Raw genomic sequence first — 262490 nt, forward strand, 5'->3', positions numbered from 1 at the left:
GTCGTTCACTCTTTTATTTTCACGTTCTTTACATAATGCAGCAGCCTTGGAAGTTGCGCGCTCTTGCGCTATGTCTTGCGACGTCGTTGTCGGGCGTTTCTGGGCAGGAGTTTTCTACAACAACGGGTACCGAGACTTCGACGGACCTGGGTTTCGTTGCGCCTTCAACTCAGGTTGCTCTTCCTGAGACGACCTCTTCAGAGCCTTTCATCAATCAGGCTCCCTCTTCTGCTGCCTCTGAAGCGCAAGTGGAGATTCCCACTACTTCTGTTGATGAGGAGACAACTCAGATCAATGTTGCTCCTGCTTCAACTGAAGAGACTAGCCAGGTTGTAGAGCCTACAACAAACGTTGCTCCACCAGCTGGAACAACAGGGTCTGCTGGTGCTGGCGTTGAGACATCTTCTCAGCCGGAGCAGTTGCCTGATACTGCCACCACCGACAACAACAACCCCGTTAACACTGCTACTGGCCATCCCGTGTTTCCCAACCCAAAAACTCAAAAGACTGAGCCTGGTACCCAGTCCACTGACGCTGCTCCTGTGGACCAGACCTCAACTGAGCTTGCTGGTACTCCTTCTGAGGCTACTACCGGCGCCGCTACTGACGCTGTCACTGATATCCAACCTCCTGTTGTCTCTACCGAGTCAACTGAGGTTGCCGAGCCTACCACTCAGGTCCCAGTCCCCGAGGTCACCACTGAGACCTCCGCGGCTGCTCAGCCTACCACCGACAAGGCACCTGGGGTCTCGACTGAATCTGTTCCTGCTCCCAGTGTCGAATCTACTACCGAGTTGAAGGCTCCTGAGGTTTCCACTTCTGAGGAGGCTCAGATCCCTGTCGAGTCCACCACTGACAAGGCTGAGCCTACGACCGAGGAGAAGCCGGAACCAGAGCCTACCACTGAGTCCAAGGAGGCTGAGAAGCCCACCACTCAGGCTCCTGGTCCCGAGCCCACAACTGAGGACGCTGGCTCAAACGAGCCAACAACGAAGAACGAGCCTGGTCAGACCGGTGCTCCCGACGAGCCCGAGAAGACTACCGCCCCTCCCAAGCCTACCACCACTGAGGATGGTATCGTTACTGGTTCCAACGGCGCTGTTGTGACTTATGTCCCTGAGCAGGACAAGGACTTCTCCGACTTCACTGGTACCACCACTACTACTGATGATGGTGGTGCTGCTATCGTCATCTTCCCCGGTGGTTGGTTCTGGAAGCCCTCTGGCAATCTCCCTGGTGGTATTCTGCCCCCTCCTCCTGGTACTAACCCCGCTGGAGCTGGCGGTGGTACTCCCGGTGGCGGTGGTGAGGGCGAGGGAGATGGCGAGGATGACAAGAACGAGACCAAGAAGGAGGATGAAGAGCAGTCCACCAAGGAAGAAGAAAAGTCTACCGCTGAGCCCTCCACTGCTGAGACGACCGCCAAGACAACTGAGGCTACCACTACTACCGAGGCTTGCTCCGCTGTTGAGATCGAGGACTGCACCAGAACCATCTCGTACTACACCACCGATGGAACCGTCACTCACACCGAGTTTGGTGACTGCCCTACCGTCGCCAGCTGCGCAACTGGTACCCAAGCCACTTCTACCGAGACTGTGTCTGCCGAGGCCGAGGAAGGTGAGGAGCTCGACATCGAAGAGCTGGAGAGCGATATTCCTGATGACTTTGACTCTGAGCCTGATGAGGAGACCGTAGAGGCTCTTGAGGATGCTTTAGATGAGGGACTTGGTGTTGGTGCGACTACCACCGAGGAGCCTACTGCTTCGTCTACTGGTACTGAGACCACTGGCGAGGCTACTTCCACTGAAGATGAGACTACCAGTGATGCCAAGACTGAGGAGACTACTTCTTCGGAAGCTACCACTGAGCGAACCACTACCATCCCCAGCACTCTCATCACGACTACCCGCAACACCGACTCCTCCAACGAGTCTTCTGGTACAACTTCCGACGGTACTACAACCCAGCTCACCTCGTCTGACATGATCACTTCCACCTCTGCCACAACCACCATGCGCACTTACTACCCCTGCATTCCCCACGGTGGCCCTCGCGTTGAAACTCCCTACTGTAACTGCGAGACAACCAGCGAGGGTAAACAATACGTCGTCACAGCGCCTATGATCTCAGGCCAATGTGCAGACTACACCGAGTTCCCCATGAGCATGTACACCACCCCCCCTCCTGCCCCCGAGCCCACTGTCTTCAAGGAGCCCTTCACCCGGACCGACGCCGGTACTGTTCTCGTTTACGAGTCCTACTCCCTCAGCTACTTCGCCGTCAACACCATCAAGGTCACCGCCACCGTGGGTCTCGGCGAAGCATCCACCGTATCAACTCCTCTGCCTACCGCCACGAACTGGAACGGCGATGGCTCAAGTATCTGCAGCAGCGGCGACAAGAACGTTCGCAACGCTGTTGCTGGAGCTTGCGAGGCTGCGCTGAATAAGTTTGAGGATGACACTTTGTATACTGACTATGTTTCTCGCTATGAGCGCATGGGAAGTATTCTGAAGGTTCTCACTTTCGGCAAGGCTGGTTGCACGGTTCAGTTCTCTTGCGATGACTATGGTATTGGAATGAAGGGCAAGGACATTAAGGATCTGTAAGTTGACTTGGACCTGTTCCATTTGAGATTTATGCTAACTTTGTTGCAGGCGCCGACAGCAAGAGGGCTTGACTCGTTGTGGCAACATTGACTTGTCCAACTCGTGCAAGATTCACATTGACTACTGTACAGAGTGTCACCATGATGGTTAGAGAAGATATTTAGTATATCATTACATTAATAGAGAGGTTTATCTCCTTAAAAATCTCGTTCAGTGGAACATTCGGTGCAGAAGCTGTGCCCCCTGGTACAGATGCCATACGTGAAGACTGGTCTGGATTGTTCGATTTGGTTGATGTTCCAAAGTCAGTAGCGCGAAGAATCTGGTCCAGGGAGTTAGACAGGTTGGAAGTTGTTGAATCGCCGCCCCAAGCATTGCCTAAAGAGCTGTACAGAAGTGGATAGTCACTGGTCTGGAGAGGTTGACCTTAGGCCAAAAATCACTAGGGCGTGGTATCGGTAGATTTGTGGTCGTCTTTCTGGTGGGGGTGGGGGGGCGACTTGGGCACTGCAAGGGCACCAGAGACTTAGCATTGAGTGGTATGACATACCCTATTAGGAGTGAGTCCGACGCCCTTCGAGGTCGTGCTACAAGTTCTGATAGCCGATTTCTCGACTAGTCAAGTACGAGGTCTGGGTTGCGTCGGTTCTTGGCATCACACTGTACTGACGTTGAATAGCACGGATCTAAGGATTTGTCTAATACCTATCAATTGTCCCATTTATACTTATGATAGCTTGACACGTCTGGTTACCTAACCCTACCATACATGTTCATTAGAGACTAGGAATGCTCCGCATCTATACTGATTACAGTACAGATAGTTTTGTTTATACTCTATTTAAGGTGTTCAGAGAGTATCCACCTATCTTTATAACGTTACTACTTACTCCACTACTCCACTGAAGAAGGAGGAGACTCGGGCCGTTAAGAGACTGCGTTGTCTTTTCGACCTATTAACAATGCGCTATTTAGTAAGCTGGGAGTTATCTCTCCGATTTCACTCCTTAGCTATCTCGGGAGGTAAAGAAAGGAAAGAAGTAAGAAAATTCTTTTTCACGCCCTACGCCTCACGCCCCGAAGATAGTGGACCAAGAACGACGCCCTGCGGATGTACGGATCCGTAGTGGGGCCGAACTTTATAGGACTGGAATCATCTACGTATCAAGGAGCCATGGTACCTTTATAATAGTGTACAGTCACGTCTGCACACAATTTCTGGCATCCTTATACCAACACTGTTCCTGCAGAGGGAGAAATATGATCGCCAAAGCCGTCACACCCCGTGTCCACGTCTTGGGACTGGGAAGTATCGGCACGTTTGCTGCTCACTCGCTCGCTGAAGTTCCGCCTCCTCTAACCCCGTCGATCACTCTGCTACTACATCGAGCGTCTCTAGTTGACCAGTACCGGAGGAATGGGAGCCAGATTACCTTGCAGACAAGAGAAGGCGAAATTATCAGCCACGGCGACTACAACCTGGAAGTGCTGCAAGATGGCCAATGGCATAGCGCCTCTTCAACGTGTTGTGAGACGACACCGATTCGCAATATGACGGTTCAAGATGACATCATCGACAATCTTATCGTCTCAGTCAAAGGTCCACAGACATCCTCAGCATTGCGACCCTTGAAGCACCGACTGAATGCTTCTTCACATATTCTTTTCTTGCAAAACGGGACTGGAATGATAGAAGATGTCAAGAAGCATGTATTCACCAAGGAAGAAACCCGACCTAACTTCATAACCGGGGTTATATCACATGGAGTAACACTCAACTCACCCTTCAACATCACCCATACTGGATTTGCAGCAACATCTTTGGGCCTTGTGCCTCGGTGCGAACAAATCGCCAAGGCCACTCCTAGAACAAAACCCTATCTTCTCGACGCTCTTGCCTTAGTACCAAGATTGAACGCTACCTCATATTCATTCCTCGACGTTTTTCAGATACAGCTAGAGAAGCTCGCAGTCAACGCATTCTGCAATCCTCTCTGCGCCTTGAACGACGCTAAGAACAAATTCCTCTTCACCATTCCCGAGACGAGACGCGCTCTGCTTACAGAGATATCCCAAGTTGTGTGCGCCCTTCCTGAGTTACGCGATATACCTGGTGTTCCGGAGCGGTTCTTAGTAGAGAGGCTCGAGGCGACAGTGGACGGGATTATTCAGAAGACGGCTGAGACTACGTGTTCAATGGTAGTGGACCTGCGACGTGGACAGAAAACAGAGATTCAGTTTATTAATGGGTACTGGTGTCGGCGAGGCAGGGAGGTTGGAGTGCCGACGCCGATTAATGACAAGCTTGTAAGAGAGATCTTAGAGCGGCAGGGAGATGCGGGGCTTGCCCTGGATTATACATAAATGTTTAGCTAGTATAATGATGTAAATGGCATATGACATCAGTAACAGCAACACCATACTCATATTCTCTCCTTCAAGGTTCCCCATATCACAGTCTACTAGTAATTCTGTTCGATGATTTATCTCATCACTGCAAGGCTTTTCTCTGCCCAACTTTCGGATTGCCAACTACTGTAGCCTAATAGCACTGCGGTTATTTCCGGCCATAACCTATCAGTCGCTCTATTATGGCCACCAATGCTTTGGATCATAATCGCCATTTCGATTACAATGGCTTTATATGTTATTTTAGTGAATGAATCTTCTAGTACAGATGTAGGATATATAAGATCGCGACTGGTGTCACAAACATAACTTCCTGGTAAAGTCTACTCCCTAAGCCTTCTTTGGCAAGTGGATATCATCAATAGCAATCCTGAGTCCACTGCCCGCATTTGTTAAACATCTGATAGAAAGTTTCATGGCTGCTGGGCTGATGGTTTCGGAATTAAAAGTTATATCTTGTTTGGTCCAGGTCTTGAGAGGCAAAGGTGTTTCAAGCTGCAGAAAGTCGGGGAAGTACGCTCCGCTGTCATCGACGCTTCTTTGCTCAACGCCTATGTAGCAATCCTGGAAGTTTTGCGGCTGCTGGTCTTCATAGACGTACCACCAGTACGTCAGCGAGCAAAGCTGTCTTTGTTCCAAGGTCACTGCCTGTTTAATGTAACCATTTTGCGCGGTGTTTATCATGGACCAATATCTGCATTGGTAGTGTTAGCATTTTATTCAAGGAGAATATTTATGTGTACGGGGCGCTACGTACGCCGAGTGAAAACCTGTGTGGGCAAGGTCAGACTTGATATTGACTGACACGGGAGAGACAGCGTCTCCCAACGTCCTTGGAGATCCGTCAAAATCTCCGTCAGCGTTTGGTTCATCAAACGATGGGTTAAAAAAGGGCTCTCATTTGAGCTATATACGAAGTGATTCTGATAATTAATTATTATTTGATTGCAGCATGAAGTCAGGTGTTGAAATTGATGGTGTTGATAGTAGACTGGGGTATTCCAGACTTTTGGCCAAGTCGGATGCCAAGAGCCAGTACCTTTATCTGGTTCAAGAACTGAAAAAGTTGGGATCTCTCGCATATCTCCCCCTTGTCGAAGCTAAGGGTCACCCCGCCATCTTCTTTGCCAATGCCTCAGCGGAAGACGATAAGACACTAGACTTCATTCTCGAGGCTTGGAACAATCAATCTCCAGTTATCGTCGCTGGTGGTTACACCCCGGAATCAGCAGTATCGGCTGTTGATGATCATTACAGGAAATGGGATGTACTCATCGCTTTTGGCCGTCATTTCCTCGCCAACCCCGACTTAGTCTTCAGAGTTCAGAAGGGGTTGGAGCTGAACAAATATAACCGAACAACATTCTATATCAATATGTCGGAGGAGGGTTACAATGATTACCCTTTCCACCAGGAGTTCTCTGAATACGCAACAGCGGCCTGAATGATCAGAGCTGGGCAGAGAATAGGGAATAGAGAACCAACTTATTGCTTAGTTTCGCAATTGTGCTTTTAGATTTTAGAATTTTATCTGTCGTTACGTCTTTTTCGTCTTACCGAAGAAACCTTTAGATTCGTTAAATTATGTATCTTTGACATGTATGTTTACGTTGTGAAGCATGTTAATGATAATCATGGGTGCCAAGTACAGAGGCAGCCTGTGGAGTCCTAACCCATTCAGACCCATGCTTCCTCGCAAGCCACGAGCCTTCCTTTGATGAGAAGCATCGTTTGTTTTCAATTTCCATAAAGACCAGTACGATTGACAAATCCATAAAGCTGATCAAATCTTCACCCTTGAGAGCCTTTTCTTCTCTGCACACAATCCTTTGAGCATTGCTTTATAATACTGGGTGGGTCTGTCCTGTAGCTGTGAAAATCTAATTCAACTATTGCCTCGAGACTTGTTTGGTGAACTGAACAAGCATTACTGCTAAAGTTTCCTGCCGAGATCATGTATAAAAGACAGCCCCGATTGAGCGGAATGATGATGATAATAGAGCGGGGACCTATTGATATATTCTCGTACATCAATCCCTGGTCTAAACCGTTGCAAGCGAACTTACGCTTGGAAGCATGTTTTGCGCCAGTGGAGTTTTGGTGGTAAACCCTGGGATGGATTCCCACCTAGAGTAAGTAGTGTCTTTGCATTTGTCACAGTTGCTCAAATCCGCCAGCCACAGGTACGACTAACTCGGGGTTTTTCTTGACTTCATATCACATGGTTTCCCTGTAACAAATCAGCTATAACCTTGTCACGGTCAATTTCAAATGTATGGGACTATGGCATGAGCCTTGTTGAGTGACAGGCAAACATCATACGTCATACGGCGCCCTTATTCCACGATCGATGATCCTCCCCTTGATTTGTAAAAGATTAACCTTGGCTGCATATACCCTTGTAGTTTCCAGATTGGCGTGGAGTACAGCGAACCTGGACATGTGCCCATCCCGCACATTTTGAGACGTAGTAGTATCTGCTGCATCCCGAATACCACCAGATGCGCAGTCTGACCGCGTGTTGGCTGCAAGAGGTGAGTATTATATTGTACCATTTCCAATGACAGAGTGGCTACCTTTTCTTCATTATTGGGTGCTTCAAAAAGTATCCCCCACAGTATGCCACGTCACGGCTTGCCGGCAATTGTCTACATTACATGGGTTCAGGAACACAGCCTCGCAGGTACAATGCTTGGTCTCGTCATGGCCACAAGCAATCGAAAAGACCCATTAAAAGACAGACTGCACGGTATGCCCGATATCGCCTGGGCTGACCTTATGCGGGTTTTAAATAGATGTAATGCTTAGTCATGCCGCATTGGCCGCCGTGGCCATATCCCTTTCGTCATCTATCTCTGGCTGGTACAGCCCTCCAGCGGGAATCACGACAAGGGTGTCAGGCCAATAAAGCTGAGCTAAACTAAAGCTACTTCCTCGCACACCTAATTTGGCGTGCGATGGAAGCTTTGGCTAAACAAAGATGTCTTGCACGCTACCAAGACCATCCAGAATGCCAGCTGCGAACAGGTTGCCAATGGATTCAGCAATCAAGGCATCGGAGTAGAAGACAACCATATGGAGGTTGAATTTCTTCCTAGTATATCGTGTCTAGACCCACCATAGGTTACGCTATGGCAAGTGATAAGATACAGAGTATGGTTAAAGGATAATTTCTTAAAATACTTGGAGGATATATTATAATGACCGAACTGAGTATAAAGCGACGTAGTCTCCATCTTGAGGCGTCAGTCCAAGCTTACTACGGCCAATGAAGTGACTGGTGATTATCTGTCAATAGAAAGGAGATCCAGGAGTCTCGACGTAATCAGTTGCCTTCTCCTTCGGCCGCGTCTAGGCCTGCGCTGGCGATCCTTTCTACAGAAACGTTGACATCGTGGTCACCATATAACAAATCTAACCACGAACTTTCCACATTTTGGTTCTCCAGCAATGATACGATAGTGTCTGCCACAGACGCTCGGCTAACATTGCCCCTCGAGGTCTTGGTCTTCCCAAGTTCGACTTGCCCCGCGGGCTCGTCCGACAACATACCGGGACGAAGACTTATTCCTGAAAAGTCGGATTGGAGAGATGAATTTTGAAGAAGAACCTCGTCAGCAGCTAGCTTAGCCCTGCAATAATTAGAAAGATCGCCGCTTTGCATCTCGAGGGCGTACGTCCAGACATCGCTATCCCACCAGCTCGGCGATTGGCGGCGGCAGGCCAGATATGATATGGGAATGAACTTTTTGATAGAAGGTGTCTGAACTGTTGCATTGATAAAGTTGATCGCAGCATCTCGATCAATAGCAAAGGTATAAACAGAAGGTTAATGGCGAGCAACAGTTTACTAAGTAGGTGTTGCTTACCCGATCGAGGCCTCCTTTTCCACCTGCTCCAGCGCTCCAGACAACAGCGTCCGGTTTGACCTCCTCGAGAATGTTCTTGGCTTGGCAGACGCTCTTGATGTCTTCCAAGCTCCGGACGAGAACATTAAGACGCTTTTGTCCAGAGGCGAGACTCTCAATCTGGGGAACTTGTTCTTGAGCTCGAATAACGGTGGCGATAGTCCGTGGCTTCTTCAATAGCTGCCGCGTCAGTATCTGCGCGATCTTTCCATGACCGCCAAGGATAAGAATGTGTTGACCCATGGTTGCGAAAAGCTGGTCAAAGAAAATTTTGAAGTACCGAATGATTTAAGAGTTATATTATTGTGTAGGATGTTGGATAGAGTTAAATGCTTGGCGGAATGGAATTATTACAGGACTTTTTTTTAATGTAGGACTTGTCGACCTCTAATACCGATTGAATGTGACAAATTCTTATTGGCCAGAAGCCGTTTCTTGCGTCTGGTGCTGTGACTATGGATCAGTGTATTCCTTGGCAAGAATGTCTTGACATGTTGCCAATGGCTGACAAATATCAAGTCAAATTGAGCCGTGTCCGCAGTCGAATTATCTACATATGAAAGTCAATAGTCATGTCTTACCTAACAGTAATTCGTCTCAGATACAAAGAAGCCTGGTGCGCTATTGTACCCGTAACTCCTTTGTGTCAATGGTGGTCGTTCAGTGTGGAGCCGGGCGTGGGGCGTGGGGCGTGGGGCGTAGGGTGTGGCATCGGCACCGATAAGCTTAGAAACCAACTCCCCGCCCATCTCGTCATCGTGTTACGCCTACAGCAGAATAAGGTCTTACTAGTAGACTTTCGTTCGCTAGCATTTCTAGTTCTTTGCCCTCGTTTTCGGAACCGAGGTGAACTTGGATAATGAGCAACGGCTCGATGGCCGCTCCAGATCCGCATTAATGTTACAAATGTGGCCAAGCCAAAAGAGGGGAGTGGGGCAATGCTCTACTGGACAGAGAGTAGATGCCGCCATCCGAAGGCCTAATCTTGTCTGGCATCTTCTGCTGGAGAAGCTTATACGACTGGCCTTGACAGATGGAGTGGAGCCGATAAGACATGTAGCTTATATATACTTTATGTACGGCTGTTCTACAGCTTACGAAATGGATGATGGATTATTTCTTTGCTGTACTACTTTTCCCGTGCCACCTATGGCTATCCCTCACGAACAACAACTCAAGAAGCTCAGGGACTTAGATAACTACAGTTATGCAGAAGGGCCTGTACACTGATGCTCATCGATCATCACCTGCATCGACTAGCCGATATTGAGTTCGGCATTTAGTACTGCCACGGGACTTGCAGTTCATTGACCGAGACCGGAACCTCACCCTACGCTTTACGCCTTATGCCCTATGCCCGGCGTGCCCGCACTCATTTGCATTCAATACCATCACAAGTCCAATTGGAGAGCTGCCAGAAGTATCGACACGTAGCTATGTCGTCATGGATAACTTTGTGAGATCAACCCCGCAAAGCTTGTTTCGGTAGTCGTACGTTAGTAACACGTTCATCAAGACTAGGTGAATGATTTAAGAACCTAGTAGCGAATGAATCTAATTCTCTTTTCTTGAATCAATCAACGAGATTTGTATTCAATTAAGCAACATGGCGAGCAGTTCATCTCAAAATGTCGGCAAGGGCAAACGTGTCCTTCTCACCGGAGGCAATGGCTTTGTGGCGTCCCATATACTTAATGATTTGGTGGAAGTAAGTCCCTATGGAAACCAACAGGGTATTCCGGCTTGTATAAAATAAGCTAATAAAACCATCAAACAGCGTAGTTACTCGGTTACTGCCACGGTTCGGTCTAAAGACAAGGCCCAAGCTGTCTATAAAACCCACCCAAACTGGAAAGAGAATGTGAAGTTTGAATATGTCGCGGACTTGACTAAGAAGGGGGCATTTGATCATCTCTTCGAGGGCGCGGGCCAACCATTTGATTACATCATTCACACAGCATCTCCAGTTGCTTTCAAGGTCAAGGACATTCAGAAAGATCTGATTGATCCTGCTATCCAAGGGTAAAGAGTAACCCTTACGAAGCTTTATCTAGTAGCGGCTGACCTGTGTAGAACCATCGGCGTCTTCGAGAGCGCACAAAAGCTAGCTGGGCCTACCTTGAAACGAATCGTACTACTTGGTAGCGCAGTTGCTGTTCTGAACACCTTCGAAGACAAGACCAAGGCTGGGAAAGATTACACAGAAGCTGACTGGAACCCGGTATGTCAGATTTTGAGGACCATTTTAAAAGAGCAGTTAATGATAGACGATAGGTTACTTCGACTTATGCCATCCAGAACAACGACGTGGTCTCTGGATACAATGCCTCAAAAGTAGAAAGCGAAAGAGCTGCGTGGAAGATCATGAAGGAAAAGAACCCTTCATTTGATCTTGCCGTTATCAACCCGGATATCATCACTGGGCCCATGATCCACCCGATGTCAGGAGCAAAGTCGGTTAATGAGACAAACCGTTTTGCAATCTACAATTTCTTGGATGGAACGCATCAGAAAGTCGAAGGTGTCGAATTCCCCTTCTACCACTTTGTAAGCCAACCTTGCGTTTCCCCCAGCTAGCTCCATGCTGACTTACTGTTCTAGGTTGACGTTCGCGATGTAGCTCGGGCCCACGTGGACTCTTTGACAAACCCAGCCGCGTCGGGGAAACGAATTCTCATGGTGGCTGGCTTGATCACACCTCAATTGGTCGTCAACACCGTGCGCAAAGCTTTTCCTCAGTTGCAAAGCAAAATTCCCGAAGGAAACCCGAGACAAATCTTGCCGCCTAACAACGAACCGACTGGCTGGGACACCAGTGCTAGCGTCAAGATTTTATCAGAGGGAACATCATCAGGGAAATGGGAGTTCATTAGCTTGGAAAAGAGTTTGACGGATGCTGTTCAAAGTATGCTAGATGCCGGGATTTTGTAACGATACTATCCCACGGCCCCAACCCTCATCCACAGAGGGAGGGCACCAAAAGTATGACTATATTAGGGCTTCTGTGGATTAATTTCCAATGCCGATTCAAATTCGTGTTTTGTATTTTGTGAGCTGCAGCTTATGACACCGTAGCAAAGCTGGGAGGGGAGCGCAGCACCGTGAGGATTGTTGGCAAGTGATAGCTGCTAGAGTCTGGGCTTATGGATCCGAGTGACTGGCATGAGCTTGATGAGGCGCTTGTGAGCCACTTCGGAGGCCCTCCCCCTAATGCTGGACTTTCGCAACAGGAGAGGAGGGATGAGCGATCCAGGAAGAAGGAGGGTAAGAAGTGAGCTTGGGGTGGTTGGATGGATGAGGGGATTGGCAGACGAGCAAGGACGTGAATGGACCAGCTGGACCTGGGACCATCTGGCCAGATACTTTGCTGCCATTTGGAGCTGTATTTTGCTTCTCCGATGGCTATGGAATGAACTTGCTTTTTGTTGCTGGGAGCAGGATTTGGGATTTTGTTTTTGTGTATTGTTTAGTATTGAGGCTCTAGAATGGAATTATGATTTGCCTCAGGCCCAATTGACTATCAATCTTCTGAAACAACAGCCTGACGGCCAGGCCTTCTGTAGCACGCGGCGAGAGGCCAGAGGGGATTGTTCTGACTTGCATAGATGAGCGAGGAGTATTAAAGAGATGCTATGACTTTTATTTAGCGGGAAAAGTAGTTATAATAGTGGGAATTAGCATCTTTAGAGTCTGTGTAATAATCGGATTCATCAGGACCTTTATCATATTAACTAGCCATAGTCTGGTTACTTTGAACCTAGCATAAGCATTAGATTCTATAATATATTCCCTCTAAACTTTATTATAACTATAAAGAAAGGATATCTTTCCAATATAACTTAAGTCTATAATAGGAGGAAGATCTAACTTACTATATAGTAGATAATTAAAGCATAGTATCCTTTAAAGTAAATTATAAGAAGAAGGTTAGGGCTAGCTAAAGAGTAAGTAAGGCTTTCTAGCTGGCATATATATAGCTAGGTTTAGGCTATAATTAAGGCAGCTAATTATAATAATATTAACTTAATAAAGCCTTGCCTACTACGGGGTAATAAATATTTAAAGTATATTAGACTTTAGAGATACTTAATTATACCTTTTAAGGCTAACTTATAAATTTAGAAAAAGAAAAAATTAGATTCTAAGAATACTTAGATGTACTTTTTAAGGCTAATCTATAAACTTAAAAAAAAAAGAATACTTCCTCTTATATATTAAACTTAATTAAGGTTATAATAAATTAAAATAAAGTTAAAAAGATAATTATAAAAGAGCTTATAAAAAGAATAATTATATAAAGTTAATAATAATATAATTACCTTAATAGCTTATATATTAATTATTATTATTATTATTAGAATTATCTTTAATATTAGAGTTAAGTTCTTAATACTACCTCTAAGGGACTAAAGTGTTATAGTTACACAAGCCGTTAAACCACAGGGCAAAAGATCAGGCCATTATTGCTATGTAAGTAATTATAGGTATGCTATAGCTGCCTCATAGAAGGCTTACAGCGCTGTTATGGGCACGAATTATAATATAAAGGCATATAATCTATTATTAAAAAGGCTCAAGGTATTATATTAATATATTTATATATAATAAAGTAGTTAGAGATTATAATAATACCAAGGGAGGTAATACTAATAATAAAAGTGGCTTTATAAACTGCCCTTTTATATTTTAAACTGCCTTTTATATATATTAATAATTATTATAATACTAAAACTAACTAGGCTTAGTATATACACCCTTTTATTATATAATATATATAAATTATATACTAGGCAAAGTATAATAAGCCTATTTATACTAATCTATATATACTATATTAATCAGGGCCTTGACCCCTGCAGAATGGGATATAAAAAAAACCTACGTATTAATATTTGTTTAATTGATTGCATCCCCTCCCTCATCTGGATTCATCCTTCCCCCATTGCATAGGGATTTTTATTTTTATTTGTATTTTTCTTTTACTTTTAACTCTGCTCCGCTCACTTAGGACATCATCTAAAGGATGGGACTTAATAGGTTCATAGATAGCCATGGTTTTGATGTTGCATAGCCACCCGTAAAAATATAACTAAGCGCGCTTGCTCTCGGATTATTCCTATTTTAAGTCGTTGGAAATTGCGCTGTCATTATTGGTGACCGGTCTACCTCTACAATAGGAGCCAACAGTGTGCCAGATCTCCTTTAAACTCATCCCACTAACTCAAGTACGATACAACCAACACGCTGGTCTTTTCCATGATGTAGCGCCTGCTGCTTTTCTGTATCTTCTTCAACCCTTCCCGAAATCTCTTTGATGCCTTTTCTTCGGTTTGCCAAGGGATTGTCTCCCATTTCCATGGCATCTTCTTTTTATAACGAGACCACTGGGCCCGCTGCTGTTGACAGCTTTTGGCAGAAAGGACTTCGTTTCCTCAGAACCTCACCGTACCTGATGAACACGAAAGGAATGCACGCGAGCACCAAAGTAAAGAAACCAAGCAGAGAACACGCCCATTGAATCCCCAAGTTCTCGTACATTGAGGGTGCAGCAAGTGGCAAGACTACCGCGGTTATCGACCGCATCGTACTCGATGCGGCCTGGGCAGATGCAGAATACTGCCTGTAGGCATCGGTGATGTAGTTCAGTAATGCCATAAATTCCACTAAGTAACCAGCGCCGAAGAGAAGTCCCGACAGGGACGCTACGGCCGGGTGAATATCTGAGTATGACGTCCATCCAAGCCAGAACAGGGACGCGATGATTCTGAAGGCATGTGAGCTTATGAGATCATTGGATTGATTTACTACCCACAATGGGCCTCCAGCACAAGCTAGAGGTAGACGGCGATACTCGATCTTATTCGCCCAAGCGGCGCCCGCTTTCATTGCTGAAGAGTGGTAGGAGCTATACCCGAGGAAAAGCCCTAGAGCAACTATCGAGCCTGCTGTGACTACTTGTTGTCAGTATAGAGGATCATATTGATATGTTGGGCAGCAGGTGTACTTACTTGGTAGAAAGGTCAATCCAACTTCACCAGATGATAGTTGGTACACCCCTACGAAGTATAAGTAACACGATAATCAGATCAAATAAGCCACCTCAAACCTTGGAATATGATTGGATATGCTTGGAAGAACAGATACAAAGTCGCATACACAAGAGCCAGATAGAGAGATGTAAAAAGAACGACTGGTTCACGTGCGGCCATGACGAACGGTCTTGCGAAGATAGTCTTGAGCTCTTGTGCAAGGCTCGGCTGTTGCTTCTCTGCAACCTCGGGATCAACACGGTACTTTTTCCTGATGATGGGAGCATAGGTCTCCGGTAGACAAAACACGAGCGGCAAGAAGACGCCCGAAATCCCCAGCCCGACCCAGAAGGTCAAGCGCCAGGAATGTCTGGTGGCGTATCCAGAGATGATAGGCCCCAATGGAGGCACCATGGCTGTAGCGCACATATAATATGCTGTTGCTTTGCCTCTTGGTCCGGGACGGTCGAAGATGTCCGCGAAAAGAGGGCCAACAACAGCGTTTGGGGCTGCGGCTGCGACACCACAGAAAAGGCGGAATATCAACAACGCAGTAAAGTTAGGGCTCACGGCACAGCATAGGGTGAAGATCATGTAGCCAAGGTACGTGCCAATAAGTACAGGACGGCGCCCAAGATGTTCGCTGAGGGGGCCGAATATCAGGGGGCCAATGGCAAATCCAAGCATATAAAGGGAATTAAGCAGGACTAGCTGTAGGCGATTAGTAACTGAGAATGCTTTAGCAATATCGCTCGTCGCTCCGGACGGCAATGAAGAGCCAAGAGCGCTATTTGCGATAATTGCAATGCCTGCAGCTACGACTTGTGCTTGTTTGCGCTGTTACCGTTCAGCTTAACCCTAGACCGGTGGCACGAAATTCGATATAATTGGGTTTTGCTTACTCGAGAGAACTTGAGAGGGTTCTTGTTATCTGGTAGTCCAAATGTGGCATCCAGCCACTCATTCCCTGTGAGTGATGAGACCATAGCGAGGGTAATTGTTTGATAGATGGCCAAGTCCACGGACGCCTTGATAAGACAGCCGTCAGACATCCGAATTATTTTTCACTTTTTCGGAGCTTCTCAACTCTGATCCCACGTGGAGAGAGTGGACTCTCGGCGTGCCACTCCACTCCGACACCGAGCTGGCCGGGGACTGTTAGTTCAACACCCTACGCCCTACGCCCTACGCCCTACGCAGGCGCCTTGCCGCTGAGCTTACAAAACTTGGGCGGCATGAGATATTGCCTTCCAGTTATCTCTGTCTCAAGTGTCGGGCACAACGTAACACTCCAGGCAAATATCGAGCTTCAAGTCTCTTTGGTGGGCAATTCCGCCAGATTGGCTTCCAACGTAACTGAGAATTGGCCCAGCATGTGGGGTTATTGTTGAGTAGCTGGGGGGTTGAAAGAACGCCCGGTTCAGCACGCCTTACTCCCTACGCACTGCAGAAGACACCCTGTGCCCTGGGGTTCGAATGACTGGGGAGCAGAGTTAAGCATCACCCTCGAGCAAAAAGGAGGAGGATGGAGAGTTCGTACGCCCCAGACGACGATGAAGTTGCGAGTAGACTGCATGGCCCTTAGATTGTAATTATGCTCAAGAACACATATCAAAACAGGAGACCTAGTATTACAAACTTTATACTTCTGCCTGGTTCTTCTATATACGGCCGTAGCAGGTAATTATTACAGGCTAGCTGTGTACGGGCGTTGTCCAGGATGTCAAACTGCGAGGAACAATAACACAGAAAGTCTTTACAATCCTCGGATTGAATCAGAAAACTTTCTCTCGCGTGACATTTTAAACCAGCCAAACGCGGTCCCGGAGGGCGCCCCTGACACAAGAGCATATCGCTCTACGCCCTACGTTTTCCGGCTCCACAATGCACACTCTCACGCCTTGCGCAATTGGCATGGCATTCCCCGAATAATTATCACGCCGTGAATCGCAAAGCGTAACATGCCTGGTGCTGATTGAATTCGATTTGGTGTTTTATACAGGCAATAAAAGTAGACATCTTTGCGCAAGCTCGTACCGAACCCATCCAGCCGCGTTTCACAACACACTCCTCGCATCTTGTCTGTAATTCATCTAGCAAAAATGGCAGTCGAAACTTCTCCTGCGCCTTTGGACGCGTCCAAGCTTGAGATCAATGCCCTCGCCAACCCCAAGGCCGTTCCAGATGCAAACAGCGAGGACCTCATGAGCCTCAAGGCATCCACAGATCGCATGATCACGGCGACTTGGACTGCTAAAAATGGTTGGACGAACCCTCAAGTGATTCCCTACGGCCCAATCGCCCTCATGCCCTCTGCAAGCGCCTTGCAGTATGCGACCCAGTGCTTCGAAGGCATGAAGCTCTTCCGCGGCCACGATGCCCGTCTTCGCCTTTTCCGGCCCCTTTATAACTGCGAGCGGATGCTCAAGTCTGCCACACGCATCTCGCTCCCGGCGTTCGATCCTCGTGAACTTCTCAAGTTGATCCACAAGCTCTGCGAGCTCGAGGCGCCGAAATGGCTGTCCAAGGACAAGCCTGGGTCGGCACTATATCTCAGGCCGACCATGATCGGATCGGATTCGAGCCTGGGCTTCAAGGTCCCGGACGAGGCGCAACTGTATATCTTCATGGTGTACTGGCCGGCGCCGAAGCCTGTCGTTATGAGTGGCGGCGCTGCGTCTCAGACCGGGACGCGGCTGCTGGCGAGCAGCGAGTCTGCCGTCAGAGCGTGGCCTGGTGGCACAGGAGCAGCGAAGGTGGGAGGCAACTATGGATCGGCGCTTGCAGAGCATGCTCTGGCTAGGAAGCAGGGTTATGACCAGGTGCTTTGGCTGTTTGGGCCTGATCGTCTGATTACGGAGGCGGGGTCAACAAACATTTTTGTATTATGGAGAATGTCCTCTGGAGCTTTACAAATCGCCACCTCCCCTCTAGACAAGGACGGCCTAATCCTTGCTGGGAATACGAGGCGCAGCATCATCGAACTCGCAAAAGAGATGTTTTCTGCTGAGGCGGCGAGTCCGCAATTGTGGTGTGAGGTGCTTGAAAGGAAGATCACGATGGCCGAAGTGCAGGCAGCCTCGCGGGAGGGCAGACTGGTGGGTATATTTGTCGTTGGGACGGCATTCTGGATCCAGGAAGTCAGTGAGATCTTCTTCAACGGGGAAAGCATTATGGTCAGCATGGGTGCGACGCCACATGTGTCACTGCTGAGGGAGCGAATGAAGGAGATCATGTTTGGAGAGAGGGAGAGCGATTGGATAGATATCGTTCAAGAATCAGACTAAATTCTTTTTAAAGACCCAGTACTAAAAGATCAGATCGAATCCTCCTGACTGCCCGATATATCCTTGAGATGACGGTTGCGAAAGAGCGAAAGCCAATCTTCGTTATCAGCAATGGTCTGGTCCCAAGGATCAGCAGAGTCAAACATGATCCGCCTCGCTTCATCTTGAAACATCCTATCCGTCGGGATGATGCCGAGTCTCATCTGCTCCTGTGCATAGCGCCCGAGATGCAGCGCCAAAACCTCGGGGAAGGTCATGTTGCTGGTATCCTCATTGACGGTACCCAGAGGCCTTGGCTGTATGGTCGATTCAGGCGACAGCTCGGAGCCACTTGTTGGCGTCGCCATGCGTCCGTCGCTCCATGTGTGCCGAGTTTGTTCCGACGCGTGTTGGATCTGCGACAGGTGGTCCTTTGTACCGTGGCTATTGGCCGAGAATGGAATCAGAGCTCTTGACTCGGAACCGATCAGATATGGTGGCATTGCATGTGTGACCTTCGCAGCGATTGAAGACTCGAAGCAATGCTCTCCTTTCCAATCATCCATAGTCGCACCTTTACGAAAGTGCTTAGCGAGATGATCAACACGTTCTTGCCATGTCTGCATGCGGATATCGCAAAACCCGCACCTCGACGACACTGGCGGCCCTTCGTCTTTCCACAAGTCAATAAGGGGCAATGTCTCCAAGTGGTGCACAAGTCGCAGATGCTGGACGAGATGGTCCTTGCGGCTGAAAATAGGAGTCTGTCCCTGGTTCTGGCAAGTGCCGTGATCATGAAAGTCTAGATGTTCAGCATTGGGATCGAGCAAGCTACAGTACGCACAATGAGCTCTCCCTGTTTCAGAAGACATGACCGTCCCACCAAAGGGCGCACATCGCCAACCCTGCAAATTGAGATGCAGCGATTTCTCATGTCTCGCCCAATCATACTTGCTCTTGAAAGAGTCGCAGCAGAACGTGCACGGGAACATCCGCCTGTCCCTGTGCTTTTCTTTGCTTTTTGTAACTGTCGGTCGAGTCCGCTTCTCCACGCGTCTGCGCGAGGGCTCGGATGTGCTTCGAAATGTTGCTGAGATGGCTGATGCATTGGAAGTTGAAGAACAGCTCGTGCCGCTACCGAAGCTGACGGTTGAAGAAGCTCGGTTGCCTATGCGCTGGCTGTTGAGGCTGCCAGCTGAGGAGCGGGTTCGAAGGGGTTTTTGTCTCAGCGCGTCAGCGATGGCGGATAGGGAGGCTGGTTCGGTCTCTGGTGGTGAATTTCGCCAGCGCTGCATGGGATCTAGCGCAATATCTGTCGGTGCTGAGCCTGGGATGTCTATTGCCTGTGGGAGGTTTGGTTGATGTTGGCTGCGGAAGTACCGGCTTCGTCGCCTTGGAAGGCCAGGTTGCTGGTTTTCGGCCACCGGGGAGTACTGATAGCTTCCCGACGGAGAGGTGCCCTGGCTGGACGTCTGCAACGCCCAGGCTTCGTTCCGAGTGCTCGACCCGGCCTTCGATGGACGATTCTGGGCTGAACTTGGCTGTGGTGGAAATGAGGGAGCTTGCCAGTAAGGATCGTAGGTAAGGTTAGGGTCTATCATGGACGGGGCAATATTCTGTCCTGTTGGATCGGAGAAACTGGGGAAGGGACCGGAAAATAGCCCTTGATTTGATGAGTGCTCAGAGGTCAACTCTCCGTAGTGAAGACACTGAAAGGGAAGGAAATGGTTCCTAGGCAGGCTTTCGTTCTGTGCGCTAGGTGTTGTTTTCGAATCGGCTTCCGGTGCGAGTCCGAGCCGAGCGAAATCGAGTTCCGAGAATGTCATGACTGGTATGTGAGCATGGGGTTGTAGTGACTATCATTCGAGAGCAAGTCTTACTGTCACCCTCGACATTGTCCGCTAATGGTCGTCGCCCTGCCCTTATGGCATTCTCATCAGGCGCCATTAGGCTCAGTGGGTAAAGAGCACAAGGATTGGTGATCGTATTCGAACGATAAAACAAATCATTTCTCTGATATTGATTGTTCTGTTATCGAAGACGCAATGATATGGGGGCAGTTTATGAGACTGTGGTGTTGGAGAATGTGAGAAACCGGGGGGGTATTAAAGCTCATGCAGCGCTCCGTCAGCTTTTCGAAATCGGACTTGGCTTTCTCCACCCTGTTAGCCTAATTCGGCTAAGGCCCCATGGGCGTCCTTGGCGTCGATAGAACCTTCCCTGCAGCCAATCATCAAGTTTCGAGATGCTACTCAGGGTTTTGCTGCCTTTGCATTAAAATTTTAAGACAAAAGTCTGACAACACCAGCCCCACATCCTAACACCCGAATTACAACACCACATAATACATTACCAATTGAATAAAGAATTACTAGGTCACTAAGGTCATGAGGTATGTCAAAGAAAGCCCTGATTCTATACTTTAATACTTGGTATACCAATCCTGTGCGCGAATGCAGGCTTCAATGCGACGGGGAAGAGAGTCGATGAGGCATTAATCTGCTCCGTTGTAATTGCTGCCCACGCCAGCTTGATGCATTTGATGAATTCTTGCTTACTCAATTTGTTGGTTTCAAGGATCTCAAAATAAGGGAACATCTTCCTTACAATAGCCTTTAATTGCTTCCAAATGTGTTCATTTTGGTTGAGATCCGGCGAGTGTGCCAGCCAGTCAATCCACTTAATTGAGTGCTCTAACAGGCACTTGGTTATTGACTGAGATGTAGCTGAAGTCTTCTAATGCCGTTATATATAGGAAGTAAGCCTTTTGTTAACGCCGATTGATAACTTCCGGAAGTATATCCTCTTCTTTTGCCAGTTTGGTCGCGGATTATAATAGTAATACCGGATTTTCCTCTTCTTCAGATTGTTCTCTAAACTATGATAGATAACTTAGACTTCCCGTGAACTGTGACATTGAAAGATGGCCTCATAAACCTTTCGTGAGGCTTGCGGGAGACCCAACCACGTTTATAGTTCGGTTGCGATTGAACTGTCGATTGGTCGGAGAAAATTGTCTGAAGTGATCGTTAGCCTAGTAAAAGATTTCCGAGCTGCGTCTACACCCAAACTTCAAACTGCCATACCTCCAGCAATTCTTCAGCATCTTCCATCCAAGCTTGAGACCATGAAGGTTGCTGATGAGTTGTTTCTTGTGATAGCGGTATCCGCTGCATAGCCTTCTATTTGAGGCCATAATGGAAGTATATAACGCGACTTATAGTAGATCCTGAGATTTTACCACCCATGAGATTGACAAGCGCTTCATATGTAATCCTATGGTCGCGTTTAAGTGAAACTAATATGTATTGAATCTCCTAACTATGGATTTCCTAGAACTCCCACTTTTGAGTTTTTTATCAAGAGTTCGTAGAGTTTTCCAGCGTTGAAAATATCAAAGACGGTGCCTGGTGAAGACTTCGCCTCGCGAGCGACGTCACGGCGTGGCCTTCCTGTCTCTATCTCGCAAATGATAAGGGCTTAGGCCACCTCGCGCAGGTCCTGATTTGGCCCGCGGTTTGCGCATATTATAGATAAGATTCCGTTATGTGAGGACATTATTTGCTATTGTTGTGGATGGTTGAAGAGGAAGAGGGCGTCGAGATGTGATAGGGTGGAGTACCTGTTGGCAGGGCAGTATTCAGATTCTTTTGGACACTAATTTTAATCACAGATGGCCTGTTTCTCATGCTCTGAAGAAAATCATAGTCTGGCTCATAGTCATGTAACAGATACATTATTGTGATGAGCGATTAGTTATTAGCAATCGTGCAGGTCTTCCAAATGCTTGAAGTCAGAAGGCTGTGAGGTCGCCCCAGGGTTCACCCAAACAAGCATTCGCTTATGCTCTATTCGGCTACTCACATCTCAAAATTGTCTCTCCCATACTTCTATGTCTACCGGAATCTCTAACAGCAAGGTATTTGCTATCAAATACTGCCCTCTATCAAAGCTTGGTCCTCCCAGCTCGCGTAGCATTTGGGTTTACCTTATTAGCCCAGTTCTCATCAATCGTAATCTGCTCCTTTCTCGATTTCTTCTTCCAGTACTTCTCGAACTCTTCTTTTTCTTGCTGCCACCTCTCAAGCTCACTTCCAAGAAATCCGATGATGGCATCGGCACACTCAGTAACTCTTTCCATAGCAACCAGATGACCGCAGTCAAGAACAATCTGTTTGACTCGGCCAGCAGCAGCACCGCCACTGCCACCAACTCCAGTACCGGTTCTCGCCATCTTAGCCTCGCGCTGTTCCAGCGGCGATAGCTCTGAAGTCTCCCCAAAGATATAGAGCACGCTGGGACGGAGGTCCGGTAAGCGACGAAAGACCTGGAGCGGTTCAGGGCGATAGAAGGGATACCCGGGATACTCTTCGTCTGCAACTGGGTCCTTATCTAAGTATTCTTCACCGGGAACCTCGCGGTCTGTAGGTCTGAGAAAGGTGAATAATTCTTGATGCTTTGAAGTTGTGAGCGTGACACGTTCGTCTTTCTCGGTGCCTTGAGCGGGGTGAAGCTCTGTTGGCACCTGTCGAAGACCATGCTCAATCCAGCGGTCCAGAACACGGGGATCCCATGCCTGGAAAAACTTGCTCCCTCGGAATCGCGCTGCGGCCGCTTCTCTCGACGGCCAAATATCACGGCGGGCAGTGGATGAGATTGCCGGCGGAATGCTACCGTTTGGAATCTGGATGACGGGGTCAAGAAGGACAAGGGACCTCAGAAGCCGTGGATGGGCTAGAGACAAAATGGACCGGCAAATCCGTTAGCGCTATGTAGACAAGTGTGGATTTGTACTCGTACAGTTGCGTGGCGCCCATACTGTGACCTATTCCAACGATAGGATGAGGCATTGAGTCTTGCTTCTGGTTAATCAAGTTCATTATATCTCTTGCATTATCGGACCAACTCGCTGGAATCTATCAGTGCCTGTAATATGTCGCACAACGGATTACTCACGGTCATTCCCGAGTATCTTCTCATTCAAGGCGCCAGATTGGCCCTGGTTCCACATATCTGCGATCCAGATTGATCGAATGCGTATACCAGTTTGGGAGGCACATTGGTAAATGTCATCCCAGAGTGGCTCATACATTTCCTACCAGACGGTGAGTATTGAAGCGAGGATATACTAGACAACGACACTCACTTTGGGAAATCCATTTGCATGAGCTGCGATGATCGTGAGATCTCCCGGCTTTGGTGTCGAGTTGTCTAAAGGGATGTACTGCTTCACCGACAGCTTCGGCGTGTCGTCGTCGCCATTGGCAGTCGCTGCTCTGTGATCCCGAGTGTGACAGCCATTGACAATGTGCTGTACCATTCGAAATGATGACGCCATCCTGATCGGAGTGTATTGTTGTCCAAAACGACAAGCGAGGGTTGGTTGTTTACGCTGACCGAGCTGCAGACACAGACGAGAAGTCCGAAACATGGTTGACGGCAGTGCAATTAGGGAATCGCTATTCCAAAAACCTCGGCCTCTGCTGGAATAAGGCTGGGTTAAACTGCAGCTACCACTGGCCGACATCGGAATAACTAATTTGAAGCCGAGTTTTATACGAAACGGGGTCAGTTTATAACCCACCATAGAGTGAATGAGCCTCGGTTGTCGAAGTGCAGATCTCAGGGTGGCTGTCTCGGGATTTCGTACTTGTCGTTTGCATCAATCTATTCTTGGCTTCGATAATCTGTCAACGCATGGTTTTCACTTTTTGAAGCCTTTCCTCATTAAGATTCCATCGCTTGTTCCCCGTCACCTTGCCGCTCCAAGATCTGCATCACAAGACTGTCATTAATCAGCATTAGCACTCCAACCTCTCTGCCCTGTTAATATTAATATCTATTAATAAATTAAATCTCTATTTTCTAATTTTATTTTAAATCTACTACTATAGAGAATATTATCTGTGTTATTTTTTAAACAATACTATTTACTATTGCCTAAGCCTCTCTACTAAGAAATACTCTAAAATGCCTAGTATATCACATAACTCTGGCAGTGTATTAATAACCTGAAAGATCTCCTTACGTAGCATGTATCTGGTTTCGGGGATGGTAAGTGGGTCTTTATTTTATGCATCCTCAGGTTTATAGAAGGTATCAACTGTAAGCTTCTCCAACTGGATTTGGAAAACATCTAGAAATAAGTATAAGGTCGCGTTAAATCATAGGATAAGTAACAGGGCGTTCAGAAGGTAAGATGATTTAGTGGCCTTGATATCTGATTTAGTCTGAGGAACGGGGCCTAGGGATATTGCGGCAAATCCAGTGCGCGTAATATCGAAGGGAGCATTAAGAGTGACTCTGTGTGAAATGACACCGGTGGTGTAGTTAGGCCGGGTGGCTTTTTCCGTAAATATTTCCTCGTTGATAGCCTCGAGCATGCCGGGTCCGTTCTGCAAGAACAGAATATGCGATGAAGCGTTGAGGCGATGCGGTCCCTTGACGGAAACGACAAGATGGTCGATCATATCTATCTGCGTAACTTGATCAAACCCTGGCGTTGTTGAAGGGCGGTACCATTCTCCGTTGTCTAGTACCTCAAGGCGGTAGTTGCTATGCTAGTCGACCACTTCTCCCTCCCTTATTTCTAACCTAATTCTGCTGCCGTTTTTGAGGAGTTCGCCGGCAAGAGAAGGTCGATGGAGAAGAAGCGTGACAGACGGTGTTAGAGGGGCTGGTACCTCAGCCAGTGAATGGACAGCAAAGGTGCCAATGCTGCCCTGCCCCAAGACATGCACTCAAGTTTTCTTAGCTTTTACTGTCATGTTCCCTACCCAACTTGATGGATTTTTCGTTCTCCTTCCGAGCGAATGGAAAGTATGTGTGATATGCCCCACCTCGTGAAGATCTCGCCACATTTGAAATACTGGAGAGCAGGCCCGATCATAATACGTCCTAATTTTCTTCCATGGAAATCTTCATTGGGGAAGAATTCTCCTCCGGTACACCCTTTGCATGACTTAATCTCATCGCAACCTCGGCTCTATGGGCACGACTTTACAACTCATTAGGCCGTGATAGGGCGAGGTTTTCGTCGTCGTCGTTGCACTCGAACCTTAGCTAGCTACGAGGTACTTCGCAACTAACCGACCGGTGCTCGAAATTTTCTTCACTCAAACTTGCGGTAATACAGTGCATGAGAAATCCTAAAACCTTGACATATAGGTAGCCTTGGGTGAAAAGGTAGATACTGATGCCAGAGAATTTATGAAAGATCGCTCCCCAACAATGATACCTCGGCCCTCGACCAGGTGGTTCATGGCTAATAAGCTAAGGGTATCGCTTGATAGATGTAGGGCGTAGGGCGTAGGGCATGGGGCGTAGGGCGTGGGATTTTCTCGGCACAAGACTGGAGGAAATTAGAGTCTGCGGAGCAGGACACGGAGTTGCCGACCAGGGCCGGAGCTGAAGCTGAGCAATGACTTCCGGCGGCTCACTCCCGCTCTGCAAGTGAGTCGGGGCTACACCATACATTTTCTCAGGATCATCGCCACGATGGCTGCATCACCAACAGGGAGTCCGTGGGTTGATACCTCTTTCGACCTCCTAGATGGCGAAAACCCTGTTAGTTTCTCTACAGCAAGTAGAGCCTTGTCACATTCAATTGCCAGACATATGATAGAGAGCTGACCTTGCATCTATTGTTCTGCTGGGCAATAAGGTGTTATCTTTCGATTTGGAGAATCCTTAGTACCATAAATACCCCGCCGGGTCAATCTTTAGTCCGCCAGTTAAGGGATATATAAGCACGATGGAAATGATTATGGCATGATGTTCTATTGGAACTGTAGCTACCTCGGCCTAGAATAACCCTCTAGTTGAGATTGATGGTTTTGCTCTAGTGCAGAGAGTGTATTTGGTTGTTGATTACTATAACTATGCGAATATAATCCTGATTTTGATTACTGTATTGCAGCTTGTTTTGGGTATTGCAGCGGCGTATGTTGTATATTAAATTGTGATCTTAGCGGGAGGGTCTATGGCTATAGTTTAGGTGCTCTAGCCTGTGATAAATTGGATAAAAGATATAAATAGCAAAGAGTATGGGCACCCAGGCTTTCCCCTTAAAAGTCGTTAGATCTATAGGTGTGTTAAGGCTTTAGAGGAGAGGGAGTATGATCTCTTTATAGAAGAGTAAGAAAATGGGCAGGGAAATGAGTTGGGAAGGGCGGGAAGGCATTCGGAAAGTATTAAGCTGTTATAGCGATGGGATGTTAGATAAGACAGTTTCTTCTGATATTTGAGTGATGGCTTTATGAAAGCATGACATGGCATTCAGTTTTTTATCCTTAGCATGATACAGGCCATCTCGAAGGGATGTTTGACGGCACATGTATTAAGGATACCAAAGTCAAGTATTATTGGCGTTTAGAAGATATAAAGGGTGAAAGAATCGGTTTCATGTTTACCATTGATAGTGGCTTTGCTCAGTTCTCACAGACCAATCTTCCTCCTAAACCATAAACTTATAGTTATATCTCTCCTTGCCTTGTTCACTTTCATTTCTCCTTCTAGCATGCGAATTATGGCGACTCAAAATCCATCGTATGAACTCGCCCGATTGCGGTCGAAGTTCGCATCGAGAAGTATAACCAGTTTCTAAGGCAGTAACTTAGAAGAGTATATTTTCTGTTCTAAGCCCTCTTCGCTATCCTGCGTGCATCATTATAGCCAATGGCTTAGTGCTTGGGAATAACCTTCTTATCCTCAAGTAACTTGAAAATACTTTCGAGGTTTTCCCAAGTATCAAGGTATCCTGTCCAGCCTATCTTTCTCGATTTTGACATGCTGAGAATGTTGTTATAATCTCGACCCCATGCGAATCCGGCAAACGCCCAAGATGCTTTGCTGAGCGCTTCAGGATCAAGTCCTTCGCGATCGGCCAAGCGCTTCCACGCATCCTTCACTTCTTGGGTCTACGACCACTTAACCAAATCCACCCGTTGACGAATATAGCTCTGAGGGGTATGACCCTTAAGTCCGATGTCCTTGGCTACAACTGACATCGGAGGCTCCAATACAAGAGCCTTCTCTGAAGCTAGGGGCGCCTCGCGCGAAAACTGGTCGGCAGGGACTTTCAGGCCAAAGTGCTTAGCAACTCGAGGCCACAAGTTCATCCAAGACTCAGCGTCGCCGTTGGCGACATTGAAGCCCTCGTTAGCGGCGCGGGGCTCAAGTGCCATCCATCGAAGGAACTGAGCATGTAAGGCCGCATCGGTAAAGCAAGTGGTACGAGTCACTTATTGATAGCCAGGCGCAGTTTCCTCTGTCATGAATCGCCTATATTGGTGCAGCTGACCATGTGATATTTACCTTAGTCCCTGACGCGGAAGATACTCCAGTCCGCTCCCATCAGGCGGACAGCTATTGGGGAACGCCATGTTCTCACACGGTGTGATGCGCCATGACAAGCCTCTTCGTCATGTTGGCGATGCCCGCAAAGACTCTTGTTCTGTGGGTATCTGTAAGACAACTAAACTGTCGATTATTAATCCTTCCAATTTGAAGGCTTCCATCTTTTTACAGGTAGAAAGCCGCGCCACAGAGACACAGCACCCCTTACTACCCATACTTGGTCTGAGATATAAGTTGAGACTTGCCACGTCCCAGTTGCCGACCTCAATCCCATATAGAGCATAATCTTCATTGACCAAGAAGCCAAAGCTCAGAATGAGGTGAATAACGGTCCCTTACGCTTGCTAGACATTTCTGACCACAAGGATGACAGTAGCAACATTGAAAAGTTCAAGAAGTTGAGGGAATCTGCCTCTCCAGTTGAGACATCTGCCCTCGACTCGTTTTTTGATCAGTTGCCCCCTATCCCGCTATCACATTTGGTCGGTAGTTGGAATGGTGGGTTCTTCGACACAGGCCACCCGAACGGAGACTTCATGAAAGACATTTCCTGGATTGGCAAAGACTTCTTCTCCGTCGATCACGTCGATCCTGTGATCGTGGAACGTGGCGGCAAGAGACAGAGCTGGGGAAAATGGGGCCTTGCGAGCGTACGTGCACATTACTTCTCAATGCTTCACCCATACTGACTTCAATGCAGTTGAAAGAAATCGTCTTCCGAGGCCAAGTGACCTCTGCCATGGTATATGACGATCAACCAGTGATCGATTACTTTCGATTTGTGGACGATAAAACCGTGGCCGGGATCATGGAGGGCAAAAAGCTGGACGGACCGTTCCACTTCTACCTCACCCGGCCTTGAACATGGCCGATCACTGGAGGTATTCAGGGCCTGTTTGTAGTTCGCTGTGGAAACACAGGTTTTGCTAGCAAAGAGATCAATGAATACGATTAGTGAACATGATCTTTACTTGTTTTGCTGAGATCGAACAAAACACGGCTGAAGAAAGCCCATGCGTACTGTAGCCACATGGTTGAGATAAGCCGCTCCAGTCTAGTCCCGAAGAAAGTTATTTCTCGCCCTGCTTCTTACGCCCTGCTCCTTACGCCCTACACCTCCCTTCTTAAGTTCTTATGACTGACCATGGCAGAATGATGCCAATTCAAAGAAGACGTAATAGCAACATCAATAATTAAGTCCTCAGAGGAACTGGTCTGGTCGGGTTCTAGATTGTTTTGGAATGTACAATGCATTCTGGGAGCCGTAGAGAATTTCATGACTGGAGGTAGTTGCAAACATACAATGCTGCAACCCAGGTTTCTACAATAAGTCACACCGTATGTAAGGCCGGGGCTGAACAGGGGGAAAAATAAATTCAGTTTAAGATTGATACATCCGATCCGAGTGTCAAGAGGTAAGAAACCACGTCTTACAGCTCTCAGTCTCGGCGAAAATGGGAGCAATATGTGGAGCGAAGTCCGCCCTAAACTTGACAACCAGGGCGTGGTAAAGTTTGATAATTCGATTTCCATCGAAGAACGTAGTATAGGCATGTAATAAAGACGCTTGATCTTTGCAGACTTAAAGCACTTGAGATTCTCTTGATGGGATATATACTAGGCTTACCACACATGCTTCATTACCTGAAACTGTTGGCAGCCATTTGGGAGAGAACCATGACAGTCCAAGCCGTCCTAGCCGTTCGACCTCGCGTGTATGTCTTAGGGCTGGGAAGCATAGGCACGTTTGCTGCCCACTCATTGGCAGAGGTGCCACCCCCTTTGACCTCATCAGTCACGTTATTATTGCGTCGAGCGTCTTTGGTCAAGGATTTCATCCGGAACGGCTCCCAAATAACCTTGACTACTCGAGAGGGTGCAACGGTAAAAAATGGCAACTACAGATTGGAAGTACTACAAAATGGTGAATGGCATTAAGTTCTTTCTACGTCACGGGAACCGATGCAGCTGAACACCACCGTCCAGAACGATATTATCGACCACCTCATCGTTTCAGTCAAGGCACCCCCAACGGAACCCCTAAAGCATAGACTAAAAGCTTCGTCAAACATACTGTTCTTGCAAAATGTATTTGGTATGATTAAGCAGGTCAATGAGCAGGTCTTCTCAGACGAAAGGACCCGGCCAAACTATATCACAGGAGTCACACGGCATCACACTCAACGCTCTATTCAACATCATTCACACTGGATTTACTGCTACGTCCTTAGGCATAGTCCCTCGAACTTCATAGACTAATGGCCACTCACTAGGAACACCTTTGTCGTCCTACCTTCTGGAAGCCCTTCCTCTTATACCAAGACTTAACGCCACAGAATACAACTTTCTTGATATTTTCCAGATTTAACTAAAAGAGCTATCAGTTAGTGCATTTTATAACCCTCTTTATATATTTAGCAATGCAAAGAATAAGTACTTATTTAGCGTCCTAGAGATATATTATATTCTATTATCTAAAGTTTCCTAAGTTATGTATATACTTCTAGTGTTATTATAATACTTAGGCTTTTAAAGTGATTTCTCTATAAAAAGATTAAAATAATTATAAATAGTATTATTTAAAGAATAGCTAAAATAATATACCTAATAGTTATAGATTGAAGAAAGAGGTAGAAGATAGATATTTAGTTTATTAATAGGTATTAGTATTAAAGAGGAAGGGAGGTTAGGGTGCCGACGCCTATTAACGACGACCTAGTGCAGCAGATTCTCGAGCAACAGGGAGACAAGATGCTGATTTGCAAGTATCAGTAGAGCAACCGAAGCGCAAATATTAACAATTGAAGATACAGCAACACTGAACATTTTGGAATACAGAGACTGGCTAGATATGATACAGAAAGCGCTGTTTCAGCTATCTACATACATAGAAAAACTAGAAAGCATTATGAAGGATATTTATGAGCAGTACTGGACAAGGTCATGAGAGAATGAATGCTTGTTTTTGTAGAACATGATGTATACATGGTTGTTAAGGGTATCAGAATCAAAGGTCAATTCTTAGAAACATGACTTGCAGCACCTGAATATGACTTCTATAGTCTTCCTGTACGCTGCGACTGTCCCACTACCATTTGTACCTCTACTCTGGATTCTTTTCTCCAAGCTCGGCAATTTCTTCTTCATACATACCCTGTTCAAGTATGTTGACCGGAAATGTGTTGCATTTCCATCTAGGGATGTTCCGTCAATCGCTGTCAACGACGACTTTGGCTTGCATGGGCCTGCGTGCCCACTGCCGCGGAGTGCAAGCGCAATGAACGTCAGAGAAAAGCGCGTCGCCTTCATGGTACTCAAATTTGTAAGGTAATGACTGTAGGTTAAAGGGTTACGTTTCTAGTCTTTATTTGGGACTTGGACGGCCTTTATTAATGTTCAATAGTGCGAATGGTGGCGTTGGCTAAAGCCAGGCGGTGTCAATAGTTAACTACCACTGCACCTATCAGAATTCTGCAATTTTTTGGGCGTTCATGTTCGAGACTAGATACATCCAGGGACATGCTACGGGAGGCTTGACCTTCACCAAACCGGGCATAGAGGGGTCGTGACTATTGTAAGTTGTCCGCGCAATAGCGCAATTCAAGCTGAGTGCTGTCTGTGTAGCTGCGCAGCTCAGGTGTGTCTCCTTAATCACTGTAAGTATCCACCACTTGACACAATGCGTAAGTGCACGGCAATCATTGTAAAAGGCGGACCAATTATATACAATTGCATTAGTATGGGCGCTTATGTTGGGGAGTTCAAGCTGAAGACAAGCAGCTACCATGACCATAAGCCGCGATATACACTACACCTCAATTGAAAAGTGTTGGTGTGAGCTGATCTAGAAGCTAAATACAAGCGGTTCACCTGGCTGGACCGTAGGAGTGAAGTCGCAGAATTCCGCACTGGAAGTTTCGTTGCGGGCGCTAACAGATAGCGGCTTAAATTCGGCACATAACGTTATTATATACCTCTTTTGAAGCTCTCAGAATCTCAATCTCTTATCTTTTATTATAAGACAACTACAGGTCTATCTTAAAATTACCAGATGATCTCATATAACAATTGCTTCCTCCCCGAAACACGGTTTACTTGGAAATGCCTCAAAATCGCCGAAGAGTCGTGTCTTGCACGACGTGTCGCCGTCTCAAGACACGTTGCGAAGTACCCAGCGGCTCAGCTGTCTGTAGTCGTTGCAAAGCCTTGAGGTCAGCATTCTATAAAGACTCCGGAGTGATGTTTTTCCACAGAACCTATGTTGATGGCTAGTGCAGAATACCTTGCGAGCTTCCCCACGATGTACATCGCGTCACCAAGACCTCTATAGGGCTTGAGGATACCGCCACCAGCAGTTCACCTCGGCTTGTTCAAGCATGTAATTGCGAAGAAAGGTATGCTGTCCGAGAATCTGCGTCATATACTCTGAATTAAAATTCTTTCCCTAGGCTTATGGCCCTCGAGTCTGAACTGGCAGAGTTGCGCTTGGCTGTTCGCGAGCTTAGCCAAACTGCGACCTCTCGCGCACTACAACCTACATCAAGTAATCAAGATGCCACTACATCAGTACCAGTGATTGCTGAAGTCTCTCGGGGGAGAACTGAGGATCAAAGAGTTGCAACTTGTCTTGATCCACCAGTTGCTCCAGTTCGTGTCATTCGGAAGATGTACACCTGGATCAATGGCAACCCTGAAACTCCAAAGGACGTCGTCGAGCTATCTGAGCCAATCAAGGCTCAATTAGCTTCAAATGGGCTGGGCTTGCGTCTGATTGAAACGTGAGTTAATACTTGCAACTCCTGGTCTCCAAATGCACCCAATCTCATTCCACCACTTTGAACCCTTGAACTTTGCTAATGCATGCATTAGATCCAGGAAGAACATATCTCGACTGCACTTTATACAAGGAACCATCGACAAAACCTTGAGTGGAGAGTATAATCTACTCTCTGTCACCTGCATGCTTGCAGGGATGCAAACTCATTTCTCCATCATCAGCAAGGACCTTCACATGTCGCTTTACGGCATACTTAAATCTGGACTGGAAAAGCTCGCACTCGAGTCTCCGCTGAGTCTGCCGTCCCTCTACGCGATGCTTCTGACATGTATTCTCAATCTGAGTCTCGGCTACTCTGATAGTTTTATCGACGCGTGGCTCTTGAGCGGCTCACTCATCCTTCACCTTATCCTCTCGTTGGACTTCCCCGTTCAACAGCAAACGCCCTTGTCATTACGCTACACCGAGGACGATAGAAACCGGATACTGACGTGGAATGCTGCATGTCTTCAGCATCTCAAGTATGTCATCTAATTCCCCATTTCATGCACAGAAAAGTACTTACTGGTGTACGAGATTTACTATCGGTGTAGGGAAGCTGTCTGCTGTGCGAATGGACCTGGCGGCACATTACATCGACGTAGTCAAGCACTCAGACAGTTTCAACGAGTTAGACAAAGAAATTGTTGCCGAACTTGAGCTTTTCATATTACTATATCGAGGCATTCTTGAGGAGCATATCTCAGCAGAGCAACTTCAAAGCAACCTCTCACAGTGGCATACCGCTAATACAAAACGTACGTTAATACTGCAACTACTCGGGCTTGTGCGTGCATCTAAAGTGTCACAGTGTTAAACTTGGATGAGAGTCTGGAGCTCAAGTTCGCCATTTCGACATTCAGCTTGCTTACCCACAGATGGGAACTATCCCAATTACGGCAAGCAGACATCGAAAACGCTCGTGAGAACGCCGTGTATGATCAGCAAATTGAGCCCATTCTGAAACACAGTCACCAAATTATACGAATCTCAAGGGAGATGACGAGGCAGAAGAGGGTCATTCACACCTTTGACTTTCTCATGGGTGCTTATGCACACGTCACGCTAGTCGAGTTTGCGGACCATCTCGAGGACATTGATAAGACGTTTCGTCTAATGGAGGAAGTACAGAATCTGCGAAAGGATACCTATGTTGTTGAACCAGTCTCTATCTGGGCTATGAACATGATGAGGAAACGGCTTCTCGATACGGTGCGACCAGAGATGGACGTGCAGACAGAGATGTTGCCTGGTCTGGATGTTTGGTGGCCGCCTTTTGAAACTTTGAGTACTAGGATGGAGTATACATCAACAGAAGTAAGCGAGCGGGATCAATAGTAGACTTATTTGGCAATAAATGATTCAAGGCTGGACACCATTGTGCCGGTTCAGATGATGAGATAAGGATCATTCAAGACTTGGGAAAACAAGAGATATTCATTTTAATCAAGGGCTAATACTGGCTCAATACTTCTCCGTGGCAGACTTCTGAGCGTTACCCATCTCCTGATCCCCGGAGGCAGCATCAGACGAGTCAATCACAACATTGACAAAGGTACCATCATGGGTCTCCACAAAGTCCCTAGGTTCATGCCACCCCGAGACCTTTGGAATATTCTTACTCGGGAAGAGTGTGTTTATCAACCAAAAGCTTCCAAACGCCAAGAAGAGTCCTACAGGATAAGCAACATAATAGAACCGCTGAATACCCAATGGTGCGCTAACACCCATTTGGTAGAGGAATCCATAGAAGTTGGGTGCAACGGCAATTAAGTAGACGGCAAACGCTCTGAGATTAAAGCCGTGGAAGAAGTGGTAGGTAGAGTCCTTGTGCCCTGAATAAAGCATGGGTATATCGAAGAGGCCGCGTCTGAGGAAGTAGTAGTCGCAGATAAGAATACCTGTGATGGCGCTAAGGAATATCTGGTATGAGCTGAGGAAGTTGATGAACACGGCTGCAGATGAAAGCAGGTACCATGGGCAAATTGCGTATGAGATAACTGGAAGAGGAATTTTTAATTAGCGGCGGGTTCCATGCAACTTGTTTCCAGGTATTGGGGAAAATAAGGTAACCATACCTGCACAGATAAAGAAGCCACGCTTCACTGTAATGTATTTGGGCATGAGAGCTGCGATGTCGTTTCCGGCGCTATGAGGATGAGAAGGTCAGCAAGGAGTTACATAGTTCATGGAAGGAAGGGATTTATCCTGAACTTACGGAATAGAATTCTCAAAAATAGCTGAGAAGACAGTAGAGTAGACATAAGCGAAAGAGATCAATGCACAGCCCGCGCGATTCGCAGATGTATGGCGATCACCCTGCATGAGCATGTCCAGTGTCGTAAGCGGATTCCAGATGACCTCGCCAAAGATCCCCTTGCTTGCAGCCGCGATTAAGTTGCCAAACACGCCGACCAAGAAGTTGGACATGGGAAAACTGAAAACCTGACCGGCAATGACATCGTTAGGCTTAGAGGCATAACGTTGCAGATCAGATGCGTTGGAAATAAAAGTGCCGCAACTGGCAAGTCCGAGGAAGAAGAACTTGAGGATCAACCAGGACTTTTCGGAGCCTTTGACGGTTGATGGCTCAGTCAAGGTCTTGCGAACGCTGCCGGAGAGTGATAGTGTCCATGCCACGAAGGCGATGGTGGCGGCGAAGTAGACGGCAACCTTGATGTGGACGAGCTTCCTCATGCGCGGGACGGGGACGAAGAGAAAGGCGCAGTTAATAAGCCTGCCAAGATACAGTGATGTTAGTAAATACTTTCACGTGGGTAGTAATATCATACCAGTAGAGGAAGAAGCAAAGCATTTGAGCCGAGTTGAGGGCGGATTTAGAGCCCATAATGTCGGGAATGTTGGCGATGGAAGGAAAGATAGCATGAAGAAAAACACTATAGGGCGAGATAATCAGTTACAAGCCAAAGATATTGTGGTCGGCCAAAGCTTGTCTTGGTCCGACTGCTGGTTGAAGTCAACTTACTATAGACACTGCGCTCCCTGCACAGCATTCACACCATTCCATACAATCGACATCACAGCACGATTAAAAGTCGGCCACAACGCCCCCCAAGTCCCAAAGCTCGCTCGACACGCAACAGGGAAAGGAATTCTATACAATGCACCAGCACGACCATTCAGCGCCATGAGACAACCAGCGAGCAACTGGCCACCAAGCGAGCAGGCCAGAGCCTCCCACATGCTGAGACCGGCAGATTGACCGGTAGAGGCCGCGTAAAGATTGCTCACGTTTGCTGTGGCGGCGAACCAAAAGGCAGAGTATGTGATGGACGTCCAGGTCCGGTCCTTGACGGGGGTTGGGCGGATGGAGTCATTGTCGAGGAAATTGGCTGGTTCGGTTGTTCCGTCTGCGCAGTGTTTCTTTACGAGGAGACGGTCGTGGGCTTTGGAGAGGAGAGAAGCCATGATTTCTCCTACGTTGAGTTATGACAACGGGAAACGAGGGCTTGACTCTGGAAGATTGGAAACTGTTGTAAGTGCAGGACCAGGATTGATGTTTATAGAATGCAGCATATCAAGTTTGGACCAATCAGAAACATATAATCAAGACTCCCCAGATTCAAAATCTAGAATTGATAAGGTCAGTGGTTACAACTTCATTCTCATTGGTGTCAATGTCATGTCCGACGGTCGCCGGTCAGGGTTGTTACACTAGCGACGCTGTTATCTATCCCCGCAGAAGATAGCCAACGTCTATCAGATTGCGCGTCGCACTAGAGTCGTGTGTATACCGGCTCAGCCAATACGAGCGCCAATTCTGTGGGGCTCAACTTGGAGCTCTCAGCGATAGGGGAACGGGGAACTCCGCCACGGATGGCCCCGTCGGCAGTTATGGGTCCCCATCTCCGACGGTCTCCGTCTCGTGCCTAACCTAGAGCCGCCCGAATATTGCGCAACTTCAACAACTCAACTACATCAAACGCGCGTCTGTTATCTTATATGAGATCGCCAGTTCCGGATCTGTTACTTATGGTAGAGTTCTAAACATTAACAACTAGAAAACCGGTAATCCAGATAACCAATTCTCGGTTATTATCCATCACTAATCTTTCCCCACCTTGGACCGTTTCCTCTGCGGCATCTTCGTCATCTCAACCCTCATATTTCACAGCGTTCGTGATCAAGATTAACCGTCATGTCTACCACCGTAATTGAGACCACAGCCCCAGTCTCGGCGTTCACAACGGTCCAACTGATGACACCAAATGGACCTGTCTCCCGCCGTGTGCGCTGTGGGGCTCCCCGCACTCCAACCATTGATGAAATGCCCGTCATCGACCTCAGCTCCCTCGATGGAGATGCGACTGTGCGCAAGGCCATCGCAACCAAGATCAAAGCGGCTGCAGAGAACACGGGGTTCTTCTACGTCTGCAATCATGGTATTCCCCAGGGATTGATTGAGCAGGCTCTCGAACAGGTCAAGGCCTTCTTTAACCAGGAGCAGCAAGACAAGGATCGTGTTTCGTTTGAGAAGGCGGGCAAGTTCTGTGGTTATCACGGTGTAGGAAGCACGCAGATCAACAATCAGGAGACTAGAGGTAGGCAAACGGCTGACTCATGCCTCAATTTACTTACACATGCTCATTGTATCTTTCAGACAAGAAGGAAACTTTCTCTATGCGATATGATACTCGCATCGACCCATCACACGATTGTGTCGATGATATCAACTCCAACTTCGCTTCCACAGATTATGTCTGGGACGGGACAAGCCATCTCACGAAATTCCGCCCTGTACTCACCGAGTTCTACCAAAAGCGGCTAACCCTAGCCCGCAAACTCATTCGCTTGTTCGCCCTCGCTCTCGATCTACCCGAGGACTACTTTGACTCCATCATCACTACTCCCGGCGCTGACGCAGTGCACATTCACTACCCCGGTACTGACGGCAACACCGAGGATGTCGACGTCGGGATCGGCTCGCACACAGACATCCAGTGCGTGACTCTGCTCTGGCAAGACATGTCTGGTGGTCTGCAGGTTCTCTCGGCAGATGATGAGTGGCTCGACGCCCGACCGATTGAGGGGACGCTTGTCATCAACATTGGTGACTTTCTGCAGAGGCTCTCGAACAATCGGTTCAAGTCGACGGTTCATCGGGTGTACAATAGGCAAAAGACATCTCGCTATGCTATGCCCTTCTTCTTGGGGTTTAACCCGGATGCAGTCTGCGAGGTAGTGCCGACGTGTGTTGACGAGGAGCACCCTCCACTCTATGAGCCGATTTCGTGCGGCAAGGTAAATTGCACTTAGCGTTCATATTATAAACATTAAAACTAACTGTTTTCAGTGGCGTGATTCTCGTCTCAAGCTAGCAGAAAGTCCAGATAAAAAGGCGGTTTAATGCAACAGCTATAAAGAATCGGGAGCCGACAGAAATATTTCGGATAGCTGATATCTACACACAATGAGTTCGTAATACAATCTCGTATAAGTGGACAACAAATCAAAGTTGAATACGCACGGTTAATAAGTCCCATGCGGACTGACTCGTAGCAATTCTCTCTATTTCTACCTTTGTAAAATGACCTAACTGCTCACTTAATTATAAAACCGACACTCAGGTGTATCACCAGGGACGTTACTCCTTGCAACCTCACAGTAACCTGCAGCAATAAGGAGCCCTCTTCGTTGCCTTATACTCTGGTAGTTTATCGAATTCCCATTATCCATTCTTGAACCTGATTCTCTCCTAATCTTTTATGCTTTATGACCGTTGTCTTTAAGTGGGGGTGAGATACAATCCGCAATTTACCTGAGTGATTATATGTGATCCTCGTCCCTTGTCTAGTAAAGTTTGGGATCCATTCTGAGATGCTGGGACTATTGGTTATAGTAGCGGTCAACAAAGCAGTAGAATATCTCAACATGAAGTCTTCTGTTATAAATAACCAGTGCCTTAACTGGTCAATTCACCCAGTATACATCACTATTGTTATTTGTTACTTAACTCTCTCATACATACTACTTTCTTTTGCATCCACAGTGAAACCATTCAGTCTCCTTGTTGTCTGCCTCCCTGCTGTATCGGCAAACTATCCCTGGTGGACAAACAGTGGTTGGGCCAAGCCAGCCGATTTCAACAGCAAGGAATGTGCGGGTAATACCAACGCTCAATACTTCTGCGTACGTAGTATCCTTGAGCTTTCCGGACGTGGTTAACTGTTAGAAAGGGCGTTTTATCCAGCACAAGTGGTGTGAACCCAGAGCCCAATGCATTCCCCTGGAGGCGCTATACTTGCGCCTTGGCGGATACTCAGGGACGAGGATGTCACTGGGAGGGTGCTGTAGGAACTGTAAGTTGCTGCAAAGAATAATAGATTATAGTTACTAATTGGAAAATGAGTTATCTGTGTTAGCAATAGGCTTCTCAAGGAGGTGAAATATTTTACTAATAGACCTTTAGTGTTAAATGTATCCCTTATAGCGCTCAAGCTTCCACTTATAAGATAGAGTCCACTGTTACAAGCTATAGATAAGCACTATATATTTCTTCCAGTGTCATAAACCTTGCTAATTTAGCGTCACAGAGCCTCAATGAGAGCGGCTCGCATTGTCCGATAGATGCAGGCTCTGCTTACTGAGCCTCCAAAGCCTAACAATGGCCAGTCAACCTCGATCGAAGACTTGCTGTTGTAATATCTTGGTTCACTTTTGTATCGTTCTATCTGGGAATTTGTGCATTATTAATTATGAAATGCTTGTTTGCAATATCGATTATCGTTTATACTTGCTGGATAGTAACACTCCTTTCTACTCCCTCTAGAGTAACGCGTTATACATTGACTGCTGTAATCAGTGTTACTGTCACGAGTACTGCCAGGGGTAGTATTAGGTGTTGTCCTCATTGTAAACTGGTGTGAGATAAAAGTGATTGTGCCTGAAAAACTATAATTGCTTGGGACTCAAACTATCTGGGCATTTACCTACCGGCCTCGGATTGAACGAGCTAGTGCCTGACGAGTGACCGTATAGCGTGCCTGTCATGAAAGGGCAATGCACAAACAACGACAGTCGAGAAATTTCACCATCCCAGGTCGCCGCACTCCCAGAACCCCCAGCGTTGTAGACTCGGTAATAAGATCAGGTATACTACACTATCTATACCAAGCGACACCCACGGGCCACTGTAGCCAGTCAATTATCTTATAGCGTAGGTTCTAAGATTATAATAGTAGATAGCGCCTAAATTTAATATATATTCTCTAGAGGATAAGGGCTAAAGCTATATTAATACTCCTAAGGTAGGGTTAAAAGGGAGTTATATTTTTTAATATAATAAATAATACTACCTAAAATAATTATAAAATATATATATCCCTAATATGCATTGTTATTTATTACCTATTTCTATTATAAAGTTTATAATAAGATTTATCTTAAGTTATAATAATCCTATAGCCTATATTACCTAGAAGAACTACTTTACTTATAGCTACTATATATTAAGGTTTATAATAAGGATGTCAATCCTAGTATTGGAACTTGTTCCTTTCTAAGGGCTTACTAAAGTAGCTATAAGTTAAGCTCTAGAAATTTATTAATATACAGCCTATATATAAGTATACCACTGTTATATAAGATCTTATAAGAGCATAATTGGCAGCTCTACCTATATAGTTTATTTACTAATTATAACAGGTCCTCGACATACCTGACATTAACTTTTATCTTTACAAAGTCCTAATAAGAGGGTGGTATAATAAACAGAAGCTATAAAAGTGCTTACGATCTATAAGCCATCAAACTAGCCTGTGCTCAATAGTCAATATGAGCCACGAATGGGGATTGATGCAATGTGATTTATTAAGTGTTTAGCTGGTTATCTTCTTTCAAGTTAGTAAGCCGAGTTTAGTAGATTTAAGTGTTATAGACACCTAATATCTACACATAATATACTTAGATAATAAAGATCTAATAAGTTAATTAAAGGTTGTATAAATAAGATATAACTTATTTAACTTTTAGGTAAGATATTTAGCTTTTAGATTTATTAATAAATATTAATATATAGGAAAAAGTTGCTTCTTCTGACAGCAGGCATCGTGGCAGTGAAGCTATGATGCTGTTAGCGGTTGCGATCACAAGGTATGGGAAGTCGGATCGGATCACTTACTGCGCAGTGGATGATTCAAGCGTGGTATCTGCAGGGGTCGGCGACAGACCTTTGAAGTGGATTGCAGGAAGAAGATTGGGGCCAGCTGAAGAGCAAGGCCCTCCAGCTGGGTTATGTGCAGCTAGGTTCAGGCTGTAATTGAGGCAGCTAACTATGATGATATTGACTTAATGAAGCTTTGCCTGCTGAGGGTAATGAATGTTTAAATTATATAAGACTTTAGAGATGCTTGGATATACCTTTGGAGGCTGACTTGCAAACTTGAAAAAATATAAGAAAAAGTTAACTAGAGGCTTTATAATAATATATATATTAGTGCTATTAGGGCTAAGAAGAAGGTTAGACTAGAAGAAGGGTTAAAGCAGTCAGAAGGTCATGGCAGTATTAAGTTTATGAGTTAATCCTAAGGTTAGAAAATACACTTCTGATTTAACACGATGGTCAACTTGAGACAATTCTTGGATAAGTATTTAATAATAATTTAAACATCAGTCTATAATAAGAAGCTTTTAGTAAGTCTCTTATTACTTAGAACTCAATTTCTAGGCACTTATCTGCCGGTCTCGGATTGAAGCAGTTGGGCCCTGGCGATTGACTATGTAGTATACCTGTCATGAAAAGGCAACACACATACGACGATAGTCAAGAGATCCCACGTATCAAGGCCGCAACACTCCCAGATCCTCGGCTTTATACACAAGGCAATAAGAATATGCGTGCTAATATATAGATACAGAACAAGATCCACGAGGAAGTACATATAGCCGGCGAATTGTTTCATGGCGCGGGGTTTGGGGTCAAGACAGGGAACAGCGTCTAAATATAGCACATGCTCTCTGCAGAAAGGGGGCCAAAGCCGTCTGAGTATTTTTAGGGAGGGGTTAAAAGGGAGTCGAATCTTTTGCTCCGACATCATCATGCGACAAACAATAATGCCCAAAATGACCTATGATCCTTCACATCCCCAGCATCAGTCCGCATTCGTCACCTTTCTGCCTCGTGAAATCCGCGACAGGGTCTATCTTGAGCTGTGGCGTTCCTGCGGCCTTCGCCAACATATCGTCTGGCATCGTGATAAAGATGACAAAGCCAAATCTCACTTCTGCCCCTGGCGATGCATCACGCCATTTTCTGTACACGACGAGCTCCAAGAAACGATTGATGCCACAAGACTCCAGCTCGGTTTCCCATTGGGGGATAGCTTCAGCAACAAGGCCTACGCCCTGCAGCTCTTTTCTGCCTGGAAGAACCACTTTGCGTGTGGTCAGCGCATCGGAAGGGTCTATAGCGAAAATGCGGATCCTGGCATTAGGACCTGCTCTTCTCTAGGGTCATGCTGAAGTAGCCATGAAATAAGGTCGGAGAAATTGTCGACATGCAGCCCATATTTGAGTATGCTACTGTCATGCAAGGTCTTGTAAGAGCCTGATGGGCAGCTCTGCGCATATAGCTTATTTGCTAATCATTGGCGTGCAGGCCCTCGGAATGCCTCAAGTCAATTTACGAATCGACTAGCTTCATCTTCACAGATATCTTTGCTCTCAACATGTTTATTGATTTCTGTGAGGTACCGGAGACCTGGAAAGAGGGGGTCGAGGTAGCCATTTCGCCGCCAGCCTTTCGGACCTACGGCAGACATCTTGAGATATCTTTAGAGCCAGTCTTCCCTATGCTGCTGCCGTACTCGTCGCCTACGCTATCACCACTGCCAGAAGAGCGTCACACGTCTCGATTTCCACGGGCTTCGCCTTCATCTTTTGGAGAATCTCATGACCCTTAACATCTGGGTATCCGCCCGCTGCACAGAATTATTGCTAGACAGGAATGCAGATAATATCAACCAGAGCCCTTACAATATCACTCAGTTAGACCTTGGGTCTCTCAAAGAGGCCTTGTCAACCCTCAATCACGTGAGAAACGTCACTCTGAGCATGCCTTTGGCTCAAGTCTCTGAGACTGAAGACGGTTACGTTGTTGAGGATGCGATGCGCACCTACGAATATGGCGAAGAGGTGCGGGTGATAGATACCATCCAGCCTTATCACCAATCATTGAAGTTGAACGCTTGAGCAGCAATGTCTATTCAAGCAGAAAGAGGTATGTCAGCTGATTGAAAACGGGGCATTCGCACTGACATATTCGTCAGGGCGGTCAAACTGGCGTAAAATCCACAAGCAGAGTACCACGTTCACTATTCACTACTTGACACTTCCGCTCCAGGTGCGACGGAATCTCCACAACGTCGGGGTGTAGCTCGACTGGTTGAACTGATACGTGCTAAGGGGAAGAGAATGAAGAGATATCGCAAGACACAGTAACTGAGTAAAGAATACTGCCATGGGAAGGTGCTGGGCTATGATGTGGGCGGTGTCCAATGGCTCAGCTCATGCAGCCTCGATTACTCGCTCTGTTAGGCAATGAGAGACACGCCGGCTCTATTATCAGAGCCGTCGAGGCTAAACTTGCTTCCCGTCAAGCACCTGATGAAATATCTCAAAATTGCCCTCGTTCTTTGGGTCAAATACCGCAAACCATACTTCCCGCCACCAATTTCCCGAAAACTCATCTTCCCTCAATACCTCCAGCCAGCAATGAGCAATGTCCTCTGGCGGGTTACCGTAGACTCCACAGCCCAAAGCACCAAGCACAAGCATGTCATGTTTGTGTCTAGCCGCCATGCGCAAACAAAGTCTCATCTTAGCCTTTGTGATATCGCGGTCTCGATCGTTTGCAAAGACACGCTTTTCGAAGACTTCAGAACTGGACCTGCGCATTCTGTCCTTGCGAGGTTCGTTGGTAAAAAGGCGAACTGGTGGACTTCGTAAGGCAGCCACAGTCAGGGCGCTCACCACGGGGAGTTCTCTTGCTGGGAGTGAAGATATCTCATGGCCTGAGGATAGGTCATCACGCATGATGAGTGCATAGGGGCTGTAGAGAGCCTCGTCTCTCTCGAGGGGGTAGTGCTTTTTGTTGAGACTCAAGGCGAGGGTGCTGCGGTAGCAGAGTGCCTCCTCTTGGGCCATGGCCCCGTTGAGCCATCCCCCGCCTGGAGAGTGACGATTCGCAAAATTAACAACAATGGGAGGCTGACTCTTTGGACCAGTATCAGCTTGTGCCCTTTGGCAGAGTTCGATGGCAGCGTTGAGCGTATCATCGTTGATGACCTTTATGGTAGCTGGCTGTCTGTATGATGGACAGTGGCCAGGGTGAAGACGAGTAAGAGAGCCAAACGAGTACTTGACGGAGTGTCTCGCCAAGTCGTTTGTACCTAATTCTTTGAGCAGACTGCGAGAGATGTCTAGAGTCTCTTGTGCAGTAGCTCTGAGTTCTTCTCTCTGGCTGCTATCATAGGGACGGTATGGGGTTGAGTGCCGAGAAGATTGCCCATGTCGCCTAGTGTCTGAGAATGATGATCTCTTCATGTTCGAGTAAAATTTTGAGATGTGTTATCTTCATGAGATTGCGGATCAGGGCTTCTCGGGACTCTATCTAATACCTTCGTGCTAGGGCTAATAGCTTAATTAGATTATCGCATATGAAAACTGATTTAGGAACCTGCTCTAGAGGGCTAATGAATTCGCACCCTCGCCACGTCATTCGATATGCAGTAAGATTGCTGGGGGGTTGAAGGGGCCATCCAGTGAACTGGCCAGTCAGCAACGCCACGCTTGTGCATTAGAATGAATGCCTCAATTGTTCACACAACGGTGGAACAGGTCAGCTGATTGAACGTTTCTATTAAAATGATGGTTGATTACGCACTCTCACAGGGGGTTTGAAACACAGTATCACAATCACCGGACATTAGATGGAACATAAATATAAACGAATGCAACATATAAGACAATGCACTTCTCTTTTGGGTAATCGGTAGACCGATTCAGAATAGTTGCTTACTTACGTGGCCGTCCGTAAGAAGCTTAGTTGCCCAGAACACCTTGTAAGTAAGCTTATGTTCCCTGCAGCGCTGCATGCACTCGCCTGAGTTATGATATGAGTCAAGTCACCCAACCTCCAACCACCCGAAATTCCATTGGCTATTATTGAATACCCAACTTCCTTCTGATAAGCCGCAGAGCTCTCAGAGCTGATGTGATTACGCCAAAAGAGTTTCATGATTGATGATTGCAGATTGAAAGTGTAGAAAGGCCGGAGAATGGAAGGCAATTGTGCCACGTCAAGGATATCTAGGACTTTTGATGTGCATCAACGTCCGAGCTGCTCAGCAAACGTGAGGCGACAGTTTGACTGGCAAAGAGCTGCCTAATCCTTCTCGCCTCTAGCATTCAGAGGCTCCGGACATTCTGATCCGTTAACTGCTTGTTGTCAGAATAGGCGATACACCTTGATAGCTGTTCTACTTATATGGCTCCTCAGATCAGGTCATCATGGCACCTAGAGCCGCACTCGCATAAGACAAATCAAAGTATTTTTGAGATTCAAACGCTGTTCAACCGACAGGAATTTGTTGAAATAGCTTGCTTCTTTCATCTCTCAAAGTAGCCAGCCTCAAGTCTTGTCTTATAACCACAATGCCAATTGTATGTACTTGGCTCGACCACTTGAGACGGATACTAAGCAGTCTTTTAGCGCATGAAACGCTTGAGTCGAAGTGATCCAAACTACAAGGATCGTGAGGTCTACTCTATCTCGTATTTATCTTATCAGCACTAATCCAATTGTTCAGATGAGTTCAAGTTCTATCATTCATGGTGCCACGATGAGAAAAGTGCCAAGGTCAAGTCAATCTACTTAGCCAGTCGAGACGATATCGACAAGTCTTATCGGGGACAGCGCTTTTTCACATATCTGTAAGACAGAACTCGAGTTTACTGAAACCATGTGATCACTAATCTCAGTTACAGGAATGGTGGAAGTTATAAGAGGTTGTATCATGGTACCTCGCGTGCATGTCACATTGGAGAGTCGGGCAATGATCTGAAGCTCTGTCACGACGATGATTGTGGCACATGCGGCATACTCAGGCAGTCATTCAAACTGAAATATGCCGGTGAGTTCAGCGTTGAGGATAAATTACAAAAAACACACTAACATTCCAAGATGACGAGGGAATGTTTGGTCCCGGCATTTACTCTACACCAAATTCTTCAAGTGAGTCCCATTCATATTCCCCATTTATTTTGCAAAGATGTTCATCAGAGATACAGAAGCAGACGTCTACGTGAAGAACCACTATATCAGCTCAAACCTCCACGCTATGCTTATTTGCTACGTCGTGGCGAGCAAACCTCAGCGCAAATTGCTAGCAGACCACGACATCACCAGGCCCTCTCGTGGCTTCAACTGTGTAAGTTCCCGGTGCCTGTGAACGATTGGTCACTAACGACATCAAAGGTCGAGGGCGTTACTATCAATAACGGGGGGTCGCTTCAATACCCAGAGTTTGTTGTATATCGGGAGGATGCAATTGTTCCAGTTGGACTCATCATGTATACTCGGAAGGGTTGGGAGCCATTATGATTGGGAATCAGGCAATGCTGTGCTTAGGTGTGCTACCTGTCCAGGCCCTGTATAAGATTAATAAAATAGCAATTGAAGGTGCGACGCGGCTTCTACAGATTAAAGCTTAATAACGAGTCATTCGCCATGATTCATGATCAGTGCAAATCGAAGAACTTGGATGCTGGAAAGTATCGCCTGTTTTGGTTTAGCCGAGTTGTATGAGATTTGTAATCAAGTCTGCTCATCAGTCTTCACCAGGTCAAGATTTCTTACCACATAACTCGTAGACAAAACTCAAGCACACCAAAATCCATTTCCATTCCTAGAGCTGATTTCTTGCCGTTCTAAGCTGAGTTGATGCTGAGCCTGGGCTGAGGTGTCTGAGCAGGCCCACTTTTGGGATCACGTACCTGGCCAGGGTCCCCAGCAGGGGACCAAATCCGGGCCCATCCCATCACTAATGCAAAACCAACCATGTCAAGGCCGGAATGCACCCACACTGAGAGACAAAGATTCTCTGTGAGGAATGTCGTCGATGCTGATTTTATTGTAAAGATGGCCGCCAAATCATCAAGCGCGCTCGCTTAGGTATTGCAGCTAACGCTTTATTGCCCTTAAAACGGCAGATTTGGCCGCACTATCCCATGCCTTGCATAATCTCAGCCTGTAAAAACGTATATTCCCAGTGGCTTCCCAATATTCACTACATTTCTGCCATAGAGGGTGGCTTATACTAACAGAAACCTGTATTCCGAGACTGAGTATCCACTTTTCTGTTTTCATCCTGTAAACGTTGATCACGTTCCTTGTTATGATCCAAGACTGTGAATGAGGCTTAGAAGGAGATATGGCGTAGTGCTTGAGACACGATGGCTCCTTAGAAGTCTAAGTACCTTAACCTTTGCCCTGTAACTTCATGCTTCTTCTATTATGTTTACCACTTCTATTATTATAAGACCAAGTGCTCAAGATGGCATCTAAAGCTGCAGCATCGCATACGGAGTGGTAGACTCCTACTGCAAGTAAGAGACCGCCATCGACAAAGCTTGCTTGAGCTGCAAAGACGGGTTAGTCAGGACCTTGTGGCGTAACGTCGATGGGACCGAGTGGGGCGGTTGAGAATTCGGAGAGAGCAAAGCTTTTCTCTTTCAAGGCTGCATATGATGGTAAGGTGTCGCTGAGATCTTTATATCTATAAACGACTTGATTAGCTAGGTTTTAGTGGCAGGATAAAGAAGACATCGCTTACGGGAACTTGAATCCACTTGGTGAGTCGACAATCTGAACCCTTCGGGTCTTGGGATCCTGTCCTTCCTCTGGGCCCTATAACGATTAGATTAACAGCCGCCGATATAAGCTCTTAGTGTGAAAACTCACGATCACTCCTGCAATCCATGGAATAGACGTGACGGTATGCGCCAATCCCTTCTTCAGATTCTCGTATCTAGAGAAGTAAGTCAATTTTGCCTCTTAGCCTTGTTGAGAGATCAAACATACATCTGCAATTTATCCGCACCAGAGGTTAATGGGAAGCATAGGACCAAACGGATTCCATAAAGTCTCGGTATGTTCATATCAAGGGGCGTGAGCTTCTGCTGGGCGGAGGGTTGTTGAAGGCCGTACTGCTCCAAGCCAACAAGATAGTCATCTTGCTTGGCCTGAGTACCAGTTGAGATTGCGTTGGGAGATATGTTTTTGAGGACTGCAAAGTTGAAAGACAACAGAGGAATAGAGAAGGAGGGGAAATAAGTCAAGATGAAGCGACTACTTAAATATACCACTTAAAACTGCCGGCGTAATCACAATGGCGGGCTGCTAGTGTCTATTGAAGCCTTTGTCTCCAGTTAACTGCCTAGCTATTTCCTTATTTTTGATGTTAATTGGACATGTCAATGCATACCATATTAGGTTAGTCTCTTAGTATCCTTGCCTTGCTTTGGACATGGGTTGAGATGTCACGCTTTTCCTATTCCCGCTTCATTATCTATCGTCCAAGTTCAGAGTCTCATATTGCGCTTATATTAGCTATTGGATCGAATTGATTTGATTTAAATCCTATTACACCTCAACTTTCCTTTGACTGTATTTACCGTTAGCTATTGAACTTTCTGGGTAGTATTATCTGACATGTGCTGTCCCCCACCAACAAATAACCCTTGGCATGAACACAACGAACAACCGTAATCTTGTTGGTTGGTTCATTCGTTTCGCCAAAAGTCAAGGATTATATGCGAACTGGCTTTTTTCCATAATTCCAATTCGTCAGACCCCAAACTCTCCCCCGCTATGGAGCCGGAATATATGATATATCTCATCATTGTCATATCATAACGTGGCCGTCGCTTCTCAAGTCTCTGGTCCTTTTAACTTCTTCGTCTCTCTTGCAAAAATTGCGCGATATTCCTTTTCTTGAAATAAACCGCCACTAGAGCGCCTTGGCTTTTGTTTCGCATAATGTCAACGCCACCTGCAACTACGACGAGCCCCAAGAGCTCCAAGAGCCCTACCAAAAGCCCTGCCAAAAGTCCCTCTCGAACTCCCGAGCCGAATGTTGGAGATAACGGCGTTCTTTCAGCCGCACACTGGCAGCAACTCGCTGAGGTGCGTTTGTTCATGCTTAGTGGACATTACACAGTGTTGATGCTAACCTTAGTCAAGGAAGAGGACTTGAACGAAGACGATGGAAACTCACTCAGCGACGGAAGCCTCTCGGCCTCTACAGACTCAATGACTTCAAGTATCTTTGAGTATCGCAAGCTTCATGGACGTACATACCATCGCGAAATTGGAAATGCTCAGTATTGGTAGGGTGACTCTTTGTTTTATGCCGGATTAAAGCTTACTAAACAAGGGCTTCGAACGATGAGCGACAGAGTGAAACACTAGATATGAAGTGCGTTGGTGAAGGTTTAAGAAAGACTAGTACATGATTAACCGCTTCGCTAGCCATCATTGTCTAACTCTAGGTCTTGGCGGAAAACTCTATCTTGCTCCGATTGATAAGGACAAGATTACAGTGAGTATACCTTTTGCCTTTTTGAGGACCGGTTGGGAGGCTAACACTTCTCTTCAAGAAAGCAATCGACATTGGAACTGGCACTGGTGAGTTGTGCTGTTGGGACGTCGCTTTGATATTATAAAACTAACTAGAACTTCCTCTTCTATAGGAATCTGGGCTTTGTATGTTTTTGACTTAGACTCCTAATAACATCAACTGACTTTGGCTCCAGGGACTTTGCAGATGAACACCCGAATGTGGAGGTTATTGGCACCGATATATCGCCAATTCAACCCACCTGGGTTTCTCCCAATCTCAAATTGTAAGTCACCAGAACTGAGACCTGCCCCTCGTCTACTGACACGTATATTTCAGTGAAATCGAAGATTGTACTCAAGAATGGACATTTGCTCCCAACTCAGCAGATTACGTCCATCTCCGCTGGTTGGCCGGAAGTATCCCTGATTGGTACCAGTTCTTCAGAGAGGCCTACAAGACCTGCAAGCCAGGTGGTTGGGTCGAAAGCTTTGAACCCTCAGCTATTATCACCAGCGATAATGATACCGTAAAGGAGACTTCTGCTTTAGGCCAGTGGGGCAAGCTATTCATTGAAGGCGCCAAGAAATTCGGCATGAGCTTTAGTGTATACGAAGAAGAGCTACAGAGGAAAGCCATGGAGGCAGCAGGATTTATTGACATTCAGCAATACGAGTACAAGGTGAGAATGATTTTAACACATCAATAGTTGTTGGAATGCTCACATTCTATGACAGGCTCCTCTCGGTGACTGGCCTAAGGACCCGGAGTTGAAGGAACTGGGAGAGTTTGGTCGTCATGTTTTCCTCTCGGATACTGAAGGCCTGGTGCTTTTTGTGGCTAATACCATGGGCTGGTCGGAGGCAGAGATTCATGTTTACATTGCGCATGCTCGAAGGGAGATTAACTCGGGCAAGCATCATGCTTACTTTAAGCAACGGGTTGTCTGGGGACGGAAGCCAGAGGAATGAGTTTATGTGGAAGGGTCAGAAATCAATCGATCAGATGCAACGATTTGACTTGTAGGAACTTCAAATTGTCAAGGCAGAGAGAAGATAAATAGATTAACGGCATAGGACGACACCTAAAGGAATGGTAACAGTTGACGTTCTCATAATCCAAAATCTCCCTGCTCAAACATCCGAACTCAGCCAAGCTCTTGTCAACCCTTTGACCTTCCCCACCACTTTGGGTTTTGTCATCTTGATAAAGCTGCAGCTTGCATTTCCTTCCCATAAACTGGCCGGGATTCAACACGTTCAATCCAAGCCTGCGATGCTAAGCTGTTATCACATTCACTAGCCTAAAAATGCGCCATGCTCAGGATTTCGTTCTCATCATAATCCCCTGGCGGGAAATCGCATTGTACCAGATCCTCCCTTACAGGCTGCGGCTGATGTTGGGGGTCGTGAGAGAAGTCAATCCAAGGATCATCCGGTGTCAATCCTTGGTTCCCTACCGCAAACGTTGATCCGGGGTGGTGGCTTATGTTGCTCGTCGGTTGTTGAGCCACTGGTAAAGTCATTTGTGGTTGAAACTGTGGCAGAGTGCTGCTGATATTTATACCCTGGTGAGACCCAAAGGAGTCAAACCCTGTTGACCTTTTTTTGGTCCGAGAATGCTGTGCCTTCTGTGAACGTGTCAGACTGATCATGGCTCCGTAAGAAACGCCTGGAATTTGCATCGGAGCTTGAAACAGCTGGGGTATGGAATTGTGAGCGATGCCCATGACTATAGATGAAATTCGGCTGAGAAACTGGCAGAAGCTGATATTGCGGATGCTGAGTGCTGATTGTTGGCTGCGGAGACATAGCGGACACGGGTCTGGGAGGCAAATTGTCAGTCGTTATCGGGGTATGCCCAAAATTGCTTTCAAGGTCCCCAATGATTAGTCCTAGAACTTGACGGATCTCATCCTCGCTTTGGCAAGCATAGACCTGAGAGATTGTGTTTCGGTTCATCACTCTGTTGCGGTGTTGTTGAATGGCATCTGCACAATACGTCGAGACAGCATTCGCTTGGTCTGGGGTGCCCTGTAAGTTAGTAATCGCTTTCAAACATTCGAATCTTATGCGACAAGCTGTAGACTCACATGGATTTGGGGTATCCATGTTCGCGGGCCAGTCGGGAAACAGCACTCTGAATATTGCTTTCCAGCACCTTTCAGGAGGGTTCTTGCTGGGCCTGGTTCAGTCTGATTTCAGGTCTTGAGCCTAGTCCAAATAATATCTATTCTCATAATCATCTCCTAGGTCTTTTCTTTCACATGGGCTATGCCCATCCAGCTCTTCGCGGAGGAATCGCTTTTTACAGGCGTGACATCGCCGCCAATCGATAGAAAGATCATGGATGAGCTTCAGATGCGATCTATACACCTGTTGGTTAGACTCTCGACTTACGAGCTTCCAAGCTAATGTTTCTCGGGTCCTGCAGTGAAACATTCAGAGATGGACTTATTTTAGGCGGTCAATATTCTCAAATCCCTTTCCATTACAGGGTCCGCTTGTAAACCTCGCCAGGTTCTTCTTATGATACGGACAGGCGAAACGGTCCCCGTTTGGCTCTGGGCGACGAGGTCTTTTCTCCGAATTACCTCTGATGTTTTCTTCGTTGTCATCCTCATCCTTACCTGCACCCAACTTGTGTTTTTGTCGATTGGTGCCCCGGTTTATAAGCAGTTGACTATCAGAGCATGTGTTCAGCGCCTGGCTGTTCTGGTTGCCGACCGGGGGCGTCTGCCACTCGCCACCACGTTGGTAACATGCCAAAATAACGATAGCTGTCAAGACGGTATTGATCCAAGAGCCCTTGCCCTTGTCTTTAGAGAGGTTTTCCTTGAATTTAAAGAGTTCTTGTGACTTGAGAAGCCCCAACAACAACTCGATTGTCTTCTTTCGGCCTTGGCTGACGGCGTGATGAAGCGGAGTCCATCCATTCTTGTCTCGTGTATCCTCTGATGTGTCCAAGAGAGGCAGCATGGGACAGGCATGCTTCGCCAGTATGGATGCTAGAGGCGTTAGGATTTGCGCCAGCCTGTAAGAGAAGCTCCGCGATGTCTAGATGACCACTGCGAATTGCTAACCACAGTGCAGTAACTCCACTGCTGCTGTTGTCGTAGTCAGACCCTTCGCTGAGTAGAAGCTCGACGACTTCCCTATGGCCATAGGCTGCGGCATGACTCAATGGAGTTTGACCATAGACATAATCTCGATGACCCATGTCGTCACCATTGTCAAGCAAGATCTCACAGATATGATGATGACCCATAGCCGCGGCCAGTGAGAGAGGAGTACGCCCATAATGATCCTCCTCATTTATCTCTGCAAGCCTCGCTCCCCAGAGGCCTGTGTCATACCACGGTAAGCCATAGTATGACATGATATGTACTGCCTTAGTCTTGTGCGGCTCAAAGAGTTTCTGATCCTTGAATATTTGGCTGTTTAGCAAAGACCACTGGTCGACGAACCCCTTTTGAAACTGAGAAAGGTGGCACATCTCCTTCTTCATGGGGTTTACCCAGGCTCTTTCAGCCAAGCTAAGGTGTGCCATGCCAAACGATAGGGAATACTCTAGAAAGAGGGCTGAAGTGATTTCAGTCTCGGTATTCAGGAGGTTAGAGCGCATGTATATGAGGTCAGCATACAGGAGGCATATCCAAGCAACTCGGAAGTGGTACTGGGCATTGCAGGCTTGCAAGTCAGTGAGCTTGAGTTCTGGGAAAGACAATTTGGAAGTGCGATTGTCGCCCTCAAGGACGCAGGAACCCCTTTCCTGGAGATAGTCTCTCACTGTTTGGTGGATGAATTGCACGGTCGATTCTGTATATGTCTTATCGTCTGCGAAATTGGCCTGCCGCGGTGCTACCTCAAGAAGCCCGCTACAGAGAAGCATCAGCTGAGTACTCATGTCTAGCGAAGCTTTGTCCTGTATCTTGTTCATTTTGTTCCACATACCCCACTCATTTACTTCACTCTTGCTTAGTGGAGATAGAAGATCAGGATCATAATGCATCGCGGCCAGGGCACTGCGGAGCTCGAGTATCGAAAGTGGCCGCTGAGCGCATAGTACGAGGGCATCCCGTGCCATCTCTCGGCGGCTTTCATCATGCCGGCTCCATAGCTGCTGTATAATCGTCTCGTATGCCGCATCGAGGGTTGCTGGAAGCCAGGACGTAGATTGCTGTTCGGACTTGGGTGTCTTGAGGTGACCATCGCAGCGCAGCTAGGATATGTTCAAGGAAGCCCAAAGAAACATCCCTTTGGCCTTCTCCGCCAAAGCTTGAGTTGTCTGTTTAACATCCGAGGTCGGGGGTAGATAATTTTCCAAGGCTAGAAGGCTTTCGCCAAGATATCGCTGTATGTCGAGCAAGTTATTATCCTCCAAACGGATTTCCGCGCCTGGCACGGAAAAGCTGCTCGGTCGAGAGGATATACATATCCGTAGTTTCCGACTGGGATTGAGATCATTAAGACGCCAGAGGAGAGTAACAAGCCTACCGGGATCGGCACACTCGTCCAAAGCGTCTATAATGAAGAAAATGGAATCACTTTGTGCCGTCAATTTGTAGATTCTTTAGCTTGTTGAGAAGTTTATTCGCGGCTTGAGTGATGCCCTGACCGTCGCAAAAGGCAGTAGAGAGATAATGGTAGGTGAAGATCCTCGCTGAAGGGAGATCCTTGGGTAAGAAGTCCCGTACCCAGAAAACAGTCTTACTGCTGCCCCCGAGTCCGTGTGTAGGATACTCCCAGGTATCGTAGCCCTGCAATCCGTGTATAGTAGTGATGTCTAGTGCTCGGTCAGTCCACGAAGTTCCTTGGGCTATAAGCTGCAACCCGGTGAGGTCGTCCATTTTGAGCAGTTGCATGAGGTGGTTTGAAAGAGGTAGACATACAGAACCGAGTAAAACAGCAAAAACGATGGAGATAAACATTTCCTGCCTGCAGAACCGGGCATTCCCGCGTCGGGGAATTATAGAGCTTCTAAGGCCACCATACCAGGGGTGCGACATGATAATCGCCTTGTGTGCGTTTCCGAGTCGCTCACAACGCATTGTGTGATTTTTCTGACGCAACACATTTTACACTTTGCCAATTGCATGCTTTCGATTCTGAGCGACGCAGGCCATCGCAATGGAAAAATTTTCCCTTCTTCAAAATTGCATCCATGAATTTCGCACTCGGTGCGATTTCAACCACTAAAAAAGCTGAATAATCCCAGCCAATGCTATGTGGCTGCATATATGTTTCACTCCGTGGAAAAGAAGCACAGGGGAAGCTGGTTGGCGTTGTTGTCTTGTTGCAGCAATTGGGCTGAATTTCTATCTCTCTATATCCACTATCGCAGGCCTCTTGTCTGTGTAACCCATGACAAGGCAGACATGAGCAGACGCAACGCGTCATAGTAGCAATGATAATATTCGTATCATTGCGTTTTTGTCATGAGGCTTTTTTTCCAATACGCCAGCCACACGAACTGATATGGAATTGGCGGTGTAATCAGGACCTATGTCTAGAGAATCGGGTTGCGTCTTGAACTTCGTGCAGCTTACGGATACTGCTATCACTGTAATGAGACTCGGGAAATACATTTTTCCTTTGCGAATCCTTGCCATGACGTCACCTCACTTGGCTACTTACATGGTCACCTCTGCTTACTTAGTACGTTGTACGGTATTAACTATACCAGATTGTCATGACGAACGCTCCTGGGCGTTCCAGCAAGGCTTGCGATATCTGTAAAAGGCAAAAGGTGGGCTGCAGTCGGTTCCTTGAAAGATACAAGTGACTTTAGCTGATTCTGGACCCTAAAGATCCGTTGCCCGGGCGAGAGGCCAAGCTGCGGAAGATGCGTCAGACTGAAAAATACCAGTCTGGTCTACCATTACATCAGGAAGTGTTATTACAGAGCTAGGTGAGTTGGTATCATTCGGTCCTGGAAGGATGACCACTAATCGATAAAATGTAGTGACCGTCGAGACCATTATCCCCGCTGTCGCTCCCTACTACGAAGCCTGCGGACTTGAAGCCCTGCTTTCAAAGTCGAACGGCGGCAATGGCGTTATTCTAACCATCAACGGAAATTTGGCGTATCTACCTAACACATACACCGACGCGAACACCCTTGGGGGTTACAACTACTGTGTGGAATGTATGAGAAACCCCGGCTGTCTTTTGAGCCAAGCGGACGGGAGCATGACCTTCAGTAGCTGGGCAACACTCGTCCGGGGGCCTGAAACATTTGTAATTTCTTTCGAGACAGAAAAGTCATTTCACTAGCACGCGAGGAGACTTATGGGTTAGAAGATGCTGTGTTAGGTTATAGGAATAAGACGAGTTGGATCATACTAACCAACTCATATCATATCCAGTAGAACCGGGTAGCTGATCTCAAACACGCCAATGTAGTACTTCGTTGACCTATCCAGCCTTACCAATACAGCTTTCCAGTGTCCATGGCCTCTTCCCAGTCTTCAATGCCTCAAGCTCATCCTTAAAATCCTGTTTCCAAGCATCTTCCAAACGACTAGGATTCCAACCAACCAGTCGTTTCAACTCAGTACCTTTCATCGACTTTGTACCCGCCCATCCGCGTTCTGCCATATCAATAAGGCCAGCTGTGATCTCATCCGCCAGCTCTTGTAAAGTAACATCCCGAATCTCCTTTGACGGAGGCGTATCTTCACGAGGTAAGATTCCTTCATCGAACGCGGCATCAAGACACTTTTGCATGATCTCGGTCTGGAAAGCCCTCCCAACAGCTGGAAAAAGAATGCCATTCTTCCCAGTTGGAACGTGGCCTACTCCACGGTCTTCCCGCTCCAGAATAGTTCGAGTGAGAAGCACAAAGGCGTCAGCAAGATCCTCAACATGAACCCAGTCCCAGTTCGCAGTCTCATTCAACTTGAACCCATGTCCGTGCTGAATAACGTAGCGCATTATGATTGGTATAATGATGCCCTGTTGGTTGAAAAGTCCTTTACCAGCCCCAAAGATCACTGGCGTATTGAGGCTGACAGCTTGCACACCAGTCGCTTCAGCTGTTGTCAAGACACGAACCTCAGTGGTTCTCTGAGGATAAGGCTCTCGCACGTCTTCAGACTTCAAAAAGTCGTAAACAGCGTTTCCGTCCGCATCATTCCATTCTCTATCCGGATACGCTTTTTGAGTAAGTGGCCGATCAGCTAAATTGCTACAACCTGAAATGTGCAATAGCCAAGGCGGGGGAACACCTGGTTCAACGCGACGTGCGAGACCCCTCACAAAAGCTTCGGCTCCGTCTGGAATAAAACCTGAGCCAGTGTTGATGATAAGCTCGTAATTGGAGGCGATGTCTCTGATGGAGTCAACGTCATGGAGACCAGCCCATTGAATGGGATTCACGCGGCCGCCGTAAGCCGAGCGAAGTTTGGCGGCAGCGTCGTCACTTCGGATGAGGAGATCGATGGTGAGGCCTTTTAAAACCTCATCTTGGGCTTTTATGAGGTGGTCGAGAATAGTACCACCAACATAGCCTGTTGCACCGGTAAGAAGGATTCTTTTGACAGGAAGGCGAGACATGATGATTCGGAAGATTCAAATGAGGTCACAGTAGTCCAGGAAAAATGAAACCGATTTGATGTCAGCTTCAAGTTACCATTCCAATGGGTCCAAGATCATTTTAGCAAGGATGTTGGCGTTGGCGGTCAAGAAGGACCAAAAGGATTACGGGCTAAATATCGAACTCTGATTAAATCCACATGCGATTCGCCATCTGTTCAATAACCCGGTAGCGCGGGCTGGGTTTCAATCTCGGTTGGCTGCTGCTTGCAGGGATGTTATCATGCAATGTGATATGTGATGAATGGAGCGGGCCATAAATGCAGACCGAAAGCCCGGTTAAAGAAACCCCGCAAACGTTGCAACTTCTCTCAACTTTATCGTGCCCATGGCAGATGACAAGAGTCCGAGCCCGAACCAGGGCCTTGTAGCTGAAACTCAGTCTCCGCCAAGAGAAGATCCTTTGGAAGTTGACGTGTGTTTCCCATGGATTACTTCTGTTGAGCACCGTGCTAACGAAGTCTAGGAAGAGGAAACTCAAGATAATGATTCCACATACAATCTGTCGTGAGTTATCAACACCAATGGCTCTCGCTCCGACTAACGTCATTTCGCAAAGGGAGGGGTCAGCCAGCCAGACGTCGTCAATCAACTCCAGCATTCTCAACTACAGATACGTGGTAGTGTTCACCTGATGGCCCAACCATCCGATTTACTAATAGACGACCAAGAACGGCCGCCGCTATCATGCTTTTCGTGAAGGTGCCTACTTCGTGGTACGCAGAACTTTGACGACTAAGTATCATTGAGATTGAAATGCTGATGTAACTTCTCTCAGCCCAACGATGAAGAAGAGCAAACGCGGATGGACCTGGTACATCACATTTACTCTCTGATGCTAGACGGTGCTTTATTCTTGGCGCCTATTGGTGACCATCCTCAGCGTGTTCTAGATCTGGGAACTGGCACTGGTATCTGGGCGATAGACTTCGCAGAGTGAGTCAATTATTACGTGGCAGAAAGTCTTTCACACGTTTTATTATTGCTAACTTTGCTTTTCAGTGACTTTCCCTCAGCTGAGGTCCTCGGGACTGACCTTAGCCCTATCCAACCACAGTGGTATGGCAACTATCCCCGTGTCTATGGTCAGAAGCTGACTAACTAAACCGTAGGACGCCACCAAATTGTCGATTTGAAGTAGACGATTTCGAGGCTGAATGGCTTTATCACACGCCCTTTGACTTCATCCACGCACGAGAGCTGGAAGGCTGCATTAGCGACGACAACCGGTTCTTCCAGCAAGCCTTGCAACACCTAGCTCCTGGCGGTTACATCGAAATGCAGGCAGTCGCGGCACCGTTTTTATCAGATGATGGTACGGACGAGAAGGCTGTCAATGCCCAGCTATGGTTGAAGACCCTGTGTGAGGGATCTGCCAAGTTCGGCAAACCAATTGATTGTGCTCCTTTGTGGAAGGATAAGCTGATTGCTGCTGGCTTTGAGAACGTACGGGAAGAGATACGCAAGGTATGCACGAGACTCAACTACCATTCAACCAATATCTAACATCCCAACAGATGCCACTCGGATCATGGCCCAAAGACCCGAAGCTCAAGGAAATTGGCAAATATCAGTCCATCCAAGAGGCTCAAGCCATTGAATCATACACACCGCAGATCTTCTCGGCCGTGCTTGGATGGTCGCAGGAGGAAATACAGGTTTTTATGGCGAAGGTCAAGAATGAGATCAAGGATCCTTCGATTCACCTTTATCTCCCTGTTCATTTCCTTTGGGGAAGAAAACCTGCGTCTTAATACTCACGTTTGCGGAGTCAAGCTGGATTGGAGATTGAGGCTTAACCTCTATCATTTAACATTTATATATCTGATAGGGATGATATCTATGCTTCGTGCGATAGTGTTTATGGTATTCAATCGCAAGTGAATCCGAAGTCTCTCCAATTTTCTATGTAATATACGACACAACATTTGAAAGATCCAATCTAACACCAGCATGAATCCATTGTTTATCTTTCTCAAGTGCTAGACCGTAGCTCACTGGTACAGCTTCAGAGAGTTAATAGTCCAATACGCCTCCTTGAAAGCACCAGGCTGGTTGGTAACGTAATCGTCACACGTGGCATAGCCAGTAGAAGCTCTACACTCCTGGTTCCAGATACCCTGATCGATGTTGCTTCCGCAAAACGCCGTGTTGAAAATCTGCAACTATTAGCACGTTTCATCCGTCAAACCAGGCGAATGGAATCTTACAATAGTCTGCTTCTTGAAGTACCTTCCAACATCGCAGTTGCCATTCGCATTGACAAACTGAGATGTAGCTGGTTGACCCCAGGTGTTGGGCTCAGGCTTGCCGTTCTTGATATCGGCGGGAATGTTGTTTCGAGGGAACCACCAGATTTTGACGGCCTCTGTTGTCAGCCAGGTGGCGTAAACGCCTCCCTTATTAGCGTTGAAGGTCTTGCCGTAAGAGCCTGAAGGCATGGTGTTTCCGCACCCGGAGCTATGCTGGTTAGCTGCAGTTTTGTAACATGAAGAGTTATACTGACTAGTTGTTACCGTCCGTGCAGTATCGGGTGTCAGAGCCGCCGATATTGCAATTATTTCGAGGGTCAGCACCTCCAGGACGGTTGAAGATACATGCTCCACAAGTGTGGAGAGAAACATAGTTGCCGTTCTGGTTACCGTTAATACCCTCAATGATATCGATCTCGCCGACCGGATCCTCGTCAAAGTTGTAAGACCAGCTATATATTCAGCACGCTTCATCACATCCTCCAATTGAAGAGTTACTTACTAAGCAGGCCAGACACCACATGCAGTTCCGGGCATATGCTCAATATCAGCGATGAGAATGCCCGAGCTATAGGATTCCTTCGACTCAAGACGAACGCTGCCACGCCCATGCCTCGATCCACCGGGCGTAAGGAGCGCAGCTTTATCAACGGAGTTTACACCAAGATGAACCTTGCCATTATTGGTGTTGACGATGCCAGAGGCCACTGCTTGGCTCCTGCTCAAGTAGTTGACGGAGCCACCGGTCGGGTCACCCTCGTAGCCAGGGTCAATACTATCAAAGTAGGCACGCTACATTGTGTCAGTACTAATGCTTGATTTATTGCTTTTCGGAAACTCGTCTTACGTCTCTGAAGTTGAACGAGTCCAGGAAGTTACTGGAGTCGTAGGTCTTTCTCAGTGTGAAGGCCGCCTGACCATGAGTTGCCTCGGCGGCGATGAGAAGAGCGAGAACTGTGTTTCGCAACATATCGAAGTAGGTGTCTTTTCACCGGTTAGAGTTTCGGGTGGCATGTTGCAGAAGTCTTGGAAATTTCTTCTGGCTCTTATATACTTTTGCTTATACCAGATAAATGATAGCATCAGCCCCTGTCCTGGATGATCCCACCACTGATCTGATGATTGACAAAAGCAAGTACGATCCTTCGACCCTTCTAGATTCTTTTATATATCCGTTGCATGAACTCATCTATTGTCAGACGGAATTCCGTTTGGATATTCCGCCTTGGCATCAGCGCCAAGGAAAGATATAAACCAGGATCTGCCAATCCTCAGGAAATCCTTTGAAAACCCGTCACGAACTTCTCAAGCAGGTTTTGACGCACCGCTTAATATTTTGTAGAGTTCTTGTCGCGATATAATGTATTTTAGTTGCGCTGCTTATGGAATTAGATCTTCTGTCTAATTTCCGACTATGAACCGATCGCCTTCTTTGGGCTATTACATGGGTATTTCTTATCGACCTGATCTTCGCCTGGCTCGGCCCGGCTACCAAAAGCACCCTGGCCCTCCGCTTGTGCATATACGAGGCAGTCATGCGTTTTGTCTTATTTAAAAAGTCCTACTGAATTTTTTAAAATCTTTCTTACCGCAGAAAGTTTCTTCCAGGCCAGGCGCACCAAGCAGCATGTTCGAAGATATCCTGCTTAAGCAGGTAGGTCACAAAAGCGCCGCATTGGCACTTCTGCACGATAGTTAACAGCCAACTTGCGGGTCGATCCTTTGACAAGCATGTACCTTGGCGCTTAGAATAGTCCCGAGAGGCTCCGATTCCCGCCCTAGCGGTTCGATATTGGTCCTTGATCAAATAGGAACACAATTGATCAAGATGTTGAAATCCAGTATATCTCCAGCAAGAATCAAACTACCCGTGGCCATACGCGAAGTAACCAATATCATTCAAGTTCCAAGTCTGGTAGCAGAAATCCAAAACTAGAACAAGCTTTCAGAATCCCTCTCTGATTGAATCCTGTCTTCAGCACCAACTTATCAGAAGGATGCCGCTTCTACTCGATCCTGAAATCTCGTTAGTATGTCCAAGTAAAATCAACGGACGGTGCAATTGGGTATTACAAATCTAAGTTTTTCTCTAAAACTTGTGTGGTAGTCCATACCCTTCAGATAAACAACAATGGGGTATTTTGCAAGACGATTTCAAATCTAGCACACGGGCACCACAGTCTGGACATTTGTAGCCAAAATATGTTGGAAATCCACGAGAACCGCAAGAGGATGCAAGTTCGAGCCTGGGTGTCCTTTCAGAAGCAATCATATCATAAGAGCATCGGTGGATAAGCCGACAGGCACGATTTTCGTCGAGGATAGGGTCCTGGTGATTGTTATTCACATTGGCGAGCTCTTGGAGGCATTACCGTCGTGTCTTATTTTCAGGAAGTGAAATAAATCGTTTAAAAGCAATGAGTAGCTTATGACACAATTTCCAAATGATTAACTAAATCATATAGATCACAGGCCATGAAAACAATAGATAAATAATATATAAGAAACAAATGGTCTGGCGGTGTACATTTATTAATATTTTATTATAAAGCGAAACCAAGCCTAATTTTTCTGGCATACCTAATTTACCCTTATAATTAATAATATACCTAAGATTTAGTATTTTAAAGTGGGAAACCTAATAAACGCCTGGTATATAAAAGCTATAAAAGATATTATTACTATAACCTAATCTAATAGATTTAAATATATTCTAAAGTATATATTTCTTATTATAGCTATAAAGAATTTCTTAAATCCTTACCAGATAAGGCAAAATTATAATATACCTTAGTAGTTTTACTATCCTATCTTAACTGACTTCTACAGAATAGTATCTTAAGAAGATAGTCCTGCCATTATATCACCTACATCTTACCTTCCGGCAGCATAATTGCAAGGAGATTATTAATAGTTTTATAGTCCTGCAAAGCTCTATGGGCTAGAAGTCTAGCTAAGAATAGAAGTATATAATTAAACTAAAGTAGCCTGTGTTTTATTCCTTTATATAAGGCATACTATAGTCTAAGATATAAAGAGGTTAGAATAAAAATCTAAGTACTAAGTAATAATTTTTACCTTTTATTAGGTATACTTATTATATTTTTAGTATCTTAGGTTAGTTAAATTATAAATTTAGGTATACCTTTCTTATTAATAAATACTATAAATATAAAATCCTTAGATATAAGTAAGTATATACTTAGGCTATTAAATTAGAGGTAATATTATTACCTTAAAGTAAAGGCTGCAGCTAGTATTAATATAATAGTTAGACTTAATATGTTTTCTAATTTAGGAAAAAAGGTAAGTATTTCCTAGTAAGACGCCCTACTTATTAATAGGTATTATTAGGTACTTCTGCTAATCTTTTGCCTAAAGCTTTTTTATGTAATTAAGTATTATATATTTAATAGTAAATTTATAATACCTCTTATATTTTATTATAACTATCTCTTTAGCTAGAGGCCTCTTAATAATCTATTAATAAAGTTTATATTCTTTATAATCTAATAATAATATAAAAATACTAACCTCTATTACTAGCTAAATTAAACTACCTAGTATTAACTCCTTTAGCTAGGAATACTACTAAGCTGCAGTAAATATATTCTAATATTTCTATAGTATTCCTAGCCTAGGATATTAAAGTCTTTGGTTTTAGTATCTATTCTATTAAGTCTATAAGCTACCTTCTTATAAAGTCTTTCAAAGACTATAAGTTATATACTAAAGCCTTTATCTCTATTTTTATATGCCTATTTGATTAAGTAAGTAAAATGTTTTAATATAAAAGTAATATTATATTTATATAAGCTAAAGTTCTATTATCTTATTATAGTGTTGCTATACTGCAGGTTAAAGCGCCCTATAGACTAACTTATTATTTATAATACTACTCTCTTTCGCTGTGCTCCTTTTAGAGCCCAGATGCAGGGCATTAGCTGCACTTTTATTTTTCCTTATTAGATAGATAAAGGTTGGTAAGAATATAAGAGCAAGACTTGACCGGGGTTGACTGATACTGGATAGTATGATTTAGAGGTTCGAGTCTAAGTACCACTTCGAAGTCTAAGAATAAATAGATAGAATGATTTGAGTTTAAATACCAGCTAGAGGTTCGAATGCAAATAGAGAGAGAGTGCTCAATCGGGCCAAGTGCTAGATTACTTATCACAGTAATGCAATTAGTCCTCCGCAGTAAGGGACCTTCCATCAGATCTCACAGCTTCTAAGGAATTAATCAGAGCCAAATTTAAGGACTTTTATTAAAGGATCAAAAATCAGGATCCTAGTACCAAAAAGGGACCAGAGGTTGACACCGGTTGGGGTTGCTATAATATTTATCGAGTCAGAGTAGCTGGCGTAGACTTAAAGTTTAGGCCTAGAAATGGGCACAAGAGTGGCACTGGGCTCAGTGCTTAAGACAAAGTGTGAGGAGAGCCGAGTGGGGCTGACGGGGGACTGAGGGAGGGCTGATGAAGTGACATAAAAGCGGCAGCCTGTGTCAGGTCACGTGTCATTTGAGTTTCGTCTCCGAATACCACATAACAAAGATTAGAATTCTTGGATTTCTCAGCTATCTAACCAAAGGCACCAATCGTATTGTTACACTCCAACTCCACCATCCAGTCGCAATGCAGTCAGCAATCATTTGGCCTACCAAGTTCCTGCCCGGAACCACCGACAACTATGTCTCCAATGAAGTAATTGTACGCGACATCACAGCCGCCCAAATTTGGACCTACCTCGCCGACATCACTCAATGGGAGTCGTACTACAATAACTGCAGTCATATCACGCCGCCAGTCGGAGGCAACAACCTCAAGAAGGGCGACAGCTTCAGCTTCTCGACTTTCGGTTTTCCCCCCTTTCCGGCAGAAGTCATGGAGTCTCTGCCGCCGAGCGCGGGCTCACCGGGACGCTTGGCATGGAGAGCATGGGTAGATGGGGACGAGAGCTCTAAGCTAGATGTGTATCACGCTTGGATTGTGGAGGACTTGGAATATGGCGTGGTTAGAATCTTGACGCAGGAGTCTCAGATTGGACAGCCCGCGGCTAAGCTTGCGGCTACAAAGCCAAATCCCATGTTGAATGGTCATCAGGAGTGGCTCGACAGCTTGGTCAGCTTTACCAAGCAGAAACAGAATACCTTAAGCTAATACAACCTGTGGCTGAGAGCTTATAATCGGCACATAGAACTTGGTGCTAGAAGTTGCCGTTGGACAGTGTTCTTCATAATGCTATCGCTTTCTTCCAGTGTATGTTGGTGGAAAGCGTTGCCGGTGTTCGCACTATCACCATCGGTTCCTGAACACCTCATGGCATGTACTCGTTGTACTGTGAACCATCGTTCCGGCAAACCTGGTTCTTGTTGACCATTCGAGCTATTGGCACCACGTTGTGCGTAGCCGTTAAGGGCGTCAGGTGCAACGGCGTTGTTTGGGAGAGAAGAGCTAGCTCAACGTTTGCAATGCATAATCATGCCGAGGCTACCATGATGCCCTGGCTACAAGATCTTTCCCCGCCAATCTTTTCAATCATCATGATCTTGGTGTTACATACGATCAGATCTCGCTTCGCTCGTCTTCTCCTTCTCTTACCTGGTCGATCAATGGCTTGTGTGCCTGAAGGAAGGCTACATTAATTGTACTGAACTTCAACAGCATCGCATCTAGACTTTTCTATGGCCCGATGCGAGTAGATGTTATATACATGTGGGAAGCATGCTAAAAGACTCCATTACAGTAAGAAGCACAGGTCGCTCGAGAAAGAAAAAAAAAAAGGTATTTTCGTCATTCGTCAAGGGCAAATTGACGACCAGTGGAAAAGTACTCGAAAACATGACAAATCGCTAACATTAAGCAGAAGTGGGGGTTTTCGGATTTGCCGAGAAAGTAACAGAGATCGACAGAGACGGTCACGCATCGAGACATAGCTCCGCTTAAGGTTGCATGCACGGATCTATATAAGCAGAAGGAGGTTAGGCTTCGCCAAGGATGGCACGCGATCATGATAATTAATCAATGTCTCATTATTTCTGCGTTATTATTATATACATAAGTGATCTTGACCTGCTTATTTGCAAGCAAAGGCTGTTTAGTAGAGTGTGGTCTAGGCCTTTCATCGCTTGATCGAGATCTATTTGTGTGCTGGGGCTTGCTCAACGGTCTCAACAGTAGCCTGATCGGCCTTGCTCAACTGGTCGAGAACGTGATCATCGACAGACTCGTGGAAGACATCGACCTTGGTGGTAGCAAACTTTCGAGCGCTGACACCCTTCTCGAACAGAACGCCCAACTCGGCAAAGGTTCGGCCGTTGGGCTCGGGCAGGCGGAAGTAGGTATAGATGACGCAGAGGAAGCAGATGCCACCCTGTTGAGCCTGTTAGCTTGGGGATCCAGTGAGGGAATGGCTCAAGACTTACCCAGAAGAAACCGGTGTAGTTGCTCCAGTTCCAAGCGGTGGGGTTGAGCATGTAAGGAGCCAGAACAGCGTTGACAATACCAACAATGCCGCTGCAATAGGTTAGCTGCGCGTACTTTTGTAGTTTGTGAGTCAGACTTACTAGAAGATACGTCCCAGAGCGACGGTCTTGATCTGAAGTCGTCGAGAAGGAAGCTCAGAGACAAGGGAGTAGGCCACGGAGCCGACGGTGAGCTGGTAAACAACAGCCCAGCCGATCATCAGACTTCCGGTGGCGAGAGCACCCTTCTGGCGATCAGCCTCAGGGACAAGTCCAAGGAAGCCAAGAATGCACAAAACAGTGCAGAGACCGCACAATCCGTAAAGATAAAGAGTTCGGCGACCAATTCCAATAGACATCAGACCCCATGCACCGAAGACACCAATCATGTTGATCGCATATTGGCCAAGAGCAAAGGAGTAGGCGTGCTCGGCAGACATACCGGCTTGCTCGAGGAAGTAGGTCGAGTAGTTAGAAAAGGAGTTACCGCTGAGATTCTGCATGGCCCAAACCATACAGACGATTTCTGTTCGGCGACGGTTGACACCCTTGAGACAATCGATATAAGAGCTTCCTTCTGTCAGCTTCTCCTCGAGAGCAGTTGTATGAACCATCATAGCGACAGTCTCATCAGCATCGAAATCGGTCTCACGGTTAAGGCTCGTAAGTCGGAGAAGACTCTTCTTAGCATCAGCAACACGGCCCTTGCGGACAAGCCACCAAGGAGACTCGGGAGCAAGCCACAAGCCCACGATCAAAGGCAGAGGCCAGATCCACTGTAGACCATAAGGGATTCTGTAAGCCCACTGATCAGTTCGGCCGATCATAGATCGCAAAATTCCAATGCCGATTTCCTGTCCGAGACCCCAGCAGAAGTTGACGTATGTGGTGAGATAACCTCGAAGGGCGATGGGGCAGACTTCGGAGGCGTATGTGACGCAGATGGTCTGGAAGATACCCCATGGCAGACCGCAGAGGATTTCGGCGGCGAGGAGCATTTGGACGTTCTGGGCGGTGAAGAAGAGGGTGATGCAGGCTGAGAGCCAGATGAGGCAGCCGATGATGGTGTATCGATAACCGAAGCGCTCTGAGAGCCAACCGTTGAGGAAGAGACCGATGATGGAACCGACGTTGGCACCCTGTGACGGTTAGCTTTGTCAATTGAGTGACCTTTGACGGCTCATACATTACTCAAGCCGGCTTGCCATGCTGCTGACACCTGATATGTTCCATCAGGCTGGAGTTGGCCGTACTTCTTGTTCCACTGAGGGAAAGCATCTAAACAACAATTGTCAGTCCAAGTCGCGCGATATTGGGAGGCGCAACTCACAGAAGTTGTTGACAAGGACAATATCGAATCCTTCCATGACAATGCAAGTCGAGATGAGAATACTCCACGCGACAGCCTTGGGATACAGCTTGATGCCCTGCATGAGGGTCATCTTCTGTTCCTTCTGGGCCGCAGAGCGCGCATGGTCGATAACATCAGGATGAGTCTTGCTAGGATCCGAAGCATCGAGATGAGCCTCTGGGGCAGCAGCCGAGACCTTTTCGTCCGACATGATTCAACAAAGGCCGGGACCGAAAATAACAAGAAAAAAGTGATATGAGAGAGAGAGAGAGATGCGGGGAAGTGTGATCTGGGGAAAGATGGAGAATGGGCAACCGCCCCAATATTTCTATTAAATGCTGGGGGGAAAAGATGGAGAGATGATCGGCCAGGTTTCCGGAGGGAGAGACGGGCTAAGAAGTTTGCCTAGCCTTGAGAGTGCGGGACAGATGCCTGAATGGTATTAGCTTGCACATGAAAGATGGGGGAGGATGGCAATCGTCGGCTTGGGTGCTCAGGTCTGGGCACCAAGAGACAGCAGACTCTTTATGCTTGCTTACCTGAATGAGTAGAATATTCTCTGTCTGTATTTCTCCAAGGTCATTCCCAGTTTTCTCTCAGTTCATGGCCCGATTCACCGCCAAATGGCACCACAGAATCTTGGAGAAATGTCTCCCAGTCCCAGTACGTAATTTTCTCGAGGCCCAATTTCTCCGCAACGGCGAGTCCAATCTGGGGGTGGGGTACTCTCGCACATGATTGACCAACGAGAAACAAGGTTATGGCAATCTCTCATGCTAATAAAGTGGATCAGAATGCTCTCGAACAGACCAGCCAATCTCAACGTCTCCATCTCCAAAAACAGGGATTTTCGCTCGGCCAATTCCCGCATAGGCTCGTCGCGAAAACGCCCGTTGCGTTTCGTGGTCCAACGTTCAATTCAGTTAGGCTTTGTATTTTAGTGACTCGTGATGAGGGACTGACGGTGAGAAGTCCGTGGTAGAGAAGTCCGTTGAATGGTCTAGATCCAGAGAGACGGTTCAGATTTCCCCGCGATTCATCTGCCGGGGTCGAAAATGACGAGTGATGGCTATGTTGGAACACTATTGCAACGTCTAGACGCCTGTCAAGAATTGTCCATTGAATCTTAGCTACGGTTTATTAATCTCGATTGGTTATACTCCTGTTCGGTTCATCGGCCGATCATGATAGCTGCAAACTATGACCAACACGTGGCATTCCATCTAGATCAAGTTGGCAGGTCGAACGCCATCCAGCGTTAAGAGACAGGATGTCGCATGCACAATCAATGCTCGCGATCTCCGTTGGAGAACGTGCTGTCATTGGTCCAGGGCAATCGGGCCGACTCCATTCACGCGAGTCGAGATGCCTACCCTGAACTGACCTGCAGTATGCTCCTCTCCTCAAGTCTTGTATCTCAATTGTGATAAAGATAAACAAAGAAGTATGCCCAGATCTTTAATAAATCATCACGAGCTCTGTATTCGTTTTAAAAAGCATGTGTCTTTTACTATTGATAAGCTTCTTGTACAGGTTGACTCAACGTATTTTATAGGGAACTTGTCAAATTACTAGTCAGCAAGACTCTAGTTAGAGCAGACTCGGCAGACAATGTCTAATTTCTAAGGCCAAATCGCAAGATACATATACATATATCACTCAAACTATAATACAGCAACTTCTATTCTATATTGACTTAAATCCAGCCCCTGACAGATATCTCTTGAACTCTCGTTAAGCATTGGGTTCATAACCGAGGTCTGAGTTTCAGCCTCTGGTGGATCCATAGAGTGATTGCTGATAGGCCTGTGGAACAAAACATCCGAAAGTTTCAAAGCCTCTCCATTCTCGGTTGAGGGGCAGATCACAAGCGAGATAATCGAGATAACGCGAAGAATAATCAGCAACAGCACTGCTGCTTTAGCTAAGCCAGAGAACAGAATGATGAGCTGTATATCTTGGTCTGTGCAGGATTTAACATTATTTGCTTCCTGTAATTCATTCCATATACGTTTTCAACATTGTATTCCCCATAGAGCTGTGATTTCGTCTGCTTCTCTGCGCTCGGCCACTGGGGTCGGTTGATCTGATTGACCAATCTTTGTCAACCTGGAGCAAGTATCGCTACAGCATTTACTCAGAATAAGAGTGACAAGCGTTTTCATTTGATCTTTTCTCGATGTTTATAACATCACTGTGTTGAAATGCATGACAAAGTCAACAAATTCTACCCCTTGCACTAAGCGAATAAGATCTCCAATTGAGTTTAGGTCAGATTGATAACCCACTAGAGTCACTAACCCAACCAATCAAACTCCCGCCCACCATTCTCCAACATCCGGTATCGGGCACAATTTCTTAACCAAGTGGAATTCACTCTGGGGCTACGAGAAGAAATTACACTACAAAACTCCAATAAAGCACAATTGTATGATTTGTATCGTAAACATGCTCCGCTTCCGTGGTCTTGGCGGTTAGAATCGGAGGTAATACTCATGAAATGGAGAAAATTTCATATCGTGACAAAATGCAGATCTCGGGGTTACTTTCCTCTGTTTCTCAATATTCGGAAGGTGAACACGAGCTCGATTATCTGACAAATTGCTACTATGCTTGGTACCGAAAAGGTTGCTGACCAGGAGGGTCAGGTATTTGCTGGTGAAGTTCATGATGATCCTGGTCATGCTCATGATGCTGTTTTCGGAAGACTCACCAATGATGGCCCAAATTACCGCAATGTGAGTCTACTCTGCCTACTGATATTCCATATTGTTGATTGTTTATGTCTAGGTCGGTTGGGTGGGCACAGCTGGCCTGATGATGAAGACGCAGCTTGGCCTTGGAATCTTGTCCATCCCGTCAGTGTTTGACACGCTGGGAATGATCCCTGGTCTCATCTGCCTTTGCGTTGTAGCTGCAATTACGACCTGGTCAGATTACATAGTCGGTAGTTTCAAGCTTAGGCATCGCGAAGTCTACGGTATTGACGATGCGGGTGGTCTGATGTTTGGTCGTGCTGGCCAGGAAATCTTTGGCTTTGCCTTTGGTCTCTGTAAGTCAAAGCCCAATCATGTTTGAACACGAGGTTGGTTGGACTATGACTGATGCTTGATGGCGTAGACTGGACGTTTGTTTGTGGATCGGCAATGCTCAGCGTGTCAATTGGCTTCAATGCCGTTTCAAATCACGGAACATGTACTGCCGTCTTTGTCGCAGTTGCAGCTATCACTGGTTTCATCTTTGCCAGCATCCGAACACTCGGGAAGCTAAGTTGGCTCGCTTGGCTGGGATTGATCTGTGTCATCTCTTCTGGTAAGTACATGCCCGCACCTGTCTTAGGAATACCATGCTAAAGTCCCAAACACAGTCATCATCCTTACAATTGCCGTGGGTATACAAGATCGACCTGCAGCTGCACCCAAAGATGCGGTTTGGGTATCAGACTACGAGCTCTTCAAAAAGCCAAGCTTCACCAACGCCATGTCCGCTATCTGTGCGTTGATCTTTGCTTATGCAGGTACCCCAGCCTTTTTCAGTATTGCTGCAGAAATGAGGGATCCTAGACACTATACGAGATCTCTGATCCTGTGCCAGACAGTCATCAGTGCCTGCTACATTGCAATTGGCTGTGTGGTATACTATTTCTGTGGCTCGTATGTTGCCTCGCCAGCTCTTGGGTCTGCAGGTGTCTTGATTAAGAGAGTCAGCTACGGAATTGCCCTTCCTGGGCTGATAGTCACGACTATGTTGACTTGCCATGTGAGTGCTTGCTTGGAATTCATCTGTGAGATATTGCTAATACTATGGATGTTCTAGCTGGCAAGTAAGCATGTCTTTGTGCGTGTCTTGCGAGGCTCCAAGCATCTCGCTGCCAATACCTTCACCCACTGGGCATCTTGGATAGGATGTACTTTCAGTATCACAGTTGTTGCATATGTGATAGCCAGCGGTATTCCCATCTTTGGTGGGCTCGTTTCTCTTATTGGGGCATTGCTTGCCACATCACTCTCATTCCAGCCTATGGGATGCATGTGGCTCTACGATAACTGGAAGCGTGGGAAGCAAGATCGCTCAATCACTTGGTCCATCGGAGTGCTCTGGAGCGTCACCATCATCGTCTTGGGGACATTTCTAACTATTGCTGGGACGTATGCTTCTGTGGTTGACATTATAGCCTCATACAAAGTATCTGGAGGTTCAGCGGCCTGGTCGTGTGCTGATAACTCTGGTTCTTCATAGTTGGGCATTGATAGATACTTGAGTTACGGTGTAACTGTCATGTTTGCGATGCGTCGCAATGGAGATAACTGCCAAGCGTTGCCGTTGGCGTTTCCCGTTTAATATTACACAATTGGCGGTATTTGTCTCTCACTCTAAAGTAAATCGAGCCTTAGATACACGCAATTGACACTACTATTTGCCTCATGGGGATGAAAATTGCATTTGTGATTTCTTTCACAAGAAGCTATCTAACATCTGGCTAAAATCCAATTTCGCAAGGTCTATACTTGGGTTCAATGTACCTTGCACTATTGGATCGCTTGCCCCAGGACTTAGAGAAGTCCCCCATAGTCCATTATCATTCTCAGCAGCAGTAAGGAAATCATCAAGGCTCACAGTCATCTCCATCCCATCGAGAATGCCAAAACCACCTGCCCTATCAGCCATGATGCCGTTATTAAGCCAAGCCTCACTTGCTTGGGGTGACTCCCTTGATGGATTCGGAGTGGCAAGTATAAGAGGACTGGGCACACGGCCTATCTGACCTGGAGTGGCCTGGGGCGTAGCCTGAGCCGTATGTCCATCTTGATGCGGTGCGGAGATACCCAGTCGAACGCCTGCTTGCTGTAACCCGCGTATCATCTTCCACAGACGCCTTGAGACATATGATCTCTTGCTGAAACCCCGAACGAGATCGAGAGCTGTGTTGAACTCTTGTCGTACGGTATCTCGATATACAGCAGGTTCGAGAGCAACAGCCAGGAAGATAACACCAAGAGCAGATATCAGGAAATGGTTAAAACACACTTGCTGTGTTTGGTAGATATCTGTTGTTTGATTGAGATGATGAAGCTTCTGAATCATGTCCTTGGCAATGCTAACCAACATCTGGACTTGAGACGTATCTCTTGCAGGTCGAGGGATAGCATGCAATGCGGACTGATGCAGAAGGATCTTCATCTGGCAGGCTCTCAAATACAGAAGAATCTGCAGACGATGATGACCTCGACCCAGAGCAGGCGCTCCATCTTCGGGTAGTTTCAATATTAGGGGTATTTCTTTGTACCAGCGCTCCACACTGTAGTGAAGGAACTCAATCTCATCTCTGGGGACATTGGAAGTTGTGCTACCAGCGTTATAGAGTGTCGCCCAAACTTTAGCACCGATTCGATTGTACGCTACCATGGCGTGAAGATAAGGAACCTCGTCATCCTGAGACGGTTAGCAAAGGAGTTCGTAGTGTCCAGTGTGATTTGATGTCGAGTTGGACTCACTGGCCACGGGATGTTTGAATCAATGTCATTGCTTTGGATTATAAACGGAAGTCCAGCACCAAAACTCCATCTCCTGTCTAGTGTATGCACACTCCAGAAGAGTCTGATGGCCATTTTTCTTTCCAATGGCTCCTTGAACATGGTAGTGTACGTGGTTGCTTGATGTAGCCCAAGTTCCAGACATGAACGCCCAGGAATCCCGATAAGTCTCCATGCTTGCAGATCGTCACCGGAGAGAAATGAATGAATGGCCTAGATGATAGTTAGTATGGCGAGAAAAAGAATGGCAGGCTAACTTTCCATCAAGGTGAAAAGGTATATCGAGTCAAGTGAAGGGGACTCCCAAATCTTACTCGACATCCTTTCCTGTGCTTTGACAAATAAAGCTTTGCCAAGTCCGCTTGAGCCACTTGTTTCAATGGTCATTGCTGATGACAGAGCCAGTCGCAGGATGTCAATTTCGTCAGCAGTAATAAGTGGTGGTCCAGGAAGTGAAACAAACGCAAAACCAGATCGTGAACCAGCCTCCATGGCGTCATAAAGCTTATGTACGTTTTCGACCAGACCTGACAGCGTCAAGAAAGGATAAGAGTTTCCGATTTCCTCTTCATAAACATGACATAGTCGCAACGATTCCTGTTTGTCGATGAGCCACAGGGGATCAATTGTTGACTTGGTGAAGTTCCAAGAGTCTGGTGCTATGAAGGCTCCATTTTGAACGGGTTCAGATGGGTTGGCAGGGTCAGAAGACTCAGAGCCCCCAGCTCTGGAGCCTTGGGCTCGAAGATGCTGACGGGCAAGCTCCAGATTGAAGGTATAGTTGACAGCGGGCTGACGTGGCTGTCCGGTCGACGACGGCGTGATAGTTGGAGGTGTTGCGTGTGCATGTATCGCCAGATCAGCTGGATCCTCCTGGGCTGTTGTCGACAGTGCATGACGAGAAAGTGGTTGCCTCAAGGGTGTCAGTGATGCAGACTCTGGCCCTTCTCCAGGGCTTACAGCTGTTACAACGCTGCTTCGACGGTCCTTTCGTAGCTCCTGAAGGTTGTCTTGGAGCTGGGCAACCTGTTGACTTAGCGACCTAATAACCTTGGCCGAGCTGATTTGTCAGCGTTAAGACATGCTATGCATGGCTGCGGATGAAGATGAAGACATACGAAGCTGACTGGCTTGTCGAAGTTGAGGGTGCATAAATGCCTGTAGTTACGTCAGAGATTATGAAGTATTCATGCTTTACAAGTTATCTTACAGTTGAGCGAATGCTGGACACATCGCGCGCACGGATGCTGCCCGTTGCATTTGCTTTTACGTCTCTTACACTCATTGCTTGATCAAAGGTTAGTCGGAGATGACCAATGCTGATATTTGACAGAATAAGAACAGTCTTACCAAGCCTTGGAGATGTACTTGCCCCGTTTGGACTTGGGTTTATGTGGGCGTGATCCTCTTGACGCGTTATTGTTACCCTGAGAAGAAGTCTGAACTTGGGTGGCATCAGCTTGATCATTATTATCGTTGCTGACTGGCCCAACACCTGCGGCCTCCTCTAAAACCTCACCGTCATTATTTATTGCTATTGACCCTGTCTGCTCGTTAGGTGGGGTTTGAACGGTCGACATGTTGAAATTTGGTAATGTCTTGGTGAAATGGTACGATGAATGGCCGGTAGCGGAAATGGAAGACAATTCCGGGGATTTTCGATTTCTTAAAGAGAATATTCGGAATTGGATGACTAAGTGCGGGGTACACTAGGTAGTTTTATGGAGGATGATAATGGCTGTTGGTCCTATATCTCAGGCTAACTCAAGCGAGATAGTGGCGTCCATATTCACAAAACTAACTAGTTATGTATTCCGATGTCTACTGTGGCATTTCCATCACTATTCTGCCGTTCACTTGTCCTTTCTCAAGTTTCTTTGCCATTGTATCAATCTGGTCGAACGGAACCAGCGTAATAAGTGGCTTTACTTCTCCCCGAGTTGCAAGTTGAAAAAGCTCTTGCATTTCAGGAAGCGTGCCAACAGCACTTCCAATAAGCCTAAGGCCTAGCAGATCATCAGCTCCAGTTGTGTTGTCAGCGGTATAAAGTCAAGAGAGTTTTACTTACCTCGGCGAACCATGTCTAGTGGAGAAATAGGGAGATTTTGCGGGTTGACGCCAATACAAACTGTGGTCCCTGCGTTCCGTACGCATTGAGCTGCTTGTTGATAGGCAGTGATGGATCCTGCTGTACAGATAACACCATGGACGCCTAGAGATGTGAGTCTTGTGACTTCTCCTGGCACCTGCGATATGGTCAGTATTTGTTGAGCTTGTTGCTGCCAACAACAAAGGATGAGGATGGCATACATCTTCGGTCAAGTAGTCGATAAAGTGAACAGCCCCAAACTCGAGACAAATCCTCCTCTTATCTTCGCCACTGTTCAAGGGTCATTAGCCATGTCTGCCAATGCTATAGATAAGCCAAGGGGTGATATACGTATCGACCGCAATGACTCGGTAGCCTTGAGCTCTTGCAATCTGCACTCCACTAGACAGCGAGAATCAGCAGTGACCGATTATAATATGAACAGTGGCAAGCAAAACGCACAGATGTCCCAGTCCACCGCCTGCACCAGGGATCAACAGCCAGTTGCCAGTCTGCAAATTGCATTTCCTGATAGCAGAGTACATAGAGATACCAGCTACCGAATACCGAATTAGTGCTCTTATATATGTATGGCTTTTATGAACCGTCTATCTTACCACAGAGTAGAGGTGCAGCGATCTCACTCGGCAAGTTGTCAGGCAGTGGATGAACGAAGTCAGCGTCAACGGCTATGTACTCTAGAAATAATATTAGATATAAAGTACGATATATGTGGTATCTTCTCCTTACGTTGGAAAGTGCCAGCAAGATCCTATAATGTTGTGAGTGAAGCCCGAGATACATGGTGTAAGTGGCATTTACCCTGCCCAGGTTTTGTTGCTTGGGGCACGATGTATACTCAACGTCGCAAATCTCGCACTCCATGCAAGGGCGACTTAACCATCTGGACAGATAAGTCAGGATAATATCAGAAAAGCGTTATTTGTTCCTTACCCTAGTCCGACTCTCTTATTGATCATATGGGAGGTGGCTGCAGACCCAGCTAAAATTATATCAAGTAAATGTCCGAAACAGATATCTGGGCGATCATATCATACCTTTCACCACTATACCAACTCCCTCATGGCCAACTATCTCTGAGATCAATGGCAACGTGCCATAAACGCGATTGAGGTCAGAGTGACTGGCGACTTGAGTTACTCTCCTTCAATGCCGGTCATATCATGGATGGATACTTACCATAAACCAGCGACTACTAGTTTCACAAGGATTTGGTTTTCTGTTATCTGAGGAACAGCCTGCTCGTTCTGAATGACAATTCGAGCTTCTGGTCCAGGGTTCTGGACTCGTGCAGCTGTTTGAGTTACGGGGATATCTGTGGTACACATAGTTGCATGGGATTGAGATACTCGTCAATGGATCACGAAAGAATCTATCTACGAGTAATTATCATGATAAGATGGGTGTTGTCTCAATGCCAGTATGATGCTATTGGATGACTCCACTGCGGAAAGTGTAGGGTCCGGAAAAAGTTTCCGCTCACCAATACCTCCCAGGCATAGCTTACTCTAAATAACGCGGGGATGGTTACGAGTTCTGTCGACCAAGGACTTATTTCTCCGTTGTCTCCGCATCTAAAACACAAAATTCACATGGGAAGAGTGAGGCTTGGGTCTTTACAGGCTTGATCTGCGTGGCGGAACCACTTTCCGAACCACTTCCGCACGCCACGATCGTCCCGCCTTTCCGCTCAGAGGATGACAACACCAAAAGCTAATAACAAAGCATGGAATCTTGACACAGCCAGGGGAACCCGAGGTCCGCCTTCGGATGTCCAAGCAAATAGCAGCGTTTTATGCTTACTCCATATTTGGGTTCCGTTATCCTGGGGTAATTGCTTCTAAAAGTCCGGGGTTCTTAAACTCCAGACATGGTATAATAAACTCCATTCAATCACCAAGGTGGCATTTTGCTACTGCCTCATCCTCCATTATCTCTTGACAAAATGTATATCGCCGAACTATTCAAGGCCCTCTCTAACGAGGCTGTCACGAGGCCCTACCAGACCGCGGTGACGAGTGTTCTCGTGTCGTTCCTTGCTTACATTATCGTCAACGAGTACGTGGCGAGGAGCGCTAGGTTAGCCGCCTTCGATGGACCGAAGAGACTCCCTATAGTAGGAAACCTCTATCAATTGAGGTCGAATGCGGCAGAGAAGTATCGAGAGTGGGCAAAGACATATGGACCAGTATACCAGATTCAACTTGGCAACATTCCCATCCTCTTGGTCAATAGTGCCTCCGCCGCGAGAACTGTCTTTGGAACAAACTCGTCAGCCACTGCTTCTCGGCCTGAATTCTACACATTCCACAAGGTACTATATTGCTCCGCCACGGGGTATTACATGGTATTCTCGACTAACCGCAACCTAATGTTAGCTCGTTTCCAACACCGCAGGTACCACGATTGGTACAGCTCCATACAACGAATCTCTTAAGCGAAGAAGAAAAGGAGCTGCTTCTGCCCTCAACCGACCCGCCGTCGAAACCTACATCCCCCATCTGGATCTCGAGACCAAAGACTTTGTTACCGAAGCCTACAAGTTCGGAAAAGCTGGAACGCAAGAGGTCGATCCGCTACCTCTGGTCCAGCGGCTGAGTCTCTCTCTGGCTTTGACGCTGAACTGGGGAACACGCATGCCCAGTTCTGATAGCGACCTGCTTAGGGAGATCACCCACGTCGAAGTCGAGATCAGCCGATTTCGAAGCACCACGGACAACTTGCAAGACTACATCCCACTGCTGCGCTTAAACCCCTTCTCATTCGGGCACAAAAAGGCTGCAGAGTATCGTAATCGTCGAGATGCATACCTGGGCATGCTGAACCGCGATCTTGAGGAGCGGGTAAGCAAGGGAACTCACAAGCCTTGCATTCAGGCAAATATCATGCTAGACCGAGAGGCCAAGCTCAACGACGTGGAGATGATGTCTATCAGCCTCACTATGCTGTCCGGTGGATTCGAGACTTTCTCAACGGTGACTACCTGGGCTATCGCCTACCTTGCAACGCACCCAGAGATCCAGGACAAGGCGTACAAGGCCATCTCAGATTTGCATGGCCCCGAGTCTCCTCTATGCGATCCTGACGATGACCAGAAGTGTGACTATGTCCGCGCCCTTGTGCGGGAAAGTTTGAGGCAAGCAAACGTCTCGCCTAGTATAATGAGATGTAGCTCTAACGTCCAAACACAGGTACTTTACAGTTCTTCGCTTATCCCTGCCTCGGGCAACCAACAAAGACTTCTACTACGAGGGAAAGTTTGTACCAAAAGGAACAGTAGTGTTCCTAAACTCCTGGGCATGCAATATGGGTATGTTATGGCCTTTCTTGCTGATGCTGCCGCGTAGACTAACATGTTTAGATGACGAGCTCTGGGAGGACCCCGAGATATTCCGTCCCGAGCGCTGGCTAGAGCATCCTGACCATCCCATGTTCACCTTTGGAGTGGGATACCGCATGTGTGCAGGCTCACTGCTAGCAAACCGCGAGCTATATCTCACCTTCATGCGCATGATAGCTAGCTTTGAACTCTCTACAAGAGATGAGATCGACACTAACCCGTTGACTGGGGTTGAAGACTTGACTAGTCTTGTGAGCACCCCGAGAAAGTATCGTGTCACCTTCAAGCCGCGAAACGATGCAGTCTTGAAGGCTGCGATTGCGCAGGGGTTTGATGAATAAGTAGTGGGTTATGTGGTATTGGAAAGTCCAGCTCTTTCAGCTAGGCCTTTATTAATTTATGCAGGGAGTATATACAAGTAGAAAATGTCAACAGACTAAGTTAAAAAGTTATCTTGGGCTATCTATCTTGTTTTGTTTGTAATTCACCGACCAAGAAGCTTTAGACCTGCATTTGTTGGCTGCTGAGATAATATCTGCTTTTATTATAAAAACTGTAAACTCAGGCCTTGGCCGTCTGCATATCGGTGCAACTGTATGACTTGTACATTTTCTTGGCAAGTCGTCACAGAAAGGTACCTAGAGGCAAAATTGCAAAGCGAAGCTCGGCTTGGAGAGATCTGTACCTTGCCACATAGATAAAACTTAAAGTAAATATTGGGTGGTGTAAAACAGCAACCCTGAGCATGTAGAGTCTTATTGTGATAACTCAAGGTTAAGCCAGATGCGCAACACGACGTAATTAGCGATAGAAATTGCAACCACCACAATGCTCAAGTATTCAATTAAGTCTCAACACTACTGTATAAGTATCTCTGCGACCTGGCTACTCACAACGTGTAAGTGAAACCATCCGTGTTCTCAATAACAAGCTTTCCTTGCCTCTGAAGCTGATTCTTACGTCGAAAGACAACAGTAGTGAAGCCTACAGAGATGAAAGTGAGACTGGCAGCGGCCAAACAGGCGTAAAGTCCAGGTCTATAAAGAAGCGTCAGTCTGGGGCAGCCAGGTAAGTAGTGGTATATGGATCAGACTTACCTATAGCCGGGCTTATCTTGCCCTCGAAAGACAAGGCTGGCAATAATGCCACCGATACCACCCATTCCAACAATCAGTGCAGAACAAAAGGCACGACGCCACTGGCCAACAATATTATTAGATTGGTATGTCAGTGTAAGTGGTAAACACGCGTTAGCACCACCAACCACAAAGTAGGCACCGATGTAGCGCACTACGTTGTCATGATGAAAACCTAGCAAGGAAAGGCCGATGATCTCAAGGATCGAGTTGAGCATGATGAAAGGCCCTCGAAGCTTGTACTTATCCGATAACCAACTCTCTGTCAGTCCAAGTATGCCGCCGAATACATAGCACTTAGGAGCATTAGCCTGGGCAATGGATGAGAAAACATTGGCTTGAAACTTACCGGAGCATTCAGGGTTTGAGCCTCCACCACTGAGAACCCAAGCCCATCTCTTAAGACAATGGGCAGGAAATAAGCGACAGCATAGATAACCATGGATGTCAGACCGAAGTTGATTGCCAAGATCCATACTTTCCAGTCAAGGGCATTCTCAAGGTAGGGTCGGAGGGAGAATTCAGTAGAATGGGCATCGCCTCTGTCCGCATCAATGCGACTGACCATAATATCAACCTCTTCAGCGGTCAGAAAGCGCTTTGTTTGGCGGGCGTTCTCTGGAAAGTCGACGATGAAGATATATCCGACGAACCCAAGCAAAGCCGTGATGACACCCTCCATAATGAAGATCCAGCGCCAGCCTTCATAACCTGCAAGTCCGTCCATTTGTTGAAGCTAGAAGAGCGTTAGTATCATAGTATTGGAGAGGTTGGCCGTAGGGGAGTTGAGGATACTCACTCCATAAGCAAGAACACCTCCAAAACCGCCAAAGACATTTCCAAACAGGTAGAAGAAGGCGATTCTGATGGCGACTTCATGCCGGACATACCAGGTGCTGATGAGAAAGACGGAGCTTGGGAAGAACCCCGCCTCTAGCAGACCCAATAGTATTCTGAGACCAGCAAGGTCCTGCCAGCGATGAGCGAAACCAAAGGCAAGCATAACGATACCCCAAGCAACGCAGATCCCGGACAAGAACCAGCGTGGGCCAATCTTGCGAGCCATAACCGTCATGATGGGTTGGAAAAGAGTATAGGTTGGGAAGAAGAGGAGGACGATGATTGACTAGAAATAAACTCATTAAACGTGTCTTTGTGAGGGTTTCAACATGAAGGGAGCTTACGTAGTTCATAGCGCCGAGGTCGATATCTTCACCCATTCCTGCAACGACGCTATATTCATCAGTGCCAACATCTACGTCAGCTGTGACTCAACTCACGCATAGGCCAGATTCTGACGATCGATCTGACAAACGGTGTATAAGACGGCGATGATGATGCAGAGTCGCATGTCTACCTTGCGTCGGATCTTACGAACCCGATCACTGAGGTTATTCATGGCGGTGGCTTCCACGGACCCGACAGCATATTCGACCTGTTCACTCGCAGCATCTTCTGCGTGCTTCTCCGTGGAGGACGTCATGGTGAAAGGCTTATGGTAGTGATAAAAGAGGTAGGCTGAGTCTTTCTTCTCGGGCAGAAGTACGACAGGATAGGAAGCCCGTTTGTGCACGATTGAGGAGGATCGGCCAGTTTATGTGTAAATCCGGTATTCCCACATCATTGACGCCATTACGAACCAATTCCGCCAGCTGAATTGCTATGACTTCACACCAAGAGTCATTTTCATTGGATGGACATCGATATCTTTTACTTTAGTCTAAATCATTAACAGACTCTACTTCGGATTCTTATCCTGGTCAACTCCTCCATATTGCCATTCTATTCCCAAGCAACCCCGCGTTATGCGGAACCGGGATATCATTCCGTTTGACCGGAACCTTGATATTGAGTTAACCTAAATATGCCTAGTGTCGCTGAGAACCGGAAAAGAGATTGCAAGCCGAGAAAATGACGGAAAGAGTTTCCTATTGTCTATTGTGGGTATTATATGAATTTCATATGTGAACTCACCAAGCATCCTAATGAGGTATGTACCAAGACATTTATGTACCCTGGACTGCCTTCAAGATCACATAATTGTTATAAGTGAACGAAAGCGCTGCACAACTTCAATTGAATTTTTAATACAACCCCAACACGGACAGTATGGCCCTCGATGCAAGGACAATTGACGAGCTTGTCCGGCTAAATGCCGAGCGCAACAAGGATCATGTGGCAGTTATCGAGTCGCCTACAGGTGATCAACATTCTCAGTCATACACGTCCAAGCAAATCGATGACTTTGCTTTCCAAGTTGCATGTGTCTATTCTGAGAAATACGACTTGCAACCTCGGACCTCATCTCACCAGAAGCCCAAAGTTGTTGCGTTATGCGGTATTGGAGACTTTGAGTATCTCATTACTGCACTCGCTATAGCCAAGCTTGGCCATACTACTTTGTTTCTATCTCCAAGATTGCCTCTCGAGAGCTGTGTTGGACTTTTAAGACCCTCAAACGCGGCGTTGCTGCTGGTTCAACAAGGCCAGCAATCCCTGGCAGAATATGTAAATGGTGATTCTCTGGATGTTGCGGCCGAGGCTGTTGCGCCAATCGACCAAGGCATGCCAACCCGCAGCATAGAGGGCAGGCAGAATACCAATCTGACAGCAGCCCTCGATATAGAGGCAGAGAGAAACACGGCTGTATGGATCCTCCACTCAAGTGGCTCAACAGGTCTTCCCAAGCTGGTATCCGTTCCCAACGGAGCTGCACTGCGTCGCTACACGGCAAATCTCGGTAGCCTTGGACTCGACACTCTTACAACTGTACCACTGTATCATGCATTCGGAATGAGCAGCTTCTTTCGTTGCTTCATAAGCCAAAAGACGATTCAGCTTTACGCAAAACTCCCCATTACAACCAGCCATCTATTGCAAGCTACACGAGATCGAATGTTTGGGTTGTTCTCTGCTGTGCCCTTCACTATCAAGCTGCTAGCAGAGTCAGAAGAGGGTATGCGCTTTCTGCGTGGCTTCAGTGTCCTCACGACTGGTGGATCACCTATGCCAGAGGATCTGGGTACCGAATTGGTAAGACAAGGGGTTCGGTTGGTGAGCGTCTATGGATCGTTAGTCTCATCCCTTTGCTTGTTAATTGTTGTTCTATTACTGACATAGCCCCCAAGATCAGAGACCGGAACACTCCTGACTTCGTTGCGCCCGGCTGAAGACCACGAATGGAGCTGGTTACGAGTCCCTGAGGAGGATGGCCACCTTCTCCGGTTTGAACACCAGGGATCTGACACGTATGAGCTGATATGCCCCAAGGCATGGTCGATGCTGGCAGATTCGAACCAGGACGACGGTTCATGGAGAACAAAGGACTTATTCACCAAGCACCCAACCATTCCTGGTGCATTCAAGTACATAGGAAGATTGGACGATATCTTGGTGCTTGAGAATGGTGAAAAGTTCAATCCAATCTCTGTCGAGAGCGAAATCTCAAGCTCCCCGCTCATAGATGGATGCATCATTTTTGGCACAGGAAAGCCAGCTGCTGGTATCGCTGTGATTCCTTCCGAGGTAACAGATCATCTGACTAAGGATGAGTTCAGGCTTTTACTGAGGCGCACCATCGACAAAGCTCAGACTTCGTTACCGATGTATGGAAGAATCACTGAGGATATGATTCTTTTGTTGCCCAGAAACTCAGTTGCTCCCCGGACGGACAAAGGTACCATCATACGAAGCAAGTTCCTTAAGGCCTATAAGCAGCAAATTCAGGCCATCTACGAAAAACAGGATGCGGCTGTCGAAAGGAGACAGTACACGAAAGATGAGATATTGAAGTTTTTGTCAAAGCAGCTCGTAAGTGTCTTACAACTGTCTCCTGAGGCGGAACCAGGTCACGACCAAGACTTCTCAACCTTTGGTTTGGACTCTTTGCGCGCAATGCAGCTTCGCAGCGCAATAATGAAGCACGTCGACCTCGGAGTAAACAAACTCGGCATCAACGTGGTATTCGACTTTCCCACAATTGCTTCGCTAGCCCAGGAGATATCCAGGGTTAGCTCCGGTGCAGAGGCTAGCAGTCTTGACGCCAAGGACGAACAAGATGCGGCAAATATGTTACAGCGATATGCAAACTTCGGCGGCCAAAGAAGAGAACCATGCAGTGCACGCACTTTGAGCCAAAACATCGTAAGTAAAGTCAAACTTGTGCTGAATTATGTTACAACTCCTTACTCTGCAGCAGGTCTTGACTGGAGCGACTGGCTCACTCGGAGCACATCTACTGGCAAAGCTGGCCCTTTCTTCATCTGTTCAGACAGTCTACTGCCTCGTGAGGGCATCATCTAACGCGAATGCCCAAGAACGTGTCGAGAAGTCGTTGGAAGAGAGAAACCTGAGATCAAACTTTCCAGAAGAGCTGCCGCGGAAGATTACTTGCTTGGCGGCTGATCTTTCTGACCAATACTTGGGTCTCGGGAAGGACACCTTTCGATCTATCGCGAGAGACGTCGATATAGTCTATCACTGTGGATGGACTGTCAACTTCAACCAACGTCTAAGCACATTCGAGAAGTCATGTGTTGCAGGCGTTCGCCATCTGCTCGATCTCTGTTTGGCCGGCTCTGGTTTAGCTGCCGCGCGTTTCATCATGTTCAGCTCCATCGGCACTATCATGAGTACATCAGAGGACACCATCCCTGAGCGCCTACCAAGGTCCCTTGCAGAAGCCAACCGGACTGGATACTCGCGCTCTAAGTGTGTCGCAGAGCAAATCTGTGCCAAAGCTGCGGCTGAAGCTGGTCTTCAAGTAGCGATCGTTAGAATTGGTCAGATTGTTGGCGATACTATCAATGGCATCTGGAATACATCTGAAGCGGTGCCATTGATGATCAGATCAGCTCAAACAATTGGAGCACTGCCGACTTTGCAAGAGCGAGTCCGATGGTTACCTGTCGACGATGTGGCACAGATTGTTATCGAGATTGGATCAAGCGATGCTATAGTAGCAAACGAGACATCTGTCTTCAACATAGTGAATCCTCATACTCTCAGGTGGACAAAAGACTTACTCCCACTGCTAGCCCAGAATGGTCTGGCCTTCCAGGCTGTTCCACCTTCGGACTGGCTCAAAAGACTTGAGGGGTCTGATACTGATCCCAAGGCAAACCCACCAAGAAAGTTGCTTGAGTACTTCAGAAGGCAATGCCAGCATCAAGACAGTGAGGAGCGAGAGTGGGAAACGAGTAGGGCAGACAAATGGTCCCCAACTTTCCATAAGTCGAGTGCACCGAGTCCGCAGTTGATCTCAGTCATAGTTGGTTATTTCAAAGGGGCTTGGAAGGTGTAAATAGCCAATAGACACTGAATTCCTTATGTCCATCTTTATGTCTGTACCGGTTACTGTATTGTGACTATGTCAATCTTTCATTTCCTTCCGCCAAGGCCAACTGTGGACATGGGCTGCTGGCGATTGTGTGCAATCATTTATGTTGTTAATACCATCCGATATGGCACAGGTCTTGTACAAATAGTGACGTTTTACCTGAGCGTGGAGAGTAATCTGCGTGTGGACTGCCATGACTTCATGCTCAGGAAATATTGGTGGCTGATCAATTTTAGATACACTGAAATACTGCCAACGTGCACCCATTATCTACATTTAGCTATCATACTATTGAGCTAGACCAAGTTTGCCGCGGAGATTGATACATCTTGAACGAAATATATGATCCAAAAATGTATAATACACATATCATTGTGCTACGGCTCAAGTTATGAACTACTATACTGCTGTTTCGCATCATGGTAGAGCCACCTATATCTAACAAGCTATCCCCTCCCGTTGACATAGTGAGAGGCTTCATATTGAATTGGCTTGGCCTCCCTGTCTGCCGGGTCCACAAACCACCTGTTATATTGTTAGCATTTGTCAAGAAACACGCATGCTCAAGCAACAACTCACGTCAGGTCAGCTCCCTCAGGCCTTTCTTCCTCGAGAGCCGTGAAACCATTGGCCAACCACACAAATGCAAGGTCGCTATCCTCACACAAACTCTTCCACTCAAAGTCCTCGTATCTAGGGTCCTCAAGAAGTGTGAAAAGCTGGATTCGTGAGCCTGGATGCAGTGACCGGAGTTCTCCATCCTTGGTTCCATTCTTGTAGGTGCTGGTACACCCTGACGCCCATACCGTTCTTTTGAGATATGACAGGGCATGATTCTGATATGCCCGAGAGACTCCTGGACGAAGACTGAAGGATGAGTAGTTCTGTGTCTGGAGCTTTCTGATCATTCTCACGATGAAGCGATTGCACATCTCAATGGATGTAACCAAGCTTCCGTGACCGAGTGGACTGGCTGGGCCGAGAATGGTAAAATAGTTGGGCATATCAGCAGCACAGACCGACAGATAAGACTCAGGAGCCTTGAGCCATACCTCTTGAAGGTTGAGGCCATCCTTGCCGAGGATAGGGAAACGAGGTGCATAAGATAGCTCAAACCCAGTGGCACAAATGATAGAGTCCACCTTGGACTCGCGACCATCCTTTGTGAGAATGCCGTTGGATGTGAACTCGGCAATGTCTCCCCAAACTACCTCGCACTTGGGCGATACAAGGGCTTCTAGATATCCCAATCCGGGTGTTGGTCGACGGCATCTAAGATATGTCAGTTGATGCTATTCCCCCAAGGCTATTTGTACATACCCAACAGCAAAGTCCGGCTCTAGAAGTTTGGCCAGGTCACGCCTTGAGTCGAGTTTAGCCTTGAGGTTGTCAACGGCTGATTGGCGAGCCAGCTTCTGTTCAGGTGTATGATCCATGAAAAACTTGAAACGTGTGTTGACATCATCCTCCATGCTCTTGCGGAATTCAAGATATTTCTCGGGGTGCTTGGCCCACTCAGACTTCTCCTCCTCAGTGAATTTGTAGTTGACACCCTTTGGTCCAGCGAACTTCTCACCGATGCGGGAGGTAATCCATGTTGGACTGCGAATGTGAACGTAGATCTTCTTGACCTTGTCAAGAATAGCCGGCAGAACTTGAATTCCGCTGCTACCGTTACCGATCAGAGCAACAGTCTTGCCCTCAATATCCTTTTCCCAGTCAGAGGGCCAGTTGGCGGTGTGAAACATAGTGCCACGGAAGGTCTCGCGCCCGGGGACGTTGCGAGGCCATTTCCAGTTGTTGAAGAAGCCGGTGGCGTTTACAAAAACGTCACACTCATCAATAAACTCATCGTTGGTCTCGCCGTCTGTGACGCCAGGACTGGAGATGGCAACATCCCGACCATCGGTCTTTTTGACACGGAGTTGCCAGATTTGTCTCTCTTCTATCCACTTGGCTTCAACTACTTTATGTGATAACTTGAGGTATGAGCGCAAGTCGTGTTGGTCAGCGCAGTCCTCAAAGTACTGCTTGATCTCTGGTGCGGGCGCGTAAAAATGCGACCAGTAGGGATTGGGTGCCCAGGTATACTGGTAGCTGTGAGCTGGAACATCACAGGCGCATCTTTTAGCAGTCAGCATAGCACCGTCTTGAGTGGCTTGAAAAGGCAGCAAGGGCTCAACATACCCGGGATATCTACTTTCATGCCAGGTCCCGCCTATACCGGCATTCTTCTCATAAATAGTGAGCTCCACGCCAGGGACCTTGCCAACGCGGACTGCACGGGCAAGATCAACGCCTCCAAAACCTGCCCCGACAGCAATTATTTTGAGCTTGCGGGGTGTGAGCATGGGAACCTTGGATAGGGCGTAAGCAAGGTCATCGCGACCCTGGTAGTCTTCAGTGGCTCCCGGCAGGGTACTGGAGGTAACAACCTCATTGAAATATTTGGTTGCACGGGTTTTGGGAGAGAGTGAATAGTCCATCTTGGATAGAAATTGCTCTTGCAGTGTCTGAGCTTTCAGTATAGACTCTAATCTAAGATCACGGGAAAGTGTCTACTATATTCTAGGCCGGACCTTGAGTATCTTGCTCTTTGCCCAAAGGAAAGACATAAACGATAACCGACACTACCCTTGTAACACAAAAAGAAGCGGAAAGCGGATTGTATTTCCGGGCACAAGTTATGGGGTAGCCCGGAACGTTGAGCGAAATCCCACCAATGACAAGTGTTTACACTGGTACTGGCTTTTCAAGACATGGCTCCCGCCTTCATCAAATTGAATTAACAAGTACGAGCTACGCAGTATGAGTTAATAACAGAAGAATATTTATAAAAGGCCTGCTTTACTTGTAGCTATCTTTTATATATATTTCTTATAGCTCTTTTAAATATTAGAAATTAATTTCATTATATATTTAGTTACTAATACTAAGATAAAGTATAATCAAGGTACTTATTGTATCTTATTTTATAAAAACATATTATAAGTAATACTTATTCATAACAAATATGTATAATTCATTACTATATAATAGTTACTTTTTTCATCTCTTAAGCCTTTTTAAACATCTCCGTTTACTGCCATAATTGCATTCACCACATATCCTACATTCTTCGAATTCACTATTACTGTCAGCGCTTGTATCTGGATCAGCGGAGCCGCGTAACTTACGTCCTGCCATTGATATTCTTCCAGATGATGAGAGGTAAACGTGGTACTCGTTCTTTAAGCGAAGCACCTGCTGAGGTCTGAGACCTGTGTATGAGAACATGCCACTCTGCAAGGTGATTATTTAGCGGAATTGCAAACGAGACGATATTCAGGTCTAATTACCTGTTTAATGATGTGGCCGAAGTCGCCGCTTTCATCAGAAGCGTTCAAACCATCATGAAGTGCTGATCGGACTTGCCCCAGTCTTTTGCTCATAGAAGAGACATCCCTGAGCCATTGAGATCTAAGCTCTCGGTCGCCGAGAATCGTTTTCACAATGGTACAGCCTGTTCGTGGGGGAGTTGAGTATTCAGTGCGAATAATGAATCGAAGCTGATGAAGTATGTTGGACTGAGTGGTGGTGTCCTTGCTGTTCATAATCAAATGGAAAGCTCCTGTTCTCTGTCCGTAGAGACCGAAGTTCTTAGAGAAGGACTGCGCCACACAGAAAGTCACACGGCTCTCAAGACTGGCAAAATATCTAAGCGGCCAAGCATCTTTCTCTGGATTTCCTGTAGCAAAGCCTTGGTACGCATTATCAAAGAATGGAAAGATGCCTTTGCGTTGGCAAATCTCGGCTACAACCTTCCATTGTTCTTGGCTAAGATCAAGTCCAGTTGGGTTGTGAGCGCAGACTTGAAGCATAATCACATCTCCAGTTTGACCCTGAGACTCAAGAGTGTCGACCATTCCTTGGAAGTTGAGGAGTCGTGTGGCTGGATCGTAGTATGGATATTTCTTGCATTCCACGCCCATCCTTTCAAACATGAGAATGTGAGGACCCCAAGTAGGATCAGAGACCCAGGCACATCTAGGTTTGAGAGAACGGGACAAGAAAGCAGCACCGATGTGAATGGCCCCAGATCCGGAGACTGATTGAACCGAGACAATTCGTTGCAACAGCTCAGACTGGTCATCTTGACCTAATAGAAGCCTCTGGGCCAATCCGAGGTAAGTGGCATCGCCCTCGATAGGGAGATACTCATGCTTCCCTAGGTCGTTCTGAGATAGGAGACGGCGTTCTGCTTCCAGTACCGAAGGCAATGGACACGGGTTCCCGTCATCCGAACGGTAGGCCCCGATTAGGAGATCGACCTTTTGCGGGTTTTGGTCGAGGCGATAGTCTGCTGCCAGAGAAAATATCTCATCCGCGACGATGTTGGGTACTGCCTTCAACCATGACGGCATGACTTCCTTGGAACTGTTATCCTCGAGAGAGGGCATTTTGACCACGAGCTATTGTAAGGGTGCTGGTGTGTAATAGCTGCAAGTCTTGAAACTGTAATTTGGAGGTAAATATGTCAAGTGTCTCCACGGCGAAGTAATTATTTCTTGTCTTTTGGTTAGAGTCAGCCAGTACCGAGACTGCGAAAAGCGGAACTATGGAACTACGGAATGGCGGAATTCGTACTAAAATACGAATAGCGGAAACAATAATACATTCACCTCTGCGGAGTCTCTTATGTGGAGCCTGGCGATAGAAGTGACATCTAATTCCGTCTTAGAAATTGTGTGCCATAAATTGAGAACGAAGCACAAAATGCTAAAGGTAACCAATATTCGACCCAAACTCTGTGATATCAAGAAGTCCAGCTACTCATAACCATGACCAAGTCTCAAATCCCCATTGGCGAATACCTATTCCGTCGTATTGCCTCGCTTGGTATACGACATATTTTTGGCGTACCTGGCGACTTTAATCGTATGAAATCAGGCAGTAGTAAGCTCTATGTGTCCAGGACTAATTTCCATATCACAGTTACGATTCTTGATCATGTCTATGCTGTTCCCGAACTGGAGTGGCTGGGTTGCTGCAATGAACTCAATGCTGCATACGCCACGGATGGATATGCTCGCATAAGAGAACTCCCAGGTGTCCTCCTCACTACCTATGGAGTGGGCGAGCTGTCGGCTATGAATGGAGTTGCCGGAGCCTATGCTGAGCATGCCGGGATGATTCACATTGTTGGTATGACTAGTCGAAAAGGTATGTTTGTTTCAGCTGAGTGGCATTGCGGGCAGTATTGAGTCAAACAGTCCAGAAACAAAGACCGCTGATCCATCACACCTTTGAGCCAAACATGGATCACACCATCTATATGCAAATGAGTGCTCCTATCAGAAACTCACATGCATTTCTAGTCAATGAGGAAACATTGACAAATGATATTGATCACGCAATCGAGGATTGTGTCAAGAGCCGCCTGCCTGTTTATATTTTCATTCCTATGGATGTTCCCTCAATTCCAGTTCCTCTCTCCGCTCTCGACAAACCCTTGGATCTAGAAATTAAGAACGATGGTGACATTGAGTCTAAGATCCTCAGCAAGATACTCGACGCTGTTAGCCGTGCTAAGAACCCGTCAATCCTTGCTGATGTTCTCACAATCCGTCACGGCGGAAGGGATCTTGTCCGCGAGTTGGCTGATCTGACCCAATTCCCGACGTTCTCTTGCCCATTGTCTAAAGGTATCATCGACGAGGATAAGCCCTACTACATGGGTGTTTACAGCGCAAATGGTACAGTGACCTCTCTCGATTCCGTGGCTGGTATTCTATATTAACACTGTGTAGTGTCGTTCCCTGGTGTACAGGAGGCTCTTGAAATGTCCGACCTGATCATCAACACTGGCACTCTGCAAACTGACTCCAATACTGGTGGATTTACACGCAAGATTCCGGAGGAAAAGGTTATCCTTCTTGAACACAACAAATGTGTTGTGCTTGGCGAGGAGTTCCCTAACATCCACTTTCTACCTGTTTTGCGTCGACTTGTCAAGAACCTCAAGGCCAAAGCAACCCAATACAACCTTCCGGTCGCACTTCCAGCTGCTAGAATCAACGTTTGTTCCCCCCCGTAAATATCTTGATCATTCCACTGACGACGACGACAGCCGCCTCAATTGCGATCTGACCGCTCAGGGCAGCTGATACAGGACTTTGTCTGGCAGAGAATTGGCAAGTTCCTACAACCAGATGACATTATCGTCACCGACTGTGGAACAGGTCAGTTTGGAATGTTTGATGCCACATTTCCCCCAGCGTCCAGGGCTATCACATCAACATTCTGGTCGGCCATTGGGTTCTCGGTCGGTGCGTGCCTCGGAGCTTGTGTCGCTGCCCGCGAGATGAAACACTCTGGTCGGGTGATCCTCATTGTTGGTGATGGCTCTTTACAGATATCTGTCCAAGATATCGGAACTTGCATTCGTTTTGGTTTCAAACCTATCATCTTCGTTGTGAACAACAACGGATACTCCATTGAAAGAGCTATCCGTGGCGCTGAGTTGAGCTACAATGACATCAACTCCAATTGGGATCACCAGCAGCTGCTTGGTTTCTTCGGGGCTAGGCCTGACACTGGCATCGCGAGCTTCAGCACCGAGTGCCATACAGTTGAAGAGCTCGAGAGTGTCCTTAGCAAAGATGAATTAAAGAGGGCTGAACATATCAGTGTAAGTGGATCTGATGAATGTTTCATGCTTATGGCACTGACGTGTTGTCTTTCAGCTTATCGAGCTGTTCTTCAGCCCATTCGACTACCCCTGGCGCTTGGCTACCCAAGTTAGCAATACACTTGGCCGACCTTGTAAGTCTAATTGTTACCAAACTATTTATTTGCCAAGGCTAACTATGATAAGTGGAAAAGCAAGATAAATTCGATTGAGAGTTTAGCAAGATTATATTAGATAGTTAAATATAGATTTAAAATTATATCCAATGCCGGGTTATCAAAGATGACAGCATGTCTATAACATTACAGTGAAATGCAAGTATGTCAGGTCATTAACACTTTTCTAACATCAAGGGCTTATCGATCGCATTCAATTTAGCACAACGTTGTGAAGCGATATTGGTGCGATTTTGAAACTTGGTATACATTGGGACAAATATGCTATTGATGAGAAAAACATGCGATAATACTGTCAGCTATTTGGAGACTATGCTAGGTTGGGTTGTGATAAGAAGACTACATTCCGACGCGGAAGACCGTTCCGATATCGACGTAGCTCCGACTAGAACTGCATTCCGCCTATCCACCAATTCCGCTTTGGGTTATGTTCACAGTACAAAATAAATAATTGTCGCAGGGGATTGGGCCGCTTAGAAAGGTTATTGTCCCAAGAAAGAGAATTCCCGTCGACATCACCATGCAAGGAAAAAAGGTCCTACTTACAGGCGGCAGTGGATTTGTTGGATCCCATTGCCTTGGCCTCCTCCTTCAGGAAGGGTGAGTTCAACGGCCGTCTCAGAGTTGAGTTCGCTGACATGATCAAGGTATGAGGTAGTTGCAACGGTGCGATCTGAGAAAAAAGGACAGGATATTCTCGGGGCCTTCCCTACAGCCAAATCTCAACTCTCATACGCCATTGTCGAGGACATTGCTCGTGAGAATGCCTTCGATGAGGCTGTAAGAACCGCAAAGTTCGATGCAGTGCTTCACGTAGCCAGCCCGTACCACTATAAAGCAGTGGATATACAGAAGGATCTTATCGACCCTGCTGTCAACGGCACGTTGAATATCCTCAAGGCAGTCAGCGAATACGCCCCAACAGTCAAGCGCGTAGTCATCACATCATCCTTCTCCGCGGTAGTCAACATGAAACACCCCGAGAAAACGTATCGAGAGCATCACTTCAACCCAATCACTAGGGAGGAGGCATATGAGGATGGCGTACAGGCTTACAGGGCTAGTAAGACATTTGCCGAGCTCGCTGCTTGGGAATTTATGCAAGTCAAGAAGCCTGGATTCTCTCTCACCACTATGAATCCACCTCTCATTCTTGGACCACCGGCCCCGTGGCTCGTATCCATGGACTCGATCAATACTTCCAATGAGCGTCTGAGAGACCTTTGTCAGGGAAAATGGAAAGACGAATTACCTCCAACAGCATCGTGGTACTGGGTTGACGTTAGAGATGTTGCTCGCGCTCACGTCCGAGCATTGGAGAAGTTGGATGCTGGAGGAAGGAGGTTCTTTTTGATGCAAGGTAGAATGAGTAATGCTCAGATCGCACAAGTGGCAGCAGATGAATATCCGCAGCTCAAGGATAAGATCCCCGAGACTCTCGTGGACGATACACCACCCGATCTTTGGGAGGTTGACACAGCACCATCGAGGAACATTCTAGGCCTCGAGTATCGGGATTTGAGAACCTGCATAGTTGACTGGCTGAAGCTTCTGATAAATTAATATTTGTTCGACGAGGCTAGTGAAACCCTGTCGTAACTTAACTATTTAAAACAGAAGGAATTCAATCCATCCCATCCGTTGTAGCTAATTTGAATATTACTTCCGACTATATAAGTAATCTATCATTTAATTTGAAGCTTCTCATCACAGTCCTGCCACCAGTACGCCACCAGCCATCAAAGCAACAGCTAAAGACCCTGCCACACGAGAACCCGAGGAGTCATCTACAGCCTCCGGCTTATCATCTTTGTTACCGTCTCCTTGCTCTTTGTCTTGATCTTTATCCTCATTTGTAGCAGAAGTCCCAGTGATTTTAGCTTTCAGAGTGCTGCATGCGTCAGGTCCAACTGGCACAAGATCCGTGATAGCAGGATCATCACTGCAAGCCTCCCATACTACTCGATACTCAGAAACATGTTCCGCCTGCCAGCTTGTCCATTCAGACGCCCATTCCGAAAATTCCTCAGCTGAAGATCCAGTAATGACGGGAAGTTTGCAAGGGTCTTGGGTGTTGTAGAGACTTCCGAGGGCAAAGGATACGCCCAGTTCAGACATGTCCATAGGAGGTGCGGGGATGCCGGTAAATGACAGGGAGTCTTTGAGCGCCCAGCATGATGGTATCGTGAGAGATGGACGTGAAATGGTTATGGTTGGTGCTGCTGTTGGGGTTGGGGTTTGAGCCGCGGCATAAGTGCCGACAGCGGTGAGGAGCATGACAATGGAGGTGTGCATGTTTAATTGTATATCTGCTCGTTCGTTGTAGTAAGAATTCTGTTAAGCAAGATGATGCTCTTTTTCTTCTTCAATGGCCTTTAAAGCGCCCTTTTTATCTTTACATATATTTTCGCAAAAGGCCTCCTGTACAAGGGAGTTTGTGATTTCTTTGTAATTTAGACCTGGCAAGCAGGCGCAATGCGCTCAGTCTTATCTGACAAGGTGGGCTGTAATATCTCAGGCTAAACCTTGGAAGGCAGCTGACTTCATTTATGCTTATTCTAAGCCACAATCTTGCGACAAACCCTTGTGAATAAGAAGACACTAAGGCCAGCAATCCAATGCCACAAATAGGCTAAATACCAACCTTTCTAGGCATCAGCCTTGCTTGAAAATATTTTTCTGCGGAATTCCGTATTTTAGCCTCGAGTTATTACATATTTTGTTTGTGCTTCCGAAATGCTTAAATGTAGTGCGAGCGGCGATAAGTTTAGAGCAGCGACGGGTAGATAGAGCATAGTGACAGCATGCATCTTCCAGGTGTGACCAAACGCAGAAACTCTTTTCAGCACTACGTCAATATCAACTACTGCAAAAACAGTACCTACAACCAGCATGTTGTAGCCGTAGACTGTCCTCAACAAGCATGAAATCTATTCAGTCTGACTGAACAGGTTGTAGATAAAGCTACAAATCAATACAGACAAAGAATGCAGAACAAAAGTGAGGATGACGGGTCTGAAGGTGACGAATCTGAAGGTAAAGCGTTTGAGAGGGGTGAGTCTGAAGGTGATGGAACATCCAGTTCGACCGGTTTGGATATAGATTTACCGGAACCCACCGAGTAAGATCTCACTACTCAGATCTCAGTGCTTCATATTGCCAGCAAAAAGTCAAACGGCGAGACTCACAGAGTGACAAAGACGGCCAAGAAACGTCATTTTGACGATAACAGCGATACTGATGGTGCAGCCGCGTCTGGCAGCAAGCGTACGAGAGTTGCATATCACTGAGAACGCGATGATGGATATGAGGTGGAGCTGTGAATGCTTCACTGATGGGCTGCAGCTTCTGCGCAGTCTATAGAGAGCTGAGTGAGTTAAAAGGGAAAAGGAGAGGTAAGTCTTTGTATTTTTGTTGCTAGAATATAAAAATACGAGCGAATGCTATTAGGTTTTTCCGCGTTAATTAACTGAAATGCCGATGTTAATGTGTCAAAGTGCAAATCCTTTATTAGTGCTAGCAAAATGCACTCAAACGTCTATAAAAACTCTCTTCTATTCTTGATATTTTATCTTATAATGATAACTAAAAATATTTTCTACTTTACAGACCAATGCCTCCTAGCCCTCGACGCTTCACGATAACTAAGCTCGAAGTAGAGTCTCAACCTCTTCTGTAATATCTCTCAAGGGGAAAGATGTCCTGTTGCCAGGAAGGGTTCCATTGATAGCATCACCAAAGAACTCGGTAACAGCATAGATACTATCAGAGATCTGCACAGACGCGACAGTGAATCCGCCCTGGCTGAGGTAAGGATTAGGGATGGTGCCGAGGTTCTCAGCAGACTTCCACTTTCCATTGCTAGATCTCAACACAACAGTACCGTTGGTATTATCGCTGACCAAAAGAACAGTACCAGCGTAGAGTGAAGGCAGATGCAAACCGTCGAGACCCTGGCCTAAGGGCTTGTCATCCTTAGATGTTGGGACATGAACCGGTTTGCCCTTTGATGCTTTGATATCGAATCGGTAAAGCTGGCCATCAGAGTTATCGGTCACAAAGAGCGTGTCGCCTTTGCGGGCAATTCCTGAGAAGCCGTGAATGGTATGGTTGGCTGGCTCGACGAGATACCACGGGACAACCGACTTTCCATCTGCGCTGACCTTGATCAGGCTGCTGGGAAAGGTTCCGAGAACGAAAGTGTTGCCTGCATCGTCGCTTTCGCTATCTTGAAAACCGCCGTATACACCGCCGGTCGCATTGGTCAGATTTGCTCGCCACAGCAAAGAATTGTCTACAAGGTCAAACTTGACAAGCAAGTTGTCACCCTGAATATTCTGGCCACCAGTATCGAAAGCTGCGCCGGCGTCGATGACAACAGAGAGTCGGTCCAGAGTGTCGACACGCACGCCACTTGAATGGAGCAGAGGGTTGCCGCTGAGCCCGGGAGCCTCGAAAGTATGCACTATCTCCCCTCGATAGGGATCCCATGCGACAGCAGTCGCATTGTACAATACGCTATAATGAATGTCAGGACTTTATCCACGCTGGTTTTTTTTTTAAGTTTTATCAGTACTAACCTCGAGTACAGAAGACAACGGCGCGTATCGAAATCAACGTTCTCGGGGTACAACTGATAAGCATCAATCGTTTTGTTGCCAGAAATCGATGGACAGGTGCAAGGCCGAGGAATTGAGATTGCGAGGCTAGCCTGAACGGCCAAGCCGAGAACAGATATCTTGGATTGCATGGTGATTGTTGGACTCGTGTTTCGTCGACTAGATATGATTGAGGATGTTGGTGGTGAGCTGTTTTCGAGGCGGAATGCAACATGCTACTTATACATGCAAGTCTGCAGGGTTCATCTAGTTTTGTTATGCATTGTGAAATCAACCCCAATTGCTTTTACGTATGTTTCGTCATGCTTGCGGCAATGCCGCCATTGGATTGAACCTTATTATGACAAAGATATCCGGTGGGATAGCAGTGCGACTGAGCAAAGCGCGAGCTTGGGCCCAACACCAAAGGAACAAGCCGTAAATGGAGACCCACTGAGTGGGATACACAGTGGGATGCAGCTTGCACATCCATTGCCGATTGACTGGATTTGAGTTTATCTGGCACGTGATATCCCGCTCGACATCCCACTCGGTTCTATCACATGGAAATAAGACATAATTGCGAAAACTCAGGGCGGATAATATTTGATTACTTTAAGTAACTGTTCTCAGTATACCCACTAGTAGTCAGTTTCTGTTATAATAGAGTCCCACTCCTGCATTGTATCCAAGACATCCCTGGCTTTGGCCCCAATCTCTTCTACCGCATCTTTCCCAACAGGTAGACGAAACGGGACGCTTTTCGCCTGTGCGCAGCCCTCTTGTCTGACCAAGTCCAGCACAATCGTGACGAACTTTTCTGGGTTTCCAGGCTGCTTCAGATCTCCGCCATGAAGGTGGCCATGATGAGTCTCGGAAGCTGATTCATAGTCGGGAATTTGACTCTGCTTTGACCGAAGGTGGCCTGTTGACAGAAGAGGGGTTCGAAAGCGTCCGGGTTCCATCAAGAGGGTGCGAAGACCGAGAGGCTTGGTTTCGTTATGCAGGCTTTCAACAACACCTGATTTTAGGTTAGCACCCAGATGGAAATACAATTAAGGTCAAATTTCAGGCAACCAACCTTCAAGAGCAAACTTTGATCCCGCATAAGCTCCTGTAAACTGGTGCCCGACCCAGCCAGACAAAGAACTAATAAAGACCATAGTTCCAGATTTCCTGGCTCTCATATGCGGAAGCACTGCACGCGTAACCTTGATTGGTCCGAAGACGTTGGTTTCGAAGGAGGAAACAAATTCATCATAACTAGACATGTTAGCAAGGTCGACAATGCCATTAGTTAGTAAGAGCGATACCTGAGATCCTCCCAAGAGCCAGCAGCTACAAAACCAGCATTGTTGACCAATACATCGATGTGCCCATAGATAGCAATGGCCTTGGCGATGATTTGATCAATCTTGTCCTGTGAGTCTGTGACATCTAGCTCAAGGACAGCTGCTCCTTGACTTGCAAGTGGCTCAATCCTTGCACTGTTTCGAGCAGTTGCGATGATTTTATCACCGCGGGACAGGATCTGATGCACAAACTCCGATCCAAAGCCAGAGGAGCAGCCAGTAACAAGCCAAACGAGTTGAGACATGTTGATCGACAGAACAAATAGTAATGATGAACGACTAAAGATAATAGATAGAAAGGACTGTTGATGGAAAAGACAAGTTCGAGATATCCTGAAGATGGAATAAAAGAAAACATAACGAGAGGTATTTCCCTTTTTATAAGAATCTGATGACCTTTGTGTAAAGAACTTGGCATTATGATGCTTTGGCGTATTTTCGGAACAACGGCCAGAGAGTGGAGCAATCCATACTGGGGCATGCGGGAATGTCAGCGTTGGGGCGGGCAGAGCGGAGGTGGGGTTTGAGCTAGCTGTAGACCTCAGGGTAAGCAGAGCGGGCAGAGCGGGAATGCGAAGTCGTTGCGGACAGACAGAAAAGCACTAGTGAACAGTCTTAACTTCTATCGGCCCTGTTATTATTGTAATGATGTCAGTTTTGAGGGCTGTTGCCTTGCAGGTAGGTGAGATATTCATCTGCGTAAGATTATCAGCCGTCATGCTTCGGACCCAACAAAGGTGATTGAGGCTTACTGCAAACAGACCACTCGGATTTTAGAACTTCGAGTGCATGCGTGATGGCTTCCAAACCAGCCACCATCTCCGCATCATTGTTCTCCTTGACGAACCATGCGCATTCTGTCGCTGCGTGATACAGGCAGCCGGCCAAGATGGGCGAATGTCTTGGTCCCTTGGATTGTTGTTGACTTGCCGACACTATTTGCCTCGCCATCTGCGGTATTGTCTTGGATACGATGTCTTGGATGCTCGCCAGAGATATCTGTTGCAACTGAACCTCTGCAGCCAGTCTCTCGCGTGCCGTGCTGAAGCTAGGCTCGTTGCATGCATATTCATTGTATAGTAGCAATCGAGCTAAGCTACACAGTGATAATGCGGAATGCAGGCTCCCAGGTGTCGTCATGATGTCACAGTCACTGCTCATGATGCCCTGATCTAACGCTGTCAAGACGATGTGCAGCTGCAAGGCCTCGGCAGTAAGTTCGACTGGGTCGGTGTCTTTTTCTCTCGATTTTATGTGACGAAGAACTTTGCCAAACATATGGACCGCTTGGCATACTCTAGCAAATTGTCCCACAGACGAGGGCGAGTGGAAGTTGCGCGTAAATAGTGCTTCATTGAAACCTATTCGTCCATTCGTCCAGTCATCGTCGTTGCAGGGAAGAAGATCATTCGTGTTCGGATCTGGAGCAGCCATGAGAAGTTGGGGGGAGCCTGCAACGACAACTCTAGTAATAATCAATGATAAAGTTGTCGTGGGACATAGATCTGCACATACCTGTCAAGCATTACAATCGCCCACCAAGTCCGTCTCTGCTCTTCGCATAATGTCCAAGTTTCAGGTTCCACAAAGAGTTGTTTCGCATCCTTTTGGCTGTGCAGTCCAACCATGGTAGCTAGTCGAACAGCTTGTCCTATTGTTAAATACGCGGCAGGGTAGATACGATGGCCAAGTTCGTACAAGGCTACCAAGGCAATAGTCTGTATCAGTTGGATGTTGATGGTTCCCCCACTCTCAGCGATAAAGCTGCCATGCTTTGCCTTTAAATATGAAGGGTTACTTTGCGGCAATATGGTAGGCTCGTCACTCTGACTAACAAGAGCCTCAAGGGCCAAGAAGACTAGAACATCAACAACGCCCCGAGTTGAGCCTCCAAGAGCTTTTGCGTTTTGCCTTAGGCGCTTGATGCTGAGCATGGGCAGCCACAGGTGGATGGTAGTCTCGTAGTGATCTATCAAAGAGTCGAATGTACCAGCAGCCGCAAAGCGTCGTTGCTGCTCGATAAAAAACGGGCCGTCATGTATTGTCAATATGTCTCTCGATATTGGCTGGAATAAATTGGAATCCAGAAAGTATGAGTACGGGAAGTTGGGTGTTCGGTGCATGTCTAGTTCCGTAGCAGGAGTTGTGCGACCTTCACCCATCAAGCCCTTGGTAGAGGTTCTCAGGTTTGGGTTGGCATGTTCTGTTCCATAGTTACATGTTTTACCTAGCCGAGTACACTAAACAGAGATCTGAGACCTGTATGCCCAAGCGGACAAAAGTGAGTACTTACCAGGCGACATGATGGGGTATCTCTTGAGCATCTACGCTTAAGACGTCTATTAACCAGTTAGTTGTGACTTAGGAGGAGACTGGTTAGCTGGGAAGGATCCAGCGAAGACATACCTACATGCCTCGCACGATGTAAAAGCATTGGCTGGTGGCATATTGGGTATTGGACTAATGGACACAAAGGCGGAAATTATGCCAGGGTAAGAGTTGTTAGTAGTGGAATGTGAGGGCGGTGCGGGGTTTGCAAAAAAGTGTTTGGCTATGATTGGGCAAGGTTGATTATACGGGGAGCCATAAAGCTAGTATATGTAGATTTGGAGATGTTTCTTACGTTAGCATTCCGGCCTTCTATACGTGGCCCCAATTTTATAGGTATTACTTTGGCTGGCACTGTAAAAGGTGATATCTCTTTTTTAATATCTTATTTATTCTTCAATCTTCCCTATGATTTCATCTACAGTTATTTCTTAAAAACCTTAATTGGGAACTTTGTGCCCATCAACCTATACGCAGCAGGGTTGGGATGTAGACCGTCGCCAGAGTCATACTGAGGGAGCAGCTTGTCTCCACTTCCGATCAAAGACGCAAAGTCCACTGTATGGTCATAAGTCCCATTTCTCAGGATCCAGTCGTTGATCGCGACTCGAGTGACTTCTCTTTCGGGAGCGTAGTACTGGTTTCCAAGCATCTGTGTAATTGTCGCCCCAATGGTGGTCATGCCGGCCCTTTTGCTATCCTTCGCGATCTGAATATAGGCAGCGATGAGACCATCTTTGATCCTCTTTTGAGTAGCTTCGTCGGTGGCAGATGGTCCGATATCGTTAACACCCTCGAAAACAACGACAAATTCGGCACCAGGTTGTTCCAAGGCATCTCGCTTGTATCGTTGGAGCAGAGGAGGTCCCAGACCGCCTGAGAGGATAGCATTGCCACCTGCTGCCATGTTGTTCACAGCGACATTTGATATACCAGACTCTTGCAAATGAGCCGCAAGAGCATCAGACCATCTAAAAATTGTGAGCAAGAGTACCAGATGCTCGGGCATTGATTCCACTTACCTATCATTGGTATCATCTGTACTGCCTCGGCCATCGGTGATGCTGTCTCCGAGGAGAACAACAGCGAAATGGTCCTTAGGGGCCCACGAGTCAACCCCGTTAGCAAAATACCAATGCTTGGTGCTTCCCTCAGATACAGATGCAGCATTGACGTGGTTGCCCTTTTGCATCCAAGAAGTCGTTCGACTGCCAGGATGTCCGGTAATCTTGTTCCCAAGCTGACCCTTCTCAGTGTAAACAGACAATGCGAGGTTGGACAGAGGCTTCAGCTTAAAGTCAATGGGATCAGAGTACACAACCTCTCCTGCTGGGACAGAAACGGACTTCTTTCCCTTGAACTTGAGCTGCTTCGTGGTCTTGGTATCGATTTGACCAACACCTGCCTTTCCACCAACTGGTAGAGCGATTGATGCCGCAGTGATGGGCAAGTCTGTTTTGCCAAAGATGTTGGAAAATCGAATACGGATCTTGTCAGCTCCAATTGACATGTGAAATGTCTGGCGCAGAGTGGTGTTTTCGAATTGAGCTGCAGCATCTGCTCCTCCCTGTCGCGAAGTCATTCATTAGTATTTGAGGGCTTTGCAAGATAGCTTCAACAATATTTGAAAAAAACGTACAAATGGAGCTGGGGCCAAGTTTGCAGGCTCAACTTCCTGAGGCATCGACGCCCATGTGCCTACCCAATGGCGCTTCTCATTGCCATTGGGTAATGCCGAGCCTGAGAAAATCAGGCAGGCTACTAGAAGAGCCTTTGTCTTGATGCTGTCAAACATATCGGTAGTCCAGACCTCAGTTGCCACTAATGACGAAAACAACTATTTACGAAAAATGAATTCTTAAACGATATCACAACGGTCTTATACAGTCATGGCATGAGGTTACGGCAGAAAGGTTATTAGGCTAAACCTGGGATCAGCATCTGAAACTATATTTTGCCGGTACGGGCCAATGGCAGCCCACTCCAATTGATGGAGCTGGTGCCTCCGAAATACCGTATGGAGCTTGGCCTGATATCCTTGCCCAGTCAAGCACCCACCAGTCTCCACTGCATATAGTGTTAAGCTGATCGTCCATGGATCGCTTATGGAAAAACACTACCGCACCAATGAGAACTATTAATGGGGTCACAATATCTCATGATTTCTGGGGAAAATGCAGGACCCCAGAAAAGTTCACACCAAACCGTCCTACCCGGGGACCTTGGGATAAGCTTGAACTTAGCAGGATAATCCGTTGACGATGATAGTAGAGAGAGTCTTAATGTAATAGGGTGTAAGGGAGTAGCCCTCCTGCAAGAATCATTGCTCACCAATATCGGGACTGTTGATCCCGATGGTTGGAATCTAATGGCTTGTAAAACGAGAAGCGTGACTGCAACCCAGAAAACAACGAAAATCCACCACTTATAAAAGTATCCTGGCAAAATACCCGGTTGCATACTAAAGATAGCAGTAACAGCTGTGAGCGGTAGGAAGACCTACAAGGAGTTAACGTTGTACTATATAGAAACAGACTGCATGTCCTTACCAAGCCAATACCGGCCCAATACTTGGTCATTTCACTCCCTGCTTGTTGTCGGGCTGTGACTTCATTTTCATCCATTACAATCTGCATCTCCAGCTATTCCTGTAAGCTTTTCCACGTAAATCCAGCCCCTCATGTCCCCTCTCCTCGCATAACTTTCGAGCAAGCCCCGTGCACAAGTCTCTTTGTTCCTCTGCGCGTCGTTGGAGGTCTCGCAATTCATCAATTTGATCTTCAATCATGGTAACAGCCTTGACAGATGGAATTGGACTCTTCTTAGAATCTGACTTCAGTATGTTTGAGAGGTAGGCAAGATCTATTCGGCTGAACCTATCCCAAACTTCAATCGCCTTGCAGATAGAGTGGATAGTCTGTGGTAGAAATCTGTTTGCTTCGTTGAGAACTCGCTCCGTGAGTTTCTTCTGGGCCATCGACTCCACGATTACCTCGCCAGAAGAAGCTGTTATGTCCCCTTCATCCTGTGTCTAAAACTAAGTAAGTGCTCTATTATAGTACTTTACATGCCCGAGGCCGCTTACATATGGTTCTAACCTTAGAAACAGTCTTGCGACCAGTTTATGCATAGCATGTCTGACTTGTTTAAGTCGACACTCGTAGAAAATGAGGAAATACTCTTTTGGAGTCCATATAGGGACATTTGCATCGAACAATCCCCCTGTCAGAGAATCTGGTTTAACACCATGCTGTTCACCATACTCAAGCGGTTTGTCTCCTTGATGGTAAGTATCAACGAACTGATATGCAACCCAGGAGTCCTCATCTATACCTGTTATGAGACAGGAGACTTGGATTTCATAGATATGAACCTGCGGCTCATTTCCGTCGTCCAATTTGAGGTAGTAGGGTTGCGACTCTGGTGCAGACCTATATGCAATAGTCTCCATGCTATAGCGGGGTCACCAAGTCCTGAAGCCTGGATCCTCCAGGTTATCGATCATCAGGGACGGGTCGGTACTCATAATGTACTCATAGGGATCCATGAATTCGAAATCAAACAAATCGCCAAGCCCGATTACACCTGGAGCGTCTGGTACATTTGCATAGTCTTCTACAGATTGACGCTGCTCTATCACTCCGGCATTTGAACTCGCTTCTCCGCCTACACGCAGTTCCGTGCCAGGGGTAGGCGGGCCGGCCTCATATATACCAACTTCATTTTGTGGACGGGACTTGCGCCTCTGTGCACTTTGTTTGTGGTAGTGTACAGACCGTAGGACGGCATCAAACATGACTGATGCCCCCAAGCGACCAGTGACCAGAAGGCCTCTTGGGAGTAGGTTTTTGGTGTCACTTTTGCCTTCGTCTTTCACCATGTAAGCGCGGGCAACTTCTATTAACCGCTGGATAATCTCAGCAGCCCGTATGCGATCTGGATGCAATGGTTCCATTCTAAAAACTGCGTGTGCATCTGCAAGACGTGACATAGCAAGGGTTATATCCTGCGGTGTCAGACTCGAATGTGAGAGAAGAACCCGGAAAATGAATGTCGCGGCAAAGAACAGGTAGCTGATTTGTGTCTTTGGCCAGAACGCTGCACTACCAGCAATCTTGTCTGAGCCTTGATTAGATTTGTCACGGATTTGGTGGAGCATATCTGATATCATTGTCGAAGCAGACATTAATCCACTGATCAATACCGCATCTCGATCAGAGATAGCTTGCAGAGCTACGACAGGCTCCTTTGAGGGAGGCAATAGAAGTGTCATGGCATACAAGTACAGTTTTGCGCCTTGCAAAGTGAGTTCTGTCTCGGGACTCCAGGAGTGTTGGTATGGGCTCCTCAGTAGCTCCAAGTCGTTGATGCTGCTTTGCGTCTGGGAGAAGTGAAGGGAGGAGTCTGTAATCATGTCGAGCTTTGCCATCGAAGTCAATGTGAGCTGGCGAATTTCCAATATCGTATGGTTGCACGGGTCCAGAAGGCTTGATGCTCGTTCCCGAGCACGGGATACGCAATTCAGGTAGTATCTAGATGAGAATAACGATGGAAAACCCAAGAACTCACTAAGCCTGTGGCAATATTGCTGTGTAAGCAGCGGACCTCATGGATGTGACACGGGGAATCAGCCGAAAGAGAACATACCGAGTGCTTATATCAAAGCAGGCAAGCCAGGTGGTATCCCTCACAGCAGCGTCTATGTCTGGCACGGCACGACGGCTGGCATTTCTCCTCAACTGTGTGTTAAGGAGCGGGTTGGATGGCAAGTGACAGTTGAGCTGCATGGCGGAGTTCACAACAAGCCCTATATATCCCCAGGACAAGTCTTGCCAAAGGCGAAGCTTCGGAACTGGCCATAAACAAAGGCAAAGCAGGGCATGCATCATCTCGATAGTGAGTGGAGCACAGACAAAGGTCGCTGAGAGCATAGCCTCATGCTCTGTTACAATAGAGGGATACATATGTGCGTGTTTCGCATGCATTTGGGAAGAACAGAGGATGACTGTCCAGAAAAGATGTGGAGAGGATTGTGAATACTCGCTTAAAGACGTACGTATGGGTCTCAAAAACTTGGCGTGCGGACGGTAGTAGCTATCGAAGCTAGTTCTTGACTCAGTTCGGTTCTCTGGCAAGCTTAAATTCGCTTTCAGGGTATATTAATACTGACTGTTGGAATAACTCCAGAGCTACTGTATTGTTTACATTCAGACTTCCGAGCTGGTAACTAGAGGGTATGTCGACCGCTCTTAGCTGCAGCCATGCCTCACCACCCCCGGTACATCCGCCGACACTAGATACGGCAGTATCTTGAGCAGTGCCGATAGGGGCAGTGGAATATTGAGAGTCGGTACGAGAGGACGGACTAGAGGAGCGCGTGCAGGCCGAGGACGACATGCAGGGTTCTTGTGACATTGTCGACTGCTTCGTATGGGATTGGGTTCCCGCGGTCCTTGATTCACCAAGCGGCTGCTGAGGGTCAATACAATTGGTGATGGCCTCCACGATACTGTGAGTATGAGTATTAGAGTCGTTATCAAGGACGGGGATTGGTCGATTGCTCTTGGAACCCGCATGGCCGTTACTAACTTTCTTGTTGGAATTCTTTTGAAATTCGAATCAAACCGACATTGCAGCCCGCGCTTACTGCACCTCGTACACGATACTCCAGCGGATTTGTGGCGTGCATCACAAGCCAGCTTGACCTGTCGACATGCAGTGCAGCTCTTTGCACGGCTAGGTCTTGGATGCATGGTGACAATGAATGGCTGAAGCGAAAGGTGACGAATCGTTAGACCCGAACTGGTCGACAGGTTTTCTCACGACAGACTGAGACAAGAGGAACGAAAACCCGGTGTAGATGGCGTTGACTCTTCGTTAAAGACCACGACTGAAATCCGAAATGCGAAATTCGCAGTTCAGGACAGTCTTGGCAGATAAACTCCGAAGAAATGCGGGGCTGATAAGTTGGTGCTTACGGCTTATGGGCAGTGGGCTGTCAGATTTGTCTGCTTTGTAAGCCACGCACCTACAAGATAAGGCGATGACTTGCGTGGAATTGGGGTTTTGGGTCTACAAGGAATCCCAACACCCATGGCAGTGCCAGAATGTCGCACTCTGCGCGGCCTTCAACCTCAGAGCGTTCATTAGGTAGGTATCAGACTGCGAATCTCGCAGTTTCGGTTACGACACTTGTGGTCTCATCGATAAACCTATAGGAAGGAAAGACCCCGGTCTGTTGGCTTACGTTCTCATAACAATGGCAAGTATATAAAGCGACAGCTAGAGTCCAGCTCTTAGATCTCATCGCCAATTCAGTCCTTTTCCCTGATTCCTGTCTCGCACCAACGCAACATGTCAACAGAACAAGACCTACGCAAAGGCTGCCACGCTTTGATAACGGGTATCCATACTTCATATGGCTACGTTCCATCTACCTCTGCAGGAATTGTATTTTGTATCTTGTTCGGTCTCTCTACCATTTTACACGTAATTCAGCTTGGCCGGTCGAAGCTTTGGTGGTGCGTCGTGTTCATCATTGGCGGTCTAGGTATGTTAAAACCACTCTATCCATGAGTATGGGCTCGAATTAACCATTTCCAATAGTCGAAATCATCGGCTGGGCTGGCCGTACATGGTCCTCTCAATGTCCTTACAACTCTACAGCATTTCTCATGCAGATCTCGACACTGATCATCGGTATGCACTCCGATCATTGTCTGGTCAATCCCTCTTGACTGTTAGCTAAGTGACTGATCATTGGTAGCCCCTGTTTTCTTCACTGCTGGTGTTTACATTATTCTTGGCCGCTTGATCCAGGTCTTCGGCCGCGATTGCTCCATTCTTCGACCGAGCCTATATCTTTGGATATTTTGTACTTGCGACGTGATTTCCCTGGTTGTCCAGGCAATTGGTGGTGGTTTGGCCTCAGCGGAAGTGAACAAAGTCAACGGCAACACAGATCCAGGCACAAACACCATGGTTGCGGGAATAGTCTTTCAATTGGCTTCCATGAGCGTGTTTGTTGCTCTCGCAATCGACTTTCTGATTCGGTCCACTAGACGAGGCATGTTAAAATCTGGAAAGCAGTCCTCCATTCCTATCCTAAGTGCCATGACGCTGTCATTGTTATGTATCTATCTGAGGAGCATATACCGCACTATAGAGCTTTCGCAGGGCTGGACGGGATACCTTATTACGCATGAGCGGTACTTTATCGCGTTTGATGGGGCCATGATGGTAATCGCTGTTGGGATTTTCAACTTTATCCACCCTGCAACCTTCTTGCCTCGATCATCAGCAGAGGATACTGGGGAGTGGCTGGAGATAACGCAGAGATCTGAATTGAGAAAATAGAGCTTATGCATTTACTGGATAATCCGGAGGGGTAGCTCTTGAATATTATACAAAGTGTATAATTACATTACAATAGCTAAATAACATATAACTCCTATCTCACTATAATAATAGCTTGTATTTATATATATTTTAAACCCTTATATAGGTATAAATCACTTTAGCCTATGTATTCTATTAGGCACTTAGTCTCTTTCTTCTCCATTTCTCTGCCATTCTCCACTGAACCCAGACCAGTGGTGAGAAGAAAACAGCAATCGCCGTGAGCACGAGGAATGCGTTCCGAATCTTAAGCTTGGTGATCATAGGCTGTATCACGCTGACGCCCGCAGCGCCGAGGAGGCAACGGCACAGGTTATTTGTTGCCGTAGCACCAGCTGAGTTATACGGGAAGCAGTCTACTAATATCGTCGAGTTGATGTTGAAGATGGCCGTTGCAGTAGATGCAATGATAAATTGCAGACCCAGGGAGGCAACCAGATTCCCAGCAAAGTGTCTCCTTAGGTCGTTGAACTCATAGCTGGGCCCGTACAGCGCCATTGCAACGATGAAAATAATGCTGAAATAAGGCATTAGTGATAACCGGACATGTTCAAAAGGAAAGTCCTGCCGGGACTTGACGTCCACGTTAGCGAGTCCATGCTCTTGTTTGTATCGAGCCTCGGCGCGTTTGAAAGCTCTATCCATCAGTTGACCAGTGCATACCGACCCAAATACACATCCGATTCCATTTGGAAGGAAGCAAAGGCCCACTTGCCATTGTGTAAGGTCGGGGAAAGTCTTGAGCAGCACTGTTGTGGTTGAGGACGTGACCATACTCCAGATGGTGTACACAAGAGAACCCCAAGAAAGGAGAACTAGAATATCCTTTCTAAGGATATACGTCAGTGGCTCGATGATCGTCTTCCAAGAGAGTTTTTCTAGCTTTGGTGCTGGCGGTGTAGGAGCATTGCGCCATTCCTTGGGAGGGTAGAAGAAGTAGGACCAGGGCTTGTAAAAGCCTCTGAGAGGAACGTTGCCATTGCCAGCTATCCTCCGCTGTGTCTCTGGTAGAAACACCAACAGCCCTAAGAGGACCAACGCACTAAATACAAATAGGAACCAGAAGATGCTTCTGAATCCCCATGCACTATTCAGCAGTCCACCAATGACAGGACCTATAGCTTGGCCAATCATTCTGTATCAAAGCTGTTAATCAAGAATCTTTGTAGCTCTGGGGATATGCATACCTTATGCCGGCGTTGGTTCCCATGAAGCCTGCTCTCTCATCGGGTTCTGCTATGTCGGCAATCACACCAGTGCTGATGCTAATTGTCGCAGCCGATCCAGCGGCTTGCAATCCTCGCAAAACCACAAGCATGGCCAGGTTAGACGTGAAAGCTAGCGACACGTTTGCGGCGAGGTAGATTACTAAGGCGATAACAAATGTGATACGACGACCACGCGAATCTGAGATGGAGCCATACAGTGAGGGTGCGATTCCTTGAACAATCATATACACGGTAATAGTGAAACCAACGTCGGTCGCACTGACACGAAGGTCCTTGGATATTGTATCGATCGCTGGGAAGTAAATGTTGGATGACAAGGCGGAAAACGCTCCACCTAGGGACACCATGTACACAGTCATCCACTTTTTGTGCTTGGAGAAGATATGACGTGGTCGTGCGAGTCCGTCAGGCGTTTGTGGATCTACCTCTTGTTCGCTATCACCTCCTGTGTACGGCTGAAGCTCGACTTCTGTTCCAGAATCAGAGTGAGCGCGAGTTGGTGTTGGTGTGCCATTGTTCGGGGTATAAGGGGGTGATGAAGATGCTGGCGTCGAAGGAAAGGGTCCCCTGCTTTCCCCAAATTGGTGATGATCCATCTTCTTGAACTGGGACTTAGATAGAAATAATATTTGGTAGAAGTGGTGTGAAGAAAAAGGCAAAGTGGGATGGGACTTGGACTTCTGCCAACTAACAAATGGATTGATGTCTTCTATAATATAACCAGACGCAGGACCCTTGAAAGAAAGACCTTGTTAATAAAACGACTATTAAATCATAAAGCGATACGTGCTATCTCATAGCAATCTGTTTCATCTCACCCATGTGCATGGCTGATTGGATCACTGTTAGGAAGATGTTGATCCCTATCCACTAAAATCACCGACATAGCATTGCCATGTTTCATGCACGTGCCCGTCCGGCACAATTCATCGAGGTAAATTCTCGAGTATGACAGAACACAAGACGCGTCACTAGTATAGACTGTACGAGCCAGTCTTAGATATTCAGGGGCATATCGGCTTTTGAGAATTGCCGGCGCTAGTTGCTGTCGCTATCAGCTAGTAAAGCTCGCAGCAGGCAGTGTATTTTTAGGTATATTTTATAGCTTATCTGCTAATCCTATATTAGTATAAGCAAGGAGGCAAGATTTAATATTATATAATAAGTGAACGGCATTACAAGTTCCTGTTCTACTTACCAATACGCTTATTATTATTCCAAGAACCACGACAAGACTATAGTAATAGTAATTAATCCCTATGTAACTTAGAATATCGCAGTTAAGGAATAAATAGCTATGCTCTGGCAGTTTAATAGTTATACCGATCTGCTGCCTAGGGGTAATAAGACATCTCTGAAGTAAGGCAGAGCTTTCGACATGACTCACAATAAACTCAGATTTGGCATGCTCTTCTATTCAATGGCGTAAGTCGTATATGCCTACTGAAACAAGACAGGTACCACCTAAATCAGTTAAATCGCCTATCTTTAGCATAACTGAGGTCTTCGTAACACGGCCGCGTTTGAACATGAGACAGAGTTCAGTGATAAGGTGAGAGGCTTACGCATTCATTGACATCATAGCACTCGAATAACTCCGGTACATGCATAGTTTGGTAATACCGAGTCGTCTCGGAGATCACCGTTCCCGGCCAGAAACCCTTTTGCGAACCATGATTGAGAAGACACCTTGATGTTAACCTACGAGTGTGGGCAAAAGTCTTGCTTCAGCCACTGCAGCATGCCACCCAGTTGATCATGCTTTCGGTGAGTATGCAAGAGATTCATTCTCTCGGAGCGCATTAAGCATCCAACACTTAAGCAGCTTATACATTGGACCTTTATTTACGTAATATTAAGCTCCTGGTACACTCTATGGCGAAGCAAAGCCGTCATAGAGTGTTAAGCACCTGCATCGTACTGCATACGAATATGAAAACAGACCTGTAAGCTTATCAACAAGGCAAATTGATGCTTATTAGCCATTGGTCTCTAAATTGGCTCTGTGGCGGTTGCCAAGACCGCGTCAGCTCTGACAGCACGGGCGTTTTTAAGCTACGGTAAACTAGCCTTGAAACGAAATAAAACAGGTGAACTATGCCATTATTGGCTAGAGTCCAGACATTTTAGGCCGGTATCTCGGCAATCCGGCACAGATGGGCGTCGATCCCCACCCCCAGGGAAAGTCAATTGGTACACGGGAGGCGCATATGCTGGACTTCAACTAGTGAAAACGCCTACCCTATCTTTTGAAAGACTGGGAGCGCTTACGCGGCCTTCCCGCAGCATGTTACATCTCATATTTGTCTATACAGTAACCCTGAAACCCAGATTGAAGATTGACTTACCAAATAACTTGACCTCTCTTACTCCACTTTGCGTTCCTGCGAGATACGTTACTCGTCTGACAGCGTTCGTTGACGTTGTTCGAGTGCTTGATCAAGAAAGGAAAAATCAGAGAACAAGAGTGTATTGAAAAAGCCTGCAGCCGATAACAGACTGTGAAGTGGGATCATGAAGGGTTACCAAACCCCACGATATGACTTGGAGTCCTCTGTCGAATACATGGATGATGGCAGTTCGTTGGATAGAGGATACGAGGATCCGACGGACTGGCCTGAGCCTCTGGAAATCAATGGATTCGTACCAAGACGACGAAATTTACATTTTAAAGGCTTGGGAGCATCGACGTTGCCCCGTCTTCGAATCATTCAGTTTCGAAGGAAGATGCGAAGGACCTTCTGTGTGTTGATTATTGGCTATCTCTCCATGACGTGAGTTCCGCTATCCTCTTGGCGCATTCAGACTGGACTCTAGAGAGCCATGCTAATAAGATAACTCAATTTGGACAGTGGCCTGTTCCATATTCTAGGAAATACCTTACATCATTACTTTCCGGACGAAATGGATCTGATCGTTCACCCATGGATCGACTCCGCGGCGGCAACAATTGGCGTCGGACACTGGTTGTCCGACTCAACAATGACTGCGCAACCTGTGCGTTGCCATTCACATAACGATTATTTGAGGAATGTGCCACTTTTAGAAGCCATTTCTGCGGGCTGTCCGAGTGTCGAAGCCGATGTATGGAATGAAGATGATGACCTGTATGTGGCCCATCGTCATTTCCAGTTGGAGGCCAACCATACGCTGGAAGGTTTGTATATCAATCCACTTCTCGGCATTTTCGACCGCCAAAGAGACACCTTCTCATGTGGACGAGAGATGCCTTGTCACTCCCCCTCGACTGTTAATGAGCCTCTCGCTGGAGTGTTCGAGTCTGATCCGGACCGGCCGCTGGTCGTCCTCATCGATTTCAAAACAGAAGGAAACGCAACCTGGGAGAAACTTCAGAGACAACTCGAGCCACTTCGACGCAGAAACCTGCTCACGCATTTCAACGGTACAACCATTGTACCTGGCCCCGTGGTGATTGTCGGCACGGGAAACACCCCATTCGATAAAATAACGGCAAATAACACCTACCGTGATGTCTTTTATGATGCACCACTGGATCTATTGGCTGATACGTCTCAAATTTGGCCAAATCCAAACAGAGCTCAAGCTGAAAGCTCTCAAATGCCGGACAACTGCATTGAGCAAGGTGTATTGCCGAGCAGCATTGAACGAAGGGAAGTCAGGACATACAACGTGGAAGAAAGTAAAGTCTCAGACAAATACAACTCTCATAATAGCTACTATGCTTCTGCTCATTTCAAAAGAGCAGTTGGGCATGTTTGGGGTTCGCGATTGTCGCAAGAGCAATTACAGCGCATCCGGGCCCAGATCCATGGTGCTCATCGATTAGGCCTAAAAGCCAGGTATTTCGGTGTGCCAGCATGGCCTGTTGGGCTGAGGAATCATATTTGGCATATTCTAACACGGGAGGGTGTAGATGTACTCAGTGTTGATGACCTGCGACAGGCAACTACATGGGATTGGAGGAAGAAGAAGGGTCTGTTCTTTTAGCACTTTTGTATTTGGTTAATTAACCATTTAATTGAATGCCCCCTGAGGATAACCAGGAGTGGCTGGACATGACTTTGCGATGGGGATTGAGAAGGCTCGTGCATATATGCAGTCAATCTCAAACAACGGCTCTTCAATGCTGTAACGTATCTTTAAATTGAAATCGTGATATAAGTTTCATCTCACTGTGATGATGGCTTACGTCCGTATACATATCGAACCCTCATGTATGTGTGAATCTTTGGGTTTCTGATAGCTTTGCGGATGCTCATTAGGAACAGCTGGTATTCATCCTTGGGCCACTTCAATAACTCATTCCACATCATAGTAGTATATCCTAGGGGTTGACGTTAGCTAGTCAATAAGTGAGAAGAGAGAGGCCTCAAGCTACCTTCAAGATCAGTTTCCAAACAGGCGCGAACAAATCTCCCAACTTCGGCGAGCTTCGGGTCTTTCGGCCAATCTCCCACAGGAAGCTAGAAGTCTGTCAATAGATGTTTCCTCGAGTTTGAACGACTTGCAGCGGCTACCTTATAGTCAACAGTCGTGACGTCTTCAAAACCAGCGTCCTTGAACCCTTGAACCTGCTGATCATATACGAAGAAGGGATATCCGAGGATCTTTCCACCTTCTTCAAATAACTTTTTATATAGTTTCAGGTTTGGCTCTTTGTCAATAGTGCCGTCATCACTACGAAACTCGACATCAGCTTCGGCAGACTGAACCCAGCCTCCAGGGACACAGCAGCGGTAAGCCTCAGAGAAAAGGGCAGACCAGTCTTTTATAGCACCGAAAATGTAACGGATATGAATAAAGTCGAACTCGTTAGGTTCCCATGTCCAGTTGAGAGCTGCATCGTCTATTTCGAAGCGAACATTTGGTGGAACCCATTCTGGTTGACATGGTGAGAGGTCGGTACCGATAATCTCGGCACTCGGATGACGATCAGCAAATTCGCTAGATCTCGTCAGCTACAGGCATGCAAAGGAACCAGTACTGCACTTACATCGCCCAGATTCCTGATGCAGCTTGTCAGCAATGCATGGAAGGAATAGGTCTGAAATAACTTACCAGTTCCAGTGCCGACGTCAAGCACTTTCTGGCGAAGCACAAAGTGGTCAGCGACACGACCAATATAGCCATATTTGGAACGGAGATACCAACTTTAATATCGTCTGCTTCCAAGGGAGGGAGAAACAGCTTATCATCCAGCAAGATTGTCAAATAATGGTGACTATGAAAGATCAGACCTGGAACAATGGTTTCGGGTAACAAAGGCCATACGTCAAGTCCACAGACTCTAGCTGTTGATCGTCATTGGGCAAAAAGTAGTTGGTGGTAAATTTATCGCTGTGATAAGTGCGCCCTTGGCTGCGACGATATTCGAGGATACTGGCCGAGACTGAAGCAGTCGAGCTTTCTCTAGAGTCGGAGAAATTGGCATTTAGTCACTCTTGGATATTTTGAAGGGACAACTAACGCGTCTGTACCAAGAGTGGAATCGGCATCGCCTTCAGCCTCGTTGTCCTACAAAGGAGATGAACTCATGACTAAACCGTGATGAGGTATTTAATCCACGTACGTGCTCGTCATTGGCAGCGATAAGATCTGTCTGTTGCGGCGGTGAGGCTACGGCAGGCGATGATGGTGTTTCTGCCGGATTGGGTGACTGCGAGGTTTGGTCTGCCATGGTGACTGGAATGATTAGAGTTTGTGTCTTAGTTAATTATTCGACTCCATTGAACTGGAGGTGGATGAGAAGAATGAGGGGCGATCTGTGATCAGCATGGGTCTGAAACACGTGATATACAAGGGAATGCGACAAGATTTTACAGAATTTGTATTACTGTGGATGCTACTGTAATCTCGGCTACCCAATGAATCAATCTTGTCTTTATCTGTCATCTTCATCCTCGGCAATCCAATAAGCTTCCACCTCAGCAATACAAGTCCTCGCTCCAGGTGTAACAGCAATAGGGAAACCGCCATAATCTGGGTCGTCGTTAGGCATCATCATGAATTCGCCGTGCCTTGTCTCATCTCCATTCAAGATTCTCAAAGTCTGCAGGTTTCCGTTTTCATCAACCTCCTTCTCCTCGCCCCAAAGGATCCCGCCAAAGGTTGCGTCCTTGCGAGCTGCTTTGAATCGGGCGTGAAAGCCCCGGCCGACGAGGAGGAATTTGGAGTTACCCAAGTGAATAATCATTCCAGCACCAGGGCCAGGCTTGCCAAAGACAAAGCAGCGCTCAACAATGACCTTGATGTCGCCGAATGTGCGAGTCCACTGTTCCGGCTTCTTCTCGCTTGGCTCTTCGTCAAAAAAGAATCCGAAGCGATCTTCGGGTGCAGCATCAAGGAAATACTGCTTGGTCTGGCTGAGAAGCTTGAACTCGCGGCCAATGACATCAGAGCCGGTGTCGATGCCAAACGGACTAGCCCCAAGAGCACCATAAGTCGCATAGGATAACCAGATGCGTCTTGCTCCATACTCATCACGTCTTTGTTCTGGGATGAAGAGAGTATTTCCTTGCTCTGTATAGTTGCGGCACACAGTTTCGTAGTCATGGAAGTATAGATCCGGTGCTAGTAGATCCAGAGAGGGCGTGTTAAATCGCCAAATGTCCAGAACATGTGGGCAAGGACCTCCGGATGGGTAAATTCCAGGCTTGTCACCACCGCCGACAACAACTGGTGCGCCCCCACCAAAGTCCAGTTCCGATTGTCCTTCAATGTTGAGCCATGTGTTTGTGTATAGAGGGATGGGATACGCCGCCTTTCCTGCTGCGGCAACTCGTCCGACGTAAGAGGAGATTAAATGCGCCATAAAGGCCTCATCGGCTGCTGTTCCAGGCCCAAAAAGGGACTCCCAGGAATGATTTCCTGATGAAGGAACACTTGAGATTCGTTTCTTGAATCTGGAGTGGGTATCGACGCGGCTCAGATGTTGTAGGAGATCACTTGGAATGGGTTCAGCAAACGCTTTGTTGGCTCGGTGCGATCGATCCCGAGAATCGCCGAGGACTCCGGTCTCGTTCTGTACTTGAACCATCAAGACAGTCTGGTGCTGCGAATCAACTTCTGCAAGATGTCGTAAAAGAGCAGCGAAAGCTCGAGAATCAGCTTCGCATGCAGCATCGCATAGTGGAGTAATCATCTCGAGTGTCCTTTTGACGCCACCAGCTTCAAGAACTTGAACTCGGGGGAACCGCTTGGAATCTCTCTTGACCCATCTTGGGGCGTATGTGGACAGGCCGTTCTTGTATGTTCCGAACCAGAGCAGAACGAGATGCATATCATGCTCTCTGGCGCTTTGTAGAACAAGATCAAGCTCACTGAAGTCAAAGTGGCCTTCCTTGGGCTCAATCATTTCCCAAGTTACAGAACCGAGCAATGTGTTGATGTGATCGGATTTCATCTTTGGCCAAACCTCGCTCATGAACTTTGCGGAGCTGAGTGATGAATTGTGAAGCTCGCCAGGGAGCATCAAAAAGGGTTTCCCCTTGACAATGAGCTGGACTGAGCCCTTGTCAGACCGCCGAAGATGAGGGTATGCATGTTGAGCTGGTGCTGTTGGAATTTGTGTGGCAGTCATAGTTGTAGAGTGTTAAAATGATATAAAACCAACAAGTTGACAAACATGAAATTGATGGTAGTTATGAATTGCAGATGGTTCAAATAAGTTCAGTATTTCCCGAACTGTATAAAATAGAGTGTAGGGTTGGTGGATCATGCGTTCTAGTGCAGAGCTCCAGCCATGCATACAAGGATACTCGGATTTACTTCGCACTAACCTGGGAGAAATCGCACCAAACCTCGGCGAATAGTTGTAGCATTCCCGGTTGCGGGGCAAAGGTCTCCGAAGTTTGGGTAGTATTGACCAAGGCTCCCCCATTCTGCAGTTCCGACTCGGGTAATAATGATCTGATGTCTGTTTATTCGGGTCACGTTTCTACCCTCAAGGGCGGAGTGTCAAGCACCCCAATTCCCTGCCAACAGTCTAGATCATCTAGCTTCCGAAGTAATCGCTCGAGTTTAATTCTCGCATCCCCTATCTCCACTTCACCCACGCCATTCCCTAATTGAGTCTGTTCAAGGTACGCGGCTCCAATGTCCCGAATCTTGGGGACAAGGCTGCTGCCGTTTGCATCAAAGACAGCCCGGGGAAGATGGTACAGGATTTCTAACAGGTCGTCTACGATTTTCTGATGTTCTAGTGCGCTCTTGTCCGTTGGCCCAAATTTCTGAAGAATGTTGGAGCGAATGTTGAGACTTGTCACAAATAAATTGGCGATTTGGACGTCGTGTCCCTCTGTGACATGTGCGGGACGTGACAGACCGCCACGCCACCGCAGCTCGGGCGGGAGATTATCCAACACTCGTTGGATCTTTCCAAGATATCTCGTAATTATAGTCTGTGGTTCCGTACCGTCGGGAACTTGCTGCACCTCTTGCCAGATGAGGAATAGGTCGCTCAATGAGTTAAGTCCTGGGACATAGGTCGTGTCATCTCCATGCCAAGGTGGCTCGTGACAGCTGTCTGGGGCTCCAGGCTCCATCTGATTGTCAGAGAGAGGGAGGGGTCTTGGAAAGTTCTCGATGCGATCTTGACTAAGTAGGCTGATGGGTAGTCTTCCGAAAATGTCCGCACTACTGTAATATGCGACCTGTTTAGCGTTGATCGAGTCGTCCGCTTCCAGTGCCGGAACTTACCATGCGCTAGCAAATAATAGCCATATGAGTCTCCTCAGGAGCTGTTGTTCAGCCTCATCATGCTCATGTATCCGATAATAAGCCAGGTACCTGGCCCCTGCAGCTGCCTCGCTCAAGGCGTGATAGGCGCGCATACTGCTCAACCCTGATTTTGTGGTGGCGCTCATGGCTGTCCCGATATTGTACAAGGCGATGCACCTGTCCATACTAAAAGAGTCTCGGGTAAATTGACTCTTGAGTAGCCCGTGAGCATCAAGGAAGTCAACGCAATAATCTACAGTCACTGGCCCATAGTCACCCCGCGGTAGTGTGGCCTTAGTCGCTGCGCATACACTGATGACAAGCCCGCAGAACTCGGCGTCAACGTCAGCTACCCCTTGCTGGAGGCGTTGGAGGAACCGGCGCCGGAGTAAGATCGGAGCTAAAGGGTGGATCACATTGAACCAGTCCCCAAGCAGGCGCATGATGATCGGCTCCGGGGCAAACGCGGAAAGCCATTTGCTACTGAGTCCAGAGCAGGTGCAAGTCGCGGAACGGCTCACAAGGCCCAGGAACTGAGGACTTTGAAGTGGTGTTGTTGATTGGCGAGCATCATTGCTTCCGCCTGGTGAGATGGAAACGTTGTCTGGAGAAGGGATTCCTGGGATCCCTGCAACTTGCCTTTGAGATTTTTGTGCATGTCTGCTCTGCATCAGTATGCCAAGATGATTAGCAACGTACAATCGACTGACTTGTTTGGAGGACCACGCTTCCTTCTTGGCCGTTCATGAGTACAGTCCACATTTAAAAACTCGCAGCCTTGACATCGCTGGCAGTTGGGATCATACGTGCACTACCGAAATTGTTAGAATATCAACAATGAGGGGTAGACAATGGCGTTATGGGTGCCGCAAGGTTACCAACCCGGATTTTCCTTGCTCTGCAGACATCACAAGCTGCTTGGTTCCGAGACCTTTGCCCCGGATTTGCTGTCGATGCACCTGCGGAGCCAGAAGCAGGGGCGCTCTCGACTGTATCAGCCATTGATTCCAGGCTTTACTGCGGAGTAATAAGGTGACGGTCTTTGTGCGTGGAATCAACTTGCAAAAAGGAAAGAGATAGTCCGAGGAGAATATTCGGATCACCTGCTCTCTTTTAGAGTCTTCTGTATGGACCACTTCGCCGAAATCTCGGATATACTTCAATGGCCTTCCCTGAATAAGAATGGTTCGACTGCAGGTAGTCATCAAGCTCAGACATTCTTGTCCAATTAAAGCCACCAGCGCCGTGGACCATCTCCAATGGCCTAGCCTGTTGTGATTTAGTCTCGCAAACAAACTTCTCAACCTTGTCTTCCCCATGGGGAGAGCAGGAAAAGCATGGCAAACAGTACCATGCAAGGACCATGATGTATCACAGTAACGTACTGGCACGAGACTCATGGCTTGATTTTTGACTAGTATGTGGCTGTCAAGTATAGACACTGATGCCAGACACTTCCTTGTCCTGGATATATAACTCGTCAGGGAAGCAGCCAAGATCATCCCTTCATCAATAGGTGCTTCAACTCCCAGTCTTTTGACCAATTGGCACATTCACCAACACTCTGGCTCATCATGGCCTCAAAGGAAACTGATGTCGACATTTCAGAGGAGACCCATGCTCCTCAAGGCTCAACTTTGCCTTTCTGGAAACAGACTGAGCTGAGGAAGCTGTACCTTATGATGGTCTTTCTCTTCATGGGCTCGACTACCCTCGGCTACGACTCTAGCTTGCTCAACGGTCTCCAGACAATGGGATCATGGCAGACATGTAAGTAATTTCTTTGAACGTCAGTACTCCTCTCAGCTGACATGATGATATAGTTTTTGATCACCCAGAAGGAAGTCGACTAGGTATCTTTGGCGCTATGCCTGGCTTCGGAGGTCTCTTTGTCCTTCTCTTCGCTCCATATGTCGCCGATGGACTGGGTCGAAAGAAAGGCACAGCTATTGGTTGTGTTATCGTCATTGTCGGCGCTCTTATGCAGTGTTTTCCTCAAAAGGGCCACGGACCACGACGCGACGCCCTATATCTCGTCGGCCGATTTATCATGGGCTGTGGCTCCAACATTTCCAACGCCACTTGCCCTCTCCTCATCACCGAGATCGCCCATCCCCGACATCGAGGCAAGATCACGACCGTGTATAACACGCTTTGGTATCTTGGGAGTATCATCGCGGCCTGGGTATGCTTTGGAACTCTGAGAAACCAGACTGGAAACATCCAATGGGTTCTTCCCACCGGACTGCAGTGTCTCATGCCTGGTATCCAGCTTCTGGCCATCTTCATTGTGCCCGAAAGCCCGCGATGGTTGATTAGTAAAGGACGTGAGGAGGAAGCTCGCAAGATTCTTGTCAAGTACCATGGCAACGGAGACGATAACGATGATTTTGTCAGGTGGGAATTCACTGAGATCGTCAACACCATTAGACTCGAGCGTGAATCATCAGACAATGGATGGGCAGAGCTTTGGCGTACCCCAGGTAACCGCAAGCGATGCGGGTTGATTATTGCTACTGCCATCTTCTCTCAGTGTAGCGGTAACGGTCTTGTCTCATACTATGTAAGAGGAGCCCAAGGCATGATACGACTGGGAGTATAAACTGACCTTGACCACAGCTTGCCGCGATTCTGAAAACTATCGGTATTACGGAGTGAGTGAACATGTATGCTGCATTACTATCGAGAGAAGCTAACACATTCTAGTGCTGTCACTCAAGCATACATCAACGGTGGCCTCACCATCTGGTGCTGGCTTGTCTCCCTTCTCGCTGCTTTCTTTGTTGATCGTGTTGGACGAAGAGTTCTCTTCCTCTTCGCCGGCATTGGCATGCTCATATCCTTCACCATCTGGACTGCATGCAGCGCCGTCTACGCAAAGACTGAATCGTCTGCTGCTGGTATTGCCGTTGTCGCTATGATCTTCCTCTTCTACGGCGTGGCTGGTGCTGCATGGCCAGGATTGACAGTATCTTATACTGTTGAGATCCTACCATATAACATCAGGGCCAAGGGACTTACGCTCTGCTTTTGCTTTACAGCTCTCTCAGGGGTATTTAACCAGTGGGTGAATCCTCTTGGGTTGCAGCAGCTTGCATGGAAGTTTTATTTCGTTTACATTGTGATGTAAGTCACTACCACTTGCGCCAACGCATAAACTAGACTAACATCGTCTTCCAGCCTGGTCATTGAGTGTCTCGTGATCTACTTCTTCTTCGTCGAGACGAAGGGCCCTACTCTGGAAGAGATTGCCGTTCTTTTCGATGGACAGAACTCTGCTGCTGGGATCGCCAAGAGCCAAGCGCAGATGAAGAGTGCAGTTACAGAAGTTGAACACGCTTAGGAGGTTTGGTTGGCGAAAGTATTGCTCATGAGGGGTAGAGACAAGTACATGTCTGCAGGTGCAGCTAGCCTCTATTGATGTTACTTGTAATATGAAGCTTTAGTCCAACCTGCTCTGCTTAAGATTATGACTCATGAGATAGCAATACGGACTGATATAGATCCCTTCTTCGTCTGGACTACGATCAAGTCATGATCATATGTGATATCCTCAATTGTTGTCTCATGTAGGCGCGCCCTGGGAATAACTCGAAAAGCGAGCAAAGCTGCCATGATGTAGACTTCACAATAAGCGAGACTTGAAAAAGAAGTTAACAAAAAACCCGGGCTTGAACAACATGCAACTTACTTTTCACCAATGCATGCACGACTACCCTTACCAAAGGCAATCAATAGCTTCTGTAGTTTGAAGTTGGGCTTCCCCTCTTCCAACCATCTCTCCGGAGTAAAGTCGTCCGGGTTGGGAAAGATCTCTTTATCCCAGTGATTGATCATTGAAGTCATACCGATAGGAGTGCCTCTTGGAATCACCCACTCAACGTTACCATCCTTACTTTTGTATACCAAGTCTTCTTCGCGGGCAATTCTGGCTGAGCGGTGAGATACACCAGGCATTACACGAAGGGCTTCGTGGATGACGGCCCAGAGGTAAGGACGTTGCTCGAGCTCGGTCCATTTGAGGTTGTTCGGATCGACTCCTTCGAGATCGGCCATCAATCGTCTATTTGTCAGTGGCTGAGCGAGAAGATAGTAGGTGATAACCGTCAGAATGGCCTGTTGAAACATGTGATTACCAACGTCGTATATGAAATGAAGAGTAATTACTTACGGCAGTAGTTTCGGTCCCGGCTAGGAGGAAATTGAACCCCTCTCCCGACAACCGATACATTGATTTCTCCGACTCCGGCAGCGATTTAGACTCCATCACATCGGCGAAGACTCTTCCCCCCTCAGGGTTCTTCAGAGCAGCCGCGATGTACCCAGGGATGACAACATTCATCTGTCTCATTACTGCTTTAATATCCTCACCTAAGTAGTCAGACAGGAACGGAAGAAGCTGAGCCATCTTCCTTGCAAAGACATTGTGTCTCATCATGTAGGCACTCTGGAAGAAAGACTTGACCCAAGTAGCCAGATTCGGCTCCCAACCATCTTGAGCGATGAAGCCCATGGATTCACCAAAAGCGTACTGAGATATAATGTCTGCGGTAAAGCAGTTAAAAGCTTCCTTCACGTCAAAGGGCTCCCCACCAGCGTATCGAAGCATCTTGTCAATAGTCATCTGTGCAAATTCTTGCACCTCGCCCTCGAGTTTGAGCATCTGATGACGAGAGAAATACTTGGACAAGGCTCCTTTCCGCATACGGTGAACTTCGTGATTAACTGTTGAGAAACCAGTCACAGAAACGGGACCGGCACCCCCCGTGTTGAGCTGGTGCTGCCATTTGTCGCGGATTCGGCCTGGCCCAGCATAGATTTCGTCTGTGAAGTACGGATCCGAGCAATGGAGCTCATCCGGGTTTATTCGCACAATTGGACCTGAATTGTGTTAAGGGATATTTTTCGTGGGACAGAACTCTAAAATTTACCATAACGCTCGTGCATGCGACGGATTTCGCGTCCATACCGCCCTACCCGCCACCAATCATGATATGCCTCGTACAGGTAGCTTGCTGCAGCAATCTTAGGACCTGGAAAGCGGTACAAAGGATGTAATGGCGAAATATTGTAAACTACCAGTAGTATACGATAAGCAAGCCAAGAAGTAAATAGATATGCGATGGTCTGGAACAAAACAGCGGCGGTAATGCTGGCCGGCAACACTGCCATTTGATCCATGCTGACGAGAATTTGTAAGATGAAAGTGAGAGCAACCAGTGGCTGCGCTGACAAGAGGGGCTTATATCACCGACAGAATGGATATGGAATTCGACAGGTCCCATTTTTATGCTTAGAAATGGGGCAGCGTTTCATTCAAACATTGATTATTGGCTGTATCTATACGCTTTTAGTTAAGTAGTCCGAGTGCCCCTGTAAACTTGTGGAGTGATGAATCCTTTAGATCTCTGCATTTGAAGAGTTTTCACAGGTTCTGGAGATTTACGATGAGAAATATTATAAGTTTAATTCAAAATCTTTAACAAGACTGTTGTGATATAGGACGGTAGCTTTAGCTAGTAGTTTAAATGCATCTTTAAACCCACTGTGCATGAAAGTTGAAAGAGAGGGACTGAAATAAAAGAGGAACAACAAAAGAAGGGAAGAATAAGCAAGACCAAGAAATATTTCGCCATCAACTGTATATGGGTTGCTGAGGCGACTGCAACAAGCAGCTGCATTTACAGTTGTGGTTGCTTGAGCAGTGGTCGGAGCAACTATTCTGATTGCAACATTAAACTGATGTCCCCGGTAGTTTCAGGCATTGAAATCAGACACGTGCAGCAACATCAAAGGCACTGTTCGCGGCAGTTCCACCCATTGCACTGAATCCGGTACAGGACCCTGTAGCTCTTTCATATTGTATAGCAACGCAGGAAGGAAAAGCAACGCAGAAAGACACACACTGGTTGAAACTGTTTGACGGAGCTGTTCCTACCGATGTACCGCCTGTAACAACGCTGTTACAGGAGATAGTAAAGTCGACACCCGAGACGGTGTATGGATTGCTTGTGTTCTCGCACTCACTGGGCGGTGCTGCAGTAGTTGTAGTCGACGTGAGATCTGTAGTGGTGTCTGCGGTACTGGCCTCGGTAGTAGTGGATGTGATCTCTGTTGTAGACTCTGAAGAGGTCGTAGACTCGTTTATAGTTGTCTCTTCAGTACTTGACAACGTACTTGGGCTAGCTGACTCTGACGACGTCTCTGAGGTTGAGCCAAAAGTTTCAGAGGTCGTATCGGTTGGCCCATCTGACGTGACTGTGAGCAAACTTGTAACCTCCTGCTCAGTAGACGAAGATGCCTCAGTACTTAAATCGCTGGAGAAGATTGATGACTGGGTGGTGACAGAAGATTCAACAGGTTCGGAAGAGGCAATGGTAGATGTTACAACGCCGAATGTCTGTGTGAGGGTTGAGGCAGATGTATCAACAATCTGGGAAGAAACGGTGATGGGGGCTTCAGAACTAATGGCTGAGGCAGATGAACTGATCGTTTGGGAAGAAACAGTGGAAAATACTCCAGTACCAGGTTCGGAAGAAACGGTGGATGACACAGAGCCGAATATTTGCGAAGAGGTCAAGGTAGATGTGTTAATGATCTGGGAGGAGGCGGTGGGAACAATCTGGGAGGAAACGGTGGTAAATGCTTCAGAACCAGATGGTTCGGAAAAGGTACTACTTGGTTCAGCAGAGCTCAGAGAATTGAACTCTGTAGATACGGTCGTTTCTGCTGTTGTGGGCTTTCCGCTGCTGACACCTCCGGAACTGACAGCCTCAGGTGTTGTTGCCTCAGGTGTTGTTACCTCAGGTGTTGTTACCTCAGGTGTTGTTGCCTCAGATGTTGTTGGCTCAAGTGTCGTTTCCTCAGATGTGACTGGTAAAGCGGAAGTTGAAGTCTCAAAACCCACAAGCTGACTATTTTGACATTGCGTAACTGTATCATGATAAGCATGTGACATTGTAAAAGCACCGACGTTATTCTTACCGTCATAGACACCCAGAGTAACTGGAACGCATCCAGGAGGACTAGCACTAAAGGTGATGTATACTTGGCCACTAGAGTCCTGACAGAAACCTGCCTCACCATTTGGTAGGCCCGAGTTCTTGAAAAAGAGTGTTCGGCCAGTAGTTCCAAAGGTTTTCGTAATGGAGCCCTGGACAAAAGAGTCTTCATCTTGGACACCCAGCGCCTTGTAATCCTCACCAACATAAGACGTCGGTAAACCGTTAACGAACAGCTGACCTTCGGCCAAGTTGAAGGTCAAAGCAAAGGTACAAACATCTGGGTTATCAGCGCCGACAAAGCCTCCGATTTCTCGTTTCTTAATATCGCGTTTTTGGTTACTGGGTGCCTGGACGAGGAAGATGACAGATCGTCCGGGTGGTTCTACAACACCGGTGGAGGTGGGAAGGGTGGAAGAGGTTATGTCTGTTGCAGATAGCGAAGGTGTGACAATTGGCTCGGTCAAGGATCCGGTCATCGGACCAGAGGATGGCGCCTCAGAGTCAGTTCGTGCTACACTCAAAGTCGACAAGTCAGAGTCAAGTGTAGGTGTTGTTACAGTTTCCGAAGCAATTATGCTCTGATCATTTGTGTCTGCCAAATCATCAATGCTAGTTCAACACAAATTTAGCAAGTAGAAAGTCTTCGTACAGGAGGCCGTTGCAGCTGAGCTGTTTCCGAAAAACGTCAGGTGTCTCGACGGTGACGAAGCGGGCTGCGCAGATATCGGGGCAAGATAGGTAGATAGGTACGTGATACACCATGTATCCATAATCATTGAAGGGTATTCAGCTGCTGAAGCTATGCCTACAGACCCCAAAAGACTTGTTGCAAGAATATAACTCTTCATTATTGTTGTGGTGTTTTAAGAAAGCTTACGATGCTTGACGGAGATCAATGACCCAGGCAGGAGATTGCCAAGGTTTTAAGTACAAAGCCGTTGAAGAAGATGACATCCCTGGAATGGAATATTGGTATTACTTCAAAACATTGCGCTGAAGGGACTTGGCGTATGTCTTAGGCGGTCCACAGCCGAGCAATGGTCTATAGAGAATCGGGTGCAGACTATTTGTTCGGTGGAGAGTGAATGTCTCATAGTATGAAAATTTAAAATTGATCATTCCAGATGTGTCGATTAAGGTATCTTATCTTTCTCTCCCTTACTGGCCTCGACCCAGCCTCCCGATTACTTATTATTTATTTTCTAAAAAGCATTTAAGAGTATTTAAATAAATGTATAAAGCAAAAGTGTTATTTTTATAAGTAAGGATTGAGTTTGATATGAATTTCTTTCTATACAGCCTGTAGCACTATCTGCCTAAAGCCTTTATCCGGAAAGCGGCCCGACGAAGTCTCGTTATGCGGGGGGTTTGCAGAGGCTATGCTACAGTTCCACAGAGGGATTTACTAATTTCCGGGGTTGATAAATTAAGACCTCGCTATGAAATCTTGCAATTACTATGCAAGATGGTATAGCCTCTTCGCGTCCTCTGAAACTATATCTCACCACGTCGCTCGCAGTCGCTCGCAGTCACCTCAATGTCTTCAGGAAATACCACTGCTCCTGAACTGGCGAACATGTCGACATCTGACATTGTGTTCCCCTTGCATGAGTTCGATGACTCCCCTATTAATCGGTATATGCAACACTGGACACTGCGGTTTGATGCAGTCCTTGACACACAGAAGCTGTGCGCAGCTCTCACGCATCTTCTCAGCATGGGCGACTGGAGAAAATTGGGCGGCCGCTTGCAGTTAAACAAGGACGACAAGCTTGAGATCCATGCACCAAGAACATATACTCATGAGCGCCCGGCGTTTCAATTTTCAGAAGAGATCTTCTCGGTGAAAACTGCGGATCATCCTGTTGCAAAAAACCTCCCAAGGGCAAGAGGCAAGGCCGAACTGTTTCCCGGAATCACTTCGCAATTCAACTTGTTAACCCTTGGGCCTGAATGGGCGCTTGATTTTACTGAGCACATTCGGCGTCAAGAGCCCATTATTGGCGTCCACATAGCCCTTTTCAATGATGCGACACTGATCAGTATCCGCTGGGTTCATGTCGTATGTGACTTCATGGGGATCAAAGCTCTAATCCTCGCGTGGTCGATGGATCTTGACGGACGCTACGACGATATCCCGCCTTTTATGGGTGCATACGACGACCCTCTGAAGAATATTGGATCTCCGCCGCTCAAAGAGCCTTACGCTCTGAAGGATATGCAGCTGAGCCCTGAAGCCTTTAAAAAGACATACGAAACATACTTGGAGCACGTCGTAAGATATCCAATATCAGTGCGACGTATGCTCGTGCTGCCAGACTCTACCTTACAGAGGATCAAGATGGACTTCGTCGGTGGCTGCGGTTCGGATAAACTCGAAGTTATTCCAAAGGGAGCCCTTTTCAATGGACAATTTGTAAGCGACGCCGATATTTTGGCCGCATGGGCAGCGCGGCTCTGCTGTGGTATCCTTCCTGCGGTGGATCGACCCATTCATGTGATGGGCATGTATGAGGCGAGACACTGTTTACCAGAAACATTCCCCCAACGCAAGGACAAGCCCGACTCGAGTCCTGTATTCATCGCCAATGCAACGTTCTCGACCTCGACCAACACCACGCTACAAGCGCTTCAGCAGCAGCCACTGGCGAGAACCGCCCTTCTAGTGAGGGAATCTGTGGCGGCGCTGACCAAGGCCCCGCAAGTGCACGCGCAGCTACATCTCTTGAGGGAGTCTTACGCGAAGGACAAGGAGAACCCTCCCGTCTTTGCCGCCCAAGACGCCTTCATCCTGGTCGTGTCCAACTTTAGTAAAATGGGCTTTTTTGACTCAATCGACTTCTCCCCCGCTGTCATTGCCCCCGCCACAGTCGGTCATGGGAAGTCTCCGGGCAAGCTTGCATGGCACCAGTGGACTTCGCTGGAGCACAATACGCACATTCGTAACATGTTCCAAGTGGGTGGCAAGGATGGCCAGGGCAATACGTGGATGATGGCAATCTTGCCACCCGAGACCTGGGCCGTGGTGGAGGAGCATTTAGCCGGGCTCGCGGATGCACGGCCAAGCAAGTTGTAGGATCTGGCTTACGTGAGGCACATTTCTGCGGCTCTTGGGCTGCTGTCCAATAGAGCGTGCCATACATGTCTGAGACCCCATCCTTTCGCCACCTTCTAGGGTAGCTGATGCAACCCCACGATCCTTCCGGTCGGAAATAATAGGTATCTTTCATTTGCCATTGGCAGGGTAAATGCTATACTATATCTGTCCCTCTGAGCTCTGAATCGTACTATAGTGAAGGCTTATGGCTCCACGATCCTACGCCTGGCCACAAGGAGCCATTGATTCCGATTTTGCCTAGAGCGGCAAACAAGCATTGACTAGCCGCGCCGCCACCAGATCTTGGAGATATTTTCGTGCGCGACCGAATTTCGGATCTTGATAGTTGACTGCCGACCAATTTAGCCTATTGTTACTATGACGCGGACAAAAACTGTGATCCATCGGGCTCGCAAGCCAGAATGAGCTGTTTCGTCCGCAGGGACGGGGCGAGCCTGAATCCTTCGAAGAGGGGGAACACCTTGGCCTGCGAAGTAGATACGTGACCAGTTGACAAAAGTTATAGTTATAGTGTACAAGAACAGAAAAGGTGATATATGTAGACCGTTTGTATTGTTTCTCCCATACAAATCTAAAACCATCGTATCGTTGTCGCAATAACGTCATGTCTCGAAATATAAGCCCCCCGACCCCGATCGCCATTATCGGCGTTGGTTGTAGGCTTCCAGGTAGAGCTAACAACTTAGACAAGCTATGGGAACTGCTGTCGGAGGGCCGCAATGGGCAGACTGAAATTCCCAAAGACCGCTGGAACGCAGATTCGTGGTTCGATGCTTATCCAGATGCAAAGCAGTCTATGGTGACCAAGCACGGATATTTCCTCCGCGATGACATTTCCCAGTTTGATGCCAAGTTCTTTGGCATCTCGAGCGCGGAAGCACACTCGATGGATCCGCAACAGCGTCTCTTTCTTATGACGACGTATGAAGCTATCGAAGACGCTGGTATTCCCGTTGAAACACTGCGCGGCTCCAACACTGGCGTGTATGCCAGCATATTCGAGAGGAGCTACGACCGCATGGGGCACAAAGACTTGTCCACAATTGGTAGGACGCACCTGAATGGAACGGGCGAGTCTAGTAAGTCGATGCAGCTAGCCAATGATGCCTGTACTCACGGCTTACACCAATCAGTCCTATCAAACCGAATATCGTACTGTTTCGACCTGCGGGGTCCCTGCATGACGATTGACACTGGCTGCGTATGAAATCCAAGAACTGAAATGTCACACGAGTGCTTTACTGACTTTGCGTAGTCTGGTAGTCTTGTCGGCTTGCATCAAGCATGCCACAGCCTTCGATTGGGCGAGTCGAATCTCGCCTTGGTTGGCGGCTCGCAGCTTGTCATTCAACCAGACGTTCTAAGCATAAGTGAGTTGTTCTTCGTCTGCACTGCCTGTGAATCGTAAGTCAGATACGAACATCGCGCTAATATCCATGTAGTGAGTGGCATGGGAATGCTCAATCCAGATGGAAAGTCCTATGCCTTTGACTCGAGAGGCGCTGGGTATGGACGCGGTGAAGGGGTTGCCACAATAGTACTCAAGCGTTTGGACCACGCGCTTAAGGACGGGTAAGTCATGGATCCTTCGAAGCCACTCAGCATGTTTACCAAGATGACAGTGATCGAGTACATGCCATCATCGCCAATTCGGGCATGAACCAAGACGGCAAAACGCCAGGCCTGAACACTCCAAGCAGCGAGGCACAGGCAGCTCTCTCCCTCCGTGTATACCAAGAGGCTGGACTGAATCCTGCCGATACGTCATTCGTCGAGGCACACGGCACTGTAAGTCTCTTGGTATGTCAAAAGAAGACTCAGTCTGAGAAGAATAATTAGGGAACGCAAGCAGGCGACCGCGAGGAGATAGCATCGATATCCAAGGTCTTCTGCGAAGGATCTGGCAGGAGAGATGACCTATACGTCGGCTCAGTCAAGACGAACATCGGCCACCTTGAAGCTACTTCTGGCATCGCTGGCTTGTTGAAATCCATACTCGTTCTCAAACATGGCCAGATTCCTGCTAACCTCAACTTCATCAAACCAAAGCCGTCTCTAAAGCTCTATGAGAAGAAGATAAAGGTACAAACAAGTTTTAAAGTCATCAAACTCGATAAAGGACGCGCTAACATGCAAGCAGATCCCAAGTGAACTTACAAAGCTGCCAACACCACAGCACAATGGCCCGGCTCGAGTATCTGTCAACTCATTTGGGTACGGAGGAACTAACTGTCACGTTATCCTTGAAGATCCAGGCTCCAAACACCAGCTTAACGGGAATACGAATGGGACATCCACTGATCAGAATGGCACTCAGTCATGTAATGGAGCCACCAATGGATTCATAAACACTCACTTGGCTTCTCCGAATGGATCTTCAATTTCTACTGATGTCACTACTGTTATCGATTCTACGCCGCAATTGTTTGTTGTTAGTGCATCAACCGAGAAGGCTTTACTATCAACACTTGAAAATACCAAGCAGTGGGCAAATACCCATCTACTGAATCCTCAGACTCTACGCAGCCTTTCTTACACGCTGGGTGTTCGCAAGTCTGTTCTATCATTCCGCCGAGCTATCGTCGCATCGACATGCATGGAGCTGCTGGAAGAATTAGATCAAATGGTTCATCCGAAGAGAGCGACCACTCTTGCACCGCTCACCTTTGTCTTTTCCGGACAAGGTGCCCAATGGCATGCGATGGGTCGTGAACTAATCAACTCGTCACTATGCTTCCGACAATCAATGATGGCTATGGAGAGTACCATATTGAGTGAAGGAGGCTCGTGGAGCCTCATTGATGAGTTACTTAAAGCGGAGAGCGAGTCGCGGATTGGCGAGGCTGAGATCTCCCAGCCTGCGACGACGGCCATTCAGATTGCGCTTGTGGATGTACTAGAGAGTCTTTCTATAAGGCCCAGCCGGATTGTTGGCCACAGCTCTGGTGAAGTTGCTGCTGCATATGCTGCCGGTGCCTTGAGCAGAGACAACGCCATCATTGTGTGAGTCAAGTGCATACCCTACGAGACGATGTAACTGATGTTCAATAGTGCCTATCACCGTGGTGTTGCTTCCTCGAATGCAAAAGCAGCGGCTGAGGTGCCTGGCTCCATGATGGCAGTCAGCCTGGGAGAGGCCGAAGCGCAGCGATATATTGATAGGGTTACAACTGGAGTTGTCAGTGTAGCCTGTGTGAATAGCCCAGAGAGCAGTACAATCTCGGGAGACTTGGCTGCCATTGAAGAGTTAAAGTCTCTACTTGACGCCGAGGGAATCTTTGCCCGCAAACTTAAAGTTGATACTGCGTATCACTCGCATCATATGCGGCGAATCGCACAGGATTACCATAAAGCGATGCAAAATATCGAGTCCTCTGACGTACGAAGCGATGTTGCATTCTACTCAAGCGTTACCAGTAGAACCAAATCAGCAGCATTCGGCGCCGACTACTGGAGCGAGAACTTAGTATCGCAGGTCAAATTCAGCCAGGCATTGGCTTTGCTGCGGGATGATCAACTAAGAAACGAACCGGGGATGGACACAAGTATTTTCATCGAAATTGGTCCTCATCCAGCCTTGGCAGGCCCTTCCCGTCAAACACTTGCACCATCAGGGGGCGCAAAGTTCAAATTCGAATACTTCTCTGCTCTCGTGCGTCACAAGAACGCTGTACAGACAGTCTTATCCCTCGCTGGCAAGATCTTTGAGCTAGGTCTCAAGGTTGATCTGGAAGCCGTACTCAAGATGACCGATGAAGGAGAGCCTGAAATTATCCGAGATTTGAAATCTTATCCCTGGGATCTTGCTCCATTCTGGCACGAGTCTAGACTAAGCAAGGATCACCGTTTTCGCAAGTTTCCACCACATGATTTAGTCGGCCTACTAGATCCGGCGAGCACTGTTCAAGAGCCGCGCTGGAGATACCTCATCAACTTGGACGCCTTGCCGTGGCTGCGTGATCATGTGGTCGAGGGCTTTACATTGTATCCGGGCGCAGGCTACCTTACCATGGCTATCGAGGCAATGAAGCAGCTTGTACAGCTGAGAGATGCTAAGCAGTCGATTTCAAGATTCATCCTCCGTGATGTGGCCATTTCGAAGTCCATTGTCCTCAACGAGTCAGATAATGATGAGCAGTCTGGCGAAGTTGAAGTGCAGCTCAGCATGTCCACCTCACGCCAATATGAAGGCAGTCGTTGGGAAACGTTCCGAATTTGGTCATATGACAATGCGAATGGAACATGGACCGAAAACTGCTCCGGTGAAATTACGGTCGAATATGAAAGCACTGAGGATGATGAAGTGAATGGGACAAGAGAAACAGATTTGCGCAGGGAAGAATCGATGCAACTCCTTAATGATGCTCGACAGAGCTGTAATATGGAGATGACAAAGGCCGAGTTCTACGAGTTCGCCAAGCTTACCGGCAACCAATGGGACGGGGCATTCAGTCCGATTGATTCTTTGAAATACGGCAACAAACAAGGCCTTCTCGATATCATTGTTCCAGACGTGGCTTCTTTGATGCCATATCGCTCCTTCAGACCTCACATCATTCACCCAATCACCCTCGATGCTGTTCACCAGCTCAGTGGGATACTTTTCAAGAAGTTTGTGTCCAACGCTCCCTGTGTTCCAACCAAGATTACTCTGCTGGAAATTGATGCCAAAGTCTCGTCACGAGCAGGCGATAGCCTGACTGCCGCCATGCAGATCGAGCCCGATGGGCTAAAAGCATCTACAGGTCAGTCTTGGGTGTTCCAAGAAGAGACGGATGGCCAGTTCAGACCAGTCATCAAACTTTTGGTTAACCTCAGAGCCATCGGCGAGGCGCATCAAGATGAGAATCGGCCCTTCGTCCAGGATAAAGTTAATCGGCTAGAATGGAACCTGGATGCGGATTTTATGACAGAAGCTTCGTTCTCTCATTTTCTCTCCACCACACTGGGCTTGGATGAGAATATGACATATAACTATGAAGGAAGCAAAGTTTCTGCTGTCGAAGCTGAGGAAAGCTTCCGTGTAGCCGACCAGGCGGCATCCATTTGGATCCGGGATGCACTGACCTACGTTGAGGCCAACAACGTTGAGATCACGAGCCCTCATCTGGTCAAGTATCTTGAATGGATGAAGAAGTGGGTTAGCTCTGATTATTGCAGCCAGATCATGTCAGGCTTATGCTTGGAGGATGAAGTCAGCATATTGAAGCGCATTGACTCCCTCACCAATGCACCCGAGCTGCAACTACTTGCACGTGTCGGCAGAGCTCTTCCCGGAATTCTAAGCGGTACATCCGATGCCTTGAGTGTTATGCTGGAAGGGAACCTCCTGATAAGGGCTTACGAGGGTGGAACCTTCAGTGGTGACTATGAAGCTGCAGTTGCATATCTTCAGCTTCTAACATTCAAGAATCCACGACTTCGCTTTCTGGAGATTGGCGCGGGGACGGGCGGCTGCACAAAGCGACTTCTCGGTGGAATTGCCGGTCGAAACAGTAGTGGCGGCCTTCCCATCGGGCAGTACACGTACACGGACATATCAAGCGGCTTCTTTGAAGAAGCTCGCAGCACCTTCGCCGACTGGGAGTCTTATATGGACTTCAAGACGCTGGATGTGGAAGGCGATCCTCTCGCACAGGGCTTTCAGCCTGAATCATATGATGTCATCGTGGCATCGAACGTTCTGCATGCGACGAAGCGGATGGACGTCACGATGGAGCATGTGCGAAAGCTTCTCCGCCCCGGCGGAAGCCTCATCCTCGTCGAGAACTCACCTAAAGGCGCAGTTATCGGTCTCATATTTGGCACCCTATCTGGATGGTGGGCTCATGAGGACGAGTTCCGAGAGGACACTGCGCTGATGTATAGAGAGCAATGGGATACGATACTATCAAGGAACGGCTTTGGCGGAATACATGTTGCGCGCAACAGCATGATGGTTTCCAAAGCTGTAGCCCCGTTAACCAACGGACATAGTACGGGAAACAATAAGATTGTACTCATCGAAGATGTGGCCGATGATGGGATTGTCGAGATTTCTAAGTATATCAAGTCTACTTCGACCGATGCCCAGATAAGCGAGTGCACATGGGATCGAGTAGATATCAGCGAGGACACGCTCTACTTGGTCGTTGATCGCGCTGAGACGCCTCTACTCCTCGACCCTCAGCCTCAATTATTCACAACACTCAATGCTCTTCTTGCCTCAAAGGCCAAGATAGTCTGGGTCGTCATTCAAGATACTCCCGATCCAGTATCAACGGCATACAAGGGCGTGGTAAATGCTTTTATACGAGTCCTCCGTCGCGAAAGTGGCAACACTGGGTTCGTCACGCTCGACATCCGTGATCCTGCTCCCAGTCCCGAGCTAGCCGGGCACGCAGTAGCTGGGGTCTTACAAAAGTGCTTCTGGCCAGGAACTCATGATGAAAAGTCTCTGGAGCCTGAGATCGCCAATGAGAATGGCCGACTACTGATTCCTCGGGTATTGCCAGATGCCACATTTTTGAAATGGGCTCGTAGCAGCTGGAATGACTCTACTATGACCCAGACAGAGACTGCTCTTCATCAAGGTGACCGGGCTCTCAAGCTTGAAGTCGCTACTCCCGGCTTACTAGGCTCTCTCCGATTCGTGGATGGTGACTTGTTGCCAGAATTAGGAGCTGACCAGATCGAGGTCAAACCAGATGCCTACGGGGTCAACTACAGAGATGTGTGCGTGGCCCTCGGACAAATGAATTCCGATACGCAAATGGTCGGCGAATTCGCAGGCGTAGTAACAGCCGTTGGCCCAGATATGAGGGACTCGTTTCAGGTGGGAGACAGGGTCATGGGCTTTGGTGCTCAGCCATATAGCAACCTGTCACGTGTCAACGGATACCATGCCCACAAGACGCCCAACTGGATGAGTAACACTACAGCAGCATCAATACCGTACGCATATGTGACTGCATACCAATGTATTAGGAACCTGGCCAACCTCGAGAAAGGACAATCCGTTCTCATCCATTCTGCATCCGGAGCGGTTGGGCAAGCGGCAATTCAACTTGCCCAGTCCATTGGAGCAGAGATCTTCTGTACGGTCGGCAACCGCGAGAAACGGCAATTTCTCATAGAAACTTACGGCATCCCAGAAAGTCATATCTATTCTAGCCGGTCAGGTTCAGTTAAACAGAGTATCATGCGTCTTACAGGAGGGGAGGGTGTGGATCTTGTGCTGAGCACATCAACGGGAGAGATGCTTAGAGAGAGCCTTGACTGCGTTAAAATTTTGGGCGTCTTTATTGATCTGGTGAAGACTGAGATGCACAAAGCCTCTCTTCTGAGCATGGCTGCATTTGAAAAGTCAATCACGTTCCATCCCTTTGATCTGATAACTCTGGCTACACGAAAGGCTGACCAGATATACCGCGTTCTTGGTGAAATCGTCAAACTCATTGGGTCAGGGGCACTTTGTCCGATGGAACCAGCCAAGGTGTATCCCATCGAGCAGGTCGAGGATGCTTTCCGCCTTGTGAGTGCGAGAAAACACATAGGAAAAGTTGTTCTCGTGACACAGCCCACTTCAAGAGTCAAATGTCTACCAGCGCAACCAACACCTCTGCGACTCCGGAAAGACGGAACTTACATCGTGGCAGGAGGTCTTGGCGATCTACCCTCACGGATATGTCACTTTTTCGCTGCCCGTGGAGCCGGACATATTGTCTCCCTCTCTCGGCGCACCATCGACGATGAGACGAGACGTAAGCATATGGCAGCAGTGGAAGCGCATGGTGGTCAGCTCCACCTACTGAAATGTGACGTCACCAATGAGGAGCAGATGAGGAATGCTGTCTCATTTTGCAGGGCGCTGCCTCCAGTAAGAGGCGTTGTGCAGGGCGCTTTGGCTCTGAGGGTAGGTTACTGTTATCCACATGGACCAATGCACTATTCTGACACTTTCTAGGATCGAACCTTTTCCCAAATGACTGTCGATGAGTGGAAACAGCCACTTCAGCCCAAAATTGTTGGAACCATCAATCTAGACAAGTATTTCGCCAGCCCGGACTTGGCCTTCTTCGTGGCACTGTCATCTATTGTGTCAGTGATTGGCAAGTCTGGCCAGTCAAACTACGCAGCTGGCAATGGCTTCCAAGATGCCTTTGCACGTGCTCATGCCAATCACCCGTATACTCAGTATGTCTCCCTCAACATCGGCGCTGTCTCCATTGATGCCCACGGCGCTTTGGAGGCATCCCAGAATGAGACCACAATTAGTACTATTAGGGCAAGTCTCCGACAAAACAGTGTCATGGATATCTCCTTTGACGAGTTCTTTGCAAACTTCGAATACCTCATGACAGATCTTGCTCAAAAGGATGGCCTACACCAATCAATCCAGGGAGTAACGCGTCTGTCAATGATGGAAGCCAACGACGAGTATCTGCTCCATAATCCCGTTTTCAACCAATTACAACATACTCTGGAGCAAAAGACCACTGGCGCCGCCAAAAGCGACAAGATCGACTTTGCAGAGGCACTGGCTGGTGTCAAGACCATGGTCGAGGCCGAGCAGCTGATCCAAGACGCTGCACTCGCCAAGTTTGCTGTCTTCCTCGACCGACCGATAGAGGAGATTCGGGTCGATCAGTCTTTAGCCACAATCGGGCTGGATTCTCTCGTCAGTATTGAGTTGAAGAATTGGATGGTGCGCACATTCCAGGTTAATCTACAGACATCAGAATTGAGCGGCGCCGGCAGCATCACAGCCCTTACGGCCACAGTTGCTTCGCGATCTAAATTGATTCCTGATGAGATCAGGCAATCAGGACCGAAAGTAATTGGCACTGCCACAGAAGAATCGTCTTTATCGACCGGCGAGCAGGCTCAGACTAATCACGGCTTCTATTGTTGTCGGACTTGCAAAGAGTTACCCAGGTACCCGCTCGTCGACCTCAACGAGGCCGTCAAGGATCTTCTCAACAGCATCGGCCATTTTGCTCACACCCGGGAGGAGTACAAAGAGCTCAGTCGCAAAGCCCATGCCTTAGCAGCACCAGATAGCCTTGGTCGCAGACTCTACAATAAACTGCGTGCCCAGGCTGATGATCCCAACGTAGAGAGTTGGATCGCCGACTTACTTCTTAAGGCCTTGCATCTCAAGCGTCGATACCCACTCGCGCCCTTTGGAAATTTCTTGGGTACTCACTTTGATAGCCCAACAATCCACACCCAGGCGGAGCGAGCGGCTATACTGACTACAGCTTTGTGTGAATTCAAGGCCGACCGTGACGCTGGCAGGCTGGAGCCTGACTTCCTCGGTACCAGAGCTAACTGTGGGCACTCGTTATCTTGGCTTTTCAATGCCGTAAGAGAGCCAAATATCGACTGTGACAAAATGATGAAGTACCCAGACAATGAGTACGTTGCTGTATTGCGAAGAGGACATCTCTTCAAAGTCCCGCTGAAGCAAGCAGAGACGACAGTTTCATATGGCATGCTGAAAGCAACGTACCAAGCAATCGTCGATTTGGACTTGGAAGACAGGTCTTGGGCTGGCATGCTGACCACTGATAATCGCGATTCATGGGGTCTGGTAAGCGGCATTTTGGGCTTCAACTTGAAATTCAACTGACAGTCTTTTAGAATCGACAGAGACTGCTCTCTTTGGACAGCAGGAATGCAGTTTATCTCGAAGCCATAGAAGCTTCTGTATTCGTCATGTGTCTTGACGACAATAGCCCCATCACGCGTGCAGACAGAGTCCGCTCTGGCTACATTGGGGACTCTTTCAACCGCTGGCACGATAAATGCACCCAGATTATTGTCACCGCCAATGGGCGCTCGGCAACCATCTTCGAGCACTCCATGATTGATCTCATGACGGTTTCTCAGCTTTCCCAGAGACTCCAGAATGCTATCACCACTCTTGACCCTGGTAATGCCGCAGCAAGCGACGGTACCATTCCTGTTGATCCAGCCAGTCTCAAAGAGATCCCCTTGGTAACAACAGAAGACATTGATGGTCGCATTGAAACTCTCCGTCAGGACTACCTTGCCATCACATCCACAAAACAATACGTCCCGCATCTCATTAATTCATTTGGCAAAACGCTCTTGCTCAGTCATTCCGCGCCCATCAAGGCGACAGTTGACCTAACAATCCAGCTAGCCAGTCGGCTGTATTTTGGCTACCTGCCAGCCAGTTGGGAGACCGTATCAACAGCGCATTTCCACCTTGGCCGTCCAGAGATTGTGCAGGTAGTTCTGAAGTCGGTGATGGACTTTTGCGACGCTGCTCTTGACGATGCTGTACCCCGAAGCGAGGCTCGTGCCAAACTTCTACAGGCGGCACGCGAGTGCAATGCGCAAATTGCCAAGGGGACCGAGGGCCGCAACTACTTCAGGCTGATGGACGTGATCGAGGTCATGTTGCAGGATCAAAAGGATGAAGAGATGCCCGAACTGTTTTCCGACCCTGTCTGGAAGAGGGGCTACCCGCAACTAATTATGCAAACGATGGTGGAAACAAAGCTAGCAGAAGATCCGGGCTTCACCATGCCGCACCCAGAGTCTGTATGGATAAATTATACAGTGTTTGATAATTCGTGAGTCTCCCTAGTCCCAAGGTGGTTGCTATAAGCATGGATACTAACAATAATAGGCTTGAGATATGCTTTGTCAGTCCAGTGGAGGGTGCGGAGCGTTTTGGAGCGGCCTTGGATTGTGCAGCAGAGCTTGTGAAGAACATTATTTCGGCATAGGATATATAGTATTTATCTCTTATAACTTCAAGAAATTCGCCTTTCTTACTACAGCCTCTATATCCTAGAAGGATAGCGCGCGGCGTTGCGTCTTCTGCAAACGTCGAAGCTGCTCCCTGCGAAGAAGTAAGGATTCCTCATCAACCTCTTCATCGTTAGTGGGCAAGTGTCCTGAAACGTTCTCAGAGACTCCCCCTTCAGGTTGCTGTTCACCGAGTTTTGTATCAGGTGGAGGGTCATGGAAGGCTAAGCTGGTGCCCTGTACTCTTCTTCGCAGGCGACGTGCATTACTGGTGATGTGCCCGCCGGCACTGTCATGGTAGTCTTCGGAATCATTGGATAGGTTTCCTGATAGACTTCCAATATCACCTTCCGGCTTGAGTTTCCTGGGGTTGCTGGAGTCTGCTAAGGGTTTGTTAATTGACGACTCTAAAGTTGTGGTTGTATGGTTCGAACTCCGGAAGTAGAGTCAGAATCTCCTGGGCCGACTGGCTCCGCTTCCAAGGGAGATGTTGCACTGTTAAGCTCCTCGTTTTCGTATTCGTCCCCTTCGCCCCCTCCAATACCAGCCAAGTAATTCAGCAGTGATGGTGACTTGGTCTGCCGCCTGCCTTTCTTGCGCATCCACTCAAACTGACGCTCACCCCTCCGGCTTGGCGTCTCCTCCAGCTGATTTTTGACCCGTTTCTCACGGATGCATTCGTGTGCTTCAACATCAGGCCTTGTTCACACTTGGGCACCCACCGCTCCACCAAGACGCAATCGGGGTCCGCGTCGAAGTCGAAGTCAACATTGAACGTCCGCGATGTCTCAAGAGATAGATGCCTGCGAGCACAGCGTGTATCGATCGGCCGATCATTCTAGGCAACTGGGCCGGCTTCGTCGGAGGGATCAATGCGAAGCCACTGTTACTCCTTGAATCCAATCGGGGCATGCCCAACCTTCTTCGCGGACTACTCAAACTCGGCTTTGGTCTCCTCTTGGATGTTCTTCTTCAGCTCCTCAGCAGCCCCCTTTGCTGCGGCTTCAGCCTCCGCTGCTGCTTTGGCCGCTTTCCTACCTTATTCGAGCTTAGCCTTAGCCTCGGCCACTATCATGGCTTTGAGTTCTTCATCGAACTTCATTCGACCTGACTCGATTACAGGTTCACCAGAAGAGATAGGAGAGGCGGCTGATGGCCTGGGAGCTTCGCCGTCTGGCATCTCGCCAGCGGTGACGTCGCCTTCACCATCGTGTCCGACAGCCATAGAATGGGGGCCGCTTGATTACGATTGTTTATCTGTCTCGCCTGTTTCTGGTTACTCATGAGGTTTGGAAGAAGCATCCCAACTGTTGTCAGCGGTCGAGATAGCTCCCAGCTCAGATACTTCATCGTTCTACTCATCACTTTCGACGTCATGCTCTAGTCCCTCATCTTCAAACCTGGGAAGAGCGAATAGAGCCAACTGTTCAAGATGCCGCCCACGTATGACTTCAAGCCCGAAATAGCTTGTCTGCAAAGAGGGCATTTTTTAGTCACGTCACTTGAAACAGATACCTCGCCGCGAGCCACGACGGTGCTGAGATGCTCGTCGCTCGCGTTTTGTAGGTAGTGATGGCGAACGAGATCCCCCAGTTCGACCGCAGACGGGAACATGCTTCCGCACTTGAATGGATAAGACCATGTGCGCCAGTGATACTGGGAGATGTGAAGTTGCCACCGATGGCGTCGATCAAAGTCGGTGTTTGATTCAACACAGTTTTCGAAGAGACAAGTATACGGCCGGAGGTCTCCAAAGACATGGTGCCTATTAGACGTGGTAGATATAAGCAGACTGGCGACAAAGTGGCACTTACTTCCATGCCCCTCGGGTACTGGCTGATATCGTCCTGCAAGGGGCAAAATTTAATAGAATATAAAATAAATATACCAATCTGGATTAATGGATTAAATACACATTATGTCTGACAATGTGTAAGTAAATAGTGAAGTGAACAATTGAGCTTGGTATATATTATAGAAGAAAGTCTATATCGAAGAAGCTACTTGTACCCTGAGAGTAGTTTAAGCCTAACATGGTTTGCATTTCATCGGAATGTAGTAAAGGTCGTGCCTTGTCATGTCAGCGTGTTAAAGGAAAAGGTTTGAGTGGGACTTATCTTGTATATTGTCACTTCCATCAGTATCCGACTGATGAATTTGAAAGTACCTCCTCCATGTCCACAAAGAATCGTACACCACGCTCATACTTAGCCTATTCCTGACTTGTTTTAACTGCAAATCTATGAGCGTGACACCTCCGACAACTGCGGGATCGGGAAGGGCGCAAAAGAAGCCGATGATATCACCTAGACGAGCAGGTAGATCGTTGTTCGCAACACTCATCTGCCGAAGGCCTGTGATGGAAGACTCAAGAAGTTGTTTACCAGCCTTGGCATCTACGATGGGGTTAAAAAACCCATTGGTAAGAATTTTGAGCAGCACAAATGCAGCGTTGACATATGTCTGGTAGCAAAAGAAAGGGCAGTGATTGAAAAAGCCTTGAAGTCTTGCATTAAGCCGTTGGCCGAGGTCCACGAGATTGTAGGCTGTGGAGAAAAGTCCCACAATCCGGTCTTTGTAGCCCTCCATTGCAAAATGATCGAAAAGGTAGAATGCCTGAAGATGGAGTCTTGCAGCCAGGAGATACCAAGCCTCGGTGTCTTGAGAGGACGATGAGAAAATGCGGATATTTGCAAAACGTAGAGATTTAGTACTCACCGCATGACCCAGAACATTCCTTCTCAAGCTCATCCAAATCCAAGTTCAGTAGATGATACATCATGGATCGTTCACGCGTCAGAGCGCCCTCGCCACCTGTCGGCATAGGTCTCGCCAACGATAAGGAGACACGAAGCCTGAACCGTTCTATTTGAAGGCGCAAATAAAAAGGTGACTCAGATGAAGAGGATTCAAACTGACTTGCTGATGGAGACTCGTACACCTGGGAAAATAGCGGTAGGCCGCAACCAATGCTCACACTACTCGAAACGATTGTAGGTCAGTAAAGGTTCAAGGGTTTATTGGATAGAGTTTAGAAGATGCTTAGTGCCAAGACCAACCTGATGGCTACAATGTTACAGGCCTCCCAAGTCTGCACCCATTCGGAATACTCGGACGTATCAAGCTTCAGTGGAACTTTGGCAAAGTCTTGAGCATCGAAGGCACAATGAAGACCCATCTGTGTACTCATTTGGAGCATGATACCCACAAGCATAAACGTAGGGTCTGACGTGCTGCTGCTTGTGGGAAATGGCCAAGTACACAAGAGACATAGCGCACGAATGGTCGAGATGGAGTGTGACATAGACCGCAGGGTTTTCCACAACAGGTCCGTCACATTTCTAGCCAGTCTGGGTAGGAGAGTTGGCTGCGATTTGTGCCGTCTTGCTGCCACGGCCATAATCACCCAGAACAGCAGGTCCGATCTTTCATAGTATTCGTGGGGGCTTTTCTTCTCGGCGATGAGAGGAAGGTAAGGATGGTTGTGCTTGATGTACCTAAGCCGGAAGGCAATAGATTGGTAAGGTGCAACGAAGGGATTTGTGCTAAAGGGCTGACCAGTAATTTACTAACTTACATATTGAATAATTCGTCAATCTCCTCTATTTGAAGAATTATATTACCAAGTGCTCGTGGCCGTGCTAACGGGAAAGGGGAGGCGTGATGCTGAGTTGGCGGTTCGATACCAGGACGAGTGGTGAGACATTGCAGATCCGCATCATTAGTTGTGGCATCTGGGAAATCTATAGATACAGGTGTAGAATCGGGTCTCACTGGGGAGAAATTAAGGCCAATATCGGTCTGGTTCAGGGTATTAAACACGACACCAGGTGTCCCAACGGGTGCTGGAACGGGCCAGTCGGTTCCGTTATGCTGGGATGAGGTTGATGTGTTGCTCTGGCTGGCTCGCAACTGCTCTCGTAAGCTCTGTATTTCACTTTCCAGGTCCGTTGGTTGCCTACGGATATGGTAAGAATGATCATTCGTCATAGTTTGCGCCATAACTTGACTTTGACGTTACCTTCGTTTTCTAGTTCGACGAAAGCCATCGTCAATTCTACAAGCAAGTCCGAGGCGTCTGCACCGGCTACAATAATCCGAAACCGTTAAAACTTGGGCAGAGGTAAGGTCACATCGAAGCTATGTAGATAATCAGCAACAAGTAGTGTGTTAATAGTGTTGGAATGCGGGAGAGGGGCAGCACCTTTTGCTGTTTACAATCATTACACGCTTTTCGCCGACTGGACATCTTATCGGCCTGATCGGCACCGAAATCAGTTCGGCTAGATCCAGATTCATCATCTGTCCGTCTAGATGATTGCATCGGAGCGATAGTCTCCTCAGAGGAACCTATTTAGTATTTAGAGGCCGATGGAGGATTGGCAAAATTAGGAGGCGCCTGGCAATAGGTCAATGATGTAAATTACGTGAGGCGGAGTAGGATGTAAAGGAGGACATTTCGGATGTCCGATGCGGTGGGGATGAAGTGATATTTAGCGCCTAACCCCAAGCCACTTATCGCTATGACGTGTTAAATTATGCCAAAACCCAGTAATCGTAAAAACACACACAACCCAATTTATAAAACTAAGAATAACATATATAATAAGCGAGTAAATCACTCCACCTTTACCTTAAAGGCAGGTTTTCAAAGGCATATAAAAAGCTTAATCTAAGCCTAAAATACCTAAAATTAAGAAATATATTATTTAACCATATAATCTCTATAATATGTTTTTCTTTGAGCTTTTCCTTAATATAAGGTAAGGATTTTTTTACTATATAGCGTATTAATCCACTTGTTTACCTAATCCACCTGCTTATCGTGTAGGTTACAGGCGTTTAATATTAATAATATAAGTAACTAACAAAGACAGATATGTCCCAGAATTTCATAATAAGAGCCAAAGCACTTTATATAAACCAGTATCCGAAAGGGTCTCTATTAGCAGAAAGCTAGAGGGGAAAAAATTTAAAATATTCTCATACTATTTCATAGCCTTAAGACTATTCAGAAAAGCTTTTAAGCTCTACACCTTGCTATAGAGACTGCCACCTACAGCATTATCCAGAGCCGTCGCTTGCTCCAGTCCCACGATAGTAAAAAGCTTCTTAGGGGTAAACTTTTTATCTAATCCAGTCCTTCCTGTCTCTTTGATCTGAATGAATACATCCTTAATAGCCTGATAAGCAGGGCCGATGGATGCAAAAGGGAAAATGATTAGCTTGAACCCAAACTCCCTGGCTTCAATAGGTGTCCACGATGGAGTTGCTCCATGCTCGACCATGTTAAGTAGCATAGGCGTGGGGGCCATGATATTGCATACTTCCCGAGCCTCTTGCTCTGTAGTGATACCTTCGAGGAAGCCGACATCCGCGCCAGCCTTGACGGCAGCCTGGAGCCTGCGAATAGCCTCATCGAAGCCATGGGTCTGTAGAGCATCGGTTCTGGCAATGATAACAATGTCAGAACCAAGGTCTCTGCGAGTTTTATAAGCAGCAGCGATGCGCTGTTCGAAGATGTTGATATCGACAACAGCCTTGCCGCCAAGGTGACCGCATCGCTTGGTCTGAATTTGATCCTCAATGTGGAGGCCAGCAACGCCGGAGCGGTGATATTGCGCAACGGTTCGGGCCACCATATTGGGGCCACCGTAGCCAGTGTCGGCATCAGCGATCAAAGGTACAGAATTGTCGAGGTTTGCGATCATTTCGGCGTGTTCGCGCATGTCGTTGAGGGACGCGAAGCCAAGATCGGGCTGGCCAAGCTTGGATGCGACAGTGCCAGCTCCGGTCTGTATTGCCATATTAGCGTTAATGAAAATTACTTGAGAGGTTAAGAGCCTGTCTTACCATGTAGAGGCACTCAAATCCCACCTCAAGTGCAATGCGTGCACTGAAACCTTCGTAAACACCCGGTGCGATCAGAATCTCGTTGGATTCCAGCCTCTGACGAAGTTTGGTAGCGCTGGAGATAGATGAGGCATTGTGCCCATTGCTGTGACCGTTGGTGCTCCCGTTAGTGTGAGACATGTTGATAGATGTTGGTTTCTGTGATTTCCTGTTTCTAGATCGACTTGTATTGTATAGCTGTTTTTTTGTTGTGATTTTTTATTCTATCGTTGAACAGGCTCCTGCAATTAAATAAGTTATGAAATGAACCTTTCGTTAAATTATCACAATAGTAGCATTCCGAACCGGCGTAATACCCACATGTCCGATCGGACTTCTGCAAGTCCGATCGGTCAATCTTCCACCACCCATTTTCTGCAGTCCGACCGGCGTCCATCGCTCATTGTCAGACTACCAATCCCCGCACTCTTTCTAATCCTGCATTAGACTGCCCCAGATCGAATAATCTGGGGCCCCGCACGCTTGTGCCCATGCCGATGCGGGATTGGGAAAGAGCGGAGGTGAGAATCGCCTGTAACGTTCATAGGTATATGAACCAAGCATCCCTGAATCCAAGAGATCATCTTACCTACATCAGTGCGATAATCTCTTCAGCAAGTTCATCAAAATCATCCACTTTGTTCCATCACAGACAATTCAATCCATCGTCGTTATTAACATGTCGCTGACGAAGACTACCTCTTCTGTTCCCCAAGACAATCATCTTTCTGTTCATGACAAGATGCAGGATGAGGAGTACCATCTTAAGGGTGCTCCGTCAGAGACAGGCGTTGCCGATCATGAAACTCCTGAATGGAAGCAGAGCGAGAAAAAGCTTGTTCGCAAGCTTGATATGACACTTATGCCCATAGTTTGGATTCTTTATATGTTCAACTATCTCGACAGGAACAATATCGCGTCAGTGTCCATCTCCCCTGCGCCCCCTTTCCTGGTTCCTCAACTGGACAAGGACTAATCTTGTTCCGCGCATAGGCAGGCACGACTTGACGACTTCGAAGCAGACCTCGGTCTCGTCAACAATGAATTCAATATCGCAGTATCTATCCTCAACGTTGGCTACATGCTCGCGCAGCTTCCTTCCAACATGATCCTTACAAGAGTTCGCCCTAGTATATATCTGCCTTGCTGTGTCATCGTATGGTCTTGTGTCTCCGCTGCCACTGCTGGGGTGACCAGCTTTTCCGGTCTAATCGCCGTACGATTTGTTCTTGGTATTGTCGAAGCACCATTCTTTCCAGGTGTAAGTCATTATCCGATTTGGGTCCCAGCATCAAGCTCTAAAGTTAAGCACTGACATTCGGATGCGGTGACAGGCTTTCTTCATGCTTTCTTCCTGGTACACTCGCAAGGAGCTCGCCCTTCGCACTGCCGTCCTCTATTCAGGTCTTGTCATAGCTACGGCCTTCTCCGGCCTTGTTGCAGCAGGCATATTCGCGGGTCTATCAAATACCGCCGGCCTTCATGGCTGGCAGTGGCTCTTTATCCTGGAGGGTGCCGGTAGCGTTGTTGCCGCCATTTTAGCCTTCATCCTGCTTCCGGACTTTCCTGAGTCCACAACTGGGAGTCAAAAATGGCTCTTGACAGAACAAGAGCGCCAGGTAGCTATCCAAAGGATTGGGCTGGATCGCGTGTCTCTGCCCGAAACTGACCGGTCTGTCTGGCACGGTCTTCGTCTTGCTGTTAAAGATGTTCGGACTTGGATTTTTGTAGGTTTCCAAGCCCCGCCTTGAATAGAAAGAACCGGTTGACCAATCCTTCTCAGGTTGTCATCTTGTGCGCCAATCACACCGCATATGGGTTCAACAACTTCTTCCCCACGTCAGTACCAACACTTTTTTTCCACTATCAAAAACAGTATGGTCCGGTCTCTAACCTTTTATCTCCATTAGTATCGTTCGTTCCATGAATCTCGGGAACCGTACCATCACACTAGTCCTTACAGCTCCTCCATATCTGTTCGGTGCCGCTGTTTCCTTCTTGGTGGCTTATTCAAGTGACCGTTTCAACGAGCGCGGATACCATATCAGCGTTCCCATGGTCTTCGCCATCATAGGTTTCATCCTTTCAGTGGCAACCCTCAACAATTCCGCTAGATATGCTGCATCATTCTTCTACTGCGCTGGTGCCTTTGCTGCCAACGCCGCAGTTTATTCGTGGGCAGCCTCTTCGTTGAACCAAACGCCTGAAAAAAGAGCATGCTCGACTGCTATCGTGAACTTGCTCTCGCAACTAGGCAACATTTGGAGCCCTTACTTCTTCCCTGCATCACAAGGGCCACGCTACGTCATGGCTATGCTGCTTATGATGGCTTTCTCCGCACTCAGTATTTTTGCATCACTATTGATGAAGTTCCTGCTTAAGAAGGATAACAGAAGGCTGCTGACTGAAGCAGAGCAGTCTGGTAGGACTGTTAAGCTTTATACTACCTAGGTCTGGTATTTTCAATATCGATAATTTATATATCTCTAAGACATTAAGTAAATAGAGCTTAATATATGTAAACACTAGACTTCTATAATGATTGCAGACGCACTATTGCCATTAAAGCCCACTAAGATAATCTAGATTAAAAGATGTTAGAAATTAATAAGTTAATTAAGCTTTTGTTAAAGCTTGTTAAATATATCTTTTATATAGAATTTATTTTCTTAATTTAATAACTAAAGTTATAAGAACATTTTCTTAATATTAATTAAGACTTAGATAATATTAAGATAAATATATATAGGTTAACTATAAATAGGAAGAGGCTGAACCCGACAGATCCGGCTGATGGACAAGGTAGATGCCTCAGGCACCTTTAACAGACAATTCAGTTCCGTTCCCAAAGAGGCTAATATTTGGACAGTTAAGTCCCGTTCCTAGAAAGGCATAGCAGAATTCTCCGCTCATCTCGATTGACCGCAGGAAGGAGAGATTTGCTAACTATAGTGATGCTTTACTTTTAATTTGTAATAAATTTGGCGGCGCTTTTATTGCCCGGCTTTTCGTTGGTTGGTGGAGCAATTTACCTCAAACTCTATTCGTTCGGCCCGACCGGGCGGTCCCTTGCAAATCATTGTAAGATCTGATGATCCTCCTTTAAGTCTTGTCTAAATTACGAGTTTCAGGTGGCATTCCTATGTCATAAGACGCGTAACGAGTCCTGCTCCACTTATTTGTGACTGTGGTTCCATTTTGAGTCCGGGGCAGGTATTTCCATTACTGGAAGTCTAACTTTCTGTTATACAACAACCAGGAATAATATAAAAGACATGAATCTAAGTATCTAACTATCAATTAGTCTACAACAAACACCCCGATTAATCAACTATACAACACATTTCAACTAAACCATCTCCTTGATACCAAAGTCTTTACGAAGATGCAGCTCAGCAGCCTCCTTACTGTTATTTCCCTCGTCTCTGCTTCACTCGCAGCTACCGGTGACCGTGGCAGTTACACTGTTTCTGGCCTTGGTGCCCGCAAGAAGGCTATCTTGAACGCTGGAGGCAACACTCTTGACTTGGCTATTGCCATGCTCGAGGATGAACACATGTCAACCGACTACAAGTATGGTGAGTAAACCCAGCTGCAAAGTTGTATCTACCGACTGACGTACTGAAATTCAAATTTCCATAGGCGACGGCAAGACCCTCGATGCGGCCAACTTTGGGTTGTTCAAGGTTAACTGGGGAATGCTTCGTGTCTGCGCAAAGCGAGCTGGATTTGTAGGACAGTCCGAAAGCCAGTGGGAGAACGGTGCTAAGCTCAAGTAAGTGATATTGGAATAGGCATGCGTCACGTTTACTGGCTAACCGGCGGCTCAATTCACTCACAGCTCTGATATCTACGCTGATGTTGCCTCCCGCTGGGATTGCCAGGAATACTACGGTTACGATAAGTGGTTTGCCGGTCACCGTAACGGCGCTACTGGCTTATCGAACCCCAATACGGAGGATATTCGATTCTACCGTGAGTCTGTTGAGTGGATCCAGGCGCAAATCGATTCGAAGTCTACTTACAAGACTGATGACACTCGCTTTTGGGTTGATGTTAACCCTATCTAAGTCAACATGTCGGTAAGTGCTAAGGTCAGGGTGCCAAAATAGGACTATTATATCTAAATACTACCTTGTAGGTGTACTTTAGTGTGTGGTCTTACTGTTGGCAATGTTTAGTATGTGGCACAAGCTATCCATCGTGTAGTTAAGGGGAGAAGAGGACAGAGATAGACAAGGACTTTCCCACTGTAGTAGGAACAGGAATAGCTCTTATAGTACAAAAACTAGGGTTAAATCGCCCGACGGCGCCGGTAGCCAAATTGATTACAATTAGATAGATAACAGCCTCAGATATATAGGGCTTATCTCTTTCTTATTTTCTTCACTTTAATTTATTCTATTAAGCCAGCTTCAACTGGCACAGAACGGCCTGATTCCTATTAACTGGACTTCCTGGACTACACACTACGGTGAAGTTATGCCAATCACGGGTCAGGTCAACATCTAGTCTCTTCACGGCATCATACCGTTGCAGCATTCGGACAAGAACATACCCGGCCTCCGTCAACGCGAGCTTCTGGCCGATGCAGATCCTCGGACCTCCATTGAACGGTACGAAATGCCATGCGGCGCTCGCGGCTCCCCTCTGCTTCTCCCAACGCTCAGGAACGAAGTCGTCCGCGTCCTCCTCGCCCCAGAGGTCCTTACCGCCTGTAGAGCACGTGCGTGCTGAAGTTGACCTCTGTTCCTTTAGGGTTAAAGATGGGGCTCTTTCCGTCCGGCCCGCCGCCCATTGGGAGGGTCGTGTCGCGGAGCGCGCGGCGGGAGTTGAAGGGTACAACGGTAGTCGCAGGGTCTCGGAGAGCACGTGCTGAAGGTATGTGCATTCTTTCAACGAAGCAAACGTCATCGTAACCGAAGGGCCATCAGGGCTGCAGCCAAAGGTAGAAAGGATCTCGGAGCGAAGTTTTACGAACACACGAGGGTTATGGAGAAGGCAGTACCATGTCCAACTCATCAATGAGGCCGTGGTATCTCGTCCCGCGGCGAGAAGCCCAAGGATTTGTTCCCTGACCTCTTCATCGCCACCGCTACACCGCTCGCGGAGGACATTAAGAAAGTCATATAGTGCCTGGGAAGAGCCCTCCTTTTTGGCCATATCTGAGGCGGTAATAGCAATGTCAACAAAACCATGCAGAGTCTCCACGCATAAACGAAGCTCGCGCGTGCCATAGAGCCAGTAGAAGCTGCGTAGGCGGACGCGCGTTTCGAGGACAGCCACCATGCGCTCGAAGGCGTGATGGAACTCCATTCCAAGGTGGGAATCGTCTCCATCAAGAGACGCTTGGAGGGTGGATGTGCTCTGACCGAGGAATAGTTCCGTCGCAGAGTCCAATGTGAGAGACAGGAGTAACGCGGCCAGGCTGACGGGCGCAGATCAGGTGCCGCCCGCAATGGTTGGACTCTTCTCCTTCTCGATGCAGCGAAAAAGAGTCTGAACGTGCTCTTCCAAGACGTCAAGCCGGGATACGTTGTCACGACTGAATAACGGCCTCATCATGTCTCGTGCCGCGCGCCAGGACGCACCATCGGCCGCGAAGATGCTTCTACCCAGCACAGTCTTCAGGTTTGTACTTCGCGTGGCGCCCATGCCAAAGTCGTTGAACTGAGTTGCCAGGATCGCTTGGATGTTGCGAGGCTCGGCGGTGACGAGGTTGGTGGTGCCTAAGGTAGACATACGGAAAGTGTAAACGCCCAGGGCTGCGAAGCGATTGGCGACGTGGTCTGGTGTGCGCTGGTCACGGTCCGCGCGGAGGGAAGCGAGGAGTGTGTCAATTACAAAGGGTAACTTGGATGGCTCAAGGGGCGCTGGAAGACAGCCTCGTTGTCCAGCCCTGTGAGCATGGGATACATCTTTACACAGCAATTTGAGCAGATGGATCGAGAGGGCACAGCTAGTAGAAAAATATACAGCGGGATGCGCTCATAGAGCTTCTCAATAAAAGGTGGAATCACGAGCAAGCGAAAGGCCTTGTCAAGGATCTTTTTCGAAGGAGAAGTCCATGGTTGTCTGTGGTTGACCACCTCAGTTGCCAGACCATAGACTCCTCTCTGGTTCCTTTTCTAGGCAGTAGCGTTCGGTGTAAAATGGTGCCTTTGTGGTCATACACGTTGTTGGACCTAGAGCTACGTATCTCTCCCTTCATCTCGGAATCGATTCTAAGATGGATACGTTTAGACGCATCTGCCGAGTACCTTGTACGCATTATTGAAAAATTTCAGATTAAGAATATCAAGGCAGTAGCTTCGTCCTTATCTGCTGTGGATGATCTTAAGCACATTCAGGTTTTCATGCCACGGACAGTTGGAGCGGGAATCGCATTTCTTTGTGCAAGAATGGGCTAACTGGAGGCCTGCAATGGCCCTCCATGTGGGCAATCATATTCATCTTGTCCACACTGTTGAGGGTTTTAGAGGATCGAAAACCAGAAGTCAGTCTATCTGAACTAATCAATGGATTCCGGTATCTTGGAAATGGGTTGTCACGAAGAAACACAGTAAGGGACGCTCGACGCGATGCCTTTAACGAGCGACAAGCTATGTAACATAGGTTTTAGCCTTCATTTCGGACATGCAATTGTTCTGTCCCACACTTGCTGTAATACACGCTGATCAATCAAGTTCGGTGGAATTTGTCACAAGCCCGACGCACGGATCTTGCCTATACACTAACGTTAAGTGCAGTGCTGGGACTCCGGCTTGCCATGAATGTCTACAATACAGGCTTGCAGATTTGAACTAGAAAACAAAACTAAGTGCACATAACATAATCTAGCCCCATAAAATAGGCTTTTAAACAAAGCTGAGTAATGCTTACCACACAGTACCTGACCGGTCTGTCTTAATGATATCCAAGCTAGAACCAGATGCGGCTCCAGAGGTGCAATATAGCTCTATATAAGAGGAAAGATATCGACCTTGACATATTATAATCAGTGATACAAATCGCAAAGGACAATCATTCCTGCATTAACAACTCTGTCAAATTCATTAAACTACAATGGCGCACGAGATCAAGAACGTAGCCCTCGCGGGAGTAAGTAGCGCCATTCTCCAGTCTATCTTATAGTAGAAGCTAATTTACGGCAGGCATCTGGTAGTCTCGGATCTCACATCCTGCGAGCTTTGAACAAGAGCGGTCGTTTTACCGTGACCGTTCTCACTCGAAAGACTACCAAGGATGTGCCCACGGGGACTGGAGTCAAGGTGGTTGATTTCGAATCAGTTTCGGACCTGACAGCTGTCCTGAAGGGCCAGGATGCATTGGTTGATGCTACTTCTGTGCCTGATCCCAGCTTCGCTATCCGCCTGATGGATGCGGCTGTAGCAGCCGGTGTTTACCGGATGATTCCGGCCGAATTCAGCGCCGATCCAATGAATGCTAAAGCGCGAGGCCTACCGCCTTTTCAAGGCAAGGCCAAGGCCCTGGGGCATATCCAAAAGCTTGCAGATGACAAAAGGATTACGTGGACAGCCATTTCCAACCACGCGTTTCTTGACTGGGGCCTCCGCATGTCGTTCATCGGCATCGACCTTCAGAATAAGTGCATCGACTACTTGAAACCGTGTCTCACTGTCGTTCCCCTGACCACCCTTGAATCCGTTGGTACTGCTGTTGCAAACGCTCTTATAAAGGCCGAAGAGACCAAGAACCGTGTCTGTTATATTTGCAATACGCAAAAGACACAAAAGGACCTTGCTGAACTTGCGAAGCGGGCTTTGGGCGATCAAGTGTGGAAGACAAAAGATTTAGACACAAAGGAAGCATTCGAAAATGCAATGGTTCAGCTGCAAGCTGGTCAGGTTGATATGCAGGTCATTGGAGACATTATACGTTTCTCGATCTCTACTCCGGGCTACATTCAGGAGCTCAAGAAGACCGACAACGATCTCCTGGGTGTTAAGGAAATGAGCGATGCTGAGGTCCAGGAGCTTATCCGGGAGATCGCCCGAGAGAAGTCGGCTGCTTGACTTTGTGGATGCGGAAGGCTTTACACGTCGGTATCTTAAATCATAGTTTTCCAGATCATATACCTACTGCAGAAGTCATAACTAACGCTAAACGATCTTGTAAGTTCGAAGGGTGTGTGATATAGAAAGTTAGAAAACTTCTTATATACGATAAGTGATTAGATAATAAGTTTATTATCTCTGGGTTGAGTGACAAATATGCATGGGGTAGGTGATCTCCAGCCGTGGCCACCAGTGTACCAAAGAGAAATATATGCCCATAAACCTCCCTCTAGGCCTCCTATTTATTAACTCTAGCCCTTATATAAATTTTATTATTAGACAGATATGTTAATTATACATTATTCTTAAGTTCGAAAAGATGGGCTTATTGGGTGATTGCGGCAGTGTATTTTTCGGAGTGGTTAACTATTTTCTCCCATCTTCCATAGCACAAACTTGTGCCGGGATTATGGTTTCGGATCTCGGTCAGCCGTGAAGGCCGAAAGGTAAGCCCACCGTATACTCTGTAAGTTCTATCGTATTTAACCCGATTAGGAGACATAATCCGCCAAGACCTTTAGACTACCGCTATCCGATCACACGCAAAACTAATTTCCCCGCACAAGAACAGCATTAACTAAGTGGGGCTGCACACAAAAATGATCCGCGCGCTTAAACCCCAACAACAACAGACTCAAACAGAGAGAACTTAGGAACTGTATTCCAAGCTCACAGCTTTATAAGATGCTTATTCAAGATTGAAAGTGGGATAGCCGTGTCGAGTATATGATGGATGGATATGCAGTCGCAGTATCGTCAGCGTCTGTCCCACATACCTATTTAACCTGTGCCTTGTTATTTATCCTCGTAAACAAGTCCCAAGACTAACCAGAAAAGAGTCCATAACTTCCATTCTTAAACTAACTCCACGCATCCCTACTCATTATTTCTCGATATGAAGGTCGTCCTTGTACCGGCTTCTGCTCAGACATCCCAGTGCGTAATTCAGACATTACTCGATGATGCATCGGCATCGAGCGTTTTCGGCGTCTATCGTAATGTCGGTAAAGTGCCTGCCAACTTTAAGAATCACCCGAATTTCCAATTAGTGCAAGGAGATGTGAGCGATGGATCGACTCTTGACTTTTCTGGCTGCGGCGCTGTCATTACCGTATAACCTAGCTTTCGCCCTAGGGTAGGTGAGCGTCCCTGAGCATCGGCCTTGCTTGTATCGGATTGGCCAAACTGGAGGCCTCTGCAAAACAAATTCGGCCTCTAAATGGCTCGTCTAGAAGACCTGCCCCGTCTACCTGCATGGTCCCCGAAACTTCTCTGTTCGTGATGTGTGGGAAGCATTTGAGAAAGTCACTGGAAAGAAGGTAAGAGTAGAATTGGTCGAAAAGGAAGGGCTCCAGGGTTTCTTCGAGCATTCGCCTCTTCCTGCCAACCTTGTGGATGAATTTTCTGAAATGACACTGATGTTCTTACCTGGAGGCCTTCTTGAAGAAGAGATAAATGATTTGACAAACGCCGTCCGAGGTAACGGCACACTGGTTGATTCTGTCAGCCGTATGTGGAGGGCAAGCCAGAACGCATAAATACATCAACTTTTATGTAAAGATAGAGCATTATGTATTGAATATAGGCATGAAAGATATCATATGAATCGACTTATACGCGAGAAATACAAATCTCCATGCATGAATGTATCTGATGAAAAGGTTTCGTAGTCGTATCCTATGCATGTATTGCCCTATCCTTGAGGATTCCATCTTTATACTTTGTTATCCAAGCCCTTATTTCTCTCGGAATTCTTTCAAGGCAGGTATGTTAATAGACATGAGTTAACGCTTTTAGCCCAGCCTTTATTTAAGACTTTTAGCGCCAACGAGGACAGGACAAGGTCTTTAGCCTGTGTTTCCAGTTTGCCAATAACACGTTCCTGCTATTCTTCAACAGGCATTGCCTCAGCATCACGCCAGCTCTTCCCTGATCTAATGGTCCAGTAGACCAGCGTGGTAGAAACGAGTAACAGACTAGCAGATACTGTAGACATCCATCCGACACCAATATGATTGAACATTGGCATACACAATGCTGTAGCAACTCCAGCAAGGGAGTAACGCATCATATAGTGGCTGGCTACAATGGAGCTGTTAGAGAGATGTACCGCCGAAAGGGAGAAAGACACACCTGAGGCCTCGCCACTTCGATGCTGCATCACATCCAGGATGTATGCGTTAAGGCTAGGGAATGCGGCCAGCTGTGCAATACCTTGGAAAAACATACATATGACAGGAACAGGTATACCACCAAGATGCTTGTCAATCATCCAACCATAAATGATCATGGAAGCAGGCAGAAGAAGACCCAGGAATAGCAAGCAGCTGCGGAGTCGGTCTTCTGGCAGTCTATACCCACGCTTTTTGATCCATTGCTTGACAGTATAGTCTGACCATCGGCCACCAATCTGGACTCCGATAACATAGCCAACTCCAGGTGAGATATAGAGCATTCCAGACTGTAAAGGCGTAGTGAGGTGTAAGCGGGGATTGAGCACGTAACGCACGGGTGTTAAGAGAGAATACATATTCCATACAAGCGCAGAGGAAGCAAGTGTCTGATGGTGTCAACATAATAACCACAATATTCACTAGTGACACTTACTACGAATAACAGATTACGGCACGCGTAAAGTTTGAACACCGTGACTGGGTTCGCCCATCGCCAGATTCTTTTGGCCCCATTTGTAAATCCTTGTCCCTTTAAATTGCTAGCGCGTATATTATGAGAAGTTTCTTGTAGGAGGAAATATGTTAAGAGCACGGCTACACCGGTCATTGAGGTTTGCATCCAGAAGATGATTCTCCAGGATTTATAGGTAACGACAATACCTCCGATGACTGGCCCGAACGCTGGACCAAACATTGTTCCGGCAAGGAACCAACCTAAAGACGTTGCGCGCTCAGTCTACGAAAAGTTAGCATTTGGTATGCTCCAGTCTTCATTACTCAATCGGCATTCTGGTTGCCATACTGGATGGTAGATATCTGAGATGCAACTGGACCCTAAAATTAAGAAAGCTGTTCCTTGGGCTGCTGTGAATGCACGACAGACGAAGAACGACGCCAACGTTGGCGACAGAGCTGTGCCAAGAGAGAAGGCGAAGAACAAGATGGTGCTACAAAGGTAAGACTTTGATATTTAGCTTGTATTCAACGTTGGACGGCGTAAATATAAGGCGCACCTTGCGACGTCCAAAGATATCAGCCGCTGGTCCCCAAATGCAAGAAGATAGGCCCATGAAAACCAAGTATATGGCGCCGCTCATGTTAACAATCGTCGCCGTGGTTTTGTATTCTTGGACAATTTCCGGGATAGCGGCGAAAATACTAGTCGTGGACATTGTGGCGAGCACGCCGCAAAAGGCCAATAGGGCCGTGATGCCTCGTTTTTCTGCATTGGTGAACCTCGAGTACACGGGAACTTGTGCACGGTCTGATTCAGTGTCCAGAACACTGGCTCGGTGTCTGTCAATCTCGAATCGTTCGCTTCGTGCTGGAGTCGACTGCTCAACAACCAAGACGGTACTCGTGGTCGACATTTTGGCAATCAGAGCTATCAGATCATTAAACACAGGAGACCCTACAACAGCATGTGACAGAGATGGTAATTTAAAATACAGTGGTGGTAAGCTAGTGACTCAACTGGCTGCGATATCGGAAAAAGTATAGACCGATGCGGAAGTTTAGACAGCGATCCACGGTCGAGAATTTCAAGGCCGATGGATCATGTGAGCACGAGGATCTACGTCAACCATTGAAAATGGGCAATTGGTTATGAGGATTACTATTGTGGTCTGGTTCATGGAAAAGATCTTGCGACTTCCGGCTGTTTTTGTGCTATGACCGAAACTCCGAGAATTAGGGAAGACAAAAGGGTTAGGTGATGACCTAGTATTACGGCCTCCAGCTCCTCAACGCCATTATAAGACCGAATTGCCCGACTTCCGGTCCATATTGATAGGATATCTGCTTCAATTCTTTGATGTAACTAGTATCGCTAGAGAACCAGATCGCATTTGGTAGTCCACCACGAGCTTGTTCAATCTCCTCCCTGGTGGCAATGAAGCCGGTGCATTGTTGCTCACCCATATGCAGTGTAGGGGTACTCAAAATCTGCAACTTCTTTCCGGCAAAAACAACATCTATCCTCTCCCAAAGTTAAGTCCATGAACTACAGTGCGAGCAGCAAGGTTCTCAACGCTATTAATATTTGTGAAACCACGACGCGCGTCGAGCAGGCGACGACCGAGGTTATTAATTATCGACTTGATCTTTGTGACTGAGAAGCATGCATTGATGACGGAGATCTGGTCAAGGCACAAGGAAGGATCATCATCCACCACAAGGCAAACATCATGAATTATAGTATAGGGAACGAGGTATCAGAAAATTAGAAGCAATCGGTCATGATATTGACGCCATTAAGTTCAAGGATATCAATGGCTATGCCGATACGTGGGATATGCAGATTAGGCGACATATTGGGGGAGGTAATGAGGTAAAATGCTACTTGGCACATAAAGCAAATTGCGATAGGGGAAGATTTCTGAAGAAAGGTGCAGATGGGAACTGGGTTTCAGATACATTAATAAGATTATTAAGCTGATCATGAAGGTAGCAAGTCTTCTTATCGGCACCAGAAGATTAGAACATGGTAGAGAATAAATTTTGGAGGTTCTAAACCAGTAATCTACCAAGGAACGCTTTGCCTCGTAAAACCCACTGATAAAGCTCAAAGCAGTAACAAAATGCGCCAAGCCTCGGCAAGTCTACCGAGGCGCAGCTTAGTTAATCGAAACCCTTCAAGTACGCGCGCGGAATGGAATGTAACGTTACACCGGCAAAACTACTATTTGACATTTGCGGTGTATGATTGGTCGTCTCGCGCTAAGGAGACTCAGACTCAATAGACTAACTACCATCGGTGGGTAATTCCGCCAAGCCCGAACTTTAAAACCATAGTCTCGTAAGCAACCCAACTTTGTTCTCTGCATGTTGTCCGAGCATCACATTCTCGCCCCGTCAAGCATCCATCCAGCGCCTTCTGCAACGATGAAAGTACGCAACCGAACAATCTGTCAAACGTGTAGGTTGCGCAAAATAGGGGTAATATCCTTCGCTACGTCATGACTTGTTGTCGTCGTCAGCTGACCCACTCGTAGTGCAATGGGGCAAAGCCTGCTTGCTTGCAATGCACTCATTCTGGGCGCGAATGCTCTTACCCTACAGACTTGTTGTTTGTTCCCGAAACCACAGCTAAGAAATCGAAAACCCCTGCTAAAAAGTCTGAGAAGAGAGTGGTTACCTCCAATGCTATAAGTGACAAGCAACTGTTACGACCGAGACTACCTCTTATGATCCCCGGCATACCGGACAACCCCTTACAGGGCAAGGTTCTGCTTATCATGCAAAGTTTCATGCCAGAAGGTGAACTATATGTCATTCACCAAAATAAACCAACCGAATCTCGCATTTGTGGCAATTGGGTTGAAGTCCTTCCCATAATAAGTAGTGGTGGGCAAGGACACGCCCTTTCATCAGCAATACGCTGCCTTGCAGCATCCATATCTGATTTGCGGCAGAGTTCGCACTCCACACGTACCGAACTGCTGTATAAATATGGTCTAGCAATGCGTTCGTTGAAGGGAGAACTAGACGGGTCACATACAGACATATCGTCACAAGATGAAGTCGCTGTGGCCATCATGTGTCTCACGTTGACGGAGGTGAGTATTGTCATGACCTCATAAAGGACGTTAGACTGATGAGATTTACTTTCTCTAGATGATATTACCAACTTCAAGTAATGGCTGGTGGCGCCATATAGATGGTGTTGGTGAGTGGATGAGGCTCTGGCCTGCCGAATCATTCAGTTTCGGAATCCGTCATAAACTTTTCGCTGGGTTCAGACCCCTAGTGGTAAGTTCTTTGCCTCTTTGTTTGTTGTTCGTTGGGCTTTTTGACTCATTAGTTAGATTCTGAAAGCCTTTTCATCTCGCAAAGCTTCCTTTCTTTCCGGTGAGGACTGGAAAAGAAAACCTTTCGAGTTCCAGAAAGAATCGCGAATGCAGCTTCTGTTTAGTGAGGCTTCCATCATACCTACAGTTCTTGAATTAATCGATACCCTTGAGCATAGCCCTGCCTGTATAGCTGAATCAATTGCCACAGAGGCCATCTACCTACTCAAAAGAACCTATGATCAATTACAAGACTGGGGCGACCCATTAGGTGCAGAGCCATCTAATGGCGTGTTTTGCTGGAAGGTTCCTTCAAAAAGCTCGTCAGCCTGGGCAGGCTATAATATATGGTTTCCGAGCGTATCTGTCGCCAACGTTGTTATGCATCTTTGGACGTTCAAGGTAGTTTGCTTGACTGAGGTTCAAAACCTCCGGACCAGATTCCCCCATGTGTCTTGCGCCTGGCCAGTTCCAGTAGACTGCGAACTAGGAGATTATCTCCAGGAGACCTATAGGGAGCTCTGTGTTAGGATTGTTCAAGGTACAGATTTCCTGCTCCAGGATCGTCTGGCGCTGTTTGGACCATTGTCTATCGTGTTTCCGCTCACAACGGCTTGCGAGGTATTCAAAATAGACGGAGAGCCCAGCGCAGCCTTATGGAAATTTACTAGTAATACACTCCAGAGAAGCCTATTATCAAAGCTTCAACTGGGATCATGCTATTTTCACTAGTTATATTAGATCAAAAAATAATATAGAATTAATACTCAATCTATATGAAACCTAAACGTACAAAGAGGATATATATTCTCAGTAAATTATATTTATATACAGTTTTCATCCATAAACGCGTTTTCAGGGTTTCAACTAGGCTCGACAGGCGTGCACGTCAAGTCCAAGAGCTACTGGAGTGGGATGGTTGAGACCATTTGACTAATGTGGTTCGATCTGCTGGTGGTTGTGATATGTATACTATATATACTATATAAGTAACTGTGCTTTTCTTGGGCGTGTGTAACTTGGGACTTGAAATAATATAATTAACTATTTTTAATTCAATGATTATGGAGGTCTGGTCATTCTGCTGCGAAGTGCGGGATTGAGCTGGTCTTGAACCTTTTGGTCAAATAGAAGAAAAGGCCATTTAAATCTTTCCCAGGGTAAATGACCTATGATATAGAATTTCCAGTCTTTCCTTATATCCAGTTTGGTTAAGCGAGCGTGAGTCTTCTCGATGGCTGGAAGTCTGGGTCGTCTGTTGGAATATATAAGCCCGCAGAAGCCACACTAACTCTCTGTTAGTATCAACGCAGCGTTTTGGGGTATAGTGACATTCATACTTGAAATGAATGCGGCCAGGTACATGAATCCTACAAATAGCTGAACCTCAAGATAGGCATTGGTGCCCTCTGTTTTCAAGGATACCGCAATCGGTTCGGCGAATGTTGTCGGTAACACGAGAACTATCCAAAAAATTGATAAAGCTTATAAGGCAAGTCAGCCTTGTCCCGGGTAAGAAGGCAGATCCGTGATGCTCACCAGAAGGTAGTGTCTGGAGGCCCACAACCTCGGCCGCTACTGGGGCGACTGTTGTCCACATGTTGCTAGCGAAAGCGCCAAAGAGCGTGTAGACTATTGTACCAGCAAATGATTTGCCGGCCAGAGTCCAGATCAGTAGTGTGGAAATACTCGCAGCTAAAGTGCTAATGCCAGCAACATTGAGTCTGCCAAAGCGGTCGCTGGCCAAGCCGATGAGAGGTCGCCCGACAGCTTGGGACACTGTTATAGAGAGTCAGCTGAGAAGAGTTTCTCGAGGGGGATTGTAAGAACATGCAGTTGAAAGCGGCGCTTGCGTAGGAGCCCTGCTGGGAGGTAAAACCCATGGTTTGTGCAAAGTCGGACATTGAGAAGATGGTGATTCCGAAGCCAAACTGAGAGAAAAACCCCCAGGCAAGAAAGAGACAAAAATCAGTCCTTCTGAAAAGACCTGTATTGAAACCCTTATGAACTGAACCGAGGGCGTGGTTGCGATCTCGGAGGAACAGAGTGGCTGACCCATTGACCACGAACGATACGAACGCAAGAATGCGAAATGCCCACGACACTCCTAGAGAATCAATCATGCGCTGTATGCTCAAAGAGTAGATCAAACCGCCAGTGCCAGAGCCCGCCGTAGTCAAAGCTACAGCAAAGGAACGTCGGGCAACGAACCATTGCGGAACAATACTGACGGTGACGTTGACAATCAAGCCCACGCCCGCTCCAAACAGTAGACCCTGGGCTAGGACCAGATGCCATATTTTGGTGCTGAAAGAAGCTGCGATAAGCCCACCCCTTGTGTACAAATTAACATGGGTCATTATGTTTCCGCCGCACATGACTCACGCTTGAATAAAGACTCCGATCATGACAGTAGGTCTCGTGCCAATCCAAGGGCTCAAACGAGTAACAAGCGGAGCAGCAAGAAGAGCTAGCAAGAGTGAGCGATTTCCTCCACTAATATATATCGCTGAGAATTCCGAGTCCTTACCAGTAGAAAACGACAAACCTGCTGCGAATGCCAAAGTCAAGGGGTTTGGATCGTTCAATACCCCTGAGTGTAGGTAATACGCAAGGAAGATGGAATAAGACTACATATCTCAGCGTCAACTCATGAAACAAGACCTGGACATCAGCACTCACCCCAATCAACCCCCAGGTGTGGGCGTTGATTAAGAAGACCAAAACTACGATAACCCTATTCACAGGTTCATCAGCAGCGGAAACCAGCATATCTGGAGGGTTTCGAGGTCATTACCATCCATATCTCGATTCTTCTGTCTTCCGATCCTCGGCTGGCAGAGATCCAGTGTCTTGAATGCGTGTATTCATTAATTCATGCCCCAGCTGAGCATCGTCTCGAGCTGTTGAATGCCCCCGTGAGATAGTTGAAAGTTGGCTCTGTCTTCCAGCTTGACTGGAGCGTTGTCCAGCGGCCATAATGTCAGTGTCGAATTGTTGGGGGTGTTCTGGGTTGCGCATAATAGGATGGGGAGAGAGGAAAGTTACACAATTTGATGGAAGTTAACAGCGATGCTATAATAGTCAGGAGTAGTCTTGCATCAAAAGTCAACTGCGTATGACGTATGGTTCCCCTCATGTCCTAGTCAGTGTTGGCCAAACGAGATGACTGACAAATGCACACATGTTCGAGACTCGAGCCCAAACCCTACCGCTTCAAGGTAGGGCGGACCGCGTGGATCACAGTTGTGGGCCTCTGCTTAGCCTCTCGGGGGTGCATCTGACTTCTACGACCACGAGATTAATAATCTGTGCTCTTTCTGCTGTTTTGAATCGTCACTCATTAGCAGATAGACCCATTTGTTTCGTCGTGGGAACGTTATGGGAACGTTATGCCTTTTATCTTCTGAGTAATCAACAATCGATTTGTAAGGGAAAAGAGCCAATGGTTTGACTTTTCAGCCTAGTGCATCCCCCGACAGATCGTAGGGAGTCTACACGGTAATACCCTGCGTGCTAGTAGCGAATGTATAACCCTACGAGGTCTGCGTAAAGTGATTGGTCCTCCGTGTACCAGGCCCAAATAGGTGTAAGACTGACTTCGATATGAGCACCACATTGATTTACAGATTACACCCATAAAGCTGAATTTGTTAAAGGCTTATTCGAGTAATCAACAAGAGATTATTTCTGGTATTGCAATTCTGAAAAGTTAATTTCACGGCACGGGGTCTACATGCATGTTAATCACGATCGGGTGTCATCACAACAAAGGTTCTGAGTCAATAGATTCTCTGCTCCGGTACGACAGTGAGGTCAAAGTTAGCACTTCTTGAGTGGGCACTGAATTTGTGTAATGGAACGGCTTTTGCATTCTACGTTTTTCTTAGATACATCCACGACCTCTTCCCAAGTTTACTCTAAGTAACCTTTTCTATAGTCCCGGTATGCTTCTCTTTAGTTACAATCCCTCTATATCCATGAGACCAATTGTCACATTCTCGCCTCAGTTATTGAATTTGTTGCACATGGTCGTCAGGTCGTTCTGTCGGCTCATACGACCTGCTTTCGCTCTCCGGGAACCATCCAACAGATTCTGTTTGCGATGCCCTCCTTCTCGAAGGCCTTCTTGAGTTGCTCCCCGTGCTGGGTGAAGTGATGCCACGACTCGTAGTGAATGGGCACCAGGGTATCGGCCTTGAGGCCACGGAAAAGCTTTGCAGCATCCTCACCGCCCATGGTGATTTGAAGTGGCTCGTCACGTCCTGCAACCGGGAACCTTGCGTCACCCAGGTTCATCAGAGCAACCACAATATGGAATCGCTTGGCAATCTCATAGTGTTCGGGCAGGAGGACAGTGTCTCCAGTGAAGTAGACAGCATTAGGAAGGCCCTCGGGGCTGGTTCCGAGGTTTTTGTTGTGAAGGATAAATCCAGTGACTTCTCCACCGGGAAGATGGACGCAGGGAATTCCAGTGATCTGCCACTCGACACCGTTCAGGTTCATGGTCAAGGTTTCCCACGGCTTGATGGCAAAAACACCAGGCCGGGGGGCCAGGTTCCTGGCTCCGTCTGGCGTGGTGATGACCCGGCGACCGTCAAGAAGCTTGCGGCCCTCGTCATCCAGGTTGTCGATGTGGTCTTCGTGGCTCAGAAGAACGACATCGACGGGTGGGATCTGGTTGAGCTTCAGAGCTGGGCCCTCATCGTACTTCAAGATTGTCTTCTGAGTGCCCTCAGGCATGATGTCGGTAATGTCGTACTCAGCGGGAGCATCAGCGAAGACAGGATCCGTGATGAAGTTGACGCCATCGATCTCAAGGATTGATGTTGCGGTAGTCAAGTGGGTGATGTGGACAGTGGTGTTGAAGTTGGTGGGCGACATATTGATTTTGTTGTTGGACTTTTTCTCCTATAGTGAGAGAGCTGTCAGAAGGCTGGCTGGTGATGGCCCTCATATAGCCATTAACAAGCTACGAGAGGATTAATAATCTTCAGACCTTGGTTCTTTTGCTGATTCATAATCGTACGAGATTCTTCTTCTCGTGCTGTCTTGATTCATAATCCACACAGCGTTGATGCGAATCCATTGTAGAAGTTCTTAACATTAATAACCTACCCTATTCCATATACCACAGCCTCCCTGTCGGCCAGCCCTGCATCGATATCTGAAACGACCCACATATCGCCCGAGGGTTAGGGCTCCATCTTTCAGATTCTTGGCGCGTTTTGTCTCCCGATTTGGTTAGATAAAAGGTATCTAGCCCCTCACCGATTTTAGGCTATGGTAAAAGTACAAGCAATCTCTCGAGTTGCAAATCGCTACATCATACTGCTCACATCCCTTCATGTACCTCCCCGTTGACAGGGGTGGTGTGGGGCTGGGTACTTGCCGGAGCTCCTCGATAATTGAAGGGATATAGGTCGACTTGAATTTAGTGTTCGTGTGGGTTACTTGGGTTAGAGGGAAACATTCGACGGCAGGTGCTATTATCAGCCTGTCTGTGACAGCTGTTTGGTACCGGTAAATGTACCATCATTATACGTATTAACTGCCTTATTATGTAATACTTGCAAGTTATAGGGAGCTTTTAAATGCTGATGGAAGTAAGTTATATATAGAACCTATACTATACAATGTCTAGGGCTTTTCCTAAAGGATATTGGAATCCGGCAGAGCATCTAGTTGATATCCTTGCTTTGAACAATGGTACCAAAGGCGTCGGCGATCTCGCGAAGAGCCACCTTCTTCAACTCTTGAGCGTCGGCGCCGGGGATGTTTCTATCGCCAACCGCATCTTCGGCCACCAGAATGTCCCATCCTCGCTCAGCGCCTTGACGAGCAGTAGTTGAAATGCAGACGTGGGCCTAGGCCAGCGTATTAGTCATTGTGCCAAAATAATGTCATCATCAGGGAGTTTACCATGTAGCCGACAAGCACTATCTTGCTCCTACCAGTAGCAGTCAAGACTTCTTGCAAATCCGTTCCGGTAAAAGAGCCCGGGTGCGACTTCTCGACCACTTTCTCGCCCTCCGCAGGTTTCAACTCGTCGAACTCCTCGGCAAGCTCTGTATTAGGGGTGAAAACAGGCGCCCCCGATGGTGTGATATGAACAACGTGGACGACAGGTGCGTTGACAGCACGGTACTTCTTCAGTAGAGAGGCGATAACAGGACGCGAGGCCTCGATATTTTCGATTTTGAGCTTTCCAATTGCATACTCGTTTTGGGCATCGATAATGACCAGAACGCTGTCGCTGGTAGAAGCAGTAGAAGGCTCGATGCCGAGCAAAGTGCGGAAAGCGACCCCTGCAGTAGACATTTTATAAGGACAAGATACAATTAAGAGTTTTTTAATCAGTTTTAAATCATGAATAGATATTTTATAAGTTTTATAATTTAGAGATGTTTTATAGCCTAGGTTAAAGAGCAAACGCCCTTTTAGGTAATAAAAGCCGCCAAGACAGAAGCAATACTGGCGTTCACTTCTACCCCGCACCAGTGCATGTTTGTGGCGTTGAGATTTATAAGCATTATAATCATAGCGTTGGGAAACACTATGTGCACATCTGCTGTTAAACCGGTTATTGCATGATTGTGCCCTTTTTTTTTTTTTTTTTTTTTGAGCTGTCTGACGATATCTGGCATTCTTTTACCCCTCATTTTGGGGTTATTGCCTCAGGCTAGTTCTATTTAAGACTCCTTCTAGTCAGGTAATCGGCTTCCTCTTATTCTGAGGCTCGTTTAGGCTAAACGCCTTGCGGAATATATAGTTAAGCTCTGTTACTTAGTACCGCTGGTATAATATCTGCCAATGCATCTAAGATTTCAGACCAAACAGCATATCTCCCCATATACTTATAGTCCTTAAATAAGCTTATAATATACATTCTTAAAATTACCTTTTTATCCATAATGATAGTATTAACTAATAAAATTAAAATATATAAAGTATTCCCTGTATTAATAATTATAAAATAGATAATATAGTATTTATTAGTAATATATAATTATATTGCTAAGTAGAAATAATATAATATTAAAACTCTTTATAATCAGTATATATTACTTAAAGTAAGATCCTTGTAGAATTTGTTTTATAAAGCTAAATTCTTTTACACTCTACTAGATTCCTATCCACTTAAAGTTTCGGGGCACTGTAAACCTTTCCTTTGCACACATAGTTTGTGCATTCGTCCCAATCTGAACGTGCCATTCGCCCGGCTCAGCTCGCCATACTGAAGTCAGCTCATCCCAGTGGGAGATGGCATCTATCGGATTAGTTAGTGCTATGGGAAGGTCATTAACGAATTTGACTTACACTTGTCCATCTCGACAGTCACAGTTTCGGATCCTCCAGGTAAAAGCACAGCGGTCTTGTTGAAACCTTGCAGCGTAACTTCTGGGTGAGTCAGGGAATTTGAGGTCGCAGGCGGAGGGGTGGTGTAGAAGTGAACAGAGTGGGCACCCGGAACGGAGCCAGTGTTGGTCACCTTTGCTGAAACGCTGATCTTCCACTCATCCGGAGAAGCCGACGTGGAAGGGGAAACAATGAGGTCAGAATACTCGAAAGATGTATATGATAGACCATGACCGAAAGGATACATGGGCTCAATGCCACGAGCATTGAAGTGACGGTAGCCAACCCAGATACCTTCCTCATAATATGTCTTGGTTCTGGCTGACTTGAAGTTGAGGTTGGCGGCAATGTCAAGCTCTCGCTTAGGCAGTGTGATAGGCAATCTACCAGAAGGGTTTACCTTGCCGTAAACAACATCGGCGATAGCATTGCCAGCCTCGTTTCCGCCATACCAGGGCCATATGACGGAATCGACGTTTTCTAGCCAAGGCATCGATACAGCGGAACCAGTCTGCAGGATAACAACCTTCTTGGTGTCTGGGGCCTCGACTGCCACGCGACGAACGAGGTCGTTTAGGCGGAGAGGCAGAGACAAGTTGGGCCTGTCGTAACTTTCCGACTCCCAGTCTTGATCCAATCCAACAACCAGGACAGCGACATCCGAAGCCTTGGCCAGTTCGACTGCCTCGTTGATTGCCTTATCTTCATCAATGACAGGGAAAGAGCCGAGCTTCATGCCGATGAGTTGGAGCGGTTGACTGTCCTGTCCTGGCGCCAAGGGAGGTTTCCTAGAATCGTGCAGCAGTCGGAACTTGTAAACCTGGAACTGAGTTAGCCAGCGATTCCAAGCATAGCCTACACCATGAGCTTACCTTGTCTTTAACAACTGCCACTGTGATGATTGTGCCATTGCCGCCATTTCCAAAGAAGGAAGATGTTCTCTTCTGTTCTTGAGACAGATCGGCTACAAGCTCATCGTCCAGATAGACCCAAGCCTGCCCAGTAACACTCACTTCGAACTGCCAGTCACCAGTGGTTGGTGCCATGAATAAAGCTTGAATTTCGGTGAAGTAGTCGTCGCCGAGATCTGGATGCTTGAAGTCGGCCAGCATTATGTCTGAGTTGTTCCAAACTTCGGAGACAGCAGGCTGGCTTGCCTGTTTGCCATCGACGATGGCGTAGTGCAGCATGTTAAAGCCTGGGGTGACACCGTCCATGCTAGTAAACTCCTCGCCAAAAACAGGCAAGAATTTCGAGCCCTTGCAGCCCAGCGTATACGATAACTCGATGTCATCAGGCTTATTGTCTACTAGGCCTTGCCATGGTGTGACACGCCAGGCTGGTCGAAGCCTTGCGCTACCACCACCAGTAATGACACCATTCTTTGCGTTGGGGCCAATTACGGCTACTTTTCCGCGCACAATGGGGAGCGTTGAGGTCTCATTCTTGAGAAGCACAATGCCTTCGCTGGCGATGCGCCGTACTAGAGCGGCATCCTCCTCCTGGTTCTCCTTGCGCGTCCATTCAATGGAATCGTCACGGCCATAGACGATATCGGGGTTCAACGCAGAAAGTTTCTGAACCCACCTCAAGAGGGTTACAACTCGCTCATTGAGTGTTTCGGGCAGGATCTTGTGGGCATTGATCGAGTGACGCACTAGCTGTAGCTGACGCCAACGCGGCTTGCCAGGCATCTCCAAGTCGAGTCCGGCGTTGATAGCTTCGGCAACAGAGTACGTGCCCATCCAATCAGACATGACCAGTCCCTCGAAACCCCATTCTCCCCGGAGAAGGTCTTTCAAGAGCCAGTCATGCTCGGCGCAATGTGTGCCGTTAAGCTTGTTGTACGAAGTCATGTAGGACCAAGGAGCGGCGCGAGCTTGTGCAATCTGAAAAGGCCGTAAATAGATTTCGCGGAGCGCTCTAGGGGCAATTATGGAATCTTGGCCCATTCGTTCGTGTTCCTGGTCGTTGGCAAGGAAGTGTTTGATGGCAGCACTGATCCCATGGCTCTGGAGACCCTTGATGTACTCTGCGGCGATGATACCGCTAAGGGTAGGGTCTTCGCTGAAAGACTCAAATGATCTGCCTCCTAGGGGACTTCGACAAATATTGATAGTAGGCGCCAACAGGCAGACAGAGCTGCGGGCCTTGGTCTCGGCGGCGAGCAACCGGGCTGCCTCAGTCGGAAGAGTTGAGGAAAAGGTGGCAGCCATGGCGGTGGCATTGGGAAGAACGACGGCCGGCGCTGAATAGTCAGCACATCTATACAGACGACAATTTGAATCATCTAGGGTTACTTACTCATCTTGAAAAATGACTGTCCTCGTGCCCCATTGGGTCCGTCTGTAACTTTCACACTGGACAGGGATTATCGTCAGTAAATCCGGCAATAATATAGCACGAGTATAAAATGGCTTACGAAGGAATGTTGAGTCTAGGCAAGGCAACAGACCTGTGACGCCATTAGCCAAGTAAACGATACTATTATGCACATTCACACCCACCTCCACCAATCCTCACCCGCGATCAGAGACACCTTTTCTGCCAGCGACATGTGATCGACTAGGTCTTCTACGGACGCGGTCAAGAATGACCGGTCCATTCCTGTATTGGCCATGGTGATAGTGAATATTCAGTCTCAAGGGCTCGGGAGTTCTTCCGCTCAGGGATGGTGATGTCAACAAGGGCGGAGGTAGCGTTTATTATAACCTTTTCAATAGCCATAACAAAACCCTTTAGCCACCTTAACTTAGTATGTCCGTCACTACCCCAGGGGGTTCCCCACAGGCTTTTAGCCTCCAAACCGGGGGAATTTCCGGAAATCGCCACGAGGTAGGTCAACGTGACCCCGTCCCCCAAGTTCGGATGTTCCCCGAGCACCTTGGGGTTTGTCTCCCTCTCGGCCTCTCCATCTCCATACTTACTGTTTTAGTGCCTAGTGTAATAAGTGAGCGTTCCTTAACATGACACTTGTGGAGTCGATCTGATATTTCTTTCTTCTTCCGGCCTCTCAACTTCCAAGTTTCCCATGCATCTGTAGAGACAATTTCTTTTAATTGTTTTCTCACTGATTTTCTTTTTGGCCCTGACAATGGCAGAGCAAGCTCCGTCATTCGGCAACATACCGAGTAAGGATCAACGCCCCAGTCATGCTGCAAAATTAACAACATTACCTAGATAATACCCATAGACTTTGGTACAAAGACCCTTGTCTCAAGAGAAACATTACAGAATGGCACGTATTTGTCTTCGGCCCGTCTTGATCATCATCTGCTGACGCTACCTTATTAGTTTGGGACTGTGTCTTGTTATATTCTACCTTGTGAGCCGCCCCAACCTCTGTCCCCTGCTGGAAATGCAAGCTGACCTTGATTGGACAGGGTTGTGAGTCTCAACTGTCGCAGGCTTTCGTTCTTGATCCACCTTGTAACACAAAACCCAGACGATGCAAGCCTTCTCAATAGCCTCCAAGCCATAACCGCATGGCAGGAATTCCTCGATTACCCCAGAGGCCCAGTCCTGGGGCTATACACCGCAATCTTGTATCTCCCATCGATCTTGACTGCGTATTTGGGTGACTTTGTGTCCCAGAACTACGGACGGAGGCTTGCCCTGGCCTTGGGATCTTGTCTTGTCTTGGTTGGCAGCTTCATAAATGCCCTTGCAGTAAACCCTGGGATGTGGATTGCTGGTGAGCCTTAATATTCCCTACATCCCTCTTACCTTATGCTGAAATATCGCAAGGGCGGACCATCATGGGAGCCGGTGGAGGAATTGCCAAGGTCGCAGCCCCAGCGCTCATCCAAGAAGTTGCCCATCCTCGATTGAGACCGATGCTCGCTTCTTGCTACTACCCGTTCTTCTACTTTGGTTCTCTTCTTTCGGCGCTACTATGCTGTGAGTCCTGCTTTACTACCCTCATCTGCTTAATCTATTCAAAGCCTCAGCTGAACTATATATTCTGCAGTTGCCGGCCTATATATTCCTGGCGGCTGGTCGTGGAGGATGCCGTCAATGATTCAAGTTCTGGGACCTTCTCTAGTCCTCGCTACCCTGATCAGCTGCCCTGAATCTCCCCGAGTGAGTTATGATCTTTTCTGGCGTGTCACATCTTTGGCTGACAGCACACCCTTCTCAGTGGCTCGTCTATAAAAACAGGCTGGCTGAGGCATGCGACGTGCTGAGCAAGCATCATGCCAATGGCGTAGCTGATGATCCTCTCGTCCAATGGGAGCTAGCTGAAATTCAAGCCGCAATCGAAGAAGAGCGCTTCCGCAGTCAGCCATCGTATTTGAGCTTCTTCAGGACGGTTGGAAACCGCAAACGTCTTGTTGTTATCCTATCCCTGTGCATAGGGTCGAATTGGGTTGGTAATGGTATAATATCCTAGTAAGTCCACGTGCTTGCAGTCACTTACATGAGTCCATTGACCATGGTTCCCAGCTATCTTACACCAGTACTTCGTTCTGTTGGTATTACGTCCCCGTTGCAAATTATGCTCCTGACATCCGGTCTCGGTAAGCCTCCTTGATATTATTAAACGAGTCCAAACGAGGGCTAATACATATGATGGTAGCGATCTGGAACCTCATCTTGGCATTCGGTGCTGCACTCAACGTAGAGCGTTTTGGTCGTCGTCCACTGTTTCTTGTGTCCATTACTGGTATGCTTATATGCTACTGCTTGGTAATGGGATTCTCAGCTGGCTTCTCCTATACTAAAAAGGCCAGCCTGGGGATTGCCGTAATTCCCTCCTTATTCCTGTAAGCCATATTCATATCTTATCATGTATTTGCTGAAGTTGACCATGCGTCAAGGTATTACGGCTTCTACGACATCGCCTGGACGCCTCTGCCAGTCCCATATACAGCTGAGATTCTACCTTTCGAGTTGCGTACTAAGGGGCTCGCTATCTTTACTTCTGTTGGAACCATGGCCAACGCCTTTAATCAATTTGTGAACCCAATTGCTTTACAGGCCATCTCATGGAAATAGTGAGTCAAGAGCCGTGAAGAGAAAGAAATCAAGCTGCTGACATCTGATTTAGTTACGCAGTCTACATTGTGATTCTATTCTTCTACTTGGCCTTTGCGTATTTTATGTACCCGGAAACTAAGCACCGTACCATTGAAGAGGTCTCGATGATCTTCGATGTTCGAAATGCTGACCATGAACTCCATCAGCTCGCAGACCAGAAGATTGACAAAAAGACCACACAAACATTCGAGCATCATGAAGGGAGATAACGGACCGAGATATTCTTTTGCCCATAGAGAGGCTTTCAATGACCGGAATAATGTTTCAAAATGTTTCAAGGGGTATTTTTATGATAGCCAAAGGCACAAATGCAGTAACAGGCTATCTTCTAGTAGTATGGATCTACATGGAGTCATGATCACAGAATGAATACGCGATCTTCGCTCTTGAATACAATCTTCCCAATCTTCCCACTATCTCAAAGAAGGAAATCAATCAGAGTTCGGCCTCCCGTGGACCATAGACTCTGGGTGCTGAGGGTAAAAGGACTGGGCAAAGTCAAAACATCCGCTAAGGTCCAGGCCTGTTTCTCCGGCCGGCATGGTTTGGCCTAGAAGGATGCCTACATCAAAGTCCCATTCTGCGTCTTGGAAGTTGAGATCTGGCACTGTCAAGCTGTTCAAATACGTTGTCAACTTATGAGTCTCAGATAGTACCGATATCCAGTGAATTATTTACCTGTTGTTTATCGTATCGCCTTCATTATCAAGGGAGGCGCCCGCATAACGCGCGAGGTCGCGAATCAATTGGACCATCCAGCCACAGATCCCGGTTGTGGATATGTCGTTTGACTCCATGAGGTCGATGGCAGTTTTTAGGTAGTGCAGCAAGACAGGCTTCTCAATTGGTAGAGTCTGGTTGAACCGGGCAGCCAGCATTCGGACCAAGAATACAGCAGCTTGGCAGAGTATGAGGACTATATACTAGTATGACCGAAGTACACATTAGCAAAAACATGCAAACGTCGATCAATGGGCACTCACATCCGCGCCATATCGAACAAACGGCTCTGGACCAGACGGGTCGACTTGATTTTGAACGATGGAAATTGCTGCTTCGCAAGCTCTTGCTAGGTACGGCATCTTATCCTGCTGGCTCTCTTCATTTGCATTGGACAAGATGAGGTTTAATGAAACGGAGTTTAGGCACAATCGCGCGTGTTCTCCATAGATCGTCACCAGTTTGGTATATGTCCCCAGGGCAATAGCATCGTAAGAACCTAAACACGCAGGTTGTGAGTATCAAAGATCCAAGGTGCATAAATTGGGTAACTCACCACCCCATGTCCATTGGCGTTGCCATTCATCTAATCGCGGATTAAGGTCGGATAAAAGGGTCCAAACCCTAGTCCATACCGTGGTATCAGGCTGAGAGTCGCCTTGACAGAGAATTGATTGCAAGCGAGCGTTGCGTAGACCTGTAATCAAATCGGTAGTTATCTATTTACGAAGGGTCAGCACATATTTAAGCAAGCCAGCAGAGGGTCAAGCAGTCAATGCATACAGCGGAAAGCTCTACCAGACTAGTAACGTATGCTGCAGCCGTCAGATCAATTCGAGCTGAAGATCCCAGCTTGCGTGCCATGGCAAGATATTGTCGAGGACTTGCATGCGGCAAAGCCAACATGTGGGGTCGGCCGAACCCAAGACTAAGCGACGTATCGTACCTGGCAAACAAAGCTTAGAAAGTGGTCCAACAATGACAGGAACGAAAAGAGCCCTACTGATTAATAACCAACCAAGTGTGCCACTGTGGTAGAATGTTCTCGATTTCGCGCACATCGTTAACGTCGAGGTTGGGTGAGTTGACTAGACGTAGAACAGCAGGACTCTCAATCAAGTCGGGTATTCCAATCCGATACGCCAAGCGGGTACATAGCCCTGAAACCATCCACTGATCTGCCGATTGACCTCTGCCGCGTGGTATCCATACGGAGAGCAGCAACACAGCTTGCACATCTGCTAACTGATGCTGTTTGCGGAAAAGAACAAAACCTAGGTGTGCACATGCAAGATCGGCGAGGGCACCAAGGGATGTAGCTGCGATGGGCGGTAATTCTGATATGCCAAGCTGCGTCCCTCGATAACCAGTGTAATAACGACCGGCAACTGCAAGTATACTAGTCAATAGAAATGGTGATGAGGATCGGATTTGATCAAAATAGCCTTTGAGGTCCGTAGACGTCTGAAGGAGGGGAAAAGATGGATGGCATTTCTGAAAGAACCTACAGCAGTAAGCGGGGAGGTTAAGGGGGTGGGCTTGAAAACAAGAGACTTACAAGGTAAAAAGTGCCCTCGCTACTACCTCACTAACGATGCCTTCTGAGAGTGGTTCACTGTGCAAGTGTACCTGAGCCTTGTAGTGCGTCATACCGAGAGCGACCTGGCTCGCCGAATCATCAGGGCTGGTATTTGACGGCTTACCAGACCATGCAGTAGGGTGAGACATCAAGGGAGGGAAAGGCGCCGTATTCTTTTGCAAAGCGTCCCAACGGCTCTCGAGCCTTTCTGACGTTCTCGAATCGACAGAAGGGCTGCGGATTAATTCAGGCCTCATATCCGCCACTTGGTTTGGAGCAAGAGGGCTGGGATGAGATTCTGACGCGAACGACATTTGTGGAACCACTGCAGTTGTCTGTGCATCAGATAAAGGCGGAGTTCCCAAGCAAGGAACGTCTCTGGCTTCTTCAACTGCAGATACATGATGACTGGCGCCTGTCGGGTTGACTGACGAACCCAAACTGGGTTGATATTGAGGTTGGGATGGCGAGGCGCGCGCAGAAGACTCAATATGGACGCCTGCTGGCTGTGTACGAGCCAAGTGACTTATGTCAATTACCAATCCTGCAATTGTCTTCTCAAGCTGGGCAAGTCGTTGATTCGTTAGGGAGCTATTCTGCTGAGACTCCCATGCCCGGTTGCCAAAGTCACATTCGGCCTTAGCTCGCTGGCACCCACTGCAGGGATGGCCGCCCATACAGCGGAGCTTTTTCATCCGACATCGCTCGCATGCCATAGTAATGCGCTGTGCTCGCTGCTTGGGTGCTTGCCGATCGTCCCCAGTCGAGGTTGAGTTACGACGGCAACGCTTATGGGCCCGGGTTGGGCCCCCTGTATCTGCTGAAGGTGAACTGGCCGACATTTCATGAAAGCACACAAAGAATTGTGAGAAGTGAGAAATACTGGAAGCATGGTCAAGCCATGTGATATGACAAGTCTCTGTAGCTTCCCCGCTCTCCACCCCATAAACATTACTAGGACCAGGAGGAATCTATTACATAATCCAGCGGCTTAGCGCAAAGACTAAAACACTGGCGCGCTTGTGCTATACATCATGACTACTCTGCCTACACTCTGCCCACCCTGCAATACCGCCCTACTTGGACTTGTCTTATAATACATATTATAGAGAAGGTTATTAATTACATAATGAGTTTAAATATAAAATTTATTTCTTTAATCGCTATTGTCCTGGTTTTACAGGGATGGCCTGATGTGCCAATTAGCCTTGTAGGTATTATATATTATACTCTTCTAAGTTATTTAATATACATATTTTATTATTCTTCTATTACTAAGTAATTACTTTAATTAAAGTATTAACATTAATAATCTTTTACATTTTATAAAATTTTATATTAAATTTATTAGCAGTTAAAAACGTATTTCAAGAAGTGTCTTCAAGGTATAAAGTAATATTCATATGCTGTCTGCTACGTATAATATGCAATTTAAAAATATTTCTTTATTACAATATATATTGCAATATCCAATATCTAATATCAGCTTTAGAAGTAACCATATAGCCATTCTAGAGAGCGTTAAATAACTAGGCCTTGTTTACACTGTCGATTGCACATTCGGACACGTCCTTATCATTACCAAAGTTCGCACCCTGCTCAGAATCCACTGTCTTGCCAAGAGGACGGCCGTGTCTATCGAAATCGAAAACCTCTGACGCTTCTTCGGCCGAGAGACGCTTGGTCTCTGGAAACATGAAAAAGATGAAACAGAAGTAAAAGATTAGAATCCCGATATAGACGGCGTAACTGAAAGTATGGGTTAGTAAGCGAAAGAAAACACGTTGGTAAGGCCGTTGATGACTTACTATCGCCATGCAATATTCTTAAGAGCAATTGGATTAACAAATTGGTTAAACGCATTACCCAAAGTAGCAGTGCTGGTAAACAGAGCCATGCCTTTAGATCGGATAGAGAATGGAAGAATCTCGACAGTGTAAGAGATTGGGAGAGGGGTGTATGCTATATCATAGAATCCGAAGTAGCTGGTTTCAAAACGTCAGCCCTCAGCACTTAGGATCATGGCTTCAAATGAACTTACATGAAGAGGAATGGGATAACAGCAATGCCAAGTGCGTGCTCCTTAATATTGGAGAATCCTGCAGACAACCCCATGACCACAGCGTATGAGCACAACATGCCTGCAGTTGATGTCAAAAACAGAGGTCGACGGCCGACTTTATCGCAGTTAACAGCAGCGATAGCGGCGAGAATCAAGTTCCATAGTGCTATGAATAAGTCAGTCAAGATTCTGGAAGGCTGTTCAGCGTTTCAAAATGGGATTCGACCTACCGAGGCCTGCGTTGATCAAGGTGATTTGAACCGGGGCGGTAATTCCGACAGATTTGAGAATAGGTGCAAGGTAACTAAAAATCCAGTTAATATGCCTGCCGAGTCACGATTCTGATGACTAGCTTACTAGGTGATAATGCCATTGCCCATCCAGTTGAGAGAACATGCCAGGGCTACAAGTGTTGCCAATCGCCTTCTGTTGCCAGGGGTGCGAAGGAAATCCAGGAGACTGGCCTTTTGCTGAACCATTTCTTGCTCAATGGCTGTTTTGATTTGATCCATCTCAAACTGCACAAGTGCATCACTCTCATTGCCGTTGGCATGCAACGTGGCAAGGACCTTGAGAGCTTGTTCCTCCCGGCCGTTCTTAATAAGCCACTAGTCGACCCGATTAACTTTTGTCATCTTTTGAAGAGTTTGTCGGACAGACTTACCCGCGGAGATTCCGGACAGTATACAGTAACAATGACAACAGCGACGGGGCCAAGGACTTGAAGCAGCGAGGGGAATCGCCATCCCCAGTTTCCGGGAACATACAGGCCAACAACTACGAAATGTAAGGCAGGTCCGTCAAGTTTTACAGCAGGTCGGGGGACTCACAAGTCATCAGGGCCGCGAAGAAGATACCGAAATACGCAAATGTTTGGTAGCAGGACCCTAAGATCGGTCGAAGTCGGGGATGGCTAATCTCCTGGATGAGAACGGGGGCCGCTACTTTGACAAGGCCAACTCCAGCTCCCATCACGGCACGACCTGGAGCGAAAGAATGAGCAAAGGAGTAATCACTGCGATGAGCAAAGGCGGATTCTTACCAGCACACCACATGCCCACAGAGGAAGTAAAAGTGTTGATAAGGGCTCCAAGGACTAGAATTATATTGGCGACGAAAATGCACCATCGTCGCCCGAACTTAGTAGAGATGTAATCACCAATGAAGGACGTGAAAATCGAAGGAATGAAAAATGAGGCGGAATAAATGCCTAGCAGAGCACCGGTAGGGCTCTTAAAATAACTGCGGACAAAGTTAGAAGACCAAGCCTGGAGATAGCTGAGTGTTAAGCATACGCTTGCCATGCTGGCATCGCTTGAAAGCCAGCCAGAAGACTTGCTTGGTCTTGAGTTTGTTAGCACCTATTGCATCTAGCCGAGGATCTACATATACTAACATCCCTAGAAACACTTTGTCAGCATTTGTTAACCCAGGATAGTAAAGAAGACATACATTGGTGGCAATCACGAGGCAAAGTCCCAAACCCAAGGCTACATTTCGACGTAAACCTGCATCTTTGTACCAGGTAGGATCGGTATTGTCTAAGAGAGAATATTAAGAGACGCCCTGAGGCTGTTGAATGGAACTCACTTGAGAGTTCGTGCCACTTAACGTTGGAGGCCATTTTTGAAACAGTTTGACAAGTGATGCTTGCTCTCAAAATGGTTCGAACTCTGTTATACTTAATAGATAAAAAATTCCCCATGAGGTTCCCCTTCTAGGGTTTTTATTAGAGTCGTGCTTTGCTTTCAAACTTCATCACCGGACTGTGGCGTGTAGAGGAACCCAAGCAAGTCGGGAACCACGGGGAACAGCCGAGACACCCTTGTTCTGTTGTCGCCAGGTTGTCAGCTGAAGGGTCGGGGAAAGTCCGGAGTGTACACTCACTTGACCATTTCTCGGTTTCCCCCCGACAAAAGTAATATTATACACTAACATATCCACCGCCACTTCGCCTCTTCCCAATTCATGATTCTAAGCCCAAAGTAATCCTAGGGTCACAAGTTAAGTTCGGATCTCGGTTAGCTGACAAAGCTGAAGGTTAGGTCCGCCGCGTATAACTCTCCCCATCGTTACCCGATGGGGATGCAAAAGCCGCCAAGAGTTTTAGTCTACTTTCGCTAAATACAGTTAAGACTAATCACCGCCGAGCAGAATTCCGAAATTGAAAAAGGCGAGACTAGACTCATCGCGAGGACATTGAAAAGGAGAGGAAGACCGAATGAAACCGTAAACACTCCTCACCCCAATCATATCCATTTTCCAAAGAGCTTCGCAATGAGCCCGAACAACAAGCAGGTCGTCACTGACGCTTACCAACGAATTTTCGGTGATTTGGATGCCTCGGCAGTGGACGACTACATGAGCAAGGATTTTGTTCAGCACAATCCAACAATTCCTGATGGCCCTGCGGGAGTGAAACAACTCGTACAAAAGCTTGTTTCGCAAGGAGTACAGAAACAGACGATCGAGTTCAAACATGTGGTTGCGGAAGGCGATACTGTCATTCTTCATACACGCTACGAAATGGCAGGGCATGAATGGAGATTTATCGATATCTATCGCGTCAAGAACGACAAATTGGTCGAGCACTGGGATGCAATGATCCAATGGCCTGAGACGCGCGCAAACAGCAATCCGATGTTCTAGAATGGCCTGATCCTGGTCATGCTCTCTTTTCAGCCTTTCTATATCCCAACTCGGGTGTACTGTCGTGGACTCTACGGCGTCCTTTTGTGCCAGTGCGGTGGTTCGTTCTCGACCTAGACCTTGGATTTAATCCGTCAAATGGAGGATTTCTGTTGGAACACTGTGGCCAAGTTACAGGTAGCTGGCAAGGAGATGCGGCAGGTGGACTGTGCTCTGTTGAGACAGTGTGGCTAAGGTCGTCCGATCTGCTGATGGCTAGGATGTGGATACTATGTAAGGAGCTGTGCTCCTATCGAACATATGTAACCTACAGATAATACCAACACAATCAACCCGGTTTCTCTTCAACAGTACTAAACTGCGGTTATAATGATAATAGCAGTTTCGTCCGAAAGTGTCAGAAGACCGACGCCTCGCACGAACAAGCAACAAGCACCGTGCCTTAAGTACGGTGGGTAGGGCGACTAGGCAAATCAAGGTCATTATTCTTACGTGCAATTGATATCAAAAGAGCTGTACCCTCTTTCATACGGTTAGTTACATGATCCTGACCGGACCAACCCCTCCAGATGCATCACAACACCAACACCAAAGGATTATCACGAACTATTATCGGTGTTTTCCTCGTCATTCGGCACAAAAAAAACATCCTGACTGACTTCAATAGTGCCACTAATTACTTAATTTTCATCTGCGCCTCTTCCTTCATCAGTACTGATTTCTCCCTCGTTTTGAAAAGAGGAGAAAGGCGGCGTAACGTCAAATTGCCTCATGCCAGAAGTCGGGAACGGACTGCGCACCCCTTGCTCATGTATCATCCATCGGTGTTCACGCGCACCCAAAAGCCGAACTTCTTGGTTGCCTATAAAATGTCCATGCTTGGTTGGATCATCATTAGTAATTTGCCCTCTGCCTCCGTTCCTGGCTTGGAGTGGCTCGATATGATCATGGGCTTGAACTGAGGTGGAGTCGCCTCGGCCTTCGGACTTGCCTATGGTCACATCGATGGCTAGAACTTTGTTCCGATGCACTCCGGATGTTTAACGGCAGCCCCAATTCATCCTAATGCTTTCGATCAGCAGGGTAAAGCTTTGGCCCTCTGCCGCAGACATATAGCTGTGGAGCAATAAGTTTGGATACCCTTTAATGTACTGACACTACTTGGCTAACCCCTTTGAGCCTCAGCTTATTTCTAACGCGAGTAATATGCCCAGAGTAGCCAATCTGCATCATTTAATTGCCGTGTGAGAGCAAAAATGCACACACTGGTATACCAAAAGCGGCTGGCAGCTGAAAACGGCACACACCCGGTAGTGTTCCTCTGCGCCCCTTGCTCTCCCCTGTTGCATCCTAGGAAAGCAAGCTGGAGTTCACTCGCCTGCGCCAAGGCAGGTCGTGCATACTTGGCATAACATGAATTCATTAGCGTAGACACCTTTGATCCTTTAGGAAAAATGACCGAATTGAGGTCTGATAAGCAATTATGAAGAATACAACCTCAATTTGTAAGCGAGGGTCGTCCTTCTTGACCATTTAGGGAATATGTTCATCATAAATAAACACAAGAAGTATGTCCGTCATCTTCCTGCTTCTGTAATAAATACTAAGTCCTTCGCAGTTTAATAAGTATGATCGGTGTTTGTAGGTCATTTTACTGGCTGGCAGTTTTGGGAGTTGCTGCGTTCTGTTGCGGCGATTCTGCTCCCGGAAACTCGTCAGTTGAGGATCCTAATCTCCTACTTAACCATGCTATCGAGGCTATAGGAGGGCTGGGAAATATTTCTCAGGTAAAAACGCTAAGTTTATTAGGCCCAACGTAGTCCATCTCGATTATCAAGGGGTAGAAACGTGAGCTGACATTGGTAAGAATCTATCGTACTAGGTCTGTTCCCCAATCTATATCTGTAGATGGAACACTGGACCTCGCAGTGGTAGTTTCTGGTGGCCAGAACATGAGTTATAGCTACGGTGAATCAGCTATTAAGCAACGATTGGACAGGGTCGCTGCTCTGGCTCGTAAGAATTTCATGTCACTTGATCAGATGCATGCTCACAAATACGTCAGCTCCTTGGGTATTCGCTCGACCCAGCCTGCAACCGATGAACTACTCGTTACTCGTCCAGGGAGGCGAAGATGGATACGCTGCAGTCGTTTCGGGAAGCTACAATATATTTGACCCGGATGCTCCCCTGTCCGGCTATTTGGATGGTTAGTAACATAGGTAACAAGTTCCTGAGCTGACATTATGCAGGATTGCTGTCTGGTTATCTGTTGTTCGACGCAAATCGATGGAATCCACTATTATTAAAGACCGTATGGTTGGCTTCTGGTCCAGAACAATCTACAGAAGAGCTTATATTGTGTCTCGCAGATTTTAGAAAACAATAACTTCACATACAGTAAGGAGTATGACGGGTCAGACCTGGAAATGCCTGCAGGTACGTGAAGCTCGTCAACTTACACGGTGTTAATGACTGATCTGTGACGAGGTTCATAACCATTCCTTAGACTTGACAGTTGTCCTGGATCCTAAAACTCATTTGCCATACCTCATTCGCGGATTTGAGAAACATCCCCTCTTGGGCACATCTACGCATGACCTCAGAGTTTATGATTACATTTTAGTCGAAGGAGTCATGATTCCTCAGCATTTCAAGACGATCTACAATAGCCATCAGCTGATAGTAGACTGGGTAGTCGATGAAGTGCAGGTGAATTCTATAATGCCATCTAATTGGTTTGCTAGGCCCGAGAAAAGTATGGCCGATGACAACATCCCGGTTAATAACCACATGATCATACCGAAGTTCAGGAAAGATACACGAACTATAACTACCTCGGTCCATACGTTGGCACTGTCGACGAGCTCAAGGCGGAACAGTCGTGGTCCGATTTACCTGGAGTATGGGTCATGGAGCAGCCTGGGTATCTCTATCGGCAGATGCTGTTGGAACTGCAGGAATTCGTCGTTGTTTTGGATGCTCCCTCGCAGCAGAGCAACGACATAATCAAATGGGTAGATGATAACATACGTAAACCTATCCGCATGGTAATCGTGAGTTGGTTTTGTGGTCTCATGAATGTTAAGCATACTAACTAGGTAGCCAACCAATCACCATCACGACCATGCCATGGGATTGCCTGACTATGTCAAGGTTGGTGCAAAGGTGGTAGTGCCTGATATGGCCAAGGAATATTATCATGGCATTCCAAACATGGAAGCTGGAACGTTTACGTGAGTTTCATGCCAAAGTCCTCAGCACGGAATATGCTAATCTGCTTTAGGCGAGAGAATCCTTTCATCCTGGAGCATGATGATTTTCGAGCTGCTATTATCCATATGCACGATAACCACCATGCTAAGGATCATGTTTATGCCGTTGTGATGCCAAGTTGCGTGTCGACTAACAGCATTGTTGTCGTTTTCGAGGCCGATTTCGTCATATCGAACAAAGCACTCGATACCAACAATGATCACACAGAACTCTGGCAATTAATTCAGAATATGCAATCTCATCGCGTCTCTAAGCATGCGGAGTACGTATACTATTAGAAGAGTCAGATTATATACTAATTTAATCCAGGATTGTTTCCGTCCATGGATTCCTTCCAAGCTTACAACTATCCCCGTTACTGGAGATCACGGGGCTTGCTTACCCTGACTTCACACCGAGTGACTTCAAGTATGGCGTGTCTCGATGCTAATTCCATGATGGTTGGAATTGGTGCCGAACGCTATCGACTTTTCGCTAGCCGCTACAAGTGAATTATCAGGATAGTCTTGTAACATGTTTCATGGTTCAATACATATGTATTCATAGAACTTTTCAGTCAACTTTGGTGATCAGATAGCTTAGGAAACTTGGTGTAAATCTTGGACAAATTTTGAAAATTGAAACTTAGCCTGAGGGCTGTGTCAGCATTAGTACCTCCAGCCATAGTTCAAATGTAACACAATACGCTGGTAGGGTCTTTGAGCGTTGAAACTACTGTATTGATGACGATACGAAGTCACAAAGCTAGCTGAATTACAACGACAACTCGCCTCTCAAAGGACGTGTATCAATAGCAACAACTTTAGAGCCCTCGGTTTCGGTCCCATTGACAGGATTTGCAATTGCACCAGATGTAGTAACATAGAGGATGTCCTTATCGTGTCCTTCACGACCAAATGCTACAGACGTAGCACCAGCGACAGTCATCTCGCCCAATCCACCCACGACGATTTTCCAGGTGCCGGACACTGTATCGGCAAAGACGACACAGTTGTCGAACAAGCTGGCAGCGTATATATTGCCCTCTGCATCAAAGGCAAAGTCATCAAGGAAGCTGACTCCATTAGAGACATCCACCACAAGCTCGGGTGTAGCACCCTTAACAGGGAAGCCTTCAGAAGTCATAGGAATCCGATAGATAGAAGCCGCATAAGAGTTGTCGAAATATAGATAGCCACTATGAATGCGGATACCATTTACGCCAATGGGTAACTCCGCGTCGTCGAGGGGAACCATCTCTGGGAAAACAAAAGCCGATGTGTCAAACTTGCCAGAGACCAGATCAAGACGACCGACCAAGCCGTTAGCTGAATCAGCGACTAGAACAGTATCGGATCTGTGAGGGATTGGAACCACACCATTAAGGAAGGTGCTTTCTTTACTCATATCACTGATCTTCTTGGCCCTGACCTTAAGTCCATATCGTGAAGGTTGGAGCTGAATAGACCAGGCGCGGTAGGTACCAGTGATGGTTTTGCCGAGGGAAGAAGAGTTGCCACCGACGATGACATAATTCTCAACGTTATGCTTGTGAGAAGGAAGCTGAGTAATGCCGTAAATGTTTTGAATTCCCGGTATAGAAACAACCTCTTCGAGTGTATGTTGGCAGGTTGATGGATCACGAAGCGTGTAGACAATTGCAGAAGGATGCATCTGGGTAACCAGAAGGTCGCCATTCGGGCGCACAGCAATGTTTTCGAGCCACGTTCCGTTAGGGTTTTGTGCTACCGTCTTCGCAGGAAGAGATGCAGCCAACGCACAGAAAGGCAAAGCAACAGTAGCCAAGGCGATGGAAAACATGTTAAGATGGGACTTTGCTAAACTGTATGATATAGGTGCAAGGAAACAACTGATACGGAATGTTTGGAGGAAAATAATAGGGCGGCAGCAACGTAAGATTTTATAGCAGGTTCTAAAGTCGAAGTATCTGAAAATAATACCTGGTACCGAGTAGTACGGATCTGCTTAGAATCTTCGGTCGAACCTTGTACTTAGCTAAAGGAGCGGGCGTCCGGCAAATCAGTATTTAGGGGGAGATAATGCCGGGTGAATGCCATGGGAATGCTTGTCTTTCGCTTTGCTCCGCTTACGTTACTTTGTTTTATCTGCTTCTAATACAGGTTGGAATACTAGACGGATGATTTCAGACTTAATTTGTAATCACACGTCATGGTAGAATCATTAGCTCCGGCAATTGTTTGCTTAAGCTTCGTATTACCAATTGATAAGAGGTTGGTAAGCTGGAGTGACGAGCGTGAAGTTGTCTGCATTCGGGAAACGTAACCTCAGTCGTCTTGATCTGGCCACTAAACTGTAGTAGGGTGAGCTTAGGGTGGACTGTGGCTAATCCCTGTTGGATACGTTATTGGGGTTGCTGTCTAGTGAAAATAAGGTTAATTTTCACACTTGAGGATCAATCTAGTGCCCAAGACCTCGTTCTTCTGCTGCTATTCTATCCTTCCAGGTGTTTTCTCCTGTATTAATACATTATGAGACCTACAAAATACACGGTTCCTTTGTCGAGGCGCTACAAATAATTCGACAAACCCCGGATCTTTAGCTCTACTTCTTAATTATCCAACTACTTTGGATTCGTATCACATGGTAGGCCTGATCTTCACAGCCTCAGAGAACAACTGCAATAGTAATCTGGCTTTATTATTTGGGTAACTCTGCGGAATGAAAAACCCCTTATAAGGAAAAGAAAGGAGAAGAAAAAAGGGGGAGAAAAAAAAGAAAAGACTTAGTTAATTACTTTACTCCTGCTTATCATATTTTTCTCACCCTTAAAGCACTCTTCGTGTCACAAAAACATAAGCTTTATTCTAGAACTTTTTATATTTAAACAAGGGTGTCTCGAGCTAGCCAACCCCCTCGGGATTAATGCAATAACTTTGGGTTTATAGTATTAGTTTAACATCAGATACAGGGAAACTAGCCACCCCTAGAAACCAGCTACCTGCTTTTTAACCTAACCTCCTAGTTAATAATATCTTTAATAATTTATAACTTTATTAATTTTATTATATTAACTTATAAAATACATTAAGTAATTTAAAATAATATAATTTATTAAAAAAGATATATAAATTACTTTTTAAATAGTTTTAAAAAAAGCTTTTATAAATAAAGTTATAATAACTTATAATATTAATTATTTAATACTTTAAGATAGAATTAAAGGTATTATAATACTAAGATAAGCTTATAAACCTAAATAAAATCTCTTAGTTATTTAAAAAAGTAAATTATAAGACTAAATTATAATCTTTTATATATAAGAATAAAAATATAAAGACTTTATTAGGTAAATATATAAAATCTAAGTATTATAATAAAACTTTTATTAAACTTATTAAGGCTTTTTTTTATATTAATATTAATTTTTTTTTTAAGTTTATAAGTTAACCTTAAAAGCTATATCTAAGTATCTCTAAAGTCTAATATAATTTAAATATTTCTTACCCCTTAGTGTAATAATTGGTTTCTAACTATAGATAAACTAAGCCGTGCTAGGTTTATTATTGGCAGATTGCATAGGGTATGATACTGAGCTTATCGAAGTGTTACGTCTCTTAATGGTAGACTTAATGCTTATTAGGCTTAATTAATATAAAGAAGTTTTATTAATAGCTGGTAAGCTAGAATCTATGAAAGTGTAAATAAATATAGTCTATATACTAAAGATGGTCTTTAAGTAATTATAGTTATAGTTATAATCCTACTGAAGAGATTATGATTAAGGTTGTAATCCTTTATAGGCGATTATAGTCTAGAGTATGATTATTCTAGGGTTTCTAATGATAGGTTTAAAAAAGTAGGGTATATATAATATAACTGCAGGGTTTATAATATAATATCTCCCCTCTGTTAGGTCTTATCCTTAAGACCTATATATTATCTATTAGGCTAATCTTATCTTAGTAAGTTATAACTTAAACTTATATTAATTTTCCTAGGATACTAATATAATATTAGGTTATATAATAAAATATTTATCTAAGAAATCTAAGAAATTAATTATCCTATAAGAGGCTATTAAAAACTTATTTAAGTCTAGTAATAAGGTTCCTAAGAGGAGGGATATAACTAAGGATTATACTTTGCTTTATTATTTTATAGTTAAAAATAGCCTTCCTGCTGCAATACTATATATATATTATTTTAAAAATAAGAAGGAGTATTATTTTAATAATATTAAGAAGTCTAGCTGCTACCTTAAGTGTGTTTATTAAGGTTATTCCTATAATAGTATTTATATTATATCTACTTATATAAGTAATTTATTCTTTCTTTCTGATATATATTAACTTTAGTAGTAAATTATTTAGTAGATTAGTAAGAGAAGTTAGAGGCTTAAGAAGAAGAGGCTAGTAATAAGGTATTAATTCTTTATAAGGAGCTTATAGAGTTATAATCTTCTTTAGCTAAGATAGTAAGTTACTTATAATAGATTTATAAGATAAAAAAAAAGGTAAAGAAATAAGGTACTAAATTATTTAAGTAGGAAATATAAAAGCTTAATAAGGAGGATAATATTCTTCCTGCCTTATAGTCTTATAAGGAGTAAGTAATTAATAATCTTTAATTATTAGGCATTCCTAATGATATTAATTAGGCATTCTTAGGCCTTAGTAAGGAGTTTAATAATAATAGGCCTTTAAGGAGTTCTAAGGTTAGTAAAAGTTCTTTAGGAGTTGCTAGGTATTAGTAAGGTGTTTTAGGGGTTTCTATGTATTTTTATTTTCTAGGTAGTTTTTCTATTTTATAAGGTATTCTCTTTGGCTATTTTTTATATAGGTCTCTTTAATTACTTTTGCTTTATAGACTTTTAGTTTTAAAATTTCTTATAGTTTATTGCCTATTTTAACTTATATTATATTTACTGCTAATTTAAGTAGTAAAATATAAAAGACTAAATAAAGCCTAACTTTTAATAGTAGGTCTAGTTTATAGTTATTTTTTAAAATTTTCTATAGTATTTTATAGGGTCTAATAAACTTATAGTCTAATTTATAAGTTAGTTAGTTTATTTTAATGTTTTTTATAGCTAAGTAGATTATATCTCCTTTTAAAAAGGTTAATCTCTTTAATTATTTTAGATTATAGTAGTTTTTTATATACTTTCTAATAAATTTAAGTTTTATTTTTATTTCTTTATATAAATTTTTAAGGTTATTACTTTTAAGTATAGCAGTTAAATTAACTGATTTTTCTTATTATATATTATAATATATATTTAATATAAATTTAAAGTTAGTATAAGCTAGTATAAGCTTTATGCTTTTATTATATATAGTATTATAAGCTAATTAGGCTATTAGTAGTTTCTTAACCTAATTATTTTAGTTATAATTAATATAATACTATAAGTATTATTTAAGTATTTAATTTATTTATTTAGTTTATTTATTAATCTGCAGTCTAAATACTATTATAAGTCGGTAATTTAATCTAAGTTATGCTATAAGTAATTACTAAAATATTACTACAAATATAGGTCTTCTATCTAAAAGGATTTCTATAGATAACCTATATATACTAATAATATATTAGTAAAAAATATAAGAAAGTTCTTTTATATTTATTACTTCTCTATAAGGTAGGTAATATAAGAATTTTATAAGTTAGTTAATAATAACTATAATACTATTATAGAAGATTCTAGTTAAGGGTTCTTTTAATAAGGGTAGTTTAGTTATAAAGTCTATTATAATTAAGTCCTAAGGTTATTATACTACTAGTAGTAGTTATAATTATCTATAAGGTTTATATCTCTAGGCTTTTATTCTTAAGTATAAGTTATATTACTTAATAATATTTTTTATATCTTTCTTTTTAAAGTTATATCTTTAGTCCTTAAGTTATTTTACTATTTTTATAATACCTTAATGTCTATTTAGAGGATATAAATAAAATTTATAAAGGAAGTTATAGTCTTACTCTAATAGAGGTTTTTATTATTTAATTATCCTTATTATTATTTTAATAGGTTAGGTAAATTAATATTTTCCCTTTTAGTTAAGCTCTAGGAGCTATTTTTTAGTTTTAATTATTCTTATATTATAGTTAGGTCTTTAATTAATGGTATTGGCATATTTATTATTTATTCCTTTATAGTATACTATAGTAAAGTTAAATTTATATAGATATTTTATATAGTATAATTATTATCAGTTTAGCTCTTATATTATTATAAAGTAAGTTATATTCTTATAGTTAGTAAATACTTTTATTAGATATCTACTTCCTCTAAGGTAGTATCTAAATTCCTTAAAATAGTTAATAATAACTAGGAATTCTTTATTATAAATAGGGTAGTTAAGTTCTGCTTTATATATCTTATAAGAATAAAAAGTAATAAGATATAATATACTATTATTATCTTACTATCCTATTTATCCTCCTAGGGCAAAATTAGAAGTATTAGTTTTAAGTTTAACTTACTAATCTAGGTTAAATATAACTAGAATAAGTTTACTAGTAATTACTATTTTAAGCTTCTTAAAAGCTTTTTATGCTTTATTATTCTATTAGAATAGTTTATCCTTTTTAGTGATTTCTATAAGTAGGATAGTAGTTTTACTAAAGTCTTTAATAAATTATTAATAATAGTTAGTAAATCCTAAGAAGGATTAGGTTTTTTTTACTAATATTAGAACTTTTTATTTAATAACTATTATAATTTTTTGCCTATCTATCCTGATTTTATTATATAAGATTTTATATCCTAAGTAGGTTACTTAAGACTAATAAAAGTAGCTTTTAGTAGGTTTAATAAGTATATTAGTATCTTATAGTGCTTTTAAAACCTTATAGATATGTTTTATATGCTTTTCTTCTATATTAAAGAAGATAAGAATATTATTTAAGTAGTAAACTATAAAGATATTAAGATATTCTTAAAGTATATTTATAATTATATATTAGAATACTATAGGTATATTAGTTAATCTAAAAGGTATAACTAAATATTTAAATAATTTATATTTTATTTAAAAGGCTGTTTTTTATTTATTGCCTTCTTTAATTTAGATAAGGTTATAAGCAGATTTAAGATTAAGGGCTATAAATTATTTTTTACTAAATAGGTAATCCTTAAGTTTAGTAATAAGTGGTAATAGTGTCTTATCTTTCTTTGTAATCTTATTAAGTTATTAATAATCTACTATAAGTCTTAGCTTATTTAAGTTAGATTTTAGTATAAATATAACTATATATCCTGCTAAGGATTTTAAGGGTCTAATATATTTTTTTTATAATATATTATTTATTTATTCTCTAAGTATTTTTAACTTATCCTAAGATAGATTATAAATAAGAAAGAATTTTAGGTTTTTTTTATTTTTTAATATAATTTTAATATTATAGTTTATATATTAAGGTAACTTTATATTTAATTCCTCTTAAAATAACTTCTTATAGATATAATACTCTAGTAATATATTCTTAAGTTATTTATTAGATTTTTTTATAGTAATTTATTTTATCTATTTAATATCTTAGTTTAGTTATTTAAACTATCCTTTAAGAGATATTATTATTTATTTAATATATTTAACCTTACCTTTATAGTACTTATATTATATTTCTTTTAGAATAAGTAATACTTTATTACTCCTATCTTTACTACTCTTTTTAGTTAAAGTTTAAGATTTTATATTATAGCCTAAATTACTTTTATTATCTAAAGGGTAATCTTTATAGTTTACTTAGTTAGTTCTTTAGTTAAATTATAGGTTATAGTATAATAGCTATATATATCTAAGTACTAGATTATATTTTTATACTAGGATAATATTAAAGTTAATACCTTAGTTCTTTCTATTAATAAATACCTTAAGGTAATTAATCTTTCTAATAATATTTTTATCTTTATAGAAATAGGTTTCTCCTTATTTATTATATACTATATATAGATTATTCTTATCTCTCTATAGTAGCCTTAATTTATTAACTATTATAGGGGAAATAAAATTTATATTAGCTCTACTATCTATAAGTATACTTAGCTACTTGCCTTTAATTCTAACTCTTAGTTTTAGGCAGGTTTATTAGCATCTTTTTATTACTATTCTTAGAGCTCTTTTAGGTAATTTAGCCTCTAATTTCTTGCCTATTTATTACTTTATTATAGATAGTATATGTCTTTTCCCTATAGGTAGTTTATGCTGTATTTGCTCTTAGTATAGTTAATATTATTAGGATATTTATTTTAGGTGGCTAGTTTTTATTAGTAAGTAGCTTTTATCTTTCTTATTTTATAGTTTAGGATAATATTTACTTTTTCTTCCTTAATAAGAGGTCTTTTTTTTTCCTTTTTTAGTTTATATTAATTAATCTTATAGTTATTATTTCTCTAGTTATTAAGAGATATCTTATTTATCTTAAGATATTTCTTTTTCTTATTATATAATATCTTAGTTAATTTAACTGAGTTCCTAGTTAAGTGCTTTATCTTTGGCGATTTTAATTTCTTATTAAACTTTCTATCTCTATTATGTAATATATTAGGAGTTTTAAATATATACTAGAGCTTATTTTCTTATTTCTATATAAGCTCTTAGTTTTACTACTTAAGATCTTTTATATCTCTTTATAATTCTATATTTAATTATATTAATAATTAGGTAGGGTTTCTATTCTTAATGCTTTAGAACTTATATTAGGAAGTAGTTATTTATTATCTTATCTTACTAGTGTTTTATATAATAGTGTTATATATATAATACTTATAATATCTATTTATAGTTTAGGTAATTAAGGTACCTCCTTAGGTTTTTTTCTGCTTATATATATTCTTCTTGTGATAAGTATGGTTTTAAATAGGGAAACTAGTTTATACTAGGTTTATATTTGCAGATAGCATAGGGCGTTAATACTAAGCGGGTTAGTTATTATATCTCTTAATAATTAAATAATATATATTAGGCTTATTAATTTAAAGAAGTCTTATTAATAGCTAATAAGCTAAGTCTATAAATATGCTAATAAATATAATTTATATACTAATAAATAATAATAGTAATTAGTAAGGTTATTATAGGATTAGTAGTAATTATATTAGATTAGCATTAATTATAATAGATTATCTATAATTATAGGGTCTTAATACTAATTTATTTAGTAAGGTATATACTAATTAGTAGAAAATATAGGGTATATATAATAGAACTGCTAGGGTTATAATATAATCTCTTCTCTCTATTAGGCCTTATTCTTAAGGCCTAATTATTATATTTTCTATTAGTTATCCCCTGGTAAGTCCAATCTTAATCCTATAATCCCCTTAAGATATCTAACTGCATAGCAAAGGCTAAGAAAACCTCTATTAAAAACTAAAAATCTCTTTATATCCTTATTATAGCATTTAGGAACCCCATTATGCCTTATTCTAACTGCATTTATCGGAAGATAGAGGATTCCTGCGTTCTTAATCCTGCGAAGTTAAGTTGCTATAATCCTTATGTAAAATCCGGGATATCCTGTAATAATCACGGCTTATCTATGGCAGCTAGTATATTTTTCTTCGGATATAAAAGTGTTTTACTGATATAATGTCAGCTTAAAAGATTATTAATAAAAAGCGCTGTCTTAAGCAAGAGGAGGAGGCTTCTAAGGATAAGTTAATTAGTCTTTAAGTAGAGTCTACTTATATTTATAATATAATAAATACTTAATTTATAAAAATTACTTATTTAAGATATTAGTATTATTAAGTAGAAGTAAAGGGTTTAGATATAATCTAGTATAGTTTTAACTTAATAGATAAGCTAGAAAGGGCTAAATAAAGTAAGTAGGCTGCATTAAAGAATGCTATAGCAGATAATACTTATTAAGACTAGTCTGCTATTATTAAGCAGTTTAAGTAGGATTCTCTTAGTTTAGGTGCTTTTATTAACTATTTTTCTGCTTTTAGTATTAGTAGAAGTTCTTTAGGAGTTATTAGGTATTAGTAAGGTATTTTAGTAGTTCTTATGTGTTTTTGTTTTCTAGGTAGTTTTTCTATTTAACTAGGTATATAGTTTATCTGTTAATTTTATTTATATTTCTAATAACCTCTGCCTTATAAACTTTTAGTTTTATAATTTATTATAGTTTATTACTAGTTTTAATATATATTATATCTGCTGCTAACTCTAGTATTAAGATATAATATACTAGGTGATATTAAATTATTAGGGGTAAGTCTAATTTATAGATATCCTTTTTTTTCTTTTATTTAATTTTAACTGGTCTAAGATATTTATAGTCTAGCTTATAACTTAATTGGTCTGTTTTAATATTTTTGGTAGATAAGTAAATTATATCCCCCTCTAAGAAGGTTAGTCCTTTTAACCTTTTAAGGTTATAATATTATTATATCTGTTTTTTAATATATTTAAGTTTTATCTTTATTTCCTTATATAGGTTTTTTAACTTATTACTTTTAATTATAGCAGCTAGGTTAATTAATTTAGGTTCTTATATATTATAGTAGGTATTTAATATAAACCTAAAATTTACATCTAATAGTATAAGTTTTATACTTTTATTATAGGCAGTGTTATAGGCTAGTTAGGCATATAGTAGCTTTTCGACCTAATTATCTTATTTATAGTTAATATAGTACTATAGGTATTATTTTAGTATTTAATTTATTTATTTTGTTTATCTATCTATTTAGGATTTAAATGCTATTAAGAGTTAGTAATTTAATCCTAAATATAATATAAGTGCTTACTAAAATTTTAATATAAAGGTAGGTCCTCTATCTAATAGGATTTCCCTTAGTAGTCCTTTTTCTCTTATTACCTTATTATAGAAAATATAGGCTATTATTTCTGTATTTATTACCTCTCTATAGGGTAAGTAAATAGAGAATTTTATAAGTCTATCTATAATAACTATAATACTATTATAGAAGATTTTAGTTAAGGGTTCCTCTAATAATAGTAATTTAATTATAAAATTTATTATAATTAAGCTCTATAGTTATTCTGCTATTTCTAGTAGTTATAATTCTCTATATAGTTTATATTATTATGCCTTTATCCTTATATATAGGTTATATTATTTAATTATTTTTTCTACTTTTTTTCTCTAAACCTTATATCCTTATTATAATAGTTATTTAAGAGTTTTAATAACTCCTTAGTATTTATATAATAGATATAAGTAGAATTTGCAAAGGAAGTTATATATTTTATTTTCTAGGATTTCTCTTATTAGTGCTATTTATATCTATCCTAATATTTACATTAGCTATATAAACTAATATTCTTCTTTTTAGTTTTTCTCTAGGAGTTATTCCTTAGTCTTAGGTATGCTAATATTATAGTCTAGTTATTTATTAATTATATCTGCTCTTTTATTATTTAAACCTTTTTTATAAATAATTATAAAATTAAATTTATATAGGTATTTAGTATAATATAATTATTATTAGTTAAGTTCTTATATTATAGTAAAGTATAAAATATTCTAATAGTTAGTATAGACTTTAATTTAATATATACTTCCTATAAGATAGTATTTAAATTCCTTAAAATAGTTAATAATTACTAGGAATTCCTTATTATAAATAAGGTAATTAAGTTCTAGTTTATATAACTTATGCAAGTAGAATATAATAAGGTATAGCTTACCTTAGTTATCTTATTAACCTATTTATCCTCCTAGTATAAAGTTTAATAAGTCGGTCTCTAGTTTTATTTCCTTATTAGGGTTAAATATAACTAGTATAGGTTTACTAAGGATTACTTATTATAGTTACTTAAATGCATCCTAAGCTTCTAGTAACTAAATAAATTTTTATTCCTTCTTAGTTAGTTTTATAAGAGGGTTTATAATCTTATTAAAGTCTTTAATAAATTATTAGTAGTAGTTAATAAAACCTAAGAAGCTTTATACTTCCTTAATTATAATAGGTTTTAGCCAGTCTATTATTGCCGAGATTTTCTTTTATTTTATTTTAATTTTACCTAGGGTAATAATATATCCTAAGAAGTTTACTTCTTTTATATAAAAGTAGCTTTTCTCTGGTTTAACTAGTAGGTTAGTATCTTATAAGGCTTTTAAGACCTTATAGATATATTCCTTATATTCTTCTTTATTATCTAAGAAGATTAGGATATTATCTAGGTAGTATACTATAAAGATATCTAAGTATTATTAAAGTATATTATTAATTATCTGCTAAAACGTTATAGGTGCATTAGTAAATTTAAATAATATTACTAAATATTTAAAGACCTTAAACTTGGTTCTAAATGCTATTTTCTATTTATTTCCTTCCTTAATGCAGATTAGGTTATATACTCCTTTAAGGTCTAGGGTAATAAAGATCTATTTGCCTTATAGATAATCCTTAAGTTTTATAATAAGCAGAAGTAAGGTCTTATCTTTAATTATAAGGGTATTTAACTTCCTATAATTTATAATAAGTTATAATTTCCTATTCTTTTTAGGAATAAATATTACTAGAAATCCTACTAATAATATAGATATCCTAATATTTCCTTTTGCTAATTTTATTTCTAGGTATTCTTTTAAGGTAATAAGTTCCTTTTTATTAAGGTTATAAATCTTCTAGAATGGCAAGTTGCCTATTTTAAGCTATATTTTATAGTCCTAGCGGCTATACTATAGTACCTTCGTTTTAAGTTCTTTCTTAAATAGTTTCTTATAGATATAGTATTCTTCTAGGATATTCTTAAGTCTATCTTATTATTTTTTTTCCTTAATCTTCTTTTATAGCTTTAATTACTTATTTAGGTTATATAATTAGGTTCTAAGGAGACCTAAGATCTAGTAGTTTTGTTATTTCTTGCCTTTTATATACTTATATTATACTCCTATTAGAGGTAGTAAATTCTTTACTTTATGCTTTCCCTTACTATCCTCTTTAGTTAGGGTTTAAGATCTCTTATTATTTATTATAATTTTTTTATTATTATTATTAGTATTACTAAAAAAGATAACTTAGTTAATTCTCTAGTTAATATAAGGGTTTTTCTTTTATAGCTAATTTATACTAAGGAGGATATTTACTTTTTTATCTAGAGGAAGGATATTAAAATCTATTCCTTGATTTTTTCCTTAGATAAAGACCTTAAGGTAATTAATCTCTTAATTTATAATTCTATTATTATAATTAAATAGTTATCCTTCTGTATTAATTAACAAATAGGCATCTTTCTTTTTTTTCTATAGTAATTTTAGCTATATAACTACTTTTAGGTTAATAAAGTTTTATTTAGCTTTATAATTAATCTAAGCATCTAGCCACTTCCCCTTAATTTAAACCTTTAATACTAGGCGTTTCAGTATAGGTTCTTTATATAATCCTAGAGCATTTATTAGTCTAAGTTATTCTCGTCCTTACTCTTTACCTATCTAATACTCTGTTATAGATAGTATATAACTTTTCCTAATATATCTTAGTGCATTTATTTATAGTTACTATTATTATACCCTTCTCTATTAAGGCAGTTATTAATAAATTCTTTATTAAATAGTTATTACTAGAGATATTTTTCTAATTTTGTATCTTATTTATCTAGTGTAATTCCTTATCTGGATTACTTATTATTTCTATTTCTTTTAGGGATTACTCCTCCTAACCTGTCCTTATAAATACTAATGCAGCTTTCTCCTTTATATCCTTTTCTATTTATATAGGTATATTTGCATTTATTATTCCACTGCATAACTCCTTTAAAGCTTAGATAGAGTCCATCTACTTCCTATTAACCTTATAGTTCTTTAGTAGTATCCAAGCTTATATTATTAGTTAACAGCTATTTTATTAAGTAGTTAATTTATCTGATATCGATTTATTTATTTATAATTTCTGCCTTTTTATTAATATACTTTCCTTAAGTTGCCTTTTTAAATTCTCTTTTGGCTTCTTTAATTAGCTGCTAAAAGTACTTAATTCCTTCTAGTAGTTCTTTTATCTTATAGATTTATTAGTAGTATCCTAGGTTAAATTATAGCATAGCTACTCTGAGGTTCTTATACTAGTAATATACTAAATATCTATATATTTCCTATTTATAATATAGGTTATTATTAGGTATGCTAGGTATTACTACTAGGAAATAATTATTATTTTCCTTATTTTATTAATAGTACTTATACTAGTGGTATTTATATAATACCTATAATATATTCTTATAATTCAGGTTAGTAGGTAATATCCTAATATTATTATCCTTATTAAACTTTTATTCCTAGTATAATAGATTTATAGTATTATATTAGTAATAGGCTCTAATATATATTTCTTTAACTTTTTCTATATTTCTATATTCCTTAGCTCCCTATATATACCTATCTTTAGGTAATAGATATATTCTCTTTCTGACTTTATTGCATAATAGTTTATAGGGTTATTTCTACTTATTCTTAATTTATTTATCTTCCTTATAGAGGTATTATACTATTAATTATACTGCATCTCCTCTGTATCTTATACTTTAGGAGTGTCGCTAATAGTAGGTATAAGTCCTATTTTCTACTTCTTATTCTTATCTAATAGCTTCCTCTTTCTTTTAGAGGGTTATTAAGGCGAATCTAGGTGTTTTATACCTTATAATATATCCTTTTTTAGTATCTACTATAATAGTTAATTTATCTTGTTAAGTATTATTTTTATAGGGATATTATCTACTGCCTTAGATAACTAGGTTTATTTTTCTTTCTTAGGAGGGTTTATTTTTCCTTCTCTAATAACTCCTAGGGTCTAAGGTTCTCCAAGGTGTTTCTTCTATAGATTTTCTCGGTGTTATATATTAATTCTTTCGCAGAGTGCCAGGTCATTATCTATTCTTTCCTTTTTTACTATATAGTATTATTTCTTCTTTTCTTTAAATTCAGTGCTTTTAATATTTCTGGCATATCTTCCTTTTACCATAGCGCTGGCTTTTACGGCATCTTTATAGTTAAGGAATAGGTTTTATGGCTCTCTGATTAAGCTATTTAGGTGCAGCTTCCATTCTAGTTTTATTATTTTCTTTAGCCCTATAGTATTATAGCCATTCTTAATTACTCCTAGCATCTATATACATATAGCCATTTAAGGATCTTATTATCTGGTTAGTCCTAGGGTATACTTACCTTGGTTAGGATCCCTGGCTCGTCTAGGTTCTAGGCAGTTACATGTAATATATCCATGCTTATTATAATTATAGCATTTAATTCTAGACATATCTTATTATTAGTGGTTATTAGCTAGCTAGATAGCTTTAAGTATTATAGGTCCTGACTATATTCTATATGAGGTGTTATTTAGTTAATTACCTTATTGCTATCCTTGGTTTTAAGAGTTACCCTGGTTATTATTATTATATTGCTAATTAGGGTAATATAGGTTAAAATTATTACCCTGTTTATAGTTTACTTTCTCTCTTTTGTATTTATATTATTATTTATTAATCTTAATTGCTATAGTAATATACTTAGTTAGGTCCTTAGGCCTATTAGCTAGGTATAATTTATCCTTAACTTCTTCTTTTAAGCCTCTATAGTAGATTTCTATTAGGGCTTTATTATCCTATTTAGTCTTAGATGCAAGCTATTAGAACTTAGCAGAGTAGGCAGCATATAACTTATGCTATTTAAGCATAAGAAGTTTTGCCGCTACTTATTATTCTTTATTTACTACCCTAAAATTATCTTTAAGGGCTTTCTTGAAGTTTTCCTAGTTTATAAAGATATTTTATATCTCTTAATCCTATATTTCTTCCTTATTATTAAGGAAGTCTCTTATAATAGGTTCCCACTAATCCTTAGCATCTCCTTAGATTAGAGGAGTAGTAAATAATACTTTCTTTATAGGTATATCCAGCCTGTTCTAGAATAGGCAAAAGTAGCCTTTTATTTAGGTTAGGAATAAGATTATATTAGCGGCCTATTTTTTAAAGGGTTCTGGCTTAGGTGGCTTTAGTGCTTCTCCGGGGTCTTATCCTATGTTATTTATCTAGGCGCTTGCGGTAGGTTATTTATTAACCTAAGCGTATAGGGTATTAATAGTAAAGCATATCTAATAGATTTCAGCTATTATTTCTGCTATACTAGGGGGTACTCTAGTATAAGAAGGTGCTAGGCCGGTATTACTAGATATCTTAATAGTATAATATTACTTAGTTGTTAATGCAGTATATTCTAAATAAGAGCTATTAATATATAATAAGTATGGTTTTAAACAGGGAAACTAATCTATACTAAGTTTATATTTATAGATAGCATAAGGCATTAATACTAAGCAGGTTAGTTATTACATCTCTTAATAATTAAATAATACATATTAGGCTTATTAATTTAAAGAAGTCTTATTAATAGCTAGTAAGCTAAGTCTATAAATATACTAATAAATATAGTCTATATACTAGTAAATAATAATAGTAATCAGTAAGGTTATTGCAGGATTAGTAGTAATTATACTAGATCAGCACTAATTATAATAGATTATCTATAATCATAGGGTCTTAGCACTAATTCGTTTAGTAGGGCATATACTAATTGGCGGAAAATATAAGGTATATATAATAGAACCGCTGGGGTCGTAACACTTCTAGGGTTATAAGATCTTTTAGTATCTTCTTTATATATACTTAGATATAAATATTATTATCTTATTCTATAATAGCTTATTCTTTAGTAAGCTCTATATATTTCTAATATTTATTAGTTTAGAAGTATTAGTTAAATTTATTATATTATAGTATAATAGGGGTATTTTAAATTGTTTTTTTATCCTTAGTTCTAAGTTTCCTAGTATTAGATTCTCTCTAAACCCTATAGGACTCTAAGTAATTAGGATTATTAATATATCAGTTTAGTTATTATAAGGTGGCCTTAATAGGAATGTTATTAATTTCCTAGTTAACCTTCTTAATACTAAGTTTATTATTTATATTAGGGGTAATTTTCTTTTCCTTTCTGACTATAAAAATAGATTTTCCTCTGGTAGATTATTAATTATATTCTAGTATTAGTATTTATTTTAGTTTAATTATTTTATTCTTTTTAATCTGCTATTATTATTCCCTTTAATAGTTATTTCTTCTTTTTTTTTCTCTTTCTTACTTTATATATAGGTAACTTCTGTGGTTAGTATTATATATCCTAGAATAGGTTATTATTCTAGTTTTAGTCTAGGATAGTATTTCTTAAGAGTTTCTTTCTTACTAAGGAATAGGTTATATATATTAAGAGATAGGTTAAAGTTATTAATTTATTTTATCTGTATTATATTATATCTATCTTTTCTTATTATATTAATAGTTTTAATTACTATTTATAGTTTATTATTTTTCCTAATTATATTAATTTTCTTACCTTTAGGTATTAATCTATATTTTTAGTTAGTTTTAATAGGGTTCTTATATTCTTATTTATAATATTCCTTCTTGCTATAATTATAGTAAGTGACTTTAGACTTATCTTATTTAGCCATTCTAATAGCTATTAGTCCTGCTTTAGTGCTATAGGATATATTAGTTTATTAAGTTCTGCCTTAGTTAGTATAGTATTAGGGTTTATTATCTTATTATTCTTTATTTCCTTATAAGTTATAAGTTCTTTAGGTAAACTATTAGTTATTAATTTTAACTGCTATATTAATATATTTAACTAGTATTCTAAGATAATCCTTTTCCTATAGTTCTTACTAAACTTATTCTTTAAGTATATTAAAGAAGAATAATATGAATATATCTTAGTCCTAGGGTAGCTTATTAGCAAGTTATAAAAACTTAACTCCTAAGGTAGATACTAATCTAGTTTATTTAAGTATTTTAATTTTCCTTTCTGCTTAGCCCTTTTTATTAATAGTTCTAAATACCATTTTAAGTACTTCTTCTATCTTATAATATCTATTTTCTCTAAAAAGTAAAGTAGTTTATAATTATAAACTATAAGATAGGTTTATTATATAATTATTTATAATAGGTTAAAACTATTAGGCTATAGTTTTAATAAGTCTTCCTGCTATATATATTACTTTAGCAGAATTATTACAAAACTAATTTAAATAATATATAATAAAGGCATAGCTTTAAGTAAGAAATATAAGTAGTTTACTTAGGGTTTTATTAAAGTACTTAGGCAGGCTAGGCTTAAGGACTTCTTTTAGGTCTCTCCTATTATTAGCTATTAAGGCTAAGTTATATATTTCCTGCTAGGTATTATTATTACTTTAATTCTACTAATACTACAGAGTAGTAAATTTCTTTAGTAGTTATTATATTTTATTTATCTTATTAGTAATATTCCTAAGTTACTTATAAAGTTATTTAACTTCTAAGTTATTAAAACTCTAGAAAGAGTTATTTATATTATTTATATTCTAGTTAGTTAGCAGGTAATTAATTAGTGCAGGATTAATAGGTATAGCAGGCTAATAACCTTAAAGGTGGGTAGCTGTATTTTACTATTAGATAGGGTTAATATTTATAGATATTATATTAGTATTACTTAGTATTATATAGTATAATCTAAATAAGAGCTATTAATATATAATAGTTAGTTTCTAATTATAAATAAACTAAGCCATACTAGGTTTATTATTAGTAGATTACATAAGGCATAATACTAAGCTTATTAAAGTATTATATCTCTTAATAGTAGACTTAATACTTATTAGGCTTAATTAATATAAAGAAGTTTTATTAATAGCTAGTAAGCTAGAATTTATAAAAGTATAAATAAATATAGTCTATATACTAAAGATAGTCTTTAAGTAATTATAGTTATAATTATAATCCTAGTAAAGAGATTACAGTTAGGGTTATAATTCTTTATAGGTAATTACGGTCTAAAGCGTAATTATTCTAGGGTTTCTAATAATAGGTTTAAAAAAGTAGGGTATATATAATATAACCGCAGGGTTTATAACACTAAGTAGGTATTCTAAAAGAAATAAAAAATAAAAGTAAAGACTTATACTAATTATTATTAATAATCCTATTAAATAGAATATAAAGGAGGAGTAATATAAGAAACTATATAATACCTCTGCAAATAAGATAAATACCTAGAATAAAAATAGTAATAAACCTATAAATAACTATTTAATAAAACAGGCAATAAGATATAAGTATTACTAGAAGATAAGTATATCTAAGGAGCTAAAAAATATAATAAAACTAATAAACTTATACCCCTAAATATATATATATACTATATAGATAATACTATAAATCTACTTTATAAGGAACCTAAGTTTAATATTAAGGATAATATAAGGATATTTCTTATATACTTAAAATATAAAGAATTATTATAGCTCTTATATAAATATTATTAGTATAAGGAATATAAATAAAATAAGAAAGATAATAACTATTTTCCTATAATAATTCCTAGTATATTAAATAATAAACCTTATCTAATAATTAAAATAAAGGTATATCTAATATACCTATAATATAAGAATCTTAAGGTAGTAGAATTATAATTTTATATATTATATTACTATAAGATTTAGAAAAATAAAAACCTCTGCAAAGGAATTAAGTAAATAATATTAGAAATTATAAAAATTAAAAAAAAACTTAAAGCCTTAATCTTAAAAGAATATATAAAATAAGAATATACCTTTAAACCTATTAATTACTATAAAAGACTTAATTAGGTTTTAATTAATAATATTAGTTTAGAAAATATAATATTAAATAATAAACTAGAAGTAATAAATAAATTCTTTAAGAAACCTTATAATACTAAAGGAAAGCCTATAAATAAATAAAAGAAAATATAGTAATAATAGTATAAATATAAGTTAAAACTTATAAAGGAATAATAAGAATTAAGTAAGGTAAATTATATTAAGGGATATATAAATCTAGAAAAGTATTATTAATTATATCTTAAAAATATTAAAATACTATATAATAGATAAATAATAAAATCTAAAAGATATAAAATATACCTAAGAATACCTAAAGAATAATATAAAAAATTAGAAATATACTTTTAATAATAATTATTTAATAATAAATTTATTAGTAATTATATTAATAGTAAAAAATATATAAATAGTAATTATAAATAAATTTATAAGAATGCCTTAGGAAAAAAAATATACTTCCTATAATAATAAAGCTATAAGAAAGTATTAAATAAGGATAGATAAGACTTATACTTATAAGTACTCTAGGAGCTATATAAGATAATAAACCTAATTGCCTAATACTATAAGCTTAGATTAAAGGAAGATAGCTAAATATATAAATTAATAGTAAAGTAAAAAAGAACTTTATTAATTTAAGAATAATTATAAAGCTAGGATTACTATAAAAAAAGAAATAACTATTATACTAATTAGTAAATATTAAAGAATAATACTTTAATTATAATAATAGTATTATAAATTAAGAGATTAATTACCTTAAGGTCTATATTAAAGGAAAAAATTAAGAAATAAGTTTTAATATTATACCTTTAGGAGAGAATATAGATATTCTACTTAATATAAACTAGCTTAGATAATAAAACCTATATATTAACTAGAGGATTAGCTAGATTACTTTTCTAAGTGACCCTAATAGTAATAGTAAAATAATTATAATAAGTAAGAAGAGATCTTAACCTATAACTAAAGGAGAAAGTATAGACTGGTATAAAATAAAGATTTTATTACCTCTAAAAGGAGTATAATATAAGTATAAGAAAGGCTAGAAAAGTAAAATAGAGATCCTAGGTATTCTTTAATAATAAGATCTGCAAAAAGATAGATTATTAACTATAAGCTAGGATTAACTTAAGAATATCTTAAAGGAATATTAGATATATAATAAATTATTTAAAGAAGAACTAAAGATAGGAGTCCTTAAATATAGCTAATAGGATTATAAAATTAAGCTAATAAATAAAAACTTATTATTTTAAAAGATTTATTTATTAAATTAAGGAGAACTAAAAGTTTAAAAATAATATATTAATAAGATAATCTAAAAAGGGTATATTAGGGAATTAACCTTATTAGTAAGATTAGTAATATTTTTTATACTAAAGAAAAATAGAAAACTATAACCTATTATAAACTATAGAGGAGTTAATATATATACTATTAAAGATTAAACCCTACTTTTACTTATTATAAAACTTAAGGATTAATTATAAGGCAAAAAGATCTTTATAGCTTTAAACCTTAAAGGAGTATATAATCTTATCTATATTAAGGAAGGAGATAAATAGAAGATAGTATTTAGAATTAAATTTAAATTATTTAAATACCTAATAATACCTTTTAGTCTTATTAATATACCTATAATATTTTAGCAGATAATTAATAGTATACTTTAATAATACCTTAATATCTTTATAATTTATTACCTAGATAATATTTTAATCTTCTTAAATAATAAAAAAGAGTATAAGGAATATATCTATAAGGTCTTAAAAATACTATAAGGCGCTAAGCTATTAGTTAAATTAGAAAAAAGTTATTTCTATGTTATAAAAGTAGACTTTTTAGGATATATTATTATACCTAGAGAAATCTAAATAGAGAAAAAAAAAGTATTTATAGTAGTAAAATAAAAGATACCTAGTAATATTAAAGAGGCATAGGCCTTCTTAGGCTTTATTAACTACTATAGATAATTTATTAAGGATTTTAATAAGATTATAAACCCCTTAATAGAACTTATAAAGAAAGATAAGCCCTTTGCCTAGAATAATAAGGCATAGGAAGCCTTTAATAGGCTTAAGTAAGTAATCCTTAGTAAACCTATACTAATAATATTTAATTTAAATAAAGAAATTAAACTTAAGATAGATTTATTAGATTTTATACTAAGAGGATAAATTAGTTAATAAGATAATATAGGAAAGTTATACCTTATTGCCTTTTATTTATATAAGTTATATAAAGTAAAACTTAACTACCTAATTTATAATAAGGAGTTCTTAGTAATTATTAACTATTTTAAGGAATTTAAATATTACTTAATAGGAAGTAAATATTAGGTTAAGATTTATATTAATTATGAAATATTTTATATTTTACTATAATATATAAACTTAACTAGTAATAATTATATTATATAAAATACCTATATAAATTTAATTTTATAATTATTTATTATAAGAGATTTAAAAATAAAAAAGTAAATATAATTAATTAATAACTAGATTATAACACTAGTACTACTAAGGTAAAAAAATAAGTACTAGAAAAAAATAATAAGGAAGAATACTAGTTTACCTAGTAAATATAAACCTTAGGATAAATATAAGTAATACCTACTAAGGAAATTCTAGGAGAACCTTAAGAGTTTATCTAGGAGTTTTATATATATCTACTATATAGATATCTAGGGGTTATTAAGACCCTAAAATGGCTATTATAGTAAGGAAACTATATAATATAAAAGGTAATAAAAGAGGTTATTAAATAATATAATATTTATACTAAAATAAAAGTATAATAATATAAACCTTATAGAGAATTATAACTAATTAAAGTTATAAAATAACTATAAAGTTTAATTATTATAGACTTTATAACTAAATTACTATTATTTAAAGACCCCTTAACTAAAATCTTTTATAATAGTATTATAATTATTATAAATAGACTTATAAAATTCTTAATTTATTTACCCTATAGAGAGGTAATAAATATAGAAGTTATAGCTTATATCTTTTATAATAAGGTAGTAAGGGAATAAGGATTACCTAGAGAAATCCTATTAGATAGAGGACTAATATTTGCCTTAAAATTTTAATAATTACTTATAGCACTTATAAGAGTTAAATACCAACTTATAATAGCTTTTAAATTACAGGCAGATAGCTAGATAGAATAAATAAATTAAGTACTAGAATAATACCTTTAGTATTATATTAATTATAAATAGGATAATTAGGTTAAGAAATTACTAAATGCCTAGTTAGCTTATAATACTACCTATAATAAAAGTATAAAACTTATACTATTTAATATAAATACTAGATTTATATTAAATATATATTATAATACTTAGGAACCTAAAAATATAAACCCTATAGCTATTATTATAAGTAATAAGCTAAAGGAAATATATAATAAACTTAAAATAGAACTAGAATTTATTAGAAAAAGGATATAGAGATATTATAACCCTAAAAGGTTAAAGAGACTAACCTTTAAGGAGGGGGATATAATTTACTTATCTATTAAAAATATTAAAATAGACTAACTAAGTTATAAATTAGATTATAAATACCTAAGACTAGTTAAGATTAAATAAAAGACAGGGAAAAATAGATATAAATTAGACTTATCCCTAAATATTAGATATTACCTAATTTATTATATTTTAATACTAGAATTAGCTGCTAATATAATATATATTAAAACCAGTAATAAATTATAATAAATTATAAGACTAAAAGTCTATAAAGTAAAAGTAATTAAAGAAATAAGGAAAGTTAATAAGAAAATAAAATACCTTATTAAATAGAAAAACTACCTAGAAAGCAAAAATATATAAGAACTATCTAAATACCTTATTAACACTTAATAACTCCTAAAGAATTTCTATTAGAATTAAATAAAGGTAAAGTATTAAGGAAATTATCCCCTAAACTAAGAGTAAACTAATTAATATTATTTAGAATATAATTAACCTAGAGGTCCTTAACTAATATGCCCTTATAAGTATCTAATATTAATAATAAGTTATTTTATTATTTTACCTCCTATAAACCCTAATAAGTAGCCTTAAAATACTTCTCTCTTATTTTATTTTTAATTTTATAGATATATAATAAATAACTAGTAATAATAGCCAGATAAGACTATAAGGTAGTTATTTTCTTATAAAGCCTAAGTAGGTCTTTATTAGCTTTATCCTTATTATTTTCTAACTTTTTTTCTTACTTTATTAAAGTTATTACTTAAGAAAAGTTAATACTTAAGGAAATAAATAATAAGGCTATAAGGAATAACTTATATAAAGAAGTAACTTATATATTATTATAGGATTTTTTACTGTAAATATACTTATTATAATAACTAGAGTCTGCAGATATTATATACTACTTATTCCTATAAAAATAATAAGTATAAGGTATTTTAGCTTTATCTTTAAAATTATAAATAGAATTAGCTAGTATAGTAATTTTATATTTTTTATAAATTTACTTAAGTTTTTTATTAACTTTGCAAAATTAATAAGATTTATAAAAATACTATTTAGAAATATAATTAGATATTATATAATATAATAGTAAAAGGGTTAAGTTAAGACTAACTAAAAGAAGGATTTTAATAGCTAGGATAATAAGTCTTAAGGATAAAACCTAACAGAGGGGAGAAATTATATTATAACCCTAGCGGTTATATTATATATACCCTATAAAAACTCTATATAAAGTATTAGCTATAAAAGACCTACCTAACTTATATTAATTAACTAATACTATTATTATATTAGAATAATAGATATTAAAATAATATGCACTAAGAATACTATATGCTAGGAATAACTTATCCTTAGGACTTATTATTCTTTATATAATTACTTTAGTATATAAAATATATTTATTAGCACTTTTATAAAACTTAGCTTACTAGCTATTAATAAAGCATCTTTATATTAATAAGCCTAATATATATTACTTAATTATTAAGAGATGTAATACTTTATATTACTTAGTATTATGCCTTATATTATCTGTAAATATAAACCTAGTATAGACTAATCTACCTATTTAGAAACCTAACTATTATACTTATAAGTACTTAATCCTAATAGGTATTATCTAATAAAAGGTTAGAATATAACCTATAAAATTAAGTAAGTTATTAAAAAAAAAAGTTATAATAAGCTTTATAAATATAATAATAGAAATTAAAATAAACTAAGGAAAAGAAAATAATATTAGCTATATTAAATTAATAATCTTTAATTATAAGATCTTTCTGCTCTTATATATAATAGTTAGTTTCTAAACTATAGATAAACTAAGCTATGCTAGGTTTATTATTAGCAGGTTATATAAGGCATAATACTAAGCTTTATCGAAGTATTATATCTCTTAATAGTAGATTTAATATATATTAGGCTTAATTAATATAAAGAAGTTTTATTAATAGCTAATAAGCTAGAATCTATAAAAATACTAATAAATATATTTTATATACTAGTTAGAGCTATTTAGCTTAGTATAGTTTAGTAGTAATCTATAAGAAGAATCTATAGGGATTAGTTATAATCTATAGTAATCTATCTTAAAGCACTATAATCTAAGTAATCTAATAAGCAGGGATTACTTTAGGACTTTTTAGGCTATTCCTTTATAATTAATAAAAAATATAAGGATATATATAATATAACTACTTAAGTTATAATATAATCTCTCCCCTCTATTAGGTCTTACCCTTAAGACCTATATATTATCTTATTCTTATTTTAGCTTTTTAGTATATACTAACTTTCTCCTTTAATTATTCTTCCTAGTATATCTTACTAATTATTATATTATAGATTCTTTAATTAAGATCTTATAAAACTTTAGAGTGTATCTATTTAGTAGATTCTATTGCAAAATTTAGTTTTAAAGTTATATCTTATTCTTTCTATAAGGCTAAAGGCCTTTATTATAAAATAATTAAGTATTTATCTTATTATTCTAAGTATACTTATTATAGTTATTCTTATAATACTTCTGGTATTATAATTACTTATTATATATTCTTTTCTGCTTATGTTTTTCTTATCCTAACCTATTTCTAGTTCCTTAGCTAAATTAGGAATTTAACTATCTTAAGTAAGCTAAAGAGGAGGCTAAGGAAAAACTTCTTAAAGCTTAGTAGGAAGTAAATAAGGCTATTATAAGGCTATCTTATATTTATTATTAGAAGTATTTATTATAAGAGTAAGGTATTTAATTTATTATAAATAATATAAATTTATCTATTAGTAATATTATTACTTAAGAGGAAAATAAGGCAGTCTTAGGTATTTAAACTCTTAGTAGTACTAATATTATTAATTAGAGCTTAATTTTTAATCCTTTTATTATTATTAATAAAAATTCTTTAGGAGTTATTAGGTATTAATAAGGTATTTTAAGGGTTCCTATATATTTTTACTTTCTAGGTAGTTTTTCTATTTTATTAAGTATTCCCTTTAACCCTTATTTATATAGGTTTTCTTAATTTCTTTTGCTTTATAGACTTCTAGTCCTAAAATTTCTTATAGTTTATTACCTATTTTAACTTATATTATATTTACTGCTAATTTAAGTAATAAAACATAAAAGACTAGATAAAGCCTAACCTTTGGTAATAAGTCTAGTTTATAGTTATTTTCTAAAATTTTCTATAGTACTTTATAAGATCTAATAAATTTATAGTCTAATTTATAAGTTAGTTAGTTTATTTTAATGTTTTTTATGGCTAAGTAGATTATATCTCCCTTTAAAAAGGTTAGTTTCTTTAACTATTTTAGGTTATAATAGTTTTTTATATATTTTTTAATAAATTTAAGTTTTATTGTTATTTCTTTATATAGGTTTTTAAGGTTATTATTTTTAAGTATAGCAGCTAGGTTAATTAATTTTTCTTATTATATATTATAGTATATATTTAGTATAAATCTAAAATTAATATAAGCTAATATAAGCTTTATACTTTTATTATATATAGTATTATAGGCTAATTAGGCTATTAGTAGTTTCTTAACCTAATTATTCTATTTATAGTTAATATAGCACTATAGATATTATTTAAGTACTTAGTTTATCTGTTTGGTTTATCTATTAATTTATAGTCGAAATGCCATTATAAGTCAGTGGTTTAATCTAAGTTATGCTATAAGTAATTACTAAAATATTACTATAAATATAAGTCCTTTATCTAAAAGGATTTCTATAGGTAACCTATATATACTAATAATATATTAGTAAAAAACATAAGAAAGTTCTTTTATATCTATTAATTCTCTATAGGGTAAGTAATAAGAGAATTTTATAAGTTAGTTAATAATAACTATAATACTATTATAAAAGATTCTAATTAAGGGTTCTTCTAATAAAGGTAATTTAGTTATAAAGTTTATTATAATAGAATCCTAAGGTTATTATACTACTAATAAGGGTTATAGTTATCTATAAGGTTTATATCTTTATGCCTTTATTTTTATATATAAGTTATATTATTTTATAACCTTTTTAACTTATTCCTTTTTAAAATAGTAGTAGCCTAGTTCTTAAAGTTATTTTATTATTTTTATAACTCCTTAGTATCTATATAATAGATATATATAGATTTTATAGATAAATTTTTATTTTACTTTTTCTTATTTATCTTAATTTATAAGGGATTATATTAGGTATCTCTATCCCTGTAGTTTTTATTTATAGATTAAGTATTTATCTATAATTTATCTAATTTATTTATCTCTTCCTAATCTAAAATACTAAGAGAGATAGCTTATACTAGCTTCTTTAGGTTTCTTATATATATTTTAATAGTATTCCTTTAGTTATTATATAAAGATATATTTCTTAAATCTAATATAGTATTATTTTTCTTCTTTTATTATTCCTTTATAGGTTAAGGCAATAGTTTTAATAGGTTATATAAATTAATATTCTCCCTTAGAGTTAGTTTTTAAGAGTTATTCCTTAGTCTTAATAGTTCTAGTATTAAAGTCTAATTATTAACTAATAGCATCTGCGCATCTATTATTTATTCCTTTATAATACACTATAGTAAAGTTAAATTTATATAAGTATTTAATATAGTATAATTATTATTAGTTTAGCTCTTATATTATTATAAAGTAAGTTATATTCTTATAGTTAGTAAAAACTTTTATTAGGTATTTACTTCCTCTAAGGTAGTACCTAAATTCCTTAAAGTAATTAATAATAACTAGGAATTCTTTATTATAAATAAGATAGTTAAGTTTTACTTTATATATCTTATAAGAATAAAAAGTAATAAGATATAATATATTATTATTATCTTATTATCTTATTTATCTTCCTAAGGTAAAGTTAAAAGTATTAATCTTAAGTTTAACTTACTAATTAGGGTTAAATATAATAAGGATAGGTTTACTTATAATAGCTAATTTAAGCTTCTTAAAAGCTTCTTATACTTTATTATTTTATTAGAATTATCTATCCTTTTTAGTAATTTTAGTAAATAAGATAATAGTTTTATTAAAATCTTTAATAAATTATTAATAATAGTTAGTAAATCTTAAGAAGGATTAGGTTTCTTTTACTAATATTAGGGTTTTCTATTTAATAACTACTATGATTTTTTTACCTATTTATCCTGACTTTATTATATAAGATTTTATATCCTAAGTAGGTTACTTAAGACTAATAGAAGTGGCTTTTAGTAGGTTTAATAAGTATATTAGTATCTTATAATGCTTTTAGAACCTTATAGATATATTTTATATATTCTTCTTCTATATTAAAGAAGATAAGAATATTATCTAAGTAGTAAACTATAAAGATATTAAGGTACTCTTAAAGTATATTTATAATTATATATTAGAATACTATAGGTATATTAGTTAATCTAAAGGGTATAATTAAATATTTAAATAGTCTATATTTTATTTAAAAGGCTATCTTTTATTTATTACCTTCTTTAATTTAAATAAGATTATAAGTAGATTTAAGATTAAGGGCTATAAACTATTTTTTACTAAATAAGTAGTCCTTAAGTTTAGTAATAAGTAGTAATAGTATTTTATCTTTTTTTATAATCTTATTAAGTTATTAGTAATCTACTATAAGTTATAGTTTATTTAAATTAGGTTTTAATATAAATATAACTAGGTATCCTACTAAGGATTTTAATAGTTTAATATATCCTTTCTATAGTATATTATTTATTTATTCTCTAAGTATTCTTAGCTTATCTTAAGATAAATTATAGATAAAGAAGAATTTTAGGTTCTTTCTATCCTTTAGTATAATTTTAATATTATAATTTATATATTAAGGTAACTTTATATTTAGTTCCTCTTAAAATAACTTCTTATAGATATAATACTCTAGTAGTATATTTTTAAGTTATTTATTAAATTCTTTTATAGTAATCTATTTTATCTATTTAATATCTTAATTTAGTTATTTAAATTATCCTTTAAGAGATATTATTATTTATTTAATATATTTAACCTTACCTTTATAGTATTTATATTATATTCCTTTTAGAATAGGTAATACTTTATTACTTCTATTTTTATTACTCTCTTTAGTTAAAGTTTAAGATCTTATATTATAGCCTAAATTGCTTTTATTATCTAAAGGGTAATCTTTATAGTTTACCTAGCTAGTTCTTTAGTTAAATTATAGGTTATAATATAATAGCTATAGGTATCTAAGTATTAAATTATATCTCTATACTAGGATAATATTAAAGTTAATACCTTAGTTCTTTCTATTAATAAATACTTTAAGGTAATTAATCTCTTTAGTAATATTTCTATTCTTATAGAGATAAGTTTCTCCTTATCTATTATATACTATATATAGGTTATCCTTATCTCTCTATAATAGCCTTAGTTTATTAACTATTATAAAGGAAATAAAATTTATATTAGCTTTATTATCTATAAGTATACTTAGCTACTTACCCTTAATTCTAACTTTTAGTTCTAGGCAGGTTTATTAGCATCCTTTTATTACTATTCTTAGAGCTTTCTTAGGTAGTTTAGCCTCTGATTTCTTGCCTATCTATTACTCTATTATAGATAGTATATACCTTTTCCCTATAGGTAATTTATATTATATTTACTTTTAATGCAGTTAATATTATTAGGATACTTATTCTAGGTAGCTAGTTTTTACTAGTAAGCAGCTTCTATCTTTCTTACCTTATAATCTAAGATAATATCTGCTTTTTTTTCTTTAGTAAGAGGTCTTCCTTTTTCCTCCTTAGTTTATACTAATTAATCTTATAACTACTATTTATTTAGCTATTAGAAGATATCTTATTTATCTTAGGATATTTCTTCTTCCTATTAGGTAATATCTTAGTTAATTTAACTAAGTTCTTAGTTAAGTACTTTATCTTTTGCTATTTTAATTTCTTAGTATACTTTTTATCTCTACTATATAATATATTAAGAGTTTTAGATATATACTAAAGCTCTTTCTTATATCTCTAGATAGGCTTCTAGTTTTATTACTTAAGATCTTTTATATCTCTTTATAACTTAGTATTTAAGTATATTAATAATTAAGTAAGGTTTTTATTCTTAATATTCTAGGACTTATACTAAGAAATAGTTATTTACTATCTTATCTTATTAATATTATAAGTAATAGTATTATATATATAATATCTAAGATATCTACTTATAATTTAGGTAAGTTAAATACCTCCTTAGGTCCCTTTTAGCTTATATATATTCTTCTAGAGTTATAAGGTCTTTTATTACTTCTTTAGTATATACTTAGATATAGATATTATTATCTTACTCTATAGTTACCTATTCTCTGGCTAATTTTATATACTTTTAGTATTTATTAGTCTAGAAATATTAGTTAAATTGATTATATTATAATATAATAAGGGTATTTTAGATTATTTTTTTATCTTTACTTTAGAGTTTTCTAGTATTAAATTCTCTTTAAACTCTATAAGATTCTAAGTAGTTTAGGTTATTAATATATTAGTTTAGTTATTATATAATTTTAATAGGAATATTATTAATTTCCTAGTTAACTTTCTTAGTATTAGGTTTATTATTTATATTAGGGATAACTTTCTTTCCCTTCCTAACTATAAAAACGGATTTTCCTTTAGTAAGGTATTATATTCTTACTTTAGGTATTAGTATCTATTTAAGTTTAACTTCTATATTTTATTTTACTTTTACCCTTTATTATTTTAGTTATTTACTTTTTTTTCTTTTAAACTTAGGGTCTTCTTATTTTTTTATATTATTTTTTTTTTTAAGTTTATAAGTTAGCCTCGAAAGGTATATCCAAGTATCTCCAAAGTCTAATATAATTTAAACATTTATTACCCCTCAGCAGGCAAAGCTTCATTAAGTCAATATCATCATAGTTAGCTGCCTCAATTGCAGCCTGAACCTAGCTGCACATAACCCAGCTGGAGAGCATTGCTCTTCAGCTGGCCCCCATCTTCTTCCTGCAACCCACTTCAAAGGCCACTCTTTCGCCGACCCCTGCAGATACCACGCTTAAATCATCCACCGCGCTTCCACAGTAAGCGATCCGATCCGACTTCTGATTGCAACCGCTAACAGCATCATAGCTTCACTGTCACGATGCTCAGAAGAAGCCTGCAGGCACCCGATCCCGACGGGTGTTATCTGACGAAAGGTCACAATGTGACCTGTAAAATCGAGCGAGCTATCAAGAAAGACGATCACGGCGAGCTTCGTGATATGGCGATGGAAATCGGAATAGACTGGGGAAAAGAGGATGATGCCGGCCGCGTTAGATTGGCAATCTTTGGTTACGAGATCCTCCTGCTCTTATGGCCTCGCCATCAGCTAATCGATAAAGACTTCCTTAATCGCGAGATAGAGCTGCTTTGTAAGCTAGAAGGGAAGTTGCTCAGAGGGGTGAATCTAAGCCGGAGGGAAAGGGAATTCGTCAAGGCCCTTCGCGGCGGCTTGCACGATGAGTGGCTCAAGGCCATCCGGTGGCAGGCCAAGAAGGTACTGGAGAAGACTGAACCTTGATGACATACAGACCAGGCTGGCCATGGTCTTGGACCACGAGAGCGCGACTGCGCGTGATCTGCTATCCAAGGACGGTCAACAGAGGAGACAGAGGAAGAGGACGAACATACGGATGGAAGAGGGGTAATCGTGTGGTTTTGTGGGAAGAAGATGTATTGAGTTTTATGTGAGTTCAGTTGCCTAAAGTCAAAGACCTGAAGTCGTGACGTCGGCGTCGGCGGCGTAAAGAGGGTCAATTGGGTCACGGGACACAGCACGTGACAGATTCAACGGATCAGCCAAACATCAGTGCACCATCAATATAAACAAGGGATTTTTTTATATTATATACTTTTTTCTTTTCTTATTTTTTATCTAGACTTTATATATAAACTATTACTATAAGGGCTATATATCCTAGTGTAGGTTATTAATCTAGGTCTAAATTTTAATAATATTTCTTAAGAGTTTCTTCTTTACTAAGGAATAAGTTATAGATATTAAGGGTTAAATTAAAGTTATTAATATACCTTACTTATATTATATTATATCTATCTTTTTAAGTTATATTAATAGTTTTAATTATTATATAGGGTTTATTATTTTTCTTAATTATATTAATTTTCTTACCTTCTAGAATAGGTCTATACTTTTAGTTAGTTTTAATAGAATTCTTATATTCTTATTTATAATATCCTTTTTTGCTATAGTTATAGTAAGTAATTTTAGACTTATCTTATTTGGTTATTTTAATAGCTATTAGTCCTACTTTAGTGCTATAAGATATATTAGTTTATTAAGCTCTTCCTTAATTTATATAATATTATAGTTTATTATTTTATTATCTCTTATTATTTCATAAGTTATAAGTTCTTTATATAAATTATTAATTATTAATTCTAATTATTATATTAATATATTTAACTAGGGTTTTTAGTTAATCTTTTTACTATAATTTAGCTTATATTAATTCTTTTAAGATATTAAACTATAAAGATATAAGAATATCTTAGTCTTATAGTAGTTTATTAGCTAGCTATAAGAATTCTACTCTAATAGTAGATGCTAAAGAGGTTTATCTAAGTATTTTAATTTTTCTTTTAGCTTATCCTTTTTTATTAATAGTTCTAAAAGCTATCTAAAGGGCTTCTTTAAATTCCTTATACCCTTTTTACCTAAAAATTATAATAGTTCTTAGTTAAACTATATAAAAGGGATTCTAGGTATAATTATCTATAATAGGTTAAAACTACTATATAGTAATCTTAATAAGCCTTCCTGCTATATATATAACTTAGGCAGAATTATTTTAGAACTAGTTTAAGTAATAGGTAATAAATACTTATCCTTAGGTAAGGAATATAGATAACTTACTAGGTATTTTATTAAAAAGCTTAAGTAGGTTAGGCTTAAGGATTTCGCTAAGGTCTTTGCTATCTTAGGCAGCTAAAGCTAAGTTATATATTTCCTACTAGGTATTTTTTATGCTTTAATTTTATTATTATTATAAGGCAGTAAATTTATCTAGTAATTAATGTATTTTATTTATCTTATTAGTAATATTCCTAAGCTACTTGCAAAGTTATTTAACTTCTAAGTTATTAGAGTCTTAGGATATATTATCTATATCTACTATATCCTAGTCTATAGGGGGCTAGTTAGCCAGTATGGTTATTAGCTAGGCCGCTAGCTAGGCTATAGCTCTAGGTAGGTTTATATATGCAGTTTAGGCCTGCTAAGCAGATACTACCAGGTAAGCAGGTATTGCCTATTAGGCAGGTATACCCTACTGCTAGTTAGGGTTAACATTTGCAGATATTATATTTATATTACTTAGTATTATATAGTATAGTCTAAATAAGAGCTATTAATATATAATAGTTAATTTCTAACTATAAATAAACTAAGCTATACTAGGTTTATTATTAGTAGGTTATATAAGGTATAATACTAAGCTTTATTAAAGTATTATATCTCTTAATAATAGATTTAATATATATTAGGCTTAATTAATATAAAGAAGTTTTATTAATAGCTAGTAAGCTAGAATCTATAAAAGTACTAATAAATATATTTTATATACTAGTTAGAGCTATCTAGCTTAGTATAGTTTAGTAGTAATCTATAAGAGGGATCTACAGGGATTAATTATAATCCATAGTAATCTATCTTAGAGCACCGTAATCTAAGTAATCTAATAAGCAGGGATTACTTTAGGACTTTTTAGGCTATTCCTTTATAATTAATGAAAAATATAGGGGTATATTTAACATAACCGCTTAGGTTATAACACCATACTAAAATTAATTCTACGCAGAATTTATTTATTTTATGCTAAATAACTAAGGGTAGAATTAATTTTTATAGGGGAGTAGAATTTAATTTCTAGACCTATCTAATAGGGGGTAGGCTTTAATTATGCAGGGGTAGGCTTTATTTATACTAGGGGTAGACTTGATTTAAACCAGGGTTAATAATTAAGTTAATAATATAATGCGAAGTTGGTAAGCAGATGCAAATATGCGTAATTTATAGAGTACTGCATATATTAACTAGTAATATCCTTTTAGATAGTTTATAGAGATTCTTCTCCTAAACTAAGATTAAGATATAGGGAGTATGTAATTAATTACTATATATTAAGTTTCTTTCTAATAAAGGCAATAGGCTTTATTAAGTAAACTTAATTATTTAACCTAATTTACCTATTTATTATTCTTCTAGAATATTAACTTCTAGTATATAAGTTATATAGATTTATAACCCTCCCTAATAAGGTTAATATGCATCTTAGGATAAAATATAAGGATATTACTCTGGAATGCTAGTATAGATTAGTAAATTAGGTTAAAGTAATCCTAAATCTTCTCTAAGACTAGTCTAAGCTTTGACTACTATATATACTAATTAAACTGATTTCTTGCCTTACTGCACTAAGATTAGATAGGCTAAAGTGCTGGAAATATAGCTGTATATTCCGGCAGTCCTAGAAGATAAGGCTCTATTATATAGAGGAGCACCTATAGAAAAACCTAAGAGGAAGAGGAAGGCTGATATTAGGTCTAGAGGCTTCTGCTAAATTACCTTAGATCAAGGGCATTACCTATTAACAGTTCTTCCCTTCTCGGGAAGGTAGTAGATAGTTCAAGGTCCTTCGAGAAACTAGAAACTTAAAGAAGGGAGCAAGACTTGCAACTCGGCCTGATTTAAGCAATGACGTCCGAAGCCTGAACTGTGAGGCGCGCGCCCATCTAAGCGATGTATTAGAGCGAAAGGAGAATTATTTTAACCAGATAAATTAGCCACGTATAAGTACTAAGGACTTAGGCAGCAATGCTCTTGTATCTACCGGCCTATAGCCAGAGAGAACTTAGTGGCAGATTATCTTTAAGAACGCTTGACGTAATATCCTACGAGCAATAATACAGTTACCAGATTAATATTTATTAATATTAGACTATATTATAGCGCAAGGGTACTAGCAAGGGGATTTATATATTAGGAGCTCCTATGTAGATGAACAGAAAATATCATATACTATAAGGGCATTAGACTTAGTGATAGATCGCTGCGAGAACATAGTCTGTTACACCGGTCGCACCCTAATCAAGCATGTAGACCAGAAATGCGCCGCATTTCCATTTAGGCCTGTAAACCGAGAACGCGAAATACGCCGCGTTTCTTCCACAAAGGCCCGTGCCAACCATGTAGATGACCGCGCTCTTAGACTTCACAGCGTGTAGTAATTTCGGTTGCGTCGATTAGGAGGAAGGAAGCAGCAATCAAGCTCTTTCTTTATTCCTGGCTAAATGTGGCTTCATAGAGGGCATCCGATCCTCTTGCTACCTTCTCAGCTTTATTAATATGACAGGCCTCGCGACGTACACCGATGCTACTGTCACATTGCAGCCAAGCCAGCTTGACTTGGATATCTGTAGGGTGCTTGGGTATACGTTCAGGCAAGGCAACACTTTAAGAGGAGCACGTCAAGTACTGGCTCCAGTTTATCAGCATCTGTCGTGATAAGTGTGAAATCGAAATATAGCCAATAATTATTATTAAGTCTTTTTAGAACTGATTCATCAGGCCATGGCGCTCATGTCTGTGCGGGAGCTAGGTCCCTCTAACCCTATATACCCTTTTGCCTTTCTTTCTGAGTATCGGATTGCTGTATGCTAGAAATGTTAGCATGCATGCCTCTATTGACAGTTTTGTTAGCCCCAGCACGTCGCTGATGGGGAAGCACGAACTCGGCTCTGCTGCCTTTGAGAATTTGAAGCCCCCTGAGGAGGCGAGACACAACAATAACGCATGATTGGTGAAGGGCGTGTGATACCGCCTTGCTGTACCAGAACGATATTATTGGGTGAGAGGTGTCCATTCAACTGCGAGTAAGCGCCCGCGGTCGGGGGGGGGGGGGGGGGGGGGGGGTAGCCTCAGCACATGACTGATGACAAATTTCTCAGCGACTTGCTTCTGCCTAATGTTGCCCAACCGCTTTCTGGTTTCAGCGAAGGTCGCAGTGTCCTGGCTTCTTTCATAATCGTTGTTCTTTTTTGAGGTACCGTACGCTCTGTCAATCGAAATTTAGCGCAGATCCTAGAATCCCACCGAACCCCCGCGATTACAGGGGACAAGTTGCGCTGTCAGATTGGTTGTCGTGCTTGGCGGTTGCAGCGGTTTGCAGGTGGAGGCAAGTGCTCTTTCTGAGAAACCTCGGCGACCCAATACTGATTGTCCTTTGTAGCTCACTTTGCGTCTGGATCATCCTGCGAGCGAACATGTCTAATCCGAACGACTACACCGTTGGCTGGATCTGCGCCATAACTACGGAGTATGTTGCCGCCCAGGAATTTCTCGACGAAGAACACGAAGGACCGGAATATGTGTCGCCTAATGACACCAACCATTACACACTAGGCAAAGTTGGGAAGCACAATGTCGTCATCGCCGTCTTGCCCGACAACGAGTACGGAAAATCCTCTGCCGCAAGCGTTGCAAGAGATATGCTGCACAGCTTTCCTAATGTCAGAATCGGTTTGATGGTCGGCATCGCCGGAGGTGCGCCTGGAAAGCATGATATCCGTCTTGGGGATATTGTGGTCAGCTCTGCTAGCAATGGAAAGGGTGGGGTGTTCGGGTACGACTTTGGTAAAGCCATACAAGGACGGGACTTCCAGGAGACAGGGCTCTTAAACCAGCCACCAACCCTCCTTCGAACGACAGTGAGTGGACTCAAGGCCCGCTACGAGAGGAAAGGGCATCAACTCGCAGAGAAGACCAACATGATTCTCGAGAAGAACCCAAGGCTCTGGGGGAAGTACAAACGGCCAGAAACAGGCGCCGACAGACTATTTAAATCCGAAGTTACTCACGACGTAAGCTGTGCGGCGATTTGTAGTAATGATGTATCAAATTTGGTATTGCGACCGGAAAGGACCGAGGACAAAGACAATCCAGCTATTCATTACGGCCTCATTGCTTCAGCAGACAGGCTGATGAAGGACGCTTCGGCTCGAGATAGGCTTTCAGAAGAAAAGGAGGTTCTGTGTTTCGAAATGGAAGCGGCTGGGCTGATGAACCATTTTCCCTGTCTGGTCATCCGTGGTATATGCGACTACTCGGACTCCCACAAGAACAAGGAGTGGCAGGGCTATGCAGCAATGGTGGCTGCTGCATATGCAAAGGATCTTCTCTATCAAATAGCTCTAAACAGAGTTGAAGCTGAAAAGAAGATCGGCGACGTTCTGTCCGGTAATTCCCAAGTCTTAAAATTATACTATTATTACGTGTTAACCCTATGTACAGGCCTCCAAGGAGTTGCAGAAGAGCACCGTGATATTGCTAAGGAGCAGCTCAAAGCCCAGAAAGATATAGCCAAGGAAAGGCTGTCCGAAGAAAAACAAAAGTGTCACCAGCTGTTCCGCCTCACAACCGGCAGCAGGGACGTCACATACGAGTGGTATAAAGACCGAGTGGAAGAAAGGGTCGAAGATACGTGCATGTGGTTCTTCAAGCACGAGCACTTCCAGACGTGGTTGAGCCAAGAGTCTGGCCCCCTGCTAGTCACGGCGGATCCTGGCTGTGGAAAGTCGGTGTTGGCAAAGTACCTAATCGACCATGGCCTGCCACGATCGACAACCATCTGCTACTTCTTCTTCAAAGACCAAGACCAGAACACAGTCCGGCAAGCACTCTGCGCCCTGCTTCACCAGCTCTTCTCTCTGAAGCCGCCCTTGATCGTACATGCTATGCCACAATTCCGTATGGATGGGGAAGGTTTGACTAAATCTACAGAATCGCTCTGGAATGTTCTACGAAACGCTATAAAAGATCCCCAGACAGGACCTGTAATCATGGTCCTTGATGCCCTGGATGAATGTGCTGAATCGGAGTTTACGGACCTGATGCGGAATATTGAGAGCCAATTCCGCAGCGACCAGTTGGGCTACGGCAAGTTGAAGTATCTTCTAACATGCCGCCCGTATGACCAAATTGTGTCCAAATTCCGCTTCCTATTGGACGCTTTTCCAAATATCCATATACCAGGAGAGGAAGAGTCAGGAACCATAAGTAAGGAGGTGAATCGCGTTATTACGCACCGGATCAATCAGCTGTCGATGAAGAAGCGCCTCTTACCCCAAATCAAGAGCTACCTAGAGAAAAGACTACAGGAGACTACCCACCGCACTTATCTCTGGGTATACCTTGTGTTTGACTACTTGGAGAAAGCCGACTTTAAAAAGACATCAAAGGGGATTGACTCTATTATTGCAACACTTCCGAGGAGTATTAATGAGGCATATGAGCAAATTCTTAATAAGACTAAAGAAGATCCGACAGTTCGGATGATAGTTCGAAAAGCCTTGAGTATTATTTTGGCAACGAGCCGGCCGCTAACCCTCTCGGAAATGAACGTTGCCGTGAACATAGACTACACATCACAGTCTATTCACGACCTCGACTTGGAGGATGACGAGCACTTCAAGATACGTCTCAGATCTTGGTGTGGATTGTTCGTCTCTATCCATCATGGCAAGATTTATTTCCTTCACCAAACAGCTCGCGAGTTTCTCCTCACAGATTTGGCATTGCCTATAACTGCTTCATCAATGCTTCGCTGGCATCGCTCCATCACTACTCAAGACGCACACGCCGTTCTTGCGGAGCTCTGCGTACTCTATCTAAACTTCTTTAACTCCAACGTTAGTCTTCTGATAGATGCGGATTTGGGATCCGGCTACTCTTTCGATAGATACGCCTTCTTAGATTACTCGGCCCAAAATTGGGGCGCTCATTTCCGAGAGGCTAGTATCATGGATGATGATACCATTGTACCTTTGGCTCTGAGAATTTGTGATCCGGGTTCCAAGAGCTACTCGGTATGGTTTATAATGTATTGGAAAACTACGAGTATGACGACTACTAAGTATTTTACGAATCTTATGGTAGCGTCGTACTATGGTCATCGTGCCGTTATCAAACTGCTGCTTAAGCAGGGCGCCGACATCGAGGCGAAAGATACCGGCCATGGTCGGACGCCGCTTTTGTGGGCCGCTGCGAACGGGCATGAGGCCGTTATCAGGCTGCTGCTTGAGCAGGGCGCCGACGTCGAGGCGAATGATAAATATGGTAAGACGCCGTTTTCACGGGCCGCCGCAAACGGTCATAAGGCCGTCGTCAAGCTGCTGTTCGAGCAGGTCGCCGACGTCGAGGCAAAGGATAATTATAATCAGACATCGCTTTCGTTGGCCGCCGCGAACGGGCATGATGCCGTTGTCGGGCTGCTGCTTAAGCAGGTCGCCGACGTCGAGGCAAAGGATACCGGCTATGGTCGGACGCCGCTTTTGTGGGCCGCCGCAAACGGCCATGAGGCCGTTGTCGGGCTGCTGCTCAAGCAGGGCGCCGACGTCGAGGCGAAGGATAAATATGGTTAGACGCCGCTTTCATTGGCCGCCGTGATAGGGCATGAGGCTATTATCAGGCTGTTACTTAAGCAGGGTGCCGATATCGAGGCAAAGGATAATAATTATAGTTAGATGCCGCTTTCGTTAGCTGCTGCGAACGATCATGAGGCCGTTGTCGGGCTGCTGCTTGAGCAGGGTGCCAAGGTCGAGGTAAAGGATAATAATAGTTAGACGCCGCTTTCATTAGCCGCCGTAATAGGGCATAAGGCCGTTATCAGGCTGCTACTTAAGCAGGGCGCCGACGTTGAGGCGAAGGATAAATATGGTTAGATGCCGCTTTTGTTAGCTACTGCAAATAATTATAAGGCCGTTATTAGGCTGCTGCTTAAGCAGGGTGCCGAGGTCGAGGTAAAGGATGATAATAGTTAGACGCCGCTTTTATTGGCCGCCGTGATAGGGCATAAGGCTGTTATCAGGCTGCTGCTTAAGCAGGGCGCCAACGTCGAGGCGAAGGATAAATATAGTTAGACGCCGCTTTTGTTAGCTGCTATAAATAATTATAAGGCTATTATTAGGCTGCTACTTAAGCAGGGTGCCAAGGTCGAGGTAAAGGATGATAATAATTAGACGCCGCTTTTATTGGCCGCCGTAATAGGGCATAAGGCTGTTATTAGGCTGCTACTTAAGTAGGGCGCTGATATTAAGGCAAAGGATAAATATAGTTAGATGCCGCTTTTGTTAGCTGCTATAAATAATTATAAGGCTATTATTAGGCTGCTACTTAAGCAGGGTGCCAAGGTCGAGGTAAAGGATGATAATAGTTAGATGCCGCTTTTATTGGCTGCCGTGATAGGGCATAAGGCTGTTATTAGGCTGCTGCTTAAGCAGGGCGCTAATATTAAGGCGAAGGATAAATATAGTTAGACGCCGCTTTTATTGGCCGCCGTAATAGGGCATAAGGCTGTTATTAAGCTACTACTTAAGCAAGGCGCTGATATCAAGGCGAAGGATAAATATAGTTAGATGCCGCTTTTATTAGCTGCTAATAACTGGCATAGGGATGTTATTAAGCTGCTTTAACGAAAGTCCTAATAACTATAAGACCTATTATACTAATTACCCTATGTATTAGGTCCTGATACACGATTTAGTAGTCCATGCCCTTTAGTATTATGCCCTAATACATAAAACCATAGCCCATACATGCTATGTCCCTACTTATTATTTATTCTAATTATACTTAGTAAGATCTCTACTTCTGGCCTTTATTATAGTAAAAAGTAAATAACGCAAGAATTAATACCCCTCTTTAAATTATATCCTTATAGGTTTAAGTAAGTACTACTACTAAAATAATACTAAATTATTAAGTGCAAAAAGAGTTAGCTTTAAATAATTATAATATAAAATAGTAAAATAGCTATATAATTTTTCGCCTAAATCCTATATAATACCTATTAAGCATAGTTAATTAAATAGTTTATATTAGCTATATAGCTTATACTAAAGCACTTTAGTAAATAAGAAGACTAAATTAGTTATATTATTATTAATTAAGTTATATTACTTAGGATTATAAATAATTTAAAAAAAAAAAAAAAAAGTAATTATAAAATTATAAAAAAGTCTATTAAATATAATAGCTTACTTTATTATATAAGGAAGCTAAAGATATAAAATAGATATAAATTATCCTAGTATTTATATAGATTACAGTGTTATACCTTATATAGTGCAGCAAGAAGATATTAGTCTACTATTAAGCTGCTTCTAGATGCAGCAGAAGTCGGTAGTAATGCCTAAGATGGGGATAACTAGGCATGCAAAATTATTAAGAGAATTATAGGCATAAGCAAAAGCTCTCTCTAAAGCATAAAAAGGGCCCTCCCGAGGATAGCAGCCAAGTCAGAGAAATACTACAGTATAGATAGATTAACTACATTGCACTAAGTAGTATACTTTATATATCATACTCTATTTACTCTATCTAAATCTTTAGCAGAGGGTTATTCTATAGATAGGAATATTATATAAGCCAAAAGGCATATTATTTAGTAATATAAAGGCGGCCAAGTTAGTATAAGTTAAAGTATTATAATAGAACAAATACTAGCAGTTTTTATTTATTTACAGGGAGTTTATAGATCCTAAAGGTAGGCATAATAAGAATTCTAGATAGGATAGAGATAATATAGCCGGTTAAACTTAGCATATAATGCTATAATATTTATACTTCTTAGCATAAGAAAGCTAGCAAGGCTAGTAAGTTTTACTTATAGTATTAGCCCTTAAAAAGATAAAACTGCCTATTAGATATCTTAGTAATAAGATAATATATTATAAGTTTAATAAGGTGTATTCTATAGGGCAGAATAAAATATTTTATTTATTTATTTATTAATTAAATACTATATATTAAATAGTAACTTCTAGTTATTCTCTAACATTTAGCTTACTAACTTAACATAGCTTACGCCCTGGAAATACAACAAGCAGACAGAGCTAATTACTTAGCAGGAAATCTAATTTCTCGAAAATACTATAATAATACTATTAAAAACCTCTTGCAGCTATCCTATTATAATATCAACTATAAATCTATAGAGGGCTATTATAATAAAGCCTATTCCTAAATTTATTTATATAATACACTATAACCTTTATCTTTATATAGTAGCTTAATATAATTTTTGCACTTAAGTAGTTAATTAAGATTATCTAATTACTCCTAAAGAATTAGTAAAATATTAAAAGTAGACTTAATACCTACTAATATATCTTTAAGGCTATTAGGTATATTAAAGATTATATTTATTATATTATTATTTGAATTTTATAATAGGCTAAAAAGAATTCTCCCCTTAGTAATTAATCCTAAGTAAAGTATAATATAATAAAATACCTAGTTTAATAATATTTTAATATCTAGGATAATAAAGTCTATAATACTATAAGCATTAGGATACTAAACTAAGGATCTTCTTAGCTATTCCTTATAATAAACTAGGCCTTTTTTTCCTGCTAGAACTACTAGTATTACTATAATAAGTGCTATTACCTCTTCTAGGTAATAATATATATTTTTAGCTAGTTTTATAATAATCTTTAAGAGATTAGCTTTATTATAGCTAAAAATTATAATTTAAAGCTTAATACTTAGCTAAATATAAGATAATACTTTAACTGCAGTGTTTTTAATCCTCTAAAGGTGGTCTTTCTAATAAGAAAGTCGCCTTTGCAGCTATGCAAGAGTTACTAATTTATTATTAATTAATAATATATTTTCATAAATATTTAAAGAAGCTAATTATTCCTTAAGGTTATTATTATCTTTATTATCTGCAAACCTAATATAATAGCTTTTATAAGTAAACAGAAACATTAAAACGGCCCCCTAGCTCTAATATAAGCCTTACTAGCTTCCAAGCTCTATTAATCAACTAAGTATATCTTACTGCCTAGAGGGCTTATAATATTTATAATCCTTCTATAGAAGATAGAGTTTTATAATATCTTAGGCCTCTTTATTATAGTTTAAGATAAGTAATTATCTTAATAGTGCATTTACCTGCTAGTATTAATATTTAACAAATCTGCCTTCAGAGACTAGATACCAGTAGGTTATTAGCTCTCTCTTAACTCCTATTATCTTCTATAAATTACCTAAGATAACATATATCCTCCTTAGATTAACAAGGGTTCTAAAACTATTATATTAGGATTCCCTAAGAAGTTAGGCTTTATTCTTAAAACTAGAAATTTAGAGACTTATAAGTATTCTATAGAGCTATTTTTACAGACCGTTTCTATCTACTTAGGGACTATAGCTAAACCTGCTAATTAAGTAAATACTAAAACGAAATAATAAATAAGCAGCATTTAGCAACAGGCCTTTCACGACTTATTATAATAGATAGCCACAGCTAGATAAAATAATCGCATTATAATTATAAAAAACCCCCTTATATCCACTTAATAGCAAAATAGCTATATACTAACTTTATATAACTTAAATTAAATAACAAATAGCTATTTATAAAGTTAATTCTAATAATATAAAATAACTTTAGGCTTTTTAAGTTTTAAGATTTCCTTAATTAGCTAATAATACTACTCTAAGGGAATAAGTATTAAATCCTAGGGTTTAAAAGAGAATATATTAAGGATAATAATAATATAAATACTTTAAGCTCCCTTAGAGCTAAATCTAATAAGTTTATTAACGCTCTTTAGCATCTTACATTACTTTATAAACTTACTAAAGGTTCTATAGTAAGTTTATAATTTATATAATTACTCTAGAAGTATAATTATATCAGATAGGCCAGATATAAGACTATATGCCTAATTAATTTTATCTCTCTGTTATCTAAATTTATTACTAAACTTCCTAATAAGATTCACAGCTTTAATATCCTGCATATTTAATAAACAAACTAATAGCTTAATAATAAGTTTCTAGACGCAGCAGGGAATAAATATATTAAGGCATAGTATTATATTATTAAGACTATAAAGTCGCCTATAATGCTATAATTTAAGATGCAAGCTATAAGATTAATAGTCTAAGTAAACTCTTAATACTGCCTTTTTTTTAGATTATAATTAAAAATTAGCAAATAAATAAAATATATCTATCTAATAAGTTATTACTTAAGCCTTAAGTTAGCAAATTAAAAGACTTTATTATTATATAAATAATATTAGTATAAAAAGCCTAATTTAAGACTTAGGCGCCTAGGTATCTATGCAGTATATCTTACCTAAGACCTTCTAGCTAATATACCTCATATAATTAAAAACTGCATTTTATAATAGTTATACATAACCAGTATGCCACAGGAGAAAATATTAAGGTATAATTACTATTATAGCAATTATAGTAGTATTTAAGGTTACTTATACGAGCCTGCAGCAGACCAAGCCGTAAGAAGAACTCTTTGCATTGCCGGCCGGTTTAGACAATTTATAGAGCACTTAGGGGGAAGAGAAAATAACTAACGTATATTGCCATTTTCGGGTTTATTATAAACCCTATCGAAGGCTTAAAAGCAGCCAGCTTGACCAGCTGCAGCCACAACAGACCTTTCGCTCTGGTAAACAAGGCAGACTTTAACACATATTAGTCTGGGCACAGAGGGTTATTAGTAGGCAACTAACCACATAGCTAATACATAAGGCCATTAGGTATGCAGCTTAACAAAAGGATAGTCATATTATAATTCATCGAAATATATTTCTTAGTTATATAGTCGTATTAGGCATAGATAAAAATAGAATCGGCTATATAGCTTTAACCTCTATGGATAATAAAGAGGCCGCGGCTACCTAGACTACTGCAGTTATCCTTAAATTATGCTATATAACCCTCGAAAGATACCAAATCCTATCTTTGATTAGGCGCTAAGCAAGGCAGGGTAGTAAGACACATAGGACTAAGGGAGGTAATAAATTCAATTACAAGGTATATGCTACTTGGCACCTATTAATTATAACAGGACCGAGCGCTAAGAGTCCGGATAAGCAGCCAGCCTATCTATTCCTTAACTCAGTATTTAATTTTTTACGCCTAGAGCGGCCTGCCCCGGCAAAGATCATCTAGCGGCTGGTTAGAAGAACCCTGAAGTATCATATTCGAGGTGGCGAAGCAATACGTATTTCAGGCTTGTGTGGGCCGATTTGAACTAGTTCATCCGCAAGGCATGACCAGGGATCAGTGACGTGAATAGATAAATTGAGTGGCGAAAGTAAGAACAACGTGTCCGCGATTACACCGGAACCTCGAGGTGGGTGCCGTGATTTGCAAACCAAGGTGAAATGACCTGATCACCACAAACCCGTAGCGCATGACAGCTTTCAAGTAACAACAAATGGAAGATCTCCCGCAACAAAATTGTCAAAAATATGATCACCATGTCGCTCGCGTCGTATGGGCAGCATACATCCTATCATATCTGACCAAAGCGCGGAGTCATATCGGATTGCCCAACCATGATCCAGCTGAGGAGGAAGATAGGCTTGAAAGAGGCAACGCCGGGGCTGGAACTGAGCGGGCGACGGTTTTAGGAGGCTCCAGAGAGTCGATTCGCTCAAAATTTCTCGACTGCATCGCACAGTTATTGTCTCCGTCTAAAGGCTGGCATAATGTCACAGCAACAGCATTACGCGAACACGAAGACTTTGTAGAGATAGACGTCGCGAGGAATGACTCTTTCGGTATGGCCAGATGTGACGTACAAGGCCATTATCTTTCCGAACCCGCAGCCTTTGACGTGGATTACCGTAGGAAGTTAGAGGATTATTTGCGATCTTCGGTCCCAGAGGGTAAGATTTCTCTTTCCATCGCCTTTTCATGAGGCAGTTTATTGACGCGCTTGACTTGTGCACTAAAGATGACTTCGAAGGCCCTACAATATCAGCGAGCAGATTCGAGTTCGTCGCGATAGAGTACACTGGTCGTAGAATCGATCATTGGACCGATCAAGTACGAAGGATGTTAGGATACGCCTCACGTAGGCACAACTGGGATATTCAACAGTGGTCCAAGCATCAGCTGGCGATCAATGTCTGGACAAGCCTCACCAAGCTTCTCCATCAAAACAATATCGAAACGGCACAATTCAGGCAAGAGATCGTCCAGCGAGCTCATGAGTGCATTATATCTGCAGAGGTTTACGAACTACTTCAAATGACCTTTGAAGCTAAGGTCGGATCAAAAATCTGGAATGCTTTGAAGTTTCTTGCCAGGCCCATCATGGATTGTCGAATGTTGAGATGTATAGCAGGCAAGCATACACAGTTTCGTGACGTACGGATTCACCTGGTACCTCTAAAGCAAATGGTGGCCTTGAGACCCGAGTATCAGATTGATATTTGCAGTGCCTGGGCTCAACTCACACCTATTTCACCCCAAGCTTCGGAGATGAGGATGATCGCCCAATTCACCCAACAATTCAAGCGAAATTGTGCGTCATCTCATGCTATGCATGCCGAAATGCAGCTTTTCATGCACCATGGGGACAACGTTGCCCTTTGCCCCTCTCTGAATTACTTCGGGTGCAGCAAGAAGGCTTGTTTGCTATGTGAGGCCTTTCTCCGATCCTTACCCAACCCTATAGCTACCAGAGGAAGACACGGTGTTTGTTATCCAGCCTGGGGAGCTCCGTATCCTAGAGTGGCCGGAGCTGAGGTGGCATTGAAACAAGTTGAAAACATGCTCGTCTGCCAAATCAAGACCCATTTTGAGAATTTGGTCTTGGGTACAAGGAAACACCTTGCCATACCAACTGCTCAATCTACAATTGTATCTGACTTCTCCACTCTATCCATTCAGAGCCAGCTCCAAAGAGAACAGATGGTAGAGTCTGTGACAGAGGCAGAAAGGGCGCGAAGATCCGAACGACTTATATTGTAAGCGCTCTTTCCTTATCCATACTCTCTCCTCCTCATTTTGATTCTCTTTTGCCCCTTCGTTTTGTGTATGTCCTGAAGCTGTAACTAACTCTAACCTTGAAAAAAAGGGAGGGAAGCGCTGCAGTCATGTCGCGAACAGACCGTCAGCTTACGAAATTTGAGCCAAGTGACTCTTGTGTTATGTGCAACAAACGTCCCTCGAAGCGATGCACACGGTGCAAGAGCTGTTACTATTGCTCTGTAGAGTGCCAGAGAGCTGACTGGCTCAGTCATAAACTGCTCTGTAAGCAATTTTCCGTCCAGCCTCTTCGGCCCTCTAAAGCCCATAAGCGAGCCATACTTTTCCCTGCAGACCAGAGTAAGCCACGGATGATCTGGGTGCACTGCGAGCTCAAAAGTGATGAAGAGCACGGGGACGGGGCGCCGTATGAAATGGTCGACCTCTATCCTCATCTTGGAGCGGACAAACCAAATACCGGTACCCTTCGCATCGAATACAACCCTATACGTGACCGAAATTTCGGATGCGGAATGGTGTATTGGGCTCCGCGTAGAGAAGGCTACTCGATCACCTTGTATTTTCGAGAAGCCTTTTTGATGGACGGCTCGAGCGTGAACAGGAGTATCTTGACATCTGTTGGCACTTCTGGCGTAGTTCACCATCAAATTTGCGGTCCTGTCGTCGCGATGCAAGAAACACCACTCGAATTGCACCGAGATATTACCTTATCGGACATGCGACATATCATCGATTACCTGATAAGCTATGGAACGACAGAGACCCGCGAATGGGCCAACCACTCAAAGACTAACTTGGGCACAAGTATCCTTGGGGTGAAAATTTGCTGTTACGGGGAAATCAAGCTGCATAATTCAGAGACCTACATTGCCGTTGAAGTTCCGAAAGGCCATCCTACGCGGCTCATGTATCGCCAGGGGAAGGTATCTCCTATCTCTAAGATCCTTGGGATGCCTCTTATTTTAAGGAAATTCGACGATATTGACGTTTGGATCGACCCGCTGGGGTGGGATAAGAACACAATGACTGCGGACAGCAACCAAGATGCTACCTTCTTAATGTTAGAGACCGATCTAGAAAAGCCCGATTGGGGCTGGGCGCCACCATACTGGAATGCGCAACTTGGAAACGTCCTGGCTGTTCGAGCTGACGATCAAAATCTTGATGTTGAAGACTTGCGGATGATGTGTTCTTTTGCACGAAGAAAGCTGGGCCTAATGTTCGAGGACGCTTTGGGCGGTGGGCATAAGCTGCGGACAAAACAAGAAGTTTTGGATTTCATCACGTGGGACAATATGGTAGAATTTAGTAACAGGCAAGCCCTAGGACAGGCAGGATCTTAGGGGAGCAGTAAATAGGAAGATTTGTCGTCAGGAAGTAAGGAATTTAGTAAACATAGCAATTAGCTGCTTACTCCGGGCGGTTATGCTGCATACCTTTCTATAACAATCGAATAAAGTCGCCGCATCTTCTCTAGGTTTACTATACGGCAGCTACAGTACAGAGCAAGGGCCCTAAGTTCATACACACTATCATTTATAAAGAAGCACTTTAGTGACAGATGTAATAAGTTAGAAGATAGGAAATTAAAAAGAAAAAGGGGACTATAAGTTAAAAAAGAAAAAGAAAAAAGAAAAAAGAAAAAAAGAAAAAAAAGAGAATAAGCTATAATACATAATAGAAACCTAAGGATTTAATAAGAAATAAAAAAAAAAAAGAGAATAATATAAAGTTAAAGGAAAAGAAGTATAAGTAAAAAAAAAGAAGTAATAAACATAAGAGTAATTAGAGGTAAGTATAAATAGGAATATAAAGACTAGTAATATAAAAAGGGTTAAGGTTAAATATATTTAAAGCTAGAACTTAAAAATAATATAAAAAGAGATAAATAGAGAACAGTTAATAAATAAGTAACGTGGTTGATAAGCAAGTGGGACAGACAAGCAAGTGGGACAGATAAGCAAGTAGGATAAAAATGCCTCAACCTTATATCTAACTATTTGATTATTTAATTCTCAACCGCCAAATATATCACAGCCCTCTGATAAATCTAGAATCCTTCTTGCCCTTCTTGCCCTTTAAAATAATCCAAAATTAACAGCCCAACGCGCTGCAGAGATCTATCAAGTTAGGCAAATAAAGCTATAGCGCCGCCATAAGGGTATATAATCGCGACGTAATACTATCTAAAAGTCATAGAAGCTATCTAATCTAGAAGAAGAGATAATAGTTAAGTTTATTCTTAATTTAGATTCGCAAGGATTTCCCCTGCGACTTTATTTTATAAAAGAAATAGCTAATTCTCTACTAGCTAACTGCAATATATTACCTATTAGTAAGCGCTAGGCTTATAACTTTATTAAGTAGTAACCACAGCTAAAGATATATTTATTTCAGAGATATTACTATTAGAGGGCTAAATATAAAGATTTAACTATTATTTATAGCTAGTTTAGGCTTATATAAAATATAATTGCAAAGTATAGTATCTAATTAGATAATATCTAGAACTTTAATAAGACCGGCTTTATAATAGGTATTATTATAAGTAGTATAATTATTATAGGCTTAAAAAGGCAGAAAAGGCCAAAATTAATATAGCCTAGAAATTAAGAATAAATTACTATAATCTAGGTAATTAATACAGAAGGTTAATTAATTATGCTATTTATTATTAGTATAGGCTAATATTACCTTGCCAATTAGTACCAAGAATATAACCTCCTAGGCAATTAGGTTATTATAATAAGCCAAAATAGATAAATAAATAACAAGCTAGGTCTTAAGTAGCTAAAGCACTTTAATTAGTCTATAAAGAACTAATTAACTAGTCCTTATCGTCTTCTAATCCTTAATAGTTATAAAAGCCACCACTTAGCTGACTTTAAGAGATATTACAAGGAGAACAAAATTATCACGCTTTATATGCCGGCTTATATATCCTACCTACTCTAGCCTCTTAATATTAGGTGTTTTACAGTACTAAAGAAGGCATATAATTAAGAAATAGAGCATCTAATTAAATACTCTATAACCTATATCTTAAAATTTAAGTTCTTTCCTGCCTTTTATACTGCTTTTAAAACTACTTTTATAGAAAGTAATATACAGGGGGGTTTTAGAGGAGCTAGACTTACTCCCTTTGACCTGGAAAATATAATCTTAAAGCTTGATGTGCAGCTATAGACTCCAATGCCTCCCGAGGAGGCAGCTTAACCTTCCTCTTCTTAGACTTTAAAGACCCTAAAGATAGCAATAGAGGCCTAATCTTAGTCTAAATACCTTAAAAGACGAATTAGAAGACATAAAAGCAGCTCCCTAGAGTTAATTATAAATACTAAAGCAATAAGGGCAGTTATGCATAAGGTTATTATATTAAGGAATAAGGTGTAAAATCTTCGAGATGCAAATGAGATACTAAGCCGGTGCTAGAGGGCAAAAAGAACTAGACTATAGAAAGGAGGGGCAATAACTATATAGGAAGCATTATAAGTAATTAATCAGATGGATGTTAATACGCAGGTAGTAGCGGAATTATCGAGAAGTGGTGGTCGAGGAAGGTCAGTCAGACCAGGCAATCGGCGATATAGTATATACAGCAAGGCCGGGCATAATGCAAGGACCTATCAGGTAATAATTAAGATATCAGGGGAAGAGTATAGTAAGTAGTTTTAATTAATTAGATGGTTTGTAGTGTTTTTAAATAGATTTGAAGTTTAAAGGTAGAGAAAAGTGTCCTACTTGCTTATCTGTCCCACTTGCTTATCAACCACGTTATAGCAATGCTCTAAGATGGAGTAGCCTTGACGTTTCTCACTAAAACTGCTTTCCACTATTTATGATCGTCTTACTTGTATTTTGCTGTCTGAGAGAATCAAGCCTTCCATAGATCGATTTAAGCGATATGGCAACATGACATAAATAAAGATGCTTGGTCATTTTGATCGCTTAGCCAATTAATCATAGTCACTAGAAATCGGCATGGTATTCATTTTAACGACCTTAAGACGAGTACCGGAACTAAAATCTATCATAGCTTTCTCTTGTAACTCTTTGCAACTGGCGTGTTGTCAAGATCAATCTGGATAAACTTGAGCGAGTCTCCGCTGTGAGCAAAGGCAATTGTATTGCCTCTCACATCAACTTGACTTACATCAACTCGATCCTCATCAAGAACCTGATATGACTGTGGGAGCCATATAAGCCGCTCCCTCCCCTGAAAAACCCATCCGTTTAAGATATAGAAACAACTTTGTAGATCCTGTTCTATCATCTCCTCTCCAACCTCAATAGGGGCAACTGGTAGAGGAAGACGTCCCCTATTTGACCCCAAGAAGTTCCCTTTGGTCGGAAACCAAAGAGAAGAAAGTCCGCCGTTAATCTCCCACTTCCCCAACATTTGCCGAGTCGACAAGTCCCACAAGTGAACCATGGAAGTAGCACCGCCCTCATTTGGTAGCACCGCCGCAAGTTTACCAGTAGGCGAGATAGCCAGCTTCTCCACATTTTGATCGGTCTCAAGTCGAAATTGCTCGTGTAAGGGTGCCGTTTCCCAAACTGCAATATTTGTGTCACTTGCTATGAGAGCAAACATATTCGCCGAAGGATGGAACGTCAGACCGTTCATCCATTCTAAATGCTGCAGAGTCTCCCCAGTGGCCGTGTCGAATATATACGTACACGGGCAAAGCTTTAACGCGTCGACGGTGACGAGATTACCCTCGGAAGAAAAGGTGACGGCATAAACCATGTCTACCAAAACCAGTGCCAGCTCTTCATTCTTGGTAAGGTCCCATAACTGGCATGGACTTCCCCATCCAGCACGAGAGCCTTTGTCGAAATGCAGGACAGCTAACTGACCATCCGGCGAGAGACGTACAGTTGCTACACTGCCATCTTTTATTTTTGAGCGTCGAGGGAGAGTCACGTCGTTTAGTTGGACCTTGAAGGTTTCCTCGAAGCTCACAGTGTCGAGCAACCTAATTTCACCGGAAACGGATAGCGACGCTATACAGTTCCTGCCGGGAACGAAATCCATACCAACCATGTCTTGGAAGGTCTGTAGGCAACAGCCCATGTTGCTATCCCAGATCTGAAATTCGTGACCACTGTTCAATCGTAGAAGGATAAGTTGTCGATCTGGGGAATGTTGAATACTTTCGACAGGCCCGCACACCGTTTCCACAGACCCGTCTACCAATTTCCATCTCTTTGTCGGGCTTTTCACAGAGTAAGTCACTGCCCTGTCATCAGACAAGAACTCAACGCTGCTTGTTGGAAGTGCTTCCTCTAATTCCTTTGAATCAGTGGGAGTGGCATATAGACGAATCACCCAATCAATATTGTCAACCATTGCAAGCAAAGTACCGTCGCGAGACCATGCCGTGTATGAAGAACCTAGGTTCGATGCAGGGCAAAAGTTAATCATTCCATCTCCAGTAGCCCATTTCTGCAATACTATACCCTCGCCACTGTCTTTGTAGCTCAGTATCTGCCCATCCGGTGGCAAAAAGCAAAGTCCAGAGGTAGTTCCCAGAATTGGGAACGTCCTGAGCAGTTTTGGCTTCGGTGAAGTAACATGCCAAAAATCAATAGTTTGTGGGTCCCAAAAATCAGCCCAATCCGGGGGTCTAGTAGGGAGATCATGTCCCACTGCCATGATCCCAGAGTCCTGGGAGAATGCGATTCCGTGGGTCTTGCCGCCGGTATGAACTGTCGCTGCTGGCTCTGCTTCATCCAACTTCCACAAAGTCACAAGCCCGCTTTCTGAGCCTGTTGCGACGAACTGACCATCAGATGAGAAGGAAAGGCCTTCTACATAAGCTTCAGGATCTTCTGTTCCAGCATCATGTGTGAAAAGTAGCTGCATATCGTCAACGTTCCATATCTGAAGCTTGCCGCCATCAGATAATGATGCCAAGATGTTGTTGGATGTAGGCGAAAACGCTATCTCTCGAACTTTGGAGGAGCACCCCAGATCGTTTTGAGTAGCTCTTTCGTGATCCCTTACGCGTAATAGTCCACCATAACCCCCAACTGCAACTTTCATGCCGTCGCTTGAAAAGGCGACAGAGAGAACCTGTTCGGGCTCTTGGAAAACATGTCGCTCAGACCCAGTGACATAGTCCCAAATCCTGGTTGTGTTGTCGAACGATGCTGATGCAATGAGATCATGCGCCGGAGAAAATGCAATTGATATGATGTGTTCTTCGTGGCCTCGGAGGGTAAGGACCTCCAGATCCCAGTCGTCTACAGTATCGGGTTTCTTGAGAATCCATTCAGGGATCAGATGCTCAAATTGGGTGCGAACCACGCTTTTTTTTGGGCTGAACAAGAGAGCAGAGCAGTAGATTTGCAGCGGCCTTTTCTCGAGAATCCATCTATTGCTTTGAATAAAACGCTTAGCATCGTACACAAAGTCAGATAAAACAACTTGGTCGAAAGGCTATAAAGAAATGCATAAGTATTGGGTGTTGAGTTGCAGTTGCTTGGTTTTGCTTACCTTGATCAGATTTTGTAACTTGTTGATGATTGGAATGACTGATGATACCTCCTTGATGAGTGACATGACTTCTAGCCAAAATAGAAATTTCTCCTGGAGAAACAGGTCGACTTGTCCAACATTGAATGATTCGATTGTGTAGGTGTGATTTTCGCAGATTTTGGCCAAATGATCAACCCAATATTGACATCCATATCGCATATATGGCGGAATGCATGTTTCGATCTGACTCGAAGATACCTCAGAGGCTAGTGCTCCCGGTAAGGAAAGGTCGCAGATGTCCTGACGAAGACTCGATGACATAGTTTGGAGGCAACGGTCGAGAAGTTCCCGATGCATCGGAACGTCTTCAACGCGGAATGGCAGACCTCGAGATCTCTGCTCGCTGAGGATAAAATCACGGAATGAGAGGTGAACAATAACGATGGGAGAAGTCTCATCGACTGGCACGCTGACGATGGAATGGAGTTGCTTCAAGATCCCGTTGAGCTGGTCCCTCTTCATGGGGAGTAACTCGCTCAGTGTAACCACAGACACCGGTCTGAAGAGAACAGCAATGAAGCCGAGAATCTTGCTGATGGAAGAGTACACCCTGTCCCTCAGACTCTTGTGCGAGGTCTTCATGTCCGCGAATTCCAGAACCTTAGTGTAGATGCTGTCCAGAGTCTGCTGAGGACCCTCCGTCTCCCACTCATCGTTGAAAATCAACTCAAGCTGCTCGTCTCGATATCCCTGATCGGTGAAGTAATCGGAGTCCAAGAAGCGACACGCTGTGGCCGCGTAAATGAATAGGCCATTGGCCTTGTCAGTGAGTCGTCTAATTTCAGCTTGTGAGATCCAGTCCGCGTGCACACCATTCTTCTTGGCGATTTCGCCCATGGTATGGGATATGTATAGTGAGATGTCGTTTGGTTGCTGCTCTTCGCTGGTCGACTCGATCTTCTCAAGAGTCATCGGACAATACAGGTCATCTGGAAGAGATCTGAAACCACGAGAGATGTGCGCTTTACCTCTGCTAGTAAACAGAAACCGTAGCTGTACTTGCCCAAGGTCGCCAATGTTGCCCAGCATGCCCAGTAGTGCCTCAGCATCCTTGTCAACACATTCATCAAGGGCATCGACGACAACTATTGGACGCAAGGGCACGAAAGCCTTTTCATCCAAGAGTGAGAGAGGTCCCAGGATCAGTTCCTTCAACTGCTGTCGAGGCCCTTTGGTTTCAATTCCCGAGTTGTTGTCGATAGCATCAGCGATGTGTATCTTGAGATCTGGCAGACTACTAGCCAAGCACTGAGCGATTGTCGTGAAGAACTCGGAGGTGTTATTCCTAGTAACATCACCTTGTTTGAAGAAAAAGGTCGCCCCAAGGAAAGCCGAGTTAGGTTTGGGAGTCCCATTGGTAAAAGACTGCCTCTCGTGAAGCGCTTGGGCAACTGTCAAGGAAATAGACGTTTTGCCCGTACCAGCCATTCCTTCGAGCCAGAGGATAGGCTTGCTGTCAGAGTTTTCTGTCCAATCTTGGATCTCTTTGAGGATGCGTTGCTGAGTTCCTGGCAGGCAAGGGACTTCCACGCTCCAAGTCTTGCGGGAATCAAAAGTGGCGTCTGCCGTCACGTTCAGCGATTGGAGAAGCTGTCGCTGATCAATTTCCTACCGCCAGTCAAGGTTAGACGTGCTACTAATAGTAAACGTTAAGATGAACTTACCTTTAGTGATTCCAGGATTTCTTGTTGCAACGTCTCAATCTTCTGGACATTTACACTGATGTCATTGACCTCTCGCCACATATCGAGAGTTCGAGTGCCAATTCGATCGTGCACAGCTTGGTCGATACGTTGACTTGTAGTCTCTATGCTCTTCCATAGCTCCTTCCAACCATCTGCACCCAGAGCATTCCTCAGAGCACGGTGGGCTCTTCCTCGTGTCGCATACTGAAGTACGAAACGCGCCTGATACAGATAAACCTGGGCATAAATATCAATTAGTTCGGTCCTTATGCGAGAGAGTAGTTGACGAGTTGACTCGGAGTGGTGACTATACAGTAAAGGTATTAGCATGCTGAAAAGGGCGTTGGGTTTGGTACTTACCCAGAGTCTGTGAACTCAGAAGCAAAACCGGGCTCATAGAGTTGTTGGTATCGAATCATAAGAAAAATGATGTTGATGAGCCCGTTAGCCGCGTCTTCGTCCTGTTGAAAGACGTTTTCCAGGATCTATACTCGTTAAGTAAACAGAAACACGGGAGAGATTAGGGACTTACTGGCAAAACTGTTGATATACCAGCCCAAGCCAGAGCAGCATGCGGCTCAGCTGCGACGGCTCCACTGATAATAGGCTTGAATGCATTGACTACTCGAATTGCCTTGACAACGCCTTGTCGAACAACGATGGGTCTGTCGCGGATCTGGAAAGATAGTCGTGCACCTGGAATATCCTCAAGCTTGTCTTCGGCGATCTCTTGGACAAGCTTCAGTCGACCCATGTCATAGCCAGTGGTCAGATCATTATTTGTGCCATCATCTGCGTCTGCCATGAAACATCAGTACCTATCATCCAGGATCAGCAGGTAAGTGAGGTATTTTTGTATACATACCCGTCTTGGTAGTGAGGTAAAGCTCCATGTTTGTAACAAGCTTGAAATTATCTGGATCTTCTTTGGCCTTCTCGTATGCTTCCGCCCATATAGCAGCTGAGTTATATGGTTTAGTAGGCTCTGATACATCTGGAACGGTGCTTCGATTAAAAACATCCTTCGTTCTGTCAGGAAGATCTGCCTTTGTTGGGTTTTCTGTTGCTTGGGGTGTTTTTGAGAGATTAGTATACGAGGATGGTGCAACAGTGGTAGTATTCGATGAATATTCAGAGGATACCTGGTCCTCGCTTACTTGCTTAGAGTCAGACGACGTTAGCTAGACCAGTGTATGTCGCTCTCATGCACGTACCATTGACTCTGGCCTACCCGCAGTAGCCCGCAACGTCTCCTTGCCCTTTCGAGCTAAGTCTTTGATATGTGACCTCATGGCTATTATGAAGATAGTACCAAGCTCAGACTCTATTGTACGATGCCGGCTCCATGACTCTAAGCGAAGCTAACTCGTACGTTGTCTAGATATCGACCAGGGTTATTTTGCTTGCAGGATACGAGTCCGAAGACATGTAGAAAAAGAAAAATTGAAAACAGGTGAGAAAACGTGTGATAACTGAATGTCTGACAGATGGTTGAAACCCCGCTCGATACAGGCTCGTTCAAGGCGGTTGGGCTCAGAAAGCAACGAGGAGGCGGCTAATGCTCCAATGAAATCACTTACTGCAATCCACATGCATGGCATTTTGGATGAGGGAATTTTCTGACCGCCAAGGACGTATCCTGAAGTCCGCGACACTCACAAATCCTTTTCCTGGATTGAAATATATCTCAGTACATATTTTATCTCAAGTTGAAGCGTATCAAAAAGGCTAACGATTTGTTTATTATAGAAGTCCGAAGGCCAAAAGCCTAGTCCTACAGTCCAAAATCAACTCTGGTAGAGTTAATTTTATTAACCCACTTTAAACCTAGCAGGGTTAATTATTGCCAGGGTGCAGAGTTAATTTAATATTAGTGCCAATTAAAACAGAGGTTTAGCCAGAGCATGATATATCCTTTCGCATAAAATACTATAGGGAGGTAAATCATACTACTAGATAGTGTTATTATTAATTAAAATACTATTATTATTTATATCTTATAAATAAGAGCCTAGTTACTATAATAATTACTATAATAGCCTTAAACTTATAATCTAAATTATATAGTGCTATTTATCCCTATGTTATTCTCTCTATATACTGCCTTCTTATATGCCAGGTTTATAGGTTTGCCTCTATAGCTAATAAGGTTACTATATATTTAAGGATATAATATTATAATATATAGCTATAGTATTGATAAGATCTAATAGAGAAGATAAAATAGATGCCTAATATTCTCTGCAGTTAGGATAAACTATATTATTATTTATAATACCTAATAAATATAATTTAATTTATTTTATATCTTATGCTGCTAGAACTAAACAGTTTAAAATATTATACTTATAGCCATATTATCTATCGCATCCAAAAGATATAAAAGTATTACACTAAAAAGTATTAATAGGTTAACCTAAGAGGCAGGGGAAGACCAGCACTGAATTACTATATATCTGCTAATAAGTTACTGTAGGAGGAATATATTACATATTAGTAACTTTTTCCTTCTAGGGAAGGCAGAAAATAGTTCTAGGTTAACATATAGGCAAAAAGACAGGAAGATAGATTAAAAGTAAAGTGTGACGGTTGGGTTTCCAAACAGGTAAACTAGTCCGTACTAGGTTTATGTTTGCAGATAACGTAGGGCGTGATGCTGAGCGATGCGAAGTGTCACGTCTCTTAATGATCAAGTAATGCGTGTTAGGCTTATTGATGTAAAGATGCTTTATTAATAGCTGGTGAGTTTAGTTCTATGAAAGTGCTAATGAATGTGTTCTATATACTAAAGTGATTGTATGAGGAACGATGAGTCTCGGGTCGAATCGTTCCTGGCGCGCAGCGTTCCTGGCGCGCAGCGTTCCAACATTCGTCGTTCCAACATGATGAGAGCGTTGGTTGGTTGATGTAAGTTAGGTGGGTCTTCTACGGCGGGCGCCTTGTATAGGGTTTTTGTGGGGTACACGTGACGTAACCGCTAGGGTCGTAACATAAAGTTAAGCACCAAGAAGCTGCAAAGAATACCTTATATTCTTATATTTAAGGTATTAGCCTATCTATAATAAGTTTTAGACTAAGAAGCCAGATATTAAGAAGCTTTAGGTTAACTATAATTAACTACTAATAACACAGAAACTAATACTTTTACTGCTATAAGCTTATGGCTAGATAGAATATAATGGCCTTCTATCTACTGAGGCTCCTAATGAGATATCCTGCAAGCATTGATTAGACTACCTGATTGCTACTCTCTTAATATAGACTATATCTTAGGACAGGGCAATTCGAAAGGCATACCGAACTTTATAAGCCCAAGAGAGGATAAACAGAAAATCGCATGCATTATAAGCGCACTTAACTTAGTAATAGACTATTATAAAGATACTATCTGCTATACTAGTTAAAATCTTCTTTGTTAGCTGCTTAGTTTAAGGCTCTAGAGCTATTAAGAGGTCGCTTTTAATCTTATAGTAGAGAAGAGTAGTAAAATTAGATATTAAAGGACTTAGAAGTAATTCTTGGCTTTTATCCTATAAATATACTAAATGCCAGGTAACTATTAATAAGGAGTAATAAATATAAAGATTAACCCCGAGATCTCTATATAGCTAGATTGCATTTAGGAGTATATATCTTAGAACTATCTTAATGCATTAAAGGGAACTTAGCTGGTTATAGAAAAACAGGGAGCTTACTTAGTTAGAACATATTATAGTCTTATAGCCGGCTAATTTATTAACCTTGCTCTTAATACTTAAGCTTATTAGGGATTAAATAGGAAAGAAAGTGCCGAGGATAATAAGATAGATAATAATAACATTAAAGCCTGGGAACTTAAGGATAATAAAGATGATAAAGATGCTAGGAGCAACTATAATAATTCTAGATATTATAATAACATTAAGGGGAATATAGCTAGAACCTATTAGGATCTATTCTTAGGGGACTCTAGGGACTCTGCATTTAGATAATTCCTTAAACTCTTATTCTAGCTTTGTATTATACTTAGTACTAAACCTTTTCTTAATAGGCATCTAAGTTCTATGCTACTTATATACTTTAGTAGTATTCTTAGATTTTCTACTAATTACCAGAGATTCTAGCTTACTTAATAATATTATATAAAGCTCTTAGTAATAATCTATATATAGTATATATTATTCCTAGAGTAAGTACTGCCTTTGCATAGATATTAACTTATTAGTATTCCTTAACGGCAGGAAGCCAGGGCTTTTAAGTATCTTAACAAAGTCTAAGCCAAGTATATAGTTCTAGGTTTATAATACCCTTTAGCAGAGCTAATTAGCCTATGAGATTTTAGATAGAATATTATATATAATAAACCACCCTCTATGCTTTTCTATTAGAGTAATAATAGTAAGATAGTATCTTATATAACTATTTAAGTAATAATAAGTAACTTCTATAAACTCTTAGACTATTTTATTATATAGGCAGAAGCACTATATAATTAACTAATATTTAGAATCCGGCTAAGTATTAACTTATTAAGAGTTAAAGATAATATCTCTAGTTTAAATAGTAGTTATAGTTTTATTAAGTACCCTAAGAATGGTCTTAAGTTAGCATACTTGGAATTATTAGTCTATGCTTATACTGCAGGCAGAACCGGATTAGCTCAGAATAGTATTTAGAGGTGGCATACTATTATAGTATACTTAGAACTAGTTAATAAGATAGAAGAACAGCTTGCTGGCGGACTCTATATTGCATATAGCCAGATACCACGAATCAGGGAGCTTCTCAGCCTTAAGTTTAAGAATAGTCCGAATGCAAGCTATAGGATTAGGGTTAGGATAGGGTTATATTAGGCTATGGAAAGCTATCTTGCTCAGGTGCTATTTATATAAGGATTTATAAAGACTATAAAAAAAAGATAAATAAAGGAGATAAAAAGGAGATTAGAAAGATAATAAGAAAAAGAGATAATAAGATAAAAAGAGATAAAAGAGATATAAATATAAGAAGGATAAATAGGAATATAGGTAAGATATAAATAGGAAAGAGATATAAATAGGAAAGAGATAGAGATAGGAAAGATATAAAGGTTAGAAAGAGATAGAGATAAAAGAGAGATAGAGGTAAAGGAAAAATAGGGAAAAAAGATAGGTTAAAAAGGAAAATAGGTTAGGAAGAAAGATAGGTCGGCATCTAGGAGTATATTCTCCTAGGTAGATCTCGAGCTATAGAGGCAGCTAAGATAGCCCTAGTCTTAGTTAAGGTAAGGCCAATAGTTAAGTCTAGCTATAAGGCTGCAAAGGGACCTAAGAGCTCTTAGAGCTTCTTATAGGTCTATAAGGTCTCCTGATCCATAAGGCCGCCTGCTAAGAAGATAAGAGGGTGGAAGAAGGCTCCAAGAGACTGATATTTCCGCCTTTTCTTACTAGCAGCTTCCTTCAAGGTGCTATAAGGGTCCTCCTTTGCAGAGTCCTTGGAGATAGCTATGATTTAGATATCATAGAAGTAGCAGCTATTTCTAATAGTAACTGCAAATTCAGCCCGGAGGGAGGAGTCTTACTAGACCATAGGTTTAATCTTAACCTTAAGGTCAGGCCGGCTGCCTAGGGCTTTCATAAAGGCCCTATTAATAGCATTATGCCTTACAATCTACCTTCTGCTAGCTCTCTTGTAAGTATCCTTATGACCTAGGCTAGCTATAGCATTATAGGCACTATAGGGCAGGTCTAGAGGCTTAATAGGGTAGAAAAGTCTGCCTCTAAGGGCTTTAGTGGTCTTAGAGTCTATAAAAGAGTAGGGTTTCTATGTAGGTAAGACTCTAAGCCATTTGCAGCCTAGATGGCTAGTATTCTCTAGCCTAGCTTGCTTATAGGATATAGGGAGGTCTTAGAGGAAGGTTTCTATCTTAGCCTTATTTAACTCTTTAAAAACCTCTTTAGCTGATTTCCCTTAGTCTTAACTAGGGTTTTAGGCTTCTAAGGTAAATAGAGAGGGGTAAGAAGTAAAAAAGGTAGTAATACCCTTAAGAATCTTCTTAGTTATTTCCTTAGCTGCCTAATATAGGCCTTAGGCTAATTCCTTATATAAAGGAAGCCTAAGACCTCCTTCCCTTATAGGAAGGGATAAGAAATAAGGATTAGGCTCTTTAGGATACTTAGCTGGGCTCCTAGCTACTAAGGTTATAATAGCTTCCTTGATAAGGATATTAGCTCTTTCCTATAGGTTAGATAGCCCTTCTGGGTTAAGTTGCCGAAGGAGGTGCTATAGAAGGAGGTAGATACTGCCTTATAGCAGGAGGAGGGAGTGTTACTTAGGGAGGTCCTAAAGGGCAGCTATAGCCTGCTATAAGGTATCTAGCTTTTCTTTTAGAAATGCCCTTCTGCCTTCTAGGGGGCCTATATAAGTACCTAAGGTCTTATAACTATAGTCTTTAAGGTCCTTAATAGCTATTTCCTTACTTTTAGCTAGGTTAAGCTTATAAGATGATTTCTCTAGTACCTCTCTAGCTATATCTAGAGATCCTTAGTCTTTAGATAAGATATAGAGGTTATCTAAATAAGTAACTAAGGTTCCCCTTAGGAGCCTTCTAGCTAGTTCCTCTAAGGTAGGTCTAAAAGAGAGGGAGAAAAAAAGAGGTCCTAGTAAGTCTCCTTGCCTAACCCCTTTTAAAGAGGCTATAAAGAATCTATCTGCCAAGACTAGCAGCAAGGGGTTATTATAAGCCCAGGTTGCAGCTCTATAGAAGGTAGGGGCAAAGAAGGCCACTAAGGATGCTATAGAGTGTTATAATCCTAGCAGTTATATTATATATACCCTATATTTTCTTCTAATTATAAATAATTATTATATACTAAGGGATTTTATAAGTAACTACTAAGGCCTAGTTATTAATACCTAACTAGAAATACTAATAATTCTTAGGAATTACTAATAACCCTAAGAATTACTTAATAACTGCCTATCTAGGCTATAATTATATTTAAGTATATAAAATATATTTATTAGTATTTTTATAAAACTTAGCTTACTAGCTATTAATAAAATATCTTTATATTAATAAGCCTAATATATATTATTTAATTATTAAGAGATATAATACTTTATATTATTTAGTATTATATCTTATATTATCTGTAAATATAAACTTAATATAAATTAATTTACCTATTTAGAAACCTAACTATTATATATTAATAGCTCTTATTTAGATTATATTATATAATACTAAGTAATATCTATATAATAGCACCTATTACTTTAAGCTGCTCTTTAACTGCAGGATATACTTAATATATTACCCCCCCTAAGGAACCTTAACCCCTTATAGAAGAGTTATAAGAGGTTCTAATAGAAATAAATAAGAAAGAAGAGATATAAAGCCTTTTTATCTACTTAAACTCTTATAAAGATAAAGTTAAGAAACTTAAGAAAAAACTTTATAACCTATAAAAATAATATAATACCTTCTTAGATAATACTAAGAATAATACTAAGATTATATAAAATAAGATTAAGGCTTTAAAGAAGAAGGTAATTAACCTTACTAAGATTATAGAGTTACTTAGAAAGATAGCTAAAAATAGCTAAAAGCTATATAAGGAGTATATTAAATATACCTAAGCTCTTATTATTACTAGAAAGGACCCTAGAGAAATCCTTTAATCCTATTAGCCTAATTTATTTAATAGTAATACTAATAAATTATAAGGATTTTTTATTAGCCTTTAAAGCTATTAAATATATTATTTAATTTAGTTTATTATTAAAGAGCTAAAAGTTTAATATAAAATAAGATTCCTTAAGGATAAGGTATTATAAATAATAAAACTTATTATTTATAATTATATTAATAATTTACCTAATAAATAATAATAAGTAATTAAATATATTTATAAAAAATATAAATATTTTAAATCTAAACTTAGAAATACTTTTAGAATTATAAATAAAAAATAAAAGGCAGAAATAAAAATCTAATAACTTAAGCAGAGAGGATCTACTATAGATTATCTTATTAAATATTATTACTAAGTAATAAAGCTAAACTAAGGCAAAGAAGCTTATATAATATAAGTATATCTAGGACTTAAATCTAAAGTTAAGAATATTATAGTAAATATTAAATTTAAACCTAAGAACCTAAATAAACTTATAAGTATTACTATAGAAATTAATAACTAATAATATAAATAATATAGGGAAAAGTAAGCTAAGAAGTATAAAGGATTATATAATCCCTAGTAAAATACTAAATAGTAAAATACTAACTAAGAAAGAAAGAGATATATTAATACTTAATATAATATTAAACTAGGACTTATAATACTTAATATAATATAATAAAACTATAATAAAAAACCCTATAATATATTTAAGGTTAAGTATTATAATTATAATTAATTTAGATATATTACTAATAGATATCTAAAACCTAAGAAACCTAGAGACCCTAACTAAGGTAAGTATACCCTAGGAGTAACTAATAAATAAGACCCCTAGATAGCTATATAAACCTAAACCTTAGGTATAATATAAAGTGCCTATAATATAGTATAATATATTACTCTTTAAGAAAGTATTAAACCTAAAGTAAATTAGTATTTATATCCTAATAGTATAATTAATCTCCTATAAGATAATTTTCTAACTAAAGAAGATATAAAGGCAGGAAATATTTTATAGATTCTTATATTATATAAGGAGAAATTAAATATATATTATAAAGAAATATAAAAAGACCTAGCCTATAAGGATAAAAAATAAAAGAAATAGTAAAAACTTAATAAAAGAAAAAAAAAAAAAGCTAAGAAGGGTAAAGTACTTATTAAGATATTAGGTATAATAAGGAAATAAAAACTCTTAAAGTAAGAAATTAAGGAATACCTAGAAGATCTATAAGGAAAAGAAGCTACTTGGTCGCTAGTCCTGGGCGGGTTCACGCTGAACCACAGCGGCAGGTAGGGCGCAGGGTTAGCTCCTACGTAAGCTGATTGGCCTACAGAGCCAGGCGCACAGACCATTCACGCAGAACCACAGTTTACGCAGAACCACCTGCAAAAGCCTAGCTAACTCCCGGCTTACCCTAAGGCTCCACCCCGAGGCTCCACCCTAAGCTTATACCCTAAGCTTAGGACTTTACCGCCAATACTAAGACTATATAAGATAAGACCAAGGAGTTATTTATACTATACTAGAATGGTAAAAGGAATAGGCTAAGAAGATAACCCTAAGTCTTATTATTATCCTTACCTATAAGGTTAACTAACCTGTAGTAAATAAGATAATTCCTACCTATAGGCGCAGGAGCTTAGGGTTAGAGATAGGATAACCTTCTGATTTACTATAAGATTAACCCTCTGATTTATTATAGGATAAGCCTCTGATTTACTAGGCTTCTCCTTATATAGGTCTTGCTTGCGCTTATGTAATCTTAGCATTGGCGGTGAAGTTTTATGGCCTTTATTGTCTTCTTTGCTGCTTATCTACATAGGCGGGGGCTGGGTCTTTTAAATATATATTAGATAAATCTCTCCTTCTGATTTAGTGCAAGATGACCCTCTAATTCACTGCAGGATGACTCTCTGAATTATTATAAGATAACCCTCTGATAACTGTCTGATTTAGTGCGAGATGACTGTCTGATTTACTGCGGGATGACCCTCTGAATTATTGTGAGATGACCGTCTGATTCACTGTGAGATAACTGTCTGATTTACTGCGAGATGACTGTCTGATTCATTGTGAGATAAGCCTCTGATTTACTGGGCTTCTCCTTGTATAGGTCTTGCTTGCGCTTATGTGATCTTGGCATTGGCGGTGAAGTTCTATGGCCTCTATCGTCTTCTTTGCCGCTTATGTGTGATCTTGGCATTGGCTGTGAGGTTCCATGGCCTCTATCATCTTCTTTGCCGCTTGTCCACATAGGCGGGGGCTAGGTCTTTTAAATATATATTAGATAAATCTCTCCTTTTGATTTAGTGTAAGATAACCCTCTGATTTACTGCAGGATGACCCTCTGAATTATTGTGAGATAACCCTCTGAATTAACGTAAGATGGCCCTCTGATGACCCTCTGATTCAGTGCGAGATGACTGTCTAATTTACTGCGGGATGACCCTCTGAATTATTATAAGATAACCCTCTGAATTAATATGAGATGGCCCTCTGATGACCCTCTGATTTACTGCGGGATAACCCTCTGAATTATTGTGAGATAAGCCTCTGATTTACTGCAGGATAACCCTCTGATTTGCTGTAGGATGATCCTCTGATTTACTATAAGATGGCCTCCTGAGTTACTTGGCTTCTCCTTATATAGGTCTTACTTACGCCTATGTAATCTTGGCATTGGCGGTAAAGTTCTATGGCCTCTATCGTCTTCTTTACTGCTTATCTACATAGGCAGAGGCTAGGTCTTTTAAATATATATTAGATAAATCTCTCCTTCTAATTTAGTATAAGATAACCCTTTAATTTACTATAGGATAACCCTCTGAATTATTATGAGATAACCCTCTGATAATTATCTGATTTAGTGCAAGATAACTGTCTAATTTACTGCAGGATAACCCTCTGATTCACCGTGGGATAACCCTCTGAATTAATGTGAGATGGCCCTTTAATAACCCTCTGATTCACTGCAAGATAACCCTCTGCATTAGGGTGAGATAACCCTCTGATTTGCCGTAGGACGACCCTCTGAATTAGTGTGAGATGACCCTATGATTTACTATAAGATAACCTTTTAAATAGATATATATATATAATATAAATAAGAGGAATCCTAGCCTATATCTATTGTAATATTAAGCTAAATAAGAAGAGGTAGAGAAGGGCGAGGCTTGCAGCTTGGAAGAAGGAAAGGATTCCAGACTTAATATAAGATAACCTTCTAAACCACTATAGGTTGGCCTTCTACATCACTGCAGCAGCTTTCTGATTCACTATAGGACGGCCTTATAATTCACTGCCAGATAGCCCTATAATTTACTGTAACTGCCTTCTGGATCACTAATAGCTAACCCTCTGCAGTTATATCCACTGCAGCTTGCTATACCTTCTGGAGCTGACTTATACTACCTGCCGGACCTACTAAGCCGCCTACTAAGCTGTAAAAATCCTACCTACCTCTATAGCATACTTTAAATGCATCTCATGCCTGCCATAGATGCCATATAGTAATGAGACCACTGCTATTCGATTCGCCTCGGCCAAAATAACCCATAGGGCACCTCTTGGAAAAATATATATAAAATAGTTTTATAGTTTAGTGGCTATGAGTTAATTTTTTTTATTTACCTATATAAATAAATATTGCAGAAAATAAAAAGTAATATATAAGGCAGCTCTGGCGTATAGGCTATTAAAATAGTCTCGGAGGGTATATAAGAGGGGTGTAAATCCGGCCAGGTCTAAAAAGGCATAGGTCAACCAGAGGAGCTAACCTTAAGTACCTAATCTTATAATTCGCTTTACAGCTAGGACTTAGCTCTAGATTAACACCTAGGCTAGCAGTATGCTGCATAGCCTAGGGTTTTATCTAACCCTGGAATATACTACTTTATATAACCTAGTAGGCTCCGGCCTTGGCAGCAGGGTAGTATAATAAGTATTCCTCCTGAAAGTCTATACTCCGGTGTGAGACCATATAGAGGGTACCTATTATTATAGCTAGACCTAACAGACCTTTTAGGGTTATGCAAATAGATAGATAGGCCTGTATAACTATTATATAGCACTTTAGAAGTACTTTAACAAGGCAATAAGGGGACCTTTTATTATTAGAGGATCTAACTGCAATGGTTTTTAATGCTATAGTGCCTCTTTTAAACGAGTTGGTAGTATTAAGGCTTTAATACTACTAGCGGAGAGGGCTCCCATAGGCAAGTCTAGCGGCTAAATCGACTCTAAGCCGCCTCTGGTTCTACGTAGATACTCCTGTATTATATTTAAGGCGGCTATGGCCTATCCTTTTTGCTTATTGCAGCTGCTTAGACTGCCGACGGGGTTGGCTAGCTGGCTGGTTAGGGATCTAGGGGAAATGATCTTGGTTCTGTGCCTATATACTAATACTAGTAATAGAGGCTTCCGGGGGGTAGGCTTATATATTATTAGGGCAATTATATAAGACCTAACCTTATGATGGGGCTATAGTCTTAGTGCAGCTTTAATAAATAGGGTTAAACCAGAGAAGAATAAATACTTACTCCTCTTGTATTAGCGCCTCGGCCTCTCTAATAAGCATTAATAGAGAGCTTTAAAGTAAATATAAATAAACCTTAGTAGGTTTATTTTATACTGGCACTATAGATAGGTGTTTTATATTATTAGTATTAGCTAGCTAGATAAGCTTAGCTTCTGCTTAGCCCTTCTGGGTGCTAGTACTATAGATAGGTGTTTTATAATACTATATTAGCATCGGCTAGCTAGATGCCTTGCTTTATTTTATAATACTAGTATTAGCTAGCTAGATAAGCCTAGCTTCTGCCTAGCCCTCCTAGGTGCCGGCACTATAGATAGGTGTTTTATAATACTAGTATTAGCTAGCTAGATGCCTTACTTTATAATAAGGCGCAGGATATATAAGGAGTTAATGGCTATTTACCTTATATAAATAGTTGCCTCCCTTTTATAGCCTTAGGGGCAAAGAAAGAGATTAGGGGCTTACCTAAGTAGGGACTATATGGTTTGCCTAGTAGTCTTAAGCTAGTATTAGTAGCAGAAAATAGGCATAGTGGCTCTTCTGCGAAGGGGACTAAAGTAAGGCGGCAAGCACTAATTATATTACTGCCGTGATTATGTGTAAAAGAATTAGCTATTAGGGCTTCTATGTAGCAGCTACTATATATTATAATCTATAGGTTATCTAGGCCTCTTATAGTACCCCCCTCTGTTTGTACTGCCCCTTTATACTTATAACCTAGTAGTTATAGGTTATACCCCCCTCTACCCCTTACTTACCCTAGAGTTTATAGCTAGTATAATAAAATGCCTTTTTTTACTCTCTGTTTTATGGCATCGGTGAATTATTATTATTAGTCTAAGGGCTCCCTTCTTACTTATTCTATATATAGGTTAGACTGCTGCTAGCTGCCTAGGTGACTTATACTTCCTGTACCTAAGTGGTGTATAAGGCGCTGGTATGGATCCTTATCTAGGCTCGGCTAGATCTCAACTTCTAGATAGCTATTAGGCATGTAATACCATGCTGCATAATACTGCTTGCTCTCTGGTGCCTGCCGGAGGATTTAGGCGTATATGCTAGTTAGTTAGCAGCAGATCTACCTGGCGGCTAGCCTCTGGGCTGGCCTAATATATATCTCTTAGATATAGATACTGGTGTAGTTGCCGGCGGGGTAGGCTATAAGTCCTTATACTACTAGTTAACCCTTATAACTTGGCCATCTTCTTTGGCTAGATCTTAACTTCTAGACAAGAGGGCGTAAGGTTAAATCCTCCTTTTGACCCGTGGCAGCTATCTCTTATACTTTTAAGGTTGTAAGTTTTATGTGGTTTTGAGTTTGGTATAGGGTAGGCAGGTTAGACTTGGTAGAAATACGTAGAGGTAAAGGTATAAGATAGGTAAGTAAGGTGGAAATAATAGCTTAGGTAAATATATTATATTATATTATATTATATATATTTTTCTATAGCTTAGGTAAAGTATTAGCGGCAGATAGGTATAGGGTAGGGTTAGTTAAACCTTAAAGCCTTATATTAATATATAGTTTAAGGTTAAAACTATAGCAACTATAAAAGCAAATATATTAATAATAAACATAGATAATAAGTAATAGCTATTAAAATAAAGCAGCCTTACCTTAATATAAAGCCTAGCAGGGATAATTATTATACCTATAGGCTCCTTAGTAAGATAGCTATTACTAAAAGAGGTAGAAAAAGGAGGATTAGTATTACTAGTATAAGTCTCTAATGCTAATAATACTGCTCTTACTAAGCCAGGGCGCTAGGTTATTTAGCTATGCAAAGAGCTTAGCGTCCTCCTCTGCCTTCTCTGCCTAGCTGCTATTAAGCCCAGCACAGATTAGGTTAAGTATCACTACTATAACTGCCATAGGACGGTTAGGGAACAGCTATAAGAGGTAATTATATTCGCCGCCTCTTTCTTGCTATTAGGCTTATAACCCTAGGTGCTCTAAGATCTAACTAATAAGAACATAAAGCTACTAGTTAATAAAAGCCTACTAATTACAGAGCTTAAGATATATATAGGCTTTAGCTATAAGAGCTGCTAGTATTTAACCCATAATTAATTAAACCGTAATAGGTATTAGGCACTGGCTAGGCATAATTAGGAGGAGCATAAGGATAAGGAGGATAAGGAGGGTAAGAGTAGTAGGCAGTAATATAATTAGGAATTAGTAATACTCTAGTTACTACGGAGGGCTCTATATGTAAGATACTAGATTATTAAAATAGTATAAACCTGCTGCAGTAGTTATAGAAGTAGTAGGAGCAGTAAGAGTAGCTTAAGAGAGGGCTTAGATGGTATTAGTATTAGCGCTAATATTAATTTTAGGCTGTTAAAGCTTGTTAGAAGCTGTAAGAAGGAGCTTAAAAAGGCTACTGCTAAACAGAGGAGGAAGGTTAAGGCGCTAGGCGGCGTTAATTAGGAGTCCCGGTGGGTATAATTTATGAAGTGGGTGGCGCATCTACAGGGCAAGGATAAGGTTGCGCTTTACCGAGCCGGTTTGTTGCTAATACCTAAGGCAGGTAAGCTAAAGCTTTGGAAATAGGAGGCCTGAGATGCTAATGCGAGGTTAAGGGCATTAATTAAAAGCTTTTGCTGTAAGCTGGCATGGGGTTTAGAGCGTCTTAATAGGGTGCCGGATAAGATGCTTAAGTGGCTTAGGAGTATTAATGTAATAAAGCCGGTTATAAAGCCGTTTAGGCATAAGCAGGAGGCGGTAATAATAGAATAATATAGCGCAGACTAGGAGTAGTATTTATGCTACTGCGCTTATATCTGGCTGCTTAGATGAGATAATGCCTAAGAGGAGCATAGCATCTAGTTTATAGATGAGCAGTAGGGATATCTTGCTGATATTATATATTAGCTTAATATTATAGCTAATTATAATAAGAGAAGAGAAGAGGATTAGAGGCAGGGAAGGCAGCAGCTGTAGTAGCAGTAGAATTAAAAGAGCAGCAGTAATTAAGAGGCAGAGGCAGATTTAGATACTGATTTTAATAGCGATATTAAAAGCGATATTACTGCGCTTAATTAAGCTGTCTGCCGCTTCTGCATTAGTAGTATTAAGCAGAAGCTGGGCCAAAAGCAATACTATAACCTGCTGCTGCACTTTATAGCCATGCTAGGCATTAAGGAGGATGGCAGCTAGGTCCTGGCGTACTTATATATCTACTTTCTGGCCGGCTTCTTATAGTGCAGCTAGGTGCTAATGCTAGAGTACTTCTTTAAGGATAACTTATATAACTTAGAGGATTTAGTATATAAGATAAGCTTTACTGTAATTAAGTGCTTCTATAAGGGTTATTATAAATGGCTTATAAGCGGCTTATACTTGCTGTTTAGTATAATTATCCGGTAGATAATATATGGCCGAGGGTACTGTAATTATAAGGAGGGGCAGGCATGGCTATAATAGGATAGTAATGGCAAGATAATTAACTATTTAGGCAAGGGTATTACTGTGGCTGGCTTCTAGTTGATGGCTTAGGCGGTGGTGCAGGAGGCTAAAGACTGGCTTAATAAGCTGATAGGTGGCTGGTAGAAGAAGGGCAAGCTGTAGTAGATGGTATGGCTATAGGATATTACTAATAGCTTAGTATATAAGGGGCTAGGATAGTTATTTATAATAAACCAGAAGAATATATAGTTATAACCTAGGGCTAAGAAGATAGTAGATATTATAGGTAAGAGATTATAGAAGATAATAAATGCAGGCGATGGTAGTAAATGATATATATGTTGCCGGGGGGCGGTTATAGAGTATCTCGGCTGGCTTAAGTTATTTCGAATAAAGATGTATCTGGCAATATATATCTAGGGAGGATAGCCTAGGCAGGGCCCCGAGATAGCAATGCTAAAGCACTGTGATATTAAGCAGCTGCCGAAGAATATCTTTATCTTTAATAGGCAGGTAGTTATAATTACTGACTGCGATAAGAGTAAAGGTCTAAGCAGTAGGATAGGCGGCTGCAAGGTGGCTTGCTTCTTGCCTAAACGTCTAAGCCGGATGATAGTGGTATATATTGCGTAGCTGCTGCTGTTTAAGAAGGTACTGCACCGGCTTGCTGGCATCTGCGGACTGTCTGACTTGCTTAACCTGTGGATCTGGAAGTTAGCTAAGAAGGGGATATAGGATATAGTAATACTAAGTAAGTAGCTTATGCTTATCTCCGGCGTTAAGATCAGGGCGCGGCTAACGGTGTTAAGCTATTGGCACGTGGCCGTAGAGATAGGCTGTAAGATTAAGGGCTTGATTATATGGTAAATCGATCTTAAGGCCGCCGAGGCCGATAGCGATAATGAGGTGGCTAATCTGATAACAGGTAAGCAGCGCCGGTAGCCGAGGGTCGAATACGTATGGGATAGTTAAGTAATGCATAGCAGCCGCATAGCACGGGGCCGCTATAGGGTCAGCTTATAGTTCCCTAATTAGCTGCAGCCCGAGATGATATTAAACTATTAGGAGATTAGCCATCTATGGCATTAGTTTCTTGCCTATACTAACGGCGACTTTAGCAAGAGGAAATAGCCGGCTAAGATAATAAGCATAGGTATAGTTAATAGAGCTACAAAGAGGCAATAATATAATCTTTATCAGCAAGAGGTATATATTATTTATTTTAATTTAATTAAAAGTAAAAAAGAGAGAGAGGGAAAGAGGGAAAGAGGGAGAGAGAGCAAGGGGGAGAAGGAGGGGGGAGAGATAATAATATTAGTATAAATAAAAAGGAGGCGCTATAGGGTAGGGCATATAGGTAAGCTTATAACTAATATATATATTACTATTTAGCAAGCCACTTCACTAATAATAATATACCTGCAGCTGCGGCATATTAGACTGGCTTCTTGCTTTATATATATATAGATTAACGCCGGGCTAAAGCATATACTAGGTAAAGATGCCGGCTAGAAGATATCGCAGCAGCAGGATAGCATATACTAAATCATAGGGCTAGAGAATAATAGGATGCGGAGTAAGCAGCTTATTATAGTGCTGCCGACAAGTAGGGGGAAAAGCATATTCTTTATGCTGCCAGCATTCATAGAAGATAAACAGGGCAAGGGAGGGCCAGTTAGCATTATCGTCATGCCATTTATATCACTTATGCAGGACTTAGTAATAAGGGCCTGCGAGCTAGGTATTAACTGCATGGAGTAGAAGAGCAATATCGACCGGGAAGAACGGCAGTGGGATGCATGATTAGTGGTGGTTAGCGCCGATGTAGCCGTGAGCGAAGGGTTTACTGCTTACGTTGAAAGCATCCGGGTTTGAAGGCTGCTAGAATGGATCTTCTTCGACGAGTGTTATACCGTTATCACCGACGTCGGATACCAAGAGCGGCTAGGGCAGCTTATAGGCTTACATAGGTTTAGGTGCCTGCTAGTAATGCTGACGGCAATGCTGCTGATATTGATGGAGGCTTGGTTCCGGGAGCAGATGCTGGCATAGGATGCGGCAATAATCTAAGCGCCGATAATAAGGGTAAATATCTGGTACTAGGTAGAGCAGGTAAAGCCAGGCAGGAAGGCAATAGAAGATGGCGTAATAGCTATAATTAAGGCGATTAAGGCATAGATAAGCCTGGCATAATAGGGCGTGGTTTACTGCTAGTTAATTAAGCAGTGCAAGGAGATAGCGGCATTAATTAGCTGTAAGGCATATTATAGTAAGCTAACGAGGGACTTATGAGTTAGTATACTATAGGACTGGATTAATAGGCAAGAGGGTTAGCAGTGGATTGCAGTAACGATAGGATTAGGGATAGGAGTTAATATTAGGGGCATTATTGGGGTGATTTATATAGGCCTGCCGTTTAGGCTAGTTAACTTCGTTTAGTAGACTAGGCAAGGGGGCTAATAAAGAGGCAAGGTAGTGGACTTGGTGATTATAATAGATGGCAAGGCCGGGTAGGGGGATAAGTTTGGCAGCGATATTAATTATATTAACCGGGAAGGGGTAGGGTTATTTATAGAAGGTAAGGGCTGCTGATGATTAGTGCTAGGCCAGTTCTTCGACGGGGCCAAGGCCGAGGTTAGCGGCTATAGGGAGATATAAGTAGAATACTATGACTAATGCTTAAAGAAGGGTGTAAATAGGGTAGGTAATAGGGAGGTTATTAGAGAGGATAATATAGAGGACGAAGAGGAGGAAGAAGAAGAAGAAGAAGAAGAAGAAGAGGAGGATAATAATAATAAGGCAGAGAGGGTTCTAGTAGTAATAATAGTTAACAGACTAAAAGAGAATATATAAGAGGAGAGCCGGCAGATAATAAAGCTATATGGTTGGCTAGATTAGGTATAAGAGGTAGGATACTTAGTGTACTTTATTAAGTGGCATATATATAAGGCAAAAAAAAAGGATAGGTAGAGGATAAAATATAAGCAGAAGGACTATTAGCTATTATAACAGAAGGACTTTAATTAGTGGCAGGCAAGTTTATGGTTTGCAGATTATAAGTGCTGCTAGGAGTATAGTCTGCTATATAGCTGGTGTAGTATAGGGCAGGGGCAAGGGGGCAAGTATAGTTATTATAATATAATACTACCGATGGTAATAATAGTAAAAGTAAGTAAGATACTGCAGGGGCTTATGCAAAAGAGGTTTAGAGTAGACTACAGGAAGGAGAAGGAATATTATAAGTGGATTAAGTAGACTTAGCAGGTATATAGGATATTAATAATAAATAGGCTTGCAGTATAGGATGAGATTATATAGTATATTTTAAAATAAAGAAAGGATAATTAGAGGCAAAGAGAGAGATAGAGATAAATTAATATAAGGGAGCTTAAGGGATAAATAAAGAGAGAAATATATAGAGAGTTAAAGAAGTAATAATAAGTAAGGGATATAATATTATTTAATATGCTAAAGGTAGGATAAAGAGATAGAGGTTAGGGGGAGGCAGAGGTATTATAGTTAGGGAGAGGAAGGGAAATATAGGTTAAAGAAAGAGAGAGATAAGGGTTATAAAATATTTAATATGCTAAAGGTAAAATAAAGAGAGAGAGGCTAGAGTTAAAAGTATAAATATAGGTTAAAGAAAGAGAGAGATAAGGGTTATAAAATATTTAATATACTAAAGGTAAAATAAAGAAAGAGAGGCTAGAGTTAAAAGTATAAATATAGGTTAAAGAAAAAGAGTAATAAAAGGGTTAGGGTTAAGAGAGTAATTAGGGTTAAGGTTAAGAAAGTAATAAAAGGGTTAGGGTTAAGAGAGTAATAAGAGGGTTAGGGTTAAGAAAAGAAATAAAAAGTAGAGTTAAAGGGTTAATATTAGGAAGAAGTATATAATTAAAAAAGAAAATATATATATATAAAAATAGAAAAGTAAAGTTATAATATAAGAAAAAAAAAGTATTATATAAAAAAAAAATAAAAGTATTAGGGTTAAAAAGAGTAACTTAAATTTAAGATAAAATAAGAGTTTTTTAATTAGTCTACTAGAGGTAATATATATAATAGGTGTAGTATAGTAGTACTAGGTTAAGTAAGGTAATAAGATAAAGAGGTAGAAAAAGAAAAAAAGTTATAGAGGATTAATAGCTAGAGTAAAGAGTATATAAAGAAAGAAATAAGGTAAGTTATAATAAGTAGTATATACTAATTGCTAATAAATATTAAAGTAAAGAATAAGAAAATAGCTACTTATAATTTAAATTATAAAGTAAGGAAATAACTACTAATATTATTAAATCAAGGAGTAAAGAAAGAATTATAAGGTTAGAAAGAAAGCTAAATAGGAAATAAAGAGGTAGTTAGGTTAAGGTTATAATTCGCCAGAGGCAGTATATATAGCAGGTATAATATAGTAGTATTAAGGGTTAAAGCTAAGATAGAAAAAATAAGATAATTAAAAAAGAAAAAACAAAATATAATATAATATAATATACTTTAATATAATACTTATAAACTTTAGAGTTTTATATAATAATAAAACTTATAACTTTTTAGGGTTAGGGTTAGGATAGGGTTAGTATTAACTATCTAAGCTATCTTTACCCTAGTGTTTTTCTCTAACTAAGATATAGCTAATAAGAAGGAGTGGAGATTTTTCTAGAAAGTAATAAGAAAATAGGAATATAAGTAAGAAAGTAAGAAATAAAGGAGGTTAAAAGAGGGGTAATAAGAGATAAAATAAGGGATAAAAAGAGATAAATAGGGAAATAGGCTAAAATAAGAGATATAGCCTAAGTAGGTAATAAAGAGAGATATAGCTAAGATAAGCTAGGAAAGAGATATAGCTAGAAAAGCTAAAAAAAAGGAGATATAGCTAGGGAAAGCTAAAAAGAGGGATATAAGGCTAAGGTAGCCTATAAGAGGTCTAGGAAGACCTTCTAGAGGTATTCCAGACTGACCTAGCTAGGCCTGCAGGGATCTCTTTGGCTATAGAAGCCGCTGAGATAGCCCTAGTTCTGGTCAAGGTCAGGCCTATTATGGCATTAAGCTGGGCAGCTGCTAGAGGGCCTATAAGCTGCTGGAGCTTCTTATAGGTCTTGGCAGTCTCTAGGTCCATAAGGCCACCTGCAGAGATAATAATAGGCTAAAAAAAGGCCCCTAAAGACCTATATTTCCGGCGTTTTTCCTCTGCAGCCTAGGTACTATTAAGAGACGATTGAACAGTAATCGTCTAATAAATTGTGTTATCTCGCTTAGATTTTGGACTTGAATCGGTTGGGCTTGGGCCGAGTTGCTGATTGGCTTAAAATAACCCCAACCCCACACTTGGGGTTAGCTAGTACGAGCTTGGGGTTAGCATAATGCAGAGGAAAGGGGACTATAATTGATAGAGAAAAACAACAAGACTGCTTCTCTCTTTACTTTCTCTTTACTTTCTATAATCAAGATTAAAGAGGCGATATCAAACAACAATGGAGGACATCGTACAGCTCAATCAGGATTATCAAATACTCATCTGCCGGCTATGTCAAGCAGCCGTTCGGCCCGGCAGCAGCATTGAGTCACATTTTCGACGGCAGCATCAGCTCAAGGGACAAGTGCTCAAGGATATCATAGACTACTATGGTGAACTAAAACTAGCTGACCCGAAGCGTATTGCAGTACCAGAAGATAACGGCCCAGCAATCGAAGAGCTCGTTATTTCAGGTGGGTATAGCTGTTGTATATGCCGATATCTTACTATTGCATACGATAATATTGTCCGTCATTGGAGAGAGGCAGGGCATAATACAGCAGAGGAACCGTGGACTAAGGTGCGGCTACAGACGTGGATGGGAGGAAGGCATGCGCGCTACTGGATCGTTCGAGATGATAGCGATAGGAATGGCCCGTTAGAAGTGGCTAACAAAGCTGATGCTGGAAATCAGAGTGCTATAGACAAGGTCATTGCTGCAAGTCTGGCTCGACTAAAGGAAGAAGACGCCGTACGACTACGGAAGGGTGACTTGGAGGAAGATATCGACCGTGATTCGCCGTGGGTCAAGAGGCTAGGCTGGGTACGACACTTTGGCTCCCGGGACTTGATCAGTATTCACGATGCAGCCCAGTGGCTACGGGCGAGGGCAGCAACAGGCAGGTGGGCTCAGAATCAGGAAGATGAGGAAGCAGCTCGTGAGCGACTATTGCTCAGCCGGCTCGGACAGAGCTTTGATCGTGAGGTGGACCGTTGCTGCTGGCGGCTCGATAGCGTGCCGACCGAGACGTTGCAGTGGCTCGGCAGCATCACATCAATGACCCCAAGCGGCGTGCCGTTTGGCCGTAAAGGCAAGGAAGAATCGATGAGCCAGTATAAGTCTGTCGGTCACCGTTACTTAAGCTTCTGCTGGAAGGCATACCGTATCGGGCGGAAGGAAGCGTTTAAATGCTGGGCCGTTCGCTTTACGGATGAGCAGTGGAGCTTATTGCATGATGTCGCTGAAGAGCTCGAGAGTGATAGGGTTCCAAGCAGTCATGACAGCGGATTCTTCAGCGGCAGAGAGAGACAAGCTAAAGATAAAGACGAAGACGAAGACGGGGACGGAGACGGAGACGGAGACGGAGACGGAGACGGAGACGGAGACGGAGACGGAGACGGAGACGGAGACGGAGACGAATATCAAGACGATGATGATAGTGACGAAGGCGAGCAAGGGGATGAAGGTATGACTAGCCCGCTGCAGGATGCACTAGACCGAGCCGTCTTCCGGTTTATCGTGGCTTCGATCAAAACTCACGTTGGCGGAAACACATATACGAATTCGCTACTGTGCTTCTGTGCGGCACTTGGTATCAAACCACGCCCGATGGGCTATATAGAGCCGCATTTATATACTGGTCTGCTAGCTGCTATAGTATGGTGGGCCCGGCTGTTCTTTTTGGAGGCTGCATTTGAGAATCAGCCGCTAGATCGGGACGAGGTCGGGGTCGAGGCCGTACTTGCATTTCAAGAGCAGCATACATCGTGGATGTGTATGGGCACTCACACTGTCATGAGCACGATCATCGGATGGATGGCATACGGGAAAGGGTATCGGCAGAAGATGGGGGGGCAGCCGTCGATACGATGGTCCGAGGACGGAGAGGGCTTATTTCACATGGGCGAGCATATCAGCGTCGAGGATTTCACCCGCACACTGCGCGATGAGGTGACCGAGGCAGAGAAGCTACTGGATAAGCTGTTCGGGGGGGTGTGGCAGTCGGTCAGTAAGAAGATCGATATGGGGCGGATCATCGATAATATGGTACGGCTCGGGGCAGGTCAGTCATTCGCAAGCAACCCGAAGAACAACTGGCTCGAGCCCGGGCCGGCAAAGGTGATGCGGCTGATGGAAGCATCGATATGGGATGCTGCAAGGGTTCGATGGAAGCGACAGCGTGTTAAGAGGTGGCTTCGAGACTTGCGGCTGCTGCGAGAGACGCTGCTCGTGCTCGTACATACGTGGGGTGGGCTTCCGGGAAGGGGACCGGAAGTCACAACACTGCGGCACTGCGATTCGTGGCAGCTGATCCGGAATATATTCATATTAGATGGTCAGGTCATGATCGTGACCGATCGAGATAAGATGAAGGCAATCCGTGACAACGGCCGGAAGGTCGCACGGTTCGTCCCCGACCGGATCGGGCGGATGATTGTGGCATATATCGCATGGCTAATTCCGACTGAGAGGGTGCTACGGCGGGAATGTCAGCTTACCGAGCCGCGTGGAGAGCAGCTAGAGTATATGTGGAGGGATGGCAACTCGTCGGTATGGGAAACCGACCGGCTTAGCAGGAAGCTTGCTCGCGTTATGCAGGCCGGGACGGGGGTCAGACTCGGGGTGGGACGATATCGAGCGATCGCGATCGAGATGGGACGGAAGATTCGAGGGCTTGTGATGAAGCAGCTAGAAGGTAAGATGGATGATGAAGATGAGGATGATAACGTCGAGATCGATCCGATCACAGGTGAGCCGGTTGACTGTGGAGGAAGCTGGAATATCGTGTGGGATTTGCAGTCGACGCACGGAACACGGATTGCGAGGCAGCACTATGCCGTACATATCGGCTTCCCGGGTAAGCTGCAACCGGAGATGATCGCGACATTCAAGGAGATCAGCAGGCTGTGGCATCAGTATTTGGAGGGAAGCGGTGCAGAGGGAGAGGGGGATAAAGAGAAGACGGCGGTGAAGCGTAAGCGGGATAGTCAAGTGACGGGGCAGCAGCAGCAGCAAAAGGCTGATAGTTCAAACCGAGCAACTAGCCGCAAGCGGAGAAAGACGAATAAGGAGGGAGAGGCGGCTCAGAAGAGGAAGAAGCTAGAGGACGAGATGGCGGATGGGCTGCGAAGGCTGCTTGGACCGAAGACGACTTGGCGATCCGACAAGCAGGCTGAGTGCATGCGATCGATCATGGCACTCAAAGCAGATCAGACGGCGATCAATGTGCTACCGACCGGGGCCGGCAAGAGCATATTATTCATGCTGCCGGCCGTGATGCAGGATACAGGCACGAGCATCGTGGTCGTGCCGTTTGTTGCACTGATGGATGACTTGGTGGCAAGAGCAACAGATATGGGGGTCGACTGCATCCGATATAGGTCATCGATGAATTCGGGACGAGAGGGCATGCCGCGGGCGGCACGCTTGATCGTTGTCAGTGCCGATATCGTGTCAAGCGCCGAGTTTTCCGGGTACGTTGACGGGCTGTCGTGTACAGGGCTGCTGCAGCGGATATTCGTGGATGAATGTCATACTGTGATCATGGATATCGGCTACCGGGCTAAGCTTGGCGAGCTAATTGGGCTACGTCGGTTTGGCTGCCCGTTAGTACTGCTCACAGCAACGCTACCCGTCGTGCTGGAGGACTGGTTCCGTGGTGAGATGCTAGCGAAGTCAGCGGTCATGGTGCGGGATCGGACGGTCAAGCCGAACTGCCGCTATGAAGTTCAGCAGGTCAAGCCCGGGCGTGATGCTGTTGAGGATCGCACGGTCGAGGTGATCAAACAGCTAGACAGAGATATGACGGGTTGTCAGAAGGGGGTCATATACTGCCGGTCAAAGAGTCAGTGTGAAGCGATAGCTGAAGAGATCGGCTGCGGGTTTCATCACAGCGGCATGAGCGAAAAGGACCGTCACGAGGCACGAACGGCATGGATAGAGGGCAGACACACAAGCCGTTGGATTGCAGCAACAACAGGGTTAGGGACAGGTATTGATATCGAGGGGATTGTGGCCGTGGTTCATATGGAGAAGCCGTATGGGCTCGTTGATTTTGTGCAGCAGACTGGGCGAGGAGGGCGGCGGGCAGGCGAGGTGGTCCGGTCAATCATCGTACACGACGGACGGCGGCAACGAGAGGATCAGCATCGAAGCTTTGTAGATGATATCAATCAGGCACAGATGGAGGCATTCATATCGACGCCGGGATGTCGAAGGGCTGTGGTTTCGGCGTTTATGGACGGAGCAGCCGGCGAAACGTGTAAGGATGTGGATGGGGCTGCACTTTGTGATCGATGTGAGCTGCTTCAGCAGGATAATAACAGTGATGAGGGTGCGGGCAGGGCCGAGGAGGTGATTGAAGGAGAGAGTGAGGCAGAGAGTGAGGGTGAGGGTGAGGGTGAGGGTGAGGGTGAGGGTTATGACACGAGAAAAGGCGGGAGGATTTGGAAGGCATTTGGCAAGGAAGAGGGTATGCGGATCAGAATGCTTTTCCGATGGCTAGACGATGTTGCAGAGGAGTGTCCGGTATGTCACGTCCGACGTCATCAGAAGGGACTAGAGGTAGGGGAGGTCCCAGATGAGCCGCGGCATGAGAAGGCCGGGCAGTGGTGCAAGGTAGTAGGAGAGGAAGGGTATGATGCGGCGCGCAGGGAGATCAGGTTTAAAGAGCTATCATGCTGCTTTATATGCAAGCTGCCGTTAGACTGGTGTGAGGAAACCCGGGATGAAGAGGGTAAGTGTGTGTATAAGGATAAGCTGCTGCCGGTGGTGTTGATGGGGTTGAGGAGCTGGCGGATCGGAGATATAGCAAGGGCTGCATTCGGGATTGATATAAAGGATAGGGAGGGATTTTATCGCTGGCTAGGGGTTGAAAGGCGGTTTCACGGGATGAAGGGGACAAATGCACACGCGTTATGGGAAGCAGTCGTTTGGCAGATATATAAGGATAAGGAGTAGCTATAGGGTAGCTATAGGGATTATAATAAGGATATATTAGTATAAGAGAGGTGAAGAGATAGAGAGAGTAATAAAGAGATATAGGGTAGAGAGAGATAAAGAGGAGGTAGGGGGGTATAGGGTAAGAGGGGTAAGGGGATAAGAGAGCAGGAGGGTGAGAGGGTTAGGGATAGGGAGGGGCGGTTAGGGACGTGAACCCCGTGTATCTGCTAACGGCAGGTATGTGTATAATGCTAAGGGTTAGGAGATAAGGGATATAAATGGTAAGGGAGCAAGAGAGGGAGAGGGTAAGAGATAAGGAGGGTTAGAGGGAGTAATTAATATAAAGGTTAAGGTAAGTGGTTAATATAAAATAAAGGTTAGGGGAAGGGATTACGATAAGGGTTAGGTAAAGTAAATAGTGTAATAATAAGGGGGTTAGGTTAGGGGGAGGGCATAGAGGGTAGAGAATAATATAAGGTAAGTAGGTTATAGGGTATAAAAAGCTAATAATAAAGGAAGTAAATGCAATAATAAATAAGGGATAAGATTAGGGGAAGCTATTACTATAAAGGTTAGAGTAAGAGTAAGGGGATTAAAGGGTAAGGAAATTAAAGTGAGGGGAAAGGGATTAGAGAGATTAAGAGGTTAAGGTAAGGGCAGATAGGTCAGAGGGTAAGACAGAGAGTAAAGGATAGTACAAGGCAAGTAAGTCAGAGGGTATAGAGAGGTAAGGGTAATATAGAGTAAGGAGGTTAGTAGGTAAAAAGGGCAGAGAGTAGGGGAAGTAAATATTACTATAATTAAGAGATAGGGTTAGGGTGAGTAACTAATATGAGGGTTAGGGTGAGTAATTAATATGAGGGTTAGGGTGAGTAATTAATATGAGGGTTAGGGTGAGTAATTAATATAAGGGTTAGGAGATAAGAGGGTAAGGTAGGAAGGAAGGTAATAGTAGGCGCCGAAGGCGCAGCTCACGGCAGGTGCAAGCGCGATAGCGGTTTAAGTAGGGGCTTAGGGACTTAGGGGTTAATAGAAGGGTATAATAGGAAGGAAGGTAATGCTATCCGCCGGAGGCGGGGCGCACGGCAGGTGCAGCGCGTAGGGCTGGGTTAGGGCTGGGTTAGGGTTAGGATTAGGGTTAAAAGAAAGGTTTCTTTAGGTGGGTGGGTGAACCCGTATATTTAGCTCCCGGCAGGGGTGTGGCAGCACAAGAGATAGGGTTAGAGAGAAGGATTTTGTGGGTTGGTGGGTGAACCCGTGCAAATCCGCTAACGGCAGGTCGCGCGGCAGCGTGGAGGGGTTAGGGTTAGGGTTAGGGTTAGGGTTAGGGTTAGGGTTAGGGTTAGGGTTAGGGTTAGGGTTAGGGTTAGGGTTAGGGTTAGGGTTAGGGTTAGGGTT

General features: G+C 42.9%; 73 protein-coding genes across 73 annotated transcripts; 33 read left to right on the top strand and 40 right to left on the bottom strand.

Annotated features, from left to right (window-relative positions):
- Window positions 1–3872: 3872 nt before the first annotated feature.
- FOBCDRAFT_134397 (ketopantoate reductase PanE/ApbA C terminal-domain-containing protein) lies at window positions 3873–5078 on the top strand (the record flags this gene model as incomplete). Its single annotated transcript, XM_054704795.2, has 2 exons — window positions 3873–4919; window positions 5025–5078. The coding sequence occupies 2 exons, from the start codon at window positions 3873–3875 to the stop codon at window positions 5076–5078; spliced, it is 1101 nt and encodes a 366-aa protein (XP_054560770.2).
- A 273-nt stretch (window positions 5079–5351) lies between these two features.
- On the bottom strand, window positions 5352–5918 carry FOBCDRAFT_134088 (uncharacterized protein; the record flags this gene model as incomplete). Its single annotated transcript, XM_059607918.1, has 2 exons — window positions 5352–5715; window positions 5779–5918. Coding segments are annotated over 2 exons (504 nt in total), but the record flags the coding sequence as incomplete, so codon positions are not given.
- A 55-nt stretch (window positions 5919–5973) lies between these two features.
- On the top strand, window positions 5974–6465 carry FOBCDRAFT_136334 (uncharacterized protein; the record flags this gene model as incomplete). The annotated part of the gene is made up of 1 exon (XM_059607951.1): window positions 5974–6465. The coding sequence occupies one exon, from the start codon at window positions 5974–5976 to the stop codon at window positions 6463–6465; it is 492 nt and encodes a 163-aa protein (XP_059467268.1).
- Window positions 6466–8346: 1881 nt separating this feature from the next.
- Window positions 8347–9172, bottom strand: FOBCDRAFT_202357 (uncharacterized protein; the record flags this gene model as incomplete). Its single annotated transcript, XM_059609032.1, has 2 exons — window positions 8347–8766; window positions 8891–9172. The coding sequence occupies 2 exons, from the start codon at window positions 9170–9172 to the stop codon at window positions 8347–8349; spliced, it is 702 nt and encodes a 233-aa protein (XP_059465019.1).
- A 1363-nt stretch (window positions 9173–10535) lies between these two features.
- Window positions 10536–11860, top strand: FOBCDRAFT_183998 (uncharacterized protein; the record flags this gene model as incomplete). Its single annotated transcript, XM_054704797.1, has 5 exons — window positions 10536–10637; window positions 10707–10951; window positions 11003–11150; window positions 11204–11476; window positions 11531–11860. The coding sequence occupies 5 exons, from the start codon at window positions 10536–10538 to the stop codon at window positions 11858–11860; spliced, it is 1098 nt and encodes a 365-aa protein (XP_054560772.1).
- Window positions 11861–14299: 2439 nt separating this feature from the next.
- FOBCDRAFT_135660 (major facilitator superfamily domain-containing protein) lies at window positions 14300–15944 on the bottom strand (the record flags this gene model as incomplete). Its single annotated transcript, XM_031185346.2, has 5 exons — window positions 14300–14693; window positions 14742–14880; window positions 14938–14985; window positions 15036–15795; window positions 15861–15944. The coding sequence occupies 5 exons, from the start codon at window positions 15942–15944 to the stop codon at window positions 14300–14302; spliced, it is 1425 nt and encodes a 474-aa protein (XP_031040988.2).
- A 975-nt stretch (window positions 15945–16919) lies between these two features.
- FOBCDRAFT_250888 (aminotransferase) lies at window positions 16920–18245 on the top strand (the record flags this gene model as incomplete). Its single annotated transcript, XM_054704798.2, has 2 exons — window positions 16920–16926; window positions 17068–18245. 2 exons carry the CDS (start codon window positions 16920–16922, stop codon window positions 18243–18245), a joined length of 1185 nt encoding a protein of 394 aa, XP_054560773.2.
- Window positions 18231–20310, bottom strand: FOBCDRAFT_184004 (uncharacterized protein). Its single transcript, XM_054704799.2, has 2 exons — window positions 20105–20310; window positions 18231–20052 (listed from the first exon to the last, which is right to left on the bottom strand). Exons 1-2 carry the CDS (start codon window positions 20169–20171, stop codon window positions 18275–18277), a joined length of 1845 nt encoding a protein of 614 aa, XP_054560774.2. The 5' UTR covers window positions 20172–20310; the 3' UTR covers window positions 18231–18274.
- Window positions 20311–22170: 1860 nt separating this feature from the next.
- On the bottom strand, window positions 22171–23562 carry FOBCDRAFT_274834 (Alpha/beta hydrolase family-domain-containing protein; the record flags this gene model as incomplete). The annotated part of the gene is made up of 4 exons (XM_054704800.1): window positions 22171–22958; window positions 23044–23133; window positions 23181–23319; window positions 23371–23562. The coding sequence occupies 4 exons, from the start codon at window positions 23560–23562 to the stop codon at window positions 22171–22173; spliced, it is 1209 nt and encodes a 402-aa protein (XP_054560775.1).
- Window positions 23563–24388: 826 nt separating this feature from the next.
- Window positions 24389–24694, bottom strand: FOBCDRAFT_202363 (uncharacterized protein; the record flags this gene model as incomplete). The annotated part of the gene is made up of 1 exon (XM_054704801.1): window positions 24389–24694. One exon carries the CDS (start codon window positions 24692–24694, stop codon window positions 24389–24391), a length of 306 nt encoding a protein of 101 aa, XP_054560776.1.
- Window positions 24695–26905: 2211 nt separating this feature from the next.
- On the bottom strand, window positions 26906–27409 carry FOBCDRAFT_274836 (uncharacterized protein; the record flags this gene model as incomplete). Its single annotated transcript, XM_059611493.1, has 2 exons — window positions 26906–27142; window positions 27167–27409. The coding sequence occupies 2 exons, from the start codon at window positions 27407–27409 to the stop codon at window positions 26906–26908; spliced, it is 480 nt and encodes a 159-aa protein (XP_059467269.1).
- Window positions 27410–27630: 221 nt separating this feature from the next.
- Window positions 27631–28443, top strand: FOBCDRAFT_240468 (uncharacterized protein; the record flags this gene model as incomplete). Its single annotated transcript, XM_059610296.1, has 3 exons — window positions 27631–27690; window positions 27860–28231; window positions 28282–28443. 3 exons carry the CDS (start codon window positions 27631–27633, stop codon window positions 28441–28443), a joined length of 594 nt encoding a protein of 197 aa, XP_059465020.1.
- A 2743-nt stretch (window positions 28444–31186) lies between these two features.
- On the top strand, window positions 31187–33735 carry FOBCDRAFT_134931 (uncharacterized protein; the record flags this gene model as incomplete). Its single annotated transcript, XM_054704803.2, has 7 exons — window positions 31187–31237; window positions 31633–31748; window positions 31859–31975; window positions 32030–32359; window positions 32451–32879; window positions 32935–33155; window positions 33209–33735. Coding segments are annotated over 7 exons (1791 nt in total), but the record flags the coding sequence as incomplete, so codon positions are not given.
- A 126-nt stretch (window positions 33736–33861) lies between these two features.
- Window positions 33862–35826, bottom strand: FOBCDRAFT_320096 (permease for cytosine/purines, uracil, thiamine, allantoin-domain-containing protein; the record flags this gene model as incomplete). Its single annotated transcript, XM_054704804.1, has 5 exons — window positions 33862–34397; window positions 34476–34546; window positions 34616–35134; window positions 35190–35294; window positions 35384–35826. The coding sequence occupies 5 exons, from the start codon at window positions 35824–35826 to the stop codon at window positions 33862–33864; spliced, it is 1674 nt and encodes a 557-aa protein (XP_054560779.1).
- Window positions 35827–36343: 517 nt separating this feature from the next.
- FOBCDRAFT_320097 (uncharacterized protein) lies at window positions 36344–37812 on the top strand. The gene is made up of 3 exons (XM_054704805.2): window positions 36344–36959; window positions 37019–37659; window positions 37712–37812. Exons 1-3 carry the CDS (start codon window positions 36557–36559, stop codon window positions 37763–37765), a joined length of 1098 nt encoding a protein of 365 aa, XP_054560780.1. The 5' UTR covers window positions 36344–36556; the 3' UTR covers window positions 37766–37812.
- A 3657-nt stretch (window positions 37813–41469) lies between these two features.
- Window positions 41470–42855, top strand: FOBCDRAFT_240473 (uncharacterized protein; the record flags this gene model as incomplete). The annotated part of the gene is made up of 4 exons (XM_059610298.1): window positions 41470–41867; window positions 42014–42217; window positions 42255–42502; window positions 42758–42855. 4 exons carry the CDS (start codon window positions 41470–41472, stop codon window positions 42853–42855), a joined length of 948 nt encoding a protein of 315 aa, XP_059465021.1.
- Window positions 42856–42993: 138 nt separating this feature from the next.
- On the bottom strand, window positions 42994–43959 carry FOBCDRAFT_136278 (uncharacterized protein; the record flags this gene model as incomplete). Its single annotated transcript, XM_031185359.2, has 1 exon — window positions 42994–43959. The coding sequence occupies one exon, from the start codon at window positions 43957–43959 to the stop codon at window positions 42994–42996; it is 966 nt and encodes a 321-aa protein (XP_031041001.2).
- A 1110-nt stretch (window positions 43960–45069) lies between these two features.
- Window positions 45070–46018, top strand: FOBCDRAFT_274843 (uncharacterized protein; the record flags this gene model as incomplete). The annotated part of the gene is made up of 7 exons (XM_031185360.2): window positions 45070–45078; window positions 45128–45170; window positions 45225–45348; window positions 45403–45548; window positions 45599–45649; window positions 45706–45845; window positions 45893–46018. The coding sequence occupies 7 exons, from the start codon at window positions 45070–45072 to the stop codon at window positions 46016–46018; spliced, it is 639 nt and encodes a 212-aa protein (XP_031041002.2).
- A 1050-nt stretch (window positions 46019–47068) lies between these two features.
- On the bottom strand, window positions 47069–47903 carry FOBCDRAFT_202371 (uncharacterized protein; the record flags this gene model as incomplete). The annotated part of the gene is made up of 5 exons (XM_054704808.1): window positions 47069–47192; window positions 47250–47323; window positions 47378–47444; window positions 47498–47658; window positions 47901–47903. The coding sequence occupies 5 exons, from the start codon at window positions 47901–47903 to the stop codon at window positions 47069–47071; spliced, it is 429 nt and encodes a 142-aa protein (XP_054560783.1).
- A 551-nt stretch (window positions 47904–48454) lies between these two features.
- FOBCDRAFT_274845 (S-adenosyl-L-methionine-dependent methyltransferase) lies at window positions 48455–50005 on the top strand (the record flags this gene model as incomplete). The annotated part of the gene is made up of 9 exons (XM_031185362.2): window positions 48455–48601; window positions 48659–48804; window positions 48852–48893; window positions 48947–49016; window positions 49075–49102; window positions 49168–49180; window positions 49231–49320; window positions 49374–49716; window positions 49772–50005. 9 exons carry the CDS (start codon window positions 48455–48457, stop codon window positions 50003–50005), a joined length of 1113 nt encoding a protein of 370 aa, XP_031041004.2.
- Window positions 50006–50337: 332 nt separating this feature from the next.
- FOBCDRAFT_240477 (uncharacterized protein) lies at window positions 50338–53883 on the bottom strand (the record flags this gene model as incomplete). Its single annotated transcript, XM_059610299.1, has 8 exons — window positions 50338–50601; window positions 50636–51057; window positions 51127–51183; window positions 51301–51401; window positions 51546–51938; window positions 52018–53255; window positions 53331–53387; window positions 53731–53883. 8 exons carry the CDS (start codon window positions 53881–53883, stop codon window positions 50338–50340), a joined length of 2685 nt encoding a protein of 894 aa, XP_059465022.1.
- An 840-nt stretch (window positions 53884–54723) lies between these two features.
- FOBCDRAFT_240478 (uncharacterized protein) lies at window positions 54724–56590 on the bottom strand (the record flags this gene model as incomplete). Its single annotated transcript, XM_031185365.3, has 4 exons — window positions 54724–54766; window positions 55128–55262; window positions 55383–55419; window positions 55465–56590. The coding sequence occupies 4 exons, from the start codon at window positions 56588–56590 to the stop codon at window positions 54724–54726; spliced, it is 1341 nt and encodes a 446-aa protein (XP_031041007.3).
- A 367-nt stretch (window positions 56591–56957) lies between these two features.
- Window positions 56958–58472, top strand: FOBCDRAFT_320098 (S-adenosyl-L-methionine-dependent methyltransferase; the record flags this gene model as incomplete). The annotated part of the gene is made up of 8 exons (XM_031185366.3): window positions 56958–57044; window positions 57096–57136; window positions 57189–57249; window positions 57301–57345; window positions 57408–57565; window positions 57632–57688; window positions 57742–58096; window positions 58147–58472. The coding sequence occupies 8 exons, from the start codon at window positions 56958–56960 to the stop codon at window positions 58381–58383; spliced, it is 1041 nt and encodes a 346-aa protein (XP_031041008.2). The 3' UTR covers window positions 58384–58472.
- A 151-nt stretch (window positions 58473–58623) lies between these two features.
- FOBCDRAFT_136295 (concanavalin A-like lectin/glucanase domain-containing protein) lies at window positions 58624–59851 on the bottom strand (the record flags this gene model as incomplete). Its single annotated transcript, XM_031185368.2, has 5 exons — window positions 58624–58788; window positions 58840–59089; window positions 59136–59333; window positions 59384–59673; window positions 59729–59851. 5 exons carry the CDS (start codon window positions 59849–59851, stop codon window positions 58624–58626), a joined length of 1026 nt encoding a protein of 341 aa, XP_031041010.2.
- Window positions 59852–63462: 3611 nt separating this feature from the next.
- On the top strand, window positions 63463–64528 carry FOBCDRAFT_184015 (uncharacterized protein; the record flags this gene model as incomplete). Its single annotated transcript, XM_031185369.3, has 3 exons — window positions 63463–64004; window positions 64094–64142; window positions 64293–64528. Exons 1-3 carry the CDS (start codon window positions 63519–63521, stop codon window positions 64526–64528), a joined length of 771 nt encoding a protein of 256 aa, XP_031041011.2. The 5' UTR covers window positions 63463–63518.
- A 366-nt stretch (window positions 64529–64894) lies between these two features.
- On the bottom strand, window positions 64895–67002 carry FOBCDRAFT_162403 (general substrate transporter). Its single transcript, XM_031185370.3, has 5 exons — window positions 66678–67002; window positions 66534–66625; window positions 65450–66486; window positions 65309–65399; window positions 64895–65256 (listed from the first exon to the last, which is right to left on the bottom strand). Exons 1-5 carry the CDS (start codon window positions 66907–66909, stop codon window positions 65023–65025), a joined length of 1686 nt encoding a protein of 561 aa, XP_031041012.1. The 5' UTR covers window positions 66910–67002; the 3' UTR covers window positions 64895–65022.
- Window positions 67003–69307: 2305 nt separating this feature from the next.
- FOBCDRAFT_320101 (transmembrane amino acid transporter protein-domain-containing protein) lies at window positions 69308–70937 on the top strand (the record flags this gene model as incomplete). Its single annotated transcript, XM_031185373.2, has 5 exons — window positions 69308–69436; window positions 69489–69750; window positions 69819–70010; window positions 70066–70457; window positions 70515–70937. The coding sequence occupies 5 exons, from the start codon at window positions 69308–69310 to the stop codon at window positions 70935–70937; spliced, it is 1398 nt and encodes a 465-aa protein (XP_031041015.2).
- A 216-nt stretch (window positions 70938–71153) lies between these two features.
- FOBCDRAFT_240486 (uncharacterized protein) lies at window positions 71154–73812 on the bottom strand (the record flags this gene model as incomplete). The annotated part of the gene is made up of 6 exons (XM_059610300.1): window positions 71154–72131; window positions 72194–72445; window positions 72572–73292; window positions 73351–73424; window positions 73464–73551; window positions 73583–73812. The coding sequence occupies 6 exons, from the start codon at window positions 73810–73812 to the stop codon at window positions 71154–71156; spliced, it is 2343 nt and encodes a 780-aa protein (XP_059467270.1).
- Window positions 73813–74053: 241 nt separating this feature from the next.
- On the bottom strand, window positions 74054–75670 carry FOBCDRAFT_274855 (uncharacterized protein; the record flags this gene model as incomplete). The annotated part of the gene is made up of 11 exons (XM_059611494.1): window positions 74054–74238; window positions 74301–74478; window positions 74543–74612; window positions 74673–74723; window positions 74784–74877; window positions 74939–75019; window positions 75072–75093; window positions 75144–75225; window positions 75276–75324; window positions 75380–75465; window positions 75522–75670. The coding sequence occupies 11 exons, from the start codon at window positions 75668–75670 to the stop codon at window positions 74054–74056; spliced, it is 1047 nt and encodes a 348-aa protein (XP_059467271.1).
- A 617-nt stretch (window positions 75671–76287) lies between these two features.
- On the top strand, window positions 76288–78023 carry FOBCDRAFT_240488 (cytochrome P450; the record flags this gene model as incomplete). Its single annotated transcript, XM_059610301.1, has 4 exons — window positions 76288–76656; window positions 76721–77498; window positions 77545–77652; window positions 77704–78023. 4 exons carry the CDS (start codon window positions 76288–76290, stop codon window positions 78021–78023), a joined length of 1575 nt encoding a protein of 524 aa, XP_059465023.1.
- A 220-nt stretch (window positions 78024–78243) lies between these two features.
- FOBCDRAFT_240489 (major facilitator superfamily domain-containing protein) lies at window positions 78244–80301 on the bottom strand (the record flags this gene model as incomplete). Its single annotated transcript, XM_059610302.1, has 7 exons — window positions 78244–78274; window positions 78576–78719; window positions 78780–79129; window positions 79168–79554; window positions 79618–79944; window positions 80003–80051; window positions 80099–80301. 7 exons carry the CDS (start codon window positions 80299–80301, stop codon window positions 78244–78246), a joined length of 1491 nt encoding a protein of 496 aa, XP_059465024.1.
- Window positions 80302–80927: 626 nt separating this feature from the next.
- FOBCDRAFT_134037 (male sterility protein-domain-containing protein) lies at window positions 80928–84120 on the top strand (the record flags this gene model as incomplete). Its single annotated transcript, XM_059607917.1, has 4 exons — window positions 80928–81851; window positions 81939–82628; window positions 82719–82961; window positions 83014–84120. 4 exons carry the CDS (start codon window positions 80928–80930, stop codon window positions 84118–84120), a joined length of 2964 nt encoding a protein of 987 aa, XP_059465025.1.
- Window positions 84121–84602: 482 nt separating this feature from the next.
- Window positions 84603–88595, bottom strand: FOBCDRAFT_134062 (pyridoxal phosphate-dependent transferase; the record flags this gene model as incomplete). Its single annotated transcript, XM_054704814.2, has 6 exons — window positions 84603–84681; window positions 84736–85428; window positions 85477–86280; window positions 86344–86689; window positions 87333–87438; window positions 87495–88595. The coding sequence occupies 6 exons, from the start codon at window positions 88593–88595 to the stop codon at window positions 84603–84605; spliced, it is 3129 nt and encodes a 1042-aa protein (XP_054560789.2).
- A 381-nt stretch (window positions 88596–88976) lies between these two features.
- FOBCDRAFT_240492 (thiamine diphosphate-binding protein) lies at window positions 88977–91028 on the top strand (the record flags this gene model as incomplete). Its single annotated transcript, XM_059610303.1, has 7 exons — window positions 88977–89073; window positions 89131–89358; window positions 89409–89891; window positions 89946–90214; window positions 90266–90826; window positions 90882–90960; window positions 91021–91028. 7 exons carry the CDS (start codon window positions 88977–88979, stop codon window positions 91026–91028), a joined length of 1725 nt encoding a protein of 574 aa, XP_059465026.1.
- A 118-nt stretch (window positions 91029–91146) lies between these two features.
- On the top strand, window positions 91147–92565 carry FOBCDRAFT_240493 (uncharacterized protein; the record flags this gene model as incomplete). Its single annotated transcript, XM_054704817.2, has 3 exons — window positions 91147–91153; window positions 91530–91602; window positions 91650–92565. 3 exons carry the CDS (start codon window positions 91147–91149, stop codon window positions 92563–92565), a joined length of 996 nt encoding a protein of 331 aa, XP_054560792.2.
- A 144-nt stretch (window positions 92566–92709) lies between these two features.
- On the bottom strand, window positions 92710–93297 carry FOBCDRAFT_240495 (uncharacterized protein; the record flags this gene model as incomplete). The annotated part of the gene is made up of 1 exon (XM_031185376.2): window positions 92710–93297. The coding sequence occupies one exon, from the start codon at window positions 93295–93297 to the stop codon at window positions 92710–92712; it is 588 nt and encodes a 195-aa protein (XP_031041018.2).
- A 1273-nt stretch (window positions 93298–94570) lies between these two features.
- Window positions 94571–95849, bottom strand: FOBCDRAFT_320102 (uncharacterized protein). Its single transcript, XM_031185378.3, has 2 exons — window positions 95583–95849; window positions 94571–95520 (listed from the first exon to the last, which is right to left on the bottom strand). Exons 1-2 carry the CDS (start codon window positions 95750–95752, stop codon window positions 94647–94649), a joined length of 1044 nt encoding a protein of 347 aa, XP_031041020.2. The 5' UTR covers window positions 95753–95849; the 3' UTR covers window positions 94571–94646.
- Window positions 95850–96241: 392 nt separating this feature from the next.
- Window positions 96242–97197, bottom strand: FOBCDRAFT_202390 (uncharacterized protein; the record flags this gene model as incomplete). The annotated part of the gene is made up of 3 exons (XM_031185379.2): window positions 96242–96621; window positions 96682–96863; window positions 96914–97197. 3 exons carry the CDS (start codon window positions 97195–97197, stop codon window positions 96242–96244), a joined length of 846 nt encoding a protein of 281 aa, XP_031041021.2.
- Window positions 97198–97603: 406 nt separating this feature from the next.
- Window positions 97604–99255, bottom strand: FOBCDRAFT_202391 (uncharacterized protein; the record flags this gene model as incomplete). Its single annotated transcript, XM_054704818.2, has 4 exons — window positions 97604–97647; window positions 97705–98417; window positions 98468–99155; window positions 99246–99255. 4 exons carry the CDS (start codon window positions 99253–99255, stop codon window positions 97604–97606), a joined length of 1455 nt encoding a protein of 484 aa, XP_054560793.2.
- Window positions 99256–99704: 449 nt separating this feature from the next.
- FOBCDRAFT_202392 (SGNH hydrolase-type esterase domain-containing protein) lies at window positions 99705–101075 on the bottom strand (the record flags this gene model as incomplete). Its single annotated transcript, XM_059609033.1, has 3 exons — window positions 99705–100251; window positions 100303–100847; window positions 100920–101075. The coding sequence occupies 3 exons, from the start codon at window positions 101073–101075 to the stop codon at window positions 99705–99707; spliced, it is 1248 nt and encodes a 415-aa protein (XP_059467272.1).
- A 4559-nt stretch (window positions 101076–105634) lies between these two features.
- On the top strand, window positions 105635–106636 carry FOBCDRAFT_261443 (RTA1 like protein-domain-containing protein; the record flags this gene model as incomplete). Its single annotated transcript, XM_031185387.2, has 3 exons — window positions 105635–105830; window positions 105887–105979; window positions 106047–106636. The coding sequence occupies 3 exons, from the start codon at window positions 105635–105637 to the stop codon at window positions 106634–106636; spliced, it is 879 nt and encodes a 292-aa protein (XP_031041029.2).
- A 177-nt stretch (window positions 106637–106813) lies between these two features.
- On the bottom strand, window positions 106814–108503 carry FOBCDRAFT_202395 (major facilitator superfamily domain-containing protein; the record flags this gene model as incomplete). Its single annotated transcript, XM_031185388.2, has 2 exons — window positions 106814–107813; window positions 107866–108503. The coding sequence occupies 2 exons, from the start codon at window positions 108501–108503 to the stop codon at window positions 106814–106816; spliced, it is 1638 nt and encodes a 545-aa protein (XP_031041030.2).
- Window positions 108504–110262: 1759 nt separating this feature from the next.
- Window positions 110263–111890, top strand: FOBCDRAFT_224749 (uncharacterized protein). Its single transcript, XM_031185389.3, has 2 exons — window positions 110263–110681; window positions 110760–111890. The coding sequence occupies exons 1-2, from the start codon at window positions 110422–110424 to the stop codon at window positions 111874–111876; spliced, it is 1377 nt and encodes a 458-aa protein (XP_031041031.2). The 5' UTR covers window positions 110263–110421; the 3' UTR covers window positions 111877–111890.
- Window positions 111868–113609, bottom strand: FOBCDRAFT_224750 (S-adenosyl-L-methionine-dependent methyltransferase). Its single transcript, XM_031185390.3, has 9 exons — window positions 113459–113609; window positions 113357–113403; window positions 113161–113298; window positions 113041–113110; window positions 112948–112975; window positions 112883–112895; window positions 112407–112833; window positions 112268–112352; window positions 111868–112213 (listed from the first exon to the last, which is right to left on the bottom strand). Exons 1-9 carry the CDS (start codon window positions 113564–113566, stop codon window positions 112059–112061), a joined length of 1071 nt encoding a protein of 356 aa, XP_031041032.3. The 5' UTR covers window positions 113567–113609; the 3' UTR covers window positions 111868–112058.
- A 94-nt stretch (window positions 113610–113703) lies between these two features.
- FOBCDRAFT_184040 (uncharacterized protein) lies at window positions 113704–117354 on the bottom strand (the record flags this gene model as incomplete). Its single annotated transcript, XM_059608587.1, has 5 exons — window positions 113704–115443; window positions 115668–115797; window positions 115830–116526; window positions 116587–117272; window positions 117307–117354. 5 exons carry the CDS (start codon window positions 117352–117354, stop codon window positions 113771–113773), a joined length of 3234 nt encoding a protein of 1077 aa, XP_059467273.1. The 3' UTR covers window positions 113704–113770.
- Window positions 117355–118181: 827 nt separating this feature from the next.
- FOBCDRAFT_162432 (general substrate transporter) lies at window positions 118182–120019 on the top strand (the record flags this gene model as incomplete). Its single annotated transcript, XM_031185393.3, has 5 exons — window positions 118182–118377; window positions 118431–119170; window positions 119227–119261; window positions 119314–119733; window positions 119788–120019. The coding sequence occupies 5 exons, from the start codon at window positions 118182–118184 to the stop codon at window positions 119948–119950; spliced, it is 1554 nt and encodes a 517-aa protein (XP_031041035.2). The 3' UTR covers window positions 119951–120019.
- A 275-nt stretch (window positions 120020–120294) lies between these two features.
- On the bottom strand, window positions 120295–121788 carry FOBCDRAFT_240506 (cytochrome P450; the record flags this gene model as incomplete). The annotated part of the gene is made up of 3 exons (XM_031185394.3): window positions 120295–120723; window positions 120779–121488; window positions 121539–121788. The coding sequence occupies 3 exons, from the start codon at window positions 121786–121788 to the stop codon at window positions 120295–120297; spliced, it is 1389 nt and encodes a 462-aa protein (XP_031041036.3).
- A 1651-nt stretch (window positions 121789–123439) lies between these two features.
- FOBCDRAFT_320111 (uncharacterized protein) lies at window positions 123440–124087 on the bottom strand (the record flags this gene model as incomplete). The annotated part of the gene is made up of 2 exons (XM_054704820.2): window positions 123440–123540; window positions 123592–124087. Coding segments are annotated over 2 exons (597 nt in total), but the record flags the coding sequence as incomplete, so codon positions are not given.
- Window positions 124088–125071: 984 nt separating this feature from the next.
- FOBCDRAFT_224756 (uncharacterized protein) lies at window positions 125072–126861 on the top strand. The gene has a single exon (XM_031185396.3). It carries the CDS (start codon window positions 125149–125151, stop codon window positions 126685–126687), a length of 1539 nt encoding a protein of 512 aa, XP_031041038.2. The 5' UTR covers window positions 125072–125148; the 3' UTR covers window positions 126688–126861.
- A 472-nt stretch (window positions 126862–127333) lies between these two features.
- FOBCDRAFT_202404 (uncharacterized protein) lies at window positions 127334–137471 on the top strand (the record flags this gene model as incomplete). Its single annotated transcript, XM_031185397.2, has 11 exons — window positions 127334–127808; window positions 127863–127930; window positions 127985–128099; window positions 128172–128301; window positions 128352–128517; window positions 128569–128811; window positions 128870–129732; window positions 129781–134623; window positions 134675–136303; window positions 136354–137315; window positions 137372–137471. 11 exons carry the CDS (start codon window positions 127334–127336, stop codon window positions 137469–137471), a joined length of 9594 nt encoding a protein of 3197 aa, XP_031041039.2.
- Window positions 137472–137535: 64 nt separating this feature from the next.
- Window positions 137536–141760, bottom strand: FOBCDRAFT_250905 (uncharacterized protein; the record flags this gene model as incomplete). Its single annotated transcript, XM_059610925.1, has 12 exons — window positions 141698–141760; window positions 141515–141633; window positions 141180–141451; window positions 141071–141095; window positions 140553–141038; window positions 140212–140471; window positions 139701–140153; window positions 139308–139340; window positions 139009–139258; window positions 138563–138731; window positions 138116–138331; window positions 137536–137898 (listed from the first exon to the last, which is right to left on the bottom strand). The coding sequence occupies exons 1-12, from the start codon at window positions 141740–141742 to the stop codon at window positions 137536–137538; spliced, it is 2691 nt and encodes an 896-aa protein (XP_059467274.1). The 5' UTR covers window positions 141743–141760.
- A 647-nt stretch (window positions 141761–142407) lies between these two features.
- FOBCDRAFT_240510 (Pyruvate/Phosphoenolpyruvate kinase-like domain-containing protein) lies at window positions 142408–143526 on the bottom strand (the record flags this gene model as incomplete). The annotated part of the gene is made up of 3 exons (XM_031185400.3): window positions 142408–142449; window positions 142554–143288; window positions 143347–143526. The coding sequence occupies 3 exons, from the start codon at window positions 143524–143526 to the stop codon at window positions 142408–142410; spliced, it is 957 nt and encodes a 318-aa protein (XP_031041042.3).
- Window positions 143527–144127: 601 nt separating this feature from the next.
- Window positions 144128–145836, top strand: FOBCDRAFT_134705 (major facilitator superfamily domain-containing protein; the record flags this gene model as incomplete). The annotated part of the gene is made up of 5 exons (XM_031185401.3): window positions 144128–144303; window positions 144379–144646; window positions 144720–145112; window positions 145169–145224; window positions 145296–145836. The coding sequence occupies 5 exons, from the start codon at window positions 144128–144130 to the stop codon at window positions 145834–145836; spliced, it is 1434 nt and encodes a 477-aa protein (XP_031041043.3).
- A 746-nt stretch (window positions 145837–146582) lies between these two features.
- FOBCDRAFT_224761 (uncharacterized protein) lies at window positions 146583–147765 on the top strand. Its single transcript, XM_031185402.3, has 3 exons — window positions 146583–146963; window positions 147028–147160; window positions 147227–147765. Exons 1-3 carry the CDS (start codon window positions 146771–146773, stop codon window positions 147453–147455), a joined length of 555 nt encoding a protein of 184 aa, XP_031041044.2. The 5' UTR covers window positions 146583–146770; the 3' UTR covers window positions 147456–147765.
- Window positions 147766–147789: 24 nt separating this feature from the next.
- FOBCDRAFT_240513 (cytochrome P450) lies at window positions 147790–149040 on the bottom strand (the record flags this gene model as incomplete). The annotated part of the gene is made up of 2 exons (XM_059610304.1): window positions 147790–148813; window positions 148940–149040. 2 exons carry the CDS (start codon window positions 149038–149040, stop codon window positions 147790–147792), a joined length of 1125 nt encoding a protein of 374 aa, XP_059465027.1.
- Window positions 149041–150389: 1349 nt separating this feature from the next.
- FOBCDRAFT_320115 (uncharacterized protein) lies at window positions 150390–151742 on the top strand. Its single transcript, XM_054704823.2, has 2 exons — window positions 150390–150486; window positions 150540–151742. The coding sequence occupies exons 1-2, from the start codon at window positions 150451–150453 to the stop codon at window positions 151419–151421; spliced, it is 918 nt and encodes a 305-aa protein (XP_054560798.1). The 5' UTR covers window positions 150390–150450; the 3' UTR covers window positions 151422–151742.
- A 1284-nt stretch (window positions 151743–153026) lies between these two features.
- On the bottom strand, window positions 153027–155069 carry FOBCDRAFT_224763 (major facilitator superfamily domain-containing protein). Its single transcript, XM_059609662.1, has 5 exons — window positions 154651–155069; window positions 154440–154598; window positions 154071–154373; window positions 153597–154023; window positions 153027–153545 (listed from the first exon to the last, which is right to left on the bottom strand). The coding sequence occupies exons 1-5, from the start codon at window positions 155005–155007 to the stop codon at window positions 153349–153351; spliced, it is 1443 nt and encodes a 480-aa protein (XP_059467275.1). The 5' UTR covers window positions 155008–155069; the 3' UTR covers window positions 153027–153348.
- A 1403-nt stretch (window positions 155070–156472) lies between these two features.
- FOBCDRAFT_224766 (uncharacterized protein) lies at window positions 156473–158196 on the top strand. Its single transcript, XM_059609663.1, has 4 exons — window positions 156473–156574; window positions 156631–157194; window positions 157253–157387; window positions 157444–158196. The coding sequence occupies exons 1-4, from the start codon at window positions 156521–156523 to the stop codon at window positions 158155–158157; spliced, it is 1467 nt and encodes a 488-aa protein (XP_059467276.1). The 5' UTR covers window positions 156473–156520; the 3' UTR covers window positions 158158–158196.
- A 299-nt stretch (window positions 158197–158495) lies between these two features.
- FOBCDRAFT_250910 (major facilitator superfamily transporter) lies at window positions 158496–160428 on the bottom strand. The gene is made up of 8 exons (XM_059610926.1): window positions 160223–160428; window positions 160108–160162; window positions 159956–160055; window positions 159811–159895; window positions 159260–159759; window positions 158965–159204; window positions 158766–158909; window positions 158496–158712 (listed from the first exon to the last, which is right to left on the bottom strand). The coding sequence occupies exons 1-8, from the start codon at window positions 160402–160404 to the stop codon at window positions 158570–158572; spliced, it is 1449 nt and encodes a 482-aa protein (XP_059467277.1). The 5' UTR covers window positions 160405–160428; the 3' UTR covers window positions 158496–158569.
- An 855-nt stretch (window positions 160429–161283) lies between these two features.
- On the bottom strand, window positions 161284–162515 carry FOBCDRAFT_224770 (beta-lactamase superfamily domain-containing protein). The gene has a single exon (XM_059609664.1). The coding sequence runs from the start codon at window positions 162307–162309 to the stop codon at window positions 161479–161481; it is 831 nt and encodes a 276-aa protein (XP_059467278.1). The 5' UTR covers window positions 162310–162515; the 3' UTR covers window positions 161284–161478.
- A 505-nt stretch (window positions 162516–163020) lies between these two features.
- On the bottom strand, window positions 163021–163828 carry FOBCDRAFT_224772 (Isochorismatase-like protein). Its single transcript, XM_054704826.2, has 2 exons — window positions 163348–163828; window positions 163021–163292 (listed from the first exon to the last, which is right to left on the bottom strand). Exons 1-2 carry the CDS (start codon window positions 163744–163746, stop codon window positions 163107–163109), a joined length of 585 nt encoding a protein of 194 aa, XP_054560801.1. The 5' UTR covers window positions 163747–163828; the 3' UTR covers window positions 163021–163106.
- A 690-nt stretch (window positions 163829–164518) lies between these two features.
- Window positions 164519–167446, bottom strand: FOBCDRAFT_224773 (beta-glucosidase-like protein). Its single transcript, XM_054704827.2, has 6 exons — window positions 167292–167446; window positions 167207–167239; window positions 167089–167144; window positions 165657–167032; window positions 164746–165604; window positions 164519–164695 (listed from the first exon to the last, which is right to left on the bottom strand). The coding sequence occupies exons 1-6, from the start codon at window positions 167402–167404 to the stop codon at window positions 164550–164552; spliced, it is 2583 nt and encodes an 860-aa protein (XP_054560802.1). The 5' UTR covers window positions 167405–167446; the 3' UTR covers window positions 164519–164549.
- Window positions 167447–167541: 95 nt separating this feature from the next.
- On the top strand, window positions 167542–170033 carry FOBCDRAFT_240521 (and other transporter-domain-containing protein; the record flags this gene model as incomplete). The annotated part of the gene is made up of 12 exons (XM_054704828.2): window positions 167542–167734; window positions 167965–168022; window positions 168079–168109; window positions 168168–168171; window positions 168230–168478; window positions 168532–168684; window positions 168755–168867; window positions 168926–169176; window positions 169231–169304; window positions 169364–169550; window positions 169605–169781; window positions 169835–170033. 12 exons carry the CDS (start codon window positions 167542–167544, stop codon window positions 170031–170033), a joined length of 1689 nt encoding a protein of 562 aa, XP_054560803.2.
- A 222-nt stretch (window positions 170034–170255) lies between these two features.
- Window positions 170256–172965, bottom strand: FOBCDRAFT_294024 (putative C6 finger domain protein; the record flags this gene model as incomplete). The annotated part of the gene is made up of 7 exons (XM_059611840.1): window positions 170256–170439; window positions 170503–170747; window positions 170808–171043; window positions 171101–171263; window positions 171328–171490; window positions 171548–172048; window positions 172103–172965. 7 exons carry the CDS (start codon window positions 172963–172965, stop codon window positions 170256–170258), a joined length of 2355 nt encoding a protein of 784 aa, XP_059465028.1.
- A 687-nt stretch (window positions 172966–173652) lies between these two features.
- Window positions 173653–175809, bottom strand: FOBCDRAFT_184075 (hexose transporter protein; the record flags this gene model as incomplete). The annotated part of the gene is made up of 11 exons (XM_059608588.1): window positions 173653–173872; window positions 173932–174108; window positions 174165–174351; window positions 174416–174489; window positions 174543–174793; window positions 174850–174962; window positions 175016–175168; window positions 175228–175427; window positions 175481–175529; window positions 175634–175726; window positions 175776–175809. The coding sequence occupies 11 exons, from the start codon at window positions 175807–175809 to the stop codon at window positions 173653–173655; spliced, it is 1551 nt and encodes a 516-aa protein (XP_059465029.1).
- A 554-nt stretch (window positions 175810–176363) lies between these two features.
- On the top strand, window positions 176364–177319 carry FOBCDRAFT_224777 (uncharacterized protein). Its single transcript, XM_054704831.2, has one exon. The coding sequence runs from the start codon at window positions 176463–176465 to the stop codon at window positions 176832–176834; it is 372 nt and encodes a 123-aa protein (XP_054560806.1). The 5' UTR covers window positions 176364–176462; the 3' UTR covers window positions 176835–177319.
- Window positions 177320–178462: 1143 nt separating this feature from the next.
- Window positions 178463–180618, top strand: FOBCDRAFT_261464 (uncharacterized protein; the record flags this gene model as incomplete). The annotated part of the gene is made up of 11 exons (XM_059611280.1): window positions 178463–178548; window positions 178599–178682; window positions 178717–178850; window positions 178900–179043; window positions 179087–179148; window positions 179207–179273; window positions 179344–179546; window positions 179648–179890; window positions 179940–180070; window positions 180121–180372; window positions 180420–180618. 11 exons carry the CDS (start codon window positions 178463–178465, stop codon window positions 180538–180540), a joined length of 1527 nt encoding a protein of 508 aa, XP_059465030.1. The 3' UTR covers window positions 180541–180618.
- A 245-nt stretch (window positions 180619–180863) lies between these two features.
- On the bottom strand, window positions 180864–181910 carry FOBCDRAFT_274894 (uncharacterized protein; the record flags this gene model as incomplete). Its single annotated transcript, XM_054704833.1, has 1 exon — window positions 180864–181910. One exon carries the CDS (start codon window positions 181908–181910, stop codon window positions 180864–180866), a length of 1047 nt encoding a protein of 348 aa, XP_054560808.1.
- Window positions 181911–211013: 29103 nt separating this feature from the next.
- On the top strand, window positions 211014–211987 carry FOBCDRAFT_224780 (uncharacterized protein). Its single transcript, XM_059609665.1, has 2 exons — window positions 211014–211827; window positions 211892–211987. Exon 1 carries the CDS (start codon window positions 211361–211363, stop codon window positions 211778–211780), a length of 420 nt encoding a protein of 139 aa, XP_059465031.1. The 5' UTR covers window positions 211014–211360; the 3' UTR covers window positions 211781–211827; window positions 211892–211987.
- A 4363-nt stretch (window positions 211988–216350) lies between these two features.
- Window positions 216351–219696, top strand: FOBCDRAFT_250916 (uncharacterized protein; the record flags this gene model as incomplete). Its single annotated transcript, XM_059610927.1, has 4 exons — window positions 216351–216452; window positions 216507–217513; window positions 217568–219537; window positions 219580–219696. Exons 2-4 carry the CDS (start codon window positions 216541–216543, stop codon window positions 219694–219696), a joined length of 3060 nt encoding a protein of 1019 aa, XP_059465032.1. The 5' UTR covers window positions 216351–216452; window positions 216507–216540.
- Window positions 219697–225536: 5840 nt separating this feature from the next.
- On the top strand, window positions 225537–228441 carry FOBCDRAFT_134934 (uncharacterized protein; the record flags this gene model as incomplete). The annotated part of the gene is made up of 3 exons (XM_054704836.2): window positions 225537–225882; window positions 225996–227076; window positions 227187–228441. 3 exons carry the CDS (start codon window positions 225537–225539, stop codon window positions 228439–228441), a joined length of 2682 nt encoding a protein of 893 aa, XP_054560811.2.
- Window positions 228442–230966: 2525 nt separating this feature from the next.
- On the bottom strand, window positions 230967–236802 carry FOBCDRAFT_162471 (WD40-repeat-containing domain protein). Its single transcript, XM_054704837.2, has 7 exons — window positions 236542–236802; window positions 236193–236487; window positions 235860–236125; window positions 235688–235812; window positions 235307–235634; window positions 233601–235250; window positions 230967–233543 (listed from the first exon to the last, which is right to left on the bottom strand). Exons 1-7 carry the CDS (start codon window positions 236617–236619, stop codon window positions 231129–231131), a joined length of 5157 nt encoding a protein of 1718 aa, XP_054560812.1. The 5' UTR covers window positions 236620–236802; the 3' UTR covers window positions 230967–231128.
- A 1734-nt stretch (window positions 236803–238536) lies between these two features.
- Window positions 238537–238731, top strand: FOBCDRAFT_134952 (uncharacterized protein; the record flags this gene model as incomplete). The annotated part of the gene is made up of 1 exon (XM_059607928.1): window positions 238537–238731. A coding segment is annotated over one exon (195 nt), but the record flags the coding sequence as incomplete, so codon positions are not given.
- Between the last annotated feature and the right edge of the window lie 23759 nt (window positions 238732–262490).

The sequence above is a fragment of the Fusarium oxysporum genome, chromosome V, assembly GCF_013085055.1.
Source record: "Fusarium oxysporum Fo47 chromosome V, complete sequence".
Classification (NCBI taxonomy): Eukaryota; Fungi; Ascomycota; class Sordariomycetes; order Hypocreales; family Nectriaceae; genus Fusarium; species Fusarium oxysporum.

Coding starts and splice junctions, on each gene's coding strand:
- FOBCDRAFT_224780 (XM_059609665.1), top strand. CDS start 211,361: ATGCTCAGAAGAAGCCTGCAGGCACCCGATCCCGACGGGTGTTATCTG.
- FOBCDRAFT_250910 (XM_059610926.1), bottom strand. CDS start 160,404: ATGGCCGCTGGACAACGCTCCAGTCAAGCTGGAAGACAGAGCCAACTT. Junction 159,896..159,955: donor AGGTTTGTCGTTTTCTACTG/GTAAGGACTCGG, acceptor CACTCTTGCTAG/CTCTTCTTGCTGCTCCGCTT. Junction 159,760..159,810: donor ATCGGAGTCTTTATTCAAGC/GTGAGTCATGTG, acceptor TTTGTACACAAG/GGGTGGGCTTATCGCAGCTT.
- FOBCDRAFT_320097 (XM_054704805.2), top strand. CDS start 36,557: ATGTCTACCACCGTAATTGAGACCACAGCCCCAGTCTCGGCGTTCACA. Junction 36,960..37,018: donor CAACAATCAGGAGACTAGAG/GTAGGCAAACGG, acceptor TGTATCTTTCAG/ACAAGAAGGAAACTTTCTCT. Junction 37,660..37,711: donor AGCCGATTTCGTGCGGCAAG/GTAAATTGCACT, acceptor AACTGTTTTCAG/TGGCGTGATTCTCGTCTCAA.
- FOBCDRAFT_224772 (XM_054704826.2), bottom strand. CDS start 163,746: ATGTCTACTGCAGGGGTCGCTTTCCGCACTTTGCTCGGCATCGAGCCT. Junction 163,293..163,347: donor TAGTGCTTGTCGGCTACATG/GTAAACTCCCTG, acceptor ACGCTGGCCTAG/GCCCACGTCTGCATTTCAAC.
- FOBCDRAFT_224773 (XM_054704827.2), bottom strand. CDS start 167,404: ATGGCCAATACAGGAATGGACCGGTCATTCTTGACCGCGTCCGTAGAA. Junction 167,145..167,206: donor CCTAGACTCAACATTCCTTC/GTAAGCCATTTT, acceptor ATCCCTGTCCAG/TGTGAAAGTTACAGACGGAC. Junction 165,605..165,656: donor TGGCAGTTGTTAAAGACAAG/GTAAGCTCATGG, acceptor ACTCAGTTCCAG/GTTTACAAGTTCCGACTGCT.
- FOBCDRAFT_224766 (XM_059609663.1), top strand. CDS start 156,521: ATGAAAGTACGCAACCGAACAATCTGTCAAACGTGTAGGTTGCGCAAA. Junction 157,195..157,252: donor TGTGTCTCACGTTGACGGAG/GTGAGTATTGTC, acceptor TACTTTCTCTAG/ATGATATTACCAACTTCAAG. Junction 157,388..157,443: donor CTGGGTTCAGACCCCTAGTG/GTAAGTTCTTTG, acceptor CTCATTAGTTAG/ATTCTGAAAGCCTTTTCATC.
- FOBCDRAFT_162403 (XM_031185370.3), bottom strand. CDS start 66,909: ATGTCGGACGAAAAGGTCTCGGCTGCTGCCCCAGAGGCTCATCTCGAT. Junction 66,487..66,533: donor GGCAAGCCGGCTTGAGTAAT/GTATGAGCCGTC, acceptor TAACCGTCACAG/GGTGCCAACGTCGGTTCCAT. Junction 65,400..65,449: donor GCTCTGGGACGTATCTTCTA/GTAAGTCTGACT, acceptor AACCTATTGCAG/CGGCATTGTTGGTATTGTCA.
- FOBCDRAFT_224777 (XM_054704831.2), top strand. CDS start 176,463: ATGAGCCCGAACAACAAGCAGGTCGTCACTGACGCTTACCAACGAATT.
- FOBCDRAFT_162471 (XM_054704837.2), bottom strand. CDS start 236,619: ATGAGGTCACATATCAAAGACTTAGCTCGAAAGGGCAAGGAGACGTTG. Junction 236,126..236,192: donor TTACCTCACTACCAAGACGG/GTATGTATACAA, acceptor GTTTCATGGCAG/ACGCAGATGATGGCACAAAT. Junction 235,251..235,306: donor AAATCCTGGAATCACTAAAG/GTAAGTTCATCT, acceptor GACTGGCGGTAG/GAAATTGATCAGCGACAGCT.
- FOBCDRAFT_224763 (XM_059609662.1), bottom strand. CDS start 155,007: ATGTCGACCACGAGTACCGTCTTGGTTGTTGAGCAGTCGACTCCAGCA. Junction 154,374..154,439: donor TCTCAGATATCTACCATCCA/GTATGGCAACCA, acceptor AACTTTTCGTAG/ACTGAGCGCGCAACGTCTTT. Junction 153,546..153,596: donor TCGAAGTGGCGAGGCCTCAG/GTGTGTCTTTCT, acceptor GCTCCATTGTAG/CCAGCCACTATATGATGCGT.
- FOBCDRAFT_224756 (XM_031185396.3), top strand. CDS start 125,149: ATGTCTTCAGGAAATACCACTGCTCCTGAACTGGCGAACATGTCGACA.
- FOBCDRAFT_320102 (XM_031185378.3), bottom strand. CDS start 95,752: ATGCAATCCAAGATATCTGTTCTCGGCTTGGCCGTTCAGGCTAGCCTC. Junction 95,521..95,582: donor CGTTGTCTTCTGTACTCGAG/GTTAGTACTGAT, acceptor CATTCATTATAG/CGTATTGTACAATGCGACTG.
- FOBCDRAFT_184004 (XM_054704799.2), bottom strand. CDS start 20,171: ATGGCGCCTGATGAGAATGCCATAAGGGCAGGGCGACGACCATTAGCG. Junction 20,053..20,104: donor GGACAATGTCGAGGGTGACA/GTAAGACTTGCT, acceptor CTCACATACCAG/TCATGACATTCTCGGAACTC.
- FOBCDRAFT_224750 (XM_031185390.3), bottom strand. CDS start 113,566: ATGGCAGACCAAACCTCGCAGTCACCCAATCCGGCAGAAACACCATCA. Junction 112,353..112,406: donor TCACGACTGTTGACTATAAG/GTAGCCGCTGCA, acceptor ACAGACTTCTAG/CTTCCTGTGGGAGATTGGCC. Junction 112,214..112,267: donor TTTGGAAACTGATCTTGAAG/GTAGCTTGAGGC, acceptor GTCAACCCCTAG/GATATACTACTATGATGTGG.
- FOBCDRAFT_224761 (XM_031185402.3), top strand. CDS start 146,771: ATGCAGCTCAGCAGCCTCCTTACTGTTATTTCCCTCGTCTCTGCTTCA. Junction 146,964..147,027: donor GTCAACCGACTACAAGTATG/GTGAGTAAACCC, acceptor AAATTTCCATAG/GCGACGGCAAGACCCTCGAT. Junction 147,161..147,226: donor GAGAACGGTGCTAAGCTCAA/GTAAGTGATATT, acceptor ATTCACTCACAG/CTCTGATATCTACGCTGATG.
- FOBCDRAFT_320115 (XM_054704823.2), top strand. CDS start 150,451: ATGGCGCACGAGATCAAGAACGTAGCCCTCGCGGGA. Junction 150,487..150,539: donor AGAACGTAGCCCTCGCGGGA/GTAAGTAGCGCC, acceptor AATTTACGGCAG/GCATCTGGTAGTCTCGGATC.
- FOBCDRAFT_224749 (XM_031185389.3), top strand. CDS start 110,422: ATGAAGGGTTACCAAACCCCACGATATGACTTGGAGTCCTCTGTCGAA. Junction 110,682..110,759: donor ATTGGCTATCTCTCCATGAC/GTGAGTTCCGCT, acceptor CAATTTGGACAG/TGGCCTGTTCCATATTCTAG.
- FOBCDRAFT_224770 (XM_059609664.1), bottom strand. CDS start 162,309: ATGTCGCCCACCAACTTCAACACCACTGTCCACATCACCCACTTGACT.